The sequence below is a fragment of the Siphateles boraxobius genome, unplaced genomic scaffold, assembly GCF_051911475.1.
Source record: "Siphateles boraxobius isolate OS27281-9 unplaced genomic scaffold, OSU_SipBor_1 66, whole genome shotgun sequence".
Lineage (NCBI taxonomy): Eukaryota > Metazoa > Chordata > Actinopteri > Cypriniformes > Leuciscidae > Siphateles > Siphateles boraxobius.
The window spans coordinates 5,852,362-6,140,719 of record NW_027509193.1 but is presented as its reverse complement, the minus strand read 5'-3'; the positions used below and the strand labels follow the sequence as shown (position 1 = coordinate 6,140,719).

Sequence of the window (288,358 nt, the reverse complement as noted above, 5' to 3'; positions counted from 1 at the left end):
AGGTTGTTTGTGCACGTGATATCAGTAAACAACGTAAAACACACATGATGACAGAAGGGGATGCGCAAATCGAGTTACTCCTCCCACTTCTACTAGTTTTACTGAGATATCTTATCCCGTACGAATTGGCCATTACTATTACAGACGTCCTGTGGTAAAATTACATTACTCCATCTACCCTTGTAAAGTTAATCCCGTCCGAATAGGGCTTTTGTCTTTTTCCCCAATTGTCCTATCCGGTCATTCATGTTTATAATGTTACTGCACTGTAAAAATGTTTTTATCACAACATATTTTCTTTTGTCAAATCAACTTATATAAGTTATGTGGTTCACATAACATAATATTTTCTTCTGTCTTCTGAGTTTCTGTTGATGAAACCAATTCTATTGTATTAACTAAAATTTTATTCTTATGAACTCAAAATTGTTAAGTCCCCATGTGGTGCAAATCAAGCTTTTAATATTGTTTATATGTCTATGTGGTGTTTTAATATGCTTTAAGACAAACCATGTGCAAATTCATGAGTCAACACCATTGCTGAGTATTTTCTCCTTAAACTGCAGTGAACAGTTTTACAAGTTGTTTGCCGGTTCATATGTAACAAAAAACAACCTGAAACAAAATCAGTTGACAACCACAAGCCTTAATATACATAATTTTTATATTTACTCATTATACGATTCTCATCTGATGGCTGTGAGACATATGAACGCGTGGTTAGCATGCTTCATAACATGTAATCTCATATAAAGGTCACGCGACTTCTTCCACTGAAATTTATTCTTACATCCCAGTCCACCCACTACCTGTTTTTCCCATCTTTACGCCTGTCCGTGAAGAGCATTGTTCCCTTGTACCGACTGAGCTCCGCAGCCTAACAAGATCTGACTTCTGTTGACATAAAAGTTTAGTGTTAATGCAAATCCAGCTGGCAGGGACAGACAGCGCAGGAGGTGTACCGCCCCTCAGAGCATCTGCAACCTTGTGTTTCCACAATATGTTTTTTACCATTATCAGCTCCCTTTTCCAGTTACAGCTCCCAGATCCAATTAGAGCTTCAAAACAGAAATGAGAAATGGGTGAGTGACTAGTTTGAATTTTGTTCCCAGCTAGTTAGTGCTGGTGTATAGTCTCAGCTTCAGATGGCACACATTCACTGACCACCTAATGCATAGTGCACACAAAAAACTTCCAGGACCCAGACCTGATGACTTCAAATGCACCGGAGAATTCCTGTCCAATTAAGCGGCTGTTTACACGACACCGTTTTCAACTTATAAAACGTAAAACTTTGTATGCATTTTGGCCGTTCGTTTACACGGCAATGGCGTTTTGGGTGCCTGAAAAGTTTTTGCAAGTTTTTGTGCTATCGGTCTCCGTGTAAACAAGAAAAACGTGAATCTCTGAAGACGATGACGTCATGCACATACATATTACGTGTTCAGTCTGTAGTGTTTCATCACCATCTAAAGGCCTGGCAGCAGAATACAGCGTTTTTAGTTGTTTTTTGTGGATCCGTGTGAATGGGGATCGTTTTGACAATGGTGTCGACTATATGCAGAAATCTGAAATGAAAAACTTCTCAGTTTTAAGCATATCATTGTTGTATAAACGTACCCTTAATCTCCATTACTGAAATATATGACAGGCTTAATTTCAGCCTAGTAATCCTGGGGACATTGATAAGATAGTAAAGGTGTGTTTAATTATGCTTGGGGCTAAACTCTTCAGGATGCTGGACCTCCAGGAGCAGGATTGGAAACCCCTGGCATAGGTGTTTGAAAAAAGTAAACGAGAGAGAGGCGTTGGCAAGTTTTTCACTTAGACAGGTAGGGCACGCAAACAAACATATTCAGGGTTGAGTTGGAATAAAGCCCAAGCTCCAAGAGCATTCATTATCAGACAAAGCGGATGGCGCTTTAATGAGATTACTCCCGCAGACTACGCTCCAGAGACAAAGCAATCTCTGCATCGGTTGTCTTGTTTACAGCTAATGGTAACATTTCACAGGCCCTTCAGACGGACAGCTCCAGTGCATTATTGCAGTAATCGATCAGGACCTCGACACACACATGAAAGGCCCATTCATCGCTCATGGACCACCCGATTTTCGCTCACACTTCACAACAGCCCACCTCTCGGTGTTTAAAGACCCGCAAAACAAGCCTGTCCACGCTGTGAGAACAAGGCACGTATCATTTTCTTCTCACCTTAGGCGTAAGGGTTTGACAGCTGTCCATCGATTTGATGGTGCCTCAGAGATCCTGACACCAGCGTATCAGGGGCTGCCCCGTCAGGTCTGCCAGGGGTCGTTGTGGTCAGGTGAAAGTGTGCCATGGAAAGGTTAGGCCCGGAGCAACACTCTCATTTTGATTAATGGACCTCTTTGTACCCCTGAGTGAGCAATTATAAGAGGATCGGCGCACTCGTTCATCACTGTAACAGAACAGCGGCACGGCCCATGCTGCGCAACCATACCCAAACTGCAGAACTGCCTCCTTACAACACCACCCCACCGGTTCAGGTGAAGAAAAGAGCGGAAGAGGGGAGTTTAGTGGAGTGGAAAGCAGAGTAGATAAGGTTTCCCTCAAGGAATAACTCGGCAGGCTCTTGGATTTGCTCTCTGGCTCCGGCGTGAGGTTATAACCAAGCCTGGTGCTTTCATTTATCCTGGCGAACGTTGCAGTCCGCACCTCATTTCAGAATGCCCAAACACTATCGTCTACAGTACATGATGCAAGAGCCCATTAGCGCAATGTTCTTCCCAACACACCAGGTTTAGGTTACGCTGCGACCTACTTCAAAATAATCATCATCTTCACAGGGTGAGAAAATGTGTCGGTGCAACAAAATGAGTCTGTTTGCGGCAATACGCAGTGGCTGCCCTCAAGACTGTTTTGCACTGATACTGTCACATTGAGAAAAAGCTCATTATGTTAATCTGCAAATCTATTGAGGACATCTGGCAAATGACATGCATCTTTTACTCACACTGCCAAACATATTGACATTAAATGCATTATTACATTAGAAGCCAGCAATCAAATTCACACTGACACTTGATCAATATGTAATTTGCAGATGTATTATTCCCCTGGCCGAGTAACACATCATCGATGAGCCCGTTTGAATAGGTTCACTTAGACAGACCTCAGTAATTCGCTCAGACTTATCCATTGTCATATTGCAAATGCTCCGATCTGATTGGCTGCCTTTCCTCTGGGAGTAAAAGTACACAGTTTTTTTTGTGTTTTTTTTTTTTTGTTGGTTCGCCTGGAAACCATGTCAGGTTTGCAAAGTATTGGGTTGATACAATCAGATAACCAATGGGATCTGCCAACATTTGACAGGTTTTTGTTGAATTCTGTTTCTAGCAACTGACAGTAGGTTAACTCAGAAGCTCAACTGTATCTGTATTGTATCATCTGCATTGTTTTGAGTTTCTGTGCATATTACTTTTGGACATGCAGAAAGTCTAACCACAGAGTCTATACATTTTTCCTCTGTTTTTCCAGCATATATTGCAGGGTGAGGAAAACCGTGGAACAATACATTTTATGATTGACCACCCTTGCCCTTGAAGTATCAGGAAACAAATCAAATGTACCAGTCATTAATAATTGCCAGTATTTGCCTTAGCCATTTTAAAAACTTTTTAATTTACTCGATATCATAGTGGACATGATCAAGTTTCAACATCAAGATGATCTCAGCGTATACATGAGAACAAGAGAAATGAGACAAATATCTATAAAGAATATTAATCACAGACTGTAGAATGTTTTTAAATGATGATTGGATGGTATAAGTTAGAAAAATATGTATATAAATCTCACTTAATTATTTGTGTGAGCCTGTTTTCATTACTGTCCCTCTTTACCTTAACATGTTAGAAAAAGCAAGTCAGTGGTTTTAGGTAAAGTTTGATGGATTATAACCATTAATCATCATACTAATAAAAGCTAACGTGGCATTCCATGTCATATGACCATTAGAGCCTGCATTTTTCCTGAAAGTCTAATTAGCTGAGATGTAGCACAGACATGAGATGCATATAGAAGCCTATATGTGTTACCCTGTTTTACTGTACATGGTTTCAAGCTGGACCAAGCAAGTCATTTTGACCAATCTCGAGTACCCTGTTTCTCATTTTCCACAATCCCTATATTGAGGAAAGCATTGACACCGTAATATTTTCAGCTGGGGGAAAAAAAAATCAGATGAACGAGGCTTGATAAATGTAATGACTTAGATGATTAATTTGAAGAGGATGAAAATTAATTACTCGCTACCTCCTTGTGGGACCACTCTCAGAAATATAGTTTTATTAGTAAACCTCCTCAGCCTGTTAGAACAGAGCGTCCCGTCATCATTTCTAATCCCGAGACCCGATGATTTACCTCCTATTTACCTCTAACTATTAGTCAATTACCAGGCTGTCTTCTGTACCAGACCTCTGAGTTAATGGGTTTGGATGAAGGCCAATGTGTGATTTCTTTTCAACACAGTCTAATGGGCTGTCTTGTGATGCATTTTTAATGCACCACATTGAGTGCAAACCTCCTTTGCCAGAAATTCAGGTATTTTTCTCGCATTGATTTTGTCTTCTCTTTTTCCCACTGTGCAGATTTTGTCGCACTGAATATGCATGCTAATGCATGTCCTTGATTTTCATAAGCTATTGTTAAGACAGTTGCTTCTTTAAAGACCAACTCATTTTGAGATTCTAATGCAGTGTGGGATCGTACTGCATAGTCTGTTCAATTTAACCCCTCTGGTTCTACTCGCATCGCTCCAAGCGGGATTCGAACCGGTGTTTCCGGCATAGGAGGCAGGCACACTAACAAGGACGCAGTCTCTAGTGCGCCTCTTGATGCTATGGGGAGTGAGGTTTACTTGCACAGCTCTAATTAGGTGGCCTCCATTACACTCACCCCCCTAAAACTTACTCCCATATATCCCGTTTGGTTTGGGGGGGGGGGGGGGTTGTTGCTGTTGTGCTTGTTTGTAGGGCTGCTCAATTTGGCCCAACAATTTTGTTTGCTTATACATTAATATGACTAATAATAATTATTTTGATCATTATTATTGCTAAATAAAAATATTAAACAAAATAAGAAATATTAATATTGTATTAACACTTTCCAAATAAAAAATGACAAATAAAAAACACAGTATTTAAGAATAAATATAACAATATAATAATAATAATAAATAAAGTAAAAATAATAATTATTTTACAGAAAACTGAGAGTTACCTGTTGACATTCAGGCAGCCTATGACTATACGTAAATCACTAGAAAGGTCTAAGGATGTATTATAAAATATTATATTATAATGATAAAAATCTGACAGTAATTTCTTAATTTTTGTCAGGAGGTATGCAAAATCTAAAATAGAGTCCATGTCTTTAATATGAAATCAAGCCTCTTATGCACCCACTGTGGGGGGAAAAACTCCTGTACACTGAAGAAAAACATGGATTATCATATACATTTATTTAGAGAGAAGTATTACTTTTCCATTTTTTAACCCAAAATAGGATGGAGTGAGCATTAGTGAGCGCTAAACAAACATACTGGAAGCCCGAGGGTCACGCAAAGAAACTCCAAATTTGCCTTATGACGTTCCAGGAAATCCCTAATACAGCTTATTGCTGAGTAAAAAGAAGATAGAAACGCTTTGACTGATTAAACATGAAGACAATAAACACACAACATATGGTGTATTAGGGTTCTTCAAGCCTTCTTCAAGCCTTCGCGGGTATTTTCGTAATAATAAAGTATATTTATAATGCAATGCTAATCGATATAGCCTTTTATCAATGTTTAGAATACTTTCAAATAATGCCTAATTCTGTGATAAGAAGCCACATCAGGTCACAAAAGGAAATTTCAAACACTTGACTGATGATATAAAGTTAGTAAAAACATAGGTCTCACTTTATATTAAGTGGCTTTAATTATTATGTACTTACATTGAAAAATATGTACAATGTACTTATTGTGTTGATGTTGTATTGTAAAACACTTGTGCTGCTGTTGAGGTGTGATACGGGTAAGGTTAGGGTCTGGTGTGGTGGTATGGGTCGGTTTAAGGGTGGGTTAAGATGTAAGGGAAGGGTCAACTGTGTAATTACAAATGTAATTACATACATTAACTAGCTAATTACATCCAGGTATTTTTAAAATATAAGTACAATGTAAAAACATGTATGTACACAATAAGTCAAATTGTATCAAATTATTAGTTTCAATGTAAGTACATAGTACTTAAAGCCACTTAATATAAAGTGGGACCAAAACGGGTCGTCAAACATTGTCTTTTGTTGGACAACAGGTTTATGCTTCGCATTACAAGTTTGGGAAGATGTTTGGTGCATGTTGCTTTTTCAAATTCACGTTATAAGTGACTCAAACTCACAGCGCTTTCAGAGATGGAGCAGCATTTACTACGGATCACAGAGACGCTCTTCACTAACATGCGGTGCATATATTTATTTAATTAAAAATAAAGAAAATTGCAGCCTTTGCAATTTCATAATCGCACTAAGTCAAGAGCAGCCCTCAAAATCACAGAGGAGTCAAAGTTGATAATTCATAATTGATTTGCATGACCAGAAGTCAGTCATTTTCAATGGAGTTAGCAATTTCTAACATCGATTTGTATTTATTTGAATTTCCAATCTCAACCCTTTGATGGACAAATGTGCTGCCCACTAATAACATTACATACAACAGTATGAACGCCCACTATAACCAATAATACAGACACTCTCAATGACTGGGTTCATGCATGTGTATCACATTTGCATTTAAATTATATTAATCATTTAGTTTTAGCTTCAATACTAATGGCATTTTTCACAGACACAGTTAATGCAAGGTCGTTTTGTCTTGAATGTAATACACTTACAAAGCGCGGTATAAAAAGCTCTCCATAATGGCTTTCCTGACATCTTATTGCTTTTTAAGAGTGGAGTGAAACAGTTGAGTAAAGATCTGTATTTTGAATCTACATATTGCTTTCATGTCCTCTCTTTCATCTCCGTCTCATTCCCTTTTCTCCCTCTCTCCTCCTCGTCGCTCACTGGTTGTCTCCATCCGTTGCTCACATCTTTATTTCATTCCAATTTTCACCCAGCACGATGGAAATGGAGTGGGAGGGGCTGGGGAGCTGGATAAGATGGAAGTGGCTGAGAGGAGACAAAAATAAAACCCAATTTCAACAATAGCTCAAACCTCAGTGTCTACAGGAGGACGGACCACCACACTATCAACAAGTCCTGGAATTTTGTCTTCCACTGTAGCGACTTTTTTTAAGCTCTTTTGGTTTTTTTTTCACAGACGTCCTTGAAAACAAGGCAGACAAACAATGACTGGGGTGGCTCTTTCAGTGAAAAGAAATATTCATTAACCACCTGAAACGTTCTGTCGCTAACCAATAATTTCATTTAGTGAAAAGCAAAAAAACCTTGTGATGGAACTTAAACTTACAATGGAAGTGAATGCGGCCCATTTTCGGAGGGTGTAATGCAGAAATGTGAAGATTAAAATTGTATAATATTATTATAACAATAATTTAAACTTTTATAAAATCACTTGCATTCTTTTTTTTTTTTTTTTGTTAAAAATGCTGGGTTGTTTTAACACAATTTTGGGTCAAATATGGACAAACCCAAACGTTGGGTTAAAAATTGAATTTAAAAATGTAACCCAGCCATTGGGTTTGTCCATATTTGACCCAAGTTGGGTTGAAACAACCCAGCATTTTTTAGAGTGTATTATTTGAACTGTAAATGGCAAAAGAGATGTAAATGAATATATATTACAAAATATTTAATTATATTTATTTACAACAAAAAGTTATTTTAATTTTGCCACACTAAAATCATGTTAACACACATATTGTTTACGTATTGTGGCTTTACTACTGAAACTCTATAGATTACACAAATTAATTTCCATTATAAGTGTTTCACTGTGACCCAGATTTACAGGGCTTTTTTAAAGAAAGGAAGGACCAGTCAAAAATGAAGATAAATTGAGTTTAACCACTGAACCTTGAATACTCCTTTAAATTTAGTGAATTTTCCTCCCTGGGTTTCTATTTTCTAAAGTGAGTCACTACTCGATTATCTGTGTGCGTCCAACCCGTGGAGCCTGTCTGATGTGTATAGAAGGGATGGATTAAGACTGTGTTGTCCATCCTGGTCAGATGGTATTGCGTATCAGTGAATCAGACCTATCATCCCCTCAAATGACAGCAAATGACTGCGACGCTGTCAGGTATGAGCTCTAATCACACACGGCTCTCCGAGGCGTATGTAATCACACCTCGGCCACACAGCAACTCAGCAACTAGCTTAAAACTGCCCTCTGACATCCACAGAAGACCTCTTCACAGAATATATTACATGGGAAAACCATTACGGTAATATCATGAGTGTTTTTTTGCAGTACTATGTGTATGATTATGTTAAAGTATGATGGTGGCCCCCAAAAGTACTTGAGCCACACTTAATATGTCCTTTGATTAGATATTAGTGGCTTCTGCAGACGAACAATGAACTTTCTCAGAAATAACTTTTCCTACCCATGTTTTGCAATGTTTTTTTTTTTTTTTAAATTGGTCCTTTAGTTTTTTTTTCTATAAACATGTCAACCACAAAGGTCACTTCATTTTTTCCGGCAATGTATCTACTGTTTGACGATTTAAAACTAAACTTTTTTTTTTTAATGTTTTTTGCTTGAAAACTATCCTTGTGTTTCTTTCTTTAAAATGAATGCTAATTGGTTTGATGCTTTGAATGGGTCAGTTTAAACAACACCATTTTCAACTAAAAACAGAAAACTTTTTATGCGTTTTGGTCGTTCATTTACACAACAATGATTTTTTGGGGGGCCTGAAAATGCAAACTTTTGAAAATGTAATTCTCTGTGTAAACTACAAAAACGTGAATTTGTGAAAACGGTGCTTATATGCATATAACCTGTTCAGTCTTTAGGCGTGTGACATCGCCAACTACTGGCCTGGCATGTTTAATACAGCTGTTTCAACCGTGTGAATGGGGATCGTTTTGACAACGTTGTCATCTGTACACAAAAAAACTCATTGAATTCGGGACGATGGAACGGGAAGTGCTAAACAGTGGTCTTCAAAGTGATGTCATATTGCACCACTCTATAGCGAATGCACTATTCTGTTCACAGAACTTATTAAGAACTTGTTTTTTAAACATGCAATGGCTTCACAATGTATGTTTGAGGTGTGACTGTGAGTAACAAAACATAAAAGTTTCCTAAAGTCATACTAACCACAGACCTTATTTTTGTCATAACTAAAACCCCAAAGGAAATTCTCGAGGGAATCCGTGGCTTAAAAATGCAAACTTTCTCCCAGGTTTATAAACTGAACAGCTCTATATAGCCTAATTATTTATTTTCCTTTTAAAATGTAGTTCATTCAGTCTTAAAGAGATTTTTCACTCGGAAATTTAAATTCTGTCATTAGGTTCCATGAACAAACACACAAAATAAGATATGAGAAATGCCTTTAGTGAAATGCCTTTTTTACCCCTTCTTTTTTGTCCACAATGAAAGTCAGCGATAACCAAAACTGCTTGGTTACATTCTTCAACATGTCATTTTTTTTGTATTGCAGAAAAGTCATACAAGTCTGGAAAGAGTAAATGATGACAGAATTTTTATTTTGGTGTGAACTGTCCTTTAATACATTCAGTTCTTCTAGAGGAAAAAAACAAACACAGTAGCGAACATTCTAGAAATCACACATAAAGCAAGAACATTAGATAAATTAATTAACTATGTAAAAACAAGACTGTGGTCGAATAATAGCTTCCAATTTAAGTGAAAAATCAAGAGATGAAAAAAAACACTTTATTGTTTATAGAGGAACTTTAGAGGAATATTCAATGAATGTAACTGAGAAGCAGTTCTATAATTAAATTCTACAATCATTTGGTTCTCAGTTAAAATCAGTGGCTCTTTCTTTCTTTCTTTCTTTCTTTCTTTCTTTCTTTCTTTCTTTCTTTCTTTCTTTCTTTCACTAAAAATGTCATTCTACTGTATATACTGTAAATGCCCCTGGTGTATTTTACCCCAATATTAGAAAAAGCAGCAAAAATTTATTTATACTTTATTAACTTCAGAAGTGTGTTATGCATATGTTGAATAATTGGAGAATGATGATTATAATAAATAATATTGTCAAATGTACCAGCCCATTGTGGCCAAATATATAAGTTTAAGAAAAGGTTCAGAACTTAATTTACATGAGATAAATTAGCTGATAGATCAGGAAATAGATCTGGAAATGTTAGCAGGTCTAATCGTGCTCCTGTTCCAAATTGATGGCATTTATACATTTTACATGTGGCGTAAACACTTTTAGGGGTCACGGTGTTAAAGTACTGCCGCATTTATTTCTTTTTTTGAGGACATGTATCACAAGGCCAGTTGTTTGACCTGACCAGCTCTTCAAGAATGCTCCAATGTCTTGAAAAATATTATTCCAGACTAGTCACACCGCATTCATATGCACTGATCCACCGAGACTCCATTTTGAAATCAATATCCACCACCGGCTGTGGAACTGAGTAATAATATAATTGAAATTCATAGATCTTGTGTGTGCACTTTTTCCACTTTCCAGAGAGCTGAAAGTGTTGCTCAATACTGACTGATTGGGAATAGATGCAATGATTGACAGCTCATGAACGGCAGAAGAATCGAAGAAGAAGAAACTTCTGCCAGAGAGAGAATCAAACATCACATACTGAGAGTGAATGTAAAGAATCCATTACAATAATGAATACAAAACAATAAAAAATTCATTCATCGTCAATTTTGCTTCTCTTTGACAATCTCAAGCGTATAAGAGCCAGAAGCGCTTCACCAAAATTGCATTATTTTGATCAAAACATGTGTTAACATGTGCTCTTCGCTTGTCGGTCAAAAATGACAGATTTTCTTTTATTCAATTAAATGATGTACTATATTTTAGTTTAATAATAGTTTTTTATTTAATATTTTGTATTTTTAGGGGATTTTGTGGTACTAAATTATATTTACACCGTATTTAAAATCCATTTATTCACTTTTTGAGCATAGACCTGAAAATTAAATGTCCAACTTAAACTGTGGTAAAATCGTGAACGCTGTAGAGCACAGACTTACCGGTAAGTTTGATCTCTTTTCAAAGACGACACTTGGCCGATTATTTTAAGAAGTTTTAAAAAATTCAATTAAAAAAAGTTTCAGAATTTTACGTTTATTGTTATTAAAAAATACACAAAAATACTATTTTCAATTTTTATATGAAATATATATTTTCAAATAAAACAGTTTACTCTAAAACTGCAAGAAAAGCAAAGCCATAAATCTAAACAAGTAAGATTTTGTTTGGCCGCAGTACCAAAAGTTTTCACTAGATGAAATGTATCTCCCATTCATTTCCAATGCGGTCATTTTTGACCACGAGGAGCACAAGTGTGACTATATTTTTCAGGACCTTTTCAAATGATGACCATGATTTTTTTTTTTGTGTGTGTGTGTGTTTACATAGCAAGTGCCAAAACCTTTACCAAGTGTTGTACCATTCCAATCAAGTAAAAAATCTGAAGAGCACCAGAAGGTTAAAATGGTTATCATTTCTGTTTCACATACTAGGCACTTTACAGTATGTACTGCACGCTATTTCGCTCCAACTAATAGTCATTGTGCTGTTACACATGAGCATTGCTTTGTTCAGCATATATAAAACCATCTGTTCTTTTTGTTCATCTCTCTCTCTCTCGTGTATTTCATTCTGAGGGGTTTGTATCTGTGCGTTTGTTCACTTTGATTACGATAATTGGATTACCTTCATTACTCGGATGGATTCTGATTCCAGTATATGTGATTTGGACTAAAACACGGTACTCAGATCCTTCAGATTGATCACATCTTGTGTTGTTTCCTGTGCATTGAAAAAATGGGCCAGTGAGCGAGAGCAGCCAGAGAAAACCCCTGAATAATTATGAGCCCCAGAGAAATGCTTGACCTTTGATTCATGACACACCAAATATTCAGGGTATAATTAGGAGATAAAAATTTCAGTGCAACAACCATGTCATTTTAATCCCAAATGCCCATCATAAATTATTCTCTCTTAATGATAAAAAAAAAATCTGATTATGCTGCAAATGACACAAATACTATTTAAAATTACACAAAATGAAGGCTCCATATTCATCCTCGTTTGCTTATGTCAGATACATTAATATCTTTTATTATTTTACATATTTTAATTAAATGAATATTTATTTCTTCTGAAGGTACAACATTCCAGCTGTATTAACTAAACTTAGGTGTATTTGTTTGCATACCGGCTATAAGACAGATGGAGAAGACCCTTATTTACTCACTCTCAGTCCACAGATGTAATATTTAGTGGAATTTTACAGACTTAAAGGAACATTTCCACCACAGGTTGGAAAATAATCTTGCATATTTTATTCGGATTGTGTACTCAGCCGGTCTGACTAGTGCACAGCCTTTAAAACAGAAATCAGTATTATAAATTATAGTACTTCAACATTTCATAAAGTTTTCTTTTAGAAAAAATGATAAATGCAAATTTTTGGCAGGCCTACCCTATGCCACATCTGATATGACTGGAAAATCCAATGAACATGTTTCAAATGATTGCAACTATTTTGGTTTCTGAGTTATACATTAGTGTAATTATTATACATATTGTCTTCTTGAAGCATTAACAAAATAATAATAATAATAATAGGCTTAATTCACTGTGATTGAATTATAATCAGGCTAATCTATTCAAAACCAAAATGGAAACTCATACTGTAAAGGTTCGGTTGGTCACGTTAGTAAAATTTTGCAAACAACAAAAATAAAGGGCACTTGTCCAAAGAGGTTCTGGAAGTGAAAACTGTTGTCAATTTCTCCATAGGGAAAATGATTTAACAATAACTTATAAACCTTTAAAGACAGGTTTTTTTCTCGTTGAAGCCGTCATCCCGCATTATTTCAAATTAGTTTTAAAATAATCATGTTTTAGTGTTGGCTGGTATACCGGTTCATACCGAGTACGGTGTTTATTTTTATTATGATATTAATTTTTAATACCACAATGCGGTGTATGTCGCTTTAACAACGATCGGAACGCGGCGCGCCGCTGTTTGAGAGAGGTCGCTTTTAACTGTTGTTGCAGTGTGTTGAGGAAGGGACAGATAAGCTCGACGGTGAAGATGGATAGGTTAAACTATAATTGATAGCTGTCAAATTATATTACAGTCTTCCCAATACATCGGTTCACAATATCAACACTCCCCACCACAAATAGAGTTTCCAAAAGGCTTTGACATCGTTGAATAAACATGAGCACTGCACGTTACAAAGTCAAAACGCAGCGCAGGTGTTTTTGTATGAATGTATCTTTGAAGGGAACTGACTGTTTTTACTAAGAAAATGTGGTTAACACCCAGATTAACACCCAAATTCATATACTGGTATAATTTAGAAAAATACCGTGAAATAAATTGTTGGTCATACCACCCAGCACTATCATGTTTAACGCTGGAATCCGAGGTAAAAAAAACTACATTATCCATGATGCTGCACTGAAAATTACACCAATCAGGGAGTCGAAAGAAGCAAAACGTGTCTAAATAGCTCTTTAGCTCCACCCACTACAATGAAGCACTGCGAATGACACAAAAGAGTCGATCTCCCTATGCTCTCTCTCTCTCTATATATATATAGTGGCGTACTGTGGAGTTTCATTCAGGGTCTTCAGTGACGATCTCAAGGGACAGGCACTAATGCACTCTATTGTCAATAGTATATTGATGTATAAAGCACATTCAAACCATGCAGCTTTCTGTTGGTCAATGCAGCAAATTTGTTACAGACTTGAACCTAATTTGAAATCTGAGAAAATATCTGCCCTCAAACTAAATTTCCGATCGATCGCATTCTTGAGAAGACTTTATTTCGTCTGCAATAAATGTGACCGCAACTTAAGTTTGCATGAGTGTTGCTGCTAATGTAGAAAGTTTTAGACACTTAATTAAATGCCACAATTGACATAAGAATAACTTTACAAAATGATTTACATTTAGTGCTAGTGTTTCATGAATGAGGCCAATGAAGCACATGAGAGGCTCTACCAACACAGTTGATTCCCATGGAGTTTTAGATTAAAGTAACTTTATTGTCCATTCTGTTTGTCACAGAGCATAAATATGTCTTTGACACTGGTGTCAAGCATATATACATAAATACATACACAGAAGTACATAACACACATTGACAACACAAACACAGAATTAAACAGAATTACACTATCCACATCATTCCTAAGATATTTCCAAACATCTGACTGAAATATACGTTGCGTTTATAAATTAGCTATACTTTGAAATTGACATTACTATTTAAAAAGAAATATCACAACGTGTTCTGAGATTACCTTATCTGTGAATGATACATGCTGCTCTGCATACTATTTTTGGAATAACATTGGGATTCGCTTTGGGCTTATAAATGTTGCAGATCAAGTTTTGGAACAGAGAAAATGCCTTTGTGCGTCTTTTAATTTTAGAAGGCCACAACTGAATGAGAGATCTGGAATAGATGGTGCACAAGAGACTGTGCTCTGAAAAAGAAAGAAAAGACAAAAAATGGATGACAAATTTCAGACAAAGCTATATCACAGTAGCAGAGCACAGAACTGTTATGTTTGCTATGCTAACAAGACTTATGAAATGTGTTTTTTTAGTCTGATATAAATTTGTTTCGCAGTTCTAGGTAAACAATATTAAGAATATAACAAACACACACGTTGGGCTTACATGTTTTATGGGGACTTTCCATAGACATAGGCCTAATGACTTTTATACTGTACAAACTGTATATGCAATCCCCTAACCCTAACCCTACCCATCACAGGAAACGTTCTGCTTTTTTACATTTTCAAAAAACATCACTTAATATGATTTATAATATGTTTTCCTCATAGGGACAAAAAAATGTCCTCACAAGAACAAGGACTTTTTTTTTTTAATGAGTAGCTTAAAGGTGCTCTAAGTGATTTTGGCTGAAGTCACTTCTTTTTGACTTTTAAAGTATTGTCAAACAAAATGGAGGCTAGCTAGACCCTCCCTCCTCCTCATCTGCGCACTAACCCCCCAAACCCCACCCCCAAATTCTTCTTATTGGTTAATGGCTGGAACAGTTTGTTATGTTTCATGGTGCGGGTTAGCCCAGTTTGTTTTTGTTGCCGTTTGTGGAGCCTGTGGTGTCTGCAGACATTGCTTAGAGCACCTTTGATTTGAACAAGTTTGTTCCATCCATCCCTCCATGCATCGCCTCTTCAGGCAATTACCTCCTATATACACTTCCATTTAAAAATACTCATTCCTCCCTCCATCCATCCCAAATAACTCATATATAGACTGCTATTCAAAAGTTTGTGGTCGGTTAGATTTTTGTTTAAATAATTTTGAAACTTTCTTATGCTCACCAAGGCTGCATTAATTTGATCAAAAATACAGTTAAAACAATTTTTTTTATCACAATTTAAAATATTTTAATGTAATTTCTGTGTTGGTAAAGCTGAATTTATCATCTTTACTCCAGTCTTCAGTGTCACATGATCCTTCAGAAATCATTCTAATATGATGATTTGATGCTCAAGAAACATTTCTGATTATTATCAGTGTTGAGAACATTGTGCTGCTTAATATTTTTTGTGGAGACTTTAACGAACAGAAAGTTCAAAAGGACAGCATTTATTTAAAACAGAATTACATTACATTTGTCGTTCAATTATAAATGTCTTTACTGTCACTTTTGATCAATTTAATGCATCCTGGCTGAATAAAAGTATGAATTTCTTTCTTTAAAGAAAAAGAAAAAATACTGACCCATAACTTTTGAACGGTAGTGTGTACACATATAAATTCGTCCTGAGAGGTATACTTACAAACAAACATTCGAATACACATGCCACACATGGCGACCACGCTGGCGATGCTGAGAGCTCGGCCGCACTCCGGACTCATCAGGCAGTTTTTGGTGCTTATGCAACACCTGCAGCAACAGCCCCGAGTCTTATCGGGCGAGCTCTGGTTAGTGTTGCTCGTGTGCTGCTGGGTAATAACTTCTTCATAGGACGGTGGTGGTATCTTGTAATCTTCCTCCATGGCTAGTCTCCTGGATCGGGCCTAGGCAGATGAGAGAGTTACGCTGGGACTAGGAGATGCGGAGAATTAATCGATGGTAATTACGTTCCATTATTATCTGAGAGCATGGTTTCCTTGTCATTAACTGATATGGAAATAAATCGATGACCTATGGATCTCGCGAGCTTTATCTGAATGCTGTTGACACTTTGCTCCACGGAAAACTCTTAATTTGGAAAGATGTTTTGAACCTGTAATAACAGTTAACTTAGATATGAACGTGCCGGTGCTTGCCCGTTTTTTTTGTTTGTTCTCTTTCACATTCGGTGATTACCCTATGGTGGCCGAGAGAGCTAAACGCGCTGCAACTTAAGAAAACACATGCAAATAGAAAAACACCCGCAAATTAAGAAAACATCTTCATTTGTTTTACAACACATGAGTGTTCCAAATACTCACAACACAACCAAATACAGAAACGCGCTTCAAAGGTTCACAGCACATCCAAACACAGAAACACGCTTCAAATACTAGCACTACCGACCACAACGGAAATGTTTCTAGGGAACCCCAATAAATGACGAACCCGGCTAGGACATGATATTGCTCAATGTCTACTACTTTTTTGTTTCTCAATTATTTTTTATTGCAAAACATATAAAGTTGACATGCCATACACTTTTTTAAATACAATTATATATTAAATGTATTAACAATATGTTCAATGTCATCAGAATACAAATGAGAAGAGTTAACAGACAAAAAATAAAAATTAAATAAAAAATTAAAAAGATAGAGAAAAGAACATGAGGGTAAGATACTAATTTATACATCAGTTACATTGTATAATTTTGTCATGTTATGTTTGGATAAGTTTCATGGGTAAGAAATGTTAAGGTAATGCAGGTCCCAAGATGAGACGGCAAGTTTTAAAGTTGCGACACGCACACACAGATATATAACGCATATTTAAAACTTTTTGTATAAAATGTACATTTATTTGCAACAGATAACAGCAATGATACGGAATTTCTGTCGTAGCTGATGGACACTGTGCTGCGTTGTCATGGGAACATCCCAGGTGAAAATAATGAGGAAATGACGTTGTCTTTCGTCGCTCCCTTCGCCAAGTGCGTTCCAAACGGCTACATGATGGCACACTAGTGGCTCACTCCAAAGTCCCCACTTCAAGGCTCTGCCCTTCAAAGGGAGAAGGGATAGGGATCGATGCTCACTTCCGTTTTTCCCCATTTTAATCATGTTTTCCCATTTTGAGCAATAAGCATGTCCCTGCCGGGTTCTTCACTTATTGGGGTCCACTGGAAACATTTATGTTGTGGTCTGTGCTATTTGCAGCACATTTCTGTATTCCGCGGGTGTTTTTCTATTTGCATGTGTTTTCTGCAGTTGCAGCGCGTTGAGCTCTCTCGGCCACTGTAGATGACTTAAATGGGAACAATGAGTGACATAGTTGTGAAATGAATGTTATAAGCTCAGCCAAGCTGCTGTAGGGCAAAATGCCAGCACAATCATTCAAAAAGCATTGAGTTCCTCCTAGTCATCTGTTTTTCTTTCACAAACTCAAAGCTTAGAGCTCCTTAAGATCTAGACACTTTTATTACACCAAACTTTTCACACACACACACACACACACACACACACACAAAAAATCAGTTCTAATCACATAATTTACCCTAGGACTAGGCTGCGAGCGCCGGATATGTTTCGGATGACTCAAATTATCAGAGAACAACCGCCATTTCAATTCAATGTACCTTTTTGAAGCGCCTTCAGACGTTTAGAATCTTCTTTCTCCTTCAGTCCCACTTCTGTTTTTTTTTCTTTATGAAATTGAGAAGAAATTAAAATCCTCAATCACGGCACTGCCACAAAAAGAGAAAAAGAGCATGGAAAAGACATTCTCTGTTTCTCAGATGATCTTGTTTACCCCCTTTGTTCCTGCTGTCCCCTGTTCGCCTTTTAAAAATCAAGCTAAAAAGTTAATTCAAAATTACCTAAGATGTCTTGCTTGTGATGTTGACGGGGCTGGTCTGACATACACCTCGGTGGATTCTTACATATAAATACTGCGCCTCTGTGACGACGTGTTTAAAGGGCGTGCAAATCAAGTTTTTCCTGCCTGTCTTCTGAGAGCCAGTCATTCTAAAGCATACCTGTTGTTTTGCATGAGTGTTTTCACTCTTGAATAGTTGTACTTCTATTAAGAAGAACAACCCTTCTGTTGTTTTTCCCTAGGATTCTTTGATGAACAGAAAGTTTAAATAATCATTAGTTAATTCTGGTCCTTGAATCTGATTGGCTGAGAGGCCTTCCAGTAGTGCTGCTGTTTTCCCTGCCTGTCTTCTGAGAGTCAGTCATTTCGGGAAAACCTTTTTTATTTTTTTTATTTTGCATGAATGCAAAAAATATTCATGCAAATTATATTTTTAAACTTTTGAATAGATCCTCTAGATACATTTCACAGATGACACTCTGATAATTCACAGAATCAGTTGTATTTTTTTTTGGGGCTACAATATACAGTTTTCATTGTGCAATACAAATAGTGCAATCCTGTATATACACATTGCATCATGGGCTACAAATGCACTGTAGAAAAAATCATTTCCGTCATAGTTTTTCAGTCCCTTGCTGTACAAAAATGGCATCATAAAGTAGGAAACAAGTCTTCATCCAACCCATCAGCTTCCATTACGCACATCAGGTGATCTAAACCAGTTGGCCTCCTTGAGAACCTACAGGTCAAGAAATAATAAAAAAAAAAAAATAAAAAAACGTGACAATAACTTTTGATAACACACTTATTTTTACACACACACACGCACGCACGCACGCACGCACGCACACACACGTTAAAAACACTTATTTCACACACGTTAAAAACACTTATTACACACGTTAAAAACACTTATTGGTCCACCACTGTTAATACTTTATAATGCATTAAGATTAACTTGGTATACTTTTTTAAGGTTTCATTATTTACAAGAATAGCCTTGTGAAAAAGTGGGCCTACACATTGGAATATCTTATCAAATATATTCTTCTGTGCAAACTGAATGCAACACTTAATGGCATGTTAAATGATGTATTATAATTGACATTTTTATTACTTTTACTTGACTATTTAGTGTGTAATATATGACTGTAACATGAATAATGTTAAAACCCAAAGTTAAATCTTTTATAGTTAATGTAAACAAAAAATGAACAAATCATTAACTAGTGGTGTATCAATATTTCGTGTCACAATATATCGCAATACAAAAATGCAACAATATGTATCGTGGATAGTTCACCCAAAATAAAAATTACTGTGTGAGGAAAAAAAAAAATCTAGTTTTCAAAGTTTTTGTGTCAGTACGATATTAAACTACTATATATAATGTATAATAATGCAATGGGGGAATGTTTGTGGGTCCTGATAATGCCAAAATGTCTTATGTTACCATGAAAATGTGGCCTACATTATTTTAAATATATCTAATTAGCGACAAAGTGCAAGCATATTCGTCTAAAATAATTTTATATTTTCAGCTCAGAATCAAGAATTTTTTTGCACCAGCACCCAAGTCCAAGCCTATTAATATCCACACCCACAATGCAATACCAAATTTAGCATTTTAATCAACAGTTCATTTTTTTTTGGTTAACCTTTTATCATATGCCTTGGACTATCGCAATAATATCGTATCGTGAGTTTAGTATCGTGATATGTATCGAATCGTGACATGAGGGTATAGCTACACCCCTAATTATCTAACATTAACAAAGATTATTATAAATATTGTAAAGTGTTACCAATCACTTTATGAAGCAGATTTCATGGAACCTATCACTGATTTCGCTGACATTTCGAAACAAATCACGGCAATGTACAGGTTAAAACTGCACATTTGCTACTCCTACCTTCTCCTGGTTTCTGTGCAGATCCGGGCTGCTCGGTGACCAGAACGCCAGCGCAGGAGTCGGCCAACCTGGTGCACATGAAACACAGAGTGTATCGGCAGTCGTCCGAGCAGATGAGACAGAAGCCGTCCAGACAGAACTGACAGCACAGGTCACAGCAGCGGTCCACACAGGGCTCGTCCACGTGACAGACACACAGACAGTCGTCCCCACAGCTTTCCCTGCACTGAGGGCAAGGGCCAGACATTACACAGCAGCTCAGTCCCATGTCTGCTTCAGTTAAACAACCCTCTGCTGCTCATCCCAAATATGAATCCCAAAAATATGTCGTAATGAGTGCGTTTATGACTGCGTCATTAGGAGACTGCGTGAAAACGCCAATTTTCCTGCTCATTTTAACTTTCCATGTGCTGAAGAAAGGGACGACAGGCTGTGTTTGTTAGCAGTGAGCTAAAAGCCTCAGGGTGGCCCGGGCCGCCCCTCCTTATATGCCGAGTCAATTATTAGACAGGGTCCTGTGATTAGCAGCCCAACAGAGAACATTGTGTTGAGTCTGTCTCCCCTCAGGACGACTGTGAATGGGCTTGCAAAAGAGTCGCCTGGGAACTCTCGCATAAAATGTGCGTGAATAAATTCACTAAATGTCCGGCTTTTAGCAAATGTAGCATAATAACCCGCAGGAGACGTCGCATTTGAACCAGTCATGGGCACGCTTTATCTTATCACAAGCAAGGGTGAGATAATGACGACTAGGGGGACATTTATTCACCTTAAGCACAGAACAATGTCAGGGAAATGGAGTATGGGACGACACGTTATCTAATCCCATCGCCCAAATTTTTTTTAGTTGGTCTATTTAAACTAAGTTGACTCACTCAATGTTGCTCAAGGTGAGGATAATTACGTTTTTAGTGTGTAATATGACAACAATAAAACCTGAAGTAGAGTATACGGTTTTCTGTATCAGCCAAGGTTTTGAAAAAACAAATTTCTGTACAGTTCATTTGATTTCTAAGTTAATAAATCTGACATTAAATTAATACACATTCTTTACATTGAAGGACATTTTTTTTTAATTTAGATTATTATTAATTGAATTGCCACATTTTGAACTGAACCATAGAGAATACTTTTAAAAGCAAATAAGTGCACATCTAAAACATGATAAATCATACATCAAGGGATGAAGTAGAAGCTGATGCAACATTACAGTTAAGCATTTGGCAGATACTTTTATCCAAATCGACTTGTTGCATTCAATTTATACATTTATCAGTTCATGCTTTCCCATGGGAATCGAACCCTTGATGTTGGTAGAATATCAATGAAAACAGAGTCAATGCTTCTCATTAGATTCCACAATATAACTGAAATATTGAGACTAGATCCATGTGAAAAAGTACACTTTAGCATACTTTTAAAAAGAGATCTTATAACAGAAATAATAGACTTAAGGGCAAACTGAACGAAATGTTTTCAGACACGTGTTAATTGCTATTAAGTCAAAAGGTATTATAGTTTAATATTGCATGTGGTTTTTGTTGATTACAGATATCACATGCACATATCAGTGATCACTGCAACGTGTTATGTCTACAGTTTCTATATGATGTATTTTCCCCATTAACCACACAAATACACGTTTTAGTTATGCATTTTGTTATTTCAAACCTGCAATTAATCCCACATGGCAAACAGTTACCCTCCAAACTGTCAACTCACCATATCCTGGTTCTACTGTTGCCAACTAATTTTCTGGGGAAGTTGCTAAAGGCAGATCGATTTGTTGCTAAAAGTTGCTAAATGACGTTGTGACGTCATTGCACTATGACGTCATTACGTAATCGTAAAATTACGTAAAACTACGCCGTTATGTAATATGTAGATATTATTTGAAATGCTCATTTAGATTTGTTTGTAAAAGATATATATATATATATATATCTTTTACAAACAAATCTAAATTAGCATTTCAAATAATATCTACATATTACATAACGGCGTAGTTTTACGTAATTTTACGATTATATATATATATATATATATATATATATATATATATATATATATATATATATATATATATATATATATATGCCCGCAGCCTCTGTGCCTGGCTATAGACCTTCTCGTTGTATTTTGTCTTCCGGTTTTCACAGCGATTTCCACATTTCCACAGCGATCTTAAGGAATTATGAATGAACCGCTCAGTCTATTTCACTAGCTTGTACGCGTGTTGTTTGGATTAGAGTCACTTTCCAAAAGTTGCCAAATAAATTTTTAAAATTGCTAAATTTGTTGCTAGGTGGTTTTTGAAAAGAAAGTTGCTAGGGTAGGTTAAAAGGTTGCTAAATCTAGCAACAAAATTGCTAAGTTGGCAACACTGGTTCTATGCCTTCAGGGGGCGGGACTACAACTCCCCTTTTTCTGGTGTTGGATTAAACCATTTGTACTTATAGGGGAGGGAATTTAACCCATGGGGATATAGGCATGAAGATATGTCTTATGGTGTTTTTTATATTTTGTTTTAGTCTGAGGATTACATTTATGTGTTTATTATTATTATTTTTTAAGTTAAACTATTGTTTATGCTTTAAAGGTTTCTGGTATTGATGCCCCTGCAGTTGGTACAGTCTTGCAATTAATGAGCCTGTCCTAGGCTATATAATCCAGTCTAAACTGACTGTTGGGAAGGGAAAAGATGGGAGACATACTGCTGAAAATGTCTATGTAAATTTTGCTGCCTTTAGCAATTTGTTTTCTTTTTTCATTTATGCGTTTAAGTTTGCACTGAGTCAAGTGTATGTTTGTTTGTAGTTTTGTTTGTATTCTTTTCTCACTTTACTGTGAATATTTAGTACTACACTGCCATTTAATAACTATCCTTTTTGATGAGTCCTGCTATCTATCTATCTATCTATCTATCTATCTATCTATCTATCTATCTATCTATCTATCTATCTATCTATCTATCTATCTATCTATCTATCTATCTATCTATCTATCTATCTACCACCTCCCCTTGATCTCCTCGGGATCTACTTAAATGCCATTTCTATTTAAATGTTTATGTCATGAATTTAAATATATTTGTAATTACACATTTGCAATGTTGAAGTTGCAATTTGGTACATTTCAAATATAACTTACAAAGTTACACATTAATAAAGTTACAATTATTATCAAGTGCAACATAAAAAGTATATGTATATGTGTAAAATATATTATTAAAAACAATGATTTAAAATGTACTTTGACATAAAACTTGTCTTTTGACATTATTATAAACTTTTTAAAAGTGTACTTAAGTGTTTTAAGAAACAGTAAAGGCTTTTAATTAATATTAGATTATTTGCAAGTACTTTTTAAAAAATATATACCTTTACACTACAATGCAAATTAAATACAAATACTAAGTATTTAATAAATAAATACTAAGCCAATCTCTAGGTATGGTGAAGGGGATGCGATGATGTGGGGCTTTTTTAGTTCCAAAGGCCAAGGGAACTTTATCAGGATGCATAGTATCCTGGATCCATGAAATAACTGGCCTTTAAAAATACAAATCTGCCTGTCTCTATTGGAATTTAACATAGGGGTGTCCTGTATTATGCGCCCTGTATTTTAAGGAAGAAAATTTATTTATTTACGATATATTATTCATTCACAAAGAAAATTGGTGTCCTTAAAGGTTGGATTTTTCCTCATTTTTTAAATTAAGGCATTACGATCAATTTCCAAAAGATGATTTTTTATTCCTCTTTTTAGTCAACTTTAGCATGGGTGTTTTCACTTATGCTAAGCACTGTATGTATCTGATTGGCCATTGTATTAACATGCTCAATATATGTCTCTGATTGGCCATTGTGTTGATGCACTCAACATGTCTCTGATTGGTCATTGTGTCGACGCGCTCAACATATATGTCTGTGATTGGCTACAATGATCAACACTTCAAAGACTGGTTTAGGGGAAAAAAAATCACGCAGCACTTACACAGATAGGGGAGCGTTTGAAAGCAGGCGTCTATCAGCAGATCCAACAATCAGTGGATAAATTAGGGATCCGCTGATAGACGCCTGCTTTCAAATGCTCCCGTGTGTATCTGTGTAAGCGCTCGGTGAAGATAACATGTTTTTGTGATTGGCTATCATTGTAGCCAATCACATATTTATCTTGAGTGCGTGAACACAATGGCCAACCAGAGGTGTTTAAGAATCTGTTCAACAGCGCTCAAAATGCTGGAGGGAAATGCTGGTATCTTCACATTTCAGTACCGACTTGGTTCCGAAACCAAAGAACATCCAAACCAGACCTAGACCCTTCTAGGCCCTATTTAAAGCATGTTGCATCTGGTGTCAGCACACCATAACCAAAGGTATTTTGACATCAATCACCCCAAAAATCAAGAATCCAGCTCCAGATTTCAGGTGATAAGTCCTTTATTGCACAAGAGATTGAGATTGTGATGCGCTCACATTTTTGAGTAGTCACCATTGATTAGCTTCTTTGAAATTTGTAACTGCAGTGACATTATGAATCAATAATGAAAAAATTAACAAAATAAGAGAATTCGGAAATGTCACAACACTCCTTTAAAAGCCTTAAACATATGTGGAAAATTAGGTATGATGATCATGATGAAAACGAAGAGGTTCCCACACTGCCACACATCTCCGTCAGAAACACTCAAACAGTCTTTCCCCACAGTTCACAAATCAACACACAAGAACATGACAGGTGAATCACTATAAAGCCGAAGTGACCTTGACTTCACCGGTGCTATATAGTCTGCGCAGTAAAAGCCCGTAGTGTGCTATTGTGGGCCCTCGGGCATCCATTAGTGAATGACATGACACATCTGTGAGATACGAGGGCATGCAGGAGATGATGGAGGCCAGCTGACAGGTCTCAGCACAGCAGCCTCCCGTTTGCAGTGGACTCACCTGTACAAATGCCTGTTCCTCACATTCACATGGGAATAAATCACGGCTCTGTCTTATTACCTTATTCATGCTGTAGGGAACTGGACCCAGCGGTGACTCTAGTTTACCAGCATCTGGCAGTGGCCAAGGGGTGGATCTCTGATTTCATGACTACATATCAGTGCATGTTGAAAAGAGCACAAAATGTCAACACTATTGGTTCCAAATATACCGAGGAAATATATATAACAGAGACTTCATTGCTATTTCAGTCAGGGTCCTATAAGCTAGAAGCATAACTTTGGATGTACATTACTGCATGTTGAAGTCAGGCAAGCTCTGTTTAAAACCTTTGATTTCTCTCATGGATTAACTGCTTCTGCCATTGGTAGCTGCCAAATGCTTTGGATAAAGGTGTCTGCTTAATTAATACATCTAAATGGTTCAGTGATCAGATCACAAAATGTTATAGACCCTGTAAACACCCAGTGCCGTCCGCTTAATTGAATCGCCCAAGATCAATATTATTCATGATTAATTACGCTTTCATTCACTATCATTTCACAGAGATGAAGTGATGTAGCAACCAATGGAATTGCAGAAAGGGATGGCCCCTGTAAAAAAGAATTATACTGTAGTCTAACCCAGGTCACTATAGAAATCCTGTTGATGTAAGAAAAAGGAAAAAAAAAGACTAACACTCAAGCATATGTAAAACAGTTATTTTTTATGTGAAGAGAAAATAATAAAATACATATATTAAAACCTTAAAACTAATTTAGAAAAGAAAGAAAAACAGAGAGATTTTAAAATAAAAGTGTGGATTGAATGTCATCAGTCAATGATTACGGGTGAATGTTAGCGCGAATGCTAAAGGGAAAATACGACTTAAAGTTGGAGTTTTGCCTTTCTGAAAACTTCATGATTGAAAAATCGAATTCTCTTGGTAAGTGAAATTAATAAATTCTCTATTACTGAGGTTTTTTTGTGTGTAAATGTTTGATAAATGGTGATCAAATATTAAATGTGCTGATGTGTTATATGCAGTTGTATGTAAAAGACGCATAAGAGTTCATCTTTGTTTTAAAATGGGAATAATATTGCGTGAATGTGTTTTTAACAGTTACTTTGAGCAGTTAACAAATGGTATTTTAATGAGTTTGGTCGTGTATTGAGCTATGAGTTAGCCGAATGCCTGATCATGACGCACATGTGATACTGACAGACCTAAGCGCGTTATTTGAAAAATGCTCTTTGCAAATCTACGTAAATTCAATTAGCTAAAGTTAAATGAAAATTAAGTAAAAAATGTTAAATGTTGTTTATGTGCAGATTAACTGCTGTATATTTTTGAAAGGAATATCTCATTGTATTTTTGTCCTTGTCTTTTGAGAGGTTGGGTCTTTTCTTTCTTACAATAAGTGGGACTAAATTTAGGACTTTATATAGAATTTCACAATTCTATTTTCTTTGAAATATAATTAAAGTGTACTGCAGAATGCACTGACAAGCATTTATGGTAAGTAAATTGTCATTTCTTTTCCTGGCCCCGGATCGCATGTCTTAGCTGTCTCCGGGAAAATCTGGTTGTTCTTCATTCGAAGGACGTGGCCAGCCAGTTGGAGTCCTTTTAGGGCAACGATGAAGTGGAGTTTGCTCTCGCCACTCTTTCGTAGTACTACTACTTTAGTGATAAGATCATAATATTGAATATTCAGGATTGAGTTTAAGCATTTCCGAATCCGATGTAAGATGGCGTATATGGCTGTCAGGATCAAATACAGTTGGATAGGCTACTGCAGCATACGACATTTCAGCCTTAATATTAGAATTTAATTTGGAGCAGTCATGTGTATTGATGATACCTAGGTGGAAACCAGAATACAATTATCAGCTGAATTTGATATATCAACTAGCGTTTATTAAAATACATTACAGATATTTTTTTAGACAGATAGGAGAAATAAAGTACCATGCAGAGTGTCCAAAATAGAAGCATTGCTTCCATCAACACAGCTTTGATTGTTTATAATGTGATTGATTTTGTTTTGATGCATCATGACATACCACTCTAGTCCAGTGTAGACATGGTATTACACTCTCTGCAGTCTCTAGGGTAACATGGTAAGCTAGACAATCAGGTCACTGATGACCATTGATCAAATGGAGTCCAAAGGTTTTATTATTGTGTTAATGTAGTGAAACAATCTGAATAAATTAAGGAATAGGCCTGTGCGTCTCTGTGCAGCTATGCTAATGTTGTATTGTCTGGAGCTGAAATGTATTTAAGGATAATCAATCATGAGGTTCCAGGTGTGATTAAAGTTATGTAATGCACTCTTTGGCTCTGCCCTGCTCCACCTAGGAGGAGTGAATGGATTTGTGCACTAATAATTACACTTCTCCAGCCATTCCCTTTCTCCGACATAAAAAGAGAGGAGACACAGAGCGTGAAACAGGAAAGAGAGAGAGAGAGAGAGAGAGAGAGAGAGAGAGAGAGAGAGAGAGAGAGAGAGAGAGAGAGAGCGAAAGAGCAAGAGGAGGGTAACTAACAATTTATTTCAGCTCTCCATTGAGATTGAGATGAGATTAAAGTTGATGTTTCGGTGCTCACAATTACCATAGCGTCTCAGACTCCACAGCCATTCTATAATTTGACTTCAAATGAAGAGTGTCCACTTTCTTTGAAAGCTAAAAAAAACATAGAATAAATAAGTTTTGACATGTACAATATATCTCAAAGTTTGGACACACATAACCTTTTTATTTGAAGTCGTACGATTAGATGTTTGAAATTAATCTTGTCTGTAGCCATACAAATTATGAATCAATTTATCTGCAAAACTAATTTACTTTTAAAACTTTTTAAGGAAATAATTCTTATATTATTACAAAGTGCACTTAAGTCTGTTAAGAAACTGTTATGAATGTTTACTCTTTCAACGTCATAAATATTCTTTTGTAATTTTGAGTGCACTATAATTGAACATGAAAAACAATTAATCACACTTCTTTGCCCCAAGGATAGGCATATCAAAATATGTGACTGGAAATGTACATCTAATTCATGGAAAATTCTTATGTGCTGTTGTGGCTTTTTTCAGCCACTATGGGGTATTTTTGAGTCTTAATTTGTCCATAACTTTTTCTGTGTTTCAGCAAATGGAATGATTTTTGGTGACAAATCTTATTTTAACACATATTTTGGGAAAATGCTTTGAAATTTTTCAAAAACTCAACAGTACACTGTGGGCAAATTCACTACCCTTTCGTTATGTTAGTGGCTGAAAAAAGCCACTACTTTAAACTGCTGTAAAAATGTATCAGATCATTTTTTTTTTTTCATTTTTTTGCATAAATCTATTAATCAACCTCAGTCCTTTTCAAAACTACTATTTTTTTTTTAAAAACAGGATTTTAACTCTTTAATTGCCAAATTCAGAAATGATGTCACTGATTTGGGAAAAAAACAACACAAAATGACTTATTTTCAATATAAAATGTAATTGTAGACTGGATTTTTTTTTACCTTTTATCACAGTCTTGGACATGTCAAAGATTAGAAACAACATTGGTTTTGAGGCATTGTTAGTTTTTGTGCAGCAACAGATTTTAACTTTTTCTCCCTCATTTACTGTTCGTGGCTGTCTTTGCCCCATTGACTTCCATTATAACCACATTTTTGATTGCAAAGCCATGACAACATATGATCATGCATTTTTGATTGTTGGTGGTTTTCCCTGTTGGGAAGAGGTCAAATTTGTAATTTTTACTGTTGATAACCAGGTGGCACCATTAACCCTTTATAGGCCTGTGCAAAAAAAACCAAAAAACACTCAGCATCTGATCAAATTTATGAACACTTTATTATGAACCAAAATGCAACAACAACTTCAAATAAACTTAACAATGGTTCAACAGTTGAGGATGGATGAAGAAATAAACAATTGAACAAACCACAAACTCTGTGTGTGTGTATTTTCAGTCATTCCAACAGGACTTGCAGCATACCACTTGGTGCTCTTTGCATATGTGTCCACCACAACGGATGCAAGTGCTGAATGTTCTTTTTTTTTGTACTGTGCAGCACTTGCATGTCCCCCTCTTCACTTCTGAGCTGCTGGTGTCTGCTGGGGTCTGTGGATTTACGTCTTGCGGGACAGCTGCAGGAGACTGAATTTCTCTCACCAGTGCAGCAGCAACTGGTGCGCGAGGGAGGCGCTCTCTCCTCAATATGGCGGCAGAGACCAGAGAATTTCCCAGCTCTTCAAGGAAAAGCCTCCTCCGAAAGAGCTTTGCCTGGTTCCAGGTGGGATCCACAGCAGTGAAGATGACAAAAGCATTATATGCCGAGACGTCCACCATATTGAAAAATAACGCCTGTGGCCACCGATTGGTCCTCCTTCTGCAGCTGTAGGTGCCGACAACCTACAAAAATAAAAAATATAAAACAAGAAAATAATAAGTACAGATTTCATAATAAGTATTTTTGAAGCTGCACATGACAATGAGAATAATCATGCAGACATTGTCAAAACACAAACAGTATCTCCTAAAATTATCTCTAACAAGCAAATGTATTCAAGTAAAAGTTAATAGGAATAGGATGCATTTAGTAACAAATGTGTAATGGCACATACCTTGTCTAGATTGTCGACACCTCCCTTGCAGCGGTTGTAATCTGCAATAATCTCAGGTTTCTTCTTTGGTCCCTCCATCACCACTGCTTCGCGGTGCCTTGTGCTGATGAGGAGCACATTCCTCCCCGGTTTCGGAACATAGCTCACAGCCGTGGTGTTCTTTGTGAAGGCGAAAACGCTGGAGAGGGCAGGCCGTCCTTTAGCCTGCACTAGGTTGGGTGGCAGCTCAGGTTTATTCTTCCTGATCGTCCCGACCAAGGCTATTTTTTTCCGCAGAAGCTCCTGAGCAAGTGAGTAGGTGGTAAAAAAGTTGTCACAAGTGACAGTGACGCCCTGGAGTCCCTCTGTCATCTCCATGGCAACACGCTTTCCCTGACCCACCTCTGCAGCATTACCTATCTTACCCAGGTAAATGTCACACCTCCAGGCATAGGATGTGGCAACATCAGCAGTCACCCAAATTTTGAGTCCATATTTGGCTGGTTTTTTTGGCATGTACTGCCGAAAGCTGCATCTCCCTTTGAATGGCACAAGCTGCTCATCCACTGTGACATCTTTGCCAGGGTTGAATAGGAGGGGAAGGCGATGCGTCCACATTTCCCACAGGGATCTGATCGGGGCAAGCTTGTCGTCTCTACGGCGAGCTGGTCTCTGCAGCTTGTCGTCAAAACGGAGAGCTCTGCTTATTTCATGGAATCTTGAGAGGGACATGGTGGCTCTAAAAATCGCACGACCACTGCGATCATCCCACAGGCAACGTGTGGACTCCCCTCTGGACTTGTACACGCCGGCCAAAATCAGTAGCCCCATATAGGCATGGAGATCTGTGGAGTCCACAACGGTCCAGTTTCTCATAGTGCGGCGTCCATGGAGGTTGGTCATGCTGACAATGAGGTCAATCATTTCCTCCGTAAAAAACAGATTGAACACAGAATCCACACTCTGGACCCTTGCGATGGCATAGCGCGTCGGCCCTGGAGTCACGCCTCTGGCAGGCTGTAGAAAGGGTGTTGTCTCCATGTTGGTGGAATACCACACCTCGCCGTTTTTCCCAATCCACCCAGATCCAGGATCCACAGAATCCTCCTCACCTTCAGTGGAATCTAGAGAGGATGATGAGGGCGCCACATCCAAATCAGGATCTGACTCTCCTGAGTCTGTGGTGTCAGAGGCAGAAGACAATATCTCATCCTGCAGCTCGCTGGAGGGGTCAGGCTGCATAATTATGTCTAAAACTTCACTACAAGTCAAGCGCTTACTCATGATGCTGCTCCTCTCACCATCAACTGACAAATGACCAGCAGGCTTGAATGCAAGTGTTTAAATCCACTTGCTTTGTTTTTGTTTAGTCTGCATTTCTCACCATCAAAAGGCAGCAAATGCCACTTAGACTTACTTTGTTTTTGTTTACTCTATGTAGTTCTGAGAGTTGAGGTGCATGTTTTGATTTTCTCAGACGCATCAAGGTGAGTTCTCAGACTCTCTCTCACACTGACACTCACTGACACTCACACACACACGCACACTTTAATATGCTATTATACTTCATAATCATGCAAAAGCCATGCTTTACACTCCATGTAAAAGCCAGAAACTAAGCTTTATTTTTGCACAGGCCTATAAAGGGTTAATGGTGCCACCTGGTTATTAACAGTAAAAATTACAAATTTGACCTCTTCCCAACAGGGAAAACCACCAACAATCAAAAATGCATGATTATATGTTGTCATGGCTTTGCAATCAAAAAATGTGGTTATAATGGAAGTCAATGGGGCAAAAACAGCCACGAACAGTAAATTCAATTCAATTCAATTCAATTCAAATTTATTTGTATAGCGCTTTTCACAATACACATTGTCTCAAAGCAGCTTTACAGAAATTGCATTTCGGAAATGTACATAGAAAAATACAGTTAGTTAATCAAGTATTAATTTATGGCATAACATATCGCCGGCTTTGAGTCGTCTCTTCACAGGCGTCGAGTCGTCTCTTCACAGGCGTTGGGGCATCTGAAGTCTCCGTGAGAGGCTGGATACAAACTGGAGCTGACGAACGCTATTTACCTCGGGACTAGCGTCCCGAGATAACAGCAGAAAGGCAGATGGGAAATAATTAGCATAGCTGATGTTCATAATGTTAATGCATTCGAACCGATTCAGCAGTATCAAAGGTTAAGCATTAAGTGAATGCTTGGTTAAAGAGATGCGTCTTTAATCTAGTTTTAAACTGGGACAGCGAGTCTGAGGCTCGTACAATATCAGGAAGGCTATTCCAGAGTTTAGGAGCTAAATGCGAGAACGCCCTCCCTCCTTTAGTGGACTTAGATATCCTAGGAATGACCAGAAGCCTCGAATTTAGTGATCTTAAAGAGCGCGATGGATTGTATGGCGATAGAAGGTCTGTTAAATACACAGGAGCTAAACCATTTAGGGCTTTATAGGTCAGTAGGAATACTTTGTAATTGATACGTAACTTAATAGGTAACCAGTGTAGAGATGATAAAATAGGTGTTATATGATCATATTTTCTTGATCTAGTAAGAACTCTAGCAGCTGCATTTTGCACTAACTGTAGCTTGTTAATTGAGGATGTAGGACAGCCAGCTAATAAAGCATTACAGTAATCTAGTCTCGAGGTCATGAAAGTATGAACTAACTTTTCTGCATCAGAAACAGATAGCATGTTGCGTAGCTTAGCAATGTTTCTAAGGTGGAAAAAGGCTGTTCTTGTAATATATGAAATATGATTTTCGAAAGTCAAGTTGCGGTCTAGTATAACACCCAGGTCTTTTACTGTAGTGGATAAAGTAACAGGACATCCTTCTAAATTAAAGTTGTATTGTAAGGGATTTTGTGGGTAGTTTTTTGGACCAATAAGTAGTACCTCCGTTTTATCTGAATTTAATAGCAGGAAATTACACGTCATCCAGCATTTTATATCATTTAGACACTCTGTCAATTTAGATAAGTTAGTGTTTTCATCTGGTCGTGATGAGATATATAATTGAGTGTCATCAGCATAACAGTGGAAATTAATTCCATGTTTTCTTATAATATTACCAAGTGGCAGCATATATATTGAGAATAGCAGAGGGCCTAACACCGATCCTTGCGGCACTCCATAGTCTACTGACGTTATCTTTGATTTTTCCCCATTTAGACAGACAAAATGGTAACGGTCTGATAAGTAAGATCTAAACCAGCTTAATGCCTGTCCCTGAACACCAGTGTAGTTTTGTAGTCGATCCAGGAGTATTTTATGATCGATAGTGTCGAACGCAGCGCTTAGATCGAGTAGAACTAGTATTGAGATACAGCCTTGGTCAGAAGCTAAAAGTAAATCATTTGTAATTTTAACTAGCGCAGTTTCTGTGCTATGATGCGGTCTGAATCCCGACTGGAATTTTTCATAGATATCATTTTCTTGTAAGAAAGAGCACAATTGAGCGGACACAATTTTTTCTAGTATTTTAGACATAAATGGAAGATTTGAGATGGGTCTGTAATTTGCTAAGTTATTTGGATCTAATTGCGGTTTCTTAATGAGAGGTTTTATTACTGCCAGCTTGAATATTTTTGGAACATGACCTAAAAATAAAGACGAGTTAATAATATTAAGAAGAGGCTCTTCGACTACAGGTAACACTTCTTTCAGTAGTTTAGTGGGTATTGGATCTAATAAACATGTTGTTGGTTTAGATGCAATGATAAGTTTATTTAGCTCTTCCTGTCCTATAGTTGTAAAGCGGTGTAGTTGTTCTAGAGGGGCCATAATTGAGGCTGAATCATAAGACATCATAGAGGATTGTATATTTACAATTGTGTTTCGGATGCTTTCTATTTTCTCATTGAAGTAATTCATAAAATCATTACTACTATATTGTAATGGAATATTTTGCTCTGGTGATGTTTGTTTATTTGTTAGTCTAGCCACGGTGTTGAATAAAAACCTTGGATTATTTTGGTTATTTTCTATTAGTTTGCGGAGATGCTCAGCCCTTGCTGCTTTTAGAGCCTTTTTATAACGTGACATACTGTCTTTCCACGCGATTCTAAAGACCTCTAAATTAGTTTGTTTCCATTTACGCTCTAAGTTACGAGTTTCTCTCTTGATTGCATGCGTAGCACTGTTGTACCATGGTGCTTTAGTTTTCTCTCTTACCTTTTTTAATCTAATTGGTGCAACAATATCTAGTGTACTAGAGAACATGGTGCTCAAACTGCTAGTCATTTCCTCTAGTTCATCTGTTTGTTTGGGTGCACTGCGCAGCTGAGATAGATCAGGTAAGCTATTTGAGAATCTATCTATAGTGGTTGGAAGGATTGTTCTGCCTGGTCGATAACGTTGCGCAACGTGACAAATTTCAGCAGTACGTATTATACAAGTTACCATGTAATGATCAGTGAGATCATCACTTTGCGGTATAATATTTATATCAGTTGGATTGGTTCCATATGATATAATTAAATCTAGTGTATGATTTAGACGATGAGTGGGACCGCTGACGTTTTGCGTGACCCCAAAGGAGTTTAATAAATCTGTAAACGCAGTCCCTAACGCATCATTTGTATTATCTACGTGTATGTTAAAGTCTCCAACAATTATTGCTTTATCGACATTGACCAATAGATCTGAGAGAAAGTATGCAAACTCTTTTAGGAAATCAGCATAGGGCCCTGGAGGTCTATATAGGGTAGCCAAGGCTAGAGATAATATGGATTTGTTTCTTGCATCTAAGAGCGTAACATTTAGCACAAGTACTTCAAACGAATTAAACCTGTGACCTGTTTTCTGAGTAACATTAAGAATATCTCTATAGATTGTTGCAACCCCGCCGCCACGACCGATCAGACGGGGCTCATGCTTATAACAGTATCCTGGTGGAGTAGACTCATTTAGACCGAAATAATCATTTGGTTTAAGCCAGGTTTCAGTAAGGCAAAGTACATCGAAACTATTATCTGTGACCATTTCATTTACAATAACCGCCTTAGGTGTGAGCGATCTAATGTTTAGAAGACCTAGCTTTAGAAATTGTTTTTGTTCACTGATATTTAGATTTTCTGGTTTAATTACAATAAGATTTTTGCTAGATCCTACACTAGATTTATTGTTTGGCCTCACTAAGCGAGGAATAGACACAGTTTCTATATAATGTTCTACACTACTTATATCAATTAAGTTGGGACAGCAAAGACTGTGATTTGGACTTTGACTTACTAGTCATATGGTGTGTAACGTCTTGGAGATGTTGTCGGACAGAACAGCCGCTCCGATTCTGCTGGGGTGCAGGCCATCAGCACGGTAGAGCCTAGGTCGCTCCCAGAACAGATTCCAATTATTTACAAAGAGCAGTTTCTGTTCATTACACCATGACATTAACCATTCATTTAGAGCAAATAATCTACTGAACCTTTCTTGTCCTAGTCGGTACGTGGGAAGCGGTCCAGACACGATGATAGTTGCTTCAGGCGATGTGCTGCGAACCGTCTCGATCAGGCTTCTGTAGTCCTTCTTCAGAACCTCCGTCTGCCGCAGCCTGATGTCGTTCGTCCCGGCGTGTAGGACCACAGCTCCGACGCGCTCGTCACCGTTCAGGATCTCGGGAATCTGTGCGGCGACATCAAGAACACGAGCACCAGGAAAACAGTGAGTGCGCACCTTACGCTTACCTGAGGTAGCACGGACATGACGGACCATGGAAGTGCCGATGATCACGGCGGCGTCACGTTCCGGCTCGCGAAGAGGGGAGAAGCGGTTCCGGGTGGAGATCTCGAAGACCGGGAGGGGGGGGGAAGTCCTTGGTCTGGTCCTGGCTCGTGTCTTCCGCTGTGGGATCACCCAGGGTCCGTGGTGTTGCCTCGGTGCCGGAGTGAATGAAGGCAGAGATGATCGCGTCCTCCTGGGCAGAGAAACGCACGGAGTAGACGAAGTCGGAGTCAAAAAGTTACTAACCACTGACTTGTGAGCATCGGCGCGTGATGTTTCGAGCGTTGATCGCCGATCTCGCAGCTCGGCTTGCTTCACCAGCAGAACGCGGATCTGTTTCTCCACCGACTCCAGCTCCAATCGTACCGAAACCAGCTCGAATGTGTCCTCACCTGCACTCAGAGGTAACGTTAGACACACATCCGATATGTTCGCCATTATAACAGATGAACAGTAAATTAGTAGTGATACTACCAATATCACTACTAATTTAGGACTGAAATGATGGATATAACACGTATCCTTTCAGTCAAACGGGTGTAAAATGAGAGGGTCGATAGGCGCGAGGCCACGCGTGAAATGCTAGCGGGCTAAAGGCTAGTAGCCGAGATTCGGAAAGTTGGATCTAAGTAGCGATATCAAAGCAATCCGATTGTTTTTTATAAGGAATAGTGTGTCCCTCTAAATGAGGGAGAAAAAGTTAAAATCTGTTGCTGCACAAAAACTAACAATGCCTCAAAACCAATGTTGTTTCTAATCTTTGACATGTCCAAGACTGTGATAAAAAGAAAAAAAAAAACAGTCCACAATCATATTTTATATTGAAAATCAATCGTTTTGTGTTTTTTTCACCCCCAAATCAGTGACATCATTTATGAATTTGGCAATTAAAGAGTTAAAATCCAGATTTTTTTTTTAAAAATTAGTAGTTTTGATCAGGACTGAGGTGGATTAATAGATGTATGCAAAAAAATTTGAAAAAAATATTTATCTGATACATTTTTACAGCAGTTTAAAGTAGTGGCTTTTTTCAGCCACTAACATAACGAAAGGGTAGTGAATTTGAACAATGCACAAGGGTTAATCATCAGAAACCCTCATTTGATTTTTCAGAGGTTGCACAGAGAAATAGACCGGCTCTTTGCTAACTTGTGAAGCCGCTACTATAGCACTGAAAGCAGAGCATGGAGCATCTGCAAGTTAATGTGGTTATTTTTATTAGAAGAAGAAGATAGATTTAAACCAAGCTAATCTGAAAAAAAAAATGGTCTAGAATTAAAGTATCAAGAAATCAAATAAACAGCTTTCTTTCTTTCTCTGCAATGTCAAAAAAGACACCAGAGACAAAAGCTAGAAGGACATTAAGGGCAAGTTATTTGACATCAGTGAATCTAACAGCTGGGACATGTTCATATTTTTTATTTTTTTGGGACACTGAGACACAACTCATGAAACCGGGTCTGTCTGGACACCTGGTCACCCTATTCAAATCACACACAGCTGCATCCGTGTTTGCATGAACAATAACATCACAGCTGAATCAAGCACATGCATTTAAACAGTATTAAGTGATTTTGAAAACAATAGATTTCAGTTGGGTTCTCAGGGTAGTCTGCCATTCCACATTCAGGATGCATAGAATGTGCTAAGGTTATGTTTAAGAGTTTACTTAGTAAAAAAGTGTGTTAGATTTAGAGCTGCTGCCAGCAGTAGGATGACAACGAAAAGGTGAAATATAGCAAAGAGCCCTGTGTAACCAGCCGCATAGCATTTCATTTGGATTGGCAACAAGCCGTCAAGACGCTCATATTTTATCCACTGTTTCTACAGGTTGTGCTCCAGAACTCCATGTCTTTCCATCACATCTGTCAAAGGAGCAAAAAGTGGAAGGTAATTGGTGGTTGCGGTTCGTAAGCGTATGTGTTTGTATTTTATGGCATGAGGGTCCTATTAAAAAACTGAGGCGTTTTAGAGTACTTTCAACTTCTAACTACACACTAACCAAAAATGGATTTTAAAATAGCATTTTCTAAACATTTTCTAAAAATTTGGAAGAATATTTCAAATGGAAAAGTAATATCAGATGATATTGTGAAGCTCTTCTTTTTTGTTAAAAGTGTTTTGTTGTCTTTAGAAAAGCACTTTGTGTATTTTAAAGTGCTTTTATTTAAAGGAGTAATTCAAATCTGTGAACTTGTGAAGTGTGACAGAATGTGTAGGTTTTAAAATTCCTTTAAAATCAATGAATAAGGTTTTGAAAAAGCTATACAACACTTAAAAAGAGCAGACTAGTTTAAGGCTAGGACAAAATAATTGCCCGTTGGTTAGAACATGTCTTAACGCCTTTTGTAATTTAATTGTTCTTGTAAATCAGTTTAAGTCAAGAAAAAAAAAAGTTTGAGAAAGCCACACCTGATATGTACCAGTCATACCATAGCAACTGGTCAGTAATCAATCAATCATTTCAATCTCACTCATACTGTACCTTAACCATACATGTATATATTTTAGGTACTCACTCTATTTACCCACATCACTTATGCTATCCTTGATGCCTAGAACAATTTGGATATCACTAAAATAGATTGGGTGACACTCATTGGGTGATACTGTATCATCAGTTGCACTACAGTGGCTGATTGTTCATGTTAAGGCTTTATTTACTGAATGAAGTTCTGCTTCAGTATCTTTAAATTGTTCTTGATCTATCAGGGACTTGACACTGCATTACTAAATGAGCAAACTGCAGATCATAGCAGCTCTGACTGATTATGAATAGTGGTGTACCTCATGGTTATATCCTTGGCCCCAAACAGTTTTTACCTGTGACTGTTATACTGTTAAATCAAATGCAACTGACATCACTACAACTGCAGTATGCAAAACACTGACAGAACAACATACAGCAATGAGGCAGTTGACCTAATATACTCACCCTTGAATGTCAACAAGACAAAGGGGTACATTGTGGAGTTCAGCAAACTAACATTATTATCTGTGTAAAAAAAAGAAAGAAAAGAAAAGCAGAAGACATTGTTTTCCTCTTCATATTCTCCCTGGCATATTGCACAGATCATCTGACATAAAGGTCATTCTGTTGCAACCCTGTATCTTCTCAATGAGAGTTGTTAGATTACAGAAACTGGAAAGATGGGAATAACAGTGAATTCGGCCTGCACCTATATCTTAAAAATTCTGATCACAAATAGTTCCCTTTCAAGGGAACTCGAGCTGTGTTTGAGACGCGGTGGGAACGCTCTGCGTGATTACGTCGTGAAGCACGTGTAAAATCAGTCCAATGGAAGCCCGCTACGACATAGGTGACGTCATAGACCAGGAAACTATAAAGCAACCCTGAAATCAGACCGCGATAGCTTCTGCGCCTTCAGCAAGCACTCTCTGTATATCTGTCCTTGTCTATTTATTGTTGTCTGTCAAGCCCCTTATATATATATATATATATATATATATATATATATATATATATATATATATCACTATGGCGAGCAAGCAAAGTTATAAACCTTGTGTTGTGCCCTGCCCTCGTTATATCACGGGTGGGGACACACATCCTATGTGTATTGCTTGTTTGGGAGTGGAGCATGCCCAGTCAGTCCTCGAGGGGGCTGACTGTGAGCATTGCTTGAGTTTGTCTATGAAAACTCTCCGCTCTCGCCGGGCGTTCTTTGAGGAGGACGGTTCGGTTCGCGCTCCCCGAGGTGCGGGTCCCGCTGCTGCCGAGGCACAGCGTTGAATTTCATCTTGGGGTTCGCAGATGGATCTAGTAGCGGGGTTTGAGACGGGCCCCGCCCTTTCTCAGCCCTTACCTACTGGATTCGGTGTCTTTGCCCAGGAAGGAGCCCGCTCTGCGGCTTCTCCTTCCCAGGCTGAGGCACCAATATTACGGCTATCCAGTTCTGAGGATCTGGATGTCGGTAGTATGGGGGATATTGAGTGTTCGCCAGCTCATACCCCTGCTGATGAGGAGCTTATGGAGGTTTTATCTCGTGCTGTTACTAAATTAAATATTGAGTGGCCAGCCGATGATTTCGATGTTGAATCTAGAAAGAGTCTTTTAGATGAACGTTATTTACCATCTAGATCACGACCTCCTCGTCGGGAACTCCCGTTTTTTCCCGATCTCCACGCCGAGGTTTCGAGATCGTGGATTAAACCGGCGTCTTTCAGAGTGCATAACCCACAAACTAAGAATTATAGTAAAGTTCAAGGGATTGATCATTATGGTTATTTGACTATGCCTCGTGCTGAAGACACACTAGCGAGCTATCTCTCCCCTGAGTCTTCTTCTTCTCTGAAAGCCCTGACGTTACCCACCAAACCATTAAAAAATACATCTTTGTTGGTGGGTAAAGCGTATTCGGCAGCAGGTCAGGCCGCTGCATGTTTGCACACTATGTCGATTCTCCAAGCGTACCAGGCTGACCTGCTGAAGGACATAGACGATAGTGAGGAAGTTAGTGCTGACGCAATTCGAGAATTGCGTCGCACGACAGATTTATCTCTCCGAGCCACCAAGGAGACGGCCAAGTCTGTGGGCCGCTCTATGGCAGCCTTGGTGGCCACGGAACGCCATTTATGGTTAAATTTATCAGAAATAAAAGATAAAGATAGATCTGTTCTTCTGGACGCACCGCTGTCACCTACAAGTCTGTTCGGCGACGCTATAAATTGTGTCGTCGATAGGTTTCAAGAAAATAAGAAACAAGCGGCTGCGTTTCAGAGGTTTCTTCCTCGCCGGTCTATTGTCCCCGAGGCTGCTCGTAGTATAAAGTCTGAGCAGCCTCGTCCGTCTACGAGCTCAGCTCACAGAGTTCAACAAAAACAGAGCGTCGCCGCTCGGGCACCTCCTCAATCTACGGTTCCTGAGTGGCGCTCGCAGCCCAGACCTGTTAGGGGTAGACAAGATCTGAGGACTGTTATCTCTAGGAGAGCTTGGGCTAAGAAGAAGTCCTGACGCCAAGGCTATCAGGCTTCTGAGGGTGGTCCCCTCCAGGGAGGAACGGTTCCGAGGAACCGTCCCTCCTTGGCACCCTCCGGGGGGCGACTCTCCGAGGAGAGCCGCAGCGCTGCCACTTCGGTTGTTCCCTGCCGGTTCGCCGCTTCAGGGCACCGAGGTGTCAGCGTCCCCGTGCAATCCTCTGAGGAGGGTTGTAGAACGGTCAGTTCGGTTGTTCCCTGCCGGTTCGCCGCTTCAGGGCGCCGAAATGATTGTTCAATCAAATCCAGAGGCCAGTCTCGAGAGACTGGTTCCCTTATCGGAATTTCTGGCAGCGTGGAAACTTCTGCCAAATATTTCTCTATGGGTCCTGCACATAATAGAAAAGGGTTACAGAATTCAGTTCGGTTCTCGTCCGCCCAGATTTCAAGGAGTCCTCCCCACGGTGGTGGACTCACAGCAGGCTCTGGTAATGGAGCAAGAAGTACTGACACTTCTTCGAAAGGGAGCTATAGAAAGGGTTTCTCCTCCCAGCAGAGAGTCAGGGTTTTACAGCCGTTACTTCATTGTTCCAAAGAAGGATGGAGGGCTGCGTCCTATTCTAGACCTGCGCCAGTTAAACAGCAGGGTTCAGAAACTCAAGTTCAGAATGCTTACACTCAAACAGATTGTATCACAGGTTCAGTCCGAGGACTGGTTTGTCACAATAGACTTGAAGGACGCGTACTTCCATGTATCTATCCATCCTCATCACAGGAGGTTCCTGAGGTTCGCTTTCGGGGGCGAAGCATACCAATATCGGGTTCTTCCATTTGGCCTAGGTTTATCTCCCCGCACTTTTACAAAATGCGTGGATGCAGCTCTGGCTCCGTTGAGACTCCAGGGCATCCGCGTATTAAATTACATCGACGATTGGTTGATTTTAGCTCAGTCAGAGCAGGCGGCAGTTCAGCATCGAGATGCTGTTCTGTCCCACATAAAGAGTTTGGGGTTGCGGCTAAACACCAAAAAGAGTGTGCTCCTCCCTGCTCAGAGGACCACTTTTCTAGGTGTAATTTGGGATTCGACCACAATGCAGGCACGCCTGTCTCCTGCTCGTATTTCTGCGATTCTCACAGCCGCAAAGAATGTGAAACTAGGCCAGTCACTCACTGTGAAACAGTTTCAGAGACTGTTGGGTCTCATGGCAGCTGCGTCCAACGTTATTACTTTTGGCCTTCTGTACATGAGACCCCTGCAGTGGTGGCTCAGGACCAAGGGGTTTTCTCCGAGGGGAAATCCGTTCCGCAGGATCAAGGTCACGCGGCTATGCCTTCGTGCCTTGGCCTTGTGGAAGAAACCTTGGTTCCTCGCCCAGGGCCCAGTGTTGGGGGCTCCTTGTCGACGCGTCACGCTTTCGACGGATACTTCCCTCACGGGATGGGGGGCGGTCATGAGTGGCCGCTCGGCGCAAGGTCTGTGGCAGGACCATCAATGTACCTGGCACATAAATCGTTTAGAGTTGATGGTGGTATTTCGAGCACTCAAATATTTCCTGCCAGACCTGAGAGGCCATCACGTGTTGGTCCGCACAGACAACACTTCGGTGGTCTCCTATATCAACCATCAGGGGGGTCTGAGGTCACGTCACCTTTGCAAATTGGCCCATCAGATCCTCCTATGGGCCCAGGGGAAGTTACTGTCGCTCAAGGCGGTATATATTCCGGCTGCGTCAGAATGTGGGACAGATATTCTGTTGAGACAGGGGCTGAGGCCCGGGGAGTGGAGACTTCACCCAGAAGTGGTGGAGTTCCTGTGGGAAAAGTTCGATCGTGCTCAGGTAGACCTTTTCGCATCATCAGATTCAACCCATTGTCCCATGTGGTTCTCTCTAACGCACCCAGCTCCTCTCGGTCTGGATGCTATGGTGCAGGTGTGGCCGAGGCTGCACCTGTACGCCTTTCCCCCGATATCTTTGCTTCCGGGGGTTCTGGAGAGGGTTCGCCGAGAAAGGGCTCGTCTGCTACTAGTAGCCCCTTATTGGCCGACCCGAGTTTGGTTCTCGGACTTGGTGTCTCTTCTGGACGGCTCCCCCTTGGAGATCCCAATCAGGGTGGACCTCCTGTCTCAGGCCGGGGGCACGATATTTCACCCTCGGCCGGAGTTGTGGAAACTGTGGGCCTGGCCTCTGAGGGGGCCAGGCTCAGGGAGACCGGTCTTTCGACCGATGTTGTAGAAACCATTCTACAATCCAGAGCTCCTTCCACGAGAAGGCTGTATGCGCTAAAATGGAAACTTTTCACCACGTGGTGTGTTGAACGTCAGTTAGATCCTGTTAACTGCCCTGTTGGTTCAGTTCTTGATTTTCTGCAAGACCGTTTCTCGGCCAGGTTATCTCCTTCCACCCTAAAGGTTTACGTGGCCGCTATATCTGCCTACCACACCCCTCTGGGGGGTACTTCTATTGGGAGAAACCCTCTAATTACTCGCTTTCTCCGTGGTACATTGAGGTTGAGACCTGCACTGCACTCTAGAGCACCGGCTTGGGACTTGGCCATTGTACTCGAGGGTCTGGCTTTAGCTCCCTTTGAGCCCATCGAGGAGGTTTCTGAAAAGTTCCTCACTCTAAAGACTTTATTTCTCCTTGCTATCTCATCTATCAAGAGAATTGGTGATTTACATGCTTTGTCGGTTGCTCCTTCATGTCTGCAATTTGCACCTGGTATGGTGAAGGCATTTCTCTACCCCAGGCCGGGTTATATTCCTAAGGTCCCACTGAATGTTGGGGGCCCAATAGTGCTGCAGGCCTTTTATCCTCCACCCTTTAATACCCCTGACCAGGAACAGCTTAACCTGTTATGTCCAGTCCGGGCTTTAGATGCCTACGTTCACAGAGCTGCCCTGTGGCGTAAATCTGAGCAACTATTTGTTTGTTTTGGGTCACTCAAGAGAGGATGCCCTGCATCTAAGCAGGTTATGAGTAAATGGATAGTCGAGGCTATTTCATTGGCTTATGAAGCGGCCGGACAGCCTTCACCTATTGCTGTGCGGGCCCATTCTACTCGGAGTATGGCGGCCTCTATGGCCTTAATTTCGGGAGTTTCCCTTCTTGACGTATGTAATGCGGCAGGATGGTCCTCTCCGCATACATTTGTCAGGTTTTATGACCTTGACCTCTCCACTCCTGGGGCGAGGTTGCTTGCTTCTTAGTGTGCGCAGGACCTCACACAGAACGGGCATTTGTCACTATGGCGTAGTGGGTATGGGGTTCCCACCGCATCTCAAACGCAGCTCGAGTTCCCTTGAAAGGGAACGTCTCAGGTTACGTATGTAACCCTGGTTCCCTGATAGGGAACGAGACGCTGCGTTTGCCTGCCATACTTCCTCCATGCCCTGATCGACTTGCTTCAGGTTTTTCAGAAGCTATCGCGGTCTGATTTCAGGGTTGCTTTATAGTTTCCTGGTCTATGACGTCACCTATGTCGTAGCGGGCTTCCATTGGACTGATTTTACACGTGCTTCACGACGTAATCACGCAGAGCGTTCCCACCGCGTCTCAAACGCAGCGTCTCGTTCCCTATCAGGGAACCAGGGTTACATACGTAACCTGAGACGTTTTATATGTAGAGCGATATACAATATGTCAGTGTTTCTCCACTCTTTCACCACCACTTTTTGTCTGGTGTATACCCAGAGCCCCTTCAATGAGGTTCTATTAACCCTCCATTGACAAAAAATAAATAAAAATACAGAAATGTGCATCTTTTAATTGGATATGATTTAGCATAAACTAATGAAAAAAAAATGATATAGTGGAAACTCACCATAGTAGAGAACTGCTGTATAAATCTACTTTTTTTCAAGTACCTCTTGGTTTACTTTGCCCCTTGGTCTTGGAATAACTTGCAAAATTTGCTACATCTAACTGATCTAGTCCCATTAAATGAATTTAAGGCCATGTTAAAATGCCATATAACTCAAAAATGTAACTGCCATATGTGACCTGTTCCTTTTTATGTGTGAGGCTTGTTTGTTTGTTGACTATGCTGTATTTTGAATTTAAATTGTAACTGGTGTGCCGTCTTGGCCAGGTCTCCCTCGAAAAAGAGATTTCAGTCTCAAGGGACTTCCTGGTTAAATAAAGGTTTAAAAAAAATAATAAAAATTAAATGAAAAAAAATACACGTACCACTGATGCATCACCATCAGTTATTATGCATTTTATTGCAATTATTATTACATTTTACACTGATGGTAAGGCACTAGTTAAATGTACTTAAATGTGATTGGTGGGCACCAATCTTAAAGGGAACCTATTTTGCCCTTTTTCGAAGTCTCAATTTTGTTTTTGGGGTCTACTAGAATAGATTTTCATTCCTGACTGTTCAAAAAAGAAAAAAGAAAAAAAAATTGCGTCTTACATTGTTGCAGCACCTCTCAACCCAGTCTGTCAGTAACACTCTGATTAGTTTATGTCTCTATGAAGTCCCTTCTTCTGAAAAAGCATAATGTTTTCTAAATGGTCGGGTGGACCAGTGTGTTGTGATTGGTCAAGACAACATGACATACTTTGCAACCCATTGCGCTTCTGTAAGGTGGCACATCTAAAAAAGTAAAACAATATTCAATGTAAAAATTTATCCAATGTGTGGAACTTGATTTTATACATAGGAAAGGAATTGAAAGTAAAAAGTGGACATTATCAGAATGTCACCTGGTGGTTTTAGAAGAAGCGTAAAAATTTAAGAGGGATGTATGACATCAAATGTAAAGGAGAGTCACTTACATTGTCTAAAAATTGGCTTGAATACTTAGAAAGCGAATGACTTCAGATATTTTTTTTTTTTGCGGCAAATCGTTGTCAGCTTAAATGCCACTTTACAGGGACAGACCCCCTGGAGTAACCTGAGGTTAAGTGCCTTGCTCAGTCCAGACCATAAATGCGTTTTAAACCTGCTAACTTTTTGGTTACAATCTGTTATGTTAAGACACAAGACATCCTTAGATAAAGGATAACAAGAACTGTCTGCATTGACAGTCTGCATTGGATCAATAGTCTAGATGAAACTGCAACATTTTCACCCTGTCAGAGAAGTGCATTCTGATTAACCTTTGTCAACATATTTTGCTCAACCAACTATTCATCATAAGCAGCTCGTATGTTTGATGCTTGAATCTCTGAACCTCCTTTATTTGTCATCCGTTCTTGTACCTCCCGGTCTTCTTCACTGTGTGCAAATAAGGATCTCAAAAGAGGTCTAAAATTATGCCTCTCTCTCCAAAGTCTCCAGCCCGAGCTCCAGTTACGTCGGCAATCAACAGACCCCCCTGGCCTCATCCATCAAAGGGGAGAATGCGCCGTTAGTGGGGAGATTTACAGCACTTGCACAGGAAGTGCAGAATCACTCTTGATTTATGCTCTAAAGACTGAGAGTTGCAAGGCAAGTGCTCTTTTTGCTGTCGGAAATATGAAATGGATTGGCCTGGTGGATGGAGGATATTAACCATACTGTGGGTGCCTATCTGTCCTAACAGATAGAAAGATCATTTAGCATAAATATTTTACCTTATATCGATAATATATTTATTTTTGTGTTATTGGCCAATAACCGATAATTCGCCAAAATAAAATAAACTAAAAACTAAAATCCATTTTTAAATGCAACATGTGAATTTAATTATAATGTACAGTATGAAAAATGGATATTCATTTTGAGATTTAATGAAGATTACATTACATAATGAAGAGTGTTATAAAATTATACATAGAAAAACTTTGAATCTAGAACACTTGAGTTCTAAGTGTTGGATGACAGCAAAAGTTATCTAAATGTAAAGGAGAATAGAGCATGTACAATTTTAAATATCATATCGATACTGATTAAATATAAACTTTAGCTGATATTGGCCATAACTGATATGGTACTACATTCTATAATGAATTTAAGCTCACGTAAATGCCTGTTTGGCATGAAAATTCAGCCCAATTTTGCAATTTGTCTGTTCAGATAAATTGTCATGTTTACAGTAGGTCCTGTTTTGGTTTGTTTCTCATTGTTTCCTGTTCCCTTTGTTCTGTTACTTATGTATACCTGTTCTGTTTCCCCTTGATTACTCACTGTGTTAATAAGCCCTGAGTTTTCTTTGTTCAGGGTTCGGTCTCGTTTGCATTTATGTTGATGTAGTTGTGACTTCTCGTTTCTGTATATTCCTGAGTTTTTGCAATTAAATATAATTCTGTTTGAATGTCAAGACAACAACTTGTGAAAACGGGGCTGAATTAAAATGCAAATTCATTCTCTGACAGTATGGAAGCACTGCAAATCAGTGTTACTGTTAACTAAAACTATTAAAATATATTTTGTTTATTAAAATAAAGCTGAAATACTTTTTTTTAGATAAATTAAGATTAAATTAGGTGAAAGTTAAAAATAAATTTGATGAAAAATTGTAAAAAAATTTTTTGAAAAATTTACAAAAGTTAGAAATGTTGCCTTGGCAACTAACTAAAAATAAAATAAGTTGATGTTTAAGTTAGGGGTGTGCCTTATTCGGAAAGGCATGGATTATGGCTTCAAAATGAGTAACGAATAATTCTCAAGCCTCTGCAGCTGCTTTACAATCCAACATGCTCAAGGCATTTCACTGTTGCTGGTAAAAAAAAAAAAAAAAAAAAACAGAACAGCAGCATTGGACGTCAAGCTGCTTGTATTTACACAACTCCTAAAAAATTAACCCTGTCTCTTTTTAAAGTCTGCTAATAATATGTGCACATATTATACATGTGCACATATAAAGACACCACACAGATGTGTATTTCTGCACCAGAGCTCTTTTACATGCACAAAACAACCATTATATTTCTCAAACTGCATCAAAGGGAAAAGCAGTCCCTCAATGAATGTTACCCTGACAATTTGTAAAGAGTACATGAAAAGTCTTTGGAAGCTTTCAAGACTGTGAGCCTTTCAAACAGCACTTTTTTAAAATTATTTTAAAATTATTTATAATTACTCTTTTTTTATGTGTACATTATGTAATGTAGATGTAAATCACTCTGCCTTGTGTTATATTATCCTGGCATTACATGTCCAGCATGTACACAATACACAGGCGGTGCAATAGAAATTACACAGAAGAGAATAAAAACCGTTATAGCTCCAAATTAGGTGAATCCATTAATATGTTCAACCTCAAGTGACAATGCTTTTATTTTGACGCCTGTAGAGGTATATAAATTTCTTTGGGACTTGTGACTTTTTGGTATTGGAGAAGAGCTCCTTATCTTGCTAGACAAATATATATGTCAGTATTGGTGTGAATAGAACTTTTGGGTGCGATTTGTCTCACATTTTCATCTCATATTCTGTGTAAAAGCCTGTGGTAAACATAATTTGACTATACTTTGACGTTTTGTTTTACAACATAATTTACACACCCATGGTGACAAATGTGCATTTTGAAGCAGTTATTGTAATGCTTTGACTGTAGCGAAGCGCACAACTCAGTGAATAACTCAAATAAGAGACTGTAATATGATAATCCACACAATACAAGGGCGAATAACAGGGAGAAACACAACTAGATCGGACAAAGAACTGAAAGAACACAGGGCTTATAAACGCAAGAAATAATCAAGGGAGAAACAGAACAGTTGTGAACTAATTAACTAATGATCCGGAACACAGCCAAACTGAAACAGACCAAACAAAAACAAAACAGAATGAAATCGTAACAGTAACTCCCCCTTTCTGAAAGATGCGTCCTCTTGCCATAGTGAGTACACCTAAGCAGGGAATGAGGGGGTGCAGAGGAGGGCGCGGAGCTGGTGATGGGCAGGGAAGATGAGGAGTCGGTGGATACGGACACCATGGTGGAGTCAACGGTGGGAGGAGCCAGCGGGGAGCTTTCGCTAAAGCTTTCTGTGCGGGATCCTGGGACTGACTTACGGAGGTGGACTTAGGTGCGTGGAGTATCCAGTGTCACAGAGAGGCCGACAGACCAGGGCGACATCCGCAGCCCGAAAGCCCAAGGTGGAGTTGCTGGCTCATAGGACTGAGGCATAGACGGGGACTCGGCAGACTTGGGTGACGACGGAGGGAGAGAGGATGACGGAGAAGCCGGTGGGGCCGAGGGGTGAAGGGTCAAAGTGCAGCTGGAGACCCGGAAGTCCGTGGTGGAGTCAGAACGATGACTGACTGAGGCTGATCCAAAGGTACGAGGGAGCCCGGAGGAGTCCAAGGGCTGACGGACCACTGGGGAGTGGAGGGAACGCTGAGCCAGGGTGGAGCCGATGGGCTGACAGGCCGAGGTGGAGACATGGGTCTGGGGGGCCGAGGTGAAGCCGGGGACTCAGCTTCACGCCATTGGTGGAGGGGAAGTCCGAGGCAGAGCTGACGAGACACATGGAGCTGGCAGCGGGGGCAGAGCCGAGGAGCTGGACAACACCAGCGGTGCCAATGGATCCAGGGGACTGGACAGAACCAGCGGATAAGATGAGACCAGGCAGTCAGGTGGGAACATTGGAGGAGGAAGATTTGCGAAGAGGACCTGGAGCATCCAGATCACCGGGTGGGACCGGCGTAGAAGGCGAAGACTCGATGGTGGGGACTCGGGAGGGAACTGGTCCGCAGATCTATAAGGCAGATGTCTGCTCCTGTCTCTGGGATAGACTGAGCAGCGCGTGTAGACACCGGGACTCTGATGGTATCGGCTCTGGTTCTGGGACGAACACTGTGGCCGCCTCGGGCTCACAGGCAGTGATGGAAAGGCCGCCGTTCTGGAGAATCCAGCTCAAATACCCCAACAAATTCCGGTTCTCGGGGAGGAAGAGGAGATGCAATTCTGGCAAGTCCATTATTTATCTAATTTTTGAGGGTCCGATTTTCTGTAACACGTGGCTGTGATGAAGCTTACCACTCAGTGAATAACTCAGAGAAAAGTCTTTAACATGATAATCCACACAACACAAGAGCGAATAACAAGGAAAAACACATCAACCAGATCGGACAGAAAACTGAAAGAACACAGGGCTTATAAACGCAAGAGGTAATCAAGGGAGAAACAGAACATGTGTGAACTAATTAACTAATGATCAGAAACACTACCAAACTGAAACTGAGCAAACATAACCAAAACAGAATGAAATCGTAACAGTTTTTGAAATCGTTCATTTTTGAAAATGTATGTTTTTAATAAGTTACTAGATGAGACAGCTTGAGGTGTGAGTGTGTGCAATTGTAGAACAAAACATCAAAGTATCGTCAAGTTATGTTTACCACAGGCTTTATTTTACTCATAAATTGAAAAACCCAGTTATAATAGGAAAATCTCAAAGGAACGAGCGCCAAATTAGACTTCTGGGTTCTGATGTCATACCTGCACCAATCTATAGGCTTTATGTCAGTAAAGTTTTGCTGGTGCCTGGTAATCTGGTCTTTTCAGCAGGACAGATATACAAATAAACCTTAACATGAAATATTGAAATTCTTGATGCAGTCCTGATGAGAAGTTTAGGGTGACTGTCTAAAGTAAAGTGGATATTTCACAGGCTGATAAAAATATTGAAACCGTAAACTAACAGGCTGGTAAAGAACCGCAGGCTAGCCTCTTCAAACACCTCCAGGGTGCTACAATTTCATATTTGTGCATGTAATTCATCTCTACATTGGAACTCTGTGGGATCTTTCAGGCGAACAGCCGCTTGAGCAGGATTAAATTGTCGAGGTCTGGTTTTCTGACATAACACTGAGTCATAACGCTGAAGTAATACTGTAAATGGCATGTGTGTGTGTAACTGCATAGTGCTGTGTAGGAACAATCACACTCAACCTGCTGAGTTAATGACTGCAGGTTTTTTTCACAAACTACTTCAGACCCGTTCATATCTCTGCATATTTTGCTCATGAAACACTAGTTAATGTCAGCTATGACATAATCAACTCTGAGAGGCACAAACACGCAATTGAAAAATCTCCTGGAGGAGTTTAGAAAAAAAAGTGATTGCCATAAGATAATTTCACTGGAAATACAAAACAAACAAAGGCTGCTGTTTACAAGAGAGACACTTGTCAAGAAATAAATACAGACAACATTTGTTCTTTTAGGTTGCAACTGTACTTCAAATAAACTCTCTTTATATTTCTACCCTGACATCATAGATTAAAGCCATTATAATGCTCCTATCCATTATTAAAGTTACACATTCAATTTAAGCAATCATTGGACCAATATTACGGCTTTATAGATAATATTTTAGACTGACATTTTGTCAGTCCGTCTATCATATTGCATTAACCTTCTATCGATATTACACTTAAAGTAAATTGCATCTTAATAATTACAAATATATACAATTTGTTATTTAACATTATATGTATAAACGTGGAATATGAAATAAAACGTTCAATACGAATACATTAACATATGTTTTAGTTTTCCATTAATGCTTCTCAATAAATTCGAAAGTATACTTTAACCATATTTCAGATATTACAGAAATAATCATGTAAGTCCTTCTTAAGTGGGCCAAAAAGGCACTCTTAAGTTCAGCTAAATAAATGTAATATATTTAAGCTATAGGACACTCTCTTTTAATAACACTGCCTCATCTCGCATGACTTTCCTCCTGTTTTCGTTAGCCTTTTCAAATTTACACCACATTTTATGATCACGATGGAAACACAAGGGAGGCAAAAGAGACATTGCCTCTCTCTGAACCCTTTTCCACTGGTGTACATGTTAAACAGTGTTTGAGCGCAGAACAAACACAGTCTCCCCCTGATGACAACCCTGACTATGCAATTTTCTCCATAATATTTGTGTTCTATTTTTGTACTAATTCATTTTTCATCTAATCTTTTTTTTTTTTTTTTGATGAGGCACTGCCTCTGTTGCCTCCCCTGATAAAACTCTGTTATTGATACTGCATCATTACTTGTCTCAATAATATGCAGACAGCTTAATGGTATGGAGGATGTGACACAAGCGTCATTAGCAAGACCACACCAGCGCAATCACACAACAGCGCACTGTTTGTCTCCGCTCACGACACCGTCCGACTAACTCAGTGGGAAGATTAAAAGTCTCTTCTGACAACACACATGATGTTCACAGTAAGAAAAGGGCAATTAAATAGGCATTATTATGTCAGCCTGTCTCTTTCGAACTGATTCAAAGAAATCTTCAAAACGCGAATAAGAAAGCCCAACCTCAAACTGATCTTCTGAGGCTCTTTTGCTGTTCTATTCAGTGAACTACGAGGAAAAGACACACGAGAGAACAGAAAAAAGCTCTGCGCTCAATCCCTGGAGGCCTATAAAACTCAAACGAGTCAAATCTATAAACAGGGTCAAGTGCTCTAACAACTTACCCTCTAAAGTTATCATTCTTACACCAGCAAGACATCAGACACCTTGAGAGATAAATGACCCATGTTAAATGATCTAATAAATGTGGCTAATGTGTCTTAGCACTTCTCCAGTGGTGTGACCCTGACACGCCCCTTTGACCAGTCAATGACGCCTGTACTTGAGCTCGGTGAACACTGTACAATCTTGACCCTTATTTGAAAAAGAGAGATGTTCAGGGCAAAATGATGGTACTTAATCAGCTATTTGTTAACATAAATATCTTACTAATTAGCAATCTCATGTTATGCTAATACTATCAAAATTACTTGGTCTTCATTCTAAATGATTTTGCTTGGGTTTCTGTGGTACCATTTCAGTTTTCTGTGTCAATGAGGAGGTCAGGATGTCATGATGCAATCAGTGTTAATTTTTCTTTCTTTTTTTCTCCATAGTTTTTTATCTTTAGTAAATGTAGTCAATATTTTGTCATGTCATGCTCATTATTACTAAATAGTATCAATTAATGATTACATTTTCTTTGGCCAATGTTAAAAAAAACTTGTCAACTCTAACTGTAATAAGTTTAAATTGTACTACAATTGTTAAAATCAAACTGAAATAAAAATAAATAAGGCTGAATAGAAATATAAACAAATACAGACACAAAAGCACAAATGAAAACTGAAAATATTAAAAGAAAAGCAAATTCAAAATATTAATAAATACTATATTAGTAGATGCATAATGCTAATGTTACGGTTTTGGCCTGTGTTGGGACTTTGTTTGAATTTCTCTCTGTTCTGTTTTGCCTAGTTTCCCTTTTCCTGTTTATTTTCTGTTTCCTTGGTTGTCACAGTTATTCATTGGCTGCATTTAAAAGCGCATACTTCCCTAGTAGGCGAAAAACAGTATGTGACAAAAGTAGTATGTCAGAATTCACAGTACTCATAAAAGAGTAGGCAACAAGTACCCGGAGGGACACTTTACAATCCCATGAGGCCATGGGAGATGATTTGTGAATGGCAGTGAAACGGACGCTGGTAGGTCACATGATAATAATGACCACATGGGGAATGTAGTACGTCTTGATTACATTCATACTACACACATTCAGACTATATAGAACATACTTTTTAGCAGTCGTAATATTTCACAATTTTAGTTGTGTTTTCACACATTTTAGTAGTTGATGGAAATTTAAAAAAAAACATGTTATGCCCTTTTTACAAAGTCTTAATTTTGTTTTTGTGTTCTACTAGAATATGTTTTTATGCTCGAATCATTGAAAATATTTTTTTATTTATATTTGACAGTTGCAGCACCTCTCTTCCCAGTCTGTCAGTAACACTCTGTTTAGTTGCTGTCTCTATGAAGCCCCTCCTTTTGAAAAGCACAATGTGCTCTGATTGGTCGGCTGGATCAGTGTGAATTTTGTGACGTGTTTGCTCCCAGAGGAAAAAACAAAGAGTACAATCGAGGCGCTTCAGGGAGTTCTTTCGAGTGACTTTGGAGTGCTATTTCATACTCACACAGCAACATTACACACGTAAGAAACGTGAAAATGTACAAAAAAAACCCATCATATAGTATTTCCATCAATATTTTTGTTGACAAGATTAACACTGGACAATGACTAGCGCATTCGACACACAAGAGACACCGACCACTCTGTGCACAACGCATAGGCTATTTCAAGTGGAGAGAAAATAGTAAATTGAACATACATATTCACGTAGCCTTTCGAAGACCGGGACATTCAGTGTCCCGGGAGAGTGGATAAATTTCCCGGTACCGGTTATTAAAAAGAAGGACAATCCCGGTAAAACCGGGACAGCTGGCAACCCTAGATGTATGTCATAAAGTCAGGCATAAATGGCCTTCAATGTCATACAGCCTGACTTGGCATTTACCCATGATCTCACTGGGGTCATATTGTACAATCTGACAAGCAACAATCAAAGGACAGAAAAAAAATACACAGTGTACAGCAGATTGAACACACATACACGCACACACACACACACACACACACACACACACACACACACACACACACACACACACACACACACACACACACACACACACACACACACACACACACACACACACACACACACACACACACACGCACACACACACACACACACACACACACACACACACACAGGCACGCACGCACACACACGCACACACGCACTCACAAAAACACTTGTTTGGTTCAACAAGACATCGGCGAGAGACCAAAAATGGTTGCACTTCTTTGTTTTAAGCGATTTCATTAGCCATACTGCTATTTATGTGTTCTGCTAATCAGGGACATAAAAGAGCAGAGCCTCTCCACTTTATTAGGCCAAGAACACATTGTACTTCTGATTGCATCTCCGCCGACTCCCCGAGTACAGGGTTCATTAATTCTTTTGAACAGAGCCTGCAAAACTGAGCTTGCTCTGTCTTTGCAGTGCATTGCATCAAAGTGGCAACTCGCGGTCCGCGCTGTCTTACGCACATGATGGCAAATAAATGTCTCATTATGTGCCTTTTGAAGAATCTAACATTTCAAAAGGAAAAAAAAAGCACAAAAGAGAAATGGTATATGAGGTTTATACAATTGCTCAGAGTCAAACATCTGTTGTTTGTAAGCCAGTCGCCATTGCTTTGTCGAGGCTATAAAACCTTAAATTTACCTGCTCGTGTTTTCTCAGATGACGGCTTCCCCCAGGTCTCTGATGCCGGCTGCAGACAGCATAATACAAAGCTCCAGCCTGGAGCTTTTAATTAACACAGAGATTGCCAGAACCGGGCTCACCATGGGAACTAACATTACATTAAATTGAACCAGGTATTGATTGTTTGTACTTGTGCTGCTGTTTCATTTTTGAAAATTTTAGTTGCTAGCATGTGGTAGGATAGACTTTACTGATTTTTGCTAAAATGTAAGAGCGTCTCCTCAGAACTAATGCTACAAGAAAGAAAACCGAACTTCACTTGAGAAAACAGGATCAAATAAGACGGAAATAAATGCAATAGCTCTGTTTGACAGCCGAGACTGTTTGACACAAAGGCTGTTTCAAACCAGAAGGTAGCAAAATGATAAAGGTAGCAAAATTTGAGTGCTGTAGCCATTTTTTCTCTGTCTGTTGGAGCATATAGTGACATTGTACTCAACAAATGGTTTGGGTTTGAGAGGGTCACCCTGTTTGACTGAACTCTGCATATTGTTTCAAAGCAGCTATATACAGAATAATAATGTTTTGAATTCCATAAGGTCCACATTCAGCAGTTATGTCCTAATCTATTCACCTACCCACCCCCACCCAAGGCCACTGTGGAAAGGAATGAGAAATTATAAAATAATTATAAAATATATTATGACTATAGAGTACAAGAGATTTTTTTGCCATCAGAGTCGTGCTGAGACTCTGATGGTCGTATTAGAGTTTAGAAAATCAGTGTGAGACACCCTCGATTTCTCACGGAGGCCACAGAGTGCTCAAGTTTTTTTAATACCTGTTATCTGACCATGTCAAAAAAGAAATCCAAAGCTACTATTTGAGTTGCAATCTCTCTAGCCAGAGCCACGCTAATTATACAGGGTTTAAAACAGCCATGACAGTTTGCTACATAATTTCAGGTCCTGCTGTGGTGGTTTCTTGAATGGACTGCTAATGAGTTTTGAAATAATAAAATAAACACACAAACAACGGACTCGAAAGGTGTTTGGGCACTTGAGACACATTTAAAAAGGACATCGATTTCTAAATATAACACACTATCAAACCAAAGGGCATCTGCTAAGAAATGATGCAATCCTTTACCTCAGAACTAACTTTCTAAGTGGGTGTTTAAAGTCGTCTGACATCAATTTGTGTGGTGCAAAACTTGAAGGCAACATATCCTTGCTGCCGGGCACCCCTAGTTTAGTAGTCAGGGCAGTGATCTGGGAGTCGGACATTTTAAGGGCTGTATCCATTGCAATCCTATCCATCAATCCTTCCAGTGCACTGAAACGTTTGCTCCCTAAAAAGTCCTGGCGTTTGCAAAGTCCCACTTTGCTTTGCAACCGCTAATGTACTTTCTATATAGTATGAATGTGTGCAGTATGGATGTAATCCGGACATACTACATCCACCATCTTGTCATTATTGTAAGACTGACAATAGTCTGTTGTGGAGTTTCCTCTGGTGGCTTTCAAGGGCACTTCAGCTGGTGACCATTATATATTATACAGTATGTCAAGGTTTCGCATCTTCTCTCTTTATTCCAGAGCATTTGATGTTTTGTATCTATTATCTTTGAATTGATTATGAAATTGACATGATACATTTACCGGACATAATAAATTGTAAACATTTGATTTTATTAGATTTTTATTATTTTCAGTAAAGAGTTAAAAAGAATTTAATGACATTTAATGATGCACAGATATCATTCAAACTTTTTCCTTTATGGAGTCAGATGAAATAACGAGGCAATACATATGAAAAAATTTATTTCATTTAATCAAATTACTTTGCCATGCGGAAAGACAGTAGGCAGAGACCTTCACCCGTTATCAGAAACTGCCTTTGGGACGATCAAAACGGGCTTACATTATTACGTGACCTAACAGCGTCAGTTGCGTTTCTTCACTGACATTCACAAATCCTCTCATGTGGCCTCATGGGATACTACAGTGTCCATCATACGCACTCTTCAGAATCTCGCCGGAAGAAATAAGTTATCCGGGTAATTTATGCCTACTCTTTTATGAGTTCCGTGAATTCGGACATACTACTTTTGTCACATAATATTTTTCGCCTACTATATATTAGGTGAGTATCAGATTTCAGATGTAGCCTTTGTTCCCTTAACGGAAGTTCTGAAGCGTGAAACTTAAACCATGTGACTAACCAAACTCACTAAACATATTGTAATGCGATAGATGATTTTTTAAATAAAAAGATTTAATTATATTTCAGCATAGATGTAACGTAGTGCGTTAGAAATAGCGATGAGGCTGGATCCAGAGGCAGTGTGGCTTTATTAATAAACTTAGACAGGAACAGGATTCAAAGACTCAGGAACAAGATTCAAGGATACAGAAATCACCAACGTTAACATCTATCATACATTCAACAACTCACAAAGACAGGGCAGGAACACAGGGCTTAAATAATCAAGGACAAACGAGCTAACAAGATAACAAGGGGGCGTCGGGAATAACGAGAAACACCTGGGAGAAGTAAAAGACAGGTCAGGGAACCACTGAACATGAAAAGACAAGACACAAAACCCACATCATGACATAACCCCTCCCATAAGGGTGGCTCCTGACGCCCCCCAAAAAAAACAAAAAAAACAAAGAAAGAAAAAACCCCAAAAAATTTCAGGAGGGCGGTGCAGCACAGGCGGTCTTGGGGGAGGGATGGAGGGCCAGGCCCATGCAGGGGAACGGACCCTGGACATAGACAAGGCGGGCCTGGGCCATGGAGCATGGGCGGGCCTGACTGAACAGGTGGCCTGGGCGGAACAAGACGAGGCGGAGGCCAGGGCGGAGCGAGACGAAGGGGAGACCAGGGTGGAGCAGGATGAACTGAAGACCACGGTGGTGCAGGAAGAGTTGGCGGCCAAGGTGGAGCAGGATGGACCGACGACCAGAGTGGTGAAGCCCCTGCAGACGACCATGGCGGCGCAGCCTTCATGGTCTCATCACCGGACCCTTGGCCCCCCCCCAAAAAAATTTTCTTGGGGGCAGCTACAGGGAAACAGGCTGGAGCAGACGTGACGAGAGGCTCTGGCTGCGCAGACGTGACGAGAGGCTCTGGCTGCGCAGACGTGACGAGAGGCTCTGGCTGCGCAGATGTGACGAGAGGCTCTGGCTGCGCAGACGTGACGAAGCGGAGACTCGGCAAGGCTCACGTGACGTGTGGGCTCCTCAAGGCTGAAGTGGAGCGCGGGCTCGTTGAGGTTGACATGGAGCGCGGGCTCTTCAAAGCTGACGTGGAGCGCGGGCTCTTCAAAGCTGACGTGGAGCGCGAGCTCGTCAATGCTCACATGAAGTGCGAACTCGTCGTGGCTGCCGTGAAGCACCGGCTCATCGAGGCTGGCGTGAAGCTCGGGTTCTTCAAGGCTGACATGAAACACCGGCTCGTCGAGGCTGACGAGGAGCTCGGGTTCGTCAGGGCTGCAGTGAAGAGTGAGTTCGTCGGTGCTGCAGTGAAGAGCGGGCTCGGCAGGGCTGGACCGTACCAGCGGCGAAGACGACGACGAGGGCTTCGCGGGTAATGTGAACTCGGGAGGTGTCGAGTAGAACAAGCCTGTAATGGAGAAGAGGTCCTCCAAGGAACAAGCCTGAGCGATATACCGGTCAAGAGTCCAGTCGGTAAGGTCCCGCGGCATCCATCGGGCGATTTCATAATCCAGCCCGTTCCAAAACAGGCCCATGAGCTGGATATCATCTAGCGCTCCCAGATGGCAAATGGACAGAAAATCCTTCGCGTACCTTTGGACGGACTGGCCCTCTTGAAATAACGTCGACAGGTATTCTCCCAGAGCCCGGTTGCTGACAACTGCTGGATCCATTCCATTTCGTGAGTTGTTCTGTAACGTAGTGCGTTAGAAATAGCGATGAGGCTGGATCCAGAGGCAGTGTGGCTTTATTAATAAACTTAGACAGGAACAGGATTCAAAGACTCAGGAACAAGATTCAAGGATACAGAAATCACCAACGTTAACATCTATCATACATTCAACAACTCACAAAGACAGGGCAGGAACACAGGGCTTAAATAATCAAGGACAAACGAGCTAACAAGATAACAAGGGGGCGTCGGGAATAACGAGAAACACCTGGGAGAAGTAAAAGACAGGTCAGGGAACCACTGAACATGAAAAGACAAGACACAAAACCCACATCATGACAATAGACATGCATTTCTAGACAGGCAATGACCATAATCTAGCCAACTTTTATAATTTATTGACAGCTGATATGTTGCATATGTAACAAGCAAAGTATTTATCATAATGCACTTTAACAGGGGTGGTAAAACACATTTTTTCGAGGGCTTGATTATGTTTGTGGGGTGCACTGTAACAATTAGTTCATGCTTCGTTTTTAAAAAATTGCATTATTTTTCATATATTTTACCTTTATTCTACACTGCTCTGTCCCTCCTTTAAAAACTGTCTGATGGTTTCCGGGTTCTATGAAGCCAGTCCCTCAAAAATACGCAATGGGCTCAGATTGGTTAGCTGGCCCAGTGTGTTGTGATTCGCTGACCGACTAGTGCACGTTTTCCGGAAACGTCACGCCCCTTACCTTTACCGCTAGTTTGTGCTTTGGTGTATTATAAACAATGGCGTCAATAAAACCATACCAATTTGAGCCCAAATCGGACCCAGAGAATGTTAGTGAAGATGATCGAGCAGAACCTGTTCAAGAACAGCTGTTAAACGACATTTCAGAAAGGTTTGTTTTTTGTTGTCTCATTACCTTTTAGGTACGCTGTTATTTAATTGTACTAATTATTATAGTATTACAAAAAAATAAGCTTCATAAACAAGAATTTCATATAATCGTTATAACCAATTATACTACAGTCCTCAAAGGGATTTTTTTTTAGTAAAGACTGCGGATCTATAGTGACTGTATGCCACAGTTACTTTTGTATTTTTAGAACGATTGTAGCCAAATATCTGTCGACAGAACTATTAACCCAAAACGAAAACTTAACATTGGCTTTACTAACGTTACAGTAGCCAAATCAAACACATAACCATGTTTAGCATCCCTGTAGATAAACAAGCGATAAACAATACATAAAAGCTCTAATCAAAGAATAATTCCAAGTTCGCTGTTGAGATTTAAAAAAAGTTTGTAACGTTAGGTGTTTGACGGATAACGTTAAGTATGAATGAGCATTTAACAAGCTGGTTTGCAGAGCCAAACAGCAGTCATTTGTTTACTTCCTTGCTACAACGTACAATTAACAATACGAACTATTACAGGAAAACACATCGACGAAAAATAAATCATTCTTTCAGGTTGTGGCTCGTAAACAACAGCTTCTGTTCTTAAAGTTGGAACTGCTCCATCTTTCAGGACAAGCCGTTGTGCGAATCCTGCATTGAACTCGTGAGTCGTGAAGATTGTGGAAGCTTTCCTCCGTAACATGTGCAGCACAGAGAGAGAGATTTGGGTCATAATTAACCATTGATCCCTAACTCCCGGGACCCTAGGAAGGCTGAACAAAGTGGACCTGCAATCCGGGCACTGATGAAAATAACAGCGTTTCGCCGGCATTGTGGCAGCAACAACACTCCTATACCACAATAACTCTTCTCCAGCGCAATATAAAATGGCCTCGCCCCCCTTATTTCGTATTCTCGGAGGAGGGGTTTATTGGGGTTACTGACGTCAGCAACCTAGAGGAATGTCGTGTAGTCCCTATACCGGCCGTTTGCTGTAGTCCTTAGAAATTGATTTCTTTAAAAGCAAATATCTCGGTTTGGTTTGAACTTTGAGCATTGTAACTTTGCAGGTGTTGTTTATGCTCAAACAGCAACATTACACACTAACTAAAGTTAGAAAAGTGAAATTGTGTTTCACCACCCCTTTAAATAACATTACAAGTAATGTCAAAAATATATGAGTTCTGCTGTTGTTCATAAATAGTAGTGATGTTGTAAAATGAAGACGTTGTCATCAGTGTCCTAATGTGCAGTGAGCCAGGGTCTTTTGCTGTCCTTACCAGTGCCTGAATTCGTGTACATGATATACTGATTCATGACCTTCGAAGCTAGAGATCTTCTCAGGTACTCTTTACTCCTCTGAATGTGATGCACTAACTGCTTCAGATGCAGTCATTCTAATGACGCACAAAGCATGTACGGTATGTCCAACATTCGCTGGTCAAAAACTCCATTTGAGCTTGGCATAATGTTAATAATATAATGACACATGCAAGTGTCTGAGCATATATGAAGCAACAATATCAAATTTGATGATACAGTGTTTAATTAATACAGGGGCTTTTTTCCACATCTGAAAAGTAGCAGTTTTGAATGCATAAGGTTTCCACCTGACAATGATGATATGAAACAGGTGCATATTGACATTCAGAAGAAATCACACGGTCTTTCCCTCTACAATAAAATAAAACTCACTGATTCTGATGAAAACCCTGAATTTCCTCTTAATTTCCTTCAGCAGGGTGCACGTGTTTTGCTGAGCTACATGAGGCTCTAGCCTCTAATTTTCCGCTGTTTATCTTGACAAGGGATACATAAAAAACTACAAGAGATATAAAGGAAGCAGTGTTCTTTCTCTTCTCTGTCTCCCACTGGATACCCACTTTCAGCATCAACAACCAAGAAAAGAGAAACTTCAAACAGCAACACTGCCGACATCCGAGTCTCAGAGTGCCAGAAAGAGAAGAGAGAGAGAGAGAGAGAGAGAGAGAGAGAGAGAGAGACATAGCAGAGAACAGAAAACAGAGATCATGAAAAACAAATAACAACACCAGAAAAAGTATATTGGATACCACTTTCCCTGGACAGAAAATAGCTGAAGGTAATGCAATGACTCCCCTGAGGGTGTATCTGCAGTATCCTTCAGTGAACCTGCTCGCCGACACTTTGCGCTCTGCAATACACCTGAAACTGATTCCTGTGAAATGAGTAAGAGATGATAGGGGCGAATGGTATAGAGGGTAGTGAAAGTAATAAAATATAAAGAAGGGATATATCTGACATCATTACAGGGTTGTGTTTTTTTCTTTACAGGCAGGAGCAGCATGATTAAACATGCTGTTGACTTCAACTCCTACAGTAAAAACTAACACTTGCCATTCGGAACTTTTTTTGCATAGTTCATTTGTTTTTGCAGAGTGCACTTGGCTTATTTTTGTTTCGCTGGCTGATACTGCAAAGGTCCTCGACTTTAGAAATGCTTATAATCAATTTTCAACAACTGTGGCTGCATCTGAAATTGCATACAGTACTTCCCTACTATATAGCTGGTAAAAAAAAGAGTATGTTGAAAGAGTGAATGAAGTACCCAGATGACCAACTACTTATGAAGTGCTCATGTGAATGATACTTTACTATCCCATGAGGCCACAGGAGAGGATTTGTGAATTACAGACACATCTGAAGCTGGTAGAAATGACTTAATTTAAAAGAAGTACCTACTCAGAGATTTTGTGATTTCAAACAGAGTCAACGTGTTTGATAATATCAATGTTACAGAGATAAAACATGTTACAGGATTCAGCTGGTCATGTGATCTCAAAATGGCAGCCACCATGAGGGGGCAACCCTCCTTATGAAGAATACAACAGCTTTGTTTATACAAAGTCTTCATCTAAAAAAAAAATTGTTTCATTGTAACACATCAGGCAAAAGTAGTTTTAATTTTTGAAAAACGTTGTGTACTTGACCATATTAAAAATATAACAATATATATCCATAGTAAATATGAAACATTTTACTTGCAGAAGTAAAAAAAAAAGAAAAAAAAAGGTAGGCAGGACTTGATCATTTCCAACTTGAACTTATTGGATGCTGAAAAGTGGTTGTTACACACAGGAGTGGAGTCAGGATGTTGAAAAAGGAAAGAGTTTGTGACATCAGCCAAAAAATAAAGTCATTTCTGTGGGTTAGCAAGTTTTGATAAAAGACTATAAAAAAAAAGACTTTTTCTTTGGATTGATGTCCATGAGTGAATCATGAACAGTAAGATTGTCACAGTTGTGGTGCAGGTTGAAGAAGAGACTGAGTCAAAAGGCTCCAGTACAAACGTTTACTAATAATTACTTCCAAACAGGTACAAACAGGCAGACGGGCAGACGGGCAGAAGATTAACACGAACATGAATCACAGTAACATAGACAAGAACCGACAAGGACAGACTGAGCAGAAGCAAACTAAATACCAGCACAAATCAAACATAACAAGGTGATCACAGGTGACACGGATGATGAAGATGAGGAACAGGTGGGAAATTGAGGGAGTGAGTTCAGGTGTGGCGACAAGGAGGATTCTGGGAAGTGTAGTGCAGACGATGACTGTGACAAAGATGAGGAATCTGCATTAGGAAAGTAAATATGGTAAATTTTGATTTCATGCTGAGTTTAAGAGGAACATTCTGGTACAGTTATGATAAAATAGCCAAACTATATCATATAGTCTAAATCATAATTGTATTTATAGACCTGAGATTTCAGTGAGTGCATTTGAAACTAAAGAACTCCACACAACTATAACACAGAAAGACAGTTTTATCATCATACATTCAAAACCTCTTTGCATTCTAGTATCTCTTTTTGAATAAGTTGCTTTGCCAGACGTTAGGCTGCTTGCGGGGTGACAATGTGTTCCAGCACCGCCGAATGGGATAATTTTAAATTTCTGTTATGATTCATTTATATCTCTGTGCTCTGAATGTTAATTTATTCAAGGGCTTGACATGTGCCCTTTTTAGTTTTCTACATCTGTCTGAGTGCCCTCTGAGGGCAGATGCACAACAACCCTTTGTGCTGTCTTACTGATAATTTGCCTCAAACTCTTTAGACATCAAAATATCAGATGCCCTTTCAAGGACCCTTTCCAAATCTGAAAGCCATTTCAGAGCTGTGCCGTTTGACCGTAGAGGTTTAAGCCAAGAAAACAAAACAAGCCTGGTGCTCGTTACCCTTTCATGCAACAAAAGCCCCAGATTGCAGCCATGCAATCGCCAATGCTTCTAGTGCAAGTAGCAAATGCTAGTACAGCAAAGGCTTGCCTTGCTGTTCGAAAACGTCAGCAAGAATCACCTCCCACATTGATATCAAGTTTGTGTGGGAACGAATTCCAGTGTTGTAAAGTAGCTACTGTCAAGTCGGAGAATGATCTTATAGTCAACATAGTTACTTTTCAAGCAGTAGTTTATCTAAAAATGTTTTATGTATAATTTCGTTATAAGTGCTTTCGAAAGACTACCTTGTAATGTTGCGCAAACCTTTGCAAATCATCTGTGATTCTGAGTGCGTATTATCTTGAAAAAGTGAAATGATTTCAGTAAACGAGGTCATGGGCTGCAATCGAAATCGCATACTTCCCTACTAAATTGCAGGCGAAAAACAGTATGAGACAAAATTAGCACGTCCGAATTCACAGTACTCATAAAAGAGTAAGCAAAAAAATTAACCGGATGACCTACTTATTCCGGCGAGATTCTGAAGTGTGCATACAATGGACACTTTACTATCCCATGAGGCCACAGGAGATGATTTATGAATGACACTGAAGTGTCAAAACTGATGCTGGTAGATCACATGATAATGACAACATTGCAAAACTGGCTTCTTCTGGTATTTTTAGATGACAACATAAAACGTACATTTCTGCCACCTACTGGAGTGGAGTGCAAACACTTTCGTGGTTGCTTTATTAATTGAGGCATGATATACATTGTACTGACATCATGTCATGAGATGAGCAAAATCTGCGCAGAACCGATCACCGGTGATCAGCGCGTAATGCATGCCGGTTAGAAATGTGTCCGAGTGCGGTCCGCCTTGCTCTGATGTCATGCTGACGTGTGTGAAAAAACTGTCAAAGGCGCACGTGTCGGATTCTGCAGTCGCGCGCAGTTGCTCTCCACCGACTGCGGTGATCAAAAGCACGATGGGAAATGACTTGCTGACGACACAGCTTAATGTTGATTGGTTTAAACAACCGTGATGTATTGTTCTCTTTTATTGATTTTAAAACTCAGATATCATGTTTTGTGTGTATATATTATGTGTGAATATTCCCAAACTCTTCGACAGTGCGATCTCTATGGGTTATGCAATGTCATTGTATTATATAAAAAAAAAACCACACACACACACACACACACACATACCCCCCCCCCCCCCCCAAAAAAAAAAACAACAACAACAACAACAACATCACATAGCCTATGTCTGTATTAAAGAAAAAGGTAACACTTTAGAATACGGTTCCTTCATTAATTAATAACTACACAGGAACAAATGAGTAACACAATATTAACAATCTAGTAACTATTATTAACTAACAAGAAATTCTGATTAACAAATTAGTAAGGGTAGTTCACTAATAACTAATCAATAACTACTATTTTTTTAATGCTTCCCAGAGAACTACTGTACGAATCATGGTAACTAACTGTTAATGACTCAAGTGTTACTACATACTTCTAAAGGAATTACTAATTATTTTAAGCTTTTGAGGTTTTTGATGTTTTAAATTGTAATTCCCATAGAAGTATGTAGTAACACTTTAGTCATTGCTAGTTAGTTACCATGATCTTAACTTTAGAATACGGATCCAAATAATTAGTAATTCCTTTAGAAGTATCTAGTAACACTTCAGTCATTACTAGTTAGTTACCATGATTCTTACAGTAGCTACTAATGAAAAGCCAATCCTAAAGTGTAGAATCTTCTAATCCTTCACAAGATATTTGCACACACATATATGACCTAGGAGACATACATAAAAACATATTTTTTTGTGAGGTAGGATAAATAATAAAATCACTGTATATGGTACTTGGATGGCTGACAACTCAATATGTTCCAGTTGTGTGACTCTAGTGATTCAATGCCAGTCCAGAGGAATGCCGGAAAATTGGCCACAGGAAAAGTAAGGCTCCCGACAACTACATTTAAAAATCCATTTCTTTAAAATTATTCAGTTGATAAATAGTTCTCTAGGAGAGAGCATAGGCTAATTATTTCCCAAATCATAAGTCTGCTATGCTATTACATATTGATAAACATTGTGTATTCGTTTACAGTAGCAGTTAAAATGTCAATGTAGTGCTAGTCATTTGTCTTGCATTAGTTATTGATTAGTTTTGCATGAATTATGAAACTTTTTCAGTAGTTCTCTGAGAAGCATTAAAAATAGTAGTTATTGATTAGTTAATAGTCAACTACCACTTTCATCTGTGTGCTATTACTTACTAATTCGGTAATCAGAATTTCTTGTTAGTTAATAGTAGTTACTAGGTTGTTAATATTGTGTTACTCATTTGTTCCTTTGTAGTTATTCATTAACGAGGGAACCGTATTCTAAAGTGTTACCAAGAAAAAATGATTGATAAACACTTATTTGGAATGGAATTAAATAACAAGTACTTTGGGTGTCTTGTTCATTATATTTATTTTCATATAAAAGCAACAGAACTTAAATTACATCCAGTTTATTAGCAACGCTGTGCACGAGCGTGAATCCCGTGAATCCCCCGATATCCATCATTGATCTCGCAGGTGTCCGATCCACTGCAAGAAGCGAGAACTGTCCGGCTTGCCTGCGCTTTTTTCGATCCTCCTCTCACTGCTGAGCGACTGCACGACACTGACGACACAGCTGTTCCACGATTGGCCGGATTCACCGCATGAAAACAATCACGTGTGTTTTGTGTTCATGCTGACACCTGTCATGGATACACCAGCGTCTGCACCAGACCTCCACACTCCACCCACTCGTTCCGCATCTCCTGAATACTGATCACCTGCACCGGTCATCATCACCTGCCGGCAATCTCCTCGTACTTCACCAACATCATACCACCAGTTCCTTCACTCAGTTGTCTGGTCTCGTCGATACACCATCGACTTCCTGACTCTCTCATTCAAGACGATCGCCATCTATTTTACCTGCTTCATGAACTTACCTGCATCTTTGAACACCCCGCTCTGCTATTCCGGATCTTCTGACTTCAGCCTGCCTGCCATATTCTACTCGGTTCATCCTGCAACAGATAAGAGACTGTATCATATCCATTCATCCGTTGATTCTTCCGTTTATTCCTTCATCACATCAACTTACCTGTCGTGTCTGTTCCTGAGTGCTATAAATAAACTTCATTGCAACTTTACCTGTTTGCGTCGTTCTGATTCATGAGAACACCTTCAGTTCCACTAATGGTCACAAATCCACATTGATCTTATTATGAATGATTTTGATCTTGTAATATTTCATCTAAAATGTCAAATCTCGATCTTCCGATGAAATGTCAAACTTCTCTCTGGTGACGTTTGCTGGAATTCTCATGATTGTCCACTTAACTCCGCCCCTTTCTTAAGGGGCTTTACACTGGGCTTGTTTGCTGCGGTCCGAGGCCAACCGCGATTGTTCCCGGCATCCCCCGCAGCTTTGGTCTGCTTTCACACTCAACTTGATTCTATCGAACTCTGGTGTGTTTGCGTGCATCTTACATCATTGCAAACGCGTGCACGGCACATGATAGAAGACATGACGCGGGTCAATATATTATGTTTTTTTTATTATTAATTTGGTGCTATTATGCATAGCTGAGTAAACTACACAGGTTGGTGTGTGTGTGTGTGTGTGTGTGTGTGTGTGTGTGTGTGTGTGTGTGTGTGTGTGTGTGTGTGTGTGTGTGTGTGTGTGTGTGTGTGTGTGTGTGTGTGTGTGTGTCGCATAAGCTGTCATATTGCTTCTTGCAAATTGACTCTTTTGAGGAGACAGTGGATTTCCATTAATTTGTTGCCCTGATTGCACGCACTATGCGCGAATACACTGCATACTCACTCTTGCTCGTACCCAAGGTAAATCTTCATCCCTTACGTGTGTTTTATTTAACTAAATACATCATAATCGGCTAAAACGCATGCGCAGGATAGCCTACTTCACTTCCTGAACAAGAGCGCACCCGAGTCCGTGTTGCTTACACATAGGCTACACACGAACCGCAGCACGGTTCGGGAGCAACTGAACTCAGACCACCTCCTCCAGTCCCGGGTTCGGTACCCCAGTGCGCATCCGGGTCCACATGACAGCGTTCACATTAGTGATTTTTCATGCGAACCGTGCCCCGTTCCGAACTAAACTGCCAGTGTGAAAGCACCCTGAAGGTTGACTCCAAGTTCATATTCAGATCTGCCTTCATCAAATCAACAACTGCTGGATAGAAATTCACCACAAGGCAATGGTGTGCCATAAATGAGATCAATTTAGATTTTAGATTTCAAGAAGATTTGGGAACGTATCCAGGGCAGAACTGGACACTGTTGTTGGCTCAACACGAGTAGGAGAAATATGTATCTGGACGATACATATTTCATGGTCTGAGCTGCACTTGAGGATGTTTTATCCCAGAGAGGTAGCATTTTTCACGTTTCAATCTACTTGGCTTTACAAGCGTTTCAGGGACAGGGATGTGTCTGTGAAGGATGATTTCTCTCCGAGGGGAAATCAGATTTTCCCAGCTAGACATCCTGTTTAACAGCAGCTTAGTAAAAGTAATGCTGTGATATCATATAATTGTGTGTGTGTGTGTGTGTGTGTGTGTGTGTGTGTGTGTGCCAGTGGACATGTGGCGAAGACACTCTCAGGAGAAGGGGCTTATCAAAAGGAACGTATGTCAAATTAGGATAGTAGCCATGGTGGGAGGCAAACCGCAAAGCCCCGGCTCTAATGAGCCTCCAATCCAGAGCATCACAAAAGCCTACAGGATCCCGTTGAACACCAAACACTGCGAATCAGACTCAGTGAACAGGGGACTGTAATGTATCTCTTATTTCACGGACTGAGCCAGTGTGCTACTCGAAGCCGAATGAAATTAAGCTATTCCGCTTCAGTTCGTTCAATCTAGTAGGGAGGAGGAGTTGAAGAAATGCGAAACGGTTTCCCTCTGGATGGAATGACAGTGCTATGGTTTGACAGGCGCAAGATTGAGACGAAGCTGAGAAATAGTATGTAGGCTAGCGGGTCATATTATGTGGCTTGATTTGTATTCTCGCTCTGCAGTTAATAGGCAGGTCCGATTGGCATTCCTGAAACTTTTGCTTGACGTGCGGTATGGAGCTGTCACTACACACAGGCTCATGCATTTTCTTCCAGGCTTTAATTCATGGGAAATGTTAAACAAGGAGAAGGGTCTGCCTCAAATTCAGAAACAAAATGTGAGATACGTTACAGTGATAAACCAGGAGTAAGTCTGCATTGTTGATAAATGATCCTGCACACCGTTTCAAATATTTCCTTATTTGAAGCACCTTATGACGCATGTGTCAAATAATAATCCCTAGTGATTAATGACTAGTGTGTGGTATCAACTCGAAACTAGGCTAAGAACAATGAGCAATGTTCTGTGATGCACTATGACTACATTGAAACGAGCCACAATTAAATGTAAACATCTAAACAAAATATGGATTAAGGCTGGAAGGTATGCCAGCAGAAGATATGTCAACATTGAAGAGATTTGTCTATATTGTGTGATGTCTGAGACCTATTCAAGGAAAATCAGTTTACTTGGCGGCCATATTTGCAACACCTGCGGGAAGCTATTTTGTGCATGCAAGAACAACTCCTATCTAATAACACCAACATTTCCGCATGCCAAACTCACATTCAATAATATATTTCAAGTCAGCAACAAAATATGAAATGAACTGTCAGTTTCTCCCATTCACTGAACTGTCTTTGTATATGTACAGAATGTGTGTGTGTGTGTATATATATATATATATATATATGAGTTATTGCATAGACTAACAATAACTAACAATGAGCAATACATTTGTTACAGTGTTAATTAATGAAAATGCAACTGTTCATTGTTAGTTCATATTGGTGCATTAAGTAATATTAAAAAATACCGCTTTTAAATGTAATAATATATTATTAAATGTTGAAATTAATATTAAGTAAGATTAATTAGTGCTTTAGAATCATTTTTTATTGTTAATTCGTGTTAAATGTAGGGTGGGCAATTTCGGAGAGTCTAGCAATAGCAAGCTAGCTTAGAAAGCATAAGATCCCACCCTCCCTTCAGACCGTCTCCAAAGACACGCAAAGAGACAGCGTTAAATTACCTCAGGTCTCAAAGCACATAACATTACAATAATAATGAACATAAACAACCTACAGACCTCGGACTTACCACCTGACTGCTGCAGATTCATTTCGCCATCGACATAAAAACGCATAAATCTGAGTCTGAGGACGTGAACAGCTACAGGTAGAACATCACTGGTTGCCATCTTGTAATAACAGTTACAGTTATATATTAATATAACTTTATGCATAGCATTATGTAAGATGTTGGCCATACCACCCACCCCTATTACTGTATGAATTTATTCATCCATTCTAAATCTGTACTATTCTAAGTCAAACAGAAAACATATAGCAAGACATGGTGCACCATCTATTCCCCCTACCAGTTAACTAGTGTTTCTTGCCACCTGCCATGTCTACCTGGGTGCAGTGCACAGCGGGATAATAACGGCAAGACAGGCGCAATTTGCGTCTACATCAGACTGGGAGCGAAAAGCTGCCACCCAGCCTGCGATTCTCATCATCTGAGCATCATTAAAACAGGCCATGAGGAACGCAGCTCACTGGGAACCCTGTTGCTGAGGAGAGTCGGTTATGAAGAGATGTCAGGAGAGCACGACAGCATAGACTGCGGAGCAGTCCCACATGCAGTGAGGTCTGTTCGTTCATTAATGGAGAAATGCTTTTCTTGAAAGCTGGAGCGCAGCTTTGTGTGTGTTAATCAATATGGTTCACTTCTGCCTCATCATCTTATCAGGCAACAGTTCAAGGCCCAGTCAGCATCACTCGCGAGCCTTATTTAGCTTTTGTTCTCCTTCTGCCCCAGCCCACATGTTCGTCATGTTAAGTGGTGAATGTTGCTTAATTAAAAACCATAGGCAAATGGTTGAACATGCAAATGTTTACTCAGAGGTGGCTCCCCTGAGGGCTGAAGAATATGTGTGTAGATATCCCATGTTGTAATGATCATCACATCAGCCTCATTCATCAGTATAATCTATTACCATCTGATCCCCACCATTGTTGTCGTCTCGATTTTCATTCTTCATTCCCATCATCTTCCCCACCATAATACAGTGTTTACAACATACAGTATGTATAATGAAATGTATAAAGGTCATGCCCCCAGACATGTCCCCCAGTATTCATACTATTATTTTAAAGCATCACTAGCACCATCATCACTGTCGTAACCACTAACATCAGTACAGCCATCATCACCAGCATCATCATTGCCATCTTTATCATTACCATCATTAATATCATTACCACATAAAACATTAGTGCTATTATGATTACCACCACCACCACAACTATCACCACATAATCACTTTCATTATCATCACCACAGCTATCACCAAAATTATCTTCTTTACCAGCATCATCACCACCACAACTATCACCAACATCATCTCCTTTACCACCATCATTATCGTCATCACAACTATCATTACATAATCAACACTATAATGATTACCACCATCATCACCACCACAACTATCACCAACAGTATCTCCTTTACCACCATCATTATCGTCATCACAACTATCATTACATAATCAACACTATTACCATCATCATCACCACCACAACTATCACCAACAGTATCTCCTTTACCACCATCATTATCGTCATCACAACTATCATTACCACATAATCAACACTATTACCATCATCATCACCACCTCAACTATCACCAACAGTATCTCCTTTACCACCATTGTTATCATCACCACAACTATCATTTACACATCAACAAAACAAAAACATCATGATTACCACCATCACCACAATAATCAGGGCTACTTTCATTATTACCAACTTCATAACTATCATAGTACCAATGCAGAGTATAAGCATTCAAGCACGATTGGTGAAGGTTCGTCTCACATGCTTATATTTAGACTGCAAGTTATCGTTTTGATTTTTGCCTCCTGCTCAGTGTGGGAATGAATGCGGTTTCTGGATATAACTTGAACAGTTGTGCAGTAGGCTACGTGAGTCATAGCATGCTTGGGTAACGAGTGCAGTAGTCTGTGGATCTGTTCGGAATTTAAAACCAGATTTGTGTCCTCAAAGCTTACACTGAGCCTGCGGTCTCAGAGAGAGAGAGAGAGAGAGAGAACACTAATCGTGTTGCTTTAGGAGTTTGTAGCGACTCTCTTGGCAAACATAACTTGCACTGTGGAGTTATAAAGAGTTATAACACCGAAATCCTGATAATTGTGGACCGCTTGAACTATAGCCTACTCGCAAATCTATATTAATTAATAAAATGTTCAATCAGAGCTAGCTGCGTGTTTGAGTTATAAACCCTTGATATTTTCCTAAACATGGTCTCGCCGCCGCATGAATAATGCCCAAACTTTCAATAATGATCGATGGATATATTACTAACATATGTCGTAATAAGAAGATACAGTTCTCTCATCTGCCGCGTGGTAGCGACATCCCGCAGTAAAGGAGTTCTTCCTCAGTCTTGAGTTGTCGGGCACTCATACATTGTTGCTCGCAGTAGGCTACTGAAAGGACACGGACACTGAATTTGGGGGAATACATCCACGATTCCGGACGGAATATTTCCTCATCGAGACTCCACTACTTCAGCCTTTACTTTTCTCGACCACTGGATTTAAAGTGTCTCTTTTCAGAGCATCCACTTTGAGAGATGCCTCATGACGCGCAGAGATGCAGCGGGGTCGATTCACTCCTTTGAACACAAATGACTGAATTCATCCGAACCCACTCCTGAAAGGTTTCCGAGATTAAAAATGTGCCATTTTGTTCTTATTGCCTAACTTTTTTGTGGATAAACCTAAATGAATAACCAAAATAATTAGGCTAACAAAAATATAATGATTGTCAGTTGAATTTGTGCTGTTTATAGTGTTACAGTTCATAAACTTTGCTTCATCGGACTTTGCATCAGTTTATTGGTGTCTGACTGGTATAGATTGATGTATAGACTCCTCCTTATTAAGCTCTAGTTTTGGACGCGCGGGAGCAGCGCGCTCAGTTTCTCGCATTGCTCTTTGGAAACCGGGACTACGGCGCAACATGTATCCAGCGCGGCGCTGGCGAACGTGTGCTGCGGACTCACAGCCGTGTCGGAGCATCATGTCAAGGCGCGCGTTAACTTTGAAGTGGGGCGCCGGATGGATTCTGATGTTTTCATTCATGAATAACACTTGGGCGCAAGGTAAGAGTCTCCGATCTTATAGTGGCCCCTGAGACTCAGCGCTCACAAGGCAGTGATGTGTGGGATTTCTTGGAATGAACCCAAAAGGAATGCTAATGGAATTTCAGTCACAATTTGGAACCAATTCTAATGGGATCCAACAGGAACCTCGTATGAATCCTGTAAGAATTAAACAAATCATTCATGGATAAAATACAATTTCCAGATTATTCTTAAGATTTCATTTCATACAGATTTTAAGGCTTAGTTCTAAATTATGATAGAAATGTCATTAGTATTTCTTTTTGGAATGAAGCAGTCTTTATTTAACAGTGAAGTTTGGAATATAATATTTGCTGCTGAATATGTAGGTGATAACCTGGCAGATGTGATTGAAATAATACCCTGTGGTCTCTATGACCAACATGCACTTGTAGAGAAATCCCAAGGGATGGAGAGGAGGTATCCAGCATAATACTGTACATTACAGTGCATTTCTAGGATTTACTACACAGGACCTAGGGTAAAGTTTGAAAAGATAGCCCTGTTCAGAGAATTGAACATATATCTCAGCTCATCTGTGATCAGATCATAGAAAATGCCAAATGCAATAATGGATGCAAGCTTTTTCTAGCTATGGCATGTATCTTGTTGAATGAAAGTCATAAATTAATTTGTTTTGATTCATCATATTTCAATTATCATGCTTTCTTGCCCACTTAGGGGGAAATACAGCGAATTTGCTAACATTTGGCCAAATTTAAATAATCGGCTAAGAACTGTACTTTAGGCAGAATTAACATAAATGGTAATTCCACCATGTCAGTTCTTAAAGTTCAAAATCTACAGAGCGCCGAGGATAATGCATATATAATATAACATATATTTTTGTTAATTATTTTGGTTATTTATTTAAATGTGTGTGTGTGTGTGTATGTGCGCGCGCTTCTGTGTGTCCTGTTTTCTAGATAGCAGTAAAAAAAAGAGTCTGGTTTGAAATGACAGCTGTCGACCTGACCATCCCTTAAAGGATCCACAATTTGAACACTTAATGTCAATAATTAAATATGTATATAAAACGTCAGAACATGAGAATGTATGTTGCTATAAATTGACTTGAAGAGCAACTAAACCAACAATTTAATTGCATCAATATCCCATCCATCTCCCTGACTGTCATACCATCGCTCGTTCGTCCAGTTGGTTCCTGTGGGTATTTTACCTTTTGACAAGGTGTTCTGCTCTGTCCACGGGGTGCATTTATCATCTATTAACTGCTGTAAAAAAATGGCCCTGGCATCCGTAGGAAGATGGCTGATATACAGCCCAGTGATCCATCCTGTTTGACAGATCTTAAAGTACTGGCACTGGTGATTCATACAATGTGCAGAGGCTTGGATTGGCCGAGGTGCTTCTGATCATTACAATGCCCTAAGCATTGGAGGGCAAAAAGCAGCATAATCCTTGAGTCTGTCAGCCTTTGAACAGGCCACATTGGGGGAATAAACGACCCCCTATTTATCTAAGAAGCTTTCAGCCGTCCCCTATTATGCATGGCACAGTGTTTGCTGACACTTATAAACATCCTGTCATGGAGCGTACGCATACATTAGCAAACTATAGACGAGGTCTGTCCGGTGTTTGTTTAGCGCTGTTCAGGACTGCATTGTTTTTCCTCGTATTGATTAGATTCCTGTTTTCATCCTTAAGTGTACTTTCGATACCCTTGGACAGCTTCAAGGGAGCTTAGCGGTAACTAAAAGGAAACCCAGCACTTTGGTCAATGGGTAGAAAAAGCTTTCTGATCCCCTTTCACCTCAAGTCTTTCTCTGGTGATCAATTGCTCGGCTCCACTTGAAGCTGCCAGACTTTGCAGCCCCGAATGACCAAATAGGTACCAGTCACATAGGGTGACTAGAAGAAGCAGCAGCAGTCGCAAGGCTCTTTCTTTCACGGAGGGTGGCATCAACCACCATCGGGGAGCAGCGAGCCTCTGATGCCCAACGTTCCCCCACGGGGCCGCCGCCGTATTTGTTCTGAAGCTTCCCGCTAATGAGTATCAACGTGACTGGCACGCAGGGTATACAGCAGAATGAGTTCAGTCATCCTTACGGAGCGTGGGGAACACAGAGTATTCCATAAATTAGGAAGGCTCAGAAGCCGAAGGGGTCTCTGGAGACGAGGAGGCGTCATGTGCTTGTTTTTTCCATCCAAAGGCTGAATATGTTTCTCATGCTGCGTTTAATAGCGATCGGGGCTCTAATTCCACCTGGATTCCTGATAGAGTCCGCAAAAAGAAGCGGCTCCTGTAGTGTGACACTTATTTTGCGCTCATTGAAAAGCAGAAACCCTCCTCGTGAGGTTATCCACCTTCAGAGTGTGCTACCATTAAACCAGTGCACAAATGCTTTTCGAACACTTGAAGAAAAGTGTTAGTATTAGTTGTCAAAAAGACGGTACTGAAATTTTAAAAATGTGACAATTTCCCTCACATTTCCCTCTAGCATTTTGAGTGCTTTTGAACGGATTATTAAACACCTCTGATTGGCCATTGTGTTGACATACTAGGGATTGATAAATTTAGGGGTGTCGAAATTAATCGTTTCTACGATGCATCACGATGCAGACGAGGACGGTTCGATATCGGTTCAGTAATAGACCATTACCGATTATGATGTACTGACGCTTTTCTGACGTCGTTTGTCGCATACGTGCTTTGTCGCGGTAGCATACAATGGCAGAGGGAGGCGAGACGCGAGTGCGAGTAATTAAAAATGCTCCAGTTACTTTAAAAGCCTACATTTGGGCACATTTCGGCTTTTATGAACAACCTGGTAAGCACGACCTGGAGAAGACACACACTGTGTGTAAATCGTGTCACGCACAAATAAAATATGCAGGGGGTAATACCACTAACTTGAGAAACCATGTCAGCCGTTTTCACCTCGAGCTGTTTACGCCTGGCAGTGACTGACTGCTTGTATTTATTGACAAAATTGTATACATGTGAAGTAAAATTGAAAATTGAGGATGCAGTGCATTGTGATGCATTGTGATATCGAATTGAACTGAATCGATGACATGATAATCGTAATCAAACCGAACCGTGAGACCAGTTTAGGTTCACACCCCTAGATACATTAGTATATGTGACCCTGGACCACAAAACCAGTCGTAAGTCGCACGGGTATATTTTTAGCAATAGCCAACAATACATTGAATGGGTCAAAATTATTGATTTTTCTTTTATGCCAAAATCATTAGTATATTCAGTAAAGATCATGTTCCAGTAAGATATTTTGTACATTTCTTACCGTAAATATATATAAAAAATATTTTTGTGAATGGATGCAGCAAAATCGAGCAAAAAAAAAAAGTCAGAAAACATGCCTACAAACTTCGCTCGCTGCTGCCCGCTCTTTGGGAATTACCCACTCAAGTTTGGTATCAATGTCAAGCTTAGATTTCCCCCTTTCGGTTTCATAACTCTCCGCAACGTCATTAGAGCAGTAAGCCAATAGATAGTGTTAAAACAAACCCTTCTCGTGTAAAAAAAAACATTTTCTTCTTAGCAACGGTCTGCTGCAGCGCCTCTCATTGGCTGGTGACTTCTTCGCGTGCACAGTGTACACAATCCGCAATGATAACTGTGAAAGCCATGGATTCTGAGATAGCGCGTTTGCTCAATTTAAACTTTAATTACTGCAATAATTTAACGAACATAGTAAATGATTTTTTCGCAAATGATTGGGAAGATGATACAGAATGTCCAGAGACTGGCTTGGCAAAGGAGGATGACCTGAAAGACGACGAACACACACACACACACACACACACACACACACACACACACACACACACACACACACACACACACACACACACACACACACACACACACACACACACACACACACACACACACACACACACACACTTGAATTTAGTGTTGGGGAACTCACAAAGGTGTAAATTTCATTTATTTCCTTTCATTAGTAATGCGTAGCTAAGGACTTCATTTGGAGAAATTTAAAGGCGATTTTCTCAAAATTTAGATTTTTTGCCCCATCAGATTCCAGATTTTCAAAAGGTTGTATCTCAGCCAAATATTGTCATATCCTAACAAACCATAGATCAATGGAAAGCTTATATATTCAGCTTTCATGTGATTTATAAATCTCAATTTAAAGAAAATGACCCATAAGACTGGTTTTGTGGTCCAGGGTCACATATTAGGGATCCGCTTTCAAACGCTCCCGTGTGTATCTGTGTTACCGCTCGATGAAGAGTGTCAAAACGAAATGTTTTTGCAGCGTCGATCATTTTAGCCAATCACAGACATATATGTTGAGCTTGTCAACACGATGGCCAATCAGAGGTGTTTAAGGATCCGTTTAACAGCTCTCATAATGCTAGAGGGAAATGCTGGTATCGTCACATTTTTTAAATTTCAGTACCAACTTGGTACCGAAGTCGGTACTTTTTGACAACTCTAGTCAGTATGCCCAAGAATATACTGTATGTGTGTATTGTGTGGGGGTAACACATTACAAGTAACACTAGATCTGTTATCAGATTACTTTTTCCAAATAACTAGTAAAGTAACGCATTACTTTTAATTTTTTTTAAATTTATTTTTTTAAAATAAGAAAGAGACAAGCAAGCCCAGCCTAGATGAAAAAAGGTAAGGTAACACAATTAGTTACTTTTTTAGGCTGTAACATGCTATTTTAACACATTACTTTTAAAAGTAACTTTCCCCAACACTGTGTGTGTATGTATTTCCTTGGATTTTGAACTAATCCTTACTGTTACATCGCAATTTTGGAATAATGTCTTTGTGGCACTTTGTTGCATCATATGACAGCTGTCAGCCATCTTTAAATCTTCTGATTATATTTGATAATCCTCCATGCTTACAAAAATGAATTCGGGTGGAATCCACATCTTTATGCGATTAAAACTGCCTGTACTGTTGTTTAAGCTGGATAATGTGTGCCCGCAGGCATATGTCAAGACGTCGACCGCCAGTCATTCATACACATCGACAGAGTCATGCACATAAGGGGGTCTGACCCATTTGCCTTAAAAGCCTTAGGAAATTCAAGCCACAGTCATAGTTAAAATTCGCCACCGTACGGATGTTCCCCTCCTTTGAGGGCAGGAGTAAAGCTTGTTCCCATATGAACACATGGGACTCGAGCGCTGTTTTTGATGTCCCAGATGGGCCATAATGAGCATGGAAGACCGCAGCTCCCTAGATGCCCTGTCATAATTATGCGCCCGTGCACCAGTTGCTTCATATTTATCTGTACGCGCCGTGACACTTATTTAATTAAACGTCTTGGAAGCAAGGTCCCGGCATGGCAGCAGATGTCTCGTGAATTTTTGACAAAACGCATGGCGTTTTTTTGCGAGCCCTAGCTGCGACAGCCCCAGCACACGGCCCCCGCAGGTAAAACAGACTGACAGCCCAGCTCCTGTTATCCCATGCCGTCTACACGCTAGCTCTTCCTCGTTCCTCGCCACTGCAGTCTGCTGATGTTTATTCATACAGTCAGTAGACTGAGGAATGAATAAACGTCTCAAAATGAGGCACGTCGACCTCTGCAAGGCTCTGTCTGTTTTTTTCATTACTGGATGTCAAACTTTTCTTCCTATCGGAACGGTGGCTCAACGTTAATCTGCCTCGAGACCAAATGCGATTGTAGCCTAATATTAGAGAACCTGTAGACTGACTGTGCGAAGCCTGTATCTCGCTCCAGGAGGCTTTTAAACGGACTCGTTCGAGCGGTAAAACTGTTTGGATAGTGCCGAATGGAAATATAATCAGATAAGTTTAGACTTTAGGGCCCCTGCCTAGTAATTGCAGTGAGCCTGAGGGGGTATGACTGTCAGTGTTAGTGTGGGGCCAACGAGAGTCAGATCTAACATTGCATCCATGAATTCCGGCTTCTAATGCAGTCCCAGAGGAGATCCGACTGCTATCTGTTCGCTGTGAGCACGCGTAAGAGCCCGTTTCATTATTCTGCCGCAAATAAATGTCTTTTCACATTACGCCTCTGGAACGGCATTGTTATCAGGCCTTGCTTGATTCTGTCTCAGTCGTCAGTAGGGTGGAAGTGAGGATTAATTCATAAAGCTTTTTAAAATTCTGTGTTTAACCGAATTTCGACAAACATCATTTTGGCTCCGGAATCTCAGGCTGGCTCCAATCAGTAAGGAAGCAGTTTCTGCCAACGACCAGCTGCTGCTCGCTTGATGATGATAATGAGAATCCTTCAGTTTTGTAATCGGCTGCTCTCTTAATATTGCTACAGCGTTCAGTTTTACTACGACATTATTTATGTAGAGAGCATATCTGTTTGTTCACAATTGCTACAATAAAGTGCTTTAACTCACATCTTCAGCGTGTATCACATTTAATCAGATACTATACAGCACTTGAAGGTTGATGCTGGTTATGTGGGTTGACGCTGTGTAGTGTTTATATAATAGTCAATGTATCCATGAAATGCAAGGGCTGATCTTCTGATAATGAGGCCTTGTCCACACACATAAGTTTTTGTTTAAAAAACGCATCATTGTTAACAAAGATGGAGCTTTTTGAAAACGCTCTCCTAGTGGATACATTTGAAAATTGTGTTTTCCCGTTGTAGTGCGGAGGTATTTGAAAATAATGACGGATGTTTAGTCATGTGACATGTATTACATCCATAGATGTCTATGGTTATACTGGCATTTTTTGTGTCTGCTATATACTTTCATAGTGTTGCTTAAGAGAAATGCTAATTTGTACAGTCTTCTTATTGCATTCCTGCAAAGATGACTGAAAATTTTCTCGCAATTTTCCTGCGGAAAAACATGATGACAATTGCGTTTTAGACCATGCGATCTTGAATGCAACCCCGACGCTGTGGTGAGAGATTTTGCTAATAAATTGTTTGTGCCAGAAGAATAGCATGATAACTTTATAATGTCTGCTCTCTTTGATTCATCTTGTGAACTTTTGGTATGTTTTACACATGCGCAATATGGTTTTTAACCATTTTCAGATGTTTCAATGTGGCTGAGCAACTTTTTGGAAAAAGCTTGAAACGCTACCCAGACAGCAACATAGTGTCGGCCAGATCCGGCGCACATCTGGCAATCCATGTGTAGCAGATGTGCGCCGAATCTGGGCTGACACTATGTTGCTGTCTGGGTAGTGTTTTCAAGCTTTTTCCAAAAACCATCATTGCATATTGTGTTTTGAACACTGGTCTTCATTGTGGGATATTGACATCAAGATGTCTTTGGTCAAAAGGCTTGGTTTACAAGCTAGACCCGTAACAAACCAGCATAGAAACCATGCTGGTCTAAACTAGTCTTGCCTGCAGGGTTCAATTTTAATTTCAGGGTTTAATTAATAAAGAGTTTTGTATCTGACCATTGAAATGTGTGAAAGATTAGTGACATTAAAGAAATTAGAAAATAGGATACCATACAAGTCCCCAGAAAATGAAATGCTGAATGCTGTCGGAAATACACCACCATTTTAAAACAAAAAACGTACTCGGTTACTAACGTAACCTCGGTTCTCTCTAGAGAGGGAACGAGTACTGCGTAATATCTTACGCTATGGGGAAAACCTCTTTTCCACGAGATATTGAAGCCAAAAATTATCCTTTAATTTTGATTAATGTAAAACGCTGTGCGGCAGCGTGCAGACATAGGCAAGACGGCTCGCGCGCCTATTGGCTGCCCTGCGGCAACAGCAGCAAGCCTATCGAGAGAGGCCCTGCGTGACGTGACATCCAATGGGGGTGCTTCGCGCCCATTTCGTCGCGTCCCGCCAGAATAGGCGTGGCCTTGGCCTATAAATACGCTCGACAGGCTGATACAAACTGATTTTCAACTCTTCAGCGAAGCACTACTGCATCGCTGGATCCGGAGTGAGAAGCCGCGCCGTCTGATTGTAAGCCTTCTGCGGGACGAGCCTTCGAGCCTGAAGTCGCTGGCCTACACCTCGCCGCCTTCAGCCGCCGTACCTGCTACGCTTTCCGGCGTTCCATATCCTTTTCACTGCTGAGTGTGTGTTCGCCGCTGCGACTCACACTCTATATCTGTTTTGTATCTGTTCTAAAAGAGCAAGCGTCTTTTTGAAGACGCTTCGTTCCTGTGGAACTATTGCCATGGTGACTCTGAGGACTTGCCTGGCATTTTCTCTCCGAGTCTGCACTCCCGCCCGCTGTAGTGCCGCGCCGCAAAGCGCCGTATTCAGCGGGTCCTCGAGCCTTCTCCAGCCCGTGAAAGCTCGCCGGTTCGCCCGCCAGCTTCACCAGCTTCAATCGAGTCGCTCACTGACGGACAACGGCCGCCGCGCGCCGCCGCTTCCGCCATTAGTGACGACAAGATAGCTGCATCGGTAGAGGAGGCCAGCTATTGCCATGGTGAGTGAGATTCCCGCCCGCTGTAGTGCCGTGCCGCAAAGCGCCGTACTCAGCGGGTCCCTGATCCTTCTCCAGCCGTGAAAGCTCGCCGGTTCGCCCGCCAGCTTCACCAGCTTCAATCGAGTCGCTCACTGACGGACAACGGCCGCCGCGCGCCGCCGCTTCCGCCATTAATGACGACGAGATAGCTGCATCTGTAGAGGAGGCCAGCTGCTATATCCCCGCGTCGGACAGTAAGGATTGGGCGAGCTCTGTGGATCTCCCCCTTCTGCCCACGAGTCGTCAGGGAAACGGGCCAGCATTAAACCGCGGCTAGCTTTTCTTTACGTTATAAGAAAGCTACCCCGCCCCCCGTGGGCATGCGTCATCGGCGAAATGAGGATAGAGTGTATTTTTAGTCCCGCCGAGGCCGGACCAATCTCCATTCCTCAAACATTTCTCAGTTCCTCTTAGTTTGAGCGGCTGAAAATGTCAATATTGCAGATATGAGCCTGTTGTATAACACGCACGCATGCAAACAAACGCCAACACACACAAAACTGTGATGACGCTCTATTATGTGGCCGAGCTATTTTAGGCTTTTGTCGTTTCCCCCTGTGGTTCAGTGGCGAAACCTACAGCCATCGCACGGGAGACCCGTGTTCGATCCCAGCTCTCGCAGCAGATAAAATTTAGTCTCGCCCGGCCAGACTTGCACTGATACTTTTCGCTCGTTCAGTTCCAAGTAAATGTGACTGTTCCAGTGTATTTTGCAGTAAACAAGCCGGTACCATGGCCCGCTTGCCTGCACACAAATGCTGTTTCCACGGCGACCCAGAAAAATCATATAAGCAATGTATTGTCTGGTATTCCGGCCACAGCCGATGGTGTTTTGAGTGTAATGAAAATGCCCACAGCCCAGTGTTCATTTCTACACACAAACACAGCCCGCCACAGTGCAGGGCTCGCACATATGAAATCGACTCATGTCAATTGTGCATTAAATGTAGTGAATGTGCCCACAACCCAGTGCCCACAAACACTACACGCTGCATGTGCCACGTTTTCTGTAAAACGAAACCAACACACATACAGTCAGCTAAGACCCACGGTGTTTAAGTCTCGCCGCGGCCAGACTCCACCGAAACCTCTCGCTCGTTCAGTTCCAAACAATGTGACTGTTCCAGTGTATTTCGCAGTAAACAAGCCGGTACCACAGCCCGCTTGCCTGCACATTAACGCCATTTTTACGGCGACCCAGATAAATCCAATAAAGAGTGTATTTTCTGGTGTCCCGGCCATAGCCGATGGTGTTATGAGTGTTGTAAGAATGCCCACGTCACAGTGCCCATTCCCACACACAGACACAGCCCGCCACAGTTCAGGGCTAGCACAAATAAAATCGACTCATGTCGATTGTGCAAACGTAGTGAATGTGCCCACGACACAGTGCCCACAAACACTACACAGTTCGTGTCCCACGGTTTCTGTAAAAACGAAACCAACACATATTCAGTCAGCGCAAGCCGACGGTGTTTTCAGTGCAGTAAATGTGCCCGCTGTCCCGCGCCCACATTCACTCACAGACACGCTGAACCCTACGGGGTTTGTCCCGCTCGTTCTCTCTCCACAATTTGTCATAGAGAAAGCGAGTGCGAACAGGCTGCCCGCCGTGATCGGCGCGCCCCCCGCCTCGCGCACTTTAAACACAGTGTTCATGTCTCAGCACACCGAAGCTCTGCAGCCGCCGCTGTGCCGCGGCCAGAGCCCGGATATCATTCTGCCTCTAGCTATCCACGCGAATGCATGGGCAATGCTTCCCGGGGTATCAGAATCGGTGTTGAACACTATAAAGAGAGGCTATTCGCTACAGTTCGCTCGACGTCCCCGCCGTTGCACGGCGCGTGTCGAAAACACGGTGGACAATGAAGTATCTCATCTACTTCGAACCGAAATAGCGAAACTACTGAGCAAAGGGGCCATAGAACCTTTATCTCAGAGCGAAGGGGGTGTATACAGCAGATATTTTCTGGTACCGAAAAAAGACGGGGGTCTCAGACCCATTCTAGATCTGCGACAATTGAACAAAGCGCTTCTGAAACGCAAGTTCAAAATGCTGACAACCAGCAAAATCCTCGCGCACGTGCGCCAGGGAGACTGGTTCATGTCAATAGATCTGAAAGACGCCTATTTCCAAATACAGATTGCGTCACGTCACAGGCGATTCTTGAGATTCGCCTTCGAGGGCCAGGCATATCAATACACAGTCCTACCGTTCGGCCTGTCTCCAGCACCCCGTATATTCACGAAGTGCATGGACGCGGCTCTCGCACCCCTGAGACTTCAGGGCATGCGAATTTTGAACTACTTGGACGACTGGTTGATTCTAGCTCGATCACGATCAGAGCTCATAGAACACAAGACCGCATTACTCGAGCATCTCGAGAATTTGGGTCTCACAGTCAATTGGGCGAAGAGTTCGCTGTCTCCCAGCCAGAAAATCTCCTTTCTGGGAACAGTGATGGACTCGCTGTCTATGACAGCACGTCTGTCGCCGGAGCAAGGACTGAACATTCAGCGCGCCGTGAAATCCTTCCGCCGCGGCCCTATAGTCCAGCTCAAACGGTTTCAGAAAATGCTGGGCCTCATGGCCTCAGCATCTTCAGTACTTCAGCTGGGCCTGCTTCGCATGCGCCCACTGCAGTTATGGCTGAAAGCACGAGTTCCGCCCGGGGCTTGGGCCGCTGGTCTGTTTCGCCTCAGGGTCGACAGGAAATGCGTCTCGGCTCTGAAACCTTGAAAAAAGCCGACTGGTACCAGTCAGGCGTGAGTCTGGGGACTCCCTCGAGTGTGATGGTGGTGTCCACGGACGCCTCCACCTCGGGGTGGGGAGCGCTGCTCGAGGGCAGACCGTTCTTTGGCCAGTGGTCAGAACGGGAGAAGCTCCTACACATAAACTGTCTAGAAATGCTGGCAGTAGACAACGCGCTAAGGCGTTTTTGTCCCTAGATAAAAGGCCGCCACGTCTTAGTCCGGTCGGACAACATGTCAGTGGTGGCGTACATAAATCACCAGGGCGGCGTCAGGTCCCGAAGCCTTTACAGGCTGACGAAACGCTTCCCTGGGCTGGGCTCAGCACAACCTGCTTTCACTGAAAGCAGCGCATGTGCCTGGTCACCTGAATCTTGGACCAGACAGACTGTCCAGAAACAATGTCCAAGCAGGGGAATGGTCGCTGCACCCGCAGACGATCCAACTGCTGTGGGAGACATTCGGCAGAGCGCAGGTGGACCTGTTCGCGTCCCAGGAAAACGCTCACTGTCCGAACTTTTTCTCCAAGAGCAGGGACGCGCTGGCCCACGTATGGCCCCGACGCCCCCTCTATGCTTTACCCCCCGTCTCGCTCCTGCCTCAAGTGCTGGAACGAATCAGGGAAAATGGATGCCCAGTGCTGCTCGTGGCTCCGCTATGGACGAACCAAACCTGGTTCCCAGTCCTGATGCAGCTGGCCAGCACTGCCCCGTGGCCGATACCGGTGAGGAGAGACCTCCTCTCTCAGGCAAAGGGCTCGATTTGGCATCCTCGCCCGGAGTGTGTGGGCCATCAACGGGTACCCGCTAACCTCCCGGAGGGAGTGTTAAACACGATCACGCAGGCTAGGGCCCCGTCTACTAGACGGCTCTACTCCTCGAAATGGTCAGTGTTCTCTACCTGGTGTCAAGCTCAGGGCTTTTCACCCGTAGACTGCGGGGTTACGGAAGTGCTCTCCTTCCTTCAGGAGCTGCTGGATAAGGGTAGAACCCCGTCCACGCTCAAAGTATACGTGGCGGCCATAGCGGCGTTTGCAAAACCGACGTCTGGCCAGTCACTGGGGAAGAACGACCTCGTCGTGCGATTCCTCAGGGGAGCTCGGAGGCTGAATCCTTCCAGACCTCCCTCAGTCCCTATGTGGGACCTTTCTACGGTTCTGGAAGCCCTGAAAGGTGCCCCATTCGAGCCAATCCATTTGTCAGACATGAAGCACCTGTCTTTCAAAACGGTATTTCTTGTGGCTCTTGCTTCAATGAAGCGCGTGGGGGACTTGCAAGCGCTTTCAGTAAGCGCGTCCTGTATTGAGTTTGGGCCTAATGACTCAAAAGTCATACTCAAACCAAGGCACGGGTACGTGCCAAAATCCCTCAACACACCGTTCAGGGCCCAGGTTATTTCCCTGTGCGCCCTCCCGGTGAACAATAAGGAAGCGGATGCTAATCTCCTTTGCCCCGTCAGGCCGCTGAGGGCTTATGTGTCCCGCTCGTCTGTCTTCAGGCAGACCGAGCAGCTCTTTGTTTTGTTTGGCGGACGCTCCAAGGGACTGGCCGCATCAAAACAGAGCCTATCCAGATGGATAGTCGATGCCATAGTGCTGGCTTACACTTCTAAGGGCCTGCAGTGTCCTTTGGGTGTCAGAGCGCACTCCACGAGAGGTGTGGCCTCTTCGTGGGCGTGGTCTAGTGGGATTTCCTTGCATGATATCTGTATGGCGGCGGGCTGGGCCTCGCCGTCTACATTTATAAGGTTCTATAACCTAGAAGTTCCCGCCTTACAGGCCAAGCTGCTGTCGGTCTAGAATTCAGTACTATCTGTCCCGCTGCGCCGGCGCAGAATGCTGAGTTTTGATTGAGTATCGCTCACTGATCGATGGAACAGCTCCATGGGTGTTGAATAGCCCGTATTTTTCCCCAGTTCAGGCTGAACGCGTTCACCCTGTCTGCGGGATATACTGTTGACATAACTAGCTCCTATGGGATGCTATTTCGTGGGGAATGATGCTGGTAGCCTCTCTTCTCCGACTCTCTGTGAGTCTACGGTGATTATGCACTATATGAGCCCCGGGCTACTGCCCTTGGGACTTTGGTGTCGGATCCCAGTACGCACGGCGTCTTACATTGTGTTCCCCATAGCGTAAGATATTACGCAGTACGAGAGATACTCTCGTAAGAGAACGTACTCGGTTACTAACGTAACCTCGGTTCTCTCTAGAGAGGGAACGAGTACTGCGTATCTTGCCGTGCATACAACAGCGCTGGTTCGCTTCAGCGTTGAAAACCAGTTTGTATCAGCCTGTCGAGCGTATTTATAGGCCAAGGCCACGCCTATTCTGGCGGGACGCGACGAAATGGGCGCGAAGCACCCCCATTGGATGTCACGTCACGCAGGGCCTCTCTCGATAGGCTTGCTGCTGTTGCCGCAGGGCAGCCAATAGGCGCGCGAGCCGTCTTGCCTATGTCTGCACGCTGCCGCACAGCGTTTTACATTAATCAAAATTAAAGGATAATTTTTGGCTTCAATATCTCGTGGAAAAGAGGTTTTCCCCATAGCGTAAGATATTACGCAGTACGAGAGATACTCTCGTAAGAGAACTGGTCTCTTTTGTCAAGTCTCACTGTGTGTGTGTATATATGTGTGTTTGTGTGTGTCTACGCTCTATGCTGTTTTTTTTCTAGTGTACCCATTCAAAACATCTCTTCCACTGTTCTCTTCCAAGTCAAATTAAAATGAATAATCACAGTTTACTTAAGTGTAATATTTGGCAGGATGCCAAATTGCCTGCTGTTGGTGCAAATTTGATATGGAAAATAATGTAAACAAAAATTCCACAAATGTTATGATTTGATCTGGCTGTATTCCCATCATGTATTTTCTAAAACTTTTTAAATATTGAACAACACATACTCCCTACGCACACACGTGAATGGTTGCAGATAGGTGCTCTGGAGACAAGGAATATTTCAAAGGAAGAAGAAAAAGAAATGGCTGGTGAAGGTCACTTTAACAAAACATGACCAGCTGTTTCAATAAATGTTTCATATTTCTTAGAATCTACCACAGTGTGCAGGAATCAACTCTCTTCTAGACCTTATTTTATCTTATTTTTAAAAATGTTTTACTGCAACATGACCTAACTGCAACCAAAATGCAACATTGTGATGTGAAATGTTGTAGAAATGTTTTGTGCTTGCCCACAATATCATTCAATTCGATTTATTCTTTAATGAAAACATAAATACAAAACTGATCCTGTTTACTTTCTTTAATAAATGTTTCTGGTTGCATTGCTACACAATTCAGCAGTGCACATTATTATAAACAACAACAAAATTGTGTTCGTATATTCTTTAATCAGAATATAATGACGCCTCTGAAATGACTTCTGACTGAGGTAACCAAAAACTGTGTAAGATTAAAAGAATATGTACCAATAAGATCAAGCCTAAGTTTTCTCTTCTCTGGATAAGGCTTTGCTCAGAATCTGAACACAAATCAATCTTCAAACCAAAGAAGCTGTAATAGAATCTTTACAATTCTGTTTTGATATTTAAGTTAGGTCGAAACAGAAGTGCTGTAAGATTGAATGCTCTTATGAGAGGTATGTCAATAACGAAATTCTTGCCTTTGGAGAAAACTCATTATTTCAGGGCTAGTTTAAATAAAAGAGCATCAGCTTGAGTGAATTTGTTTTTTATTTTCTGGTTGTTTACTGCAACTGAGACGGGGGAAACGCTAGTGGTATTATAGGCTTAATAAACGCTCTGCATGTGCATTTGCTTCAAGGAAATTTGCTAAGAACTCGGGGCAAATTTTGCACAAATCAAAATGGAAATGGCTAGTATGTGTGTGTGTGTGTGTGTGTGTGTCCTTATGAAGTCCTTATGTAGTGAAGGTTCTTTCTGAATAGCCTCAATGTACAATGAACGTCTCCTAAAGAGACCTTGGCCACTGACTTGCTTAGCATCGAAATGAAATTAGCAAATCTTTCAAAGCGATCTTGTCATGGCAAAAGCGCTTTGGAAAGGAGAAAATGTGATGAAATTCTGACAAAGTGTCATTTTCCTGCTGCATACAAGCTTGTTTCAAGCCTCTGGGCTGTTTCAGTGTCAACATTTAAACAACAGAAAGCTTGACTGAAGGGAAACAGCAGCTAGAAACAAAGCCCTCTACATCTTTTCTCTTATTCAACGTCATCCTCCTGGGAAACTGGGAGTGCATTCTTGTGTTGTGAATAAAATAGCAAAGTGGCAACACGACCATATGATAGAGACATTGATAGAAAGATTGAAAAGGGGGGAGGGGAGGGGAGCAAAAAGAGATGCAAGCCTCATTTTTTCTTCTTCTGAAAAGCTCCAGCGCTGTGAACCCATTTATGTGCACAAAAGACTGAGCTCTGTTGTTCTGGCCGTACGTGCTCAAAAAAAGGTGTTCAATCCAAGCCCTACCAGTCACAACATGGATAATTTTACCCATAAAACAATCTTCTGCTCTCCATTCATCAGAGCTCTTTCTCTCAGTAACAAAAAAAGCTCTCAACGCAGAGCAGTGCTGCGAATTGTGAGTAGCCTTTTGCAGATTTCAGGTTTTTCGCCTTGAAGATCCTGTGAAATTGGAGTTTTGTGGATTTTAGTCCATGTCTGTTAGCTTTGTGGGTGTCTACACTGTATATGCTGCTATATTACTAAAAGTTTACCAAACAAACTTTTTATTAGCAGATAAGTGAGCTTAACATTTACAGTCTTTCACTTACGAGAAAATGGACCAAAAATAATAACTCATCTTGCACTCTTTATGTTAAAATGAAAGATTTGAAAATAAATAGATCATCTATCTATCTATCTATCTATCTATCTATCTATCTATCTATCTATCTATCTATCTATCTATCTATCTATCTATCTATCTATCTTCAGTATGGTGTCTAAAACCTTTTTTTAATTTAAAACAAACAACAGGACCTCTGATTTTTTTTTGGTTGCATTATACTTTTTCTCAGAATGCAAGTATACTGTAATTTTGAATGTCTTTCAGCGATTCTTTTCCCCCCCATAAGATTCTTTTTGCCCCCAAGAAGGAGTATTTTGACGGAGCCCCTCGATATGTCCTTAACCAAAAGATATGGACCTTACTGTAGTCAGATAAGCGTTGTTACGAAATGACCTATTTTGGATCCCGAGTGCAGATCCACCATCCGAACAAGTCTCCGTATGACCTTCCAACAGGAGCTTGGCATTAGTGACTCTGGACATTTAAGTCTGCGAGCGACAGGAAGACATTTCTGAAAGCGCGGCACACCCATCGTGGCTGTGGAGGGAAATGTTTCAGATTGAGAAGTTGTCTCCCCCCCCCCCCCCCCATCCTTTGGCAGTCCGCCTGGACGTTTGCCTGGCTGGGAGCCGCTGGCTGCATCTCAATGCCTTGTGCTGGGTATTGATTAGGACAAACGCTGAGCTCTCCCCACCAGCCCAGGCTCGGCTCGTGTGGGAATGTGTGGCTTTTTGATGTCACTTGTGTTTCTCTTTCTACCATCTCGTCTGCGCTTCCTCAAATGCTAGCGACGTAGTGAGCCGTCTCGTGCACTTGATGTTTCTTTGCACCGCACCTTCCTTGCAAAACAAATCGACTGCTGCTTTGAGGTGGAAACTCACGAGCCCCCGGTGTGTTTCTGAAACTGGTGCGTCTGTGTTCACACATATGTGCGAGTAGGCCTATACTCGTACAAGGCATGAAGATAATATTTAAATTTTGTTTTTCACTCGCAGCCAAAGGTTTGATATTTATCATGCAAAGTCACAGTATTAAAGGGGAAAGTTCACCCAAAAAAGAAAATCCTGTTATTATTTACTCACCCTTATGTTGTTCTAAACCCACATGCTGTTCAGTGGAAATTTAGAATTTTCATGTACTTATTTGCATACAACAAGATTTCATAGTAACTGTGTCAAGCTCCAAAAAGCATCATAAAAGTAGGCCATATGACGCTATAATCCAAGTCTTATGAAGTCATATGTGAGGAACAGACTGAAATTAAGGTTATTATTCACTCATAATTTTCTCACCTGTCATGCAGCTTCAGAAGACTCAAAATATTCAATAAAACATTTCTCAAAAGTCCATACTAATACTAGTGAAACGCAACATTTTTTTCATAGCAGTTTCAATGTGCAAGATTATGCTGTTGAACGCACTCTTGTTTAAAAAAAGTAAAGTATTAATATAAATATTAACAGTTTAGATTTAAAACAATGACGTTTAGCCTGTTTTTCTTAATTAAGTAAACAGTGAACATTAAAACTAAAACAAATCTTGAAAAAGTAAAATGTTTCAAGTAATTATTCAAAGTAAGTAATAAAGAACATTTGTTGGTATAATCTTCACTTCATGATATTAAATAAAACATTCATTATTGTTGATTCTTCAAATTAAAGGACTTTTTAAAGCTACTAAATATATCCATCATTTTCTTAACAATATTGTTTAATTAACATTGATGATGATGAAATAAAAAAAGCTTGTTAGGCTGCAAATAAATGGCCAATTTTTTTGTCACAGTGAACTGTCATTAAAAAAAAAGCTGTGTAGAGATTCTCCGAAAAGTCTGTGTAAATAAATAATGGCTTTTTTTTCATGAGCTGTTCCTTCAAGTGGATTGGCTTTCCACTTAGGGAGCTGCAAATTTTGCGGTAATTTTGATGTCGTTTTTATTAAATACAAATTTATTTGTAATATACAATAAATGATTGATCTCCTCAACCAGGCAATGAATTGCCTTGGGAAATGACATTTGGTTTTGTTTTGCTTTTCTCCGCTGGACACTAATTGTGAGTGTCTTATAAACTGACCAATTTAATGTGTTAATAGATTAGCGGCATTTAATTTGGACTGTTGTTATTACAATGAGGAACAAGACCCAAGAAAAGTCAATTCCAGCCTGTGCCCTGAATGATTTAGCAAGGGTTAGCGGAGCTAGTGAGGTTAAATGGAAAAACTGTGGTGCATTTCTATTTGCTCCTCTTGCAGTAATGAATACTGACAGAGATAAAAGAGACTGTGTGCAGATATTTATTTTCATTTCAAAGGGGGCAAGAAAGCAGACTCTAATAAAAGTCTTCATTGCCGTGAAACGTATAAACCAATGCTAAAACACGTGCTCTAAAACAGACGCAGATAATCGTGCAGCCACACGCCAACCCTAAATTGCCCCTCAGCTTTCAGTATAAAGCATTTTTTCCGAGTTCGGTCTTGAAATGTTTCCAGAAGTGTCAGTGTTTCCAGTATTGAGCGACCTGTATTCACCATGTCCACCATTAGAATCAATTCTGGTCAATAGCAAAGCATGTCTGAAAGAGAGAGATGCTCTTTGTAAAATAAATCCCTGTCATGTTGGTGCCTGTTTAGTAGTGAGATCATACAAAGAAAAAGAAAACACATTTGAGAGAGAGGGAGAGATGAAACGAGACAAGTGCATTGGAGAACAGATATTGTTGCAGTATACAGTATTGCACATCCCAAAGTCACCCTTGATCCAATGTAGCTCAGAAAGCCTGTTTGAGCGTTTGAGCGATTGGCTCTGAAATTGTGTGTGCTGTGTTGTGAGGGGTTTTTGCTATACCAAAATTTCAGTAGTGAATTCTGCATTCTTCATTTCAATACCACAGCAAAAATTAGTATGCCGTAGAACACTATTTCTTTGGTAATAATATAATATAATATAAGTAATAACAAATGAAAACATTGGCATTTAGTCTTCAGGTTTTTCTCAGATAGGTAAACATGAGGAATTATTGAAGAGAAGTAAACAATTAGGGGTAAAAAAAGAACAATGAAACAAATTTGATGCAACAGAATAAATAACAGCAATAGAACAAAGACAACCAAGTAAGTGCTTGAAAATTCTCACGTAGTCAATTAAACATTTCAAGTATTCAATTAAACATTCAGAAGTGTAAAAAAGTACAAAAGTATTAAGTATGCTTGATATTTTGAAGTATTAAGTACTGCATGATTATCAGAAACTGATAACATCCATCCGTCCATCCATCCAATCATCCATCCGTCTGTTTCTCTGTTGTGACATTTTTGGATTCTTTTGAGACTCCAATATACTCTTGTAAAAGTAATCTATTTGGTGTTTCAGTGTGTTTCCTTGCTCAAAATGCCTGCTAAGACCATCATGAATGTCACATGCAGGGCCGGTTCTAGACATTTGGGGGCCCTAGTTAAAATTTATGTTGGAGCCATCATGGTTCAATGACTTTTTATGTCAGTCAGCTGCAGAAACGTTTATTTTCTTCACACACTCAGAAGGTGCGACCCGGTTTGAAATGGCACCATTAATTGGTTGCATTACAGGTGAGTAACAATTCAACTGTATCCAATGGAAAAAAAGCCAAATAACTCGAAAGTAACAGCAAAGCCTTGGTGAGCGTAAGAGACTTCTTTAAAAATAAAGTAAAATCTTATTGAGCCCACTGTTTAATATGTTAATTATATATTGGCTCAGCCTGCACAATTAAATGCGATTAATTGTGATTAACATGATAATACAATTAATGGGGTAACATTTTTGATTGACATCCCTATTAAACGCATTCAGTGCAGAAATCGCCTGCTCGACAATCCCTCAGTATTAGATTCATCCTTGCCGCGAGCTATTTCATACCAGGACAAAATCTGTCATTCTTCTACCTTTCTCGCAGTTGTACCATTCAGCACAGTCTTCTAAGGACATTGCTTGCATTAAATCTCTGTCCGTCTGGCTAAGTTATGTTGTCCTTACCTCTCGGCTACATACGCTCTTCTCTACTGTAGTTTGTTTTCTTGTGAATGATCCTGTTGAACTCCCACTCTCTCTGATGCACTTTGACAAACACATCGGGGGCACATGAAAGGTCACGAAGGGAAGAAACTGAAGCAAGTTCTCCAGATGAAACAAAGAAGTCGCTAGCTGAAGGGAGAGGCTGCTCGCGTCACAGTGAATCAGTGCAGGGCTGGTGATCCGGGTGAAACTCTGTCATCGGGTCTTCATGCGGGTCTGCGGGGGCTCTGGATATAGCGGCATCACGAGGACTTGTTTCTACGAAGCATCCTTATGTTTCATTGAGCGCGTTAGGAAGGGGCCTGTGAGGACCTTTGAGATACATACAATGTACATATAGAATCACACACGCTACAATGGCTGTTTCCTGCCATTCCTTTGAGAGATTCATCAAAGAAATCCCGTCTTACCAACATCTGCAACAGGCACAGTGTTTGTTCAAGCGTGTCTTTTTTGCATCATAAGCTTCAATCAGAATTGCATTAAAGGTATATATTTCATCAGTTCATGCATTCCCTGTGAATCAGACCTATGACCTTAGCATTGCTTGCGTGATGCTACAGGAATAACTAGTTGGGAATTCTGTTTTAAAGAGCTCTGTATAATTATGGTTCAACCCGACACCGACCAGAATCCTGAAGAGAAATTGATTAATAATAGAAATATTGCGCACAGCAGATGATCTGAAGTACGCCAGTAACGGTTAGCATGCTAGCACAACATGCTTTCAGCTTGCTACAATCTTTTCCTATAAGTTATGTTTTTAATCAATTCCTTGCTACATACTGAATATATATTTTAAATAGTTTAGCTAAATTAGTCAACCGCACAATTTAACTAACCGATTGTTAGATAACGGAATCAGCTAGAATAGCACTTAACCACCGTATGAATCAATGACAAATAATAGTGTCCAAGATTAAAAAAAGGAAAAAAAAAAAAAAATGCTGCAATTTAGAAATACACTGCAAAAATGTCACGTGGTGTTACCATCAAGTAAAAAGCAATATCATATTTTCCATATATTTGAGTATATTTAAAACATTTTTTTTTCAAAAACAAATTTTACGATGAAAAGCATTTTCATAAATATAAATTATATTATATATATTATATAAATTATAATAAATATTATTTTGTTTTTAGGAGACGCACCACATGACATTTTACAGCCAGAACTAACCTTGCCTTGTCTTAAAAAGGTAAAATTACCTGAGACGCACTGTCAAAGGTCAATAAGGGGATCAAAATTAATTTTAATTCAGAAATGACAAACATGCCAAGAAGTGTATTCAAGCCACCCCTTATGAAAAAAGGTACACTTTAGCATACTTTTAAAAAGAGTACTTATTACATAAATAATATTTTAAAGAACATACGGACACTTAATTTCATGTTAATTGAAATTAAATGAAAATGTATAATAGTATAGATTTATATTAAAATTAGCCAAACAGTCTGTCTGTCTGTCTGTATCTTCTGTTGTTTTTGTCAAATGTCACACTGACAAATTGTCGCTCTCCTCCCTACAGCCCAAAACAGTGCCATATATGCTTGAATGTGACCATATGTACAAAGTCCGAAGCGTTGGATTGATGCCCTCTTGATGAATTGTGTTTTTATGTTAGCATTTCATTAGCCAAAGAGGAGCTATCAGCATGAGGCAGACAGGAAGGTGATCTGACAGTTCCCCCCTAACCTGTCTATTGATCCTACAGCCTCATTAAACCTCTTATCCAGTGGCTTTCACACACCCGAGCCTGTCATCGCTCTCAAAGCTGTCAGGGCCCGAGCAACAGTCAGATCACACACACGCGCACACACAAGCTGCCAGTTTTCGCCAAGCAAACATGCAAGGCTGTGTTTAAAAAAAGAAAAAAAGAAGCTTTAATCATGGCACAACAGCGAGTGGAGCATTTCAGCATGCCCTCCCCCCTCTGAAAGCGTGCTTTATTAAAGGAGTCCTCAGCGAGCGGCCCATGGAGAATGTCGTGTTGAGCTGGAACAAAAAACGGGGATGAAGTCCAGAGAGTGCATCATAAAACACTTCATTAAAACTTTTCACCGGTAATGGAGGAGATGAGACGTAGTTTAACTCCTCGCTGGAGCTTTTTATTTGTGGCTCACGGAACAAATTGAATTGTATTTGGTTGTCATAAGTGTAGAAGGTGACCGGAGGTGTTTGGCATTGCGGTATACACCGATGAATCAAAGCTATTGTGATTGAAGGAGCCACTTTGGGAATAACCTGAATTGCTTTGATGAAGAGTGTGATGCAGAGTTCATAAAGCCTTTGGCTAACATCTTGATGTGAACGTCATCTCGGGATCAAATCTGAGGTGGAATCCTAATTTACATACTATTTATCATGTCAGGATTATCCTGTCCCATGATATATATAATATAATGTAAATATAATGTCAAAGCTACCTGGATGATATATTTAGTTTTGGGGATTTTTGACGTGGACATTCACGTGTGCTTTCTGAGCTAATATTTCCTACAAATATGCAACAGTCTTCTGATGCGGACTGTATGTGCATGGATGTGAATTTGGGTTATGTGAAAGAGGTTGGTGCTATCAAGATGCTACCAAAATTTCGATAACCACATTGAAAACTACTTTGCTACTGAACATTACTGAACATCTGTCATGTAAATTAATAGGCTATAGACTATTAATTATTATACATGAACAATACATAAATAATTTGAAACTTATATTAACAAAATTCATATATTCACAATTTATACACTCAAAAATGTACATGACTTTTGAATGTCCATTTGATACTACTGATACTAATTACATTTTTTTTCAACTTTAATACTGATTTGCTAACAAAGTCTTCATACTTTTGACATTCTTACAATATATTAATGTTTATTACTGTTCATATTACACTACTGTTCAAAAGTTTGTAGTCAGTAAGATGTTTTTAATGTTTTTGAAAGAAGTCTCTTGGTCTCTTACACAACATCATTTTCAACTTTTGATGTGTTTTGGTCATTCATTTACACAACAATGATGTTTTGGGGGCCTGAAAACACAAACTTTTGAGAACGGGTTTCATAGTGCACGTTTATGAAAATTATACCGTTATTGTTTCCATGTAAACCACGAAAACACGAATTTGTGAAAACGGTGATGTCATGCGCATGACTATTAGATGTTCAGTCTATAGGCGCGTAGTGTTTCTTTAAAAAGTGACATGACCACCTACTGGCCTGGCATGAAGAATACAATATTTTTTAAAGTCGTTTTCATGGATCCATGTCAACGGAGATCATTTTGACATTGTTGTCGTCTAAGGCAAATAAGGAAAATCTTTTCTGTCTTTAGTACATTGTTGTCTTGTAAACGTATCCTTTATGCTCACCAAGGTTGAATGTAGTAAAAACAATATATTTGAATATATATTAAAACATAATTTATTCCTGTGATGTCTGAATTTTCCGCATCATTACTCCAGTCTTCAGTGTCACATGATCCTTCAGAAATCATTCAGATGATTTGAGGCTCAGGAAAGATTTCATATTATTATCAATGTTGAAAACGTTGCTAAGTTCAATAGCATTTATTTGAAATAGGAATCTTTAGTAAGATCGTAAAAGGCTTTACTGTCACTTTTGATCCATTGAATCTCTCTTTACTGAATAAAAGTATTAATAAAAAAAAGAATATAAAAAAAATTACTGACCCCAAACTTTTGAATGTTAGTGTATACATTGCATATTTGCAATGAGCGCATATGCTGCAATATAGTGCACTGGTTTATTACACTCTTGAAAATACCTAATTTAGCAGCACAGTGCATACTTTTCAAAGTATGCTGCTTGGGAGACAGTCTGATTGCAACTGGTTGCCATGTCTGCAATCGTTTTTCATGAGTCCATGTGATTCAGCAGCACTAATCTCAGACTGTGTTTGTCAGAGGCTTCACAAGCGTCGTTGCTAATTGCTCTCATTAACAGCAACACTCACACTCTGCACCCTTCTCTGCAATTAAGACTTTGCAATAGAGATTTTATGAGGTAGAATAATGGAGTGGGTCAAGGAGATAAAGTAACTTCTAATTAATTCTCACTTATATTAATGATATCTCATGAAAAAAAAAAGACTTTTGCCCTTGGAGTGTTTTCTTTCCCATTTTGAGAAGTCGAAACATGTGACAGGACAGGGAATAAAAGGTCTCTGTTGTGTTTATGTGAGTTATTCTTGTGAGATGAACAGGGGATCTGACGGTGAGGTCGTATTTAAGATCTGCTGTAATGAAATGACACTCAAGACTAATGAATATGAAAACATTTATAAAAATAGGCATGAAGCTCCTTGGAGCAAGAGATTGGGTGACTGCCACACTGGCTGAGCTTATATGACAAAAGCTTCAGGGATCATGAGGACACAAACACACACACATACACGAGTTCAATACAAATTATTACCAACTAGAGGACTGGAGGTGGTTTCAGGGTATCAAACAGTGTTTTTTTTTTACTTTTTCTTTTTTTCTTTTTTGTTTTTCAGACACTAGCCCATCCGCTGTGTTTAACAATTTTAATCTCAAAACAATCTGAAACATAATCGACTGGGGTCATTTTTTTAATTTAAACAGCTCCTGAAACTATAGGTATGGAAATTATAAGAAAATGTAACAATTCCTGTTGAGATTTCAATTGTGATTACATTTTCAAATTCCTTAGTAATAATTATTATTACTTATAATATTTATAACCTTTTTTTTATCAAAACAGTTATTTATATTTAACTACACATATTTATATGACACAGTGTAAGTAATTACACAGTTTGTAAGTCTCACAAGCCTTTAAGTATACATAGTCCGATACCTTTCTTCGTTTGATTGGTGAATCTTTAATGACTAGTTTATAACAAGAACTGCCTCCGGAGAGTCGTTCGTATGTGAGTTGCACACTGGTTACACAGTATGTTTGGTGTTTTATGTTGTATGCAGTAATTAAAGACATCACAGTTGAAATATGTGTTATCAGTTTATTGTTTTTGCTTTCTTTCACAGCGCCCAGTCTTTCTCTCGCATAACATTCAATTCACATTTAAGTTAACTTAACTGATACATTTCTTTTGCCTTAGTGCTGTACTATTCAGTGGTACAGCACCGCAGCTGAAAAACAGTGCTCAAATGGGAACATTTTAAAGGAAAATAGCCATGTATACTATATATTTTATACAACAGTTCTTTCTGGTTCTTGAAGCTGAGAGCCTTTTCCAGCCATGCGATTATCAGCACTGGAACCGTTTCAACGTTTGTATCACTCCGCTTGCAACCTTTATCACAGAGAGTATCATGGCGGATGAGCAAACCACCATCTTTTTACAAATAATTGTTGTTGTGCCACAGAATGTAGTTTTAAAGTCCCCCTGTAGTCAATAATTGTATCCCTTAAAAGTCATCTTTGATCACCAAAATGACATATTTAAAATTGTCCTTAATTTTTTTTTTCATGCCTTAAAATAGCTCGAATGCAACTCTAGAACGTTGCCTTGTTTAGTATACGTGGTTGTATGAATATTCAAATCATTCACAGCAGCTCAGAGATCCACTTGTTGATGATCACACGTTGACCTGATTGGTTACAAGGTAGTTTGTGACGTCAGAAACACCAGCGATTTTAAACCACGTTTTTGAGACTGTCTTTGGTTCACTGCAGTTTTAAGGAGAAAATACTCAGCAATGGTGTTGACTTATGAATTTGCACATGGTTTGTCTTAAAGCATATTAAAAACACCACATAGAAATAGAAACAACATTAAAGCTTGATTTTCACCACAGGGGGATTTTAACAGATAACAGCTTTATATCTGGTAGTCCTTCGGGAATTTGCCGCTGGCTCTTATGTACATAGTTTAAACATGAGGTCTTATTCATTTTGGGTATATCAAGCAGGCAATCTTTGGTCTTATTCATCTTTTAGGCCGACATTTTCCAGAGCAAATAGATTTGATAAAGTTATATTTAAATGGAATCCTGTAAGCTAATATATATATATATATATATATATATATATATATATATATATATATATATATATATATATATACTTTTATAATGGCTAATATTACATTATTAACATTAACATTATTTTTCAATAAATAATGAATAATTAATAACAACTTTGGCTGATCATTCTGTTTGTTCTTTCTACATTACCTATTTATTTCCGTCCCGGACTGGGTCAACGCAGTGCAGTGCACCATGAGAAAAGCCCTCCACCTTCCCCAGCACCACCTGCCTAGGTCTATTTGGGGATTCTCCCTAATTTCTTAGCAGCAGCTCGCATCCTATTCGCATTCTATTTTATTTGTTGCGGCAGTAGCCTATGTCCATTCCATTATTTTCCATAAATGCTGTTTAAATCTATTCAGAGAGTTGTCATGATTGAAATATATATTTTATATATATTTATTTCTGTTAATGAGTCACAAGATCCCCAAGTTCCATCAGCCAATCAGCATTGTCATGTAGATAAATGATCACACACAACGTGACTTTTTTTTGAAGCGCAGTAAAAACTCTACACAAATTAAATGTCAAAGCAGGGGGCCATTTAGTAACATAATCCCATTATGCTCTACAGTAGTTGATCATTTTTAGAGTAACTTCTCCAACACCGTTAAAATGAGACAAACAATAAGAGATGATTTACACTTCGCTGAAGCGCAGGTGTATCAGTCAACACTCTTTAAATGTTTTGAGCATCTTTTGCCTCTAAGCAATGCAGTACATCATGGGGTTTGTTTTCTTTCTCTCTGACATTTACGCTCATAACCATTATCTTATATAGCTCTCTGTGTGACAGTTTATTCATTCATATGCTTATGGCATTCATTTATATTAGTTAGTGAATGAGAGTGAGTGGCTGCAGATCAGAGACAGAAGCCATGACATGGCTCTAATAAATCGAATCAATTTTGCTCTTGTTTTCATCCCCATGTTCTCACACTGGCTTTAAAAATATGTTCATAAATGTGATATCCTGCAAATCGCAATTAGACAGTCTGTTTTGTAACTATTTTTCAAGCGTTGTTAAAAACCCTCAGCGTAATGCAAGAAACTGAATGCGCGGATTGCTCACAGACATACATTTACACAGGCACGCATAGTTAGCCCTCGCCTAGCTTTTCCAAGAGCCCTGGGTGATCAACATTAAGATGTTTTTGTTCTCTTTAAGGAAGATTAAGTTGGGCTGGATGTTCTTGGAGGAATCAGATAGAGAGATCACAATACATGAAATGCAAATGTGTTCATCTGGCTCTCAGTAGGCAGCAGTTTTAACTGATTAATTGTAGATGTTTATTTGATTGGCTTACTAAACCATGATGTTATTTGTCAATCTATTTCAAATGGGAGTTTGGTGCTTTTTTTGTGTGTTAGAAATTGTTTTGCTTTTTGCTTTGATCGTTTTTTTTTTTTTTTATAATAACGTTAGTTCTCCATAACCATACTGAATCTGTTTGTCAACACAGAAAACATGATTTCTCTTTATAAACTAATCTGACTTATTCAGTATTTAGCAAATTCCCTTACTGAAAAAAAACCACTGTGTGAATTTCACCGGTACGTGAGGATTAGCCAATCATATCAGAGGTCATTTAGATACAGAAGTCTTAAAGGGATAGTTCACACAAAACTGAAAATTCTGTTATAATTTATTCACTCTCATGTCATGTCATAATTATTTCAGTTAGTTGCCAAGACAGCATTTCTATTTTTTGTTGTTGAAGTTTTTTCAAGTCAAGTTTTAATATTTATTTCTTATTTTATTTCAGCTTTATTTCAGTTACCGAAAACAATTTTTAATAGCTTAGCTTTAGTTTTACTTAACAGTAACAACCCTGTTGGATCCCATTAATTTTACTGAGTGTGTGATGCAGAAGGAAGAAAATCATATGGCTGAGTAAGGATGACAACATTTTCGTCTTTTTAAATGTACAGCAGCAAATTTATGAAAATGTTCAATTCTAATTGAAAGTAGACATATTACAAGGAAAGTAGCCACATAATAAGTCTTGGATGTAATTGACCATTGAGAAACTCATATTAGTTGACTTCTAATCTGAATATTAGAGAAAAGTGTCCCCTCAGTATCCATTGTGGTTACGACACAGATTCGAGGAAAGAATAAAAGCGCTACAAAAGTGTAGAAAATGGTCCTTTTGAAGCTTTAGTAAAGCATTAGCATTCAAAACCGAACCACGGTAATCATTTATCTGCCTTAACACTAGTGTAGAATCACAATCCAGTGATGGAGAAAGAGCTAGTAGGTAGAGAAGTGCAGTGCGAACTGCTGTCAGTGGACACATCTGTCAACACCACAGCTCCTCTGTTAAATTCAGTCTGGCTGTTTCACACAGGACATTCTCTTCCCTGTGTGCCTGTCTACAATTTAATGAGGCAGTATTTCAATGCTTTCAATACATCCAGTGTGGAAATAACAGGCTCAGAGCAACACACTGCATATAAAACTGTAATACAGTGCATTGTGAGATTTAAAAGCTTTTGAATGAAACTGCTGTAATAGCTCCTGCAACCTGAGAGACAAAAGCAGCCACATTTTTCACTGCTGAAATGTTTTGTTCTCTGAGTCCGGTGTTAACAGATCTTAGCAGGACCGATCCAGCCTGGAAGAATTAAAGGGGTAGTTCACACAATTTTTTTTTCATTTTTTCTTCTGTTGAACACAAAAGAAGATATTGTAAAGAATACGAGTAACCAACCAGTTGATGGGCCCCATTGACTTCCATAGTATGGAATATATGTACAGTATCATATTTATATAAATGGGGCCCATCAACTGTTTGGTTGCTGAAGTCCTTCAAAATATCTTATTTTGTGTTCAGCAGGAGAAAGAAAAATCATACAGGTTTGGAACAACTTGAGAGGTAGTAAATGATGACAGAATTTTCATTTTTTGGAGCCTTTCATTTTTTCATTCAGCCTTGAGTGGCGTCCGGGGAGCGATTGGGGGCTAGGTGCCTTGCTCAAGGACACCTCAGTCATATTCCTGCCGGTACTGGAATCGAACCAGCAACCTTTGGGTCACCAGTCCAACTCTGTTCCCTTTAACATCAGTGGCATATACGGTTCATTTGTACATTTGCCGACATGCATGAAAGAGCGGGGCAAGTTTTCACTTTTTAATACATGTATTTTAACTATTATTAATTTATACATTTTGCAAATTCCAATATTTGTTGCTTTGATATTTAAAGTTACCAACTGCAATGCTAAGTAGTACAATGTGTAGAATTGTGTTACATAGGCAGGTTACATTGTAACATCCTCACCACCACATAATCATATACATTGATTTATAAATATCTCTGTTTGTATATGAGTGTGCGCACGACTCCATAATATATGCCTTTTTGAAGTGCATGTGTGTGAATGCACTGCCGCGAATCTGAACAACAGTAGCGTGTGATTGAAGAACTCCACCGAAATGTCAAGAGTCATTAAGCTCCATTCAATCACAATCAGGCCTAATTCTGCCCGTAGTGTATTCTTTAAACCCGAGCGACATGCTCTGGGTCCCGTCGTATTTAGCCCTCCTTGACTTTGCCTCAAGGATTCAGGAACAAGGACTGTGCCCATGAGATAGACAGATTCATACTTCTGTTCAGGGTCAAGGGTCAATTAAAGCTTATTGAATAATAAATGGAAAGAAATAACCGGCATCTGGGAGTCAGCAATGTCTTGGCCTCTATCTGCCCCCCACCCCCCGTCTCTCACTCGCTCTCATTTGCGGTCAGCCCTGTATGAGTCTGTGATGTCCTGTATATATGCAGTGATTCATATTGCAGTCACAGCCACGCTGGTTGAAATTGGTGGTTGAAGATGAAGTTGAAATTGGAAAGTGGTTATCATGTCTGCATGAGGAAACACATTTGAGTCAGTAGGAGGTGGGGGAGAAGAAATCAGGCTGGCTGTATTATCGTGGAGATTGTTTTCTGCTTGCTTTGGGCCTGAGATTGTAGCCCAAGGTGAATCCAGACCAACCTGAAGTCAGACGCTCAGAGCGGACACTGGTGAGGAGTCGTCTAATGTTGCATCCCTAATGCGCTTCAGCTTTATGACACTGAACAATCGCTGCCACCTTGTTAAAGACCACCGAATCTGCTGAAATGTTATTTAACACCTCTGTTGTTCACATTTTTATAGTCATTTGCCATATTTCCCCTCATGAGAACCCCCTGTGACATCTCAGTAAATCTACTGTTACAACTGGACAGGCGTACAAAAGAAATTGGAAAAATCTTCATGGCTGTTTAGCTGTTGAAGCTTTTAATTTAAACCTTTTACATACAACTATTTGCCCACGGAGTTTCCTTTTTTGCCGTGTATGAGGGAAATTGGAAGTCAAGATCTCCTGCAGTCGCTTCGATCTTGTCTTTGAAAAAATGTCAGGGGAGAGCCGCAGTTCTGTGATCACAAGGCATTAAAAAGTCTTTGGGCTTGATGTCTGGAGTCATCTCTTGAGTATAACACTCTGGCACACTTGTATTTTACTCCCTGTATCAGAATGTTTATTAGTATTTGCACTTAAAGCCTTATTGGAAAGCTGTCAAACAATCTAACTCATTAAATTCTCCTCACACCTGCTTTTAATATATGTGGTTTAATTTTCAAACCTTTTGCATATTATTATGCAAATGTATGGCTCAGTATCGCATTTAAAAGACAAGACCTGCTAATGCTGAATCCCATTCAGCTAAATAAAAGTGAGCATTTACTACTGGTAAAAGTGTAATAGAAATCCATTCAAAGTTGGACTTCCAAATTGGAAACTTCTAGAAATCTAGAAATCTAAAACTGATTTTCCAGGGATAACGTCACATGGTGGCAACGAGAGAGATGTACACGATTATAAAGATAGTTCAGACATAAACTAAGTGTCTGTCATCATTTACTCACCCTCTCCGTGAGTTTTTTCTTCTGCAACATACACCAAAAATATATTTTGAAAACTCCAAACCAACATTGGAAACCAAAAAAGAGTACTTGTTATGGAAATAATACAGAAAGAATATACTTAGGTGTTATTAAAATACATACTAAAACTTTTTTAGCACAAACTGTATGCTAGCATGCTAGGCTAGGCTGACTTCTTTGTTGACAATCCTACAACTGCAAAGCTAACAGGAGCTCCGCCAATTTGTTTTCTACAACACCGAGCGCCAGGCAACAAAACCTTTATGTTTGAAATTCACTGATGTCAAGCAGGAGTATCACACATCCACCTAGTATGTTTTAAGGAGCGATGTATGGAAGGTGATAAATTAACTTCAGGATGCCTGCCATTCATTCTGTAATTGGGTATATCTTGGAGAGAAATCCTGAGATGACAGTATGAGAAGCTGGTTAGGAGAAGAGATACTATCTCATGGGTTTTTGTTATTTCTCTGGCGTTGGTAGTGCATGGCATGTTGTAATATACAGAGGCTTACGATAGCCCCATCTTTCCATAAAGACCTTATTACTGCCTCTGCCTGGAAAATGGCTGCTGTAACAAAAAGAAACTTGCTGTATTCTGAATCTCATTCATCCACTATGATTTTAGTCTCTTAGTGAAGTCCAGTGAGAAGAAAACGGGAATGAATTAGGCCTTCTTTACAGCTTTTCCTGGAAAGACTTGCAATAGTTTTTGTTCTCATCAACGTATGATACATCTAGTTTTGGTTTGTTATGTTTTTTGTCTTTATGTGCTTATGGGACAGCACCCCTGGGCATGGTGTGCAACCCCTCCCTGCGGGCAGTCACTTCGTCCTCCCCGCCATCAGTGCCGGCTCACTGAGTCTATTCAGGTCCACGAGCATCAGGGCTGGCCTGCAGATCCAGGTTTTGTGTGGTCTGAAAGGAAGTGGCTATAGGCCTTCAGGGCTCAACGGCAGTGTTTTTCATGGGGGGGTTTGGAATATGCCAGGTCAGGACAAACACAGCCATTGTGGTTTGTTTAATATGGCATCTTGCCAGCTACCTCATCGCAGATGTATTGAGAGGACCCCACTGTCTGCACATTTCTCTTAAAACGTTTATTGCAAGCTGGAACGTTCTGAAAAGTGATGGGAGGGGCACATTATAAACCATGGCTTGTGAATATCAGTTTGATGAACTAGGTAACATTCGGGCCATTCGTCATTGTTTGAGGCCCGTTAACACCAAGTTGATAACTATAATATAGCCTCTACACCGATGAACTATAACATTCTAACATTCTACGTTTAGTCCTCTACCGCTTTAAATGCTGGAGCTCGTTAAAGCAGGATAGATTCTGATTCGCTGTCAATGTTTTTATCATTCATCAGCTGGAAAAAAATCAGTCGAAAAGGGATTCCAATGATATTGTTACTCTCTGTCCTTATTGCTGTATCTTTTGTGTGGACTTCCTTATTCTCATAGAATTAGAATGATTATTAAAATGTTATAGTCATAGTTATCATTCTTGGTGTGGACGGGCCTTTGCTCACCCACATATGTGTGTGTGTGTGTGTGTGTGTGTGTGTATGTATTATTTATATATATAAATATATATAAATATATATATATATATATATATATATATATATATATATATATGTTAGATTTCATGTTAGATGCAATGAATCGCGATTAATCGATTTGCCAGTATTACTTCTTTCTGTGCAGTTCATTATAGTTTTTATAGATATCTTGAATTAGTTTTTATTTTGTATTTTCGTTTTTAGTTAAAGTTTTAATATTTTTGTTGTGTTTGTTTCAGTTTTATTAGTTTTGTTTTTTATGTTTACTTAATTTTCCTATTATTTTTTTGTTTTATTTTTAGTTTAAGTTATTTTAATACACCATGTTAAACTAAATGAAAATGAGAAATATTGCTTCGACAACTAGCTGGAAGAAGTTTTTTGTTTTCTTATACTTTATTTTATTTTAGTTAACATTTATTATATTTCAAGTATAATTTTTTTCCCTATGTCTTTAATTTTGGTTAACTATAATAACCCTGCTTCTGTGAAAGATACAGTAGTAGAAGACTTTTTTTTATGCCAATTGCATTATTTTGTCTATGCGATAAAAGTCAGTGGGGTCCAAACAACAACACTGGACCCCACTGACTTTTATTATATGGACAAAAGTACAAACACCTATTTTGTGCGTGTGTGTGTGTGTGTGTGTGTGTGTGTTCAACAGACAAAAGGAATTCATACAGGTTTGGAGCGACATGAGTGTGAGAAAATGATGACAGAATTATGATTTTTGGGTGAATTACCCCTTTAATGCTGTCCTTTTGTGCGAGTGGCAACCATTTATTTTCTTCACACTGTGGCCAAGGGAAAAAAAGCTCTTGAAAAGAAATGCGTATTGCCAAGAGGAGGCGAACTTACTTATTTCTAAAAGGGGCAAGATGTGTCCAGTACCCAGTTACAACGGTTGACACAGGTATGTAAATGTATTTGAGATAAAAGAAAAGAAAAAGAAAGACTTACAAAGAGGTTTTTTTTTCTTTTTTGGTGATTTGGTGCTTTGTCACCGTGAATGAATGCGCAGAAGTAGTCCGATGAGAATGTTGCCATGGTTTCTAAGGTACATGTGGCGCCTCTCTCTTGTGTCATGTTGCCCTCCTGTGATAATAACACGGCTTTTGACATTTCGGTTTTTGATTTGGTCAATTTAGGGGTCTGTTTGCCACACCAGGGGACCTCTGTAGGCCTGTACATGTGTCTTAAGTCATAACGGCTAGTTGCGTAGCATTATGGGGCGGTCCCACACAAGCGGCCAGGCGGGCAGACACGCACCAAGAGGTGGAAAAAATGCCAGACTAACTCCAGTCCACATGAAACATGGCAAAGTATTTCTGTTGTAGCGGTAAATTTGTCGTTCCGTCATCTGGTACTCATTTAAAACAACCGTTCTCACCACATGCCACAGATCTACTTAGGTCCAGTGCTGAGGGCAAAATCTTACGACTAGATCACGGTCAATCAGAGCTAACGTCCTGTTCAAGTTCACTCGTTGCTGGCGGAGTTTATAACCTCATGATTTAATGACAGGCCGCGGGGCAGCTCGGGTGGCACAAATCCAAGCTCTAAGCTGTTGTTTTGTGGGTTATCAAGTTTTATTTGGTGTGGTCTCATTAGACCCTCCTTCACATCTTGAAGTAATGTATGTAAGAGTTTGCCGTTTTTAATTTGGTTATCATTTCCTGTTATTTTCACTAATTAAAGTTTGATGGCGAACATTAACCTTAACAACTAATGCTCTCAATACCCTTCAGATTTACTCATACACACGTATTTACACACACTCATTCTCAAGCTGTTACAGTGAAACAGTGTCATTGCTATTCTGTTCTTGTTTAATGCTGAAACACATTATGTGGGAAGGTTTAGTAAAGTGCGTGTAAAGTTTTACCATCTTTACATGGACCAAATGTCTCTACAATAACATTAAAACCTACAAAACACATCTTGTTGTTGAGGAAATGAGGAAGACAACTCCATGTTGTATTTTTTCATATGTGAAATGCAGTAGCAGTGCTTCTGACCTAGCTACATTTTCAGTTTTTCTGTAGTTCATATGTTTTTATAACAGCAGTTAGCAGTATTTTTTGAGAGACGCTATTGTAGAATTCAAGCTATTTTTTCTGAACAATAACTGGTATTTGCACATCAACAATACATCACTGTTTTTAATATCACACTGTTTCGGATCCAGGAGAGAAAATAATAAAATAATCCATTTGAATCATTTAAAATGCCCTTTTCTGTCTCTAATATGTAGCACTGGAAAGTATGATTCAAGTCTGTTTGCTGTCAAGTCCCAGTATATTTGCACCTTTTTATAGCGATATATATATATATATATATATATATATAAGTTAAATGCTGTAGTTTATCATGTATTTCTGAGTCATAGTACCTGTTCAAGATCTTACTATGCCACCATAATCAAGATTTATTCATTCAAAAACCTTCATTTTTTTTAGTCTGAAAAAATACAGCTTTGATGGAGTTATAATTATTTAATCAGTTACTTGCTTGTTTCAAAAGATTAGGGTCCCTTAAATAGCTTTAATGTTGTTGGCTACATTGTTGCATTTCTATTAGCATACTTTTAAGAAGAGTAATTATGGAAATACTTCAAAAGAATATACTTGTCACACTACTGCAAGGATGAAGACACAGAGAATGGCGTTAACAGGTTTTATTTTAGACACTGTATGCAACTCCTGAATACAGGAATGAGCTTCGAGATCCACACAGGGGAACACAGGGAGAAGACTTGAACTTGATGCCGTCTTGTAGATACTGGAGATAGCTGACCACTGGAATCCGGATAGAGATCCGAGAATTCCACTGTAGAACACAGAGAGGCGGTTTGGAGAATCCCGGGGAACCACCGCACACAGAGGCTGCTTGGAATATACACACACACAGAGAGGTTAGTGTAGAAGGACAATACTTGCGTAGATATACTGAGTATTCTGGAACCAGACCGAAGGGTTAGGAACCGGAGAGTCACTGGCGTCAAAAGACGAGACCTGACAGTGAGCTGTAGACTGACTGGGGTTTATATGCAGAGCTGGCGTGGTGAGTGAAGTGATGAAGGTGCAGGTGAGGTGAATCAGAATTCCGGTGATTGCGATCGGGACCAGGTGTGTTGGGTTGAAGCTGGCTGGGGTGTGTCGTTGGGTGAATCCGTGACAATACTTAATTATGAATAGAATGTTTTCAGACACTTAATTGCATGTTAATTGTGATTAAATGCAAATGTATGACATTTTACATTTAAATCAAATGCAATTAGTTGCAATTAGTTACATAAGTATGACTTAAGTGCATCAAGTGATTTATCTATACAGCCGCTCTGGAGAAAACAGTGATTTTATCGTCCAGCTCAGTTCTCTTACAACAGCGTCAATGCAGTCAGATCCATAATATTGTTGAATATTAAATGTCCCCAACAAAGCAAACCAGAGGCGACAGTGGCAAGGAACCAAAACTCTATAAAGTGACAGAATGTAGAAAGAAACCTAGTGAGAAACCAGGCTCATTCGGGGGGCAGTTCTCCTCTGGCCAACGAACTATCAGTGTATGACTATGATTCAGGCAGAATTACAGGTCAGAAGTCAGATTGGATTGGAACATTCAGAACATTATCCAGTTCCATCTGGTTCAAGATCGGATTCGTCACGTCGGTATGGAGACGGGTTTGTTGAGGATCAGTGCCGATGGCTGTCGTGTCGATGAGGCCTTCACAGGGGAGAATCTAGTTGACACAATCTCTGCTGATACTTCAGGGACGCGTTGTGGTCGTGTCTAGCTGGATCCGGGCCGTATCCAGATCAGATGGAGGACCTGTGCTTCCATCTGATCTGGATATGGCCCGGATCCGGCTGACTACGGTAACCTCGGGATAAAAAGAGAGAACTAATGTCTTTGAAATACTGTTAACGTGTACTGCCAAATGCACTGACCAGAATTTATGGTAAACTAAAATATACATTAATGTCATTTTGATTGAACCTTACATGTCATGTATTATAAATAAATCTCTAATTCCACATTAGTAATAATAAAGTTGCAATTTAGTACATTTAAAATATATATTAAAGGGATAGTTCACCCAAAAATATAATTAAATCTGTGTACCGGTATCTGTGTAATATATATTACGGTTTCATTTGTGTAAATACACAGAATAAAAAATGCCAAAAGTAGAGTAGTGTAAAAACAGTATAAAAATACACGCATGCATGCACTACCACAGAGAACAAGCTTGTGGCCCTTCAGCATTCAGTAGAAGCCAAAGTCCCCACGGGACGTGTCAGTCTGAGAGATTGCCCTGTTTAATAACAAGAGTGCCATAGACTGGTGGGAAGTCCATTCACTCTGAGCCTTACAGGAACTAAAAAAACCTGTGACACACTGTCCCTTTATTAATATGACACCTCGCCGACGCTGAATTCCTCACCCCAGCTGCTGATAAAGCAAAATACAACAGGCTTACCACACATTAAATGCATCTGCTAACTATGCCAGTGAATTGTTAAAGGAGCACAATGAGTTTATTGGAGCTTAGCAGATGTGCCCATATCCAATTCAACTTGCCATTCAGCCACCATGTAGTGCACAGCTATGCCATATTGGCCAGCAATACAATTCTCCAGTCTGGATCTAATCATAGCAGCACTTCTAGAACCTATTTAGGTTAAGTGATTTGCTCTGGGCATTATATATATGACAGGACAAGCAGGGAAAAATATAACAATAGGGTGCGGACCATGTTTGCATGATGAGTGGTAAACATGTAAGCCATCTGGGCTTGTTGTTTTGTATGTCTGGTTGGAATAAGATCATACAAACAATTGCATTAATGGGAAGTTAGAGGATAATGCTTCAGTGATGTCACCCGCTGGAGGAAACAGAGGTGAGAATCAAGCAGACGAATTACACGGTGGTCCAGATGTGGCGAAAGGTGCAGTGATGTTGTGAGGGATCTGTGCCATGGATATCCGTTCATCTGTTCATTGACTTAAACCATATTATTGTTATCCAGCAAGATCATCCTAATGCCTCGGATTTAGCCACCTAATGCCTATGACAATAACAGTGGGGTGGGGGGGGGGGGGGGGGGTGTATTCACTTGCAGTGGGAGCAGGTGGTCTCAACTCGGCAAGTGCACTTTTATTGTATTGAATGTAGTGTGCATCAAATATTAAAAGTATATATAAAAAAAATGACTTGAATGAAATAAAGTGTAATATTAATCACTTATTAATATCAATGAATATCAATTAATATCAAGAAAGTAGTTAAATAAAAGGCCACTTAAGTGTATTTTAAATAGGGATGCACCGATATGAAAATGTTGTCCGATACCAAAAACGATAATTCTTTATATTTCAAAGCCGATTTCCGATATATAGGCCGTTATATCTAAATCCAATTTTTTATATAATTTTTGAGAGCCTGATTACAAAACCAAAAGTCTCACCATTAAAAGCCATGTACCATGCACACAATTATAATGTTCTCATTATAATTTTATGTAGCCTATATGACAGACTTGCGCTGCACATGTTACACTTTACTGTATTTTGCTTTGTGAAGTGATTCTAAACGTATTACAAGCAATTCATCAACATATTACAATTCATCCGCATCTAGAGTGTCTAATCTGAAGGAAATAATCCATTATTTATCGGCTTTAATATATCGGCCACATTTTCTCACCAGGCCGATTACGATAACATTAAAAATGAACATATATAGGTCCCGATATGGTGGCCAATAAATCATACATCCCTAATTTAAAGAGAGTACACTTTCATGACTATGTTTTGTAATATTCTTCAGTACCGATATGAAACCGAATTTTAAATAAGTATGTCTCAATAATCTTTTGTTTTTTGCTTTAAAGTAGTATTTTGGTGCGTTGCCTAAAGTGTAAAGTACTTGATAATGTTATATCCATATTTTAAACTGTGTCTATTTACACCAAGTGCAAATAGCCCGTCTTGTTAGCAGAGGCTATTTACACTAACTCCACCCACCATTGTCTGATTGAGCCATTGAGCAAGTTCAAATCTGCCTTTTTTCCCCCAAACTCATTCTTCTATCTTTTCCCATCAACTAGATGAGGCATCATTTTACAGTTTTTCTCAATCGCTTTGGCACATTTTTCGAAACAGGCTTAACATTTTCTAAACTGGAAGCCTAATTGTCACATATGTTTGCTGGAACATCAGAATTCTATGGCATGTCTGCAAAATGTAATAACTCACCCAAAACATTTAATTCATGCTTCAAAACCTAGTTATTGTGTCAGTAAATTAGCTAATGCCACCAAAATAAAAAGTGATGTGTAAGCATGTGAGCCACACTGGTCAAAATATTAAGATGTTTTTTCACCATGGAAATATTTGTTATATACAAATGTCATGTTTTTTTTTTACTTTTTTTTGACTCTAACTGCTTTCTATACTGTACAAGAAAACTGTTTTGTCTGTGTAAATACAGATTCAGAGAGTAGGTAAAAATTGACTGGGAAAAGTCAACACTTTAGTACACAAAAATAACATTTTTGAACATTTGTATTTATACAGTACATTTATTTATGCAGCAATGTTACATGTAAACTGAAAACTCTCAGTTGGTTTTTAATTTTTACAAACTCTATTATGTCTTTCTCAAACACATACAGTACATATCTTCTTAGTTACATATGTTCCTATTGCTCTTGCTCATGGCAATAATTTTTAGTTATCTAGGAAAACAAATTACTGTATTTATAATGTATTAAAATACATTTAAATGTATTTATACAGTACTGATGTAGCTGCTGTTCAGAGTTGTGATGTTCCTCCATGTTAAACAATGATGGTACAGTAATTGTGCTGTCAGCAAACTCCATATTGTATATTCTTCCAAACTTGATTGGTTGGTTGATTGGTAAGATTGTGATTCATATTTGATTACAACGGCAGGCCATTTGCCAATTTAGCAAACATTACAAACATTCCATGTCATAAATATTTATGGAATAGAATATGTCTGTCAGATTTTGATCACTGAATGGATCATTTTGCATGTGATGGCTCACACGATGAAAGAATATTTAGATGTTGTGAAGAGTTTGACCATTTCACGGAGAATCAACTCATCAGTTTTGTGTCATTTAGTCATTGTGCAAATTGTAGACAATTGTACTTACTTTTTTGCACACATGTGCCAAAACACCAATTTGCTTAAATCAATAAGAACTTCAAATCTGATGTGATCAAGAAACTAATTGTTCAGAGATCTTTACTTATTGTTTTAAGAAAAAAGGTCTCATTTGAGAATTGTAAATAAAAATTAAGAAAATAATTGAAAAGTGGAAATAAAGTGCCTAACGATTATTTAATAGTGGTAATAAAGTGTTTAACAGGTAGGGTTAGGGGAGGTAATGTCAAGTACAAGTGAAAGTCCCAATAAAGCAGCATTCATTTTTGATTTTAGTAAATTTAATCATATACACCGAAAATGTTGTTATTGTATAATAGTATGTGCCACTATTTGTACTTAGAATAAATAGCATCTAACTACTATATTTACACTTAGTGTATTATTCTTTATTATTCTCTTTATTGTAACACACCTTATACACAAGTGTACTGACGGTGAAATTCTTAAGTGCAAGTCTCTGAACATATAGAGATGTAAAAACATCTATCACTATCTTAAATGTACTAAATTGCAACTTCATCATTACAACTTTCAAAATATAATTGTTGTAAGGTTAGATGTTATGGGAAGAAGGAGGCGGAAACCGGCGAACATTCAAAGACTTTAATAAACGTAACAAACAAATACAAAATAAAAGTAAAAGACAGCAGCCCCTCACGGATGACTGCTGTCACATATATCAAGGACAACATAAATCCAGGCCTGGCCTCTCTCGTCCTTCACCGTCGTCGCTCCTCCTTTTATGCTTCCGTGAGAGACACGGGACCGGTGCGTCGCGCAGGTGTCGCTCATTATCAATCACGCAACCGGCCTCGCGCCGTTCTCCCACGGCCCTCGGCCTCGTCCTGCTCGCCACAATAATTAAGCACATGACTTACACGTTTCAGTAGACATGACAAAGTAGATTTTAGTTTAAAATTAATGTTTGTCAGTCCATTCGGCGGTAAGACAATATAAGTAATTATGAAATTACATGTAAGTATGTACTTAAGTCCCACTTAAGTGGGACAATACCCCCCCGATGTTCAGCGAAATACATTTATATAAATGTAAACTATAATAAATTAGTTGGGCAATAACCCCACCCCACTCATTTCCCATCTCTGTGTTCCTCTCAGACAGTTTGGAGCAGTTTTCCACATTACTAAACTGCCAGAGGTTATCCTCCTAGCTCCCTCCTTTTTGTATTCAAAACTCCCAGCACACCTTTCTGTCTCACTCCATCCTCATTGTTTTCTTTTTACCATCCTGTCACTGGGGATCCAAGCTCGAGGCCTGCAAAGAGAAACAGGATCATCTAGTCCAACTGCTAAATGTCATCAAAATGATTTGCACAGTGCTCTCAAAGACGCTCTCGAAACTATTTAAAACGGAGCTCCTCCTCTCAGACTCCAGAAGTGTATTTAAATCAAAGTCATTTGTAATATTTTTCAAAAAGGAGATGGGGACTCCACAGCCGGAACAGAGCACACATGGGCATGGAATATAGAAGTGCAAATAATTCCCTCATGTGGAAAGTCTGCAATTAACTGGGGATGTCAGCCTTTGTAAAATGTAATTGAGTTCAGGAAGAAATGAATGTCTCTAATCCCAACGACAGAGCACTGTCAGTCAGAGTTTTCGGATTCCTGAACCCCAAGTATCCTGCTTGTTTATGCATTTCTGGATGATATGTAGACTGCATTTCACTTGTGACATACCCATTCTGCCACTCGGATGTCACAGTGTCTTTTTGAAGTGGATCGGGGTCTATTTGCGGTAATAACGCTCTCTCAAACTGTAATTTTCCCGGTCTTTATAATAGCAGTGCAGTTTATGTTACTTGAATTAAAAGCTACTTACGCTAATCACATCAAATTGGAAAATTTGCTCGACCAAAGTATTTTCGTTTTCTTGCAGAGCTGAACATTTCAATATACAATGAAGAGGTGGTGTGTTAGCGTTATGCCACCTCAATTCCAAGGGTCAGTTGCAATCATACTTTTACCTGACCGTCCAATCGATAGCCTCCTATTCTGATGTAAGAGGAGTGAATTACTCTTTAACCATCAGGCTTTCACTGTGGCATCTCAAAGACTTGCCTTTGGAAATGTCAACAGCTAAAGGCACTCAAATATCATCTGTCAACCGAACAAGAGAGAGCAGCAACCTCAAAGTGTCTCCTCGTCGTTTCAACTTACGGGACGATTGTTTTGTCCTCTCCAATTTCTCTCCATCCATATCCCCTGGGCTCGGTTTAATCCCTGGGTTTTTGACTGTGCACTCTCATTGGTGAAGAGTGAGACATCACATCAGACATTGCGGAAAGCGTTCTGACAGCTATTATGTGGTCTAATGTCTTGAGAACTCTGCAGGGGTCCTTTGGCTATACCCACATTAATCCAGATTCATTAAAAAACGCATATTTTTCATTAAGTTTTTGACCTTTGGTTTACTCTGAGATGGTGTTTGTGCAGCGCTCATCACTGCCACTTTTTACCCAGCCGTCCAATCACAGTGGAGGAGGGGCGGGAAAAATACCACACTGACCAACTGTCACAACATTCTTTCTGTACAACGACATCAACCAGCAGGGTTAAGCAAACAAAATGGATGAAAAATAAATTTTTAGTATGAAACAATTTATCTGCGAAATCAGTTACAAGTAAACTGTGCTGCGGATATTCTGTTTCATAGCAACAAATCGTCTCAACTGAAAAAACGCAGCGCTGCCAAAACGCTCTCAAGTGCCCACAGCTAGGCGTTTTCAGCAGAGCGCCTAGCGTTTTTAGCCGGCTAAAAACGCTTCGGTGGACAACACGGCCTAACCCTGGTTGTAAGCCTAAACTTGACATAAACTGTAAACTTGTCCCTCAAATCTGACTGGTTGATTGAAATGTTGTCAACAAAAATGTTGATTCACGAAAGGACAATGGGTTACACTTTACAATAAGGTTCCATTTGTAAACATTAGTATAAGAGTTAACATAAACTTACATTGAAAACTACTTCTAAATTTGTATCTATTAATAATAACAATTAGAGTTAACACTGAACTGTTATGTTTTTATTAACTTAAATTAACAAAGATCATGAAGTTAATTAATATTATTCACTACTGAATTCATCACTGATTACACTGTAACGAAGACACCCTAAAATAGTGTAACCTCACATTTTAGTTAATGTTAGTTAATGCTTAACTAATGATAACTAATTAGATTGTATTGTAAAGTGTTAGAGATAAATGTTACATTCCTGCAAAGATGACAGAATATTTGGTCATAATTATTACAATTATTTTGTCGCAGTGATGAAAGTTTCATTTCAGACCATATGAAATGGCGATTTAGTGTGACCTCATTTTATTTTGTTTCTTTTTTGCATGGGCTTTTTTGAGTTTAACTTACTTCCCGAAAGCTGAGACGCACCAGTAAGTGTCAGGATATTTTGCTAATAAAATGATCATAATAGAAGATTAGCCTGAAAACTTTATTATGTCCTGTCTCTCAGTGAGCGTTTATGACGTTTTACACTGATTTAATCAGAAGTGTCAGCGTGGACGAGCAGCTTCTGGAAAACACTGGCCAGAGAGCTTTGAAACGAAACTGTTTTCAAATATATCCGGATGAATTTGAACGTAGCCTAAAGGACACATGACCAGACATACAGAGACACAGAGGGTTCACGTCACAGCAGATTAATGTCTTGTTGCCTTGTTTTATTCTCCACACTTAGTGTTAATCGTACAATGGGATCATGCTGTGGACAGTATGGTGGAGCAGGTTGGTACGTTATCTGCAGATTATTTGCACTGTTCTCCCCTGGTGAGCACCCCTTATGACTCCTGGGTTACAAAGTCATTGCCAGGGCAACCCACTCCGATATAGTGCCATGTTAATGGAATGAATAATCCTCCTTTGTTGAGATTCGCTGTTGTGTCAATGGACAAGCTTGCAGTAATTATTTTTAAGTGCACAATGGTCGGCATTCTGCAGATGTCCCGTTGATTTTATGGCTAGAGTCCTACATTGCCAGGCAACATATTTCCATGTATGATGAGAATCAAGTTGTCAGATTTTTGTCAATGATTTTTTCCCGCTTTTTCACTGACCCAACATTCAAGATTTTCACATAAATATTTACTATTAGATGAAGAATCACCATCATGCCTTACCTGTCAAACTCCTATAAAGATTAAACACATTTTACTGGGGTTTCTTCGCTTGTTTTTGGATCCGGAGAAGTATGGGGGGTTTGGTGAACTACCCTAAGAAGTCAACCAAACTCACCATGAACATCATGCTGGTTGACCAGTTGACTAGTCGTTTCAGCAAAGCTTTCATTATCTGGTGAAATAGGGTGTGTGTGTGTGTGTCTGTGTGTGTGTGTGTATTTCACACACTTGTTTGCACATGTTCATTACAGAGGTCCACAATATTGAAAGGCCATGCTGGGTACTTTCGGTCCAGGCTCTGAGGTCATCAGGTGCACCAGGCATGTGGTGCAGCTGTTGAGAACTTTGCAGCAAGATGAGAAAGAAGCACAGAAAATCACAGATACGCAGCATGGGTGAGCTTCGCTTCCCCCTCTCCTATTGACAAGCTGTTTTCTTTTAGTGCCCCAAAAACCTTGTTCTTGTTATTCCTTTACACAATCCACAAGGACAGCGTCATTATCAACCTCTAGAGTCCAGCTCAGCTGCAATAAGCCCCCATGAACAGAAAATTAACTCCTGACCATCGCCACCAAGTTATCTTAATAAAAGCAGTGGTCTGATGTAGAGGTCAACGATTGATCGGTTTTGCAGATTAATTAACACCGATAACTGATTGCTGGAACAATCGGTTATCTGCAAAAAATCCATACCCATAGTTTATCCTGGTTGCATCCGTTGCTGGAGCGGATGAGAAGGGTGCGCTGTCATTATATAGTAGGAGCGACCTCTAGAGGTGAATTAAAAACTATCACTGACGCCTCGTGGTGTTTGTTTTGACACGTGAAACTGTGCTCGGCACAGAGTGAGACACTTCAGATGTGGATTTAAAACAGACAATGAAACAGTATGTAAACAGTAAACTACTGCACATGTTTCATATCATCATAAAGTATTATATTTGTTGACTAGAAGCTGCATTAGTGGAGAACAGCTGTATGTTTCCTGTCGAGGCTGAGGACGCTAACATTAGTAGTTCCTCAAACGTTTAAAACTATAATCATGACTGTTTAGATTTACATGAAATGGTAACACTATAAGGGTCCATTTGTAAGTTAACATATAAGGTTAATAAAAGTATTATTCATTGTTAGTTTTAACATTTACTAATACATTTTTACCTTTTAAAGTTGTATCTCTTAACATCAGCTAAAGCACTATGAACTTACATGAATGATCAATGTACAGTTCATATATAAATAGTTTTTATATTTAAAAAGTACAGTACATTTTTCATGGTTCAGTATTGTTTTTCAATTTTTGTAATAAAGTTCAGCACTAATTTATCCATTTTAAAAACTATCGGTTGATTAATCGGTTATCGGCCAGCGTGGGCCAACCTAGTTATCATTATCGGTAAAATCCACTATCGGTTGACTTCTAGTCTGATGCATTTAAGCATGTATGCGATTTTGCAGACCACAGATGCTTTTTATGTCTTCCACACTGTACAGCAAGCATTTTGTGGTCTTCTTGCAATTTCGCAATTACTTCCACCCACTAAAGGCGGTCTAGTGGGTCTGTACTGCCTGGTTTACCTTATATCAGGGGATAGAACCAGGAAAACAGTGTGATTCATAAACTCCTATAGCACTTTCACCTTAACACTCATCCACTGTTCTCTAATTGTACATTAAAAGCCTCAGTGATTCACTGTCCAGCATCTCATTCTATTGTCTCTGCAGCCTTGAGCTCTGTCCTACTGTTTGTAAGCATTGCTGCAGCAATTATGGAAGTGTGCCATATTCTCCTCATGACTTGATCCATCAGTCTGTGCCATTTAAGATGCTAATATTGGAAAGCTCCCAGTTGTGTGTTTGCATACACACAGCTGAGTTTGCTTGTGCCATGCTGGATTTCTTTGTGTGTGTGTGTGTGTGTGTGTGTGTGTAAGCACATGCGGTGGAGCTGTCCTTCAAGGAGCTGAGAGTAAGCTTCTAAGATCAAAAGAGAAATGATACACGACAGCAATCACTTTATATTCGCCCAGCAGGCCAGCTGGAGCGTGCTGTGCTGGTGATGGAGGACTGCAGAAACCACTCGAAATCTGACGGACTGCATTGAGCAGTTGGTGGGCTGTGATTCAACAGTGCTGTAAGCGATTTTAACGTTACGCTAGCTTCTACAATGTAGCCACTGAATTAGACTTCGCCCTCCTACCAAACCACACCCCCAAAGATGATGTCAGCCAGCTTGAAGTTTTCAGAACACCTATATTAGATATTTCTACCAGAAAGACTCGGGAGATTAATTGAAAAGCTGTATACATTTATTGACAGCTCAGCAAGCATAAATTTATAAGTTCTTTGGCGTAGGCCCCGTCCTTAGCGAGCAAAGCGAGGTTAGCCGAATCTGCATGTCCCGCCTGAGATGAAGGCGGGGGCGCAGCCGACCCCCTGGAGGTAAGGAAGGGACCATCCTGGTGGTGGTGATGGGGAGGATGGAGGGGAAGGTACCATCTTGGTGGTGGTTGGGGAGGATGGAGGTGAATGGCAGCGTCAGCATCTGCGAACTCAGACAAGTGTAAGTACCAATCTTTTATACTGTGACTGTTAACACCTGATTGGATAGGAATGAGGTAATGCATGACGCGCTGATTGAGTCTTCCTGACAGAACTTAAGCTAAAGCTTTCATATCTGACAGGTAGTAAGGACATTTTATGTATTCCGTCCCAAAATTAATATATACACTACTAGTGTTGGGGTAACTCATTACAAGTAACATGTAATCAGATTACTTTTTTCCAAGTAACTAGTAATCCATTACTTTTAAATTTACCACAAAATATCTGTTACATTTTCAAATAAGTAACACAAGTTACTTTTGTTTTCCCATGTATTGACTGACAGCTCTCCTGTCCCTATATTGAGAGAAATTGTACAGAGTACAGAGGTTCTGTGCTTTATGTAAACATGATGGTTCTTGTAGTTCTAGACTAAATGAGAGCATTTACTCATCTCACTTGCACAAAAACAGATTTAGTATTCCTCAATTTGAATAAAAACAGTGAAATGCAAACTCAGAATATTATGCAAACCTGCAATGATTAAATTAGTTAAATAACACAAATATACTTGTATTTATGTATTTAATCTCACTTTATTAACTAATGTCTTTGCTGCTGACCTTCGATGATCCAATTCAATCATACTAATAATAAACAAAACTGACTTTAGATAAACAGAGTGTTGAACTTTCTTCTCCTGCGTAGTATTCTTCTGCAATCCAGAATGATAAGAAAAATAATGCAAAAGTAATGTAACATTACTTTCTATTAAAAGTAACTACACAATTAGTTACATTCTTAGGGAGTACTGCAATATTGTAACATTACTTTTTAAAATGAACTTTCTCCAACACTGCACACTACTATTCAAAGGTTTGTTTTTGAAAGAAATACACAAAGGTTACATTTATTTGATCAAAAGTACTAAGTAATATTTCACAGTATTTCAAAAAATTTTTTATTGTGAAATAACTGTTTTCTATTCAAATATATTTTAAAATGTAAATTATTCCTGTGATGGTAAAGCTGTATTTTCAGCATCATTAATCCAGTCTTCAGTGTCACATGATCCTTCAGAAATCATTCTAATATGATGACTTGATCAAGATGTTACATTTTGACACTTTTTTATCAGGATTATGATGAATAGAAAGTTCAAATAACAGCATTTATTTGAAATAGAAATATTATATACATTATAAATGTCTTTACTGTCACTTTTGATTAATTTAATGCAGCCTTGCTGAAAAAAAGTATATACTATAATACATGTTAAGTAGCTTTGTCTCTGTTTGTGATGATCACAGATGTCTGGATTAACACACCACTAATAACAAATTGTGGCACTCGTAACCTAAGTCGTGTTAAATCGTAAATCTTCTTTTATTTAAATCAGATTATAATGGGCAGTGTGCATATGGCTTGAGTGCATTTTGGTTGGTGCTCATTTGTAATTTTTTGAAGAAGCTACTTTGAAGATTTTCAAAAACATACATCTACCCCTTTTAATTAAATAGCTGTATTGTTTATTTTAAAAATCTAACACGGATATACATACAGTACCTGAACTGAAATGAACCTAAGTTGATTCACTGATTCACTATAATAAATCAGAGCACCTAATGCTGTACTTGAGAGAGAAAGAGGACGTTCAAAAAAAAGAAATCGTTTGATTATTGCCTGAGCTGTAAAGGCTGAGTGCACCATAATATAACATGTTGTTATACACCAGTACTACTTGTTGTAGGGGGGAAAACAGCTTGTTACTATAAATTTTACTTTAAAAAAAAAGCTGAGGTACCGTCACTCTACCGAAAAATGTGATTATGTCAGTAGTGTCTCTTTTATTTAGCTGGCTAACTCTCCAACTCTGGAGGTGCGATTGAACAGCACACATACGGGACTTTGATAGTGTCTGTACACACCATTCCACCAGAAAATTGTTCACTGTGACTTACATATCTTTGCATACTGAAACTAGTTGTCTTTGAGAAGAGCAAAATAATGAGGATTAAAAAAGAGACTAAGTATTGTAAAAATCGGTCTCCCGAGAGGCTTAAATGGGAAGTGGCGGCACAACAATCTGAGGATTACACACTGGATTTGAGTGAGAAACTCCGGATATTCCTCCTTATCTATTTATCACACCGGAGAGGGCAAGGTTCGGAGACCAAATTCAGTGACCACTTGTTTTTAAAGCCCAAGGTCTGGAAATCTCAATAAGGAAGTGCGGGGCTGAATTAAGGATGCTTCAAAATGGATTTCATTAAGTCCATAAAGAAATATTAGGTTAGAAGTAAACGAGGAGAGAATGTTAAGTAGTGCTAGTAAATTATCAACCATTTGCCTTTAATTTAACCCTGACTTGAGAGTCTGAAGAAAATGGCGTCCCCTGTCTTTGTCAGAGTCCTCGGGGAGCACCGAATCCAAGTAGTCTTTATCTCTCTGGTTTTGTGCGTCAGTTTTTCTTTTTTTAAGCTGGCATGCTTTCCCGTAAGCCTGAGGTAGGTCAGAGACAAAAGACACTATCCTTATAGACCAGAGGGAAAATTCTCTCTAGTGAAAAATATGGAAGATAATAGAAGCTTGAACGGTACTTTAGAGAGAAAGAGTGAAGATAAACCGCAGAGGAGGAAGGTAAGATACCTCGGCCGCCACAGTGATGACAGTAAACACCCATTCCATCCTAGGAGTCTTTATTCTGACCAGAGACAGCACAATTGAGACCCTGATGAGGAGCACATGCAATTACTCTCTCTTAATAAAATCTCATAGTTCCAATTATACCCCAGCACAATGGCCACCGCGGTTGGCTGCTGATTGAGTTCAGTTCACGTGGGACTTATAGCGAATAGCGCTCTTCCTGCTCCCTCCCCTGCCAATTGATCCAGAACAATCTAAGCATGATGCTCGAGCGCTTTGAAGAAGATTCTCCACTGTAGTCTCAGCCTCAGGTGGTTTTGCCCACATACTGCCCATAGTCCAGTTCCCCGATGTGAGATACAGATTGCATATTTCTTACACCTTGAAAAAATCCGAATCAATATTGTACATCTGTATCAAAAAGACTTTTTAAAAAATAAATATCATGAATTACTAATTCACAAATATGATTATGTATTTTAGACGTTGCAACACTTTTATCATAAAACGGTCAATTTATCTGGTATTTCAAGAGACTTATTGACCTTGACAGTCACAAATGTCTGTACGCTAAAAATAATTGCTGCCTTAAAATTGAAGTATTATAAAAATGTAGAACAACCAACTTGGATGTTTAAGTAATTCCAACTTAAATTACTTTAAACTGACTTGCGGATTGCTTAATTTATTTTGATGAGTTAAAGAAATATAAAAACACATGTTGTCATAACTTATTGATCATGTCATTTTTTGACAGTGTGTAGGTGGGATTATGTGATGTAATTCACTATTTTGTTTTGCTTATTCTCTGGAAGTTCCTACATGTTGGTTGAACCAGATAACTTTGTAGACAAACGTTTTTCAAATATTAATAACCAGTGAAAAAAACTGTTTTGTTTAATATGGCTGGGTAAAAAATATAAATTGCTCGATATGAATCGATTCTCATTCTTAAATCGCAAGAACTGATTAGTCTATCCTGTTTTCAGTTGATAAAAGAAAGGAACTTTGGGCTCCTCCCATCCAATAAATCGCAATAAGCATTGTGCTTTGTTACTTTTGATATCAAACAAAGTCTCAGATTTCAAATTATGTTCATTGTATTACGAAATAAAAAAGTAACTATTTTTGGTGCTGTTTAATGTGTCGTGACAGATCGCTGTTGCGCCTCAGTTCAAGAGAAGCGGCACCGCGAAGCGACACGTAAACTGATCATCTCCTCCACTTTAATACCAGTAACAGTGCGAAATAAACATGAATGGACATAAATGGTTAAAAGATACAGTACAATTTATAAAAATCCGTAGGCCTATCATGTGTCATGTAATAGCTCAATAAGTGTTTCAACCACAGAAAGGCGTCAATAAAACAGCTTGTAAATAATATCACGTCATGTAACATTTACCTCAGAAAAACCATATGATCATAAACTTGTTAGTCAGCTAGAAAAATTATCGCATAATGATTGAATTAATTGCATAACATAGCATTTGTAATCTTAAATATATTGTCTCATTGAATCTCCAAATAAATGTTTAAACAATATAAAGACAGTATTCTAAATATTTTCCCCAGCCCTAATCGGTAAATAAATTAAGACGAGTTGCAGAACTTGGATGTTACCCTTGGGTGTGGTGTAATCTAGTGGTTAAAATCTGAGCTATTAACTGGAAGTTTACAAATTGAAACCCCACAATTAGTGGATGGTGAACTGTTACCGTTGTTTCCTTGAGCAAGGCACTTATGCTAGAATAATGCAACAAATAACGGCACATTAGAAAGATACAGGAGATGCTGGTGAGATGTTGTCTTGCAATAGCATAACCCGATGCCAAAAGGTCATATTGATGTCAAAGAATCCAAGTTCGTTTACAACTAGACAGAGGTGGGAGCCAGTCACATGTTCAAGTCTTAAGTAACCCAGCTATCAGGGAACAATCTTAGAACGTTTGACTAACAGTCTGGCAAGTTTTGCTTAAAGTTATGGACAAATGTTCTTTCAGTAACGTTAATAGAACATACACTGTAAAAAAAAAAAAAAAAGTTGCTAAATTTTTAAGTACAATCAACTTAAATTACATTAAACTTATATAACTTTAAAAAGTTGAAAATTGCTTTACTTATTTAGTTAAAGCAATGTAAAAATATGTCATCATACTTTATTGATCATATATTTTTTTTTACAGTGTACATTTCAAAAACGTTAGCACAAAAACATTATGTATACATTGTTCTTTGCATTTTTTTTTCCTGAAATGCTTTAGACGGATGTGTGTCTAATGTTTTTTAATGTTGCTACTTGTTTTAGAATGTTACAGAGAACATTCAAAATTAATGTTCCCATAATGTTTACAAAATTATAAAATGGAAAATTACCTCAACATTCTTATAAGACATTTTTTTGGTTGAAATGTTAGACCGTGCCAAAATGTTAGATAGGATGGACCTGCACATCAGAAATATCAAATATATTAGATCCGACCCTGGACGTCAAGTCCCTGCCAGAAGATAGAAGAAGAAAACGTTTTTGTCAGCCTGAGAGTTTGACTGAGAAAGCTAGGGAAGAGCAGAAGCAGGAGACGAAGTGATGATAATGAACAGAGCAGAGTTTATTGAATAATCTTAGTTGCATATGTTGCTGTCCTGTGACATTAAAAACCTCAAAATGGAGACATTATCTTTTCCATAACTCATGAAGACAAACATCTACTGAAACCACACAATCATAGGATGAAACAACAATAAAAAGGAAATATTAAGTAATTTAAACTATGAAAACATAAAATGACATAAAGGAATAATAATAATAATAAAATGATCATGTAATTTAATTCCATGAAGCTATTTGTTCACAAGTTTTAAAAATTGCTACTCAAATCCCCCACCTCTGCATCTGAAAATCTTTGTATATACTTTGTGAGTTTTCTCCTCAGTCTTGGTCATGGTGCGTGGCAGGGCCAACATGAAAGCCCTTGAAAATACAAATTCCCTCATCAGACTCCGAGGGGAAGTGCATATCTTTTGAGGTTCAACAGCGGTCAACATGAGTTGCATTTTTCCCTGCTTTGATGGTGCTTACAGCATAGCTGATGGTACAGCAGCCAAATCCTCTCACACACCTGCCCACAGCACAGAAAGCGGCATCTCATTGTTGCCTTTAATGAAAAACAAGAAGTATATGAGCAGCCACATCATAATTAACTGGCACATTGCTAAACCTGCTCTTGGTTATTTGCTGTGACAAAGCTAAATGCTGTGGAATCTCAATTTCCCCCACAAAGCCTCCACAAGCTGTCCTGGACCACCCTACTAAAAACACTGACCACTATAAAAAATTGCGCTGTATAATAATGGTGATCTACTGGCAGCTGGTTGCCAGCAATGTACTGTTAATCTAACAGCCCTTTACCGTTAATTTACAGCTCTCATTTTTTACAGTATGTTACCGTAAAACATATCATTTGGGAAACCAATTGCTTCGAACAGTTCAAGTTCAAAAACTAGTATTTATACTGATAGTACTGTGAACTCACTTCATTTGAGTCCACTGAAAATTTAAATCTCTTAATATAAAACTGCAAAAACCTAATGTGTAATAGTGAATTAATTAAAAACATGACTTTAACTAAAATCTTTGCAGTTTGTATTTAGCAAACAATAGCACACATGTATGTGCTAAAGTACTTAGCAAGGAGATTGTCACTGCATCAGCAACTACACAGTTCCCTTTCGTTGTCACTACAAGTTCCGTCGTGACGACAAATGGGGTTTCGCTTAGAAAGCCTATTAACCTTGAGTATACAAAACAAGCCAATGGCAAAGAAATGCCATGGGTCTGCGGAATTTGCAAGGCGCAACTCTGCCCCACGTTGCGTGATTTGTGCAGTGGTCTGCCCGTGAGTGTGTTTCTCCCTGGGCGCTTCAACATCCGCAGAGTTTTCCTCTCACAAAAGAACTTTGCACACGGCGCGTCTTTTAAAAGATGCCTCGCCCGTGCACTTCTGGTTGCGGTAGACTAATTTCTGACTCTGATAGGCACGATCGCTGTTCTGCGTGTTTGGGCACGCTAGAGCAGCGCTCGTGGATGACTCGTGTTCTCTCTGTGGGAACATGACCATCACGTCATTGTGGTCGAGACTCAGTGATCTCGCAAGAGTGAGAGTCCCCTTATCCACACCCGGATCTACTCCCTCCACGAGAGGTAGTACTTCGGCTGGTGGCCAGGGTGACCTGAGGGTGACGGCTATCTGTCCGTGGCTGCTTGTCACCCCCATATCCTAGGCCGGTCTCTTCGGGGGTTCGGTTGAGGACTTTGCCCAACAGTTCTCGACCGCTCAGAAACAGACTGAGGCTATCAAGCATATTCTGCACCGATGGCCCACGGCTGCCTCCACCCAGCCGCCACTGGCGCCGGCACAGGGATGGTCGTCAGTTCTTTTCAGGAGGTGGTAGCAAGACCCCCGGGTGGGCAGCACCCTAAAGTGGTTAAAGAAAGAACTGACACCCCATCCCTGAGGACACAGAGTTCTCGGATGACAGTGCGCGCCACCCACGGGCCTCGCCACTCTCGTCCCCCTCTGTCGCCAGACCCCTGGCAGAGCAGGCCCCCGCAGAACGCTAGTCCTTCCCTGGACTCCTCTCTCAGGTTGTGGTTAATGACCTTGCTCCCACACCGGGCCGCTATGCCGTCCACGTCCAGGCCCGTCATTCTGCTTCGCTGCACCACCGAGGGGACGTCTGTGGTTCGCGTGACCCCGCTGGCACAGTTCTTGGGAGCCTAGCTAAAGCTTCCCAACCTGTCCCGCTGGGTCACACGAACCATCAGGCTCGGCTATGCTAATAAATTTTGAACTATGGCTTAATTTAGACACACACAGACATCAAAAATCAGCCAATGAATCTCAACAATGGTTACAATCAACAAAAAATATAACATCACATCTGAACATCACAAAACACGCAACCAAAATATCAACACAAAACCAACAGCAAAAATAAAAGCAAAAAGTAAAAATTAAAGAAAATAAGCAGACAATTCAGCTGCATAATTTATTCATGTTGCAATGCATGCTGGGAGTCATGGATGATTTCTTTGTACTATGCTGGTACCCAACATGCATTGCAGCATGAAACTTTTGATTGTCACCATTGTTGAGATTCATATGCCGATTCTTGATGTATGTGTGTTCAGGACACGCAGGTCCAAGATTGGCCGTAACCCACCACCTTTCTTGGGTACAATGAAGTACGGGCTGTAGAAGCCAGTCTTCATATTGGCTGGAGGGACAGGCTCGATCGCGTCCTTCGCCAGTAGGACTGCGATCTCTGTACTGAGCACAGGGGCACTGTCCGCCAGAACACGGGTGAACAGAATGCCCTTGAAAACACCCGACTCGGAAGGCAGCGGAAGAAGCGGCGTGTTCACCATCTCCTGAAGAGCAACTTGATCTACCTCTGGGTCGCAAGTCTCAGGGTCGTCTGCACCTGCGCTTGCCTCCTGGTTTGGCAGCTGCCTGGACAGGCTGGGTCGACTTCCTGTGGCTTGCTCCATGCTGGAGGACACCGCTGGAGGCTGATCTCGGCGACAAGCAGGCGGAGGGTCTGCGGCTGGCAGACGGGTGTGAGCTGCAGCGGTCCGCCGGGGCAGGATGTGTCGGAGCGCCTCCGTCTGCTTCTGTGTGGCGGAGAACTGCTGGGCAAAGCTCTCGACCGCGTCGCCGAACAACCCAACCTGGGACAGAGGGGCATCCAGGAACCGATACTTGTCGGTGTCCCTCATATAGGGCAGGTTTAGCCAGAAGTGGCTGTTCCTGGACCACCAAGGTGGACATCGCCTTACCAACGGAACGTGCGGTTTCCTTCGTTGCCCGGAGAGTGAGGTCAGTTGCCACACGGAGCTCCCGGAGGAGCTCTGGGTCAGAACCATCTCATCCATGAGTGCCTGGGCCTGGTGGACCTGCAAGAGCGCCATGGCATGGAGGGCAGAAGCAGCCTGTCCACAGGCCTTATAAGCCTTCGCCGAAAGTCCGGACGAAAACTTACAGGCCTTGGACGGGAGGCGTAGATTACCCCGCCCAGAGGAATCAGACACTGGACACAGCTGCATCGCAATGGCACGCTCCACCGGTGAGATATCCACATACCCCTTAGCTGCCCCACCGTCGAGGGTGGAGGAGCCACTAGAACAGCTTCTGGCACTATACAGTGTCGTCCACATCCTAGTAAGCTCCTCATGCACCTCCAGATAGAAAGGTACCAGGCCGGCACACTGAGAACCAGCACGGCCCAAAAAACGAGAAACCAATCATCCAACTGAGAAGGTTCGGGACTTGGTGGAGGGTTCCACGCAAGCCCAACCTTCTCAGCGGCCCGGGAAAGCATAGCCACCCATTCTGGATCAGGCTTGGGCAGCGCTAAAGTCCCTGAAGGGGGCAACACAGCCAAATCCTCATCTCCAGAGGACAGAAGCTTCCCCTCCGATGCTGCGACTAACATCTGGTCGTCAAGAGGAGAAAAGATATGACTGGTCGTCCATGAGAAGGACCAGCACGCTCTTTCCAGCAGCGGAAGCACTTTTGAGGCCTGAGGGGCCCACTGAGATTGCGTCGGCGGAGAAGCCTCCACGGTAATCCTCAGATCACCCTGAACATGCGTAGAAGTTGGTCTATTCTGAGGTCCAGAATAGCCACTAGATCAGGGCATAGACGAGGGGACTGCACGACCCTTGAGGTAAGCAAGTCTCGATCTAAGCGCTGCCATTATCATATATCCCGCAATGGGAACACAAACTATTCACAAAAGCTGCCTCAGAGGGCTGAATGCCCAAACACGAGAGGCAACTATTGTGGCCATCTGCTGGCGCCAGGGAACGACCGCATCCAGAAATGCACAAGCGGAATGACATCCTGAAAAGGACTTAAGGTCACGCTTGAGTTGCTCTTTTAGTGAAAAAAAAAAAATAGAAAATAACTCTTTCAGTGCTAAAGCACCCAGGGGTAGCCGCAGTGTAAATGAGGTACAGACTCAGGGTCTGAACGCCCACCGAGACCGACACACACACGCACACAATGCAATGCTGTGAAAATAGCATTTGTGAGCTAAGATGTTTGCGGCCACCGCAGATCGCGCCGTTACACCAACACTGGAACAAGAGTCTTTTTTTTTACAGCAATTTTTTACCGTGAATTAACATGCTGATCAGTCTGGTTTATGCTGGTTTGATGCTGGTCTAGCTGGTGGATTTGCATAGCTATGCTTCTATGCACCAAACCCAGCAGAAAAGATTGTAATTTTAATTGTAAAACATTGTAAAAATGGTAGGATAAAAACCTGTTAATTGGTTAATAATATTGTAACGCAGTTCGTTGTTATGGGAATAAGGAGGCGAGAACCAGCGAACATTCAATGACTTTAATAAATACAACAACGAAAGTAAAGATGGCAGTCCATCACAGTCGACTGCCGCCACACATAATAAAACAAAACATCAAATAAAATCCAGGCCTGGCCTCTCTCGATCTCTACTGATGGCGCTCCTCCTTTTATGCTTCCACTCCTCCGTGAGAAATATGAGACCAGTGCGTCGCGCAGGTGGCGCTCATTAGTAATCACTCCACCGGCCTCGCCACCATTCTCCCACAGCCCCTCGGCCTCGTCCTGCTCGCCACAAATATGTATCCTTAATGTAGACGGGGAAAATGGTAATAGACCTGACAGAATATTTCATGTAATTTTACAGTAAAATACTGTGAAATGCACCGTTTTTGGAAGTGAAAAAAGGACAAGTCATGTTAAATATATCATCTATCTATCTATCTATCTATCTATCTATCTATCTATCTATCTATCTATCTATCTATCTATCTATCTATCTATCTATCTATCTATCTATCTGTCTGTCTGTCTGTCTGTCCACCCTTCTTCTTTATCTCTCTATCTCTGTCTATGCATGTTTCTATGGTCCTGTCTTACAGTTTTTCTCAGTTGCTTTGATACATTTCTTAAATCATCATTAAGATTTGCAAACCAGTTTGTGCATTTCTCAAAACAATTCATACAAACAGCACCACACAATGTACTGTATTACCTGCAAAATCCTGTAACTTGCTCAAAATAATGATCTCTCAAAAGTAAATGTTCGTGTCAATGAACACATCAGTGCCAACAGAAGGATAAGTCCTTGTGTCATTGTTCACAAACAAGATAGTCAAAATGCTTAGTCGTGTTGTAAATTTAGCAGTGTACTCTGTCAGTATTTTCAAATGTAAACTATGACTACGATTTGATGACAATGATTGAAAATGCACAAGACAGCACTTTATCTGTATGGCATATATACATTTTAACAGAACGAATTTACAAATTACTCTATGGGATATTACAGTTTTTCTCGATTGCTTAAACACATTTGCCCACTCTGAAATCACATTTTCAAAACAGTTGACACACAGGATAAAACTGAAGCTCAATGGCCAAAATGACTCATTTTGTTAGCAAAATGCTCTACTCACAAAACATTAAAAACATGCAACATAAACAAATATTTCCATCAAACACCACAATTTGTGGTCAAATTAAAGGTGCAGTGTGTGATTTTTAGCTACATCTAGCGGTTCGGCTGCGAGTTGCACTGAGGGCTGAGCCCACTGCTCACCCCTACCTTTCGAAGAAGCTACGGTGTCTAACCTAGGACAAACATATCGTCGTCTGAGACAGCAGAGTATAGCCAGAGTAAGCCAAGATTGTGTAAAATTTTCACTGTTTCTGTACCACAGTCCATAACCACATCATGGATAAAGTTTGCAAAGCTATAGTCAGGTGAGGATCAAGGGTCTTAATATATAATATAATAATAGTAATCAGCTGATTGTCTCACAAACGTAACCAGCACATTTCCCCCCACATAGCAAATCCATAATACAGCGAGGGAGAAGAACCACATGAAACTATGCAACTATATATTTTTTCTAACAGGGTAGTAAAGGTTTAGCTGGCTAATATGAGCTGTTACTGTTGCTGAGCTGGTTAAAGCGTAAAGCCTTGTTTAAACTTGACGCGTCCGCATGAGCCCAAAGGTGTGCGCGGCAAAAATGACATGATTGTAACAGCGCGCGCGCCTCCGTATCCCCTAGACACCATTTACTACACACAATAGGCTTTTTTTCTCTGATTTTGAAAACTCTTCGCGATCGACTTAAAATGCTTCCAAGATCGACTTGTCGACCGCGTTCGACGGGTTGGTGATTCCTGTAACTTTACTGTTTTACGGTCAATGACAAGAGTTCTAATCAGCTGTCTCACGGACGTAACCAGCAATTTAATTTATTATTTCAATCAATCATTACACAATGGACAACAAAATACAAAATACAGCCATCAATATGAAATATGATACTTTACTAACTCAAATGGATACTGAAAAAAAAGCTGCCAAAGGAAACTTATGGGTAAAAAAAAAAAAAAAAAAAAAAAAAAAATATATATATATATATATATATATTAGGGGTGTTACGATTCTCCAAATCCTCGATTCGATTTTGTTTTCGATTCTAAGGTCACGGTTAGATTCGATTCTCGATTTTTTTTTTTTTAAGCACAGGTTGCTGTTGCTCCTAAAAAGCTGACATCAGTTCATCGCAATCTCACACATCTCTGTTATTGACACATCTCTGAAGCTGACTGCACAATGAATCTTTCATAATATATAGCCTACAGCCTACACTTTGTTTGTTATAATTAGAGGATTTGCCAGCTTACAGAATTCAGCACTGAACAAAAAGTCCGTTTTGAGCGGTGAGGAGAGTCTATCTTAAATGCTTCTGATTGGTCATTGCGTACAAGAAATCAACACATATGTCTGTGATTGGCTAAATCGCTCAACGCTGCAAACATGTTATAAATAGAAACTCTGGCCTGTAAATCGTTTCTATTTTGTTTTAGTTTTTCTTGTTGCTTTTCTGCAACAGATGAAAAAAAATGTATTAGTTGTTATATGTTTTATTCATAGATATTTCTAGTTTGCGGGAGTCCCGCGATTCTTTTTATTCTCCCGCACACACAGAGTGAGTGCATTACCGCCCGCGCTCGCAATCGGCCATCAAATCTAGTCCCACGCCGCACTCTATTGCGTTGGGAGTGCACGTCTATAGATCAAGAGCCCGGCCCGAGGATAGTGACGGGAAATATAGGCCAAGTTCGGGCTCGGGCATAGAATCTAAGTTAGAGGACTCACAGCCTTTCAACACTTGTGTTTTTTTCCCGCGCCGTGATGAGTCGTTCATGAACGATCCGTTCATTGCCTCTGTCACGCCACAAATGAATAAGAGACTCGGAAGGTCAAATATTAATGTTCCCTGTAAATTACTTTTGACTGCATTATAATGATTTCTTAATTCAGAATATGATCAAGATTTCGTTGGATGTGTTCGGGGAATTTGCCTGTTAAAAGTATAACATTTAAAGCCCCTGAAATGACTAGAAAAAAGATTAGTTAATTTTGATGAACGAGATTGAACAACAGAGTCAGTAAAACGATCCGAACTTTCCATCACGGGCGCGACATGGGGGCGTGGCAGTATCGACGTTCCATTTTTTATTTCGATTTTTGAGTTTGTGAATTAATTTCGATCGATTTCGATTTAAAATCGAAATCGTGACACCCTTTAAATATATATATATATGCCCCCCAGGCTGCACAGTTGATAACCTGGTTGATCACTACAACATGGCCCTGTCACATAGTCTGGACTCTGTTGCCCCCCTCATCACTCGATCTGTCTCCTTCTCCTGTCCTGCTCCCTGGTTCACTGCTGAACTCCGCCTCATGAAGGCCACAGGGCGGAGGCTGGAGAGGTACTATAAAAAATCTGGCCTCACTGTCTACCAGGTAGCCTACAACAACCATGTTAAGAGCTACAAAGATGCTCTGTCCAAGGCGGAAAATAACTACTACTCTACACTCATTGGTAAACAACAACATCAACCTAAATAGCTTTTTTCCACTATAAACCGCCTACTCTGCACCACCTGACCCTCCTCAACCATCTGACGCTGCTGGCCTATGCTCCAAGTTCCTGTAATACTTCCAGAAAAAGGTAGAAACCATCCACCAGCAACTGGTTCCTGGAATACTTCCAGAAAAAGGTAGAAACCATCCACCAGCAACTGCAGCTGTCCAGCTCCTCTCACCCAACCACACTACCGCTGCTGGACACAAATTCTTCAACTGTCTCCACACTGCAGGACTGCCTTCTCCCAGCTCAAAACAGCTCAAGTTCTTGAGCTAGTGTCAAAAGCAAAGGCCATGACCAGCAAACAGGATCCAATGTTGACTGCCTTGGTCAAGGCATGTCTTCCAACTCTGGGTCCCACACTGGTCAACATCATCAACACCTCGCGGTCTTCTGGGGTGGTCCCCACCAGCTTTAAAACTTCTGCAGTAATCCCGACACTTAAAAAAACTGGTTTGGACCAAGATGATCCAAACCACTACCGCCCAATCTCCAACCTACCTTTCATATGCAAGTTATTGGAAAGAGCTGTGGCTTTCCAGCTCAACCACCATATGCTACAGCACAACCTCTATGAGCCATTTCAATGTGGTTTCAGGCCTCATCATAGCACAGAAACTGCCCTCATCAAAATCACAAATGAGCTTCTCATGGCAGCTGACTCTGGCCATGTCAGCATCTTAATTTTTCTCGACCTCTCTGCAGCCTTCGATACACTTCGATACTCTATTCTTCTCACTCGCCTCGCTGAATTCACTGGCCTCACTGGTACTGTGTATTCCTGGTTTCAATCCTATCTCACCAACAGGCAACAATACGGTGCTTGGCACACTACTATTTAATATCTACATATTGGGATGATCATCCGGAAACATGGACTACATTTCCACTGCTACGCTGATGACACCCAGCTCTACATCAGTACTTAGCCTTCTACTCCTCTTTCATCAGTGCTGCTTATCAACTGCCTGAAGGACATAAAGAACTGGATGGACAATAACCTCCTCAAACTCAACAAAGACAAAACAGAACTCATGGTGTTTGCCCCACAGTCACTACTTAAAAAGGTTGATGACATCATACTGGATGTGGATGGCTGCTTAATCTCTGCATCCCCTCAATTATGCAACCCGGGCGTCATCATGGACTCCACCCTCTCCTTCCAACAACACATCAAAAACACTACTAAAACTGCCTTTTACCATCTTAAGAACATCTCCAGACTCCGAAAGTGCCTCTCCAACTCTTTAGCTGAAACCCTCATCCACTCCTTCAGTCTCCGGACATTTGGTGACAGAGCCTTCTGTGTTGGTGCACCGTCAATCAAGCCATGATTGATGACTTGGTCAATAATTGTTGCTTGAATATCATTTGAAACTTGAGCTCGATTTCGTCCTCTTGCTTCTGCAGCTCCTCCACCACGCATACAAACTCCTCTTTTTCGGGCCCCTCTGCCATGGCCAATTCCTATCCTTCCGTGCCTTTGGCCTTTTTGATCCATTCATGCAAATAGCAACACAGAGGTGGCATCTTTTATAGATAGACGAGGACTGATTGCTGATTGAAGAGTTGTGCAAATGATTTTCACACAGGTGCATAGAGATTTATACTTATGCAAGTACTTTCTAATAGCTGTGAATAGATGTTTTCCTTTTGTTCAACACAGTGAATCCAATAGAGTTCGGGGTGTTTCAATGAGATCTGTGGTAACTGTTTTGACAAAGGGTGTGAAAAATCTGTGAAATAAATGAAAACGTGTCAAAACATTTGCAAGAGAAGACTTCTGCAGTGCTAATAATGTGATGATGAAGATCAAGCGGATCCCAGCTTCATTTAGTGCGTCTTAGCAAATGAGAAACACTGTAATTGCAAGAGACTGGCAGGATTCACAGTTACGCTTTTACTGTTGGCCTGAAAAAGACAAGTCTACACACACACACACACACACACACACACACACACACACACACACACACACACACACACACACACACACACACACACACACACACACACACACACACACACAGGACACAGAGTTTCACAGAGAACATCTCTACAATTTTGGCCTCAACTTCCACTGTTCCTCCGTACCTTCAACCACACATCCTTACTCCTCTTATTCTTCACAGCTGTTGACCCGGTTTGTCGTCCTTGTTGTTCTTCCGTTGTCAGTGTGTATCTCAGTGTTGTGCTCTGTCTATATGTGCTTTCCAAATGTAGGTCCATGACATGCATCTCTGAGCACTTTTAGGGAACTGGTTGATCATTGGTGGAACTAGCTCTTCATTTACTCCCTTCATTAGTGAAATTCAAATTCACCTCTGCAATTCATCAATTCAGGACACATTTACAAATATGAGTCTAGTGGAAATGTATAGAAAATATACTTGACGTATTATGAAAACTAGATTAACCATTTTGCATCTAATGGCTTATGCAAGGAACTAATGCCTAGATCAGGGGTAGGCAAGTTCGGTCCTAGAGCCGCTGTCCTGCAGAATTTAGTTTCAACCCTAATCAAACACACCTGAACAAGCTAATCAATGTCTTCAGGATTACTAAGGCTATAGGCAGGTGAGGTTTATTTCAGTGTTGGAGCCAAACTCTGCAGGGCAGCAGCTCTCTAGGACCGAACTTGCCTACCCCTGGCCTAGATGATTTGAGTGGTAAGACTATACAACAGAGAACCAGTATAACACATTTTGATAATGTTGGAAACAGCAGACACTTGTACATAATTAATTGCATGAAAGTACCAAAGCATTTGGAATTTGTTCAAAACAATGAGAAATTGCATGATGTGCACAAATGACTAGATGATGTGGAGGCTGAACAAGTAGTTTTGAGAATTCCAGTTGTGATCTGAGAAACACTCCAAAGTGATTGACAAAAACTCTAAACAAATGCCATTGATTGTGTAATGTTGCTGGTTGGGGTACCTAAACAAACAGACTGTGTTTGAAACCTGAAATAATGCTGGAAAAATCTGCTTCTAAAAATGCCTATCACACAAGCCTGTGTGTGCTTTTCAGCGGTTGGATAAGAATAAAAATGTGGCCTGATGGAACAGTTGATTACTAAATGAATTTATACTTTTTTCATTTCACGATTCCAACTCTACTGAGGTATAAACATAACAGTCATTATATCCACTTTGATATCTCTAAAGCTCATTTGAATTTGTTTTAGATCATTAAATGTGACCATTATGGTGCTTGAACGCTGCCTGCCAGTCATTGACTGTCTGGTGACCAGCATTCAGAAGACAGCATTTGCTGTTCTTCTCAGCAGGAACAAGCTTGTTAGTTACAAGCTTTCCCACTGACCCGGACCGACAGGAAGTTTTCTTGTCGACTTCATCATTTGCTTTCCGATATAGGTCAGAGGCGTCTTGCTCAGACGCGCTCTCCCCGAGTCTGCTGTCAGCTGATTTTGTCAGATTAATTTCATATGGACCTTTGAACGGGCTCTCCTTTGATGTGCTTTGACTCACTGAGATTTATTTATTTGACTCAGTGCGCTCGCCTCGCGTGGACCGCGATAGCATGATAATAAAGGTTGAGCATTAGATCTGTCGGGTGCCACGCTATATTTCCCCTTGACAAACACCGTAAAAACTAATTAGTTCAGTTTACTTAAATAAATTGTACAAACTCGTTGCCTTTATTTAAGTAAGTAAGCATAACTTAATTACATCTAGTTCTTCTTACTTAATCTATTTAAGTTTTGTCAACTTAATTCTGTCTGTGATATGAGGAAGTGTACTCCCAGAGTGCATTGCGGCATGAATAAATTAATTACTTTGTTTTACCATTTTGGGCTTTATTTAACCATTAAAATTGTATTTGCTATCGTTATTGGGGTTATACTGACAAGAGACAGCAAATAAAATTGCAATGGTCTAATTAATTAAAGTAATTTTTAAAAAAACGTGTTACCATTGTTGTGGTTTGCATGCTGAATGTTGAAGTCTGTGTGTGACTCAAGCAAAATTGTAAGATATTGGCACAAATATAGAGGGATTATATCAACCCAATTAAAAGTTTATGCCATAAATGTTTGCAATTAAAATGTAAAAAGATCATTATTTAACATGATAATCATGTTATACATCATAAATACATTCATTAAGAACATGGAAATAATTTAAGTATAAATACTGTATATATAATATTTATTAATTCACTTCCTTTGAAATCAAATAACTGTGATTTCATGTTGCATCACTGCATCAATTGGAAGAGAATCAAAATGATATAAATGAAGTTCCAAGTGCCAAACCAAAGGGAACACTAATCACAATAATGGTGAGGAATTTTAGGTTGATTTTAGGAAATCAACATGAATTTCTGAAGTCAACTTATGTGATGTTCTCCCAAAATGTTTAGTTGTATTGACAATAAAATTCAACAAGACTGGAAAATGAGCGTATGCAACTAAGAAGACTGATGACTGCAGAAGTGGAAGAAATTAGTGAAAAGTCTATTAAGAATTGCCCCGCATCAAAAAACATTTATTTATTTATTTATTTATTTTTTTGCTTTGGCAAAATGGTACTCAAACTAGTCAAGTAATGTTTAATAGGGTTTTCTGAGTAATGAAGGTATAGCACGCAAACAGTACAGATTACTAATTTTTTTAAAGTAAGTTCAACACATTGTCGGAGATTAATTAAAGTTAACTAAACAATAGTTTGTAAGAACAATGTTAGATTTTACAGTGAATCCGCAGAAGTTCCAGCTTCTCGGTCCTCCGCTTGGATGACAGCCTGAGCTCTCAGACAGAAGGGATGGACAGATCACCCTCACTATGCAGCTGCAGGAAGGACAGAGAGAGGGAGAGATAGAAAGGGGGGCTAAGAGAGAGAAGGACAGAGGAGGATACAGACGCGAAAGAATGACATAGGGGAAAGAGAGAGACGGGGCGAGAGAGAGATTGATTACTTCAGGGCTTGACACAAGCTGGCACCCATCAGTAATCCTTCAGTGACACTCTTCCGCTGTCATGAGCTCAAAGTCTGGTGCGCTCTATAAATCCTGCACATACACTTTAACACTCTTAGGAATGGCAGTCTTTCTCTGTTCTCCTGGGCTTCCTGTGACTGACAAGCGGGAGAGGAGTGACTTTGAGGAGTTTAGGCTAAATATGATGAGCTTTTCAGCAGAACGCTTAGACGCCGTCACAGATGAGCAAAGTAGGAAATTGCAGTGTATCTGTTGCTGTGTAGAGAGAAACTTCAGTTCTCTGCCATGAGATATCCTGTGTGGCTGGTCCAAGTGGTCAAGTTTGTGCTGGTTAGCATTGTCCGCTTAGGCCCTTCACAACTGCATAATCTTACAGCAAAAATCAGCTTTTTCCATTGAAGGAACTCGTCCAGAAGTAGCCTCAGTAGTAGTTCTGTGTTTTCTCACAATATTGTCACAATACATAGCTAGTGTCCATATATGTGTTTGATATGTGTTTGTGTGCAGATTTACTAAATGTATGAATATAATGTTATTTTTTGGCTAAAATATACAGTTTACATTACAATATGTATAATATATGCATTTATAGTAGTTAATATATATATTTAACATATAACCAATAAATAATTAATGTATGCGTATACATATTATCATAGACAGTATTCTAATTATCTCAAATATAGAGGAAATGATAATGGATAGTTTTCTATAGCCATATATCTAGACTGAGGTAGAATATTTTTCTGCTACAATATCTCCTTTTTTATTTTTCTACATTATTTGTATTATAATAGATCAATGTGCATTATAAAACAAACTCACTGCGCTATAGCTGTAAAAATTGCCTTTGACATCAGGAATGCTAATGGATAGCTTTCACCAGGAATTATGGACCTCTTTGACTTGAGTCTGATCCCCCAAATCATCCCTCCTTTGCATCCCAAAGTCCTCCTCCTCATACATTGAACATCTCTGGAACTTAAATTTTATTTGCTGCAGTGTCTCTGGACAGTACTGTACACGTCCTGTTAGCGCCCTAACTCTACCTTCAACAACCCACATAATAACACATATACTGACTAGGCCGGTAAGAATCAGTGAGCCATCTTTCTATTTTCTCCTCCTGGACAGATCCTCACAGTGGAGCGGTTCAGATTGATTGGCTCGGTATTGATCAGAACATGTGCCGGGGCTAAAAGCGAAAGGGATGCTTCTGTGTACCCCACGGTTTAATGGAGAGGAGCCCAGTCTAGCCTGGCTCTTTTGATCCACAGAGGATTAGAGGAGATTGCTGTGTACGAAAGCAGGAAGATGCTGGTCCATCAGACAGCTCGTCCAGCAGACGTGAGCAGAATGAGTCAGGGGGTGAACGTGTGAAGAGGTTTCAGTCCGTCATTCAGATGCAGATAAACATGCATAATGTCGCGTTGCTTTTCATGAGTTAGAGCAGGCAGCCGTGTGACTTCCTCTACCTCATTTCAGGATTAATTACCCATTTTAACAGACAGCTGGAGGATCTGACCCATGAGCTATGTAAACACTCCTGGATTGTTCTATATTCTGAGCATGGACATCCACTGAAGAGCATCAACTACACCCTGATGAGAGTTCGCTCGCTCGCTCTCGCTGGTGGAATCAGTTTTCTCAACTACTTCAGCATGGCTGATTAATATCCTGCTGTCTTCTCATGTTTGTTGTGACCCAGCAACGATGACTCTCAAACAATACTGTTATTGCCAGCTCAATATGTAACATAGATTAGTCATATCTGAGGCGGAATGTGCTCATTTTGAGGGAAAATATGTGAAATCTGTAGAATAGATTAAAATGTGCGAAGTGGAGCTGAAAAATACAGCTCTTCTGTGTAGTTTGTTTCTTGAACTAGGCTACTGGTTCTAACGAGTCGTTCTATATATTGAATCAAAAACATACAGCGCAAGATTTGTAGTTTGATTGCTGAACGAATTACTCTTTTAAATCACTTCTTTTTAGTGAATCAAAAATATAAAGCACGAGTAGTGTAGTTTGATTTATGAACAAATTACTCTATGTTTTTGATTTGCTATAATACAAATGACTCAGTGTTATTGCATTTATGATCCATCTTAAAAAGTCTGTATAAACAATAAAAAATTCTGTATAAACAAACCTTTTTCAAGAATTGTTTTAAAATAATTTATCAATAAAACAGTGTGGTTATTGTTAACTAAAACAACGGTAACACTTAATTTTAAGGAGACATAGTTACACATTACAACATGTAATTACTATTGTAATAACAGTAAATTACAAGTAACTAACCCCAACCGTAAATCTGTAGTAAGTACATGTAGTTAATTAATATTACACAGTACATATTTGAGTAAGTACAATGTAACTACGTCACCTTAAAATAAAGTGTAACCAAAACAACTATTAACATTGTTTTTGTTAACTGAAATACAATAAAATTATAAATATTGGACAAAAACTTAAAAACTAAAATACATTTAAGTTGAAGTACAAAATTCACTTTTTAATGTCACAAACATGTTATTTGTATACAAAACTAAAATGAAACGGAAAATATAAAAATATAAGCTAATTCAAAATATTAATGAATATTATAATAATTAATAAAAAATACTAAAATAATGAAATTAAATGATCACATCCTTTGGCAGCGGAGTTGCATTTCTTTTTTCTAAATATTGCTTTTTAGATTTAGCTTTTTCAACTAAAGAAATGTAATTACTATTGTAATAACAGTAAATTACAAGTAACTAACCCCAACCGTAAATCTGTAGTAAGTACATGTAGTTAATTAATATTACACAGTACATATTTGAGTAAGTACAATGTAACTACGTCACCTTAAAATAAAGTGTAACCAAAACAACTATTAACATTGTTTTTGTTAACTGAAATACAATAAAATTATAAATATTGGACAAAAACTTAAAAACTAAAATACATTTAAGTTGAAGTACAAAATTCACTTTTTAATGACACAAACATGTTATTTGTATACAAAACTAAAATGAAACGGAAAATATAAAAATATAAGCTAATTCAAAATATTAATGAATATTATAATAATTAATAAAAAATACTAAAATAATGAAATTAAATGATCACATCCTTTGGCAGCGGAGTTGCATTTCTTTTTTCTAAATATTGCTTTTTAGATTTAGCTTTTTCAACTAAAGAAATAATGAAGCTGTTAATGATTCTGACTCATTAAGAAAATGATAAAACAGAGAGAACTAATAGCAAACACGGGAATATCTTGGATCTTTTTGAATCGCATGGGCAGGACTATGTATCACGGATTTTGCTGCCATAATACACACACACATGAAGATAATTGCACAGTCTAATCCACAAAGTAAGAGTAGCAAAACACACATCCAACATAGACGAGACCCGACAACAATGAACAGAAACAAGGGAACTAATGGTGCAAATGAAGGTTATTAACGACACACAGCTAACAGTGAGGAAGACTCAAATCAGAAACCATGACAAACAAACAAGGCAGGGTGCAAACGATGCAAATGAAATCAAAGTCCAAACTGAGTGACTGTGACACAGTGATGGACGGAAAGAGTTTTTAAAACTTTTGTCTTTTTGAAACAGTCGTTATTTTGTGACTCTGTTGAGGGCCACTTGTGGTGCAGAATCTATGCTTTAATGTGTATGACAGCTCTTTTGAAAAGGCATGGATAAAGAAACTCTGATCAATAAGCTCAGCTTGATATTCACAACAGTGAGGCTGAGGGAAGCAGTGTTTTAAAAAAAAAAGTTGAGGCTGGCCTTTCAATAATTAAGACAGATTTGGGAAAGAAAACATCTTGGAAAGAACGGGTAAGAGCGGGCGCTTTGATAATATCCCGCTGATTCATAAAACATTCATACACTTTTCATTCTCAAACTTGTCAGTCAGATCTCTGCACCTTGTTCTCTTCTTTTGATATGCAGGTCTTTGAGGCTGTGCGGGCTCTGAGAAGATCTATAATCACAGCTCTGAGCCCTTTTCTAAATCTATTTGATGAAAAAAAAAAATTCCCATTTAGAAAATAAAGGATCAAACAGTCATTATTCAAAATCAGGTGGTCGCCTTTAAATGCAAATGCAAAAGGTTATCCCTGCCCTTTGACTCAGAGAATATCCCATAGCATATTATTTTATGAAGTGCACTGATCCCGTGCAGAAAAGCTGGCTGCGCTACGGTAGACGGGGAGAGGAACCACGGATTTAGCCGCAATCTGATTTACTTTCATCGTGTCGCACGCAGTGAGATAGGCACTTAAAGTGATGAAGCAGAGCGTCAGGTTTATGTTCCTCACGGCGCTCGCACAAATGACTCGTGGCATGTGATCTACACCACAACAGCCTGTAAGGGGGGTGTAGGAACGTCAGTCTCTCAGGCCTGATTAAGGAGCCGTACGACGTATCTGAATACTACTTTTAGAAGTAGTAGTGTACAACAGGAACCATGAGAGCCGAGTGGGTGGGGTTGCTGAAGGCAGTTCACAAACCTTCAACAGCTTCGGGCTAAAGCAACTGTGTTCTTTACAGGAGTGCCAAACATACATTGCACACAGAATTCGGCCTTGCGTGATCAGACTTCTCAGTTGTGCTGTGAGATAGCGCTCGGTGTGTCGGCACTCTTTTCTTTCCTTTGGAATAGTCTGGTTTTCATCAGCTTTTGAGATGGCCCAAAGAAAAGCTGTCATCTTTCAGCTGACAGGCTATACTCCACAAACTCTAAGTGAAGAGGTGTGTCTGTGTCCCTCCTGCGCCTTGTCAAAGTGGCAAAGAAAAAGTGGAGGGAAGCGGTGACAATCTTTCCTGCCTGGATAAGTAGAAATCTTTGCATTGTGTTTACAATGTGAAGCAACACTGCTGGTCACCAACGTCTGGTGTGTGTTAGGCCTTGTGAAAAAGAAGTACACTTTCGCATACTTTTAAAAAGTTCAGAAGTAATAAAGAATATACTTGCATTTAGGAAAAATAAGCATTCAAAACTTACAGTCTCTCACTTCCGCAAAAATGGATTACAGATTTTTATGACATCACCGCAGACTTCAGCTTCTCATCACATCTTCTGTCCAATCAAATGCTCTCTAGAATCTAAAGTGTCCCGCCCACACTGCAATAAATGCCACCTGGCCAAAGCGACCGTTGACATGTCACAGAGCAATATGGGTTGGAGGAGATGTGTGTTCGGTTGCTCAAACACTCAAGTTTTATTCCGTTTCCCATCTGTACGTTGGTTAAGAATGCAATGGTTAGAATTTATTCACACCTCTACTATTGAATCCAACGTATTGTCAGTGCTCGGATTCGCTTCCTTGGTGCTGTCAAGTACGACTTACGGTCTTTGAGCTAAACTAAACACTATTGGCTATTTGAAAAGGGGGAGGAGACATTTAATATGTCCCGCCTTAGCTTCCTGCTTCAGTGGAAATTACATCAACGCTTCATACAAAGCTGCTCGTTCCAAGGCACCTCAGTAGGCCTTTATGGATCTATCAGCCGGTGCCATCTAGAGTTTCATGAAAGAACTTGGTATTAAGAAACAGTCATTAAAGTGTACTTTTTAAAGTAAACTTAAGTGGCCTTTTATTTCTCAATCATATATATATTTGTTTAAATATCCTTGTAAGATCTGAAGTACACTACAGGTGCACATTCAAAACAATTAAGCACATATCTTTTTCAGAAGGGACATGCTGGTCTCCTGCATGGCATGCTGGTATGCTGATGTTCCCACCAGTCAAAAATTATACCTGTCAACCTAGTTCTGGTCTTTTCAGCAAGGATGGTTGTTTGTAAGTGTTCTCAAAGACAAGTAATTTCAATCGTTGGCCATCTAAGCCAGGTATTTTCTTTGTTGGTACCCCATTGTCAATGTTTGACAGGTTAGATTTGGCAGTTAGCCCCTGCTGGAATCTCCACCATTCTATGGGTAAAAAGGACGTTTCTCCATTGATTTCTGTGCAAAAATGTCGGTGTATTCTGAGATTTCTGCCATTGAAATTAGGGCTGCACGATGTGTCGTTTTAGCATCGATATCGCGATGTGCGCATCCACGATAGTCACATCGCAGGATGTTGCGATGTAGGCCTAAGTCGTACAGTAGTTGATCCGTGATTCATGATCTGTACGGGCCAGCAGCTCCGGATTAATTGCAAAGTTTAACCATCATATAGTGAAAGTTTATCATTTGCATGTGTTTTTAAGTCCTGTCAGTTTAAACATCAAGCGTAAGAAGACTGGAACTTGCGCGTTGTTTTCTGTGAGCCGGGCAGATCAGTGGTCTTTCTCTTATTTCTGAGCTTGAACGAACACGAGAATTCAAAATAAAGTCAGAATGCCCTTCCTCCATTGAACAATTTTTGGCGACCGCCAAAGCGTATTTTTGTCCCGCCAAAGCCTTATTTGACCGGTGAGTGATAGATGACTGACTGCTGCGCAAAACTGAGAGAACGAGCAGAGAGAGAGCCCCGGTCGCGCGCGCACTCTCACCGTTTTCAAACTGTCTTGCTCTCTCACCCTCCCTCGCGCATATTAATGAATTGAGTTGACTGAATATCTTTGAGAATACACAATGGTAAAAGGTCGGAAGACCGAAGTTTCAGGTGAAGCATTCGGATATATTTTTTTCCTGAACTACCGCTGGTTGTGAATTGTGCTAAAAAAAATATTCTCTGAAAAGCGTTCCACACATTCAGATAAACCACACTTTCAATAAACAAAACAAAAAAAATCTATCCAGTGATGAAATGTTTTCTGTGTTGAGACCAATCTTGTGCGATGTCCTAATGCCGGGATAATCACACAACGTGTGCCGTGGTCCGTTAATGACACCTCCAATTCGCGAACTAATGATTCATTTGAACCGATTCACTTTAATGAATGGTTAAAACAACTTATCTGTCCAACACCGAACTCACGAGATATAACAAATCGGAAACACTTTACAATAAGGTTCCATTTATTAAACTCTAGTTAACTACATTAGTTAATAGAATCTATGCAGATTTACTCCTTTACAAAATCACCCCAGTCATTCAGATGATTCATTCTTTCCAAAGAAAGCTATTTAAGTCATTGGGTGAAATTGTTTTCATATCGCAATATATATCGCAGAAAAATAAAATATCGCAATGTAATTTTTTCCCAATATCGTGCAGCCCTAATTGAAATATTTTCTTGTATATTTATAGAGTGATTAGTGACATGTAATGTATGCCTGTCGCATTCTAGCATAGTACTCTTTCTATTTCCGCCATATAAAGTTACAGTACAGGAGAAATAATAAGAATGGTGGTATGCTATTCAAAATTCAGTCATTCTGCTATTAGAGGAGATATTTGGATAAGAGGGAATGGGACCCGGACTCAGATTGCCTGAAGCGCTATCGCGCCATATGCTGGAGCGCTGCCCACAAGATTATAAAAAATGAATTTTAATTAAAAAATGTTAAACATGCTCATCATACAAGAGGTGTATTCAAGTCCTTGCGAATTACACATTGTGAATTACATTTTTAATATGTTTATGAATAAATTAATAGTTAGGACAAAACAATAACCATGAAAAGAGAAAGTAATATGAAATTTACCAGTAAGTGCAATTTATTTCGGATCACAAAATCACCAGAATGCACTTCTTACTGTGATTACGATTTTCAAACTCTTAAGGAAGAATTTCTCAGGAGGAAAATGCTTTTTTCCAGTCAAGTCCTCCCCGTTATACGTTCTCTGATGATTTGCTACACAAGTAGACATTTATTCTCAGTTCTACCACAGATATGGTGCGTCCAGAAACATGATCTCAGAGAAACCCTCCCAAGTCATATAGATCACAATTGATCTCTCAGTGGGATTAATGGCATGGAAGTGTTTGTCAGCCTTGCACATTCCACTTGTTCATTATGTCCCTTGGGATTTTGGTCGGTACGACTAATGCAATCGCCCAGAAGCTGCTGGTCAATATAAAGACACGTGTAACAGAGACTGACCACATTCACGCCCTGTCTTGCCTGTAATTACAATGTGCCTTGCACATGACAGCAGCGTCTCCACTCTTATTAGCCTCAGGTTCATAGACTTTATTCAGAGTCATGTCTCATAGAAGTTTCTGGATTCACCTCAGAGTTGTCTGATTGCGAGGTGTGTTGCCTTCACAGCCGGTGCCCAGGTTGCGTCGACGTTACGGGGTCATGACCTCAGCAACACTTCGTTCCGCCCGTCCATTAGGTGGGTAACCAGTGTGCAGACGAATGTAGACGAAGACTGGTGTTGAATCTTTAAAGTGCCTGGGCGCCTGCCTTTCGTGTTTAGCACGCTGCTCATGAGCTAGTGCCTGCAAGGTTTGGATATTTCAATTAGAGGCAAAGCTGAGAACTGTGGTTAAAAGCTAAGCGCACCGCCCCCCCTTCCCTACTCCCCCCGACTCCATCGCAGAAACACAAAGGCTATTTTCGGAGACTCAATGCACAGTGGGGCGAGCGGGCAGGCCGAGCTACTCGCCTAAAAGCACTCATGACTTTTTAATTTGTGGCTGAGGGGCTGTCGTCCTGCGGTCGCGGAGCGGACCCAAACGTCGGCGCAAAATAGAGGGATCCTCACCTAAATCCTCACCCGTCGAGTCAGCTCTGTCATAAAGCGAGAGAGGGCTGGAGAGGTGAGGAAAAAGAGGGGAAGGCGGGGAGGTGAGGGTGGTTGGAGCTGTGAGAAGGAGCGAAAGTGTTAGATTAGTGCATTTCAGAAGTTACTCACTGATAAGGAGACCGTTAAATGGCCTACAAAGGAGGACAAAGAACAGGGGACTGACAGACAGAGATACTTTGCATTGTCTGACTAGTGACTAGAGAGAGAGAGATGCAGAGGACAAGATGAGCCAGACATCTCCAGAGAAAACAAAATGATATCTCTTCCAAAAAAGAGCGCGGTGGCAGACAGTCTCATGGGCGTCATTCGGTATTAACCCATCTCTGTGTCTGATTCATCTCTGCCACCTGTTTCCTACATATGCATTCTTCCCACCGCAATAATACAAAACAAATAAATATGTTTATGGCATTCTTGTCCTGTCTGTTTCAGTTATGGCATTTCAATTCAAAAAATATTTATTGAGTTTTGAAATCCACATTCAAAAGTGATAGACATAGAAGGCCTGATGAATTATGGATGCCTGACGTTGAAGTCTGCCTATGAGAAGTGCAAAATGGTGTTAGTATTCGAAGGAGTGTGCATACAATGTCAGGGTTGAAAAGGTAATAGGCCATTGTTTCCGAGAGCCTACGAATAGCAGTTTGAAAAATGTATTTGCACGGGTTCTTTTTAAAACTGTTTTAGCTGTATATGTATGGAGTGCCATTGCAAAAAATAATTTCAATTTTGTCATGAGGCCTGATGAAAGTAGAGCTTCAGATTTGGACACAGTAAAGCATACGGTCTGCCATAGTGATAGCTCTTATCTAAAATCAAAATGTAATTTAGTCTATCTGAGAAAATGCTCATAAATAAATCTGAATGTATTAATATAATCCTGTGCATGAAGTATGCATGACTGTGTTTAAGTGATTCTAATAAAATTCTGAAGCGTTTAATGCCGGTTTAAAATACCAATGCGATATTCACCACTGTGACGCCAATGTTCCCTAATGGGTTTCATTTAAATATGTTCATTTGCGATTTTCTCCACCAATACAGTTCTATCTCGGATATTGTAGATGGAGATTATCCCTGGGATTACAATGTTGGGGGGGGGGGGATGAGAGGCGGGGTAAAAAAAAACACTCTCAATGTGTATTTACCCGCAGCTTAGTGATGTAGATGTTAAAAAATGGGTCTCACATATGCAAAATAAAACCTTGACAATATCAGCCTAGCGTTGCCCATCTGGCTTCCTGTCAGTTTGTCATTTGCTAATATTCATTTCCAAATGTGGAGAGCTAACAGACGTTTACGATGCAAATCGCGGGCTATAACTCTTGTCAGTGTGGCAAGCAGCATTAATCCGCCAAATCACTCATCCCTGCGGGTGCCAGGAACATTAGAGCCACCCGACTCTGACTGTGGGACTCCACTGCACTTTGCCCGTCTGCGTCAGCTTTGTAAAGGCCACCGGGTAAGAGCAGAGCCAGTGCCATGCAATTCCCATTTCCTCAACAAAGCCATTCCATTGGCTGAGACTGAACGTCATTTTTATGAATATTCTTATCATGTGCCTGCTTAGAAATGAGTCTGACAGACAATCGTTTAGTGGTATATTTTGACTTGAAATGAATATATGTTAATGGCTGTGTATCACATATCACTTTATATAAACAAGATTAGCAAGCTATTAGCTTAGCCACCTGTATGATATTAACTCTTTCACCGATATTGAATTTTCAGATTTTCCGTGTTTTACCTGTTATTTGGTAGGAGGGCGCTATGACACATCTTCTGAAAAAGTACAGAATCTCCTGATCAAAACACAGGCGGAGAAGAGGCAGAAACAAGTGATAGCATGTAAACAGATGCATAAAATAACACTATCATCAACATTAAACAACTAGCATATAAATATAAAAACTGCCTAACGTTACCGAATAACATGTCGACCCAGGACGAGGTATAGGACTGTGAAGCTTTGGAGGTGTTGATGGATCTACTCCATCTACGTTTTGATTATCGTTCTGAATCCGATCCGGAAGTAGTCTTTGACAAAACTTTGCTGACTCAAAATATTGCTTATTTATGAAACTTACCCACATTCATTTTGCAAAAAAAAAAAAAAAAAAAGAATTCATGAATCTATAATAATAAAAAAAAAGTTTAAAAGCAGAGGGTCTGTTCATTATTTTGACATATTGCTTAATCAGATATTCAAACAACAAAATATTCTGGGGGCCATGAAACATTTGTGAAATTGATCAAAAATGCTGGCGCTAGCTAGCAACTTTTTTTCAAAAACTCTGGTGGGGAAAGAGTTAAGAATTACACTTTTGAGAAGCTAGTACTATTATGATTTCTGTGGTTTTCATCAGGCATTAGAACAGGAGACAGAATTTTCCACGACAGCGCTCCATCCTAATGGCAATGTAGACAGTCGCCTCAGGCCTTGCTGAGATTGTCCATAATAAATTAGTATTTAACCCAAGGAAAATGCTAAATAGCAAAAGTACATTGGAAGTGAGAGGCGCACTGTGACAAAACTGTCAGACCAGCTTTAATCAATGAACTGAACAAATCCAGTTTTGATTCGTCACGCTGCTCTGCTCTTTAAATCTATTTCTCTGGAAACAAAACCACTTGTCACGTGGTTGTACTTGCAGTGGTTCTAGGAATTGTTTTATTTTAAGACTATTTTTTCACTGGGGCATGGGGCCCTTTTTAATGATCTCGCCTAGGGTCTCCACAAAGGTCAGATTATGCTCCTGCAGGTCTTCAGGAAACCTGACTCTTTAAGGTAAAAAAAAAAAAAAAAACATTGCAATTGTGAGAAAGACCTGTACAGTTGAGTTAAACAAAGTTCAGTTACCTGTACAAGAATGAGCTCACATATTGAGAACGAGACAACACTATATTATACACCAAAGCTGCAATAAGGTGTTCAGGGGCTGGATTCACAAAACATTTCTGAGAATAACAATTTTCTTTACTGCCCTTTTTGTATTTCCAAAACCATTACTAGAGAGAGCTTAAGAATAACTTAATGCAACAGATCGCTGGGACAAGCTCTAAAATTAACTATTTATAATACACAGCATATTTAAAATGCAAATGCGATGCTGAGTGCAGAGCTTCAATCAAACCATTCAGGATGTAAATAGTGTGCAAAGGTAGCGCAAAAAGTATTAGTGCTTTGCGTTGATCATCAGATGTTTGCCAAGAACTGCAATACCATTGTATACAACAAAGCCTGTCATTTTCTTCTTAAGGCAAAATTAAGCAGTGTTGGAGCAGGTTACTTTTCAATAGAGCTGTCATTCAATAAATAGGAAAACATAGTAATGTGCCTTACTTACAGTCGTGCTCAGAATTAATGGCACCCGTGGTAAATATGATCAAAACTGGCTGTAAAAAATAAATCTGTATCATTTATCCTTTTTATCTTTCATTAAAAAAATGCCAAAAATCTAACCTTTCATTGAAGTAAAATAATTGAAAGTGTGTGTAGGGGGAATCACATTATGAATTAAATGTTTTTCTCCAAAACATGTCGGCCACAATTATTGGCACCCTTTTATTAAATACTTTTTGCAATCTTCTTTTGACAAAATAACAGGTCTGAGTTTTCTCCTATAATGTCTGATGAGTTTGGAGAACAACTGACAAGAGATCAGAGACCATTCCTCCCTACAGAATCTCTTCTAAGATTCCCAGATCCATGTTCGCGCTTCTTCTCTTCAGTTCACTCCACTAATCAGGTTAGGGGAACTGGGACGGTCATGGCAGAAGCTTCATTTTGTGCTCCGTAACACATTTTTGTGTTGATTTTGATGTTTGTTTTGGATTGTTGTCCTGGCGGAAGATCCAACTACGGCCCATTATAAGATTTCTAGCAGTAGGCGTCAGGTTTTGATTTTTTTATTTGTTGATATTTGATATAGAATCCACGATGCCATGTATCTGAACAAGATGTCCAGGACCTCCAGCAAAAAATATGCCCACAACATTAAAGATCCAACGGTATATTAAATTGTGCACATGGCGTACTTTTTATCCTTGTGTGCACCAAACCCATCTAGCATGTTTGCTGCCAAAAAGCTCTTTTTTTTTTTTTTCATCTGACCACAGAACCCTGTGTCGTTTAAAGTTCCAGTCATGTCTGACAACTGAATTTCCTGGAGTTTGTTTTTGGAAGAGCGAGGAGGATTTTTCTTGAAACCCTCCCAAACAACATGAGGTGATGTAGGGGTTGTTTGATTTTTGTTTTGTTTTATAGGCTTTCTGACCCCAAGACTCAACTAATCTCTGCAATTCTCCATCTGTGATCCTTGGAGAGTTTTTGGCCACTCAAACTTTCATCCTCCCCATCCATTACGGCAATATAGACACGCGTCCTCTTTAGCTATTTTCTTACAGCCACTTTCTATTTTGCGATGCTCAACAATCTTTTGATGCACATCAGAACTACGGTTTTACTTATTGTGATGGATGATTAAGGGAATTTGGCCTTTGTGTTTCCTCATATTTAAACTCCTGTGAAACAAGAAGTCAATAGCTAGACAATTGCATGTTCCTAGCACACCCGGGTGTGCAACATGTTTTGGAGAAAAACGTTTATTTCATAATGTGATTTCCCTCCACTTTCATTTCTTTTACTTCAATGAAAGGTTAGATTTTTGGCAATTTTTTTAATGAAAGATCAAAAGGATAAATGATGCAGGTTTATTTTTTTGCTGCCAGTTTTGATCATATTTACCAGGGGTGCCATTAATTCTGAGCACAACTGTATATGAAAATTTAACTCAGATATTGTAAATTTAAAAGTAATGCATTACTTTACTAGTTACTTGAAAAAGGTAATCTTATTATGTATCTCATGTTACTTGTAATGTGTTACCCCCAACACTGAAAATAAGATGCTCTTAAGAAAACATTTGAAAACTTACGAATTTTCCAAAAATGTCAACTTTGCAATTTATCATAAGATATTTCTGCACTTCTTTCATGAACCTTTTGTAAATCTTCTGCGAAGATTTTCATGAATTTGGCCCTCGAACGCACTGTTTTTACGCAGATGGGACCATTTTTAATTTCTTCATTTATTACACATAGTGGCAGTAGTCAATGGCACACATTTAAGTCTTCAGTGGTTTGTTTCCAGGTGTTTAGCCTCCTTACTGCTAGAGGTCCCTGATAGTCAGAGGCCCCAGGGCATGGTCCCCATTGGTCCTAGTTAAAAGAGTTTGAACGGTGAATATTACCATTAATGAAACTTTCTGAGTCCTCACAAAAATGTTTAAATGATGTAGGGAATGCTTGAAAGGGAAAATGAAATGGTTGTGTTATTGTTTTTAACTTAGTTATTCTGTCCCCTAGGGAGAAAGCTGACATTATGTGAGAAGTAGAATTGCTGTCTCTGTAATTCTCTCCCTCACTCACTCTCTCAATTGCTTGCTCTGTCTTTCCCTTTCTTTGTCTCTCTCTACCTTTCTCTCTGTCTTTTAATAGCTCCTGAATATTTATAAGAGGATGTCAAAAATAGAGCTAACCTTGATTTTACTTTCACAACTTCAACCCTGCATTGAACCTCTCAGTCTCCCGTTTCCAATACTCTTGCATATAAATTGGATTTGTTAGTAGGAGGTTGCCTGTGTGACATCTGGGTGGGGTGAAAAGTACCCCCCCCCCCCCCCCCCCACAGCAAGGTTTTTGATTCTCACCTTTGCTGCAGGAAAATAGAGAGACATTTCATAAAAGTGGTGATTAAGCATCTAATGTTTTAGAGTTTAGCCTGACAGAGGGGAAGATATCTCTGTAGAGCCAACTTTTGCCCCACAGAAAAGTTCTGTGTTGTTCACCTCAAGCAGAAGTTTTGTCCGTCATTCACACATTTTGATTACATATTGATTATATTGGGTATAGACGCATACAATATAATGCCTCTCAATCATTACATATGTACACACAATAGAAGTGTGTGATGGTGTTTGTTAGGACACTCTCATGTCTTTGTAATTTCATATTTTTTTTCATGAAGTCCTGTGCTCGGGACGTTTCTCGGCTGTGACTTTTGGCCAGTGAGTGTGTTGCCACCGACCAATAACGATGCGCGGCACAGGGGACTTTATCGTCTGTGTCTTGGGAAGCTCCGCTAAATTTATGTGTATTGGCCCAAAAACAGCTTGCTAATGTTCCTATTGCCTTATTGACTGCAATCTGTAACCTGACAGATAAAAAAAAAATTATAATGACATGTAATTATTATAACTTGTACTATTATTGTTTGTTAGCGAGCTAGAATAAAGATGACTAAACTTGCTCGCAAATTACAGCCAGTCATCTAACTATTAGCGTAACTGTTCTTTGATATATACACAAAAAATGCTATTTTTCTCAGGTCTCACATTTAAATTTTAAGTCCATTCTAAAGAATTCCACACATAAAAGTCAGCAGATTCCATTTGGGGCTAATGTGAACTCTATTTCATGGATGTGACATTTATTCAATTGATATCTGAAACTAGCTATGGAGCCCAGCAGCTGTGCACATATTCTTATGCATGGTAGACAACGAAAGCACCCACTAATTTAAATAAATCTGTTAATGTGCCCATCACCACATATTTCCCTTGGCCAGACCCTAGCCTGTTCTGAAGAAATCTATCCCTGTGACCAGGGCACATGAATTTAAACCACATAAGTCTGCAGTTCTTACAGCAAAATGCTGATCCCGAGCAGTCTGCACCACAGTTCTTGCCCTCTCCCATGTTTATTTGACCAGATGCTTATTTAGTCTATTTTTAAAGGTGTGGTCAGCCTTACTCAAACTCCAAAATTCCAGGAAGTTTATCTATACGGGTCCCATGTTAACCACAAGCACGTAGCAGATTCCAGCCGTTTATGCTTTATGCTGACTACAGAGGTTAATTGCACCCGGCCTCACATGCAAGAGCATCACCGGCCACTATTGTGTCCTGGCAAACACGATAATTAGTGTTCTGAAAAGAACTCCTCTCTCCTTTTGTTTCTGAGCAGTGCCTCTCAGTTACCGATGCACAATATCTGGGTAATTGAGAAGCGAGATGAGATTCAGCGAGAAGACATGTAAGACGTGTGAGAACAATGTCATTAGCATAATGTCTGAGTATTTGGATCCATATCAGCGGTCTGCTCTACAGTCCAGGCTGGTCGGCCCGTGTGCCCAAATGCCCACCGCTTCTAGATGGAACCAGGCGTAGTAGTCTAAACACAGTTACAGGGTTCTTGCTGGAATAGAACTCTTGGAATGACAGGGGTGAGGGGTCAATGATGAGGTGTTTAGGGATGTGGAGTGCAGTGAATGGGGACTGCAGCTAGATGTGAGGTCATAGGTGTCACAGGGGAGGTATAATTACACCATCTCGGAGAACACCAACAGCCCTATTAAGAAGAATGATGGGGGAAAATGGTGGTCAAAAAGGTCTGCAGGAAGTGTGTGTATGTGTGTAATGGAGTGCCATTATACACTGTAGACTATCAGCAGGCTGAGATTGGAAACTGCTGTTTGTCGACTCGAATTGTTTTGTGTATGTTTTCAAACATAAAAGTTCTTGTTTGGTCACCCAGTCTCAACTCCCCATATGTCTTGCTTGTTCTGCTCACAAAATAATTTAGTTTTTCTACTTTTGTTACCAGTTTGTGCTCCCAGATGCACGGCCATTGTGAGGATTATAGCCTCAATATTGTTTTGTCCTCTGTGAGGACACATTCTGTCTCTGTTTCCTAAACTTGGGTGGAAAACCCAGAGTTCTGATGCTTTTCCGTTTCAATTCGCTCTGATGTAAAATATGGCTGACGTACCCTTGACAGTTTAGAGCTGCATCCTTTGCTGTCCCTCCCAACCGAAACGAATGTGACTGATGTTCATAATGCAAAACGTGTACTTGACACTCATAACAAATAAATATACCAGTGTTCAAGCCGAGCCCTGTCTGCTTTGGCACACTGGCCGCTATAAATGTAATGAAGGCAGATGGTAATTCTTCTTTCTGTCAAAGCCATGCAGCCATTAGCATTTACATCCAGCCCTGCCATTCACTCAGTCACCTCGCGGCACTCTAGCCGGCACACGTGCAATGATAAGAATCACAATCAGCGGCCTTACCGCATACATATATTACAATGCCAGCCTCCAGATACAATGCAGAGCTCCTGACTATTAACAAGTATGCTATCTCTCCAACACAGGGGTTTCAGGTGTAGGGGAGGGGTTGGAAGAATGCGGGAGGAATCCGACAGCTTGTTCTGTGCTGTTGGAGTGTCAGTATCTCTAAGGCCCAGTGAAATGACTGCTTGAACAGATGGGGCCTAGACCGTCCTTTCCATTTGAAATTATTGCCTCGGATGCCATTTAATCATGCAGAATGCAATGTGTGATTTCCTGTAGGGGAGCCTAAAAGGGCGTATTTGCCCATAATTACACAGCATATTTGTCATTTTTATGTTTGTTTGTTTTTTGACTCATTCTTTTGCAAGCCTGGCATTAAGCGAGTGAGGTATTGGACAGTGCCATGTCATACGTCCAGGTGCTCTACCATAATGGAGCAAGTGAAATAATAATGTGTGGATGGAATGCTTTCCCACCACCCCATCAACTAATTAGGATCTAATTATCCAGGCAAGTGTAAACAATCGCAGCAGATGGCAGAATGCGCAGAATTAACTCTAATGACCCGGGGCTCAGTGGAATTCTCATTTCGATGCCTTTGTTTGTTATTTTCCTCCATTATTCTTTGCCCTACTTTCTAAATACAGTTCGTAGCTGCCTCCTCGTGCCATGCAACAGTGCTTGCCTGCCTTCGATCTTTCTTCTTTCCACTTCGTTGAGGTGTTTGCACAACTCAAATGATGTAATTTATCTTCTCACTAAGATCAAGTATATTCGTATCTTGCACTCTCATTTTCCGGTTTTGTATGCCACCTACTAGCATTAAATTAGACAGGAAGACAACCCCGAAGCTGCAGTACTCTTTAAGTAGACACATAATTACAGCACACATGCTATTAAAACTTCATTGCTCTCTCTGCTTCACCTCAAAAATTCACTACTCAAGTCCATCAAAACAGTATCTGACTTCACAGAGTCCACTGGATGAAGATAGAAACAAGCAGTCAGGGCAACTGATTGGGATTCTCAGAGGCATTGACAGAAGGGTGAAAAATAGATGTGGATGAAGTATGAGGGTGCACAGCATCTCATTAATTGATGGTTGGCTTGCACAGTTGCTTTTCTGTGTTGTGCCAAGCGCTCTGGTGCCTAATTAATCTCATGGATATCAGAGACACGTCCCAGGGCGCATGAATCCCTTGGTGTTGCGTCAGAGAGAGATTGAGAACCAGAGAAGGAGAAAGGAAGATGAAACAAGAGGGAGGGAGGGAGAGTAGGGAGAGGTGGGGAAGGATGCAAACAGAGGTAAGTAAAAAGATAGGCTATAGAGTAAAATGCAAGGAGACAGCATATGCACAACGCCAGAGATTGTGACGAAGAGGCAGATACAGAAGAAGTGACAAAAGGTAAGAAAATAGATAGGTGTTGAAAGAAAGACAGGGTGGGGGAAGAATGTGTGCTGGTATTGTGTCGATGCCGCCTTCAGGAGGCTGTGCTCGGATAATTCAATCTGCCGAACATTGACTGCCCCCCATTCTGTCTTCACTCCTAATTAAATCTCTATTTGATAGCTCAATGCCGCCACTAATTGTGTTTGAGTTACGTCACTGGCTGCCCGCAGCCCCCTGGATCAAAATCGCTATGCTGTGCTACATTACACCTCAATTAATCGCATCAATTACACATCCATTAACCCGCGGCAACCTACTCATACTGCAGTCATAGACAGATGTGCTGAGAAAACCTGAGGAACTAATGAAATTCAGAGCTATGAGAGATTGCAAATTACCCCACCGATTGAATTGCAACAGAAGTCAAACAAAGTAATTCCGAGTTCCTTTATTATTCTACGCCTCATTCAACAGACCTGTGGTGCTTTTCAAAGAAAGAAAACAACAGTGAAAGAAAAGCTTTTTCTTATTTCTTGGTGCTATCCCAATCTGCCTAAACAAAAGAGCTTCTGAAGCGCCTACCCTTGTGCCTCACAAACGTAATTTTATCAGCCATTATTATACCAGAATATACTGTACACAGTAACATATGGGCTGAAACACTTAATGTGATGGTGACAACAGTGCTGTGACCACATTGCTGTTGCATCTGCATTTGTCCTAATACGGTAACATGGTTGTTTGCCCTGAAGGGCAATGGGGCTCTTCACCATGCTTCCAGGGGGAGGGAACTTTGCACGCTTTGAGAGTTGATGAAGTGTAAATCGGCAGGGTGCCCGGTTGTCTAGGTGACAACCGCTACTGACAGAGTGACAGATCGGGCTGACCTTCAGCAGGGATCAGGAGCGCAGAGTGAGATTGTTTCTGTGTCAGTCTCATACACTCACCTGAACTAACAGACAAATAAACATGCACATAACTCTGACTTCTCCAGTATTACACCTAAAGGCTAAGGGCATGGCCACCATTACACCTACAGGCAGTACAGGAAGTAGCAGGAGAAAGCAGAGGTGACCATTGCCCCAAGGTTCTACACTGATTTAAGCAAAGGTTCCTCCTAGAAAAAACAGCTTTTAAGAGCCAGAAGTTGCCTAGACCATGCATCGACTTATTTTAAGCCTTTGTGATGAGAAGAGCAGGATTGGCTAATGTGCTTATGCACAGGTGCCAGAGGATTAAACGGAAAGGGACATGGCCCCTACCGTGTTGGAATAAGGGAGGGAACACCAGAACAAGTGTTCAGTCCTAGCCCCGAGAGTACGATTGCATGCCAGCGTGGTGCAGTGAAAGCTCTGAGGGGCCTGCTTTATGGATCCCGGCTGGTGCCTGTGGCCTTTGTCTCAGAGCTATTAAAATTCTGTGTGCTGCAGCAGCAGCCTGAGTGGAGCGTTGCCATTCGAGGTTGCCTGTCAGGTTAGTGGAAGTGCTTCTTTGTCGTTTCTAAGGTGGCCAGTGGTGGCAAGGTAGATAAGGGCACTGCAGAATAATGCTCTTAGCCCGACCAAGCATGAAGAGAACATTAAACGCCCCCTGACTCTGGCCAGCTCAGCTTGCCTGCTGCTGGGCTCCTCCACCGCAGAGGAACCACCCCTAGGTTCTCCATCTGGACAGATAATCCATGCCACCCAATACCCACACACACAAACATACAATGTGTTGAAGAAACCTCAACATACCACACTTAATTCCCCCAGAGTATGTTGGCATGCTTCCTATCTCCTGCCACCCCCCATGAAGACCAACACAAAAATGCTTCCTTTAGTTTTATCTTTTCCTTTTTCTTCCACTTCCAAACCACAGGGATTCTGATGAGAAATGGCAGCTGCGTTATGGTTCATTAAGGCCGAGTTTAGCATCATCCTGACCTGGAGTTTCTTGCTCTCTTTGGGCACGCTCTCCTGCGGACCTAGCCCGCCCACTCAGAGCAGGGTTTTAGAGAGTGAGAAACAGAGCTGCTTAACCTTGCCTGAGCCCAAGCAGATCAAAGCCTGGTACTCCAACAGTGAAGAGGCCACAGGCACTGATTGACATTCTCATTACAATATGGAGATCACTCTCAGCACCAAGAAGCTTCCTGTGCGAGGACAATGTCAGACCTCTGCAAACTAGTCTGTGCTCTGCCTCCATTTCATACTAACATAACCTTTCGTCTGACATAATGGGAACCCATGGGAGTGACATTTTTTCCACACTGTGTATTCGGCCACAAAAGCCCTGTTCATTTCTTTGTATCTAAAGCAACACAGCTGCTCCAACCCGTTTTAGATCTCTCAACCACTAAATTTAACGATTTAGACAAACAGCATAACTTTCTTCAGAAGCAGTTTAAGAGGAAACATTATGAAGTTCTCAGTTTTGTTTGACGTATCAACATTGTCTCAGATGTTTCTCCTGAAATTCCTAAACACACAAGTGGCAATGTATAGCCTACAGTAAGACCATAGTGAAAGCCGCTATTAGCCACCAGTAATATAGCCCTTTCCCCAGGCTGTTTGGGAACTAATAATTTAAAGAGTTTTAGCCACCCATGTAAACAAAATGGCAGCTGGCCTCTGCCAACAAAATACTTAGAGTTTTAATCTATTATTGTTAGTGCCCACTTTCCCACCTTTCAGTGAGGACTACTGGGTGAGAGTTACATCAACTAATTAACGTTCATTTGGTGATAAGATAAGATGTAAGACCCCCCCTGTCTACAATTTTTACATAAGTCCTATCAAAATGGTATGGAGAATAGTCTACATCTAGAAAATTACTTTGCATATTATAGAATATTCAAATCATTTAGCAGATTTAATCAAATATCAAAATCAAGTACATTATATTGGGTTTATAATCTTCAAATCTTATCAAAGATTCAAATCTGAATTTTGATTGCAGGCTTTGGTATATTTGCAAATTTTATAACAGTATAAGGCATTGTTTGGTGATCTCGGGAGATAAATCTTAAGGGGAAAAAATGGACCAGTTGAATCAATTTAATCTGGTTTTGAGAAAAAATTGAGAAATCAAAGTAAGTCTCGCTCATGTTTTTTTCTTTCTTATGGGCAGACCAGATGAGACTTTATAAGATGGTGCAAATAAAAGCACAGCCAAGCCACACACACATTTGCACACCATCATATAATTGTGGGGAAGGGGGGGGGGGGGGGGGGGGGGGTGCTGCTGCTTTCAGCCAATCGATGTGGAGTCTGATTTTGCACCTGAGGTCTCTAATGGTGGTATGTTTATAGTGCGGCATTGCTAAGTGGATATGCCTCTCCACTGGCTGCGCTGAATGGCAGTGCATTTACTGGAGGATAAAATGTCTGTGGTGGCACGTTCGGCGAGCACTGTGCACTCAGGGTGGTGGTGTGTGTGTGTGTGTGTGTGTGTGTGTGTGTGTGTGTGTGTGTGTGTGTGTGTGTGTGTGTGTGTGTGTGTGTGTGTGTGTGTGTGTGTGTGTGTGTGTGTGAAATGACTGGCAGTCTATATCTGCTCACAGAGGAATTGTTTTCAAGAGCCTGTTACCCAATGGCAATGATTTGGAGAGTTGTACCAGGATTGATAAGGCAGATAATAATCCAACTCCTTTAGATGAAAAGAATTAGCCATTCTGCACACCATACAGGGGAGTGTGTGGGTGTGCTTGTATTATTGTTTTTATGGGTATTTATATGTATGTGCAGGACTGTAGTGTTGATATGGGTAGACCTAATGAATATTCTTTCTCCATTATTAGGCCCTGCTTGTCACAGGACCCCAGACAACATTCCCAGTTGTCCTCACCTGACCACACTGTGAAGTTAATATGCATAATTTACGTGTGTGTATTTTTTGTTTGTGTGGGACCTCAGTCCAAACTACATCACTCTGTATATGCTTGATGGCGCCCCTAAGAGATGAGACTTCTCAACATGTCTCTCAGTGCACCTTGCAGCACACAGAAATTAGCAGGATGTTTTACAACCCTGCAACAGAGCTCTAGGGCTCACTAGCTTATTGCCTCAATTAATACAAGCTTTAATTAGCTTTTCACAAACACAATGACAATCAGATCCATGTCACCTACAGAGAACGTCTTGATCACGATCGATAGGTCCCATCATCTGCTCCTCATGGGGAAATGAAAGCACTTTGTCTCTTGGCTAAAGGCACCCGTATGCAGGGCTTTGTGTTTGTCTGAGAGTCTGTATAATCCGGCTGTTTTAGAAAGACTGAAGATGAATGGATTCCTCCGCACACTATAGCTCATTCTGTCAGGTTTGCAGGAGGAGCGACTGCATCTTAAAGTTATCTTCAAAACCTTCCCTCACTTAGCCAATCTGGCCCCTGAAATTCTCGCCTCACCCTCCCTCTGTCATGACTTCAGATGTCTCTTCTTTCAGCTCCAGAGCACCTCGGCATCACAACAGACAAATCATTTCTTAAATTGTCTTTTATATTTTAAGAGGCCAAATTGAAATTGTCAAATTGTGTTTAGCTTATCGATGTTAATGGCTTCTTTTGCCTTTGTTTCTGTCTCACTTTCTCTCAGCATGATGTGATTAACCAGTGAGAAATGTTTAATCTTTCTTTGTTGGTAATAAACAACACTACTTTCATTCAAACAATCATAGCCTGTTGTATACGTGGCCAGGTGGGTGGTGCACAAGCTTTGATGTGTTTCCACTATCTATCTATATATATATATATATATATATATATATATATATATCAGAATGCCAAAAATGAATAAAAAAGTGAAAGAAAGAAAGAAAGAAATAGTCATCTCCAACAGCAGTTTTCAAGAATTTTCATATCTATTTCCTCTCATGCCCTGCGGTCATTGGTCGAGTGATGCCCGGTGGTGCTGTCACAGCAAGGTCACTGTCTAAAATGTTCACACTCTGAGGTGAAATGAACTTCCAATCTTCACCCGAACAACAAAAAATGGATAGGATTGGATTCCAGCATTGGAATCTTCAAAAAGTGGCTGAAGACACATCTTTAATGAACTAACTAGCAACTTGACTATGTGTATGTTACTTGTAATGTGTTACTTTACCTGTTACTTAAAAAAAGTAATCTGGTAAGATAATGCACATTACTTGTAATTTTACTTTACTTGTTACATCAAAAAAGTAATCTGATAATGTAATGCGTGTTACTTGTAATGCTTTACTTGTTACATCAAAAAGTAATCAGATCAGTCTGAAAACATAAATAGATCAATATAGATTTCAGTCTGAGGTTTTCTCAGAGAGGAGATCTAAATGTGTCCATCTTAAACATAATGAGAATAATCAGATAATAAGGGTAAATCGACATACTCTGGTAGACTAAAGAGTATGAGCGAAGTCTGAGTTTGGTTTCCGCTGAGTTGTACCTTCCCCGGTGGTAGAGATCTTTGATGGAATCATATCCTCATGTTCTGATAGCAAAGACACATGACGTTCAACTTGTATGAAGTTCTTCTCGGTATTAGCTTATGAAGTTTATCTGCTGGTGGAACGGGAACAAACTCAATTGCGTTTGCAATAATTAAAGCTGTATTATATTTTATAGTTTTATATGATTTTATTCATTGGGTTGTTAAATACACATAGTATTGCAGTGTTATTACTGTATTATGTCTAATACAGTATCTCTTCAGTTAAAACCAAAAAATGCGTAATTTCCACTAAAGTGGACATATGAAATTCTTTTTGAATATGAATATGTGTTAAAAATGTTCAAATATTGTTTCTCATGCCCTAAGAGCAATAAAATAAAAAATAAAAAATCCTGACTGAGGTTTAACTGAAAGGGTTAAGTACACACTGTTGCTTTTTCTGCCTTTAATGTTGTTGAATTGAACCGTCCTCTTCGTCCTTCTTTGTGGACCAGAACGTAACACTAGCATTGTTTTTCACTGTTCTCCACTTCCACTTCTGCTTAAGTGCTGCACTATTCTAATGCTCAGTTGAATCTGACTGCTACATGATAGCTCTACATGTATTGTTTTCTCCCTCGGATTAAACTGCTTGTATTATTCGGGTTTGTAAGTTGCTTTGGATAAAAGCGTCTGCTAAAATAAATACATGCAAATGTAATTGTAACCTCAGCCCTAAGCCTGACTCTAAATCTCACCCTTATATCGGATTGGCTGATAGAAATGTTGTCTCAGGAATAACAAGCATGTTGATCCAGGAACATGTCCTACTTGGGTGAAACATGCTAAGCCTCTTTCTTTCTGTCTCACTCTCTATCCCTCCAGATGATGTCCCACCCTACTTCAAGATGGAGCCTGTGGCAACCCAGATCCACCTGGAAGGGAACCGTGTGGTTCTCACCTGCATGGCTGAGGGCAGCTGGCCCCTGGAGTTCAAATGGCTTTACAATGGTACAGAGTTGACGCGTTTCTCCCTGGAGTACAGGTGACACTTCCCAACTTCCCACTGCTGTATGAGTGTTTCTGCAAGTTTTGGCCCTGTAGACATTCAGAAAATGCACTTTTCACACAATCACTTGTCAGTGAAAGTACATACCAAGCACAATTTCACATCTAAAAAAAAAATAAAGTATTGTATTTAGTAACATTTGGTGGTACAAATAGTAATGATGAAGGAAATTACATTTTATTTTTTGACATTTACACAAAAGAGTTTGTCCTATTTATTCCAAAATTACAATTTAGGAATAAATCAAACAGCTCTTTTGTGTAGCTAGCATTTATGCTTCCTAAATACACAAATGTTTTTCACAGTTTGACAACATTACAGCTAAATTATTCTGTTCCATATTTCCATTATTTTTTCTATATTTTCATCATTAAAAAAAAAAATCTAATGCAACTGTTTATATATATATATATAAATATAAATATAAATATAAATATATATATATATATATATATATATATATATATATATATATATATATATATTAGGGCTGTCAAAATAACGCGTTAATTTCGATTAATTAATCTGAGAAGAAATAACGCGTTAAAAAAAATAACGCAGATTAATCCATTCCGTTTTGACCTTTGCGGAGCCGTTCTAGCATTCGTGTAAAAAGGAGGGAGACAAGAACGCGCTGCTTGGATCATTGTTTGGAACATTTACTTTTAACAAACGGAGTTCGTCAAACTCTAAAGTACCACATCAATGCATCCAGGAGTGTGTGCGTGAGTCGGCGAGTGTGTCTGAGAGAAAGCGCGCTTGTGTGTGTGTGTGTGTGTGTGTTGTAACTTTTCACGCGCTCTCACGTCACACAACCATTTTCTCACGCACAGAAAAATCGCGCACCAAAGAGAGGACACGGAAACAGACAAGACAGAGCACGTTACTTATGATATTAAAAAAATCTCAGCTCTCAGATTCTGTTAATTTTTTTTACGAAAATCAAGCAATACCGTTTTGGTTCTTGTAAATGTGTCATGACAGATCCCTATAGCGGCACGTGAACCGATCATCTCTAGCTAATAGTAAATAAACACGAATGACCAATGTTGAAAGATACAGTAGGGCAGCCTAAAACTTACCGAAATGTATATTCCTCGATCAATCCGTGTTTTTCAACTGCGAAAAGAGGTCAATAAAACAGCTGGAGAACAATTATGTCACATAACATTTAGCCCTAAGTTACCCCAGGAAAGCCATTTCATGACCATATAGCATGTTATAGTTGGCTATAAAAAAAGAGCTATAGAGAGTATTTTTCAAAATTTATGTAGTCTAGGGCCTACTAGTATATTACGTATGGATTATATTTTTACTTATATCAAAGTTGTTATTTGTAATAAACACGCATTATATTTAATTTGAGCTATTTTTAACCTTAAATACTACCAGCTGATTGTAGCGTGATGCGGTGAAGGCAGATATGAGGCTGGATCCAAACGCAGTGTACACGCTTTATTTAAACAAACTATAAACTTAAACAGAGACTCAGAACGTGGAACAAGAAAACTTTACACAGGGAACGACCCACACTCACGTTGATCCTGAAACATACAACAACTCACAAAGACAGGGCAGAAACACAGGGCTTAAATAATCAGGGACAAACGAGCTAACAGGATAACAAGGGGGCGTGGGAAAATCAGAAACACCTGGGAAAACTAATGAACAAGACAGGGAACCAAAGAACATGACAGGACACAAACCCACATCGTGACATAACCCCCCCCTTAAGGGCGGCTCCTGAAGCCCAATAAAACAAGCAAAAGTCCAGGAGGGCGGTCTTGGGGGAGGGATGGGGGGCCAGGCCCATGCAGGGGAACGGGACCTGGACCTAGGCAAGGCGGGCCTGGGCCGCAGAGCGTGGGCGGACCAGACTGGACCGAAGGCCAGGGCGGAGCAGGACGAGGCGAAGGCCAGGGCGGAGCAGGACGTGATGGCGGCCATGGAGGTGAAGCCCCTGCAGACGACCATGGCGGCGCAGCCCTCATGGTCTCCTCACCGGACCCTTGGCCCCCCCCCAAAAAATACTTGGGGAAATCCACGGGTTCAGGAAAGCCCTCCCGGAGCTTGAAGGGCGCAGGCAGGGCGAGGCGCAGAGGCGGGGCCGGCAGGGCGAGGCGCAGAGGCGGGGCCGGCAGGGCGAGGCGCAGAGGCGGGGCCGGCAGGGCGAGGCGCAGAGGCGGGGCCGGCAGGGCGAGGCGCAGAGGCGGGGCCGGCAGGGCGAGGCGCAGAGGCGGGGCCGGCAGGGCGAGGCGCAGAGGCGGGGCCGGCAGGGCGAGGCGCAGAGGCGGGGCCGGCAGGGCGAGGCGCAGAGGCGGGGCCGGCAGGGCGAGGCGCAGAGGCGGGGCCGGCAGGGCGAGGCGCAGAGGCGGGGCCGGCAGGGCGAGGCGCAGAGGCGGGGCCGGCAGGGCGAGGCGCAGAGGCGGGGCCGGCAGGGCGAGGCGCAGAGGCGGGGCCGGCAGGGCGAGGCATCTGGGAACGCCCTCCGGAGCCTGGCGAGCAAAACGAGTCCTCCTGCGACGGCGCTTCACTGGGCTAGAAACTTTCACTTGGCTGGACTCACTTGACTTGGAACTCGACTCACTTGACTTGGAACTCGACTCACTTGACTTGGAACTCGACTCACTTGACTTGGAACTCGACTCACTTGACTTGGAACTCGACTCACTTGACTTGGAACTCGACTCACTTGACTTGGAACTCGACTCACTTGACTTGGAACTCGACTCACTTGACTTGGAACTCGACTCACTTGACTTGGAACTCGACTCACTTGACTTGGAACTCGACTCACTTGACTTGGAACTCGACTCACTTGACTTGGAACTCGACTCACTTGACTTGGAACTCGACTCACTTGACTTGGAACTCGACTCACTTGACTTGGAACTCGACTCACTTGACTTGGAACTCGACTCACTTGACTTGGAACTCGACTCACTTGACTTGGAACTCGACTCACTTGACTTGGAACTCGACTCACTTGACTTGGAACTCGACTCACTTGACTTGGAACTCGACTCACTTGACTTGGAACTCGACTCACTTGACTTGGAACTCGACTCACTTGACTTGGAACTCGACTCACTTGACTTGGAACTCGACTCACTTGACTTGGAACTCGACTCACTTGACTTGGAACTCGACTCACTTGACTTGGAACTCGACTCACTTGACTTGGAACTCGACTCACTTGACTTGGAACTCGACTCACTTGACTTGGAACTCGACTCACTTGACTTGGAACTCGACTCACTTGACTTGGAACTCGACTCACTTGACTTGGAACTCGACTCACTTGACTTGGAACTCGACTCACTTGACTTGGAACTCGACTCACTTGACTTGGAACTCGACTCACTTGACTTGGAACTCGACTCACTTGACTTGGAACTCGACTCACTTGACTTGGAACTCGACTCACTTGACTTGGAACTCGACTCACTTGACTTGGAACTCGACTCACTTGACTTGGAACTCGACTCACTTGACTTGGAACTCGACTCACTTGACTTGGAACTCGACTCACTTGACTTGGAACTCGACTCACTTGACTTGGAACTCGACTCACTTGACTTGGAACTCGACTCACTTGACTTGGAACTCGACTCACTTGACGCGGAACTCGACTCACTTGACGCACTTGCACTTGACTCACTTGACGCACTTGCACTTGACTCACTTGACTCGGCGGCACTTGACTCACTTGAATCGGCGGCACTTGACTCACTTGAATCGGCGGCACTTGACTCACTTGAATCGGCGGCACTTGACTCACTTGATTCGGCGGCACTTGACTCACTTGATTCGGCGGCACTTGACTCGGCAGTTGACTCGGCACTTGATTCACTTGACTCGGGAATTGACTCACTTGACTCGGGACTTGACTCACTTGACTCGGTGGCACTTGACTCGGCAGTTGACTCACTTGACTCGGTAGACTCGGTGGCACTTGACTCACTTGGCTCGGCGGCACTTGACTCGGCGGCATTTGACTCACTTGGCTCGGCGGCATCTGACTCACTTGGCTCGGCGTCACTTGACTCGGCGGCGCAGACGAGAAGTGCGGGCTCGTCGGGGCTCACGTGAAATGCATGCTCGTCGGGGCTCACGTGAAATGCATGCTCGTCGGGGCTCACGTGAAATGCATGCTCGTCGGGGCTCACGTGAAATGCATGCTCGTCGGGGCTCACGTGAATTGCATGCTCGTCGGGGCTCACGTGAATTGCATGCTCGTCGGGGCTCACGTGAATTGCATGCTCATCGAGGCTCACGTGAAGCGCGGCCTCGGTTGGGCTTACGGGAGGCGACGAGAGCCCGGCAGGTGTCGAGTAGAACAAGCCCGTAATCGAGAAGAGATCATCCAAGGAGCAAGCCTGAGCAATATACCGGTCAAGAGTCCATTCAGTAAGATCCCTCGGCATCCATCGAGCGATCTTATAATCCAGCCCGTTCCAAAACAGGTCCATGAGCTGGATCTCATCTAGCGCTCCCAGATGGCAAATGGACAGAAAATCCTTCGCGTACCTTTGGACGGACTGGCCCTCTTGCAATAACGTCGACAGGTATTCTCCCAGAGCCCGGTTGCTGACAACTGCTGGATCCATTTCGTGGTGAGTTGTTCTGTAGCGTGATGCGGTGAAGGCAGATATGAGGCTGGATCCAAACGCAGTGTACACGCTTTATTTAAACAAACTATAAACTTAAACAGAGACTCAGAACGTGGAACAAGAAAACTTTACACAGGGAACGACCCACACTCACGTTGATCCTGAAACATACAACAACTCACAAAGACAGGGCAGAAACACAGGGCTTAAATAATCAGGGACAAACGAGCTAACAGGATAACAAGGGGGCGTGGGAAAATCAGAAACACCTGGGAAAACTAATGAACAAGACAGGGAACCAAAGAACATGACAGGACACAAACCCACATCGTGACACTGATATGGTTCTCTGTATTTTTACAGCATTGGGTGAGATTTTTTATCTTGAGAAAAATGAATGCCTATCTTGTGTACCTAATATTTATCCAAATGAGTCAATATTGCATCACATCACAATAATTAAATTAAATTGAAATTGTGAAATTTGTGTCAAGCAATAATAATAAAAACGTCGCTTACCAGAAATTGTACCATGTAAACGTTGTAAAATTGTGTATGCGATTAATTTAGATTAATTAATTACAGAGTATGTAATTAATTAGATTAAAAATTTTAATCGATTGACAGCCCTAATATATATATATATATATATATATAATTAATATTTTTATTTTTTTATTTTTTATTGTGAATTTTCATATTTTAGGGTCTGGGAGAAAAGTAATACAATCTGTTCAGAAAAGGCACTTGAAAAGTAGAAAAGAAGAAAATTTCAAGGCCTGGTAAAAAGCTTCCAAGACCATTTTGATGTGACCTTCATATAATAAAGAGGAAAAAAAAATTAAATCTTTTAGTTTGAATAAAAACTGACTGTAGTTGAAGAAACACTCATTTATACTTCAGACAGCTTAGTCACCATCACAAATACAACATTAACCACATTTTCAATTGCAACAAATTTCATTCAATTTTTCTGGTGTTTATTTAAATGATGTCTCCTTTCTTTTTTGGTGAGTCATGAGCGTTTGTGGATTGTAGTCCTCTTGAGTTGTAGTAGTGCCTCATTCCCTCTGCAGCCATGAAATCACACTCATATTGCCTCTCAGCTCACATTGAATGAGAATGAGATGTATTTCCTGAGCGATCCCTGTCGTCCATTTTTGTTTTATGTATTCTGCATAAATGTTGTATCCCTGGTGAAGGCAGGATTTATCAATCAAAAGCAAGTAGTCGAGTAGCTTGTGAATTATTTTCAATAGCTTCGAGAGCTATATGTAATATTTATATTCAAAAACCAAGTGATTTTTTGGTCACAGTGAGAGGACTGAGCTGTATTCTTTGCTTGCATTCTTTTTACCTGCTGACCACAGGATTCTTTCATATTTGACTTTGCATTTTAAGACTTCCTAATAGCTAAAGTCTAACTTACCCGCAGTGCTTACTCTGAGTAATGGTCGAGTCAGACATTTTCTGGCCTCTTACAGAGAGTTCCTGCTCTCTACGGGTTTTCTGCCTGTCAGTCAAGACAATAGTAGCGGTTTCCGACGCAGTCCACAGAGCATCTCCAAAAGATCCCTGGTGACCGAAACTTCCTAGCAGTCTCATACCTCTCAGACACTGAAAAGTGTGTGTGTTTGTTTGTTTGCATGGTTTGTTTTATCAGGGAGTGAGGACCTGCTCTCTTCTTTGTATTCCTCACATTTACCGATCAAAGAAAAAGCTTGAATTCACTTCAGCAGGTTAGATTAAACCTGTGACTGGTAATGCGGGAAAACTAAAGTATTGGAAAAAGAGCTGGCGGAGTAAAAATGAGGCAGCATTGACTGGTTGAATTAAAGCACTACTGCCCACATGTTCGGCTCTCTCTTTATCACTCCATTTAACTAATAGGTCTTGTCACAGGCTCGTGACTGAGGCCATGTGCGTAGGTGTAAAAACACACTTACCTACTTCATGTTTTCATGATGACGGCCCAGTCTTTTTAAAAAATATTATTATTTCAACAGCATACATGACTACGATTGCAGACGTTCAAAGCAACAAAAAAATCCCATATCCATGGGTTATCCTAATTGAAGTGGCATGGGTGACTACACAACCTACAAGAATTAAATGGATATTTCTGACATCATGTACTCACCCTTATGTTGTTTTAAACCTGTATGACTTTCTTTCAAAATATATTTTCTTGTGTTTCAGTGAAGAAAGAAAGTCATACAGGTTTGGAGTTATATGAGGTTGAGTCAAAGATGGAAGAATTGTCATTTTTGGGTGAACTATCCCTTTAAGCATTCAGATGTGGATTTTTTCTATAAAATCTGTATGGATTAATTTATTTATTTTCATAGTAGCCCTATTTGGGAAGTAAAGAAAATGCCCCAAGTGGTCAGAGTTTGCATTGCATGTGCCAAGGAACTCTGGCCCTTGTGGTAATAAACCACTGTAAGCCCATAAATTGCGATTAAACTGAAGTAACAACTAGATTTGTTTTCTTCCTTTTTGCGACACACATCTGAGTGAAACGGACTGATTATAAAAAAAGATAAAATGTAGGGCGGAAACTTCTATTCATCAGTTGTTGATTAGATGGAGGCAGATCTGAATGCGAGCTTGAAATCGATTGTAAGAAAGGGGAGGGGTTTAAATGGATTTAAAGTTATGACTGATTAACATTACAAGGTCAGTTTTTTTTTTTTTTTTTTTTTAAAGTGAAAATCATTTAGAAAATCAATAAGGTGAATTTTTATTCCATGCCAACTTTAAGGGCCTTAGTGGTTAGTTCACACTTAAAGTATAACATAGCAGATTTTCAACTCACTTTGTATTGTTACAATGTCGGTAGTATGTAAATGAACAATGTCTACACGTTCTCCGTGTTACCTGGACAGAGAAATTCACGTTTATATGTCAGCAAAAGTTGGACTTTTGACAGCTCCAGGGCTTTTGTGAAATTGACAGCATTTTTGTATCCCCACCCTTTACTTATACTCTTTAAACAGCATTATGGCAAAAATGGAACACTATGGGCAGCTTTCTTACCTGTACTCAACAGCATCACAAACACTGAGGTTTTTCAGATTGTCTTTGTAAGTTTCTATCCATCTTTGCGATTCTTTGCAGCCTTTAGCCGCTGCCTACAACACGCTGGATCCTTCACTGGAAACCAAAAGTAACTAACTCCCGCTAAACGTTTACTCTTTGAATTCTTGTACCTGGGAACAATACAGATTGACACCACTATGACTAAAAGTTTGCTAAGAAGTATTTCCTACTAAAGCAAGACAGTACTTGACTGGTCAAGCGTATCCATAGCAGACTGGTGGGAGTGGCCTTGGATGGCAACATTACCAGTGCATTATGGGTGTTGAAGTTTTCCTACCTATTTGGCAAAAGGGAAGACAACAACCCTTTTTCTTTGTTTTCTCTAAAAAAAATCACCTTTATACTGCATAGGTAGCCAAGTTTGAATAAAAAAGGCCATTTTGCCAGTGGTGAAGTACTCCTTTAATGCTGTGAAGGGGACCCTAGTAGTCAATTCGTACTGTATGCTGTAAGGGGTCAACTAGTGGTCAGCTTCTAGTGTAGGCCTATGCACCAAACCCTCTGGTGCTCCTTTGATGGTCGCGGGTCATCCAGCCTGATGCTTTGTAGGCAACTGTAAGTACAAGGCCCAAGGGGACTGGCCCAGTCCATAATCCAACCTATATCCACATAAATATTACTCTCCTTTGTTCTATCTGACGTATGTATTGCCTCTCCTGTGTTTTGCTGATCACAGCATCAGGGCTGCCTGAGGACTCCTGTCTATTGTTGATGAGGGTTCTTACTTTAACAGGTTATTCATAAAAGCTTTGAGCTGGCTGAGTGTTGCGGCCTGATCTGCACTTGAGCAGAAGCTAGAACTTTTTTTAATTATGGACCGATAAATAGCTTTTTTAGATCAAAGGCCATTTGTTATAGCCACTGCTTTGGGCTTCCTGCAAGCTCTCATTCTTTGAGTATGACATGTAGCAAAGAGTGGTTGATAAATAACCGATTTTCTTTCACCAGGTACGTAATTTCATCACTGGACCGCTCCCATGCAGGCTTCTACAGATGCATTGTCAGGAACAGGGTGGGAGCTCTGATGCAGAGAAGTTCACAACTCCAGGTCGCCTGTAAGTTTCACATCACATCCTGTGTTGCAAAATTTAGCTTGAAGAGCAAAAAGGTTATTGTCTGTTGCATGAAACACCGTTCACAGAAGTCACTTTCAAACCAAGCAGCTTTCTGCTGGCCAACATGGTAAATCCATGTGACCAACTTGAAATCGTTGCAAAATCTGCACAGGGAAATCCTTCGCTCTCACGTATAATTCCTGATCATGTGGATCCCAAAAATTCAACAGTAAATGTGACCGCACCTACAGGCAAGTGGTGATGATTTGAAACACCTTTAGTGCAAACAGTGTGGAATGATTAACGTACCATAATGTAATGCTTTGGGTTTTGGATTCCAACAAAAATTTGATGGGCACTTTTGTTGCTTCCTGCAGCGTTTAGCTTTAATTTAGAGCAGACAAATTAACATATAGAAAAGCTGATGCTAGAAACTTGTCACAAGTTAGGACTAAGTGTTACCAAGTGGAATCACTATCACAAGATTGGAGCTTTGTGTTTTCTGTCAAATGACTCACAATGTACCTGTTCTTGTTTTGTCCTCTCACTTTCCTTTTTATTCTTTTTTTCCCTCTCTCTATGTTTCTCAGACATGGAAGCTTTTGTGGAGGGTGAACGGTCTCAGGTGGTGTCCCAAGGGGATGCGGCATTGATCTTCCCACCACAAATCCACAGCTTCCCGCGGCCCGGGATCACATGGTTTAGAGACGGACGCAAGATCCCCCCCAGCAGCCGCATGTAATCTTCTCTTCATTTGCTCAGAGTCAACTTAATAGCCCTCGTTCTCACAGAAGGGCTTTTATACCTTACAGAAAGAGAGTGCATTGCTACTGTATAATTACTCCAAAACTTCCAGAAACATTCCAGGAGTATTTATTGCAGGAACTCTCATTGGAAAAATCTGCTATAATAAGAACCCATGTTGACTTTATACTAAACGTGATTGAAGGCTAGAGAGGAAGCCGGCAACATGGGAGCCAATTAGACAAAGTGGACAAAAGGCCTTTATTGATGACCTTGGATGATTGACAGAATTTGTGTGTGTGTGTGTATATGTATGCACAGTCCGTGTTAGAAAGGTCTCAGTAATCACCTGAGATCAATTTACCTCATCCGCCAGCATGAGGCTTGACAAAAACAGCCGGAGTGTTTGATGATCTATAATTCATGCTGATTGTCCGGCATGTCACATGTGACGTGAGGGCTTTAGACACTTAGGATTGTGTTCCCCCACCCCACTGCACTGACTGGAGAACATTCAGACACGGTTTTTCAGCTGGAGTATATGAGGAATCCCCAATGAGACGCTGAACGTTGAGGCAGGGGTTATATAAACATCTGAGGCTCCAGCGGCACTGCTCAGACCTTCATTCTCTCTTGCTCTCTCTCTGCATCTCTCGAGCGGCAGTAATAGTCCTATATGATGGTGAGAGGGCCTGACAGCATACGATTTGTTTGCCGCTTGTTTGTTGCTCCTTCGATGCATTGATATTCCATGGCGCATTTGATTTGGACTCTGTGAGAGCCCTCACTCTAATTGTGCCGGAGTCGGTTTAATCTGGGCTGATCAGGCCTGTGCTGACAGATACACAGGCTCTAATCTCGCTGCACTCCAAGTGTCGACTCTCATTTAACCACACACACTCACGCATGACCTGCATTTTAGCTCCAGCAATCCTAAAACACTTATCCACTCGAGTCGTCAATGCAAATAACATTACCATCGCAGCCTATTGGATGTAAACTGTTTTTCTCAACGCCCCTGTGTTTTTGAGTCGTTTACTCACATGTTTGCATGTTGCAGTTGTGCTTTATGGTTTTGTGACTACTTTTCTCTCTTGAACGTCTTAGAGCCCTTACTCTGGACAACACCCTTGTCATCCTCTCCGCCGTGGCCCCAGATGCGGGCCGGTACTACGCCCAAGCCGTCAACGACAAGAACGGAGAGAACAAGACCAGCCAGCCCGTCCTCCTGAATGTAGAAAGTGAGTTCTGAATAAAGAATCTATGCAAGCTTTGTGATGTTCAGTCCAGGAGTCTTCAAAAAAAGTCTGCAATCACCCAATAGGGCAGGGATTACCAATGTTTTTGTCAGCCGAACACCTTACCTAAAATATTTATTTTGCATATTCATGGCTCTCAGACGTCGGTTAATGCTCACATGACATACAGGTAAACAAATAACATGTTTGAATATTTGGTATATATATAATTTCTGTAAGATGTGTTTACTTTGAAAAAGGTAGAGCTCTGGATTAAAAATTGCTTCATTATGTTGGTCTTTTTCCTCTTTTTTTATACTTATTTTATTTATAGGTTGAGAGAGAACAGGAAATGATAAAGAATAGGTTTGAAAAGATGTGAGCTGGACTCAAATTGGCTACATAAGCACCACCTCACAATGTGTTGGAGCGTTTACACTAACTGCTAGACAGTCTTAATTGTTTGCAAATGAGTTTTTTACACTGCCCAACAGCTGAATTGACGTGTTCATAAGTAAACATCTCCATCGCCCCCTACTGGCTGTGCATGACACCTAATGTAGTTCATTGGTTCAGTTTTTCATGGATCAATATTCCCCAACTCGCTTCACTGTAGATTGCGAGTATGTGGCGTGTGGTGAAGCTTCATGGAGCTTTGTGTGATAGTTGTGTAGTGTACAACTGCAGTGCCACAATGACAAGGTGATTAATCACCCTCATAAAAACAGCCCCTCTCTTTAATAGACCCCACAAAAACAGATTTATGAAACAGAGAGGCAGACCATAAAGACCCTCTGTGAGACCATGGCCTACTGTAACTCTTATCCAGGGGTCTATGTATGGAAAGGGAAGCAAATAAAGGGTAATCAGATCAAGACTGAAGAGAAGAGAGATCACTGATTGAGGGCAGAGAATCAATGGACAGCTAAAGGTTTCCAGAAGCTGACAAATGATTGCATGGCATTTAATCATGTCGACGACGTCTCTCAATCAAGACCCATTCTGCGGGGCGGCACATTAGTGAAGGTATTACAGTGCACTTACAAGAGGAGAGAGTGCAGAAAATTACATATACAATAGCAAGAACATAATAGAGAGGGCTGTGCAGAGATGAACAAGTGCTCTGAGCTTCAAGTTTAGCTTTATGTCTGCTTTCTTTCTTTACCTCCTCCACTCTTGCTTTCTTTCTCTCTTTCTCTCTCTCTCTTCTAAGACGAAAATTTTATAGCTCACAGATTGCTTGTTCAAGTGGTTTCTCTGGTTTTAGTTTTCATTGGCACCCAAATGGCTCCAGTGGGGTCAAGTAGAGGCCATCCACTGGATGATCACATACTTCAACTGAGAAGATCACACTCAGACGACATACTGTAAATTGTTGAGCGGTACAATCCATGTTAATTGTATAATAATTGTAATTTGGGCTTGGAAGAATCTGGATGAGAAATGTTCATGAGTTCATATTGAAATCTCTTGCTTGGTTAAACTTTTTTTATATATATATATATTGTTCTGAAAGTCTAGAGGAGACACATGGGAGATTATCAAGGTGTTATTGCTCAGAATAAAAATTTCATTAGTGAGAGAATAAAGCAAGTGTCTCTCTTTGTTCTCCATTAAAATTCACTGTGCAATGCTTTTGGTAATACATTTTACTTCACATTTTGAGGGAAATAACATGATATTTAACCAGAAAGAAATGAAGGTTGGGGCTTCATTGCCAATTGATTATGAAAAGATTTTCTTTGAAATGACATGCACCGATAAAGCATCATGATAAATATGGTTAACAGGTTCATTTCAGGTTGACTTTAATTGAGCACTTTCATTGACACTGTCAATGCAACTGTACACTGCATCTTTAAAAAGTTTAGGGTCCGATTTTGTACAGTTTTGCAAGAGGTTTTAATCCTCACCCAAGTTGCATTTACTTGATCAAAAATACAGTAAAACAGTAATATTGTGACATTTTATTACCATTTTAGACATTCGAATATACTTTAAAATGTAATTTATTCCTTTGATGGCAAAGCTGAATTCCAGTCTTCAGTGTCTCATGATCCTTCGGAAATCATTCTAATATGTTGATTTAATGCTCAGTTGTGCTGTCTGAATTTTTGTATGGAAACTAATTATTTTTCAATGATTCTTTAATGAATAAAAAGTTCAAAAGAACAGCGTTTATTGGAAATATTTGAATCTTTTGTAACATTATAAGTGTTTTTTACTGTCACTTTTGATAAGTTAAATGCATCCTTGCTGAATAAAAGTATTTATTTCTTTAAACAAATCTTACTGACCCCAAACGGCAGTGTATATAAACATTTTTCTATTAGTTTCTATTAAATATTCAGTCTTTGAGCAGTCTAGAAGGCTGATTTACTTCCTGAGTCACATCTTGCACCTTTTCAGATAGCAAGCCAATCCAATTTAGGAGAAACTCTTGAGATCTCATTTGTGATTTTCCTGCCTGTGCTTCTGCTTCACTTTAGACATTGGTGGCCCAGCAGACCCCATCGCTCCCTCTATTATAATCCCGCCGAAGAACACCAGTGTGATGGTGGGCACGTTTGAAGTCACACTGGAGTGTGTGGCCAATGCCAGGTGTGTGTGTGTGCGTATGTGTGTGTGCACAAGCACTCAAAATGACCTCTATCAAACTATTAAAACTCAATTATGTTTATTTGTTTCCTTCGGGCCGCTCCTATCTCTCATTCCCCGCTTGTGTTTATCCGTATTTCTCTCTCGCTTTACCTCCAGGCCTCTCATTAAGCTCAGCATTACATGGCGGAAAAATGGAGTGCTGGTAAACCGAGGCCTCCGGGACTTTGGCCGCCGTCTGACCATCAGTGGACCATTGGTCAGTGACAGCGGCTACTATGAATGTGAAGCCTCCCTCCGAAGCAGTAGCGCCCCCTCTGTCAGCGCCGGAGCATATCTGCACGTGATGGGTAATTCCTCCTTTCCTGTCAAACGTTACGTCAGAGTTGTGCTTAAAATGTGCCTTGAACAGAAAGTATTCATCCCCTTTGTATCATTTTCTTCTTTTTAATCTTCAAAAATGTCAACACAGACACATGCAGAAACAATCTTTCATTTCTCCTGGATAAAAGACTTTTTATGGAAGTATTCATCTCTTATGGTAAATACTAGCCCTATTGCAGCAATTACAGCCTTGAGTATGTCTCTTCGAGACTTTTCGCACATTTACTTTGTTTCATTTCTGCTCATTTACCATGCAAATATGCTCCAACTCTTCCAAATTAAACGGGGTGCCTGTGGATTGCAAAATTCAAGGCATACACCAGATTTTAATTTGGATTCAAAGTCAAAGTTCTTGTCGGGTCATTGCAAAATATTTGCCTTTTTTAACCCTCAGGGGACGGATTGGGCGGTACCGCCCAAAATGACATAATTTTACAAATGTGTAATTATCTCAAAAACTATTAATGATAGAGAGGTGCGGTCTTTTTTTGCCGTCTTCCTCAGATTCTGCTGAAAACAGTGATAACAAACTTACCCGGGTTGCATACACACTTCCTTGTTGCGCAATACCTCCTTGTTGCTGCTGTGTGCTTTGGGTCGTTGTCTTTAAAATTCATCTTTGAACAAAATCTAGATCCTAGAAATAAAAGTTCTGCTTTTACTGAAATACATGATGGTAAGGATAGTATCATTATGGTGTTGGACCGAAGAGAGCACTTTCCTTTCAAGCCTCACATAGCTCAACTTTAGGCACAAGGCGTTCCTCTAAAAGGTTTTTAAGGTTTTCTCACCTAGATTTGAGCAAACTCTGGGTGAGTCGTGGCACTGGCCTTCCTCCAGGAAGGTAATTCTGGGAAGTGTTATTATTTATGTCTGAACAATTTTTGCCATTTAGATCTACACATTGCAGCTCTTTTCTGGTTACTACGCTACAGTTGTTCTCTGGCAGATATTCAGGTCCAGTTGCAGAGATTGTTGAGATAGCTTAATCCTAGTATTGTCTGGGTTGTGCTGTGTTTATGGCCTTTTGTTATGATGGGCTTCGCGGTGCTCCAAGGAACATTCTAAGCTTGTCAGTCTTTTTTTATAAACTTGTCCAGGTGTGTTCCACACAGGAACTTCAAGTTTTACAAATGGCTTTTGGGTCTTTAAAGTCATTGCTGTTTGTTGCAGTTTTCCACAGAAGTATGAATAAGTAATGTGTTAGTTCTGTGGTGAAGTTTTTGTTTAATGTCTAAGGGGACCTGGGTTTAAATCCTGAAGTATTTTTTTATTTTCAATCAATCAATCAATCAATCAATCTATCTATCTATCTATCTATCTATCTATCTATCTATCTATCTATCTATCTATCTATCTATCTATCTATCTATCTATCTATCTATCTATCTATCTATCTATCTATCTATCTATCTATCTATCTATCTATCTATCTATCTATCTATCTATCTATCTATCTATGTTTATAGAGCACTGTAGGAATGATGTACATTTGTCTGCTAACACCAGTGTTGCCAAGTCAGTGGTTCTCAAGGAATTGGGCTAATTTTAAGTTGTTGCCGAGGGTTGATTTTTTCCCCAAATGTTTGGCTAATGTTCTCATTAAGTTATGAAAACATTATTTCTAAATCTTTTCTGGACATCCAAAGCGTCGCATTTGTTTAACGTTTATAAGAATTTTACTTTTGAATGTTCTCTGAACATCCTGAAACAATTAGTAACATTACAAATGTTAGATGAACATCCAACGAAAACATTTCAGAAAAAATAAAACAATACATGAACAACGTATAAATAACTAATCAGTAACTAATGTTTTGCATACCTCCCGGAGGACTACTAAGAACTACCATAAACATGTTCATAATTAACATTAATAATGCATAATGTATAATTAATTATATGTAAATATCATGGTAACCCACTAGTAATGACTATTAACAAATCCTTCAGAAGGAATGACTAATTATTTAGCATTTTTAGAGGGTTTTGCAAGGTTTTGAATAGTAATTGGTAAATGGCAACACTTGAGTCATTAACTAGTGATCTTCACATTAGAATACTGATCCAAATAATTTCTATTCAAAAACCTCCAAAGCTTACAATGACTTCCGTCATTACTAGAGAGTTATCATATTTTTCACTTTAGAATACTTACCAAATAATTATTAATTCCTTCTGAAGGAATCGATATGCCTTGAGTCATTACTAGTGGGTTAACATGATCTTCCCTTAAGAATTAATTTTACATTATGCATTATTCATGTTAATTATGAACCTGTATATAGTAGCTCCTAGTACTCAGGGAGGTATGAAAAAAACAGTAGTTATTGATTAGCTAATAGTGAACTACCTCATTCAACTGAGCGCTATTACTTACTAATTCATTAATCCGAGTTTCTTGTTATTTAAAAGCAGTTACTATAATGTTAGTAATGCGTTTCTCATTTGTTCCTGTTTAGTTATTCATTAACGACAGAACAGTATTCTAAAGTCTTACCTAAACCCTGAACCATATATAGGTTGTTAAAAAGGTGGTGGATGTTATAGAGAATTACTTCTACAGCAATGGTAAAAAAAAACAAAAAAAACAACAACAACAACTGTATGATTTTCAGTCTGGTCAAGTACTCTCAAAACTGACTCAACTGAACTCTGTGCAGAACATCCTCAGTTTGTGAAGGAGCCCGACAGACACATTACTGCTGAGATGGAGAAGGTGGTAGACATCCCATGCCAAGCTCGTGGTGAGTTTTGTGCGTCTGTCCATGTGTGTGTGTGTGCGTGAGCGTGTGGATGCGTTAGATAACACTCTTCTTCCTATGCCCCTGCAGGTGTTCCTCAGCCAGATATAGTGTGGTATAAGGATGCTATACCCATAAGCCCCGTGAAGACACCTCGTTACAGAGTCCTGGTGGGCGGCAGTCTGCAGATAAACGGACTGCTCCCGGCCGACACCGGAATGTTCCAGTGTTTCGCTCGCAACTTAGCGGGAGAGATCCAGACGAACACGTACCTTGCTGTCACCAGTACGTCAAAGCACCATCTGGGCCTGTCAATAACTCTTGTCTTCATTTATTACACTTCTCCCGTACATTCATCTTCTTCCTTATCTCCTGTCAGATGTGACATTTTATAAAGTCTGTGACTTATCAGCAGCTTTTACTTGCAGAAAGAAGGAAAGATTAAAAAGAGAGATTATTCCAATTTTAAGAGGGAAGGATCGTACGAATAATGGATTTTTCATAGCACTGGAAAGGGCTTTATTGTGTCCACCATTTATGTAATGCTTAATAGACAGTTAGAAAAGACATCTTTGATTTGGTCAAGTTAGGGAGCAATGACTCTTATATTTTTGTATTTAGACCCTCTGGTGTCTGTGTGTGTGTGTGCGTGCAATTTATTTTAAATATAAAAAAGCAGTTTTCTGCAAGGTTTAAGGTTAGGAATGGGGGATAGAATATACAGTTCTGCTCATAATTTCGCACAATATGCAAGAAGGTAATAATATTAAAATTCCCACTGTGGTGAAAATCTATTTTTTAATGTTGTTTATTTGTCTATGTGGTGTTTTTAATATGCTTAAAGACAAACCATGTGCAAATTCGTAAGTCAACACCATTGCTGAGTATTTTCTTTTTAAAACTGCAGTGAACCAAAGACAGTCTCAAAAAAAGCAGTTTGAAATCGCTGGTGTTTCTGATGTCACAAACTACCTTGTAACCAATCAGGACAACGTGTGGGTGGGCTTTAGCATATCATTAACTGTTGCAATGCAAAAGAAGCCAGGTTGTCCCGGTATATTTATCTGTTGATATGAAAAATCGTGTACATTTAGCAATATAGCAATGTATGAATTATGTATATGATATATATATATAACGATGCTATGATAAACTATATGTCTTGTTCAAAGCGTTTCTAAGGATGCAGATGTTTAGAAAGCGGCTGTCTGATTCTGAGATGGCGAACGGGAACATAGTTTGTGTAACATTAGCAACACATTATTAGGGGTTTGACAACGTAGTCAAGGCGAATCATATTAATTACTGTTATGTGTCCGACGTTGTAGAGAGCGATACATAAAACGCATTACCATTCTGATTCATCTACTGTATAATTTACTCTTCCACTTCTTCTTCTGAATCAGTTTCTGGTTCAAACATTTATAGCTGAATTAAACCAGTGTTTCCACTCGCCATTTTGTAGCATTTACAACGAGTGGATCAGGTAGTCCGAGCTGAAAAAAAATTAGAGCAGATCAAAGTAAATTATAAGCCATACATATTTCGTATTATTTTTATTTATATTTATTTATATATTTATATTAGTGTCATGAATAAGCTGTTTCACATAATGGATATTATAGTCCACAAGACTAAATATTAACTGAATTTACACAAATTAACCAGTCCAAAAGTTTACGTTGAATCTTAATATTGTATACGGTTACCTGGATGATTAATGACTGTTTTTATGTTTTGATGGTTGTTCATGAGTCCATTGTTTGTCCTGAGCAGATAAACTGAGTACGGTCCCTCAGAAAAAAATCATCCAGGTTCCTCATATTCTTTGCTTTTTTAGCATCTTCTGCAATTTTGAACCCTTTTCAAAAGTGACTGTATGATCTTGACTTATAGACAATTAGGTGAAGGTGAAAACATTCACTGGTGCTTAAGATGACAACGCAATGCTTTAAGAGCCATGCATTGTTTTCTTATTTTGTTTAAATAAATATATATATATATATATATATATATATATATATATATATATATATTTTTTTTTTTTTTTTTTTTTTTTATTTAATACTGCCCTTTAAAAGCTAAATGAGATATTCACATGTCCAAGTTTAAACTCAGCGGCTCGTATTACAAGGGGTATGTAAACTCATGAGCAGAATTGTAAATTGATGGGGGAAAAAATGCACACATGTATCAGATTGTAAATCCATCTGTGTTTACAATATTTAATAAACCAAGCATAATTGCTACTGTGTATCAGTTGATGTTACAGAGCATAGTTGTTGTTTTATTTTAACATGGAAAAGAAAGCATAGAGCTTAATGTAATGAACTTTGAAGTCGTTTTTTGTGCGATTACACTTGTTAAATAGAGACAGTATATATCCAGGATGAAAGAAAACTTGGACTGGAGCATACATGGATGGATTGGATCGAATCGATAGCAGAATTTAATTAACAATTTAATTTTGTCTACAAGTACAATAAATCCAGAAGTCGCCTGCATTTAGGAACCAGCTAACAGTCCTCGCTTTTATTAACAAACAAAATGTCTTCAGGAATATCTAAAAATAGAAGGGTCTGTTAGGTTTAGAGGTAGAAGTTGAGTTGGAAAATATTATTAGCTCAGTAAGAAAACGATAGAAGTCAATGGAAAGTCCCCAGTGTGTGTGTGTGTGTGTTTGGATGAATATGTGCATATTTGTCTTACCAGCCTCTTTCTCTGCTGCAGGTATCGCCCCAAACATCACGGCCGGCCCCTCTGACAGCGCCGTGATTGATGGCATGTCTATCATTTTACACTGTGAGACCTCAGGGGCCCCGCGGCCCGCAATCACATGGCAGAAAGGTCAGTCTCCAATCAGTCATCTCTCTCAGAGAAAGATACTCATCAGTGTCTCGGACTTACGGACATCAATGTATCTATGGATTCTTAGGGGTGTTGGCTAAATCAAGTGTCCAATCAACGTTGTTCTGATGAGCTGGAGACCATCTTGTCTGTTTAATCTTCATTTTCATTTCTCTCTCTCCCTCCCTTGTGTTTCGCCTTCCCTCCGTCTTTGCACAGCTGAGCGGGTTCTGGCAAGCGGCTCTGTGCAGTTGCCGCGTTTCACTTTGCTAGAGTCTGGCAGTCTTCTGATCAGCCCCTCTCACCTGTCTGACGCCGGATCCTACACCTGCATGGCCAGTAACTCCCGTGGGATTGACGAAGCCTCGTCCGATCTGGTGGTGTGGGGTGAGTGTATGGCTCGTCGCCTCACGCAGAGTGACTAGAAATGACTGAATTGACATGTGTTAACCATCAAGTACATTACAAAGTAATAACATATTTCCTTACATCTTGAATACTTCAACTCGAACTAACCTTGATTTGTCATAACATTCGTCATATTGTCAGATATTTTGACACACAGTCTGCAGTTTTATGTGTTTTATTTTGTGTTTTGTTTGGTTGTGTTGTGTTTTTTTGTTTTGTTTTGTTGTTTTTGTGGTGTTTTTTTTGTTCTGTTTTTTTTTGTTTTGTTTTTGTTGTGTATTTTGTTGTGTTCTGTTTTGTTTTGTGTTGTTTTTTATTTCGTGTTTTTTTTTTGGTTTTGTTTTGTTTGTTCATTTTGTTTTGAGTTTTTTGTTTTGTTATATTTTGTGTTGTTTTGTTTCTAAGTGCTGATTTCACCACATATTTATTATGGTCGCATCACATGACTTTGAGGTTTTGTGTTGTGTTTTTTTTGTTTTGTTGTTTTGTTTTTAGTTTAGTTTTGTTTTATTTTGTGTTTTGTTTTGTTTTGTTTCTGAATGTTGATTTCACCACATACTTTTGATGATCGCACCAAATGACCTTGAGTTGGCTGACTTTTAAAAATATTTATAAGTAATATAGGGTTGTAGATGTTTTGATCATTTTTGTTTAACAAAGATGTATCTACAAAGTATCGTCTACGGTTACGTATGTAACCCTCGTTCCCTGAGTAGGGAACGGAGACGTTACGTCGGATGACGACGAATGGGGTTTCGCTTAGAAAGCCTATCAACTTCGAGTATTACAAAACGAGCCAATGGCAAAGAAATGCCATGGGTCTGCGGAATTTGCATGGCGTAACTCCGCCCCACCTCGTGGGTATAAAAGGAGGAAGCCGGCAGCAAGCAGATATGTTTCTTCGCTGAGGAGCCAAGACTGAGCTCAGGCGATCCCCGCGGTACAGCGGAAAGTGGCAGGCAGACGTAACGTCTCCGTTCCCTACTCAGGGAACGAGGGTTACATACGTAACCGTAGACGTTCCCTTTCGTTGTCACTCCGAGTTACGTCGGATGACGACGAATGGGGTTACCAGTCTAATCACGCCACCTTCTCAGCTGTCTTCCAGTGCCCTGCGTAAATCGAGATCCCTGTCAGCCTGGACAAAGGACTCCATATAACACAGGAATACCAAGGTACACTGGGAAGCATATCCCAAGCTAGGGGAAGTATGCAATTAATGCCAGCCCGGAGGGGGGGGACTTAGAGAATACACATATGACCCGAAGGAAGCATATGGGAAACACTGGGGTGTCCAGCCGCAGGTGGAATATTTCAACCCCAGGGGTGGCAAGGTGGCTTGCCAAGGGAAAGACACACGCTCAGAGAGGCTTACAGTGGAAATACACATGTGGGGGTCGCTCAGAGGAGGGACCATGCACACGGGAGGCACCTAGCCGACGCACAGGCAATAGACACTGGCGCCGACGTCAGGAGTGCTGGAGGAGCTCAGGGCTTTCGGAGAAGCTCACCTGAGAAAAATATCGCACGTATCCAGTCCGTGGAGTGGAATGGCGAGCAAGCGAAGACACCTGAGCGGGTCCGGTACTAGCTGGTTGAAGCGAGTACACGAGAGGACACAGGCTCCACTCGGAGATTATAGAATCTGGCGAATGTGTTAGGTGTCGCCCAGCCTGCAGCTCTGCAGATGTCTGTTATCGAGGCGCCATGCGCTAGAGCCCAAGAGGACGCCACACTCCGGGTGGAGTGGGCAGTCACACCAAGGGGGCACGGTCGACCTTGCTGCTGGTAAGCCAAGGCAATGGTGTCCACTATCCAGTGAGACAACCTTTGCTTGGAGAGAGCCTTTCCCTTCAGCTTCCCACCATAACAGACAAAGAGCTGGTCTGAGGTCCTGAAACACTGCGTTCTGTCTACATAGGCGCGGAGAGCGCGTACTGGACAGAGCAGTGCCAAGGCTGGGTCTGCCTCCTCCGAGGGCAGCGCTTGCAGGTTCACCACCTGGTCCCGGAAGGGAGTGGTAGGAACCTTGGGCACATATCCAGGCCGGGGTCTCAGGATCACGTGAGAGTAAGCCGGCCCAAATTCCAGGCACGCTTCGTCAACGGAGAATGCGTGCAGGTCCCCAACCCTCTTGATGGAGGCCAGTGCAACCAGAAGCGCTGTCTTCATCGACAGGAACTTAAGCTCAACTGATTGCAGGGGCTCAAAGGGAGCACTCTTCAGGGCAGTTAGAACCACTGAGAGGTCCCAAGAGGGAACGAGAGGAGGACGAGGAGGATTTAGTCTCCTCGCTCCTCTCAGGAACCTGATGATCAGGTCGTGCTTCCCTACCGACTTACCTTCGATGAGGTCATGATGTGCGGCAATGGCGGCAACATAGACCTTCAGGGTGGAGGGAGACAGCCTTCGCTCCAGCCCCTGTTGAAGGAAGGAAAGCAAAACACTGATCGAGCATCTCCGGGGGTCTTCTCGGTGAGAAGAGCACCAGTTGACGAAGAGGTTCCACTTCAACGCATAGACGTGTCTCGTGGACGACGCTCTAGCGGAAGTGATGGTAGCCACCACCGCTGGTGGTAGGGTACTCAAACCTGCCTCGTCCCATCCAGGAGCCACACGTGGAGGTTCCAAAGATCGGGACGAGGGTGCCATAGGGTGCCCCGTCCCTGAGAAAGAAGGTTCTTCCTCAGAGGGATCGGCCAGGGAGGTGCTGTCGCGAGGAGTACTAGTTCGGGGAACCAGGTCCGGTTGGGCCAGTAAGGGGCAACCAGAATGACCTGCTCCTCGTCCTCCCTGACCTTGCGCAAAGTGTGCGCAAGAAGGCTCACTGGGGGAAACGCATACTTGCGGCCCTGCGGCCAGCTGTGCGCCAGAGCATCTGTGCCGAGCGTGCCCTCGGTCAGGGAATAGAACTGGGCGCAGTGGGTCGAGTCGTGAGAGGCAAACAGATCTATCTGCGCGTCCCCGAACTGGTCCCAAATCAGCTGAACCGACTGGGGATGGAGTCGCCATTCTCCAGGGAGGGGCTGAAGCCGTGAGAGCTCGTCGGCTGCACAGTTCAGCGCTCCGGGAATGAAGATGGCTCGAAGCGACCTCAGATGCTTCTGACTCCATAGGAGGAGGTGGCGAGCGAGTTGTGACATACGGCGGGAGCGTAGACCACCTTGATGGTTGATGTACGCTACAGTGGCGGTATTGTCTGAGCGGACTAGTACGTGTTGACCCCTGAGCAACGCCCGGAAGCGGTGCAGGGCAAGGCGTACTGCCAACAACTCGAGGCAATTGACATGCCACAGCCGCTGGGGTCCTGTCCAGGAGCCCGCAGCAGCATGTCCATTGCACATGGCGCCCCAGCCCGTGGTGGAGGCATCTGTTGAGACAACAACATGCCGGGGAAGCTCGAGCCAGGGGGACACCGGCCCTGAGAAAATCGAGGTTCGACCACGGGGTGAAGAACTGACGGCAGGTCGGAGTAACTGGTACTCGGAACGTGCCGTGTTGCCATGCCCACCTCGGGACTCGGTCGCGAAGCCAAAGCTGAAGCGGTCTCATATGAAGCAATCCGAGCGGCGTGACCGCGGCTGCAGATGCCATATGCCCCAGGAGCCTCTGAAAAAGTTTCAGTGGAACCGCACTCTTGCCCTCGAATTGTCTTAGGCAAGTCAGCAGTGACTGCGCGCGCTCGCTCGTAAGCTGCGCGGACATGGCGACCGAGTCGATGTCCATACCGAGAAAAGAGATCCTCTGCACGGGGCAAAGTTTGCTTTTCTCCCAGTTGACCCGAAGGCCCAGACGGGCTAGGTGCCGGAGCACTAGGTCCCTGTGTTCGCAAACCTGATCTCGAGAGTGAGCTAGGATCAGCCAGTCGTCGATATAACTCAGGATGCGAACCCCTTGCTCTCGAAGGGGAACAAGGGCCGCCTCGACGACCTTCGTGAAGATGCGAGGAGACAGGGCTAGCCCGAAAGGGAGAACCGCGTACTGGTATGCCTGCCCCACGAAAGCAAACCGGAGGAACGGTCTGTGTCGAGGAAGAATGGAGACATGAAAGTAGGCGTCCTTCAGGTCGATCGCTGCAAACCAATCCTGGGGCCGTATGCATTCGAAAACGCGTTTGGCGGTGAGCATCTTGAACGGCATCCGATGAAGGGAGCGGTTCAGCACGCGCAAGTCCAGGATTGGCCGTAACCCACCGGTTTTCTTGGGGACAATGAAGTAGGGGCTGTAGAAGCCGGACCTCATCTCGGCTGGAGGGACAGTCTCGATTGCACCCTTCGCCAGCAGGGTGGCAATCTCTGCTCTCATGATAGGGGCATTGCCACCAACCAAAGTGGAGCGGACTCCCCTGAAGCGGGGAGGAGACCGTGCGAACTGAATCGCATAGCCGAGCCTGACGGTACGCACGATCCAGTGGGACAGACGGGGAGCTCTAGCCAGGCTCCCAGGAACTGAACCAACGGGATCATGCGAGCCACAGGCGTCCCCCCGGAGGGGCAGCGAAGCGGAGTAACTGGCCCAGATGTGGACGGCATAGCGGCCCGGAGAGGGGGCACAGTTAGCAACCGCGCCCTGGCAGAGGGGGCCAGGGGAGGACCAGGCTGGTCGTCCCGCGGGGGCCTGCTCTGCCAGGGGTCTGGCGACAGAGGGGGACAGCGGCGAAGCGGTCCGTGGACGGCACGCCATGTCAACCACCTCTGGGACAGAGGGGGACGAGGAGAGCACGGCTTGTGGGCGGCGCTCTGTGACGTCCGAGAACTCTGTGCTCAGAGACGGGAGAATCAGCTCTTTGGAGAATAAGGATTCTTCCCCGGCCCTCCCCGGGGAAAGGAGCGGTCCTGCTACCAACTCCTGGAAAGAACTGAGTCCCATCTCTGAGGAGCCCAACTCAAGAGCGCCGCTTAACCCGGCGTGTAGCGGGGTGCGGGGCTGGAGAGGACTGTGGCGTCCGACCGCGGCCTCCAGAGCCGACCCGGGTGAACGGGCGGGGTGGGAGCCGCGGGGGGGCGCCCTCGGCAGTGGGCAGACGGAGGGATCTGAGCGGACGGCGGGGCCGTCGGGACAGAATCAACCTCAGTCTGCTCCATCGCCGAGGTGCCCGTCTCACGAGCGCCGCTTAACCCGGCGTGTAGCGGGGGGCGGGGCTGGAGAGGGCTGTGGCGTCCGCCCGCGGCCCCCAGAGCCGGCCCGTGAACGCGGGAGGGCGCCTTCGGCGGTGGGCAGACGAGGGATCTGAGCGGACGGCGGGGCCGTCGGGACAGAATCAACCTCACTCTGCTCATGGGCGGCTGAGAGCTGTTGGGCAAGCCCTCAACCGCACCGCCGAAGAGGCCGACCTGGGATATGGGAATGTCGGACAGACGGGTCCGCGCGACATCCAGCACATCAGACAGGTTCAGCCACAGACTGGTGAGCATCACCTGACCCAGGGAGCGTACGGCCACTTTCGTCGCTCAGAGAGCAAGGTCAGTGGCGGCGCGCAGCTCAGTGAAGAGCCCTGGGTCAGTCCCGCCCTCGTGCAGGTCCATGAGCATCTGGGTCAGGTGGACCAGCAGAATGACCATGGCATGCAGTGAGGCGGCTGCCAGTCCCGTGGTGCTATAGGATCTCGCCACAAGCGTAGACGAAAAACTACAGGCCACGGGCGGGTGCTTAGGATTGCGCCGAGAAGAAGCACTCTGAGGACACATAGCATCGCAACAGAGCGTTCAGCCGGGGGAACCCCAGTGTACCCATGGGCAGCGGCCCCATCGAGGGGAGGAAAGGCGGATGAGATCAGCGAGCGGTCCCGAGAAGACAAGGGGGTCTTCTTGGACTTCGAGATCTCATCATGCACGTCCGGGAAGAGAGGTATTGGGGTTTGCCGTGGACGAGGGTCGGCGGCCTTACCCAAAACCCATCGTCCCAGGAAAGCATGGTCGTCATCTCCGGATCAGACTCAGGCACAGCCGTATGCACACCGGAAGGTGGCAGCTGTGATGAGCCCTCACTTCCAGAAGACTCAAACCCACCTAGTGATGCTGCAACAGACATGGCATCTTCCTCTGTAGCTTCAACTGAAACACGCGGGCCACCAGAGGGTAGACTCGCGGGAATCAGCAGTTCACTAGCGGGCACCGTCATTGAAGAGGGGGGCTGGGGACACGGACACATAGTCGGCGCCTAGATCCAGACCGTAACCCTCAGGTCACCCTGGCCACCAGCCGAAGATCGGGGGGTGGATGAGGGGACTCTCACTCTTGCGAGTTCACCGAGTCTCGACCTATATATGACGCGATGATCACGTTCCCAGCGAGAACATGAGTCACCCACGAGCGCTGTTCAAGCATGATCAAAGCCCAAACACACTAGACAGCGCTCGTGCCCATCAGAGTCCGATACCAGTCCGCTGCAACCAGAAATGCACGGGCGAGCCGTCTTTAAAAAGACGTGCCACGTGTAAGCTCTTTTAGTGAGAGAAAACTCAAGTGTTGAAGCACCCGGGGAGAAACGCACCGACTGGCAGACCACTGCAACAGATCAGCAGGAAGCACGCTCTCGCCGTAGATCGCCGTCACACCAACACTCGAGGTACTCGTTTGTAAAGCTGACAATTCAGAGATGGCTTGTGGAGAGAAGAATACACTTGGCTCCGAAGCGAAAACATATCTGCTTGCTGCCGGCTTCCTCCTTTTATACCCACGAGGTGGGGCGGAGTTACGCCATGCAAATTCCGCAGACCCATGGCATTTCTTTGCCATTGGCTCGTTTTGTAATACTCGAAGTTGATAGGCTTTCTAAGCGAAACCCCATTCGTCGTCATCCGACGTAACTCGGAGTGACAACGAAAGGGAACTATACGTTGCAACAATAAGAAAAAAGTGATGGAGTAGGGAAATACTTTCTGATTATGCCTTTCCCCATTCATTCTTGATCACTCCCCACCAATTGAAGTGGGGGGACAAGAAAGACATGGCCTCCCGCTGTAACTTTGCCTGCGGGTTTCACGGACAGTGTTACTTTTAGAAAAACAAGTGATTAACTACACATTTTGTAATACATTTCCGTTGTTTTATTTTTGTAATATGGATTACTTTATCATCCAATTCTTTGAGGTGACACTGCCTGCCTTGCTTCCTCAACGGAAACACCCCAAATATACTTCTTTTTCACAAGGGATGGTTCTTACAGAAATTGGAGGTGGTAATCAATGTGATCGATCACGGTACTACCCTGTCATATGTGTGTGCAGCTCGAACGCGAATCACTAACCCACCTCAGGATCAGAGCGTGATCAAGGGCACCAAAGCAGCCATGACCTGTGGGGTGACCCATGACCCCAGCGTTACAATCAGGTACAACCTCGAACATCCTCTCCATGTCTTTGTCAACTCTGTCTAAATATCTATTTTGTCTTTCTCTCTCTCTCTCTCTCTCTCTCTCTCTCTCTCTCTCTCTCTCTCTCTCTCTCTCTCTCTCTCTCTCTCTCTCTCTCTCTCTCTCTCTCTTTCTCTCTGCCTTATCTAACACTCCATCTTTGATCAACACTAGCTTGTTCCTTCACTTCCTGTCCTGTGTGTTTATTACATTCAGTCTCGTAAGATTTGATTTAACTGTCACCTGCTGGGCTGTTGTTATTCATTTGATCAGGGAAAATGGATGAATATGTAAACAAAGCAATAACTTAGATGGAGACTTTAATTAAACGCAAGACAGATGAGATTAAATGGGGAAACGATGTGGCTGCAATTAAGAAGTGTTGATGTGTATGTGTGAGAGCATTGTACTGGCCAATGTGCTGTTGTGTGTGTGTATATATATGTGTGTGTGTGTTCTTTAAGTAAATAGCTTTTCCATGTATTGTTGCAGTGAACAAGAAGTAAATAGACCTCCGTTGTTTACAGGCACATCTGGGAAAAAGGTGGAGCGGCTATTGATGTGAAGTCGAGTCCCCGCTTGCGTCTCGACTCCAACGGCACCCTGCATATATCTCAGACCTGGTCGGGGGACATTGGGACCTACACCTGTAAGGTCACCTCTGTGGGAGGCAACGATTCTCGTAGCGCTCACCTGAGAGTCAGGTACACGTCTAAGACCCTGTCGGCCAGCCAGTTACCCACTCTCTGTGTGCTTCGCCTTATAGATTTACATTCAGCTACCGGTTTTCACTGCCTCTTGGACATCATTTTGGATTGTATCTGTGAGCTTTGTTTTTCTATTGGGATTTAAAGAACTGAGGCAAGGTTGTTGAGAATACACAATGAATAGTAAACAAAACATTCAAACATTCTTTCCTTTACTTTTCCCCCTTTTTATCAATGTTTCATTGTGTCAAGTACAGAAGTGCATTATGTTTTATCTGCTTGATAAATAATGGTGCATCGGCAAAGCATTTGAGGCAACATTTATGTAAACAAGAGAGACAATGTTTACTATAAAAACTCTGTTTATCTCTCACTCAACATCAGTTTGGTTTGCTTTATTGACATGACAAACAATTGTGCATTTGTGTTGCCAAATCGTTTGCAGATTAGCAAAATAGCAGAAAAATAAGTCACATAAAGTGAAACAGTTTATCATGTATGCTACCATTAAAAGTTTGGGGTCAGTACATTTTTTAAAGAAATTAATACATTTATTCAGCAACGGTGCGTAAAATTGATCGAAAGTGACAGTAAAGACATTTATAATGTAACAAAAGATTTCTATTTCGAATAAATTCTGTTCTTTTGAACATTTCTTTTGAAAATAATTAACATCTTAAAGGTTTTCAATGCTGAAATGTTTCTTGAGCAACAAATCATCATTGGAATGTGACACTGAAGACTGGAGTAATGATGCTGAAAATTCAGCTTTGATCACAGGAATACATCATATTTTAAAACATATTCAAATAGAAAAGGTTAGGTTCTTTTAAATTGTAATAATATTTGACAATATTACAGTTTACTGTATTAAATAAAGGCAGCCTTGGTGAGCATAATAGACTTCTTTCTAAAACATCTTACCGCAATTTTGAATGGTAGTGTATATTTTGAACAGAAAGGAAATGCAGAGTAAAATATGTGAATGATTAATGATCACTTTTTGTTACTTTAGCCTCGCTCTGTCTCTCTCTCTCTCTGCAGGCAGTTGCCTCACGCTCCAGAGAACCTCATCGCCACCCTCAGCAGCTCTGAGAGAAGAACCATCAACCTGACCTGGGCCCAGGCCTTCGACGGGAACAGCCCGCTCATCCGTTACACCCTGGAGGTGTCAGAGAACAGTGAGTTTTCTGACCTGCTGTATTTTTGTCATCACTCTTCACTCATCATTCAGCTCTAGAGTCCACTCTCTATGTCTCTGTTGGTGACAGACGCACCATGGACTGTCCTCTTGGCCAACATCGATCCAGAAGCCGCCAGCGTGATCGTGGGAGGGCTCATCCCGGCACGCTCCTACCAGTTCCGCCTGTGTGCCGTCAACGATGTGGGGAAGGGCCAGTTCAGCAGGGAGACGGCACGGTGAGTGTGAAAGAAACTTTAGCTCCCCTTTTCTGTTATCACAGTTAAGCCTGAAGCTTGGGACATCATACTGTGAGATTTAATGTCAACAAAATGATCGGTTTTTAAACATATTCAAGGAACAAAATGTTAACCCAGACAGATCTTTCAGTGGTTCCCTAACTGGGGTACGTGAGGTGACAGAAGGGGGTACGTATACAAAATGCTGAGTCTAGCCGTTTATTTAATTCTCATCCCACATTAAAATAACAAGCATGTATTTCTAACTGGTAAAATGGCTTAAATACATGACATCCAATCAAATGACCTCATCTTTTGCAGGGAAAACTGAGTGCATCCACACAATCAGCGTGCATGTTACAGATTGCGTGCAGAGTTTTGCTGCCTTACCAGATCGCGCTACATTACTGTCGTTCTCGACAATGCACATTTGTAAAAGTGGTGATTTAGTATGTACTCACATGAAGAACAAATACAGACAAAGAGTGGATTGAGATTGATTTAAGACTCAAACTTTCTTTGATACAAAAACGTAACCTGTGTGAGTTCTCGTATTTAATGTTAATAACGACGAGCAAGAATGCAATTGTTCCCAAATATCCACATGATTGCATTATTGATTATTATATTATAACAGTTCAACAAACAAAAGGTGCGTTTTAAACACAGTACTGTCTGTATTTATGCAGCAGACACAGCAGAACTACAGCACACATCGGTGTTTCGTAAACACTTTTCTGCAGCTTTGAACGAATCGTGAGTCAATCATTCAGTGATTCACCTCTGAATCATTAAGATAGTGACTTACCACAACCTACTGGCCGTTTTAGTTTAATATTTAAAAGTATCACTTCAATTTAACCATCATTGCATATTTCTCTATTGAACATTTTTTTTTATATAAAACATGATTTATTTTATAAAGTTTTTCATGAAGGTAAAAAAATGCATTTGAAAATCTATTTAGCAAATATTGTCCCTTAAAGGGATAGTTCACCCAAAAATGAAAATTCTGTCAGTATTTACTCACCCTCATGTTGTTCGAACCCCGTAAGACCTTTGTTCATCTTCGTAACATGAATTAAGATATTTTTGATGAAATCTGAGAGCTGGATCACTCCTCCATACTAGTCCATAGGCTTCTTCAGGGATTGAACTTGCCGGCCTCGAAAAGTTATTAAAGACATCGTTAAAATAGTCCAAGTGACTACAGTGGCTCAATCTTAAGTTTATCAAGCGACGAGAATACTTTTTGTGCGCAAAAACAAACAAAAATAACGACTTTATTTCAACTATTAATTTCCTTCTCTGTGGGCCTCTAGTCAGTTTACGTAGTGTGATTGCGTAGAGCTACGTCACACGTAGGCTCACTATTGGCCGACGCTGGTCATGTGGGTGATGCGTGTGACGTACAACAACAGAAGCTTACGCTGTTACACTAGTGAACTGACTCAAGGCCCACAGAGAAGGAAATTAATAGTTGAAATAAAGTCGTTATTTTTGGGGGTTTTTGCGCACAAAAAGTATTCTCGTCGTTTGATAAACTTAAGATTGAGCCACTGTAATCACTTGGACTGTTTTAACGATGTCTTCAATAACTTTTCTGGGCCGGCAAGTTTCAATCCCAGAAGAAGCCTATGGTCTAGTATGGAGGAGTGATCCAGCTCTCAGATTTCATCAAAAATATCTTAATTCGTGCTCCGAAGATGAACGAAGGTCTTGCGGGGTTGGAACAACATGAGGGTGAGTAAATACTGACAGAATTTTCATTTTTGGGTGAACTATCCCTTTAATGGAAAAGGTATGACTGCAGTCTAAGTGGAAGAGAGGGGGTACGCAGAAGGATGGTAAACCCTTCAGGGGGTACACCACTCCAAAAAGTTTGGTAACCACTGGACTATGGCATTGAAGTTTGGTCTTTATTACAGCTTATTTAGGTCAAGGACTGCGCACTTCCATAGAAAGAGACTGACATGGAAAGCAAACAGTCACAGTTAATTTGTATATTGCATGCCGTTTAGGTCCAAGTTATTTTTTATTGAAATACACAGTGATATGCAGACAAGGAAAAAATGTATTTAAATAATGGCGCGTGAAGCTCTAACACCGTGCCTACGCAACGCGACAAAATCAAATAGAATCCATTATAATCTGTGATGCTGTCTACACTGGATGTGGTTCTCTCCAAATGCTATGCTCGATAAAATGCCTTTGTACTCGTTTAAGCTAAAGTTGCGTGTATCTCGCAACGCTTGTCAACGAAGCCGTCTATTGTCTATGCTATTGTTGTTCGGAAAAAAGTGCCGCCACCTTGTGGACAAACTAGTGAGGAAAAATAATAATAATGCACTAAAAAAAAGTCAAGATGCATGTGCGGACTGATGGTGAAATTTAAGTTCCGTGCAGTGTACACATACCCTAGTGTATGCATAAAAGCATAACAGTATGCATAAAAAGCATACTTTGGGCTTTAGCAAAGTTTGATTTTGGCTTTGTGCGGATTCAAATAATGTCACAGTCTTTGTGAACAAATGTATGGGAAATTTTGAACAAATAGGTCACACTTTATATTAGGTGTCTTTAACTACTACGTATGTACTTACATCTAAAAACAATGTTCATGTTGTATTGCATAACAATTTGCTGCTATTAAGGTGTGATATGGGTAAGGTTAGGGACAGGTTTGGTGGTATGGGTACATTTAGGTTTAAGGTGTAAGGGAAGGGTCAACAGTGTAATTACAGCTGTAATTACATTAAGGCATTTTTTAAATATAAATACAGTGTAAAAACAGGTAGGTAAACAATACGTGCATTGTATCAACTGATTATTTTAAAAGCTAGTACATAGTAGTTAAAGACGAGTTGATGCCACTGGTGATCCTCATTGCTTAGAAAGGTTGCTAAGAAAACTGTTGTTCCCTTACTTCCAGAAGTGAATATCAGCCAATCAGATTGAAGGTAGTGATTTTACAGTACAATGCTTTCCATCAGACGGTCAGTTATCAGGGTTTCCTGGGGTGTCCTAAGGACTAGCGCGGACATGTCCACGAGAATCGGACTTGAGCATGGAAGAATAGCCATAAAAACCTTGCAAAAGCTGGAAAACTTACTTCTCACAGACCCTTGTGAGGAGGGATTGCATTATTCAGCTGAATCGCAGTCTGCAGTGCTGTGAGAAATGGAACTGTGCACTGAGAGACTTTAACAGCTTTTGTACAACCGCTCTCAACTCTGTCTACTACAGCATTACAAAGAGCGCCAAGCGCCTTCAAACGTGCTCCGATCCCATAGGAGCGCCTGTGACGTCTGAGACGCACACACACTCGCACGTAACATCCTGACTCAAAGATGCCCCAAAAACCGAGAAAATGCCAAACAACATTTCTGCATGAATGAAATGTTTTAGCATTAATATTCGTATCTGGTTGTGTCTTGAGGGATTCTGCTATGAAAGAAGCAGTCGTTCACAGATATTCGATTCTCGTAATCTGATAGAACAGTTACATTTGGAGTTTCTTTGGATCAGCTGGAGAGTGAAGTGTGTATCCTGCATTACAGCTGGAGGGAGACTGATTGAAAATGGAAAATGGAAAAAGTCAAGCTCAAATCAATGTTTGAGGATGAGATCTGAAGGCATGTGGGAAGTAAACATTCTTTGCCTGTCTGCAACTAACTGCGCATGCACAGCTGTGGCAAATCAATAATCTGCTGCCCAGGATACCAAAGTCCTCAACGGACTTACAAAAAACAAACTGGAAAATATTAGGAAAAAAAAATGTGTAGCTGATGCAATACCACGTCAAGAGCTAACATTCCTGGGGGTGAAAATGCATAACACACTATTATGAGAATGCCATATTGTTCTCGAACACAGTGGTCAAAGTGGTGAACATCGTGGAGGTTTCATCATTTGACACCTAATTTATAATTTAGCATATGAAAAACAAATGCCCCCCCCCCCCCCCCCCCCCCCACCGTCAGCCATTTAAAATTAGCATTTTATCTGGATTAAAGTTCAGATATTTGTTCAGATTCATTCACTGATTTGTTTAAATTACGTAATTACTCCAGTAGTTGGTGATAAATAAGCTTGTTATAGGTGAGTTATTGAATTGATTTGAACTGAACTCCCTTAAAAATCATGTATTATCTGAGCAAGCAGCTAAAAGTGAGATGAATAGGAATGCTAACAGGTATTATAAACCTCCCTGATTCTGACACGCTTCACAAACTCACGCACTGATGCAAAAAAATAAAAAATTAAATAAAACAATAAAAAAATTACCATCCGTTCATTCCCACAGACTCTGAGCTCATCTCACACCAGATCTATTCTCTCAACTAACAACTTCCACTCATTTTGCAACTTGCAGATCAGAAGACATTCTTCTGTCAGCGCGTTCAGACGGGGGAACCCGCAGAGGTGGGGGTGACATAACAGCACTGCGCCGCTCAAGGATCCGTGCCTATTTCTTTGATCCTAAAACACTGTGCTTTAGATTAGCCACAGAACTGCAGCTCTCACACAGGAGATATCAAGATGTCAAGTTAAATAGATTTAAGAGGAGTCTTGCTGGATTTTTTGTACTCTGTTTCATTAGCCAATTTTGGCTGTGGCGTCTTTGATCATCTCACGTCGAGTGAAAGCATGCATCTCGAGGGCCACTGCTCGAAATGCAGCCCGCGCTCAGACGGCTTCTGAGATGGAGAATCAAAGTCCTTAATCGGTATTCACCGGCAACTGGTGCATTACAATGACACACAGATACAGTCAGATACAGTGCGCAAGCGCACTTAGGGCGTGTTCAAATCCACTTTTGCTAGTTTAACGATGGCAAAAAAAATTGTCTAAAAGGGTTGCGTCATTGACTTTAGACCAGGTTTCAGTTGCCTCAAAATAGCAAAGCGCCAACAATGTGCCTGAACACACCTCTTTTTCAGACCAGAATGCCCATGGGCACACAAATAGGCACAAATGCATTTGCTATTTAAACGAAGTGGCGCAGGACGTGAAAAAGATAACTGCGTTGGGCTGAGACTAGCAAAGAACACTTGCGCCTGGCTCCACATTGGTGTATAATAGGGCACATTGTCATAAATGTGTTTACATCTGAGCTAGGAATATTGTAGATCTGATTTTTTCACCATAAAGTTCCTTAGTTTTTCTCAAAATTATACAACCTTGCTTATTTCCAGGTTAAAATAATAATAACACAAACAAACAAAACTCACATTTTCAATAAGGTCTGAGACAGCTTGACCTTGTTGCATGTAATATTAATCTTTCAGTGATTCCTCTCTCTTTCTCTCTCTCCATCTTTCTTTTAAATTATACATTTTGTATTTCTGCCTGTGTATAAAATAAGGAAATAATTGGGTGGAGAGTGTGGTAGATTTAGTCTACCTGGGTCTCGTCTACAATCGACGTCCCCTAACATCGAAGTTAGTTGCTTATAATATTTATACTCTAGCGTGTCTTCTCATCGACGTTGGCCGAGTCTTCTCCTATACTATAGCGCGTCTACACATCGATGCCGGCTGAGTCTTCTAATCCTAAACTCAAACTTACTTGTTCCCCTAACTGACTTGCTGCGCAGCAATAATAACCGACAGACTTCAGACAATGCCTTCAAATATGCTTTAATCACGATCTCGAGCATTTCTCAGAGAATCTCACCAGCAAAAGGAATACAACCGTTTTTATAGACTAGGAGCATGGCAAAAATGACATGAAACATTACATAATTTCCCTACAATTTGATTGGTTCATCACATGCAAACCCTTCTGTTACTAAGTAGGAGCAAACTCTGTTTTCTTGATTACTTCATAATCACAAGGCTTCTAAACCTAGACATCTGTCTAGTTTCATTTCCCATATTTGTTATTTTTTACAGATACCCAAAGTCACGAGTTTTCGAAAGGTTTCGCGAAACATTTAAGATTTCAAAAGCATATGAATGTTGTTCCTGCAAGAAAAATAAATGTTAGTTATGATTAATTAAGAAATCCATTACATTAGCGAGGTAACCGACTCAACCCTGTGTCACACGGCCATTCCACTTTCTCTTTTAATCTCTTTTTTGGCTCTTTCTCCCAATTCCCTGTTTTTAGAGTACCATTACCAGAGGAGCCCCCAAGCGCCCCTCCTCAGACTGTGATAGCCAGTGGCCGAACCAACCAGTCCATCATGATCCAGTGGCAGCCGCCCCCTGAGAGCCACCAAAACGGGCCTCTTCAAGGCTACATCATCAGGTGAGAGATATCTGGGACTCTCCTTTAGACAATCAAGCTGCTCTCAGCAGAACTTCATCTTATAGAGTAGACCGGGTCTAGCCTGGTTCAAGTCCCATTGGAACCCCACTCAGTGAGAGCTCCTATATTTGAGTCTCAGAAGTCATGGGGCAGAGGCTTTTTCAATGTCTCATACTATTCCCACCATGCCGCTCAGGTACTGTCTGTCTGGATTACCGGTGGACTGTCAGATGAAGAACATCACTAACCCAGACCAAACAAATCTTCTGCTGGAGGACCTCATCATTTGGACTAATTACGAGATTGAGGTGGCCGCTTATAACGGGGCAGGGCAGGGCGTCTACAGCCCCAAAGTCACGGAATGGACCCTGCAAGGCGGTGAGGACCTTGAGAGTATTTTATAATCAACAGATTTCCCAGACAGCAACATAGTTTCGGCCCAGATCCAGCCCACATCTGGTACGCGTTGAATCCACATGTACCAGATGTGGCCCAGATCTGGCGCAAGATTTACTAAACAGGGCAAATTGCCGTGAGAGCGCAATCCCAAACACAGATGCAGCCGGGTCATTTCCATAATGACCAATGCAATCGACAAAGAGCAATGCAAATTAGCGTCTGTTTTAAGACGTGTTTTTTTGGGGCGGTAAATAATGGCGCAAACACCAGTAAATTGACGAGCGCATCGATTCTTGAGGTACAACAAACACTCAAATGAATTACATTATTTTTTATTTGTTTTGTTTGGAAAATATTTTTTTCACAAGCAAAAATTCTCTAACTCGCTGCCTACTTTTTTACATTTCTTTGTAATATATAAGTAAAATGCAGTTACATGTTTCCATGCAACTTGTGGGTCACAGCTAAATTTCTGTTTTGTTCATTAAAAAATAGATAATTAAATATTTATATGATTTGAACAGATGTAATATTTAATTTAATATTAGATGTATTTGTATAATTTAATATTTCTGATTACTTTTTTCTTTCAGTAACTTGAGTAACAGGATTGAATATTAATGGAGAAAATTAATGGAATGATTTATTTGTCTTCTCATCATGCTAAGAAAATTATGTCACTTCTTGTTTGTCACAATTTTAAATTAATTAAATTTTAAAGCAATTAAAAAAATCATGCATTTACAGGTTCACACACAACATGAGGGTACGCAGCCAAATATATATGTTTTTGGTCTTGAAATCATATTCATATAATCATATTCATACCAAATGTAAACAGATTATGTAAAAAAGAATGACATTTGTAGGGTTGGATACAGACCCAAAGTGATCAAAATCCCCTATTTAAAGTGGCTGCTGTTCATGCTAGATCCATTTTTAGATAAGATAACAGTGTATACACTATGTCTAATAGTTCTCACAAAAAGAAAAGGATGGAATTATGGTCTCTGTCTCTTTTTCAGTCACTCTCTGCTCTTTGATTTCCCTCACCATCTCATCTCCTCAAATCCTCTCTTTTCAAGTGCCCACAGTCCCACCTGGGAACGTCCAGGCAGAGGCTGTCAACTCCACCACAGTCCGTTTCACGTGGAGCGCCCCAAGTCCACAGTTTATCAACGGCATCAACCAGGGATACAAGGTGAGCGTCCATCCACTGCCCTCTAATGGTCAAGCACAGGACTGCAGTGCTCTTTTTATTGTAATGGTTTCATTACTTCCAATATATGTCATGCTGAGACAGCAGCAGCAGGATTCACATTGGCTTGTGCTAAGCGATAGTGGTCACATCTGTCCGTTTTTTTTAATCCTTTTTTACTTCAGCTGTTGGCATGGGAACCAGGCCACGAGGAAGATGTTACCTTGGTTACTGTGAGACCCAATTTTCAAGACAGTGTTCATGTGGGTTACATCACCGGACTGAAGAAGTTCACCGAGTACTTGACTTGCGTGCTGTGCTTCACTACGCCAGGAGATGGTCCTCGCAGCACTCCGCAGCGCATACGCACCCATGAAGACTGTGAGTGTCCTTTTTACGTATCCGTCTCTACACATAACGATGCTCACTTCGGGCTTGCATGTGTCTGTTTGAAAAGACTCAATGGAGGGTGTCTGTATTCTCAGCCCCAGGACCTGTAGGTCACCTGAGCTTCACAGAAATCCTTGACACTTCTCTCAAAGTGAGCTGGAAAGATCCGCCTGAGAAGAACGGCATTCTCACAGGTACCCGTAGCAGAAAAATGACTATTTCTTCTGATCTTCGGAAGTGAGTTTATTCTTAACCGCTTTCTGATTGTGCTCGCAGGGTATCGCATTTCCTGGGAGGAATTCAACAGGACGAACACGCGCGTCACGCATTACCTGCCGAACATAACGCAGGAGTACCGGGTGACCGGTTTGACTGCACTCACTACCTACACCATTCAGGTGGCCGGGATGACCTCCAAAGGTCAAGGTCAGCTGTCGTCCTCCACCATTTCCTCTGGAGTGCCACCAGGTCAGTTTCTACTCATTCAAAGTCCTGTTTTCTTTCACTCCAAGATTAGGTCGATACGGTCATGCCATCATTTTCCGGCAAAAGTGTAGAATTTGTAGTTTGTGTATTATTATAATCTATCTCCAGCTGTTATTTCAAATTAATTTAAATTTGTGTTCATAAGATTTAATTTATATTTTGTGTGTGTTGGGGCCAGTAGAAATCTGAACAACTAATATTTTGATGATTTATCACAATAGATAATTAATAATTAGATAATTAATTTTAAAAGATAAGCTTTGTATGATGCGTTGATGTAATTTCCACTGAAACAGGAAGCTAAGGCGGGACATATTGAATAGCTCCTCCCCCTTTTCAAACAGCCAATAGCATTAGCATAATAGTTTACCCCACAGATGGCAATTCGTACTTGACAGCACCATGGAAGCCAATCCGAGCGCTGATGATACGTTGGATTCAATAGTAGAGTGTGAATCAATTCTTGCCATTTCATTCTTAACCAACGTACAGTTGGAAAACAGAATAATATGCAATAAGGTGGCCAGGTGGTATTTATAGCATAGGGGGCGGGACGCTTTAGATTCTAGAAAGCATTTGATTGGACAGTAGACAGTAGAAACTGAAGTCTGCGGTGATGTCATAAAAAGCTGATATCCATTTTAACAGAAGTGGGAGATTAAGTTTTGAATGCTTATATCTCCTAAATGCGAATTTTGTCATTATTTTGGAAAACACCCGCTTATCCATAACCTTAAGGCTATCACATTCATACTATAGGCTAAAAAGCATACATTTTGATTTCAGGGGGCCTTTAACTCCAATTTTTAATTTTAATTAGTTAAAATATTTAAGGCATCCAGGTAACTTACTTTATTAAGTTAAACCAACAATATATTTTTTTATCAGTGCAAGCAAAAAAAAAAACTTTACTGTTTACTGTCCTTAAAAGACTACCAGGTTGTACATTCCTTAGGATGTTAACTTTAACTGTGTGCCCTTATTAACCTTCCTCTTGATTTCGGAGTTAATGAAGGCACGCTGATGACACTGTGCATTAATATTCATAATGTTCAGCCACCTCTTAGACACAAGCAAGTGACTAAACACAGTGAGACGAGACACCGTGAAAAAAATGCTTTGAAGTTGTCCTCTTTAGATGCTTATAATGAAGCATCGGTATGCTGGATGGATCACACTGTTTTTAAATCAAACCTATCTTGTCTCACTTTTTGTTCTCCATGATGCTAATTTGAAAGCTTCTGCTTCTGCATGCAAAAATTAAATGATGGCAGACAGAAATGTGTCATGCAAATAAGGACAATGTGTGTCTCACTTTGATTCTGAATGCATTTTTCCCCGCCGAACACAAGGCTGAGGATGGAATGTAAAAGTCTTTTGCATATTGTTCTGTATGGTCTGACTTGCTTCATTTTTTAATTCAGAAGGAGGTATTGCAAGTGAATGGCAATAATATTGTTCCAAGGCCTTTTATTTTACCCACTGAGCCATTTCTACCATTCATCTTGCATTTTTCATTGCTCCCGTTCCCATAGAGATGCCTGGACCTCCTACCAACATCGCCATCTCCAACATCAGCCCACGTTCAGTTACCCTGCAGTTCAAACCAGGCTATGATGGCAAAACATCTATCTCACGCTGGCTGGTAGAGGCTCAGGTAGTTCAGAACAAATTTACGTTGAGAATTTACCTCAAGCTGTCACCTTTTTTATTAGCCATCACTGATCTCTCTCTTTCCTTTGTTGCATGTTCAGATCGGTGTTATCGGAGAAAATGAGGAGTGGGTCATGGCCCATCAGTTAGCCAATGAGCCTGATGCACGGTCCCTTGAGGTCCTGGGCCTGAACCCCTACACATACTACAGGTTCATCACATGCGACATGTTGAAATCTGAGATATACTGGGCTATTCTACAGATTTGGTTCAAAGTCAGAGTTGGAAATGTCTTGAAAAAACTTTCTCTTTTCCCACAAATATTATATGTATGCAAATTGTATAATATCCAAGGTACACGTTTTTAGTAATTGTGCAATTAATTCTCATATTGTATCTTCAGAAAGGGGAGAGGAATATTTCAGAAAATTTGTATTTTTTGAAAATATTTCTGAACATTTGTATTTTCAGAAAGGGGAGAGGAATATTTTTCCTCTCCCCAAATTGTTCACTACCAAAACACGATAATATATAATTTATTAACAAGGGTTATATTGACCTATTATGATTTTGTTTAAATCTGCCTTGTAAATATATTTCTTGCTATTTTATTAAAAAGTTTTCACAAGTAAATCAAGAACCATTAAAATTTTAACAATATTTCAGTTGTAATTTATGAGATTTGCGTATTTTGAATCCAATCTTTCTTTGTAAAAGGCTTACAGTTAATCATACTGATTTCAAAGTTAAGGATTCTTTCATTTGAATATACATTGAACCAAACACTATCGTAACATCTTGTCCTGTCACAACATGACTGTTTCGGTAGTGACAATACTAGGGATAATTTTAAGTCTAGTTCAAAAATGCTAATCAGCACATGGTTAGCTAGAACAGTTTTGAACAGTTGTACACACACATAAAAATTAAATTTAATCGAAAAACACCCCAAAAAACAATGATGTCACAACCGAAACTTCACCATGTTTCGGTCGTGACTGTTTCGGTAGTGAAAATTTTCGATACTTTTGAGCCTAGCTCAAAGATGCCAATAAGCACACGGTTAGCTAGCACAGTTCTTAACAGTTATTCACACATAAAAATTCAATTTATGGAATAACATCAAAAAAAGTTTGCTTAATTGCAGAAAAAATGTGTTTGGTAGTGACGTTCCTTTAAGTTACACACAGATTTTCAGACTTTTGAACACATTTACCTCAAAAATATGGGACCTACTGTATCTACTCACTATGCAGCTATGAGAGAGAGGGACACAGGAATATTTTCTGATAAAAAATGTAGGGGTATAGTCAAAATCAGTCTCAGCCAATGGACTTAAACATACACTGTTTCGGTAGTGACGTGACAACTTGGAAAAAATTTTTTACATAAAATTTCATTATTTATAAAGAAAAAAATATATATTTTTTTTTACTTTAAAAAAAATCAATAAGATATTTTTAAAGACATCAATGGAAAAAAATGCTAAAATTATTTCGATATCATTTTCATGTGTTGAAATTTAAGGGTTAAGGTTCGAGACAGCCACCTCCCAATTGAAAGTACCCATAAATTATGATGTAATATTTATTAAGCTTCCTGATATTTTCAATATTATAGTGGGATTCAATAGATAATAGAAGAATCTAAGTAAACATCTAAGATTTGAATACTTGTGTTTTCTAAATGTACTTTGTAAGATTTTTAAATGTGTTTTTTGGTTGTGGGACCACAGTTTGCACCAATTCTGTAGAATGGCCCATATACGGTGTCTGTTGGCTGCGTTATAACTTGCCGTTTGATTTTAGGTTTCGAATGAGGCAGGTGAATATAGTAGGCACAAGCCCACCCAGCCAGCCATCCAGGAAGATCCAGACCCTACAGGCTCCTCCTGACATCGCCCCAGCCAACATCACTCTCCGCACAGCCAGTGAGACCAGCCTGTGGCTCAGATGGGTGGTACGTATGCGTTCTGGAATGTGATCAATATGCTTAAGAGTAAAAGATTGGTTTTATTTTGAGTAGTCCGGAGATTGCATTTCCACCCATAGGAAAATTTTATTGATCAGTGTTTGCTTGTTCATATAGCTTTGGAGAATTAATAAAGGTCCCAGTCCATTATATTTAAGTAGCAACTTATTTCAATGTTTCTTATTGCTTCCTACTCCCAATTACTATGGAGAAATTAAAGTAGACACACACATATGAGACTATGTTATTAATTCGGAAAGTTCTGATAATTACATCTTGAAAGAAATGAATGAGAACTGTTGGTATCTCAACTTTACTTTTGTATCTCCGCAAATGTGAGGACGTTTTCAGACATTGGGTCTAATTCACCTTAGTCCTAACCCTATCCCTGCCCGTAAACCTAACCCTATAATTAACTTATCCCTAAAATCAGAGGGAAATTATGGTGAATAACACTGATGTAGAGGCACCTAACCCTGGTTGTAGCATAAACTTGACATAAACTGTAAACTTGTCTCTCAAATCTGTTTTATCCGGGGCTACCATATTGATAAATGAGCTAAATTAATAACTTTTTTACAACAGAAATTAATCAACACTGAACTTACTTAAGCTGGACAATGACACTATTTTCTTCTAGAGCTGCTGTTCAACCAAAACAAACTTTGTTGCATTATTTCCTGTTATCATTGTAAAGCTGCTTTAAACAATCTGTATTGTAAAAAGTGCTAGGTTACTTGACTTGACCTGACCTTGGGCATGCAATCCCTCATTTAGAATACTCCAAATTCATTAAAGCTGCAGTCGGCTGAGTTCGTGCTCGTCAGTGCGTGTGCACCAGATTTTCTGTGAACGTGCCCGTCTCATCAGCATCCATCAACACCATGGAGTATTTGGAGCTAGTCAGATAGCACATACAATAACAGTAGCTTTTACTACTGTTCTTACTCTCGTAAGAAAGATTACGAAAGAGTAGCATTGATTCTTCCAAAAAGCCGAACTTTATCCCTTCATCTGGACATGTTTATCCACCTAACGTTACGTTCACACAGATTTCAGTGCAAACAAAGCTAACGAACCTGCCCAACAAGTGCTAACGTTAGCTATCCATACCAACACATTTGGGCAAACATACTTAGATTACTAACATAACACTAAGAAATAAAGTAACTGGTTGATAAAGCACAATTACCTGTCGAGAAGAAATGTTGCAAGCTCTGCATCCAACTTGAACCCAATTAAATCACGTAAATCTCTCCACCTTTCAAATGCCGATCCGATGTTGATCCTGGTTTATTTACGGGCACTGTCGCTTTCTTTCTTTTCAGCAGGTGTTCTCTTTTCCTGTGTTATTTTTGACCTCATAGCTCTTGAGGTTAACCGAGGAATTGGAATCTTTTCCGCCATCACTCTTCCTTACTGCGCGAACTTCAGGCGTGTGCATGTGATTGTAACGTGCGCGAAGGGTGGTGTGTGCACGACCTGTGATTGACAGTCAGATCTCACACCCCCCTGCGCTGATTGGACCCAATGATCCGGGAGTGGTGGATTTTTGCAAAACAAATAACACGCTCCAGGTGGAGTTAGAAGCTCGTTTTTTTTCTAAAACCACTTTATGTTGTTCTGTCGGATTATAGTGTCGATTTCACTGAATATGATCAATAAAATGTTGCCGACGGCAGCTTTAACATTAGAAAGAGGTTAAAAACTAATTATCTTTTTGGAAAATACTTAAAATTGTTAGTGAATGAGACCCATTGTCTCTTCTGAAGAGACATATGTGAGATTCTTGGGGTCTTCTACTCGGGAGATAAATCATAAAAATTGGAAACTTAAGCAGAAGTCTCCATTTGCATCTCATTGTTTAGGGAGAAACAGTTGGGGTATTGAAGAGATTTGATTTGTGATTTTATTTTCCTAACGGTGATAAGACCTGGTCGAGTGGTGATAAATATTCTAAGATATTAAAATTTCTAAATTCAAGTGTGTCTGTATTCTAGCCGCTGCCAGAATGGGAATACAATGGCAATCCAGAGCTGGTGGGCTACCGAGTGCAGTACTCACGCCTGGGGTCAAAGGTTGGGGTCCTGTCCCACATCATTCCTGACAGGCAAGAGAGAGAGTTTACCATTGAAGACCTGGAGGAGTGGACAGAATACGAGGTCAAGGTGCAGTCGTTCAATGGCATCGGGCCAGGACCGTGGAGCCAGCCAGTTCACGGGAGAACCAGAGAGTCAGGTGAGAAATCTGCTGTGCTTTCTTTCCTCTCTCTCTTGTGCTTTTGCTCTTTTGCACCTTCTCAAATACATTTACAACAATGCTGACCTTTGAATTAATTATGATGCCTGCCCACAGGAACACTTTATTGCTCAAAGATTGTTCCTTTATTGCCCAGGACTCTTAATGGAGTTTGCAGTTATGATTCAACTAACTTTGTATCTCCTAAAATTCTTATGAGAAATAAAAATAGATGAGGCAATTGCTGGCATACACTAAGAGAATATACCTATAAAATAACTGTGGATAGTATAACTCAGATAATTGACGAGACATATTTGAGTTTTGATTTCAGACTTTAGTGTCTTAGCAAATCCAAGTTTTTGAGATTGTTGAGATCTCATCTAAAACTTTAGAAGAGATATGACACTCCCTGGGGTATTTTCCTCCATTTGCTCTCCGTTGCTTAGACCATTAAAACGTTATTTGTTTCATGCAAGTATTGAAAAATGAAAAAGTTATTTTCTCATCAGTCAAACTGTCAGTCATTCACAGTTTGATTAAGAGCTGGCAGCGCAGTCGGAAACACGCTTTTACAATTATGTACCGAATTGTAACCAGACTGCATTGGCATATGCTTTATCTTGTAAACATGTGACAGGTACAATGAATGACAAAATGCACGCTGTTCCCGTTTGAAACTCTGATCGCTCTTACAGTTGTTAATTGTATGTTTTCTCCATTTGTTAGTCCCCTCCAGTGGCCCTGCAAATGTTTCAGCTTTTGCTACCACCTCCAGCAGCATCCTGGTCCGCTGGGGTGATGTGCCAGAGACTGACCGCAATGGATTAATTTTGGGCTATAAGGTACATTGTTAACTGGCTTCCTACTAGATTTATTAACCTTGAGTTCATTGCAGTAGTGAAAAGGTGCGTCTATTCCTCCTCATTTCAGGTTGTATACAAGGAGAAGGATGCCGAGTTAGCTCTGCGTTTCTGGACGGTGGAGGGAAATACCACTTACAGTGTTCAGCTCACTGGTCTTGGGAAGTATGTGCTTTATGAGATCCAGGTTCTCTCCTTCACCCGTATAGGAGATGGCATGCCAAGTTCTCCGCCCATCTTTGAGCGCACACTTGATGATGGTGAGAGTCTTTTAACAACCACCATAAGTTATTAATCTTGCTTATGTTGTGCTAGTTATATATATTTTTTTTTTAACAGTACCCGGGCCTCCAGTCGGGATCCTTTTCCCTGAAGTTAGGATTTCCTCAGTGAGACTGATCTGGCAGCCCCCTGCCCAGCCAAATGGCATCATCCTTGGTAAATTGGGTGCACTCTATATGATTTTTGCAGTCCTTTACTATTGTTACTTGTCAGACTGAACCTTGATCACAGGGTAAAAAAAAAATCTATGTCCGACTTATGTCCGAAATACTAGCATTTCCCTCTAGAATTTTGAGCGCTGTTGAATAGATTCTTAAACACCTCTGATTGGCCATTGTGTTGACGCGCTCAACATATATGTTTCTGATTGGCCATTTTGTTGACGCGCTAAACATGTATGTCTGTGATTGGCTACAATGATCAACACTTGAAAAACATGTTGTCTTCACCGATCGCTTACAAAGATACAGTACACACGGGAGCTTTTGAAAGCAGGTGTCTATTAACGGATCCCTAGTAATATATCCACTGATAGACGGATCCGCTGATAGACGCCTGCTTTCAACTCTCCCGTGTCGGTACTTTTGACAAGACTTTTGACAAGACTAGAAACAAGACTTACTCTGAAATAATACCAAACTAGTATAAAGTTAGTGCATCTGCCTCCCATTCTGGTTAATGCTAGCTCAAATCCCGCCCGGAGCAGTGTGGGTAGGAGTAGTTTTTTTGGGGCCGTGATCCGGATGGGAGTGAGGTTTAGGGAGTGAGTGTAATAAAAGCTAGCTGACAGATATACCTGTGAAGGCAACCTTACAAGACGCTAGAGGCTGTAGTCTTTAGTGTCCTTGTAAGTGCGTCCGCATCCCATTCTGGTAGGCGTTGGTTTGAATCCCATTTGAAGAGGTGCTTGTAGGACCAGTTACATGATAATCAAATTCAGAATCTACTAACTTTTTCTCTCATCTAGCCTATCAGATTGCTTACCGGAGAAACTCCTCCATTATTACCTCCGCCATCGTCGACGTGCTCAACCCAAGTGCGCGACAGTATACAGCAGCTGGACTGAAACCAGAGAGTGTTTATGTGTTCCGCCTCACAGCCCAGACTCGAAAGGGCTGGGGAGAAGCGGCCGAGGCACTGGTGGTCACTACAGAAAAGAGAGGTACTGCTTCACCTCTCTTTACAAGGTCAGGTGCTATTTACTACGTCATTGGTTAAAACGACTCATCTAATCTCCCCTCAGCACGCCCACAGCCCACAAGTCGTCCCGTTGTGCCTCAGGAAGAGGTCCTGGCCCGCAGTGTGCTGCTGTCATGGGAACCAGGCAGCGATGGTCTGTCACCCATCCGATACTACACAGTCCAGTACAGAGAGCTGCCCGATAGCAACTGGACTGTCCACTCGGCATCAGTCAACCACGAGGCCACCTCTTACGTCATAGACAGGTAAGCCTGAATTGATCCTGTGTCAAACTTTGAGGGTCGTAGAGGACAAAACTGGTAGCACCGCAGTAGTCCTACTGAGATTTTTTCCTGTTCGCAGGCTCAAGCCTTTCACTTCTTACCAGTTCAGAGTGAAAGCCACTAATGATATTGGGGACAGCGAGTACAGCAAGGAGAGCGAGGCAATCACCACTCTACAGGATGGTAGGGGCAACTGCGAAACACTTTAATGCTGTCGAGGCCTGAGATGAATCATAATGTGGCCAAAATTGGAAACAGCCAGTGAAGGGGAAAAACTGCTGGGTTACCTCATGTTTGACCTTTGGCGTGTAACCAGAACGCTGCTAACAGTTCCACCACTATTAGCTGGATTTCACTCTTGGTTGTTCGACTCTTATCGGGGTCTTTGCAGCTCCGCTATCATTAGTTGAACAAACTGTCTGTTTGTGTTCCATTAGCTCCCGACAAAGCTCCCACAATCCTCTCTGTGACGCCGCACACCACCACATCTGTGCTGGTCCGCTGGAAGGTGAGGTCCGATTCATCACGCTGTTCTGAGAGGGATCACAGGTCTTTATCTGTTGTTGAACGTTGTGTTTACAAACAGAAGATAATTACATAATCTGTTCAAACCCATCCAGCCACCCCCCGAGGAGGAGATCAATGGCATTTTGCTTGGTTTTCGAGTACGCTACAGAGAACTGCGTTACGATCGCCTACGCAGCTTCACAGTGCGCACAGTGAACAGCCCACCAGGCAACTGGGCTGAGCTCACAGGTAAGTCTCAAATAAACTCACTCAAGTCTAAATTACGATTAGTCTATCTAGCCCCGTTATCCACAAAAACTTACAGTGGTAACAATAGCTTTATAAAAGACAGTTTGTACCATGGTACAGTCATGGTATAATATGATGAGTTGATTATTATATTCATGTACCATTGTATTATTACCATATATTTCAAGGTACATCAAAGAATCAAAATACATAGTACTTGATACTTCGAATATCTTGCATTTACATTTTATCAGTTCTTACTTTCCCTAAGAATCAAACCCATGATCTTGGTGTTGTTAATGCAATACTCTATTGTTTGAGCTACAGAAAGCACAGGAAACTACTACAGTACCATCATGGTTCTTGTCCAAAAAACATGATACTACTATGGAGCTTTGTTAATGTCCATACAAATTTTAATAAAAACAACTTGTAACTAAGCCATATTGGCATTAAACCATGGGATTTGAATGGGAGTTTGTGCTGATCAAAAAGTACTTGTGTCACAATCACATGTATATAAGAACATAATAAGCTAATTCAGCAAAATGCTAACTCGTCTGTTTTGTGTTTCGCTGTAACTGCACATTCTATGGTGGCTCATGTCATTAGCATGCATGTAATTGAAGCTTTGTAATTATGAGGGCTGAGTTAATTGTTTTCTGAGCAGTTCGTTTCTCTCGCAAAGTCTGTAGAGCTGCCTATCTTTCTGCTAGCATGAGCTAATGCGCTAATCCAGCTCTTTTTTCTCTCTTTCTCTTACTTTCTCTTTATCTCTCTCCCTCTTTACCTTTGATCTTGCTCGCTGCCATCCTCTCCCCTCCACTCAACCGTCCTCAGCCCCGTACAGTGTGAGGAACCTGACCGAATCCTCACTTACCCAATACGAGCTGGACAGTAAGTCCTGAGATTCGCTCTTGCTCTTTCATCAGTGTTTCTATCGTCATCATATATACCAGTGTTGGGGAAGCTACTTCAAGCTGTTCATATCTGAAGTAGTTCAACTGCAGTCAAACCATCATATAAACAGTTAGCTAAACTACCAATACAATTGCAATGAAGCTATATAACCGTTCAAAGGTTTGGGATGTTTTTATTTTTTTATATAAATTAATACTTTAATTCAGCCAGGATGCATTAAATTGATCAAAAGCATTTTGGAGCTTTTAAAATATTATATTATGTTCTTAATTAAGTTCTTTTTAATATTAATTTTAAATATTATTATTTGTGAATATTACTTCATACATGCTTATTACATTAAATTGTATATTATTGTTTATATTGAAATATGAATGTATCATTTTAAAATTGAATTTATATTGTTGATGATTCATATTATTAAGGATATTTTTATGCATATTCATACAAATTAGATATTCACACAGGGACTCAAATCTGTCAATCATTCTCTTTTTCGCACCAGTTCTTTTAAATAAAACAACTGAATGAACCAATTCACTAAGATTAATCAGGAGTCACTAGCTTATTACTGGAAAAGTTACTCTGATTATACTAAAGAACATAGTTAAGTTAGCAGCATCGTTACTTTTGGTTAGTTACTCCCCAACACTGCTTTCCAGTTATCCACTCCCTCATCCTGCCAAATTTAATCTCTGAACTCCGGTAGCGACTCTTTCTCACACCTCGTTTATTTGCTCACACGAGAGCCCAGTCTCATTTGTCTTTCTTCTCACGTCTGACTGTGCCCATTTCTCTCCACACTGTCATTGGCTTTTCCTAACAACTTCTCACTTCATTGGAACGGGATCATTATGTTTTAGCACCACTTAAGGTTTTATCATGCAATATTGAATAGGGTGTGCACTTTTTTTCCATTGTTCAGATCTGAATAAACACAAGCGCTACGAGATCCGACTGAGCGTGTATAATGCGGTAGGGGAGGGGCCCACCAGCTCGCCACAGGAAGTGTTTGTGGGAGAGGCGGGTAAGGACACAAGTATTCCTCCTTGATGCTCTCAGTCAATATTATTGATTTCACCGTCTAATAAAACATGCAGTAGTGCTGTCAGTCAGTATAGAGTCTAATAAATCAGTCAGTCTGGTTTGATCATTCTCTCTCTCTCTCTCTCTCTCTCTCTCTCTCTCTCTCTCTCTCTCTCTCTCTCTCTCTCTCTCTCTCTCTCTCTCTCTCTCTCTCTCTCTCTCTCTCTCTCTCTCTCTCTCTCTCTCTCTCTCTCTCTCTCTCTCTCGTTGTCCATCCTCATCAGTGCCCACCGCTCCACCGCAGAATGTTGCTATCCAGTCCTCAACAGCCACTCAGCTTGATGTCACATGGGACCCTCCTCCAGTGGAGGCCCAGAATGGGGATATTCAAGGCTATAAGGTATGACACTTCAGTGTGCTTCAGCAATTCAAAGATCAATTCAAAACTAAAACAGTGGTTCTTTGAGCGTCCCCTGATGGTGTGCAACACAACTGTGGAAATGCTGTCAGTTACCAGAGAAAATAATTCTGGATCGTCCCTCAGTTCGAAAAAGCAAACAAATTATTGCTTATTTGATATGACATAGTCAACAACGCTCCATTGGCTAAATCAATAATGTGAGTTTAGTGAGGGATGAAAGACGAGTGTGACCTGACAAAGCTGATATACTGTTGAGGCCCGTTCATTCCAAAAAATTATACCTATAATGATAACTATAGAAGCGTCCACACCAGCCCACAATATGGCTCTGCGTGCGCTGCAGTTTGTTGTCTTCCACTTTAAATGCTCGAGGTCTAAATCTGATTGGCTGTCATTGTTTTTATCGTTCATCAGCTGGAGAAAAAAAAAATGCTTGAGAATATTAATCCAATTATAATGTTCTTCTGTGGTGGTGAGGACTCTGCTGTTCTATTACATTAACATTACTGATAGTGTGAGTACTGCTCTAGTGACTATATACACACACACACACACACACACACACACACACACACACACACACACACACACACACACACACACACACACACACACACACACATTCTGATAGAGAATTGTTTTAAAACTGCATTGCATTTTTTTTTGTATATATATATATATATATATATATATATATATATAAATACTGAATATACATCTTTCTAGTTATGCCAAGATCTAAAATATTTTATTGGATGGAAATTTGAGTGAGGGATGGCCTTAAAATAGTGTTAATTTTTTTTATGTTTCTTGTTACAATTTGAATAAGTACTAGACAGTGATAGGCCTAATTAGATGCTCTAAATGCCCATTCACACCAAGGACAATAACTTTAATGATAATTCTAACTATAAAGTTTTAATAACCATTCTAATTCAATGAGAATAGGAAAGTCACTTTCAGAAAAAAAATTTTTTCCAGCTGATTAACAATAAAAACTCTGACAAGCAAACAGAATGCACCTGACTTAAACAAGCTTGAGGTTCTAATAAACAACGTTATTGTGCATTGGTTTGGACACTAATATAATTACCATTACCTTTATAGTTATCGTTCTTGGTCAGAATAGGCCCCAAGACAAGCCCGCATTCTTGCACAAATAGGCTTTTATTCTATTCTGTTAGTATAGAATAATAACTAGGTGACTATTAGATCCTTAGCCTGATAGACTGATTTAATCAGACTTGGTCTGAAAAGTTTGAGGACTGCTGCTCTAAAATATTAAGCTTAATAGCCCATCTGAATGACGAATTCTGAAGTTATTAATTTGTGCGATTTGTCTTGCTAGATTTATTATTGGGAGTTTCAGCTGCAGAATGAGACTGAGCGACTCCGCACTCTCTTCCTGCCGGAGCTGAGCGTGAAGCTCAAGAACTTGACTGGCTACACCACCTACATGATCAGCGTGGCTGCCTTCAACGCGGCAGGGGACGGCCCGCGCTCGCTGCCCACCAGAGGGCGCACTCAGCAAGCAGGTGACCATGGGACTCAATGCAAAATACATCAATCAACAACCAGTGAAGTGACCTTCATGCTTAACCCGCTTTGGGAGAATGTTCTAGATCTTTGATCCCACTGTTTTCCCAAAGTTCCCTGCTGGAAAGGTTATTAATTTTCAATTGGATGGATCACATCATATGGATTGCATGAGGACTATGGTGTACGATTTTGAAGGAGATGAGCTGTCTCTAAATCTTGGGGGGTAGTCAGTTGCAACGGAAGCTCATGACAGTTCGTTTAGGACCGGGAGCTGGGAACTGGGTTTGAGAAAATGGGCCACATATTGAGGAAGTGTTTTTTGGCAGGTCAGCTTAAGAAGAACTGTGTTCCAAGCGATTGAGAAAAGTTAATTCAGCCTTTTCCGCTTCCTTAAAGACTGTGACAGTGTAGTGAGGAATTAACAATGAGAACAGTACAGGAGAGACTGAATCTTGGCTCAGCTTACACTAAGACACTGGGAGATGAGCCAACTCAAGTCTCTGTGCCAATCTTCCGGAGGGCAAACTAACTCCTTGAATTACTGCAACATTACCCTGACCTCTAACAGCAGAAGAGTGCTTAAATATACATGTGCTGAAAAGTACTTTTTTAGGTTTTTAAAAAAATCTAGCTGTGTCCAGGATCAAGAATATATTTTGACACCCCTGCCAAATAGTGGGTGAATTGAGGAAATATAATAAATAATACACTATAAATAAAAGTAAAGAAATATTTCTTCTCAGCATTATTGACAACTTTCATTATATAGTGTATATAATGATGTCAGTTAAAAAAAAAGTATTCACCAAGGATGCATTAATTAAATTAATCAAAAAGGACTACAGTATAAAGACATTTGTAATAGATTGAAATAGATGTATATTTCAAATAAATACTGTTCTTTTGAACTTTCTATTTATCAGAATCCTGAAAAAAAGTATATACTGTATACGGTGTCCACAAAAAAAAATACTACTGTTTTTAAACTGAAAATAATTATCAGAAATGTTTCTTGAGCAGCAAATCATCATATTAGACAGATCTCTGAAGGATCATGTGACACTGAAGCCTGGAGTAATGATGCTGAAAATACAGACATCTCAGGAATAAATTACATTTTAAAATATATTAAAATAGAAATCATTGAAAAATCCCAATCCCAAACTTTTGAATGCTATAGTATAGTGTATGATAATTGAAAAACTTTTTTACATTATACATCAAATACAGGCTAATATCAGTTTTTGTGTAACATTTTACCTGTTAAAAATAACGTGTAGACTTATTGTTTTTTGTTTCCATTGCTTTCGTTTCGGTAGCTTAAGGTCAAGAAAATTCCACAAATGTATTTTTTAAGAAAACAAACGTCCTTGATAAAATCTTGATAACAGCTAAGTTAACAGCTGTTATACGCTTTTTTCTAAAAGACAGATTTTGACTTAAGTAGAAAATTTAAATTAAACCACGTATTATGTTCCAGTTCTTAATAAAGTTACAGTTAATTACGGTTTTATTTCCATTTTTACTCGCGTTTGGTTGGTAACTTAATTTATTTTACTCTGGCAAGCATTCATTTGGGGCCCTGACTAGATCTATGGATATCAAACAATCATAATGCATGAAACTGTGTGTTAGATGTTTAATGAGAGCTCTTTTACTCCACAGCTCCAAGCGCTCCCAGTTTTATCCACTTTAGTGAACTCACCACTACCTCAGTCAACATGTCCTGGGGCGAGCCCAAGCAGCCCAATGGCATCGTGGAGGGATACCGGGTGGTCTACGAGCCCTGCACGCCTGTGGATGGTGAGAAAACTACACCACACTAAAAGCTTTTGGCTGAGCAAATTATTGAGGTAGCTTTCCGTCAGCAGCTGATTTACACCATTTTAAGCCTGTCATGCTTTTTTAAACTTACAAATGTCTGAAATTTGCTCTCCAAATGAGGTTTCTTTTTGTCGTGTAATGAATGGCATTCCTCTGTGAAGTTTCCCTCCATTTGCCCTGTTATTGAGCAAGGCGTGGTTAAAAAATTGTGAAGTGTGGTGCATTGGCCAAATTCCACCATAATTGGGATCAGATAGGGAATTACTGTGGTTCAATAATGGCTCCAGAGTGGTCAAGGCTTCGGGGGGGTGGACCAGATGTTGGGCTGCTGTTTACCAAGGGCAGAATATCTGAAGAATACTCTTCAAAGAAAAAAGCCCAACTTTCTCTGTTAGGTTAACCCCTAGAGCATGACCTCTCGCTGTGTTCACACGTATATGTGAATTTAAGTGTAAAATTCTGAAAGCAAAATCAGTGCTTGCAAAGCAACAGAGTGTTATTTAAGCACAGGTTTTAGCCTTTACTTCTGCGTAAATTGAATGCTGAATCAGGTACACCTTGCCTTTTAGTGACACTGAGAGCATATCTTGTTTTCTGTCGTCTACACACTCGATTATCAACACATGCCATGTTCGGGAATACTGTGAACATTCTGAATACAGTAAACACTGTAGCTGCCTGCTTTAGCAAACGTGGAAGATCATGGGTATGTTATGCATACAGAAAATCTGGATACTCCTGCATAAATTTGCATAGTATTCATAACGTACTGTAGCTATAGTCACTGTGCAACATGAAGGTGGCTATAAATGGTAAAACAGAACAGAACAGAACTGACAGAACGGCTAAACGAAAGACAAGACCAGTCACAAGTCAGTATGCAAATGTATATAGGAAAGAAAAGCAATATTTTTTCAGTATACTAATATTAAGATGAGTCATCATGACTGGCAGATAGATTAATGCTGAACATTCTATCAATATAAGCCAATGGAACATTTTGAAACCTTAATTTTAGAGGTGTAAAAAGTATTAATTTTCTTAACCAACATTAGGAAAAAAGTATATGACCAGACATTTTTTCATGTAATTCTATTACTGCACACTCCCATTTAAAGGTTTGGAGCCAATACAATTTGTTGAATGTTTTTGTAAAGAAGTAAAAAAATAAAATAAAATAAAAAACCTTTGAATTGTCAATACAGTGCCACAGTGCAAGCTGTGAGTTTTTGTATGTGTCATTGTTAGTGTTTCACACTAGCATGGTATCTAGAGTTTGAGTGTTTCCTCTACAGACTCCTCTCCTCACACTTCAGGTGTCAGTAAGATTGTCACAGTGGATGTGAAGGGCAGCGCCCCCTTGTGGATGAAAATCAAGGATCTGGCAGACGGAGCGACCTACAACTTCCGCATCCGTGCTAAAACCCTTACCTATGGACCAGAAGTCCAGGCCAACATCACCACTGGCCCTGGAGAAGGTCTTGTTGCCTCAAATTTAGCCCAATTTGCTATTTTGTTACACCAATAAATCTAAAGCGCATAATTTCATTGCATCTTATTGACCTCTATTTTGTTATACAGGTGCTCCGGGGCCTCCGGGAGAGCCGTTTATCTCTCGTTACGGCTCGGCCCTCACTCTCCACTGGTCCAGCGGTGACCCCGGCCGTGCTCCCATCTCACGCTATGTTATAGAGGCAAGACCATCTGGTGAGTTGAAGAAACAGAAATAGGATAGAAACACAGCATTTAAGGTCATTACGTAGGGAATAATGGCATCTCACAACCAACAGATGAAGGACTGTGGGATATTCTAATCAAAGACATTCCTAAAGAGGTGTCATCGTACACTCTTAACCTGGATACTCTCAGAGAAGGGGTCACCTATGACTTCCGTGTCATCGCGGTGAATGACTATGGCTACGGTTCTCCAAGTGCCCCTTCTCCTTCAATATCAGGTGAGTAAACTTGAACAAGCATGCCAGGAAGCCTAAGCGGTTTTGTGTTTCATTGTTGAAACCCATTTTTCTGCTTCTTTTCTCATTTTTACCAGCCCAAAAGGTCTCCCCCTTTTATGAGGAATGGTGGTTTCTGGTGGTTATTGCTCTCGTGGGCCTCATTTTCATCCTTCTGCTTATCTTCATCCTCATCATACGAGGCCAGAGCAAAAAATACACCAAGAAAACAGACTCAGGTGGGTTGATGAGCTAAAAACACTCAAAACAGATCCATAATCTCTCTCACTTACCCTGATTGCCCTGTCTCTTTTTGCTGACTCGCGTGACTAAAGTGAGATGGACTCAATATAAGCTTTATTTTCCCAAAACTGGTGGGCATCGCCATAGTGCTCTGGGAAAAAGTGATTTTCCACTTGAGAGATGCACAAAGAATCAATAGCAGTGTGTGTTTGCTTCATTTGGTTGTGGTCGTTACTATCAAAATGATTGCTGACTCATGTTGCTGCCTCGGAGGGAGGCGGTCTACTGCCTCAAGCTAAATTACATCACTCATCATCTAATGCCTTCTCTCACCTAGGGAAAGAAAGTGACCGTCAAATCTTTTCTCACTATTCTTGAGGTAGTTCCAAACAAAACTCAGTGGTTTTGCCAGTTGCAGACTGGACCACAAACCCTTAAAGCTGTGGCAACTAGGGGTGACGGTGTTGAACACACTGCAAATCTGGGCTGTCAGACGTTCAAAATCTGCCCGATGTTGTTGACGGCAGAACGTTGTTGTCGGCTTGGTTTGTTAAAAAAGAGCAAGTCTTTATGACTGACCTAACTCTTTATTTGCAGTTGGATTGATTAAAGAAAACAAGTGCATTTATTCCTACTGACTGTGGGCTCCATGCATGTTGCATCTTTCTGTTCAGAGTTCTGGGGAGGTCGAGTTGCGTGATCTTTGAGAGTGGGAGGGATTCTCACATGGCGGCCTCTGAGCTCGGTCAGCGTTTAGTGGTGTGCCAGGGTCAGTCAACAGGGTTGTGGATGTGTGAGTAGCACAAGGGAAGTGTTTGTGTAGGACACAAAGGGCTTCTCTCAAGATACTCCCCACCCGCTTGGCCCCCGTTCGGTCCTGATCTATTGGTGCCGGTTTGTTTAACTGAAATCAAGTGAGGCCAGACGTTCTGCAAGGTGGGAGATCACACTGTCCATCTAGGCGGAGAGGTCACCGCTCTCTCACCTCCATGAAATCACACTTCAGTAAGACTCTGAGCCTTTGAGATCAGAGGTCTTCTGACTTAAGAAGATGTGTGCTGGATGACTAAGTGAGATTTGACTTGCCTAGCTGCCATGGTCAAGTACACAACAATGCCAAACCCAGAGCCATAACACTAGAGAGTAGCCATTCGAGATCTGGGCTGGTAGGCCCAAAAGGTTGTTTGATCCAGTGAGATATGTATTTACATAAAAATACGATGAAGTTTTTATGTTTTTTATCCATGTGTAGTTATATAGTCAGTTGAATTTAGGATGTATAGATGTGATGTGATTGCCGCCACAGTGGTCATGATCCTCATAGATTGTCTTCTTGTCTTCTGTCTGTAGGTGCACACTCGAACTGCACATCTCTGCCCCTATCCCATGGAGAGATGGTGCGGCTGGATGAAGGACGCTTCCCTGCCCTGGAGCTCAACAACCGTCGACTCTCTGTCAAAAATTCCTTCTGCCGTAAGAACGGAATCTACACCCGGTTAGTATTCATGCATGAAACTTGATTTCCATCCATTGTATACACAGGGGCGTAATTTCCACTGGGGACATGTCCCCCCCACTTTCAAATTTGTTTGTTATGATTTTTTAACAGCGCGCCGTCATCGCCACGGAGGAGCAGGACCGAGCAGACAGCCTGCCTGTGTCGATGCGCGCGTCTGCGTCCAGGAACGTTGCGTGCACACTCTAAAAATAGTTAAAACGCACTGAAAGTTCTACTGAGCAGCCGGTTTCGCAGTCAGTCATGAAACGCCAGCAACAGATGACTTTAATGTATTCATGGATGAAAAAAAAGAAAGCAGATGTGAGATGGTTGATTCAGTAAATTAGCTCAGGTCAGGATAATCATATTTTCTGTCTACACCTGTTGATGCTAGCCTAACTTGACTGACTAACGTTAACACACTGTTGCTAGGTAACTTCAGACTGTTAGCTAAACATTTAATGTTGCCTAGAACATTCTGTGAACCATGAAAATGAGTCCACTTTAAACCACAGCATTTTCTGTCAGCAATATATGACAAGCAGACTCTGGCTGCTAGTTTAATGTTATCCTCAATCATAGGCGACACCTAAAAATAGATGCAGAAATATTTTTTACAGTCTTAATAATAAATGTTTTCTAAACTTGGGCTGTTGTTGTTCACTCACAATATTTATTAATTTAAACCAATCCGCAAACAGCCGCTGAAGGTCTGATGGTGACAAGGTGCTGTTGAGGCTCGCGCATCATGAGAAGAAATGAAAACAAATGAGAACAGCTCACACAGAAACTCATTGAACATACAGCGGTAAAAATTCATGTGGAGTTTTTATATTTATAACATATGATACAGTTAAGCAACATCACACGACCAAGAGTGCTGAATACCATCACTATTGAAAATGTGACACCGATTTCATATGACAGTTCAATAAACAAGAAATTAATATTAAGTTACATTTAGACGCTATATTGACTGTTTTTCTTCTATTCCAGCAGCAAAAATAATTCCAAACAAAGATCACTGCAGAACCATAACACCTCTCTGTTTTCATTACTGAATGAATCAGCGTTTTGAATGAATCAGTTGTCAAAGATTCAATGACCCATTAATAAATAAATGCCTAATTGCTGAACGAATCAGCAGTTTGAACAAATCGTTTGAATAAATGACTCAATGACTCACTCATTAAGAGTGAGTTACCTACTGGTGGTTTAGTTTCGTGTTTAAAAGTATCTTTCTTTACAATATTTCATATTTGCATATTCAAAACATATTTAAAACAATCTCATAACATTATTTAATGCAGTTGTAATTGTTCAGTATACATTATTTAATTTGATTGGTAACAGCCATATAGTGTCTTATTATTCTAATTTAATTTATTGATCAAATTTAAGAATTTAAAATGAAAGATTAAGCATATATTTAAAACGATTAGGGGAAAATGCCCTTTATAAAGGTTAACATATCATAAATATGCAGATTTAAATACGTCAAAGTTGACTGAACACTGATGAGAGAATAAATTATATTTACAACAAAAAAAACAAAAACATTTCTGGACAAGCAATTATTTTTACATGGACAAGTGAATGACCGATTTTCTTGTTTGAAGGACAAGCACCTGAAAAGGCTTAATGTCGAGCCCTGAGTTGGCCTATATTTTATATAGTATTATGGTTATGTGGGGAGCCTGAGTATAGTTGTACACATCAGCCCAGTCTATTCTGTAAAGGTAGTGATACGCAGAGTCAGGGTTTTTTGCACATTAATCTGAGAATAAATGTGGCACACCCAGTTTTTCGGATGCAGATTCAGAGACTCTTTTCTGTCTACGCTAGTGGACTCAATATAACTCAGTCGTTTTCATATCAGAGCACAGATGAGGTGGAGCTGCTTCAGAACAGAGAGGGTGATACAGGGAGAAGCAGTAGCAGCACAACGTTACAGGTAGGTTATGTGCTGTATGAAAGGCCGGGGTGATTTTGATTTGTAGGTGATAAAAGGGAAGACGTGTACATGATAAGTAGTGAATACAGTTTGAATACTATCAAATGAAATGTTCTTCTTGTAGGTGCCAAAGTGTGTGTTTTTATTTGTTTAGAATATTTTGTTAACATGGTTACATCATCACATGGGTGTGGTTTAACATTATTTACCTGTTCACTTGTGTGTTGGGAGAGAAACAAAGAGCCGGGCCCTGATATTTTTTTGTTGACCGTTATAATATAGTTTCAGTTGTGACGAACTTTTGTTTATTTTTATTTGTGCCATGCTTTCATATCAGAGAACAGATAAGGTGAAGCTGCTTAAAGACAGGGAGGGTGAGACAGGGAGACGCAGATTAGAGTTGCAGGTATGTGCTATGTAAAGGGTCAGGTAATTTATCTTAATTATGTCATGTCAGAAACACTAGCACATTTTTATATTTCATAGGAGAGTGAGGGAACAGGAGCAAGCGAAGAAGTGCAGGTGAGCAAGCAGGAAGCTGAACCCAACCAGGCTAACCCAGAGCTCATTGCAGCAGTGCAGCAGCTCATCAACAAATGCTAAGGTTCCAAGAAAAGTGGTACCATGAATTTCCTTGGCTCCACTACAGTCCAGGATTCAATGGAATCCTGTGTTTTTTTCCGTGCTCAAGCTTTTGGGCATGAAACATCAAATTTGGGCAATAATGCAGATCCAACATTTGTCAAAACTGGACAAAGGCAACTCAAAAATTTGCAGAACATGTCCGAAGCAATGCACACAAAGTTGCTGTCACTACCCACTTCCAAAAAACAAAACCAGTAGATGTCCAGTTATCTTCAGCCAAAGCTGCACAGCAACAGGAATCTCTGTACAGTTGCGGGCTCTGTACAGCTCTTGGCACGCCATGAAGCTGCTCCTAGGGGCCATGCAACTGAAGAGGGTAACTTAAACCAGTTACTGAAAGCAAGATGTGAAGTTGACCCTGGCTTAGAGAATTTGCTGTCAACAAGAAAACATGATTACAAGTCCCTCAAAATCCAGAATGAAATTTTAAATCTATTTGCAAACAGTTTAATAAGGGAAATTATTAGCTCAATTCACATGCTGCCTCTCCTCCAATATTCCATTATTATTGATGGAACACAGGACATTGAAGGATCTGAACAGGAAGCCATGTGTGTCAGGTATGTAGACCATGATTTGGTCCCTCACAAGGTCTTCTTGGTGTTTTCCGAGTCTCATGCACAACTGGGGAAAACCTAGCAAAAGTTGCCACAGATGTTTTGTTGCGCTTGAATCTTCCACTGTTTGGTCTGCGTGGACAAACATATGATGGAGCAGCGAACATGTCAGGCAACAGAAAGGGAGCGCAGGCCAGGATAACGGAGATGCAGCCACTGGCTTTGTATGTACTCTGTGGCGCCCACTGTGCAAATCTGGTAAACCAAGCTGCTTGTCCAGCGTCATCACTGACATATGATGCCCTGGATTGGGTCCACAAGCTTGGCTGTCTGTACAAAATGTCAGGCAAATACAAAACAAAATTTGTGAATATTGCAACTGCAGCATCAGAGACTGTTAGCAACCTGCAACCCTTCTGTCAAACAAGATGGACGACCGGGACTCCAGGAATCTGGTCTGTGCTACGTCGGTATGAGTCTGTGCTACTCAGCTTAGAGGACATGGCCCAAACAGATGCCTCAAACACTGGTGTGACAGCAAGAGGGTTGCTGGAGAGGTTTGGAAAAAGTACCACAGTTTTAGGGCTCATGATGGCCAATGAAGTAATCCAAGAGTTGGAGTGCCTTAATTGCACACGGACAGAAACAGTATCTGGTATGCTCTCTGCACCAGATTGTGTAAGGACCACCCTGAGGGCAAAGAGAAATTAGGAGAAGTTCCAGGAGATATACATCCATGCAACAGAGATGATTACCAAGCTAAATATTGAGCCCATAACCACGCCCCACATCCACCATCCAACCAAAATCCCCCTAACTGGGGATATAGACACTGCTGTGGTGGACCAGAATTAAATCCTGAATTAAACCAAAGGTCACTGAAGGTGCAGCTGAACATGTTTAAGCTCCAAAACTCATACACAACCACTTCAGAGGTCACAACTATTCTTTGGAATCAGTTGCCTGAAGTCCGTGGACTTTTCAACCAAGTAGAAGCACTTGTTCGACTACTTATGGTTGATCCTACCACCTCTGCTGAAGCAGAGAGGAGCTTCAGTGATCTGAGGAGGTTGCAGACCTGGCTGAAAAGCACAATATTGCAGATTCGCATTAATGTAGTAGTCTGTCACTTTCACAAAGAAATACTGGATAAAGTCACCAAGGAAAACATTTGCCAGGAGTTTATCATGGCGAATGAGTACAGGAAGCATTTGTGTTTGGTTATTTCATATGAGTAGAGGAGACAGGACAGTATAGAAGGGTGGATAGTTAGGATATATGGAGAGATGGGATTGCGTGAATAGATGGAGGACAATGAAAAATGTTCTTTATATTTAAGTTAAATTTTTGTTTTTATGTTTGTGAGATTGTGTTTCAATTTTGCTTCCTGGGTACCAAATAATCTTGTGTACCTGCGGTTTGGTGGATGTGTCTCTGACAAACGTCAGATTTAATGGTTAGTTTGAAATAAAAGTTTGTTTAACAGTGGAAATTGAGTCTCACATTATTTAAATTTTATTCACAAACATTTGAACATTTTTACTGAACATTTTTGACTTTACATAATGATTCTCTCAAGTCTTTGCCATCGGCCCCTATTAAACAATAAATAAAGTAAGACATCTTTTTCATATACATAGTTTAGTAGCCTACTATTATTTTTGGCAGAAATTATCATTATAAAAAACTTGATTATTTCCTGGATTTTGTATCACCATAGTCCCTAAATGTATGTAAATGGAGGAAATGGGATTCAAATCGAAACATTTTCCCCCGTTTTGTCTCTCTCCGACTTCTCAAACCAAAGTTACACCCTTCTGTATACATATACGGTGATATCACTTCACAGAGAGCCTGCAACTCTTCTAACTGAATATATATTGAAATAGTGCTAATGTGATGTTTTTTCTGGAAATGTTCTTGTCAGTATGCTGTTCAGGACATTATTTGCACAATGGCTTTAATTCCCAAATGGCTACAAACAAAGAGCCAGAGAGGAATGCATTCTGTCCACACACAGAGCTTTGGCCAGGCCGTTGATTTAAATTCTACTTCAGGCCTCCATTAAATGGATTGAGTTGGCATGGATTTTAATGACAGTCGCTCTTTTCAAATTTCCAACAGCAATCTGTCAGCTGAAAGAACACACCAGACTGTGGAAGTTTTACCACTTGGACCTCCCACCTTATTGACATTCAAAGTGCATTCTGTAGAAATTGACTATTTATGTAAGTTGCTTCAACAAAGCATCTTTCTTCACACGCTCTTGCGCAGAGATCAGCCCATATTCATGATGGCCATACCGTCTCCCCGCTTGCTTAAGGAATAAGAGAAAGATCTAAAAGACAGTATGTTATTCAATGACATTTAGGGGGTTTCACGTTTTCTTAAGGACATTTTATATATCTGGGCACAGTTTTTTTTTTTTTAGGCTTGACACAGGCACCCCAGAATATATTTTGTAATTTCTTGCACATTTAGCCAAATGTCAGCCAGAACTTTGAAGACCGTAATATCTACAAAAAATTGATTATTGATGACAGCATGTAGGTTTTGTCTTTATTGTTTGATACAGATCATAACACGGTTTTCTAACCAGTTGCGATCCAACATGTTTACACACTGCAAGCCAATCAGAGCATATTTGGTGTTTAGTTTGCAATTAGGTGAACAACGATTTTGGACCAATGAGATTTCATGGTGGGTGGCACTACACAGTGTGACGCTTGTAGAAAGAGAAATTAAATGACCGATGTATTTGAAAAGCTTGACCGACTGCTGTTGCTATAATTAGCTCATTGGGCGAATGTGACCAGGTTGCATATTTTCACTAACCTTGTCAAACATTGTTTGAAAACTTTCAATGTAATATGTAGAAATAAAACAGTTTAGTACATGTACGTAATCCTTTGAAGGCTTTCAAGCCTTAATTGTCGGTGTCAGACCTCCCTCAAACCCTTCTGCAGTTCACGTCCTGCTTCAGGACTTTTGCAGACACTTTGGATTTGGACATATTTGCATGAACAGTGTACAATAATGTAGTTCTAATGTAGTTCTACAGTATTCTAATGTAGTTTCTTTACGAAGGAGTTTGAAGGCTACTTGACGTGATTGGATGAAGGAATTGGTCTGCTTCAAGCTTCCTCTGGTGGTAATTGGAGAAGCCGCTCTGCGCCCATTATACAGGAATGTGCTGGGGGGTTTGTGCTGGTCCTCTGCCCAGATGCATAGGCCCAGATTTGGGATCAAAGAGCCTGAGCAGTGAAGAGCTTCCACTTTGGATGCAGTCCTGCTAATGAGCTCGCATCAAGATTGAGCCACGAGAGATATATTTGATAGAGGTAGAAAAGGAAAGGGTTTGGTACGGGACGGAAGAGATAGAGGCGAGAGATTAGGATGGATAAGAAGAATGGACGACATCGGCGTTCGTGAATAATTGAAGCCCTTTTCTGGCTTCTGAGGGGTGTTGGGGGCTGTTTGAAGTGGCCCCGCCTCTCTGCTTCAACCTTTCTCAAACCTCAGCCTCCTCTGAATTTTAAACAGATAAAATTTCATAACCCTCCCCTCCCCCTAGGTCTCTTGTTTTATTCCCAGAGGCCCGATTTTTGTCTGGACCACCCTTCCACCACCAAGGCTTTCCATTAGTATACAGCTCGCGCATGGTCCTCTTGTTCATTTTCAGGTTGAACAAAGCTTCATATGTTTTGCCATTGATGCTTTCAGCTAGTGGATGCCATGTTTTTCACAAACCCTCTTGCTTATCAGATATTCCTTTTTACTCATTAGTTCCCCGCGTGGTTCTTTAAAGTTTTTCCCTGTGTGTGTTATTTCAGCTTGATTTATAAGCCAACTGAAGTAAAGGGAAGCTTAGCAGCCTCAGTTCAAAAGCTAATGTCTCCAGTGACCTTGGCTTTGAGCATATCAGACCTCATTATGGCAAATCAAGTAAACCAATCCTGCCATGCGGCGATCCTTCTACCTTCCTTTTTAACGAGCACAACCCTTTTAACAGTTCGTCCACAGTAGTGCCCAATGAGTGGATGATTCCCTGTCCCTTTCCATTCAGAAGTCTCATCATCTGTTGTTTCTCCTGGACTGTATAGACTGCTATAAGTGTATTCATCCAATCAAAATCAGCTTTGATCCATGATGATGCTGCATCATTGGGTCTTTATGAGTTCCTCGTGAAGTGTTTAAAACTCCTACACAGTCTAGTCCACATTAAAGTGAGAATTTACAGTCTGCTTCATAGAAAAAGCACCATATACAGTATCAGAAAAGTGACCCATAAGATTTGTGCACTAAATTCCAAGTCTTTTGAAACTATGCAGTCATTTGGTGAGAAGAACAGGATGAAATGTCTTGATTTAGGGCTGTTGCAATATACAGGTAAAACCGTTATATTTTAAACATGAAATATTGATATCGTGTTTATACACATATGAAAATATTGTTAATAACCCAGCAACCAGTATCTTGTTGACTCTCTAAGTATTGCACCTTAACACTGGTTGCCACCCATCATAATACAGAAAAAAAGATGAAAAAGAGGGTGACGATGAAGTGTGTAGCTACTATTGCGCCACAAAATTTACTCTACAAAAAAGTTTGCTCACCAATGTGGAAGTTTTTTGGATTTGGTAAAAAGACAAGGTGTTAAAAACCCCAGTCTGGAGGAAGTGTAGTTCAACAGTTCTTTTTGCACACTTTTGTACTGTTATGGTTACAAACTATTTCTGCCTTCGTACACTTTAATTTTTATATGTTTTGTGAAAACACAATATGAAGATGAATTTACCGTTATAGTCATAATCGTTTTGGTCACGATAATCCTGTTGCGAAAATGTAATATGTGACCCTGGATCACAAAACCAGTCACAAGAAGCTCTGGTATATTTTTGGCAATAGCCAACAATACATTATATGGGTCAAAATTATCGATTTTTCTTTTATGCCAAAAATCATTAGAATATTAAGTAAAGATTATGTCCCATGGAGATTTTTTGTAAATTTCCAACCATAAATATATAAAACATGTATTTTTGTGAGTGAATACAGCACAGTCGCAAACATAAATGGACAACTTTAAAGGCAATTTTCTCAATGTTTTGATTTTTTTGCACCCTCAGATTCCAGATTTTCAAATAGTTGTATCTCGGCCAAATATTGTCCTATCCTAACAAACCATACATCAATGGAAAGCTTATTTATTCCGCTTTTGGTTGCTATTTAAATCTCAATCTCAAAAAAATTACTCATGTGACTGGTTTTGTGGTCCAGGGTCACATATTGTGAAATACCTATTTTAACTTAAAGGGATATTGAATTGATATAAAATCTCTGATGTTAAAGGGAGAGTTCACCGAAAAATGAAAATTATGTAATTTACTCACCGTCAAGTTGTTTCAAAGCTGTATGAATTTCATTACTCTGCTGAACACAAAAGAAGATATTTTGAAGAATGTTGGTAACCAGACAGTTGTTTGTCAACTGTTTGGTTTTCCATCTTCTTCAAAATATCTTCTTTTGTGTTCAGCAGAAGAAAGAAATTCATACAGGTTTGGAACAACTTTAGGGTGAGACAATGATGACATAATTTACAGTTTTGGTTGAACTCTCCTTTTAACATCAAAGATTTCATTTTTATCTGTGAATTAGTAAATGATTTCTCTGTGTGTTGGTCCTCCAGATCTCCACCGCGACCCAGTCCCGGCAGCCTGCACTACTCTGATGAAGATGTCAGCATCAAGTACAATGACTTGGTCCCAGCTGAGAGCAGCAGCCTGACCGAGAAGCCCTCAGAAGTGTCTGATTCACAGGTGATTCACCCCAAAAAGGCAAATAATTTGTTTATTTTTTAAAATAATCTGTTTTCTGGAATCAAAATTGGCAAGTTTTAAACATGTTGCTGATCTTATCACCCTTGATTCGACAGTGAGTGTTATTCCTAGAAAAAAACGTCAAATAACTTGCTCTGCCTTTGAAATGACTTTCTGTTTCGGCTGACATCACAAATCCCTCTTATTTGTCAACCCCTCCCCCTAACCGCCTGACTTCAGTCTGGTATAAAATGCCCACTGTTTCCAATTCAATTAATTGCTAAATCAGGTCCTGTCTAGCATCTTTCTCACTGAATACCCCATTTCACTCCTAAATACACATCGATTCACTTGAATATTGTTTATCATTCACATATTTATTTTGTCAGCAGGCTTTAAATGTCATTTAACATTGTTGAACACACAAAACATTACAGACCATCCCCCACAGGGAATAAAAACCACAGAAGGGGTCTTTTTAACATCTGGATTGTTTTTCTAAGACAGCAATGAGATTAAATGCAGAACAAATTGAGAAGTTTGCTTAACCCCTTGAGCCGCAGGGATCCCTGGTGATCCCGAATTTTACATTCAAAAAAATTGTGCATTGTTTTTGAGCTGCTTTATCTCTCTATTAGTAATTGCTAGAGCAATTCTGAGTTTTTCACAGTAAACTGGTAGCTTTACCACAGTAGCTCACTTTAAAATAAAAATGTGCCCATAATTTACTCACCCTCAAGCCATCCTAGGTGTACATGACAATCAGAGTTATATTAAAAAATAATCTGGCTCTTCCAAGTTTTATAATGGCAGTGGATTGCAACCCATGCGTTTGTGTTAGAATGTTTTTTAAATCTTTATAACGTAAAATAACTAGCTTCCGGCCAAACGACCAAATCATTAAGTCTTCTGCCTTTTAGACTTCTCCTGACCAAAAAAAAAAAAAAACCCTAGTAATCTCACCTGTCTTCTCTAGAGATCTCAAGAATATCATTCCTTTTACTGTACATCAGCAATTCATTTGTCTGAATTTTAGAAGAAATATAAGAGACAAAGTTGATACTTAAAAGGAAAAAAAAGCAGAGAATGTCTTTAAATCTCTTGAAAGACCAATGAAAAGGAGAACTATGGGCCTTCAAAATGCCATTTATTTAGGCTGAATCATTATTAACATGAATGATGATAAGAATGACCTTTCTTTTACAAACTGCTCATCTCATTCCAGACCAGCTGCTCTCATTTCTATGCATTGCCTGGAAAGGAAGTGAAAAATATTTCTCATTTTAGACATTTTCCCATCTCTTCTTTTCATGTTTGCAGCATTTGATACAGTAACTATGAAACTAGTGCTTAAAGTGTCATGGGGATTAGTGAATAATTTGTCCCAAGCTGTGAGAAAGTAGGGGGCACTCCTCTTGTTTTGAGCATTTGTCTTTCCTCCCACAATCCCACTGGGAGCTTTTTGCCTGCTTGTCGGGTACCCAAACTATAATAACATTCCTCCTTCAAAGAAAGCCCTCCCACCATGCCACACTTTAGCATAATGTCATTGTAAACAAGCGGTATGGGTTTTAATTCAGTCCCTCTCTGACAGCTACAGTTTGAGTAGAGCATTTCTGAGAAACATCTGTCATCGTTACTCATTCTGATTTTTGATTTGTCATCTGTGAGGTTCTGTAAATAATGTTTTTTGCCCTTTCAGGAGGCGCTTATGTTTTCATATAAGATCACTGTTCCTCCGAGTTTTGGGTGAGGCTGTAGCTTGTGTTTAGTAGTCTAGTAGAGCAGTGCTGATGATAGAAATCTGTAGAGTAGTTGCTCATATCCCTCTCATAATAGCTCATATTTCATTTCACCCTAATTGCACCCTATATATTGATAGATAGATAGATAGATAGAGATAGATAGATAGATAGATAGATAGATAGATAGATAGATAGATAGATAGATAGATAGATAGATAGATAGATAGATAGATAGATACGATCAATCCTTTTTTAATCCCCAAAGGGGAAATTGTAATGCATACAATTTACAATTTGAATTCAATTACAATACAATTCAGAAATCATTTTAATATGATGATTTGATGCTCAAGAAACATTTCTTATCATTATCAATGTTGAAAACAGCTATTTAAATATATATATATATATATATATATATATATATATATATATAACTTTTGTAACAATGCACTGTAAATGTCTTTACTGTCACTCTTGATCAATTTAATGCATCCTTGATGATCTTTTAGCAGAGGCTTTTATCCAAATTAAAAAGTGCACAGTTAAAGTACAAGCTATTACAAAAAGTGAAGGTAATGTATAACAGACTATTTCTTTCTCATTAAATTACAGGGCAGCGACAGCGAGTACGAGTTGGATCCAAACCGGCAGAAGACCCACTCCTTCGTCAACCACTACATCAGTGACCCCACCTACTATAATTCCTGGCGCCGACAACAGAAGGGCGTCTCTCGGCCTCCGGCGTACGGCTACGCGCAGCCCGACTCGGTGGCGGAACAGGAGTCCCGACCCCACCCGCCTCTGCTGCCACCGTTACCACCTCTGCTACCCCACAGCAATCCCTCCCCGCAGCCTCAGGGCCAGGGGACCCTGTTCAGGCCTAAGGGGAGCCGGACTCCCACCCCATCACTGCTGTCCTCTGACACCCACAACCAGCACACCCTGTACAGGCCCCCTAGCAGCCTGGGCAACTCCGCCCAGGTCCCGGCCACAGGATTCTCTTCTTTTGTTTGATACAAGACTCTCATTCCAATGACAACACTCCTGGGAGGGATTCCTGCAGTGTTATTGGTCTGTTCTTTCTTTTTTTTTTCTTGCTGCACCGTGTCGGACATCAACAGCTGCTTTTTTTGGCCGGGTGTGCAGGTGTATTGTGGGTTTATATGTGCGTGCAAGAGCATTGAAACAGACAATCATTCTGAAGGGAATCGGTTTGTTGATTGTACATTTTAAAATATATTCACTTCATCCTTCACTAAAAAAAATAAATGTGGATATACAGAAAAATGTCAAAAATATTAAAAAAACTGACTGCATACAGTCCTTAGCATAAGTTTATACACCCATGCTAAAGTTGACTTAAAAGAGGAATAAAAAAAATCATATTTTGGAAATTGATCTTAATGCTTTAAGAAAATGAGGAAAAATCAAGCCTTTAAGAACACCAATTTTCTTTGTGAGTGAATAATGTATTGTAAATAAATAAATGTTCTTCCTTAAAATACAGGGTGCATAAGTCAGGACACCCCTATGTTAAATTCTCATAGAGACTTTTTATTTTTAAAGATTTTTACTAAAGATTTTTATTTTTAAAGTCCAGTTATTTCATGGATCCAAGATCCAAGATAACATCCTGATAAAGTTCCCTTGGCCTTTTGAATTAAAATATCCCCACATCATCACACACGCTTCACCATGCCTAGAGATTGGCATGGGGCACTTTCCATAAGATCATCTTTCAATGCAAATCATACCAGCTATTAGGCTAACTGAAATAAAACCATGCCAATCTCTTGGTATGGTGAAGGGTGTGTGATGATGTGGGTCTATTTTAATTCCATAGGCCAAATGAACTTTATCAGGATGCATAGTATCCTGGATCCATGAAATAGCTGGCCTACGATACATTATTCATTCACAAGGAAAATTGGTGTCCTTAAAGGCTGGATTTTGCCTCATTTTTTAAATTACGGCATGAAGATCAATTTCCAAAAGATGAATTTGTATTCCTCTTTTTAGTCAACTTTAGCATGGGTGTGTTCACTTATGCTAGGCACTGTACAGTATATAGCGGAGTCCTAAATTCTGAGACCTTTTTGTAATTTTTTCAAGGTTCATTTAAGTTTTAGTAGCCTATTTTTGAAAGATTTAAGGGCGAAGAAAAGGACACAGTAGTGGTCTCAGACTGTTGGACCCCAGTGTAAATGTTTTAAAGTGATGAGAACAAACTGCATTTCACATAATGCTGCCGATTTCCAAAGCGCTTATCTTTATAATTCTGTTTTTGTGATATCGCTTCGATGTCAGTCCCACAGAAATCAATGACAGAATATTTCTGAAGGGAAAACATTGCAACTGTGAGTTTGAAGCAATGTCGGTCTATTGAAACGGAAGAAAAAGAGAACATTCTGCTTCTTAGACAACAAACTTTGAGAAGGGAAAAGTATGGAATTTCTGTATGATTCATACAGTACATTTTTTATTTATTTTTTGCTTATATTGCTTATGTCCAACCAAGGAGATGTTGCAAAGGAAGAGGCTACCATTATTCCATTATTTTCATCTAATTGTGATACATTTGGGATGAGAATGTGGCTCAGTGAATGATCCAATTTATTCTGCAGTATTTATGGATATGATTGGGTCAAACTTTTTGTATAGTTTGTTGAGGATCACATCTATAATTTGGTACTACCCTAGCTAACAGGGAACTTTCTCAATTTCTTTTGCTAATGTTCAGGTTTTCTCAAAGTTATGAACAAACGTTCTTCCAGTAATGTTGGTCGAATGTTTTTCCATAGTTATCTGGTCTTTAATAATGTTCTCCAAAATGTTAGTACAAAAACATTATTTATACATCGTTCATTGATTTTTTTTCTTTTTTTTTTTCTGAAACGCTTAAGTCAGATGTTCGTTTAACATTTTTTTAAATGTTGCTACTTGTTTCAGAATATTCTGATAACATCCAAAACGTTTTGAACATTCACAGTGCATTCAGAAAAAAGGTTTTCACAACTTAATGCGAATGTTAGCAAAACGATTTGTGAACAGAGTCACTTCATGGAAAAATACCATATTCCCAAGACATAATCACATAATTAAAAATATATTCATGCATTAATCATGCATTTGCATTACACAAAATATATCAACTGTGAATTTGTCGGTCTCTGAGGGAGTTTTTTCTGCTTCTCATGGGCTGTTTACACGACTGTTTTCAACTGAAAATTAAAAACTTGTTATGTGTTTTGGCCACGAAAACCTCATTTTGGGGTCCTGAAAACGCAAACTTGAAAACGGGTTTCAAAGTGCTCGTTTTTGAAAACAATAACTTTATCTTCTCCTTGTAAACTACAAAAACACAAATTAGTTCACGCTTATGTGTATCACGTGTTCAGTCTGTGGGCAAGTAGTGTTTCTTTACAAAGTGACATCGCCAACTACTGGCCTGGAAGAATAATACAGCGTTTTTAATCGTTTTCACGGATCCATGTGAGTGAGGAGGAACGTTTAGATAATGTTGTCTGTACGTGAAAAGCTCAAAGAAGGAAAAACGTTTCTGTTTTTAGTACATCGTTGTCATGTAAACGTACCCTAAGACCAACTGAACTTTAACACTAAAGAGCAGAAAAGAAATGTATAGTGAAATGGAATTTCCAAAGGATTCAATACAAGACCAGCTGCATTTATGTTAGCAAAGGATGTCACACCTGGATGTCTTTGAGGGTATAATAATGATTTTTGGGAAAAGAAAAGAATCTTAACATTAATACTCGTGTGGTCAAAAGCAATCGCTTCAAAATGTCTGTGCACATGCAAATCTGTAAGATACTGTGTGGGTCAACATCTTCTATTAAACACTCATCTTCAGCAAATGAGCTTCATGGACTGACGTCACACTGTCGGTTGAGTCACAAACATCTTCGAGTCAGTCTCACGTTCGGGGTCTGTTGCTCTGAGGCTGTCCGCTCTTTCAAATGATAATACAATTGTATGTATTTCTCTAAATATATTGTAGAATGTGTTTTTACGGTTCACAGTTTGACATTGTGTACACATACAGTATGCTTACGTGTATGTCAGCAGATATGCTTTATTTATAATCGATTGGTTTTATACTCTAACTTAAGAAGAACAACAGCAGTCTTATGTGGAAACTATTTTAAAGGACTTGAAAATTACGATGATCATGCGTCACAATATCTCCTGTCTTGTTCTCTGTGAGGTGACTATCACTGTACAAAACTTGATGAATTATATTGGACCAAGGCATGGTTCATATCTAAAATAAATTACTCTATTTTTCAGTGTTTTTGTTGAATATCTTGCTTTGGCTTTTCGAAAGTACATTGTTGACCAAACACTGTAAAATGTTCAATTTAACATAAAGATTATGTAAAAATGCCATATGTTACCTTACCATATACTTCAAAAGTTTGGGGTTGGTCAGATTTTTAAATGCTTTTAAAGACTCTCATGCTTTCCAAGGCTTTGTTTATTTGATCAGAAGTACAGTAAAACGGTAATATATGACATTTTAAAATAACTTCTCTTTTGTAATATATTTTAAAATGTAATATGTTCCTGTGATGCAAAGCTGAATTTTCAGCATCATTACTCCAGTCTTCAGTGTCACATGATCCTTCAGAAATCATCCTAACATGATTATTTGATGCTTAAGAAACATGTATTATTATTGTTATAATCAATGTTGACAACATTTGTGCTGCTTAATGTTTTATTTGTGGAAACCGTGACACTTTTTTCAGGATTCTTTGATGAATAGAAAGTTCAACAAGCATTTTTTATTTGAAACACAAATATTTTTTAACAATGTAAAAATCTGACGACCCCGAACTTTTGAAGAGTACTGTACAGTAGAAAAAAAAAATTAAAGATGAGGGAAAGGATGTAAAACAAATATATTTTGATGTAATATATATATATATATATATATATATATATATATATATATATATATATATATATATATATAAATTAAAGGTAATCAGAGGTGGGCACAAATACATCAAAAACTATTTTGTTACAAAATACAAATACTGGCTCATGAAATGTAACAAAATAAAATACAAAATACTGATGTGAAAAATGTATTTAAATAAAATACAAGTAATTAGTATTTTGAAAATACAAAAATACTCCCATAATAATCTAAAGTCTTTTTTTTATTACTGAAAGGTCAATAACGCAAATAGTAGCAATAACACAAATATGAGAAATGTGTAAATTCAAAATGGCGAAGTAGCAAAATAAAAAAGTATGGGCATTTCACTAAATCTCTAAAGGGCCTGAAATAGCTCCCTCTGACATAAATGGCATGTATAGCTAAGTTCACATCAGTGGTTCGGTAGGGTGCCCTTAATAGCAAAACGTGTTTGACGTAGGCTACGTAGCCATATTATCACCGTTACTCTACCCGTGCCTTAAAGGACATGTTCGATATTTACACTTAAAGCCCTGTTTTAAGATCATTTCTGATGAAATAGAACGGTTAAGATTGAAATTTGGACAAATGCTGCTGTCCCGAGAATTTTAGGTTTCTGTGTTAGCACCCCCCCACCTCTAATCAACCAATCACATGGCAGTTGCTTCAATGCATTTAAGGGTGTGGTCCCGGTCAAGACAATCTCCTGAACTCCAAACTGAATGTCAGAATGGGAAAGAAAGGTGATTTAAGAAATTTTGAGTGTGGCATGGTTGTTGGTGCCAGAGGTTCCGGTCTGAGTATTTCACAATCTGCTCAGTTACTGAGATTTTCACGCACAACCATTTCTAGGGTTTACAAAGAATGGTGTGAAAAGGGAAAAACATCCAGTATGCGGAAGTCCTGTGGGTGAAAATGCCTTGTTGATGCTAGAGGTCAGAGGAGAATGGGCCGACTGATTCAAGCTGATAGAAGAGCAACTTTAACTGAATTAACCACTCGTTACAACCGAGGTATGCAGCAAAGCATTTGTGAAGCCACAACACGCACAACCTTGAGGCGGATGGGCTGCAACAGCAGAAGACCCCACTGGGTACCACTCATCTCCACTACAAATAGGAAAAAGAGGCTACAATTTGCAAGAGCTCACCAAAATTGGAACAAAATCGGTTGATGACTGGAAAAATGTTGCCTGGTCTGATGAGTCTCGATTTCTGTTGAGACATTCAGATGGTAGAGTCAGAATTTGGCGTAAACAGAACGAGAACATGGATCCATCATGCCTTGTTACCTCTGTGCAGGCTGGTGGTGGTGGTGTAATGGTGTGGGGGATGTTTTCTTGGCACACTTTAGGCCCCTTAGTGCCAATTGGGCATCGTTTAAATGCCACGGCCTACCTGAGCATTGTTTCTGACCATGTCCATCCCTTTATGGCCACCATGTACCCATCCTCTGATGGCTACTTCCAGCAGGATAATGCACCATGTCACAAAGCTCGAATCATTTCAAATTGGTTTCTTGAACATGACAATGAGTTCACTGTACTAAAATGGCCCCCACAGTCACCAGATCTCAATCCAATAGAGCATCTTTGGGATGTGGTGGAACGGGAGCTTCGTGCCCTGGATGTGCATCCCACAAATCTGCTGATAGAATTCTATCCTATCAATATGGGCCAACATTTCTAAAGAATGCTTTCAGAACCTTGTTGAATCAATGCCACGTAGAATTAAGGCAGTTCTGAAGGCGAAAGGGGGTCAAACACAGTATTAGGATGGTGTTCCTAATAATCCTTTAGGTGAGTGTATATGATTAATCATAATATGTGTGGGTTTGTTTTACACACGAGACTATAACTGCCCTGACCGCGTATGGCTTTTCCATAGTAGAATCGCGCTACGTGCTTAATTACTGAAAAACAATAGGATTGATGATTATTTTATACAAAATCAATATCAATATTTCTCATATGTAATACGTTTAAAAAACGTGTAAAAACTGCAGATGGATGCTATATTGTGAACGCTTGCTTAGCATGGAGATTTCGGTGGAGTTACGACAGACGCGCTGTTTCATAATAGGTAACATTAGGGCCTATGATGTCCTTTTATGAATGACAACATAGTGCATTGATCTCATAAGGCACAATTATTTTCTCTATAATGCCGTTCAGTGTGCAATATGTGTGTGTGTAGACTGTATATTTTTCACAAAACACCTTAATACCATTTTTAAGAGTTCAAAACTCATTCACTTCTTGGAGGGAGCCCGGTCTACAGGGTGTCACGTGATTTTTCGTGCATCTAACCTGGACATTGCCATTGCCAACATCAGACCAAAAATATGGCAAAATCATTTACTACGGTGATTTTTCTTAAGTATTTAAGTATTTGAAATACTCTAAATACACTCCCTCAAAATATTTTGTTACAAACTACATTTTATTTTTTCCACACCTGCAAAATACAAATTACAAAATACACTAAAGTAATTAAATACGTATTTAAAATAAATTTAATTGAAATACTGCCCATGTCTGAAAGTAATACATTTTACTGTAAAATTGTTTTGCGGGAGTGAAAACTATGAATTACTGTATAAATTACTGTGAAAAAAACAGTAAAATATTGTTTCCAGAAGAACTGTTTATAATATTAGATCACAATTTATTTAAATAGTAAAATGTTTCTCTCTTGTACATTATGGTGTTTTTGACTTGCATTTTATATTATTTAGCTGATGTTTACCACATTATTTTAGTGTAACATATGCTGTCCTGATGGTGTTTTGTGTTTGAACACTGACTCCTGTCTAAATATGTTTATTAACCATGATGATTCATGGAAATGCAGAGTATATCATATCATGTCATATCATATAATATCATATTTAATTCAAGTAGCTTGGCATAGTTGTGTAAATTGTACCATAAAATATTTAACAGCGAATTTCTGAAACCCTCCGCAGCCAGTTTTACAGTATATTTAACAAACATGTTTGGCATTATAGTGGTAGACATAAACCAGGGTGTATTTTAGTCTTTTACATCTGTGACTCTGCTGGTTCCATAAGAAAGAGAGACGTTCCCGCAGCTCTTGCCTCATTTCCCTGCATCTACAGTGGAGATTTGGGCCAGATGAGAATGGGTAAGTGAGCGCTGAATCATTCAGCATCCAAAGAAACTGAGCTTAGACGTGGGAGAGGTCGCCTGGAGATAATCTCTTTATTCCAGGCCGGAAAGCATCGATCTGAACATCGGGGGGCAAGAGAGGAGATGTCACGAGAAAGATGAGAAATAATAACCCAGTAGGGAGGAGAGGCCAAGCTTACAGTGTGACCTACTGTACACACAGACAAAACCCATCTATAATCATACCTACAATCATTAAAAGTATGCTCTTCCTGAACAGTATATGAAAATAAATCAATGCACATACACAATGTTAAGGACAGTCATTGCATGATACAAGCTGCATCTCAAACAGTTGATGGATCAATGAATCCTGGGAAAACAGCCAACTGGGGAAATGACTTTAATTGTGACCAAAATACTTCCTCAATTTACTGTCTGTCACACTGTTAATCTAATTATGACCATGATTGTGAGTGATAATGTGCCCCATTCACGTCATTTAACATTTGGATGGCTGCATCTTTTATTATATACTCTATGAGCAGTGTTTAGGGTAATGCATTAACTTGAGTTATGTAATCAGATTACTTTTTCAAGTAACTAGTAAATTAATACATTACTTTCAAATTTACCACAAAACATCTGAGTTACTTTTTCAAATAACTAATGCTTGATACTTTGTTTTCCTATTTATAGACTTACAGCTCTCCTACCTTGAGATAAATCGTAAGTGCAGAGGCGTTGTGTGTGCTTTGTGAACATGATGATTATTGTAGTTTTAAACTAAATGAGAGCATTTACTCATCTCACTTGCACAAAACAGATTCATTATTCCTCAAAATGATTGCAAACCCTCAAACGCCAACTCAAAATATTACGCAAACCTGCAATAATTAAATGTTACAAATTATACAAATATACTTTATGTATTTAATCTCACTTTATTAACCAATGTCTTTGCTGCGGACATCTGATGATCTCATTCAACCATAATAGCCAAAAATGACTTTAGATAAACATCGCATTTCTGTTTCTTATTATATTGCTGATATAAGTGTGTTTAACTTTCTTCTCCTGTGTCCTATTCCAGAATAATAGCCCTGAAAGGTTTGTATGAGCTCTATTGTACTATTCCTTTATATGCCAAAATATAATTTTTTTTACTATTAAAATCAAACAAGCAAGCCCAGCCCAGGTGAGAAAAAGTAGTGTAACATTACTTTCCACAAAACTAACCAAGTAAAGCAGTGACTTTTTTTAGGGAGTAATGCAATATTGTAACACATTACTTTTAATAGTAACTTTCCCCATCATTGCTACTGAGTTACTACAAATTCACTTATGGTTCTGGTTGTGGGGCCATCTTTACATAAAAAAATAAAAAAATAAAACTCTGATATATGACCATACAGTTTGACTGTTGGGTGCAGATAGTGATCTCACTGTTCAAACATGCCTTTCTTCTGTACACATAGTGCCAAAGGCCTTGAACTGCAAGAGGATACTCCTCTTTAGGCGCATGTCAGAGGTGCAAATAACACATAATGGCCTTTTGCAAATTGATTTATGTGAATATACAAACAGCAGTTAAACCCTGCAGGTACTGACTAGGTCCTTCAATGGCACAGTGACTAACAATTGTTCCCCACAAGATCCCTATCAAGTTAACTGTTTTTCAAAGAGACATCCAAAGACAAAGGGAGGGCCAAAGGGAGGGCAGGAACAGTAACACCCTTTTTACACGCAATACAATTTTGGGATTAGTTGTTAAAAATCAATCCAGCACTGCAGAAAAAAATGAACAGGATGTTCATCTTTGATAGCTTTACTAAAGAGCAGTCTGTACAAAAATAATGTAAAAAAAAATAATAATAATAATAAAAAAAAAATTAAAGCAAAGTTCCAGTTTAATAATAGGGTGATAGGCCACTCATGTAATGTCCAGGTTGTGGTCACATTTCACCAACATTAAAAAAATCTTGATTTTAGTTTTCATTAGATTCCCTGAACTGTAAAAAATGATTTTATTTTATTTTCTACTCAGATCAAAGAGGAGAGCAAAATGCAATCAATACATGTAAATAATTTTAATTTCGCATTTCTTTCTTTGATTTTAGGTTGAAATAAACTCGGACGTGTTCTTGAGGTTTCCTGAAGTTCACCGAATTTTGTGACTTTAAAGTGACAAAACAGCAAGTCACGCATTCATTGTGCTGTGTCTTTAAGCGCAGCGTGCAGGGGCGCGTCTAATGACAATAGGGGGCGTGTCTGTGAAACGAAAGGGCGGAGTCGAATGAATTATTGCACAGAGAGGTGCGTTTACATCAGAGCTTGACACAGGAAGGATGCGGGCGGCTGTCTGTGGACTTAGTGCTTCTGTGTATTGTCACAACTGAGAGATATTACCTATAAATAAACAACAGAAAGGAGCACGAGGAAATATTTAGCTCAAACAGCAAAGCACCCTCTGGATGAAATCATAGTTGCACAGTGTATGGAGCACAGCATTAAACACAGTAAGTTGTAACCCTATTTTAAAAAGAGTGGGATATTTCACACTATTAAAACATGCATGAATAGCGCTTGTTTTAACACTCGCGTGAGCGTAAATTTAGCTGCTATTAACAATCCAATTTTGCCTATTTATTAAGTGGTACTATTAGGTCAAAGTTTGTGTTTAGTTCGCTGAGGAAAGCTATTCATTAGTCTGCACTTTACTAACACGAGACCTCCATCAGTCTTCAGAGCCATGGTCGAATAGGGGAGGGTCTCTCAAAAGCTGTTTATCATTTTTGGAATGCATGGTTCTGTTCAAAATATATAATTAAGCTGTTACACCTCCATGCATTTGCATAAAAAGATATCATTTCCGCTGATAGAAGCGCTTTCTGTGTGTTATCATTGTTTATCTCTCTGAGGATCCATTATCATCATCATCACTGCTGCACATGGTCAGCTGGATCATTGTTCTTTATGTGCTCGTGCTTTTCACGCAACACTCACGAGTCAAACGCTATTGATTTTGCATCCTCAAATTTGAGCTCAAATTTGCTCAATCAACAATAGGCTACGTCATGTGTGTTGCGACACGGTCGCTTCTCGGTCACTGTGATGATGATGTCCATCCATGTGCATGACTGGTATGAAATATTGCTGGTGTAGTATCTAGGCTAATTGGCGGACAGCATGTGCAACACATAACATGTCTTTGTTGTGAATTGAATGCAGGTTTAGAAACGGAACTGAGACACTGCTAGTGTGAGGTCTGTCACAAAGGGAAGATCCAGTGCAATGAGATTGGCTACTATGGTGCCCATGGCAATGGAAGAACTTGAATGCCCTGACCTACATTATAATACAGATGTCTTAAATTAAAAGATTAAGCTATGGTTTAAAACACTAAGTGCGAAAGGATGTAAAAAAAAAAAAAAAAAAAATATATATATATATATATTATATATATATATATATATATATATATATATATATTGGATGTGTATATACATTTATACATAATTTATATTATATCTAAATTTTTATATTTTTTTTCTTAAATATATGTGTGTATTTATATATACAAAATTATTATACACAGTTCACACACACTCACATATTATGAAAACACAAACTTTTATTTTGGATGCTGCGATTTAATCGCGAGTAATCGGTGCCCAGCAACATATACCTTTGCCTATTTAAATCCAAACTGCAACTTCTTTTTTGACGGGCAGTGTGTGTGTATATATATATATACAGTGTTGGGCAAGCTACTTTAAGGCCCCGTCCACACTACTGCGTTTTCGTTTAAAAACGGAGAATTAAAACGAAAACGATCTCCGTCCACACCAGCGTTTTAGCTGCGTATTAGAAGTGATCTCCGTCCACATTAAAACGACTGAAAACTCGGATCACGTGAGCATTCTCCAACACTGTGCATGCGCGTGCCGGTGTAAACAGGAAACGGATGGACTATTCCTCAGATTTGATGAGGAAGCAAGTAACGTTAGCTACCTCTGCAAAGATTAGAAAATGTCGAAGACCAGAGATTTCTTTTCATGGACCGCCGCTGCACACGGGAATTGTCATAGATCGCTCGAATAATAGTTTGCCTCCGGCGCATGTAGGCAGTTATAGCATTGTAAAATGCAGAATTTGCTTGCACAACAGCTGCTAACAAAGACATCAAAGTCAGTAACGCTTGTAATTAGTTATCCATGTTGCACTCACTAACATCAGCTACGTAGTCCAGGATGTTTTTGTTTGTTTTCTTCCGGTGACGGGACATGTGATGGGTGGCTGACGAATCAGGGAAGGATACGTCATGGGTGATGACACCCAATCATAGAGCCGAGCGTGACCTTCTACGTCATCGTTTCTAAACTCCTCCGTTTTGTCCCGTCTACACTAAAACGCCCTCCGGAGATTCAAAACGAAAAACGGAGCTGCAGCGTTTCTAAACTTCTCCGTTTTGGGTCTTCGTTTTTCCCGTTTTAGTGTGGACGGGAGGTGCAAACGTAGCAAAAGGTCTCCGTTTTTAAACGAAAACGCAGTAGTGTGGATGGGGCCTTAGAAAATGTAGTGAGCTAAGCTAGCAGTTACTCTACATTAAATGTAGCTTCCCTACACTGAAGCTACCACCCTGGGAAATGTAGCAAGCTAAGCTACAGCAATATGGCAAAAGTAGTTTACTACATCTAAAGCTACTTTTTCAAATTTAATTTTTATATTGAACCAACTTAATTCCAAGTCAGTGCTATCTCCGTGATCAATAAAATTGTCAATCAAACATATAGGCAGGCATAATTTGTCAGTTCAATTGTTTATTCAACAACTGTTCCAAACCAATTTGGCCAAAAAAAACAAAAAAAAACATAACTATATAAAACCATATAACTATATAAAACTATAACAAAACCAGGTGTCAAGAGTGTGTGCATCTTTTTCCATTTCTCACGTGTCAGCCCAAGGATTGATACTGGTACGTGATGTCACACCATACGGAGAAGGTGATGGTAATGCACCAAAAAGCTGGTTTGTAGGGCCCTATGAAATCCGTTTTAATTTTTCCCACATTCCAAATTCAGTTTTATTTTGTTTTCATTTTTCTGGACTCCCATTTTAATGGTTAAATAACATTTTAGTAATCAAAAACGTGTTATTAATTGAAATCATGAAACGTATATAATTTAACAATAATTTATTAACATTTTTAAATAAATTACATTTTAAGGGCTCTATAAAATAGGTTTTTTTTAATGGTTTAAATTGTAATAACCAATTATTTAAAATGTAGGCCTAATGATTTAAGCAAAACTTTCTTAAAAGGTTAAAACCAACCTTTTATTTTTACAGGTTGCCATGTAGCTAAACCTTTGAGTCTCTGTTTTTTTTTTTTTTTTTGATATGACGATAGTTTTTCTCAAATCGAGCTAAAATGCTGCTAAAGTGACTCTCAGAGCGGCTGTGTAGATGAAGTTCATCGATCCATTACTGAAAATATCGCAAGCGTCATGGGTGCTTTAGTGTGAGGTAAATGAATCCGCGCGTCTGAGCCATTCATTCACAGAGACACGCAGAACATGCATGATTCCTTTTTAAATAGTCTTTAAGCGGTTTAATATTCACAGACAGTAGTCTATATCGCGATTTTATTTAAGTTTAGGCTACTTACCTTCTTTTCATCCAAGATCTGACAAATTCCGTGAAATTCCGCGTTATACAGTAGCCTAAATTTTGTTTTTATGCATGGATATCGCAATTCAGTCCATGTTTTCCCTATTGCGGTAACTTAATGAAATCATATGGCCCTATGGTTGCCAACCACCGTAAAACAAGAAGAAGAAGAAGTCACCGTCACTAACTGACCCAGCATCAGTGATACTTAGCAGTTGTATTTCCGATTTGAGCTTGAGCTTTAGAAATGCTTGGGAAAATGTAACGTTAGCTTGTGTGGACGCTACCGCACTACTTGATAAAAAAAGAGCTTCGCTACTGAAAAGCTATTTGATTCAGAAAACAGCGACGCTACCACCACGCTACTGAGAAATGTAGTTAAACTAGTAGCGTCACTACTTGTAACGACGCTACTGCCCAACACTATATATATATATATATGCATTATTCGGATGCTTTCCGTTTTTTAAACCTTAGGATGCATTTACACGACAATGATGTACTAAAACCGCATATAGACAACAACATTGTGAAAAAAGGTACCCGTTCACATGGACTAAAAGTGCTGTATTATTCATACCAGGCCAGTAATTGGCGATGCCACTTCGTAAAGAAACACGTCGTGCCTATAGACTAAACGCATGCGCATGACGCCCCCGTTGTCACAAATTCTCTTCTTTGTAGTTTACACTGAGACTATAACGGTATCGTTTTTAAAAACTTGAACTTTGAAACCTTGTTTCAAAAGTTTGCGCTTTCAGTCCCCCAAAACGTTGTGGTGTAAATGAACAGCCAAAACAAATAAATGTTCTGTTTTTATTTGAAATCGGTGTGATGTAAACAACCCCTAATGAATCATGTTAATAGTTAATGTCATGAAGTACACTCAATATGTGTATGTTTTTCTTATACCGAGTACTTCATACGTCCACTTAAAATAAATTTGTTAAAAGTTGGTTAAAAGTCAGTACTGAGAAAAGCACCAGCATCATTTGTTTAAAGATGCCATTTTGATCATTTGATATTCAGTTTTTTATGTAATAAAATTGATAAATGTATAAATGAAAGAAAATATTCAGAAATCTTTCTGTGCTACTGAAGGAGATGGACCATCTTTCACATTAGTAACAATAACCACAAAAGCCGTAGTTTGTTGATGATAACTGTTATTATGGTAAATTATTTAAAGGAGCCTAATCACCATATGAATTCATGTTTGACTTTGGCAATGGCGTATGGAGCAACACTCAAGCGCATCTGAAGGTCTGTTTACACACGTGTGTCCACCAGTTGATAAACGGTCCTCGTGTTTGTTTAGTTACAGAAGTTCAGCACCTGCTGGTCATCCTGGTACTCAGGTTAATGTGTTTCCCATTTTCTCATTCATCACTCCCCCACAGTAAACAGACCGCCAGAAAGCAGTTACAAGTTTATATACTGGCTGCTTTCTTTCTGTTAGTCTACTTGAAATGTGTTCCGCTTATCTTGATATTTGTTTGATATTTGATACTTCTCAACATTATGAAGTTGAGAAGATCTCTTCCTCATTTGAAAAGAAACGTTAAGGAGAAAGATATATAATTTTCACCTGCATTCTTGTCAGAATTAGCAGTAGTGTGTATTTGCCTCTGGAAGTCACTTTTTCATTTGCACTTGAATATTGTGACTTTTGATCTTCAGCTCATTGTTCCGCATCCCTTGTTAGTGATTATATTTTTAAAAACGTAATGGATCATTCTGTGTCAGATCAACCAAGTTTTGGAAACTTCCCCAGCTACGGTATGACATTTTTCATCTGAGATTTGGAGCCAAAATACAGGTGAGAGAAAATGACTTTAGAAAGATGGCAGCATAATTTTATTTTTACTCAGAGATTATTAGACCTATTAGTAAAAGCTATTGACTCAAGCAATCCCTGTTGCTTTATATGCCAACGGTGACAGGTCCAAAATTGGAAAAAGCAATTTGCATGCTTGTAACTCAAGAAGTATAAAATATAACCTTAATATCATTTTAGATTTTGGTTCTTAACAAACCTTTCTTTTGGTATATTTCACTCTACATAGATCACTCACACCGATATGGAGATCTCAATGTGGCTCCATGAGTAAATTTTTAAATTCTATAAATGTTCTGTGGTCAAAAACCAAATGTGGACCACTTTACTTGCGACTGATACTTTTCTCCTTTAAAGAGGAATGCATGAAGAACTAATAATGTTGAAACTAGAAATGTATCTTGTTTCCTTTCAAAACATTTGCATAACATAGAGGCATGTTCTTTAAAAATAGAAAAGTATCAGCTGTATGCAAAGTGACCCACATTTGGTTTTTGACCACTGAAAATGTGTACAATTGACCAATTTACTCATGGAGCTGCATTAAGATCTCCATATCACTGTGATGAACCATTTTGGGTCTTTAAAATGAAGATACCAAAATAAATGTTTATTGAAAACCAAAATCTAAAAGGATATTAAGATATATTTAATACTTCTTGAGTTACAGGCAAACTTGGAGCAAAAAACACAAAAAAGGGTTTTCCCCCCATTTCTTTAAATGTCACCGTTGGCATAATGGCCTATAAAGTAGTAGATAGCAGATTTAACTAATAGACTTACCAAACTCTGTGTAAAAATAAAATAATGATGCTGCCATCTTTCTAAAGTCTGTAATTTGGCTCCGAATCTCAAAGGAAAATTGTCATTTTTGACCCCCTTGACAAAATAGTGGATTACTCAGTAAATATAAATTTATGACATATAATAAATTGGCCTTATCACTATTTGTGTTTGTCTGTCTTAAGAAAAGAAAAAAGAACAAAATCAAAAATTTGAGCCAAGGAAGTTTCCGAAATTTGATGTGACATGGAATGACCCACCAAATTCCAAAAATATTCTTTTTCAAAAGTTTGTGTGCCTGTAACCCAAGAATTATTAAATGTATCTCAATATCATTTTAGATTCTGGTTCTTAACTAACTTTTCTTTTGGTATGTTCATTTTTATAGTTTATTCCAAGATATACTGGGATCTAAATGCTGCTCCATGTGCAAATTGTTGACCTTTTACCCATTTTCAATCGTTGAGAACCAAATGCTGGTGACTTTTTAAACAGCTGGTACTTATTGTATTTAAAGTGCCCCATTATGCTATTTTAAAGTTTCCTGTTTTGGAGTCTCCTACAATAGGTTTACATGCATCAAAGGTCAAAAAACTGTTTTATTTTCTCATAAAATAAATTTGGACATCACCACATTTTCAATGATTCTCAAACGACTCGTCAGATGAATATTTCTAAATCCCTCCTTTCCGCGAGCTACTCTGCTCTGATTGGCCAGATAGCTCAGTCTGTTGTGATTGGTCTGCCGCGTACAGTGTGCACGTCGAAAACATTGCCATAAGTCAGCTCTGCTAGTCCTGAGGCTTCTTACACCATAAACTAAATGCAGTAACGAACAATGATGTCGATTTTACCATATCAATCCGAGCACGAGTCCGATGATGAAACATTGGAAGAACTATTCATTCAGCCCGAACCTCCATCGCAAGGTCGACTCAAGCAGGACGTTTCTCAGTGATGCACTACTCAGTTTGAGGTACATTATGGGTTGTTGCAACTGTAATTCCTCACCATAAGCATTAACAAGTGGATGTCCATCAACAAACCGATTATTTTACTTGTACTTATTTATTTACAGAGTATTTTTCTAATTTATTGCAGTGAACATGTGGAAACTGTATCAATAACAGTGCATAGATTAGCCGAGCTCTAGCGTGAATGACTGATGTAACATAAACGTTGGTAAAACAAATCTTGCTCCATACTTAATCTTTCTTCAAAGTAGTGAGAACGACAGACAATCTGCATTAATAGACAGTTTTTGGTATTAGTGGCCCACAACTGATTAGCAGAAGTATTTCAGTAAGGCATTAATAATGTGAGTTAACCAGTTAGCAGGAGACCTACACAAAACTAAGTATTTTGAACACCATCTTTCAAGAGTAAGCGTTTGCGAATCCTGCATTGAACTCAGAGATTTGAGAAGCAGTCGTCAGTAAAATAAAGGGAATACAGCAAAAGTTTAGGATTATACTGCTGTGGTATTGTGGTAAAGATGAATTTTAAGTACTGATTCTTTACATGCTCATCCTTGGGCAGTGAAAAAAAAAACTGGCCTGACCTTCACATTGTAGAGCACAGTGTCTTCTCGACATGATGCTATCCAGTATCCACAGGAATCAGCTGCAGTGTTTGAGGCTAAAGTTTTCTCAGGTGTCTGCGCACGCAATAAGTGGGCGGGCAATATGCTAATGTTTCGTCTTGACGTCACAACGAAACGGCTTATGACTCGTTTGAAAAACGATTCATTTCATTGACTCAGAGTCGACTCTTACTTTTGAAAGACAACAACTATATATATGGTGCACTTTCAGATTTAAAACTTTGCAGTATGTTTTCAATCACTTAGAGCTATAGTAACTACATGAAAGGTCATTTTCAAAAATCCATAATACGGGCACTTTAAAGAGGAATGCATGAAGAGTTTCTGCATTTAATGTTTTGGCTTTCATTACCATTTATATTTGTCTTTCTTTAGAAAAGATATTAACAAAATTAAAAATTTGAGCCTGACCCATTGAGAATGACCCTAATGTTGATTCAATTTACGGTTTTCTAGTTCACAACCCCCTGTTTTTTGTGGACTAATGTACTGGAGAGTGTTTTTTAGCATAATTCTGTTTCTGTGTATTTCCTAATGGTAAAATAAGAACATGTGTTAAAAGGGTGATATTATAAAGGAGATGCCAGTAAGTTTTTGACATTGTTATTTCACTCTGAGAGAGTGCTGTGTTTGAGCATGTCCTTGACTTCCACAGTTCTGTATGTCTGTGTGGCTCAATGTGTGTCCAGCCTTTTCACGTTTCAGGAAGGTCCACATAAACTGTATTTTCCCCCAGAACAGGGCAGTGAAAACAATGTCAAGGGTCGGAGGCTGATGCCTAAAGGAGCCGGCAGAATGTTGCATGAAATCATACAAATACAGATGCTAACAGGAATAAAATTAGGTAAATAGCATGCTTGATGGAACCAATTGCAGATGGAGATATCACATGAGATTTATTTGTCATGATACAGTGGGCAGGGTATGTGAATTCAGCCTCGTCCAAACCCACGATTGCTCTCTGATCCACTGCCAATTCACTGACCACTTTAAACTTTATGTAACCTCTCCGTACAAACCCTGAAACATCACAATCTTGCACTTACTGTTTAATTAGTGGCATTTTTAGGGCAAGCGTCACTATTACTTCTACTAATTGACCCTAAATATGAATCTTTACTTTTCACTTATCCTTCACTATTTTATATATACACTCACCTAAAGGATTATTAGGAACACCTGTTCAATTTCTCATTAATGCAATTATCTAATCAACCAATCACATGGCAGTTGCTTCAATGCATTTAGGGGTGTGTGCACTACAAATAGGAAAAAGAGGCTACAATTTGCAAGAGCTCACCAAAATTGGACAGTTGAGGACTAGAAAAATGTTGCCTGTTCTGATGAGTCTTGATTTCTGGTGAGACATTCAGATGGTAGAGTCAGAATTTGGCGTAAACAGAATGAGAACATGGATCCATCATGCCTTGTTACCACTGTGCAGGTTGGTGGTGGTGGTGTAATGGTGTGGGGGATGTTTTCTTGGCACACTTTAGGCCCCTTAGTGCCAATTGGGCATCGTTTAAATGCCACGGCCTACCTGAACATTGTTTCTGACCATGTCCATCCCTTTATGGCCACCATGTACTCATCCTCTGATGGCTACTTCCAGCAGGATAATACACCATGTCACAAAGCTCGAATCATTTCAAATTGGTTTCTTGAACATGACAATGAGTTCACTGTACTAAAATGGCCCAGTGGTGACACAGTCACCAGATCTCAACCCAATAGAGCATCTTTGGGATGTGGTGGAACGGGAGCTTCATGAATCGGAGTTTGAAATGATGTTCCGCACGTGCAGTGGTTAAAACAACACTATATTCATTTGGTAAATGTGTGTACCAAACCGAAAGATCATTAGCGTAATGTTTTCAGTATGAAAAATACACCCCTAATTTAAAGTTATCTTGAGGCCTCCTAGTTGGCTCTGTCCTCCTGGTAAAGAATGACTTTATTAGAGACATGGACCAATAAGAAATCTCTTAGAAAACCTTTTGTAACACTGTTTTCATCTTTCATGTCAATTTTATTCGATATAAGAATATTTGACGGTAGAGAAAGGTGCATTGTCTGTTACTAGGTAATTATAGAACCATTTCTTTGTTGTTTCACAATGAAACTTTCCCTGGAAGTTATGTTCATGTCTGGCTTTGTCACTCATTCTCTTTCCTTTTACAATACAGATTGTTTCAAAGCAGCTTTACAGAGATAACCGGAATCTAATGTTGTAATAGTATTGTTAAATATAAAATTAAATGTCCCCAGTGTCAACACGGCATCTCAGCAATTTCGCCTTTCAAGGATCCCATCACTGTTTTATGACTGCAGACCGTGTGTTTTTAAAGATACTTGTTGCTGTTTCTTGATCCTGCAGTAACATCACACCTGATGAGGATGAGTGGTTGTAATGTTCACACCTGCCTTTAGGTGGAATAGACTCTCATTACAGCGAGGGGCGCTACACTCTTAGAAATAAAGGTTCTCTCCTTAAAATGAAATCTGTACGGAAACAGTTGGAAATAGTCTAAATACATGAAGGTCATCGTAAACATCACTTGAGCAGCAATAACATTCACATTTATGGAGGCCTGCTGTGCTGTTTGCTTGTTTAGTGTGATAGGGGTTTAGTTTGTGTTGTGTTTATTCTCCTGCGGAAGGGCAGGGAGTTGATTTTGTTGGGATGGGACATGGGAGGGAGTGGACACTCTGCCCTTCCTGTACAAAAACCCCAGTTTACAAACTCGATCTAATTCACATCATTCTGTCTGTGTTGTTGCACCAGGAATAAACCGTATTTCACTTGACAGTCCAGACTGTAATGTACTGCTTTTAAAGGCTGTTTGTTGGTTAAGTCAGTATTCTTGCATTGTTTTACTCTCGAGTCCTAAAGTTTAACAAAGTGCTTTTAGTGTACTTAGTGTCAATTTAAGATGACATGAGGCCTGTTCACACCAAAAACAATAACTATAACGATAACTATCCACACCAATGGACAATGAAGTTCTGTTTATTATAAGCTTGCGCTGCAGTTCAATTCTTTAAATGCTCGAGCTCTTTGAAGCAGGGTGGATTCTGATTTGCTGTCAGTGGTTTTTGAAAGACACTTGGCATGTACAGACATCTGTGATCTATAAGCTATAACTGTATATTCTGCTTTTTTGTTTGTTTGTGAAATAATCAGTGGTAGAGAAATGTTTTCAATGTTGGAGACTTGGAGACGCCCATTATTTGAATTATTTTTTTTCCCACACTGGTCTGTTGTTGGGGTATCGTTTATTTTTATATAAACCCACCCACAAACTGCACATAAATACAAAACAAACTGTGGTTGTCTCTTTACAAGCCGCTCAGATGGTCACTTCCTGTGTAAGTGAGTAGTTCATGGCAGACAGACAGGCTTCATGAGGATACAGTTCTTACAGTCAGTTGTTGTGTTAGCCATGTGTTTGTCTCACTGTCATCTGTCTGGCGTCGACATCACCGGCGTTTTGGGAGCAGTGGATTGTCCTCTGTAAATAATATGCAGCTTTGAAAATATTTTGCTTTGGAGCAGAATGAATATAGACGTGCTGACGTGATTATTCCCGCCAATAACAATGGATTTGTGTGTGTAAGTGTCGACATTTCTACTGTGTGAATATTCCTGTACATGGCTTTATTGTTCTTTGCTCAACAACATCCAGAAAAAAATATTGTACAATGAAAATACAAGTAAGTATAAACAATGTAAAGAGAAAATGTGAAATGTAAAAAATTATGTAAGTAATAATGTAAAAAAATAGAGGAAATATAATTTAAAATATAAAGGAAATAATTATAAATTAAATATAAAACATAAGTAATTATACTAAAAATAAGCACACACACACACACACACACACACACACACACACACACACACACACACACACACACACACACACACACACACACACACACATATATATATATATATATATAATATATATATATACACAAAATCTTATTTTATATTATATTCATCTTATTTTGGAATATTCTGCAAGGTGTATGGACCACACAGTTGTCAAAAAGTTTAAAAATAACAATAAATATTTTGGTATATAATCTTGTTTAGTTAAAATAATTAACATTTGTAATATTCTGCAAATTGTATGGACCACACAGTTGTCAAAAAGTTTACAAATAACAATAAATATTTTTATATATAATACAAAAAAATAATTAAAGAGAAAAATATATAAAATTAATTTCAATATATAAATAATAAAGAAACTTAAAAAAACTTTAGGATTTAATAGTAAGGATTAAGGAAATTATTTTAATTTTAAGTACCAAATTGATAAGTATTTTTTTTTTTTTGCAGTTGATTATCAGTTATGTCAACATGATGCGTTAATACTATTTGTTGCATATTTGAGTGGTTCGTTTCATATTTTGCATAATTAAATGTTAAATATGTTTGAGTCGTACAGTATTTACAACCAGTATAACTTCATAAGTAGATTGACAACTGCCCTCGTTCTCAAAGCCTAGACAAAATCTTGTATGGTGAAATCATTGCACCCATGTTCTCAGGCAGAAAGACATTCAGTCGAATTCTGTGCTGAAGTCTCCTCACTCTTGCTGTTCTCCCCCAGTTACAATCATGATATATAACTACAGCTGACATCTTCTATTCAGACTGGGCCACATTTAAAATGCAAGGTGAGACACCATTTTTAGTTGGAACCAAGATGTTTGCTCCATCTATATCACCACAAAGCAATCAAGATATTGACACCCCAGAATAACAGCTGCTCGAATCTTTTGACTGATCGGTTTAAAAGACCCATCCTCCGGTCTATTGTCATGCTTCCTCAGCTCTGTATGAGAGGTGTGCCACGTTCAGCCCAATAGCCTTTGTGAGCAAATGCAAACGGCACCTGGGAGGTGTGACAGGAGGAAGAGAGGTTAACGATGAACCATGGTGGTGTGAAGATTATCTTATCTCAAGTGAATAATATTTACTCACCCATCCCCTCATCCTTTCTGCATGCAACTTCCACAAAGAATAGCAGGCTTAGCATTATCTGAGGTCCGTTTGAGCAGCAGTACTAGATTAGCTTGCTTTTCAGAGCTGCCGTGATTTTGTTTTTTAGGGTCATCAGTGAGGACAATTGGGCTGGGAAGATGCTTAGTCACTCTGCCACAGAGAGGTGCATTATGGGTAATTGGATCAGCTCTGGTCAGTGTCTGCTCTCCAAGTCAAATATTTAGCCTATTTCTGTTAAAGCAGATGTAAGATGTTTCACGAGTGGTTGACGCTTAGCCTACATTAACATTCGTAGTCGTGCTGCTATAAAAAGAGAGGTTGCTTTTTTTACACTCTCTTTAAAGGTTTGTTCACACCACAGTGCACTAGAACAGCACCAAATTAGTTTTGTTTATTCTTTGTCCACTTAAATGTCTGGTGAATTCTACGCTACACTACCGTTCAAAGGTTTGGGGTCGGTAAGATTTTTTAATGATTTTAAAAGAAGTCTCTTGTGCTCACCAAGGCTGCATTTATTTGATTAAAAATACAAAACAAACCCAGTAATATTGTGAAATATTATTTCAATGTAAAACAGCTGTTTTCTATGTGAATGTATAGTAAAGTGTAATTTATTCCTGTGATCAAAGCTGAATTTTCGGCATCATTACTCCAGTCTTCAGTGTCACATGACATTAGACCCACGATTCTAATATGATTATTTGATGCTCAAGAAACATTAATGATTATTATCACAGTTTAAAACAGTTGTGCTGCTTCATATTTTTGTGCAAACTTTGATTCATTTTTTTCAGGATTCTTTGAAAGTTCAAGGGAAAAGCATTCAATTAAAAAAGAAATATTTAGCATTATTATAAATGTCTTTACTGTCACTTTTGATCAATTTAATGCGTCCTTTCTGAAGAAAAGTATTAATTTCTTAAAAAAAATAAAACATTTAAAAATCGTATAGACCCCAAACTTTTGAACGGTAGTGTTTATTCCTTTAAAGCAAGTGTAATTTGTTTTTCACAGGTGGGTTTTTACATTTTTCTTTGATCGATGCTTTTATCCAATTTGGCTTTGTATTCAAGGTATACATTTTACATGAATATTATTATTATTTTTTGTGCATATTTTAATTTACGTTTTAGTAATTTTATGGGCTTTTGTCTTTTAGTTTTTTTATATTTCTATTTGGCTTTATTTTTGTTTTAATTTTGATAATTTTAGTACTTAAATTTATTAGCTTATTTCAGTTAGTTGCCAGTTAGTTTCATTTTTATATTTGTGTTTTATTTTACTTAAGCTTTTTCAATTAACAAAAACAAAATGTAATGGTTTTAGGTAATAAAAGCTATGTTTCCATCCAAACTTGAATTTAACTTCACGCAGAAAATTGTAATATCGCATAAAACATTTGTGAATGAAGCAGCGTTTCCATCTCGTGTTCAAGAGAACAAAATCGCCACTTCCTGAGAAAAAAATGCCGTGAAATATCTGTGATAAAAATGGAAGTTGCTTTAATCGGGGAAAAAACGTGGCTCCAACGTAAATTACTTGTTCCTCAGAGCGCATAAACAAAATGCAATAAACGCTGTGATGTTATCTTTTATTTGAATGCTGTTGTTTGCGAACGCAATCGTGCGAGACGCTTCTGGGAGGGAATTAAACCAAATTTTTCTGATGACAGACTCTATCTCAGGCATTTCAGAATGATCAAACCAACAGTTGAGATGCTGCGATGTGATTGGTCCACTGGTTAGTCCAGTTATCTAATCACAGCCTCTTTTCTTTTTGCATAGATGCATCACTATTGAGCATGCGTTTTTTTTTATTCGCATTTTTTGAATTTATGCTCATCTTGGCGTTTCCATCCAGCATTTTTTTTACATCTCAAAATGCACATTAAAAAGGTGAATGGAAACAGCTAATAAAAACCAATCACAACCTTGATTTTCAGTTTGTTCTTGGTTCAAATAGGCATTTATTACATGTCTTTCTCACACATTACACATGTAGCTACTATAGTAATAACACCACATTTGCATTATTGCAAGCAACTAACTAAACCGAACCCTAACCTTATAGTAAGTGTTATTAACTAACTCACTCTGTAATTAATAAGAATTGTAAAATCACACTGTAACATGGACACCTGAAATTAAGTTTATCCATTCATGTCTTTACCAGTCTTGCTGTGCCCTGCTGTTTAAAGATCTGTCGTAATGTAAGTTGGATTGTACCATATGGGTCTCTGTCTGTGGCCATGGGGTCATTGGGACCTCCATACAGGTCACCGGCTCCTAATGGACCCAGTCAGACGGATCTGTCCCAGCTGGTGCACACACTTCATCACATCACATCACACCGCTGCTGGCAGATTTATGTCTAGTAGGAATCACTACTTTGTTCTAGAAATCTATTCACTCAATAATGTATGAACTCAGTGGCTTTCAGTTAATTCAGTTTGCTACTGCAAGGTGAGGCAAATGGAAATAACTCTTAAGTTGCAGGCTTTTCACAGAATTTGAACATTATAATTGAATTAATTAAATGCGTCTTTTTCTGCTTCAGCTGTAGTCTTTCTTTTTGATGATTTTAGGTCTCTGGTATTGGGCAGAACGCGCACATTATTTATGGTTGAGGCGTATAATAAAAGAACGCGTCTCCAGAGGCTCCTGATCAGACAGCCAAAGAAAAACTAGCACAGATCAACAGCAGATCATTCACTCTCTGAGTGCTAGGATGCACTCAGCACTTTTGTTTGATTCACAGAGAGACTCTTGTTCACAATGAGCGAGCTTACTGTTCGTCCACTGCAAGGACCAAAGACGACTTGAAGTGCATGTGACATGCCAGTGTGCTTCAGCATTAAACAGCATGTTTCAGTGTCTTAACGTTGTCATTAAATGAGACCAATTAACCCATTCTTCATGTTTAAAGATGAAGTGTGTCATTTCTTCACCACTAAAGACGGTCTGACGCCCACAGGGTGTTATTTGTTTGGCAACAGTTCTTCTAACAATAATTGTGTGTAGCTTTTCATTTATTTAATAACCATAATGGCCATATAACACACACACACACACACACACACACACACACACACACACACACACATATATATATATAACATGCTAATTACTGCAATGATGATCCAGCCATAGACACTTAATCGTTTGCCTATTTAAATCCTAACTTTTTTTTGGCTGGGTTGTGTATGTAATGTTGTTACGTTATGTTACTTTATGTACGACCCCACTTTATCTGCACAAACAGATAATATTATACAATATAATATTCGGTAACTAATATTATAAATTGTTTGTAGACATTTTTTTTTTTGCATTTGTGTTTTGCTGCTAGTGGGGCAGAAATACACACTTCACTCATGTTACATGGATGAAAAAGTTTTGAGATTAAGTACTTAAACAATCTCTGGATTATGATTTCAATATCTGGATTTGTGGCTCCCTCAGAGATGCTTTTTGAAACTAGAGGCACCCAAAATGATGTGTCTGTATGTTTTTCTATGAGATTTCTAAACCTCTTAAACTCACAGAGGGGTCAGAGGTTAGTATGCATAGGGTCACAGGGATGTAGAAAAGGAGGAGCGGGTAGTGGGAGCGAGGGAGGTGTGTTTAGTCTGTACAGAGGAAGTCCAACTGCTCGCTACAAACTGTGTTGCTATCATAGACGTTGTGAAAGGGTATTTGGAAAGTCAGTCACCTCTTCAGGGGCCTGTTGTTTCCCACGCTGCCTTCCCATGCTCCCCCGGTCTTCATATTTGCACGTCTATAAATAAAGCTCCTTCTAACCAGAAGCGCTTGGTAAACTGGTCCAGAGATGCACATGGACCACTATTAACTAAAGGTTGTTAGCCTTTCCTGCAATATGCACTAATGGAGCATAGTGGGGCACTTTTTGAGAGGCATTTAGAAACCGATTGCAGTGTGTCTGTATATAATGACTGTGCCAGAAACTAATGCAGACCAAGTGGCCAGTGCAATGAAAAGTACAATACTGTACATAATGTGAATTTTTACACAACTGTTGTTATAAAATGTTCAATGCTCAAGTAGGGCTGCACAATTAATCGAATTTCTAATTGCGATTACGATTAAGGATGCCACGATTACGTAATCGTTCAAAGCCGCGATTACAAAAGAAAGTCCACTCTACGTGTGTGTGATTAGAGCATAATTATGTTATGAGAGGCGAATCACGACTACTTCAGAAAACCCAGCACAATATGACATACCAGTCAGTGACGAAAGTGTTCGCTGAAATAAAAAGTTTTTCACCTCAGAAAAACAGACTTTACTGTCCTGTCAGCCGTTATACTGTGCACGTAGCGCGCACTCTTCGATTGCACGCGCAAATGCGGCGGCGCGCGCGCTGTGTATCGCTTCACTGTATAAAGTGCAAAAGAAACTACGAGCACGTCGTTACAATGTAAATTATTAAGTCGAGAAATAAAAGTAAAATACCAATAAATCACGTGTTAGCTGAGAAGGATTTGCATGCAGGTATGATTTTCATTCTATTCACCAGGAGCTGTTTCAAAAACAGTTATTATTAGTATTGTGTATTCACCATGGTAACTGTCGTTTCCATAGCCCAAAAATGCAACTTTATTTTCAATTTGTGTTATTTTTTATATTATTAAATGACTGTGGTGGCTCATATCAACATTGTATTAACAAAAACTAGTTTGGGACTGCTATTTAATTGCTTTAGCATAGTCCTAATGTTTTTCTAGTCTTTACTATGAGTCATTCTTACAATTTATGTGTATGTTAAGTAAAGGGGAACAGTACTTGTGTGTGTTAACAATTTTTGTGTAAACATGTATTATAATATGCCTATATATATTCAATGTAAATTGTGATCATCTTAATTAATAATCGCAATTACAATTTCAAGGGATAATCGGCTATTATGATTTTTGTCAGAATCGTGCAGCTCTATGCTCAAGTTAGCAATTGTGTTGTAACCTAATAATGCACAAAATGGAGTTTGCTTAGCTTGAAGCGCATGTTCACAAACTTGTGAAGAGTATGTTGGGGGCCTTGGTGTACTGTATGTGGGACAGGACACAAATGCAGCGGAACTGTGTGTCTAGGGGATTTAGGGCTTTACATCTTTCATCTACTGCTTGTTTTTCTTCCAGCTCATGCCACCCAGTAGAAACACCTCATATAAACACTGCTATTATTGTCCAGAATGATGTGATCTGTTGTTCTGGATTGTAGTGTCACTAACTGAATAATTTTGCATATTGGTTGCTCGCTGTCCTCTTTTTGGGCTTCTGTTTGTGCCATTTTTATGAGAAGTCATTTGTTTGTATCATTATTACACTTCTATTTTTCTATTAATACAATTCTGAAAATTCTATTTAGGTCATTTTCAAATTAGTGGGGGAAAAACAGTTTCCTCCCCTTTTGGGAAATTATAATCATTATATTTAATGCAAAATAAAAAATGTGGGTTGTGTCTCACAAAAAGTGTATAAAGACTGCATAAAACTGCAACTTTAAGCAGAAGTTAACCAGTTGCATGGGCAGTGGTCTGAACTAACGCGCAGCTGGTAAGTTTTAACCTTCTATACCTAGCACACATTTATCTGTACTTATGTATTCGGATCAGAAAACAAACGTTATGTCAGCTAATTATGTAATATTGTTTAGCCAAGGTTTTTTATAATTATTTTTGTTATGATCGGTATAACCAATAATTAAGTGTAGCGTCAGTTCTGGCAGGTCACGTTCGTCAAGCTTGCATCTGCTGACTCTCCGCTGATCCACATCTACCTATAGGAATACGACGTCTATCACTGTGTATATATATATATATATATATATATATATATATATATATATATATATATATATATATATATATATATATATATATATAAGCTCGTCAGTATTATCAGCAGCTGTCGTGTTTCTCAGGAACTGATTACCCTCCTCCATCCCCAGCTCCTCCTCTCGCCAGTCAGGATTTGGCATTCTGATTCCCTCTGAATCAGACTAAAATTTTTTAATTATGTTGTACATTAAAACAAATTAATGATATCTGCAATATATTCATGTTGGTTCTGTTCTGTTTAACCTAACGGCCGTTTCACACCGCAAGCATGAGCGGCGCGTGAGCAGCACGTCAGCGCAACTACATCGTCACTGCAGGTGCAGACGCGCGAGTATTCACACTGGAAGTGTGTGTACAGGCGTCACAACAGCGGCTCCCAGGCTACATATAAGCAAGCATTTCTTTACAAAGACTTTTGTAAAATTTGTTTTTAGAAGTTGGTCATAAACACATTTGAAGTTTGTTCAAAGCCCAAACTGAATAATTAAAAACAAGTTTAATGGGTACATTTTCTATAAAATTTTATTTTCTATATGTTAGTCTTCATTTCCTTTTCTGACATACTGCAGTTCTTGTTAAAACACACTAGACATGCAAATTCTATGCGTTTTGGGCACTTTTTGTGTGAAATCATATTAATTTTGTCCATCAAAAGTGTGCTTTCACTTTAATTGAGCGTGAGCAGCGCAGCAAAAATAGACTCGAAGCCGAAACCCCCGCTTCACTGCTGCTCACGCGACGCTCCTGCTTGACGCTCACGCGCTGCTCCTGCTCGCGGTGTGAACACACTCATTGATTAACATGCACGCCGAAAAAAATACGCGCTGCTCACGCGTCGCTGACGCTTGCGGTGTGAAAAGGCCGTAAGGGAGGGTTTATTGCTGCTGTCCCTGCTCTTATCCATGCAACGCTGCATGGATGCGCAGGGAGTTTTTACCCAGAACAGAACCATACCTCCAATCCTAACCGTATGCTAATTGTCAATCGTATTTGACAATAGTGGTCCTGACAGAAACTGATATGATTGTCCTTACCCTAGGGTTAGTAAGACTTTTTCTTTTCTTTTTTTTTTTCTTCTTTTTTATTAACACTTTTATTCGGCAAGGATGCATTAAATTGATACAAAAAAAAATAGATTAAAGAATTTGTAATTGTTACAAAAAACATTTTGTAATGTTTCTACTATTTTTTTTTTTGGCAGCACAACTGTTTTCAACATTGATAATGATAAGAAATGCTTCTTGAGCATCAAATCAGCATATTAGAATGATTTCTGATTATCATATTATTCATATTAGAATTTTTTTAATTACAGATAATTAAATTTAAGAAGTCTTAAATTTCTGTAACTGAGTGACGGAATCTAAAACAAAAATCCAGAAAATCACATTGTATGATTTTGAAGTAATTCATTTGCATTTAATTCCTAACCCTAAGCATGAAAAACAAAACTATTATTTAGATCAATAGCGCTAGATTAAGCTATCGCTTACCGCTTTCTGCACTCTCACTAAAACTCTCGTCATAAACACTGAAGTTGTCCGCATCTGCACAGTGAATCTCTTATTTACATCGCGTCTAGACTTTGCTGTTAATGAGGGGATTTGCAAAAGTGTAAAGTTTTTGATCATACAGTTTGACCGAATTCTCCGCATGGTGACTCTAAAACGCCTCTGATTGGCCACTGCGTTCATGCGCTTAAATATATACATGTCTGTGATTGGCAACAATGCTCAACACTGAAACAACACAATGCAAGTAGTTTCGTTTCGTTTTTGAATAATAATATACTGTGTCCTCTAGTGCCCGGACTCGTCTGTACTCGGAAAATGTTCCAAGTCTTAAATGTCCGAGTACAAATTCTCCCGAGTGCATGACAAGTTCGAGTTCATTCAATATTGGAGTACCACAACTCTAATTTTTACTGTATCTATGATCAAATGAATGTAGCCTTGGTGAGCAGAAGATGCTTCTTTCAACATCAAACTTCTGAATGGTATATAGTGTATGATAAATCTATACATTTTCTCTGTTTTGTTTTTTTTAGTAAGTTTTCATACGATTTTTTTTTTTATGATTCACATTTAAGCTACATACTGTATTCACTCTCATTTAATTTGTATTTCTGCTGTAGCTTATGCAAACTTGGCAACTTTCCATGGCTCTTGCTTAAGACACTTTAGATAAAAGTGTCTGTTAAATGGCTAAATGTAATTAAGTGAAATAAGGTATCAAAGCTTGTTTCATGTACAGAAACAATACTAATATTGACCAACACTGATATTGTCACCAATATATAGTGCTTCCCTGGGCATCATTTTGGAGGCTGTGCAAGGGCTTGCTTTGTTTTCAGGTGGGCTAATCATCATGAAATTAAATCATGGAAACAGTTGTGTCTGCAGGACACCATCACTGATTGGCTGAGTCTTATCCTTACTCTCTCTTGCCTTCAGGGAGGGGCATGTATTCAGTCAGTCTCTAACATATGCTCATTATTTGTTATTTAAACAGTGAGTTCTGATATTCAGTGGTTCTGGGACAAGTTTTTTTTTTTTTGTGCTGTATATTTAATCTTTAATACCAAATAGAGTTATAAATCTATTCTAGTAAAATGTTTTTCTGCTTAATTCACAAAATCATTGTGGATAATTTAGGTTTTTAGTCATTGACTATACAGTTCACTGATTAAAATGCATCTGCATAGAGTGAAATAAACATTTTGGTTGGTGCCAGGCCCAGAAGGGGAAAAAAAAATGCATGCTGACAGGAAACACTAACATCTGTGTGCAGAGGGGTGTTGCTATAGAGACGCAGGCAGGTAAGGACATTATCACGAAGTGCAGACAAAGCTGGTTGAGGAAGACTGAGCCAGAAAGAGGTCATGAGTTGGTTGGGCACATCAGAGAAATTTACTCTTGCTGCTGTTCGTTGTCAAAGCAAAGACTTCATGAATATTACAGCAGATCAGTGATAGGAAAAACTTGTTGCCTGCCAAGCATTTGGCCTGTCTCTCACCATTAGTGTTAATTTACAGACCTGGGTGGGAATTATGCCACAGGACTCTCCGGTGAGGGTAAGCATTTTATTAATTCAAAGTAAGGTTTGTTTAAGAGTGTCAGACCTTGTTGTGATGTTTTGAGTTGGAGGTTTGTACTTGCTTGTCTGTGTGTAAATGTGTTTGTGCTTAATTTGATATTAATTGTGGTTGTCCTTGGTGAGCTACTTAGCTCCGAGCATAGAGGTTCATTTTAGAGTCGAGTATTGTTACCTCCGAGCCATGAATAGGGTCATGGCTAACCATGTTCCTCTGTCTCTGCTATACAGCCATGGCTAATTACACAGGAAGTGACTGTCACTTGATTTTAGAGTCTTATCGGTCTTATCGGTCTAATCTGTACTGCAGAGCAATGGTGTTTGATGAGATATTGCTTTCTACTAGTATCATTGGCAGCTGGTCTCTATCTGTGATGTAACTTGTGCATTATACAATAATTTGTTAACCATACTGAGAATTTTAGAGGGGGAAATGTGCTTAATTGTCATGACAATTAAAATCATAATGATTCTAAAAACATGCTTTATTATCTTTAAATGAATGTTTTTCTTTTTAATTATTTTGGGGTAAAATATGGTTTGTAGCAGGTTTCATAAAATTCATATGGATTAGGGCTGTAAAAAAAAAAATCTTGGTCGACTGAAGTCCTGAAATCTTCGACTAAAAATGACGTTAAAAAAAAAAACGTTAAATTAATTAGCTGCGCACTGTGCGCAGTACTTGGTAGCCCTGTTGTCCGCCTAAATGGATTATAAATAAACATAAAAAACTAGTAGGCTATTTGCAGTATATTAAATAATTTTTGACGTAATTATTTTGCACTGAAATGAGTCTGACACAAGAGCCTGTCGTCTCTGACAGAGTTGCATCACGTGCACCTGCGCAATATCATAGCCTATGATTTCCGAAAACAGTACTATGTTGTCAACTAGTGAGATCACAAGAACTGTTGAGGAATATGCAACATAATTTAGACAATTCTTTTCGACATATCTTATATTAATTTATAACTGTCATTGTTCATCATTTCAGCCGCTCTGTGCATGTCCTCGCACAGAGCTCAGCTTCGCGGCTGAGACACGAATGGACTATTAACTTAAAGCTTTTACTCTTAATAAACACAAAAGGCACGTCCACTTTAATAAAAAAAGAATATTTATTAAACAAACCAGATCAAGAGCAGAAACGAAATAAAGTGCATAACTGATACGCCAATTCGGATATGTTCATAATAGCCTACTTAAAACAGACAGGGCAACCGAACACAGACAAGTTAGCTTACCGCTTTTAGATGATATGTCATGTTTGTCGTCGAGCTGTGGAAGGCAAACTGTTGCTTGCAAACATTGCATTCGACCTTTTTCCCATTATCAATTTTAACAAAATGCTGCCACACTGTCGATGTCTTTGTTGTTGACATTTTAGAAGAAGACTGACTATTAAACACTCTCACAATTAAATAAATAATATTCAGCCTCAAACCTTATATAGCCTACTTATCTGTCTCTCTTCTCCAGTGGGTTGGGCTAATCCAAAAATGTGAAAACAAGGGGGTGTTCTGAAGACAGACTGTTACCTGTGAAACAGGGGTAATCTGAAAACACCCCCATTAGCAGTTAGTGCTTTCCCCCTGATGAAGTGAGCGCGGCAAAGCTGATGAAATGAACGCGCAAAAAATCGACCAATCAGAATTTTTAGTCGAACCAGAACGCATCGACCAATTAATCGACTTATCGACTGGGACATTACAGCCCTAATATGGATATTAAGGATATTACTATTGACACCGTTAGTATTTCACCAAGTAGTTAAACTCTCTACTAAGTTCTTTCAGCAGTCTCTGCTTATCTAATTAATGATTGAAAGTCTGCCTGCCTGACCGCAAGAATCCTGACCCTTATCTCATCTGAATGCCAAAAGCACTTCTGCAGACTAGCGAAGGGAAAAGAATGACACTGCAGCTTCGGCTGGTATTCTGGCCAGACGCATTGATGAGATCCTGGAACTGCCTGTGTTCTGCCTAGACTTCCAATTTATTCTGACCGCATTGATCTTGCATCCAGAAAGTCAAACAACACAGAGTTATAATTAACTCAACTTCTTAGCTTTGCACTGTGGTTTTTGCTTAGAGTCAAGATGTCATCTCCAGTTAACTATGAAATTTAATTTTGATCTTGTTTGTTCCCAATTACAGATTGTCTCCTGTCTGACAGATGAAGTGGCAGCCATCAAGACTGGACAGAGTCGGCCTGAGCAGAATTTGGTTAAACCAGGAACCTTTTAGGACTCTTCAAAATAAAACGACTGATTTGTGAAACCACATCACCACCAGTCAAACGCAATTGTAGGACTGGATTTGGGAGTTGTACAAACCAAGATGCCTATCTTAAAGCAGCTAGCAGCGGGGTCTCAGACCAAACGGCGCTCTCGTATGGACCTTACTACAGAGATGATCAGCGCTCCGCTGGGTGACTTTCGGCATACAATGCATGTCGGGCGCAGTGGGGAAGCTTTCGGGGACACCTCTTTCCTCAGCACTCGATCCGGAGAGCCATCCCAAGAGGGACACACCTATCCTCGCTCTCCGAAACCGGGACTGCTGTCTCGTACCTTCCGGAGTAGCAAGCGCTCTCAGTCCGTCACCAGAGTAGACCAGCAAGACAATACCCTCCTTCCTCCAAGTGGGTCACCTACCTTTGTGAAGAATGCCATGTCCTTGCCCTTTCTGAACAATGAAGATGAACACGATATTGACAGTAGGGAGCTTAAGAGCTTGACATCCAGCCCCTCCAATGGGGCCTCTGCTAACGCATTGGACCTGGAGCTCCATGAGAAGCACTTCGGTGTGTTGACAGACCTGCGCCCTTATCCATCCTACAACGGGGGAGGAATGAAGAAGGCTGAATCTGTAATGTCATTCCATGTTGACCTTGGGCCCTCGATGCTGGGGGAAATCCTGGGGGTCATGGAGAAGGAAGACGATGATCAGGGGTTTGAGGAAGGCAAAAGCAGTGAGGGACATGCTTCTCCTCTGCCCTGTAACCAGGGAGAAGTGGATATGGATGAGGAAATGAGGGAGGTTGCTGTGAAAGAAGAGGAGCCAGAGGGCTTAGTTGCTCACGACGAGGGTCCCATGAGGGCTCCCAGCTCTGTCGACTTGGAGATCCAGAGTGAAGGCACCAGCACCCCAGAACCCCACCAGAAACATCTGCATCACCTCGATAGCTGCTCCAATTCCAGCTCCGGTTCAGCCGCCATGGAGGAGAAAACAACTAGTGAACCTTACGAGGAAGATATTGGCATTACCGACAACACCTGCAACACAGACAATGAACCAGCCTTCTCCTCCTTCATGGAAGATGAGGATGATGAGATCCGAGTATGAAACCCTACAATCAGTAGACCCTTAAGTGGATGGATCGAGAAATATCCAGAATTTGGCATTGTGTATTGAGGAGAAATGCAAAGACATAAGCACGTCAAAGCTGGACAGATGCCTCAGGTTCCTGTGTCCCTGTAGAGATAAGCTGAGTAGACTGCTTTAACTCAGACACCAAAGCCATCTGTAACACTACTGACCCATGCTAAGATAAACAGCTGGATGTGTTTATATTCAGACTGAATATCAGTCCAAAAGGGACCTGCTACAAGTTCCACTGATAGCTCTGTTGAAGGAAAGGCATCCAGGAATACATACGTGACCAAAACTTTAAACTTCACTTGCTCAAGCAAATGCCGCTTTAAGCCATTCTTCCATAGTCCCATGCAGGGTTCCCAGAGTCGTAGACTGGAAATGTCAGGGATTTTTTTTAAATGGTTATTTTCAGGCATTGTAAGTTCATGAATTTCTTAGTTTGCAATCTCTATAAAAATATGTTTAAAAATTCTCATCAAGTAATCACGTGCGACTAGGACTTTATGTAAATTCATTGGTCAAAAAATGTGGGAACCCTGCCCATGACTTGGTGCCTAAAGATAATGGTTCTTTTGATTTGGAGCACTGGTGTATTAAAGTGAATAGTGTAATTTGTTCTGTGGCCCTGTGCATTAAGGTACTCTATATTTTCAAAGTTAAAATACGCACTCTGCCATTGGCAGTAAAGTAGCATTGTGTGTGGAGGGAGCTCTTACGAGATGATCCAAAATGCTAAGTTCTGTTTTACCATACACATTCTTGGGGTTGTCAAAGCCCTACAAATAATTTATCTCTTGATTACGTAAAATTCAGTCATCCATCCGGTAATAGGGCGTCATTTTGAGAGCTACTGTGGTTCAGAAGCTCAGGAAATATCCTTGTGAAGCTGATTACAAAACCGCCCGAGCTCAAATGGAGATCATTTGAAGGTGGCAGATGTTTGAGATCCTCTTCATCCTCCACAGAATGATTATAGATTATACTTTTGGGAAGAATGGCAACAGGTGTCCCTTCATCAGATCTTTTTTTCAGACTGCACATGTTTTGCATAGTAGTTGTTTGCTCAGTATCTTGCATATCTTACCACTTCCTTCCTGCCCTTCATGGCTTGTGAGGGGAACTACTGCTGTTTATTGCTGTATTTTTTTTTTTTTTCATTTTGGTTGTTGCTGTCATTTAAACATTTAAACCATAGGTTAAACAATATGTGCTGTCAAGCAAAACTAAGTCAGTTGTGTTGAGTCATGTCTTCTAGTAAACATGAAAGTGTCAGTTGTATTAATTGTGCTAACTCACTTTAGCAAATTATGGCACTGGTATTGCTCCGTAGGAAATTCACAGGGGCGCTTTAATACATAGAGACACTAAAATCCATTGATTCTGTTTGCATGTTTAGACATTTTCATTGTGTACAGGTCTTCATATTGCAGATGACCATGAATAAACTAAACCAATGCCTTTATTACTGAAGACCTTCATGTGTGAATTAACTGCAGTAGTCTGCAAGCTTACTCTCTCTGAATAAAAAATCAGGCACTGTGAAGTCTTCAACATTGGGACTACAGTAAAACGAGATTTACAGGGAATCCTCAGCTGCTTCACACTTGGGGTCATGTCAGCCTTAAGCAGAAAAGTGCCAAATCTAATCTAGCATGTACTGCCTAGTAAGCCTGAATTTCCAGTATAATTTATCATGGTGAATAAATTAGGCTTTGCCTTAATCTACAATTTCAGATAAGGGCCAAATAATCCATTTTAGTTTGATTACTGTGGACAGAAATGCTAAGCAAGAATTTACCCAATTTGCTTCTAGATGAACCTCAGGGAGAAAAAAACATGAGGTTAGCAATTGAGATTTATTTGCATAGCCTTGTGCTAGCGGTCAAATTTAAATTTGGGGAGATAAAAACATAAGCAAAGAGAGAAGTCTGTTTACGTACATCTGAAACTGTGTGGCTGTGTGTGAGGTGAATTTAGCAAAGCTTATCTTCGTCTTTTCCTTTTTCTTTGTGATAACAGTGCTGTTTGCCTCGCTTTGCTACAATTTCTATGTTGATCATGTATATATTCGTGCTTGCCAGCCTTTTCAAAAGGCTATAACCGCTATATTTTTAAATAAAAGAAAAAGTTGTCCACAAAGTTATTTTCTTCATTTCAGAATTTTGTGTCCTTTTGTAAGGTTATTATTTTGTTATAGTTTTGTATTGTGCAAGTGGCTTCAATTTAGAAAATAACAAAACCATTTGGTTCATGAGATCGACAATAAACAAGCCTTTTGATTGTGGTTTATTTTACTGTGTGCCAACTATGGTGTTGGATGAGTGGAATATTTATATTAAAGGGGCCTCGACATGAAAAATCTAAATTGGTTTGATCTTTTGAGTTGACATAAGGTCTGTGCCATTAAAACATCTTGTAAGTTTTATAGCTTAAAACATCCTTAATCATAAACAAAGCAGTTATTTAATCAAGCTTGATGTTGCGGGATCTGTCATGTACACAGTCAAATACATTTGCACATGACTGCCACCAGAGCAAGACATCGACACATAAGGCTTGTCCGACTTCATGCAGCTCTGCGCAGACCGATCGGCGGCTGACTTGAAGCGGTGCATGCCGATTAGAAATTTTGTCCAACTTAATACAGCACCGACGTCACGTGACCGTGACATATGCCATCCTAACGTGAGAGCTATTTCGAGAGTAGCCGGAGAACCCAGCCAGCGCAGCTTTTCAAGAGTGGCCGCATGAGCTCTGATGACAACACAGCTCTTCCACGATTGGCCGTATTCACCGCATGACAACGATCACGTGTGTTTCGTGTTTATTCTCACACCTTTAGTTCCACTAAAGCTCACAAATCAGTTTTTTTTATAACAGTAAACACTCTTTTCATGTAGTCGCGAATCGCGATGTTATATTGTGTCATGTTTATCTAAATAAAACTGATTAAAAAAATGTTGATTCCATTATGTTGAACTTTATTCTTGTTCAAACAGATGTTGTATGAAGCAGGACATAAAGTATTGAATGAAAATGTCTCTGAAACATCTGTGTAGTTTACAAATATTGCATTTATTTCACTTCAGCTGTGGTAAATATGCAAACACCAAGTGAGCGGTCACTACGGGAACCAGAAAGTGTCCGACTTCTCGCCTCCGTTTGTATCTCCTCCCCGCCTGCACGCAGCAACTCTCGCCGATCAGTTACATCCAGCCGCAGCCGATGTCGATCACACCTATTGTTACACATCATCACAGCATAGGCCCCGCCCACTGCCGTTCAGCCGCTTAAAGTCTGACACTTGACTAAACTGGATTTGAGGTCACGTCAAAAGCAAATAAAACCCATCATAATCACTGACGCTGTCTACACTGGATACTAGTATAGGCCTATACAGATGCACGTTCAGTTTCTGACATACTCCACACGCTTGAGTCTGTCGACAACAGGACAAAGAGAAGAGTGAAGGAACGTTCGCTTTGAACAGAGTCCAGTTTAAACAGCTTGTTTGTGTCTTAAGAAGGATCCCAGCGTCAGGAACAAGTAAATGGTTTATTTTAATGGCGCCCTGGATCATGTCGGAGGATTATATGTTTGTTGATCGTTTGATAATTCGCAAAAAAATATTTTATTGAAAGATGAAGCAGCCGAGTGTATTTGATTTGACAGCAGCTGCATCACAAACCGCTGGATTTCAAAATGCATTGTCTGTAAATTATGGTTTTACATGGAAAACATTTTCAAAATCAATAATGTTTATATAATACAATAATGTGCAATAGTGAGTGGGCGTTGATACTGTTTCTTATGCAACAATGTTAGCCAATCATAACAGTGGCTGTTTACTGACAAGCCTTAAAGGTGCATTGCGCAACAATTCATGTTAAAAATACACGTTTTCTAACCCATACATGCATAAACAATTGCCTGATGGACTGAATGAGCCCTTCTCTGATCACTGCAATTGCCTCTATAATCCTGTACAGTAAAATAAATAAGAGGGATTCGGGTTCGAATTTGAGACTGGGCGTGACGTCATGCGCGTTCACGCTCACCAGGCTATGTCTCGCAGGTTTGTGTTTTCGCCGGCGCCGCCATTCTCCGCATCAGCGAAGACAACTCGTGCGTCAAAGGTAGAAGATGGATTCAAAGAGACCGGCTTGTAGTCCATTCCAAACCCCAACGCAAACTCCACGTAAAGTAAAGAAAAGAAAATTGTCGTCTAGTGCCACCAAAAGGTCCAAATTGGAGTCAGACGGGCGTCGGAGTAAGACGAGAGTCTACCTCGGGAAGGCATTCAACAAATGGAGAGATCTCCGGTCTGCTCTTGGTCTCAAACGGGATCCTCAGTTGGCTTTTTTCTTGATAAAACGGTAAGATATAGCCCAGTCTCTAATGTTTGATACGGCCAATCTATGTATGACAACAAATGACGATGCGTAAAATGTGTAATGCTTTAGCGTAAGCTAGATACATGTACAATCAGAATTGGTTTTACTACCATTGTTAGTGAACAGTTTCATAAACTAGGAATTGTATTCGGAAGAATAGTACAACATGAAACATAAAACATATCCAATAAAAGATGCTAACTATGTTTTTGTGTATGGCCTACCGGTAACGTTAGCCTTGTGTCCATTGCTAACATGCTAAGGTGTTCATGTCATTGACCAACAAGGAAGAACGCCGTTGCATTGGCTATATTGTATTTTTCGGTAAAAATAGTAAATTGTTCCCGTGAATGTGGTACATTTTGTATGTAGTATATATGAGGTATGTGGGAGCTCGTATTCTATCAAAACGAGGAAAACGTAAAATATTTTGGTATTGTGATAAAATACATGTTTTATTCTGAACATTGCAGGAAGGGAAATACAATGGTAAAGGGGTAAATATTTTTACTTTACTCATACTGTTTAGCAGACTAACTATTTACTAAATAAAGTATTGACACATTTCACATTAATGTTTGTCAGTGTGTATTGTCCCTGTCAAAATATCTACTAAATAAATCAGCGCTACATGTAGTTTAGTGATTAGCAAAACAGTTCAAGATTCTTGAGTGTGATATAACATGCTGATAAAATGACCGATAATTAGACAGAAATTTTGAGTAAATTATAACAGAAAAAGGATGTATTTTTATTGGAATATTCTACTTAGCAGATCAATAACAGGCTGAACCCCGCAAGTCTTCGGCGGATTAGCCTGTTTGGCTTTTATGAAAACGTCATGGTGACATTTGATTGTTTATTACCTTGAGACATTTGAGTGAACGTTGTTGACCAACTGTGTATGGTATGATTATTATTTTGAGCTTTTGCGAAGTAATCAATTATATTGTTCATGAATGTGTTTTCATAACAATATAATCATAGGTGGATACAGTAAAACATAAACAAAGTTTTCTACTACCCCCGTTTTCCCCTCACACATAAGAGTAATTTACTCAAATGTCTTTCCTTCCATATTTTTGAAATGACTTGCAGATTTATAACTTTATTACCACTGAAGACATTTTGGCTGTACACCAAAGAACTAAACTTGGAACTAATGAAATCATGACTAAAAGACTTTTAAACAACCCACTCTGTGATCAGTGACACAAATCAGTTTTCCTTTTGATACTGTGGTAACACTTTTGACGTTTTACAGTTTTACAATTTTAGATTAAAATATTGTCTCAGTGAGAGCACATCCTTTCAGTGCTTCAGATCTTATCAGTGAGGGAAAGTGACATCATTTCCTGTATCAATCTTACAATTTAAAGTCAAACTGGTACCGTAACAGAATTGACGCAAGATTTATGGACACATTTTTATGAGATAAAAGTTATTTTTAAACGATTTAATGTTGTAGAATTAAGAAACTTTATGACCTAAGGGCCTTTATAAATAAAATAAATGAAATATTACCAAATGAAAAGTAAAAAAAAAAATATATTGATTACACAATGATACACTGAAAATGATTGACTAATTCGGACAAGAAATCATGATTTTCAGCTATATAAAGCACTTTTTTTCTTTTTTTTCTTTTTTTTTCAATAATATTATATTGTTATGGCCTGTAACATCTTGTGATCCATGACTATGATTAACACATTATTGAAATAATTAAAATATATAACCTTTTAAAAAATAGCGACTTTGGACACTATGTAGGCTACCTGCAATTATAAAACCATGTCGTGACCCCTTTAAGCAAAAGTTACTAGTATGGGAACTACTTTTGGACGTCGTTATTTGGATAGACAGCCAGTGCACAGATCCATTGGATCAAATTAAATAGGCCAATATGTAGGGATGGGAATCGAAAACCGGTTCCACTCGAGAACCGGTTCTAAATTTTACGATCCATCGATATTGTATGCCCTCGACGTTAACGAGTCCTCTTATCGATGCTCCTGCTCTGAGTCAGCCATAGTATGTACAGACCGTGAACTCACAACTGTCCCTTTTGTCCTTTATCAAGCACCATAGCACCGCGTCCAAAGATAATCTTTGTCCTGCAAAGTCTTATTTGATCAGTGAGTAAAATTGTCTCTCTCTGGTAATGTAGATGAACCGCTGCGCTTGTGACAGGGCGCATGTTAAACTGATCGAGCAGAGAGAGAGAGAGAGAGAGAGAGAGCAAGCCCCGGTCGCGCGCACGCACTCTCTCTCTTCGGAGCAAGGCGAAAGTAGGCTTCACCGTCTCAAAACTAAGCGCTGTCTTCCTCTCTCCCTCGCACATATTAATCAAATTAAACGACACGATGGTAAGGTAGGGAGACTAAAGTTTTATGTGGAGCATTCGGAGATTTGTTTTTCCTGAATTGCCGCTGGGTGTGAATTGTGCTAAAATACGTTGTCTTATCTTCTCTGAAAAGTCTTCCGCACATTCAGCTGACATAATCACACTTCAAATAAACGAAAAAAAAACGATCCAGTGATGAAATGTTTTCTGTGATGACACACATCTTGTGGGATGTCCCAACTGGCGGGATAATCACACAACGCGCACACGTCCGATAATGACACGTCCAATTCGCGAACTAAATGACTCATTTGAACCGATTCGTTTTAATGAATGGTTAAAACAACTGATCTTTCCAACACTGAACTCACGGGACGTTTAATCGGTGTATAACTAATCGGTAACTAGGGTTGTAACGGTATACCGGTATGGCGGTTTATCATGATATTGACATGTATGATTATCATATCGTGAACATTTGCTTATCCAAGGTTTTGGAAAAAAAAATAAACCAGATCTCACCTGCACATATGCAACTTCTTTCCACTTGAGCTTAGACTCCACCCATGCATGTACAGCGGAGAAAATCTCTGAGACAGAGGCTGCGATTTCTAATCTCTTTCCCCCGCAGAAAAAAAGTTGAAATCTGCAGTGTGGGAATACTTTGGGTATCCAAAAAACGAACGCGGGGTTTTCCTTGAAGGTGGATATCCAGTTGTGTCCAGAAATGTGGACGAAGAGTGGCTGCAAAAGGAGGATACGTCGAATGTTCTCCCATATTCGCGAACACCATCCCTCCCTGCAGATAAAGTTCAATTTATAATAACTCAAGCGCCGTATTATTTCCATTTTGACGCAGATGTCGCAAAAAATGCGCGATTTGATATATGGATGAATAAATCTTAAATATAGCTGTGCAATAAATCAAATCGATATATGAGTGTGTGTCAAAAAACTGCTATACTGTAAATCTATATTCTGTAGTATGTGTGACGCTCATGATGTTTAAAGCGTCTGCTGTCTCACTCACTATATGACGACGTGAACACATGAAGATATCCAGAGCTGCTCTGAGAGAAAGAAATGAGCATTTCATAATTTCATTTAAAAGAATCATCGTGAAATACACTCTTGACTGAAACTCATAGGAGTTTAGTACAACCTGTCAAAATAAAAGTTCACAGACTCATTAAAAAATTTCATTAAAAAAAGTTTATTGTAATAAACCATGTTCAACCAAAAAACCCTGTCTGTTTTCATTCATTTTAGGGTCATTGTAGCTGATGATTATAGTAATAATGATTCTTTAATACCGTATACCGTGAAACCATGATATTTTCTGAGACGATTATCATACCGTGAAAATCTCATACCGTTACAACCCTATCGGTAACACTTTACAATAAGGTTCCATTTATTACAGAAATTACATAAAAAGTACAGTTTGCTTAGTCAAGTGTAAGCATTAAAACGACTTGTTTTTCCCCCCGAAAAAGACTACTTTTGCCCACACAGTGCTATCAGGAATCGATAAGAGAATCGTTAAAGAATCGGATCGATAAGCAGAATCGTTAGTGGCATTGATATTGATAAAATCTTATCAATTCCCATCCCTACCAATATGAGGGGAGCTTAACTTTGTCGACACATGCTGTTAATGGAGAGAAGACCTCCAGTGATCGCTTGACCACAGGCAGCTCTCTTAACCGGATCACTGCAACTGCAGACCTACATGAAGGTTTCATGTGAGTAAAGAGGATTCACACACAAACACACACACACACTCATTTAACCTATCAGCTCTCATTATTTAGCTCATCCTCACAGCTTGTAGCTGCGCGCAGACTACAAGTGAAAATCAAAAGCCCCTTATTCCCAGCTCAAATTTAAGAGTGAATATGTATTGATTTTAGTTTTAAAAGTAAAGTGGTTTGATTGATCTGTCTGCTGCCCTACAAAGTTCGTTAGGTGTTAATGTACCTTAGATGAAAGAGAATTTTAAGAGTTCGTGTCTTGACAAAAAATCCATTATTTCATAAACCAGTTAAATTTGGATACATTCTGCCACCTAGTGGCCAGTTATATGCACAGGCACGCTTGCCATGGAAAGTATTACCATGGTGCATGATCGAAAATATATACAGGGCCTTTAAATGGTGCTTAAAAGTAGTAAAGTTAATAAATTATTATTAATGTATTAAAAAATGTAACTCAATTCTCAAATAAAGTGCTGAAAAACACACGATGGAAACGAGTTTGAAAGTAAAGGACTGCATGGAAGTGGTGACAACTTTGAAGAAGCTCAAAATATACTGTAAGATTAGGTTTGCTTTTGTATAACATGTTGGGTTGCTACACTGTCATGCTTATTTTTTTATTATTTCATTAAAAAAGAATAAAGAATGAGTCAGTATTCCAAATATATATATTTAATTATACAACATTTCTGTTGAATGCTTGAATCTGATCGGTTGCAATCATGGAAACGCACGGCTAAGTAGTTCCAGGCAGTTCTTAACCGCATTACAGCTCCATATCATTCCGCTAAATGATTTCAGTTATTTCAAAGGACCTTACAAACTACAACAGCAAAAGAACCAAAACCAACAATGACACTGACCCAGCAAATAAATATAGTAAATAATAGGATAAAAATGGCAAATTATTTTCAAGTTTTGCCACAAAATTACGTTTTATTCTGTATATGGCATATACTATCCTTCTCCCATCTCTCTCCCATTCAAACAAACACACACACACACACACACACACACACAGGCACAGAAACGTGTTGTCAGTGCCAGTGTTTGGGAAAGTTGCTTTTAAAAGTAATGCATTCAAATATTGCTACTCCCCCAAAAAGTATTTATTTGCGTTACTTGGTTACTTTTTATGGAAAGTAATGTGTTACTTTACTTTTGCGTTACTTTTTCTCATCTGGGCTGGGCTGTTTGTTTGTTTGTTTTTTATGGCAAATGCAAAGGCCCTTTCACACCAAAAGTGAAATAAATGAGCCTCAGGCTAAAAGAAACGCAAATTCACGCCTGTACAGTTAGGCACAGCCTACTCAAACAAACATGTCAGCTGTGCTCCAATTCTGGATCACAGAAGAATAGGACTCAGGAGAAAGAGAAGAAAAGAAACACAAACGTGATGTTTATCTAAAGTTGATTTGGATCATCAAAGGTCTGTAGCAAATACATTGCTTAAAAAAGTGAGTTTAAAGTATATTTCTTTTATTTAACATTAAGTATTACAGGTTGGCGTAATATTCTGAGTTTGCATTTCACTGTTTTTATTCATTTTAAGAAATACTAAATCTATTTTTTGTGCAAGTGAGATGAGAAAATGTATGGCCACATGTAGTCTAAAACTAGTCTAGAAAAACCATCATGGTTACACAGCGAAAGCTTACCGACAGCTCTCTAAACATGGGGACAGGTGTGTGTCAATAAATGTTAAAACAAAGTTAATTGCATTACTTATTTTAAAAAGTAACTGAGATTTTTTGTTGTAAATATAAAAGTAATGTGTTACTAGGTGAAAAAAGTAATCTGATTACGTAACTTGCATTGCTCGTAATTACCCAAACAGTGGTCAGCGCTGCTCTGATGATTTTATCAGCAAAATAGTTAAAAGCTACATGACATTTATCACTAGCGAGTTAATGATGGCGCTGTTCTTTAAGCAGATTAATTTACAGTTTCGTTATTAGTAGAGACTCTGCTGCCGAACACTGTTGAGACACACAGACTGACTCAAATAATTCACTTACTATTAATCTCTCTCTCTCTCTCTCTCTCTCTCTCTCTCTCTCTCTCTCTCTCTCTCTCTCTCTCTCTCTCTCTCACACACACACACACACACACAGACTGACTCAGGTAATTCACTTACGATTAATTAATCTCTCTCTCTCTCTCTCTCTCTCTCTCTCTCTCTCTCTCTCTCTCTCTCACACACACACACACACACACAGACTGACTCAGGTAATTCACTTACGATTAATCTCTCTCTCTCTCTCTCTCTCTCTCTCTCTCTCTCTCACTGCATTAATAACTGCATTGACTGCTATCAATGGCTCATGCCTCTGTTAGCTCTAAATGACGTTTTGGAATTAGCAACGGAGGCATTAAATGTGTACTGCATTAAATGTGTACACAAGAGCGTTTTAAGGCCAAAAACATGACAAATGTCTTTAAATACATAATCTGACCAATGTTTTGAGGTGTGGTAACCGTCTTATAAGCGGATTAATTGACTCTGTGCCGTTGAATCATTTAAAAATAATTCACACCCGAGGTCTAACAAATTGTTTTAATAATTCAACAGCCCGTCGTCAATTATTCCTTAATTAATCCACTCATAATATGCTAATTAGCCCTTGTGCTGTTCCTGTTCCAAATCAGCCGGTCCAGCCTGTGAGGATTTTCCTGCTGTTCCACGATATGACCAGGTGAGGCCACTGTTTGTCAAAATATAAGGTATTATCAAAATGAGCTGCTATAACCGCGGCCTCCTCTACCGAATCTCATGACAGGAGTCAAGGCTTCCAGAAGGAAACCAGCATGAAGAAATCTGGAAACCATTAAGCAACCTGCTAGAGCCGCGATTTGAGCGAGCGAGAGAGAGAAAGAGGACGGGAGGGGGAGAAAGAGGGATGGGTTAAAACTGGGAGTGGAACAGAATGAACGATCAACTTCTTTTTCCTCCTTGACTTCAGTTTCAACAGACAGACACACACATACACAATTGCCTTCATTTGGATTCCAGTACGGCCCCTCCCATACTTTTTCCCTTTGTCTCTGCAAAGTAGTTTGTCTCAGGATTAATTTCTCGAATGCTAGAAAGGGTGGGACATGGCCGGGAAACTCGCCCATGGGCTGCAGCTGTGGTCCACACATCGGTCATGATCATAGATGGGCGACACCATATACACTTCATTTAAATGCAAGAGCTGACAGAAACCAGACAGCATGTCCTTTCAGCCTGTCATCTCCAGCAAATAATGACCGCATTCATGTCTGAGGCTTCTCTGCAAAACAATAAAACAGTTGAGACAAGGAAGATGGTTGTATCTTCCTTTCTGGCCCATCTCAAAAAAATATGTGTAACTGTGTAATATGTAACATTTTTTCAATGTCACATACTTTTCTTCTAGCCCAGCTCAATATGAAGAGACAAGTGCTTTGATTGTAGGTTGATTAAATCTTTTTCTGGCGCAGTTAAAAGATTTCTGTGTCAATGTAACAAAATCATGATTTTTTATTGGAAAATGAAACATTTAATCAAACTTTAATAATTTCCTTAATTAAACAACTGGGAAGATAGTGATCAAACTACATTTATAAAAATCATCGGTCAAGTTCCTGAATCTTACATCAGCATATGAGAGTAAGATGGACGACTACAAGGACTCATCTCAAGATCCATTACCATCTTTTGCCAAATGTTTGAAAGAACATCATTCAAGAATTGAACATTATAGAAAATATTCAAATCAGAATGTGTAGTTTGTGCATTAAAAATGTCAGTCAGAATATAATGTACATCACACTTTGAACCATGTTCACTAAATGATTTAGCATGCAGTAAATTTCAGCATCTGAAGAACAAATGTATAATCATGTGATGTGCGTTATGTATTACATAGGTTATCGTCTCTGACAGACAGCAAGCCGTTTTTTTTTGTGGCAAATTGACTTTTGAAAATCAAGTTTAAAGTTTTTTTACCAGGAAAGGAGTGGTTTTGATGCAAGTTGTTTTTATTGTCTCATATTACAAACATTTTATAAGATACTGTTGTAAATAATAGTAAAAAATCACTTTTCCTTTTAGCAGATTTTGACACACCCACACACACAGGCACACACACACACACACACGCACGCACGCACGCACACACACACACACACACACACACACACATAATAATATCACTATTTAAAAAAGACAGTAAAATTGTGAAATATTATTACTATTTCAAAGAACTGTTTTCTATTCTAATATACTATCAAATGTAATTTATTCCTGTGATCAAAGCTGTATTTTCAGCATCATTACTCCAGTCTTCACTTTCACATGATCCTTCAGAAATTATTCTAATATGATGATTTGATGCTCAAGAAACATTTCTTATTATCAATGTTTAGAACAGCTTCACATTTTTGTGGAAACCATGATGCTTTTTTTTCCAGGATCTTTGATACAAAATTCAAAGGAAGAGTATTTATTTGAAACAAAAAATATTTAGTAAAACTATGAATATCTTTACTTTTCTAAATAAAAACTAGACATTTCTTTCAATTATTATTATTATTATTTAGTATTATTATATTTGAAATGAGAACTTACTGAAGTGCAAGTGTGTCTGTAGGGGGTTTAAAGCAAACAAACAAACAAAAAAAGTTAAATGGTTGGGAAACACTGGGTTTAGTCCAACTCCAATATGTTATAGCATAAATCAAGAAAATAAATTATAAGGCTCAACCCTAGAGTCCAGATTCTCTGTTCCACTACCTCTCCAAAATACAGTTCACTGCTGATGATATGCAGATGGTCCATAAAGTGCATATCAGCTGAACCTTTTGGACTTCTTCTGCACATTTGCTTGTTCTTGGTGAAATGAGCTGAATGTCCAAAGGTTTATCCAACATTTTTGAGCAGAGGAGCCAGGCCATGATATCCACTGTAGACACTATTTTGTTCGTGTCCTTCATTTGTTTGCAGATCTAACCGCTATGAGCAAAGGGCTTTGATTTTAACAGCCCTTCGGAAAATTGTAGTAAAAAATTATTATAAAACCCAAATGGAAAAAAATTCTCGACTGCACTAGCTGTGCTTGAAACTCATAGAACAGTAGAACTGCTTTTTCCATCAAGCATTTTCCAAAAGTATTTTAGCTGAGATTGCAGCCGCTCTTGAGTACATGCCGATGGACGACTCCAGCTTGTGGTCTGAGAAGGATCGGAAAATGTAAACATACGGCAGTTTGGCAGTGACCTCTGACCCTGGGCCCATGGGACCACACACATGGATGAGGAACAGTTTGGATGAGATGAATGTTGGACGTTTAAAATCACCATGGATCAGAGTGAAGGACAAGGTGTTTCGGATCTCCCCACTTGTGATGATTGCGGTCGAGATTTTTTATGTCCGCATTGTAATTCTTTCTCTCTTTCCTCCAGAGAGTTTGTTGCAATAAGCAGTTTCCTGCATAAATCAAAGCCCACTGGAGTCGGCTCAAATACTCATAAATCCTACTTCTGCACTCGCTCGAGGAGCATTTGCCACTTTTGCGGGACTGTAAACTGCAAGTGTGAAATGAAAAGGTATTTAATAAGCAGACAAAACATTATTTAGTGACATATACTAGCATATTCCATCTACTTTACGCACACTCAAGCCGGGCTCAGACATCATGAGTTTTTATGAAACCTGGTTGCATTATGCACATTAGGAGAATCTTCACAGATTGTCTTCTCTCAAATCTCAAACACTACAAGATATGAAAATGGTGACACCTCACGCAATACAGGATATTATTACATTTATCATGCCAGAGAGAGCAATGCGGATCAGCAAACATGCGATCTCTTGCGGTAGCGGATGTAAACTAAATGGATATTGTCTTTTTTCCCGCAAGAACTGGAGGTGAGATTGAACTGCCTAATGTAATATCTGTTAACAGTAGTATGCTAGCTAACGTTAGCCTTAAGGGCTAAAATGTTTACTGTTGCTTTGCGACATGAAGGCGATTTCTCCCCAGCTCTTCGGAAAAATATAAATCCAGAACGCCGTTGCCATTCCATCAGCAGCTGTTGCTTAAAGTCCCACAAGCAGCTCCTCCAACTCTACAGCAGCTTGTTTCGTGGTCGACGTTACAAAACTTCTCTCATTCCTCCAAAAATATACATAGACAGAATCCAAATGTGACGTGATTACGTCATTGATAATTAGCGTATGACGTAATCTAGTGACATTTAGCAAACAGGCTTTAGCTACTTTCCAGTTGCCAATGGATGTAAATGTCTGTTTTTCACTGGAAGTGAAAGCAACTGCAAAACAAGAAAGAGGTTGCTTTTGGCATTAAATTATATACAGATAGGCTACACAACTATAAAATATAACATTTACTATCTAATCTGTCAAATATTAACGACTACGGCAAGAACGTCACGAAGTAGAAAATTTGCGCAAGCGCAAAATAACTCCAGAACGCCGTTGCCATTCCATCAGCAGCTGTTGCTTAAAGTCCCACAAGCAGCTCCTCCAACTCTACAGCAGCTTGTTTCGTGGTCGACGTTACAAAACTTCTCTCATTCCTCCGTCTGTTTGTAGACTTGTCTCTCATTGGTTATTGTGAAAGTACTGACGTAATCATGTTCGTAATCATATCGATTTAAAATCCTAAATATCAAGCAGTTGCCTGGATGTGTCTGCGAGCAGATCTGGAGGTTTTGATCTGTAAACGCCTCACATTACCAGATAATCTAGGCCGAACATCGTAACTGAACAAGGTCCTGGACCAGATTTTTTCTCAGATTGTCAGGAGGGGTAAAAAATCAGGGATAATTGGCCTAAAACTCCTGTAGTCTGAGACCGGATTTCAGGCCATTCACACATTTCTGCATTTAAAAACATGAGATGCTAATATTAGAGTATGCATCCATCAAAATTGGACTTTAACATAATGCGCATATACAGCATTCACACACTGAGAGAGCATGTCATGTGGAGTCCCATTCACCGAAATGAAAAAGATTTTGTGAAACGATTTTGGAGCATCAGAATGGCAATTTTGTGTTGCTATCCAACAGGAATGATGGTCAATATTTCTTAACTGATGTTTCCAAAAATGTATAAAGTCAATACATGTATTCCTTAAAACTCATATTTGATCACCAAAATACATATTTAAGCGTCTTTTCCTTGAAAAACAAAATCATCATGCCTTAAATAGCTTGAATGTAGCCTCATTAAGTATACTTGGTTCTATAAATATGCAAATCAGCCCCGCCTCCACTAACTCGCACCAGCTCAGAGATCCACTCGTTGACGATCACACATTGACCTGATTGGTTACAAGGTAGTTTGTGACGTCAGAAACACCAGCGATTTCAAATCGCATTTTTGAGACAGTCTTAAGACTGACTAAATACTCCGCAATGGTGCTGACTTATGAATTTACACATGGTTTGTCTTAAAGCATATTGAAAACACCACAGAGACATATAAACAACATTAAAAGCTTGATTTTCTCCACAGGGGGACTTTAATACATTGACACTCATGTAGACGCCGTAAGAGCTACAGAAAAACACACAAACACTGTATGACCCCAACGAAATAAGCAACATGGCAATAAAGCAATTCACATCATACAATTACTACATTATAGACATTTAACTCATTTACCTTATAACCCTTTCAGTGAGATGCACAATACGCTACTTGTGCATGAGTGCGAGTATGAGCAATACGTTGCTGACTGCAGTTCACTTAATGGCCACCGGTGTCACTAATAACAAGGGGAATACTGCACATACGGTAGCCCCTTTTAAGTTAGTGGCAAACAAACCCTCCAAGATCTAAAGACGCACTTTTTTAACATCTTTTAACTTTGCAAGTATCAAACGCAAAACGCAAGTAACTTTGTGGGCGGATCTCGGATCTAAAATGGGTTGGTCTGAAGTAGCTACATTACTCATAGGCGTGGTTTGGGCGTAACGTGAAATAAACCAATCAGAGCGTCATCTCACATTCCCTTTAAAAGCAGGCACGCTTGTTCCATGGTGGATTGTTATTATGATGGCGGATTTGCCAGGCGTACGCCAGGAGCGGTTCACAACCGAGGAGACCGACGTTCTCGTCAGGGCCGTAAAAGACAGAGAAGTGACATTGTATGGGGATGGGAGAAACCCACCCAAATTAGCTTCGGTTAAGCAGGCGTATAATAATTTGGGTAAAAGTGTAAGCTAGATGAATGCCTATCTTTTCACATCTTTATGGACACCACAATGATTTCCCTCGTGTGGTAATATTATTCCTTGCAATTATGTATGGTTTGCAAAAATGGGAACTGCTGCGTCTGAGTGAATGAGAGAAGCAAAGTGTATGCGTGTTGCGCACACGCTACATTATGGCCAACCTTGCGCCCTTAAAATAGCATCTGAATAACGCGCCACTGACTTTAGTCGAGGTTTTTCCTGGTCTTTGGCGGAATTGTTTTCTGAAACTGCAAAATAGCACCAGGGAACGTTTGCGCCGGAACACGGTTCCTCTTTTCGCTGAACCGCCCCCACGAGCGCAAGTTCATTCTCTAATTTACCGACGTGCGTCTGTGGAGAGAAAAGTCCGCTGTGCGTCGGGTGCAAAAAAGGAATGATACATGCGTCGGTGTACAAAGTCAATTGCGCTGGGTGCAAGATAGGGCCCAATGTCTTGAGAAGTGTTTTTTTTAAAGTTGAATCCTTTTAACTCGTGTGTTGCGTTTTTAAAATGGCATGTCATGCACAAGATGCTGCAAAAGAAACGCAATTGTCAACACTTCTGTCTAGTGCATGTTTACATAGAAAAACAATGGGAAAGCAATGCAGTAGTATTCAAAACGTGTTAACATCAACTGTCTGCAACCCATGCATTTCCACGTTGATACACAGTGAAGGAGCGCGTACCCTAACCAAACTAAACTAAAATATGACATCAAATAGACTTAAAAGAATCTTGAAAGACTCTTCAATCAAATGTTTTTCATTTCCAGGCTTTACACATGTGTTTGGCATTCTGGATACTGATATTTGTCCACTCCCACAGATATTACTGATAGGGCCCATTAAATGCTTTCCACTTCATTCATACCTCCCTCCCTCCTCCCTCCCTCCCTCCTTCCAGAGGAACCTTCACTGTAATGCATTCAGCAGTGCATTGAGACATGTGAGAATACACACACCAACACACAATGGCCCTCATTTATCATTCTTGCGTAGAAACGGGCGTATATGTTGGCGTAAGATTATGCTTACACTCCTCTCACCGCCTGATTTATGAAGCTGTGCGTACCTTTGAAATCCAGGTGTACGCAATACCTGCCCTTGATAAATGCCGCGGCTGAAAACGATCGTCATTAGAATAACACGCCCCTATATATTCAAGTCTCCGCTTCCCCCACGCCCTCATTTTACGCCATGGACACACGGAAGACGGCAAAAAAGAGAAAATTCTCCGACGTGGAGATCGATACCATCACCAGGGAAGTGGAAAGAAATAAAATAGTTTTATTTCGGAGTTTAAAGAGTGGGATTAAAGGCGCCCACAAAAACAAAATATGGACCCAAATTACGAGTTCTGTCAATAGTGTGGGGGTTGAGAAGCGCACTCCAGCAGAGGTTTTATTGCTTAATATAGACCAATAGTGATCAAGTTAAGCATGAGTTTTCTTGTTTAATGTAGGTGAAAAAAAAGTGGTCGGATATAAAGATCGCCACAAAGAGGCGCGTTTCGGCACTGAAGAGGAGCCAGAGTCAGACCGGGGGAGGACCACCGGATCCAAGCCTCCAGCTGACACCGAACGAGGAGCGGGTGGCAGCCCTCATCGGAACGGTGTCTTTAGAAGGTATCGCCGGTGGGGGAGATACCGACGACATTCATGGTAAGTAAACTTAAACTTGATAGACCAATAAAAAAAAAAACACAAGTCCATAGTTAACTCATTTTATTTAAATTTTGCTCTATGGTTTTGCAGATGATGGCACTGCAGGCCCCAGCACCCTCGAGACATCTCCCCCTCAGCCCACCCAGGAGCCTGAGCCTATCCTTGCGCCCCACCCAGAGCCTGAGCAGGTGCAAGCGGGGGAAGCCGAGGACCGTCCACCAGCCTCCCGTGCGCCACGGCCAAGGGTCCTGACGGATGAGGTCCTGGAAAGACAGACAGAAATTTGTAGACTACTGGTCGAAATTAACCATTCATTGGTGTCAATAAATACGACATTAAAGCAAATAAATGAAAACTTAAAAAAATAAACCAATGAAATCGAAGTCTGTGTTATTTTAACTTACCATTAAAACCACTGAACAAGGTCCCGTCTGAGCTGAACAGCTCCTAAAGCCGGTGGTGCTTCCCACTGCTCCACTGGCACTTCTGGGTCTGGGGCCAGCGCGTCAAATGGCACACGGTTTATCTCAGCCATGTTGTGCAAGACGGCACATGCCAAAATGATGTTGCACACCTTCTTTGGCGAATAGAGCAACGTGCCCCCCTCGTGTGCCAGGCAGAGCCATCTACCTTTTAGGAGCCCCACGCAGCGCTCCACAGTGGCTCGTGTTCGTGCGTGCGCGTGGTTGAAATTGCGCTCCTGATGCGTCACGGGGTTTGGCACAGGGGTGATCAAAATATCCAAAAGAGGATAACCCCTGTCACCTAAAGGGGAAAAGAGAGGTTAAAAAACGAATATATTTTGCAAAATAAATTTGCTCTTAGTACTCACCTAAAAGATAACCATGACGCCTCAATGCGCCCTCCTGCAGCGGTCTGCGCACGCTGCTGTGCTCAAAAATGAAGGCATCGTGGGTGCCTCCAGGCCATCTTGCCACAACATTTAATAGGCGGAGTCTGGCATCACAAATAATTTGCACATTGACTGAATGATAATTTTTGCGGTTGATGTATGCGTAATCATTAACCGATGGCGGTTTCAGACGCACGTGGGTACAGTCAATTGCACCTATGACTATTGGAATCCCAGCAATCTCATAAAACCCCCTTTTAATCATTGTTTGCTGGGCATTGTCGTATGGGAATTGGATGTAGTGTGGGATGAGAGACCTGATGGCAGCCAGCACGGATGACAGCATGCGGCTCATGGTGGGTTGGGATGTGCCAGACCTGTCAGCAATCTCCCGTTGAAAGGTTCCAGTGGCCAAGAACCCCAGTGTGGAGAGAACCTGGACTGGGACAGGTAAGGCCCTTGACCGCCGGGTCTCACGTTGAAGGTAGGGCTCCAGGTTATTGCACAGCTCCAGGAGAAGATGCCTTGGAAGACGGAATCTGCTCATCAGCCATTCATCTGATTCATTCAGAAAATCTCGCCTGTCCTGATATACTCTTTCCCTTCTCAAGGGCGCATATGCGTCTTCTAAAAGCGCCAGGTCAGCCATCATTGATACGGTGTACGGTGGAAATCCAGTTTAAATAGCTGTTTGGATGAGCAAATGACCTCTCACAATGCATTATTTTACAGCACGTGTTTTGAAACAATTAGCATTTAATTTCGTATCACGTCACATGTATTGGGGTGTACAATAGTGATGATGATTACCATTCATTCACATTAATAATTGCATGACAATTTGTAATATTATTATTATTATTCTTATGATTTTTATTAATGACGCTTATTGTTATTTAGAAGAAGATTGTCGTTATTATTATTTGTATTATTATTATTATTAAAAAGAAGAAGAATGTCGTTTTTATTATTTTGTCAGTCTGAATTATTTTTTGGTCATTGAAAGCCTTTCATTACTGAACCCAGTCCGTGCGCACCACCTAACCCTGAAACGTCAGGTAAAGCGCACAGGCTCGCAATTGAAGGAAAACATATGCCTACAAATCAATTGCTTTGGTAAAGTCACACTAATTAAACATTGAAGTCCATGTTGCACAAAAACTGAAGTTTATAATTACTTTGTTGTTGTTGTTGTTTTTTTTACAGTGGGTCATAATCATATCTTTTAGTTTGTCAGTGCGTTTTGTGGAGTTAGGTTTTTCGGCGCATTCGACACACTAACTCAAAACGTGCGTACACCACCTCCTGAGCTGTCGTAGGATTTGAGCGTGCCGTACGGCAACGTCCATATTGATAAATATCAAAGTCACCGTGGTTTTGGGTGTACGCCAGGTGTACGCTGGAAATTTGGTGTACGCACTTTTGATAAATGAGGGCCAATGTATGGGTGGCTTCTCAATCTCTCTCTCTCTCACTCTCTCTCTCTCTCTCTCTCTCTCTCTCTCTCTCTCTCTCTCCCTCTCTTACTCCTTCGTTTCACTCATTAATTTATTATTATTTTCTGCTGTGTAGTTTATGATTTGTGGAATCTCCCTTATGAACTTGAATACGTTTCCACCTATAAAAAGACAACACCCAATACATGCATGCTTTCCTGTTTACAAAAGCCACATAATGCTGGCCCTGTTCAGCACTGGAGTTCTGGTATGTAGTCCAATATAGGGAAAGCATGCAAGGTGATGATGGGGTCAGATCTGGCCAGGAAGTGGGAGATCACAGGGGGTCACTTGCTTTTGGCATGTATTAAACTCTAACCCCTGCAGACTTCCACCTCCTTTTCAATCCCAGTCCAGCACCATCTGTTTTATTTCCCATAGGGTGTGAATGCAGTTATTGTTATATAGCATGCATAAAATGCATTAAATATGGTTAAATATTATGTGCAACAGCTCCGGGACTTTCCGCATTTTCTATCACTCTCCTTATCTGTGTTTGTGTGACTGTATTGGTAGGGTGATTCACTCAAATTCATTCAGGAATGAAACCTCAACTCTGTGTTGCTCGAAGACTGTTTATGCAGCTTTGGCCCTGTTTGGAACTTGTTCCATTGGTGCAACAAAAATATACTAATATTGTGTTTATATTGTAGGTTATTGAATATTAACTTCTTGTTAGTTGAACTTGTGTATACAAGCAATATCACACTCACAGTTGTTATTGAGTGTGATATATAAGTTGTGATATATAACAGTGCACAAGTCATAACTTAAATATATATGTAGCAATGTTCAGGGAAGAAGGAGGCGGGAACCGGCGAACAATTAAGTACACTTTATTTAAAATAAAACGAACAAACCAAAATACCGCCAGCAGCCCCTCGCGGACGACTGATGGCTACCGAAAATAAACATAAAGAACTGCCAGCAGCCCCTCGTGGACGACTGCTGGCTAAAATAAAATACAAATACAAAAACACAACACAACTAAAACACAGGCCTGTTCCTCTCTCGATCACCAACATCGTCGGTCCTCCTTTATGCTTCCGCTCCTCCGTGAGAGATGCGAGACCGGTGTGCTTCACAGGTGTTGCTCATTAGCAATCGCACCACCAGCCTCGCGCCGTTCTCTCACGTCCCTCGGCCGACCTTCGCCACATACCCCCATCGCCCCTCACAGGCCGGGGGGTACCCAGGAGCCTGTGCCTACTCCCCCCCGGCGGCGATGATCCCTGGGGGGTATGGACCGACAAGCCGAGGGAAACGGGGACGGAAGCATGAGGAGCGACAGATCGAGAGAGGGGATAGAGAAAAAAACAACAAAACTTGGTCCGGTTCCCACAACGCGCTGCCATCATGGTCCTCCACTAGCTGGGCGATCTCCTCTGCGGTGCCTGGCGGTGACGCTGGGTAGCCCTCGGTGGACGGCTCGACACTCCTCCGCCGCCCGGTGGACGGCGACGGCTCCTTGGATTCTAGGGTAGACTGCAGGAGTCCCCCCCCGGAGTCCTCCCCTTCACTTGTGGACGGCAGCAGGCTCCGACCCACGGCGAGCGGCGGCGACTCCCCCGCTCCCTCCCGGACGGCAGCCGCCCCTCCAACTCCCAGGCGGCCAGCAGCGAGCTCGGCCGTCCCCCCGGCAACTCACTCCAGCGCACCGCCTCGAGCGTCCATGGCCGCTCCTCCCCCGCTCCCTGCTCCTCTCCTGCCCGGCGGATGGCAGCAGGCTCCGGCCCACGGCGAGCGGCGGCGACTCGCGCACCATGCTCGATGGCACCGTGGATTCCCCACAGCGGCAAGGACTCTCTGACAGCGCGTTCCTCCCTCTTCCCGGGTTTCGGCACCAGTGTAGCAATGTTCAGGGAAGAAGGAGGCGGGAACCGGCGAACAATTAAATAAACTTTATTTAAAATAAAACAAACAAACCAAAATACCGCCAGCAGCCCCTCGCAGACGACTGCTGGCTACCGAAAATAAACATAAAGAACTGCCAGCAGCCCCTCGCGGACGACTGCTTGCTACCGAAAATAAACATAAAAATCTCAAATAAAATACAAATACAAAAACACAACACAACTAAAACACAGGCCTGTTCCTCTCTCGATCATCAACATCGTCGCTCCTCCTTTCTGCTTCCGCTCCTCCGTAAGTGATGCGAGACCGGTGTGCTTCACAGGTGTTGCTCATTAGCAATCGCACCACCGGCCTCGCACAGTTCTCTCACGTCCCTCGGCCGTCCTTCGCCACAATATACTATATTTTTTTTACAGCTATTTGTAAAAAATAAATAAATGTGAAACATTTCCCTATGTGTAAATGTAAACAGTATTGTCACATGTATGTTTTGGTTTAGTTCTAGTTCTAGTTCCTGTACCTGTTTTCTTTGTTCCCATTTTCCCGCCACTAGTTTGTGTCTATGATTACTGATTTGAGTTACACACTTGTTTCAGTTGAGAGATTCTCATTTATATTTAAGCCTTCAGTTGTTTGTTCTGTGTCATCTATAGCCGCTATATAGCCTACGGCACGGCATG

At 40.0% G+C, this 288,358-nt stretch overlaps 2 protein-coding genes and 1 long non-coding RNA gene across 5 annotated transcripts; 2 read left to right on the top strand and 1 right to left on the bottom strand.

Moving 5' to 3' along the window:
- Window positions 1–14,221: 14,221 nt before the first annotated feature.
- Window positions 14,222–18,296, bottom strand: LOC143721441 (uncharacterized). 2 transcript variants are annotated; one of them, XR_013196735.1, is made up of 4 exons: window positions 18,230–18,296; window positions 17,990–18,097; window positions 16,016–16,256; window positions 14,222–14,686 (listed from the first exon to the last, which is right to left on the bottom strand). It is a non-coding gene; the product is annotated as an uncharacterized LOC143721441 (long non-coding RNA). The 2 variants fall into 2 exon arrangements; XR_013196736.1 differs by having other exon boundaries at window positions 17,990–18,055; window positions 18,230–18,267.
- Window positions 18,297–72,448: 54,152 nt separating this feature from the next.
- sdk2a (sidekick cell adhesion molecule 2a) lies at window positions 72,449–230,911 on the top strand. Its single transcript, XM_077211803.1, has 45 exons — window positions 72,449–72,712; window positions 162,271–162,430; window positions 171,118–171,224; window positions 171,815–171,962; window positions 173,076–173,209; window positions 175,696–175,807; window positions 175,964–176,154; window positions 178,852–178,935; window positions 179,023–179,217; window positions 181,663–181,779; window positions 181,999–182,166; window positions 189,416–189,518; window positions 190,068–190,244; window positions 191,292–191,428; window positions 191,519–191,666; window positions 197,781–197,921; window positions 198,118–198,299; window positions 199,406–199,521; window positions 199,704–199,899; window positions 200,004–200,102; window positions 200,185–200,376; window positions 201,930–202,051; window positions 202,149–202,258; window positions 203,856–204,006; window positions 206,019–206,256; window positions 206,986–207,101; window positions 207,190–207,379; window positions 207,459–207,557; window positions 208,369–208,563; window positions 208,645–208,846; window positions 208,944–209,047; window positions 209,302–209,372; window positions 209,485–209,620; window positions 210,461–210,517; window positions 211,467–211,568; window positions 211,852–211,967; window positions 213,337–213,523; window positions 215,193–215,330; window positions 216,668–216,829; window positions 216,933–217,058; window positions 217,142–217,306; window positions 217,402–217,542; window positions 218,897–219,041; window positions 227,890–228,019; window positions 230,380–230,911. Exons 1-45 carry the CDS (start codon window positions 72,571–72,573, stop codon window positions 230,779–230,781), a joined length of 6,654 nt encoding a protein of 2,217 aa, XP_077067918.1. The 5' UTR covers window positions 72,449–72,570; the 3' UTR covers window positions 230,782–230,911.
- A 9,219-nt stretch (window positions 230,912–240,130) lies between these two features.
- Window positions 240,131–267,223, top strand: cdc42ep4a (CDC42 effector protein (Rho GTPase binding) 4a). Of its 2 annotated transcripts, none has more exons than XM_077211801.1 (2): window positions 240,131–240,361; window positions 263,864–267,223. In XM_077211801.1, the coding sequence occupies exon 2, from the start codon at window positions 264,047–264,049 to the stop codon at window positions 265,052–265,054; it is 1,008 nt and encodes a 335-aa protein (XP_077067916.1). In that variant the 5' UTR covers window positions 240,131–240,361; window positions 263,864–264,046; the 3' UTR covers window positions 265,055–267,223. The 2 variants fall into 2 exon arrangements, with proteins under 2 accessions (XP_077067916.1, XP_077067917.1); XM_077211802.1 differs by lacking the exon at window positions 240,131–240,361 and adding an exon at window positions 261,419–261,687.
- The last annotated feature ends 21,135 nt before the right edge of the window (window positions 267,224–288,358 follow it).

What these genes read in the sequence shown, in the direction of transcription:
- cdc42ep4a (XM_077211801.1), top strand. Translation starts at nt 264,047, where the DNA reads ATGCCTATCTTAAAGCAGCTAGCAGCGGGGTCTCAGACCAAACGGCGC.
- sdk2a (XM_077211803.1), top strand. Translation starts at nt 72,571, where the DNA reads ATGTATCCAGCGCGGCGCTGGCGAACGTGTGCTGCGGACTCACAGCCG. An exon ending in TTCCTCTGGAGTGCCACCAG is followed by an intron (nt 200,377 to 201,929) that starts GTCAGTTTCTAC and finishes CCGTTCCCATAG; the next exon opens with AGATGCCTGGACCTCCTACC. An exon ending in CTGTGCTGGTCCGCTGGAAG is followed by an intron (nt 209,373 to 209,484) that starts GTGAGGTCCGAT and finishes AAACCCATCCAG; the next exon opens with CCACCCCCCGAGGAGGAGAT.